A 288,358-nucleotide genomic window follows, 5' to 3' on the forward strand; every position below is an offset into this window, starting at 1 on the left:
ACACAGTGACCAAGTCATGACTGAACACACAGAAAATGACCCACTGACCAGAACCTGACAAAACACACAGACACTGACACAATGACCACAACCTGAACAATCACACAGAAAGTGACCCACTGACAACAACCTGAACTAGCACACAGAAACTAACCCACTGACCACATCCTGAACGAACACACAGAAACTGACAAACTGACCAAATCCTGACCGAACAGAGAGCAACTGCCCCACTGACTACAACTTGACCGAACTCTCAGAAATGGACCCACTGAAAAAATCCTGACCGAACACACAGAAACTTAACCACTGAACACAACCTTTGCAAGCAAACAGAAACTGACCCACAGACCACAACCTGACCGAGCACACAGAAGCTGACCCACTGAACACAAACTGACCGATCACACAGGAAATGACCCACTGACCACAACCTTACCAAATGCACTGTTAATGTCCCAATGAGCACAATCTGACCGAAAACACAGAAACTAACCCATGGACCAAAACCTGACTGAAAATATTCTGAAACTGACCCACTGTCCACAACCTGAAAGAACAATAACTGGAACATACCCACTGACCACAACCTGACCGAGCTCACAGAAAAGGGACTTCCTACCAAAACCTGACCTAACACACCGAAACTGTCCCATTGACCACCACCTGGCCAAACACACAGAAACTGACCAATGGAACAAATCCTGACTGAACACACAGAAACTGAACCGCTGACAACAACTTGACCGAACAAACAGAAATGACCCACTGACCGCACACTGACGGATCCCACAGAAAATGATCCACTGACCATAAAATGACTGAACCCACTGAAACTGACGAACTGAGCACGAACTGACCGAGCAAACAAAAATTGACCCATTGGCGACAACATGACCTAACATGTAGAAACTGAGCCGCAGATCAGCACCTGTACAAACACTCAGAAGCTGACCCACTTACCAGATCCTTTCCGAAAAGACAGAAATTGACCCACTGATCCGAACCTGACAGAGCACACAGAAACTGACACACTGAGCAAATCCTGAGTGAACACATGGAAACTGATCCACTGACCAGAACCTCACCGAACAAAAACTGAAACTGACACAATGAACACAAACTGACCGAACACGAAGAAACTGACCCATTGACCACCACCTGACCAAACACACAATAACTGACCCACTGACCACAACCTGACCGAACACACAGAAACTGACCAACTGACCACAAACTGACCGAACACACAGAAACTGACACACTGCCCACAACATGACCGATCACACAGAAGCTGGCACACTAACCTCAACCTGACTGAACACGAAAAGACTGACACAGTGACCAAGTCATGACTGAACACACAGAAAATGAACCACTGACCACAACCTGACCAATCACACAGAAGCTGGCACACTGACCTCAACCTGACTGAACACGAAAAGAATGACACAGTGACCAAGTCATGACTGAACACACAGAAAATGACCCACTGACCACAACCTGACAAAACACACAGACACTGACACAATGACCACAACCTGAACAATCACACAGAAAGTGACCCACTGACAACAACCTGAACTAGCACACAGAAACTAACCCACTGACCACATCCTGAACGAACACACAGAAACTGACAAACTGACCAAATCCTGACCGAACAGAGAGCAACTGCCCCACTGACTACAACTTGACCGAACTCTCAGAAATGGACCCACTGAAAAAATCCTGACCGAACACACAGAAACTTAACCACTGACCACAACCTTTCCAAGCACACAGAAACTGACCCACAGACCACAACCTGACCGAGCACACAGAAGCTGACCCACTGAACACAAACTGACCGATCACACAGGAAATGACCCACTGACCACAACCTTACCAAATGCACTGTTAATGTCCCATTGAGCACAATCTGACCGAAAACACAGAAACTGACCCATGGACCAAAACCTGACTGAAAATATTCTGAAACTGACCCACTGTCCACAACCTGAAAGAACAATAACTGGAACATGCCCACTGACCACAACCTGACCGAGCTCACATAAAAGGGACTTCCTACCAAAACCTGACCGAACACACCGAAACTGACCCATTGACCACCACCTGGCCAAACACACAGAAACTGACCAATGGAAAAAATCCTGACCGAACACACAGAAACTGAACCGCTGACAACAACTTGACCGAACAAACAGAAATGACCCACTGACCGCACGCTGACGGATCCCACAGAAAATGATCCACTGACCATAAAATGACTGAACCCACTGAAACTGACAAACTGAGCACGAACTGACCGAGCAAACAAAAATTGACCCATTGGCGACAACATGACCTAACATGTAGAAACTGAGCCGCAGATCAGCACCTGTACAAACACTCAGAAGCTGACCCACTTACCAGATCCTTTCCGAAAAGACAGAAATTGACCCACTGATCCGAACCTGACAGAGCACACAGAAACTGACACACTGAGCAAATCCTGAGTGAACACATGGAAACTGATCCACTGACCAGAACCTCACCGAACAAAAACTGAAACTGACACAATGAACACAAACTGACCGAACACGAAGAAACTGACCCATTGACCACCACCTGACCAAACACACAATAACTGACCCACTGACCACAACCTGACCGAACACACAGAAACTGACCAACTGACCACAAACTGACCGAACACACAGAAACTGACACACTGCCCACAACATGACCGATCACACAGAAGCTGGCACACTAACCTCAACCTGACTGAACACGAAAAGACTGACACAGTGACCAAGTCATGACTGAACACACAGAAAATGAACCACTGACCACAACCTGACCAATCACACAGAAGCTGGCACACTGACCTCAACCTGACTGAACACGAAAAGAATGACACAGTGACCAAGTCATGACTGAACACACAGAAAATGACCCACTGACCACAACCTGACAAAACACACAGACACTGACACAATGACCACAACCTGAACAATCACACAGAAAGTGACCCACTGACAACAACCTGAACTAGCACACAGAAACTAACCCACTGACCACATCCTGAACGAACACACAGAAACTGACAAACTGACCAAATCCTGACCGAACAGAGAGCAACTGCCCCACTGACTACAACTTGACCGAACTCTCAGAAATGGACCCACTGAAAAAATCCTGACCGAACACACAGAAACTTAACCACTGACCACAACCTTTCCAAGCACACAGAAACTGACCCACAGACCACAACCTGACCGAGCACACAGAAGCTGACCCACTGAACACAAACTGACCGATCACACAGGAAATGACCCACTGACCACAACCTTACCAAATGCACTGTTAATGTCCCATTGAGCACAATCTGACCGAAAACACAGAAACTGACCCATGGACCAAAACCTGACTGAAAATATTCTGAAACTGACCCACTGTCCACAACCTGAAAGAACAATAACTGGAACATGCCCACTGACCACAACCTGACCGAGCTCACATAAAAGGGACTTCCTACCAAAACCTGACCGAACACACCGAAACTGACCAATTGACCACCACCTGGCCAAACACACAGAAACTGACCAATGGAAAAAATCCTGACCGAACACACAGAAACTAAACCGCTGACAACAACTTGACCGAACAAACAGAAACTGACCCACTGACCACACGCTGACGGATCCAACAGAAAATGATCCACTGACCATAAAATGACTGAACCCACTGAAACTGACGAACTGAGCACGAACTGACCGAGCAAACAAAAATTGACCCATTGGCGACAACCTGACCTAACATGTAGAAACTGAGCCGCAGATCAGCACCTGTACAAACACACAGAAGCTGACCCACTTACCAGATCCTTTCCGAAAAGACAGAAATTGACCCACTGATCCGAAACTGACCGAGCACACAGAAACTGACACACTGAGCAAATCCTGACTGAACACATGGAAACTGATCCACTGACCAGAACCTCACCGAACAAAAACTGAAACTGACACAATGAACACAAACTGACCGACCACGAAGAAACTGACCCATTGACCACCACCTGACCAAACACACAGAAAGTGACCAACTGAACAATCCGGACCGAACATACATAAACTGACCCAATGACAACAACTTGCTGTAACACGCAGAAACTGTACCACTGACCACACACTGACGGAACCCACGGAAACTGATCCACTGACCAGAAGCTGACTGAACACACAGAAACAGTCTAATTGACCACCACCTGTCTGAACACACGGAAACTGACCCACAGACCACCAAATGTCCGTGCACACAGAAACTGACCCATTGTCCACATCCTTATTGAGCACACAGAAACTTACCCAGGGACCAAATCCTGACCAAACAGGCAGAAACGGAAAAAACAGAATACAACCTGCCCGAGCACAAAGAAAGTGACCCATTTACAAAAACCTGATGGAACAAACACTGAAACTGACACACTTACCCCAATCTGACCGATCACACCGAAACTGATACAATAACCACAACCTGAATGAACAAACAGAAACTGACCCACTGACCACAACCTGACCGAACACACAGAAACTGTCACAATGAACAACCCTTGACTGAGCACACAGAAACTGATACACTGATCACACCTGAATGAACACACATAAATAGACCCACTGGCGACAACCTGATCGACCACACAGAAACTGACCCACTGACCACAACTTGGCTGAAGACACAGAAACTGACACACTGAACACAACCTGACCAAACACACACAAACTGGCCAATGACCACAAACTGACCGAACACAGATAAACTGACCCACTGACCACAACCTGAAGGAACACACAGAAACTGGCCCACGTTCCACAGCCAGACTGAGCACACAAAAACTGACTCACTGACCACAACCTGCCAGAACACACAGAATCTGACATACTGACCAAATCCTGAACGAACACACAGAAACTGACCCACTGACAACAATCTGATGAAACACACAGAAAGTGACACACTGAACAAATCCTGAACGAACGCAAAGCAACTGAACAATTGACAACAACTAGACCGAACACACATAAACCTTCCCACTGTCCAAACACTGATCGAACCGACAGAAACTGATCCACTGAACAAAACCTTGCTGATCACACAGAAACTGACACAATGAACAAATCCTGACTGAACACACAGAAACTGACACACTGACCACAACCTGACCGAGCACACAAAGTCTGACACAATGACCAAACATGAACGAACTCAGAGAAACTGAGCCATTGTCCAGAACCTAACCGAACACCCAGAAACTAACACAATGACCACAAATGGAATGAATACACAGAAACTGACCCAATGAACACAACCTGCCTGAACACACAGAAACTGAACCACTGTTCACAAACTGACTCACCCCACAGAAACTGACACACTGACCAAATCCTGGCCGACCACACACAAACTGACCCACTGACCACATACTGACAGAACACATAGAAACTGACTCATTGACCACAACCTGGCCAAACACACAGAAAGTGGCCAACTGAACAAATACGGACCGAACACACAGAAACTGACCCAATGACAATAACTCATTGACGGAACCCACAGAAACTGATCCACTGACCACAACCTGACTGAACAGACAGCAACTGACCTAATGATCACCTCCTGCATGAACAGACAGAAACTGATACAATGACCACCACCTGTACGAGCACACAGAAATTGACCCACGGTCCACATCCTTACTGAGCACACAGAAACTGACCCACGGACCAAATCCTGACCAAACACACAGAAACTGACTCACAGAACACAAAATGCCCGAGCAAAAAGAAACTGACCCATTGACCACAACCTGTCCAAACAAACACTGAAATTGACACACTGACCACAATGTTACCGAGAACACCGAAACTTACGCATTGACCACAACCTGGTCAAAAACACAGAAAGTGACAACCTGAACAAATTCTGACCGAACACACAGAAACTGGAACACTGACAAAAACTTGACTGAACTCACAGGAACTTTACCACTGACCACAAACTGAAGGAATCGACAGAAACTGATCCACTGACCACAACCTGACTGAACACACAGAAATTGACCCACTGAACACATCCTGAATGAACTCACGGAATCTGACCCTCTGACCAAAACCTGACCGATCACAAAGTAACTGACACACTGTCCACAACCTCACCAAACACACACAAACTTACCCACTTACCACAACCTGACTGGACACACTGAACCTGACCCACAGGCAACAACCTGACCAGCACACAGGAACTGACCCACTGACAACAACCTGACCGAAAACACAGAAACTGACCAACTGACCACAATCTGACCAAACACACAGAAACTGACACACTGCCAACAACCTGACCAAACACAGAAACTGTCACACTGACCTCAGCCTGACTGAACACAGAAAAACTGACCCAGTAACCAAGTCCTGACTGAACACACAGAAAATGAACCACTGACCACACCCTGACAAAACACACAGACACTGAAACAATGACCACAACTTGAACAATCACACAGAAAGGGACTCACTGACAACAACCTGACCTAGAACACAGAATCTAATCCACTGACCGCATCCTGACCAAACACACAGAAACCGACCCACTGACCACAACTGACCGATCAGACAGAAACTGACACACTGACCACAACCTGAACAAACACACAGAAACTGACACACTGACCAAATCCTCACAGAAAAAACATAAACTGACCCATTGACTACAACTTGACCAAACACACGGAAACTGACCCACTGACCACAACCTGACCGAACACAACTAAACTGACCCGCTGACCACACCCTGACCGAACACAACAAAACTGACCCACTGACCACAACCTGGCCAAACACACAGAAAGTGGCCAACTGAACAAATACAGACCGAACACACAGAAACTGATCCAATGACAATAACTTGAACGAACACACAGAAACTGACCAACTAACCACACACTGACGGAACCCACAGAAACTGATCCACTGAACACATCCAGAATGAACTCACAGAATCTGGCCCACTGAACAAAACCTGACCGAGCACACAGTAACTGACCCATGGACCAGCACCTGTCAAAACAAATAGAAAAAGATCCACTGAACAAAACCTGGCTGAACAAACAAAAATTGACGCACTGAACACAACCTGACCAAACACACAGAAACAGACCCACTGACCACAACCTGACCGAACAAATGGAAACTGACCTACTGACCACAACCTGACAGGTCACACAGAAACTGACCAAAATTTATCGAGCAAACAGAAATTGGTCCACTGACCAAATACTGACCAAAGTCAACCAATTGGAACCACTGATCACAACCTGACCAATTACCCAGAAACTGACCATCTGACCATATTCTGACCGGACAAACAGTAACGGACACACTGGCCACAACCGGAGCAAATCCACAGAGACTGACCCACTGAACACAACCTCACCAAAAACACAGAAACTTACCCACTGACCAAAATCATAAAGGTCACATAGAAATTGACACACTGACCAAATCCAGACCGAACACACATAAACTTACGCACTGACCACAACCTGACTGAACACACAGAAACTGACTCACTGACCAGAACCTGACTGAACACAAATAATCTGACCCACTGACTACACCTGACCGAACAAACAGATACTGGCCCACTGAACATATACTGGCCGAATTCAATCAGACTGAGCCTCTGACGGCAACCTGAACAAACACGCAGAAACTGACATTCTGACCATGTCCTGACCGAACACACAGAAACTGACCGACTGGCCACAACCTGACCGAACACAGAAACTGACCGACTGACCATAACCTGACCGAGAACACAGAAATTGCCCCACTGAACACAACCTGATTGAACATACGGAAACTGACCCACAGACCAGATCCTTTCTGAAAACACAGTAACTGACACAATGACCAACTCCTGACTGAGCACAGAGAAACTGACACACTGACCACAACCTGAATGAACACAGAGAAGTTGAGCCACTGGTGACAAACTGACCGAACATGCAGAAACTGACCCACAGACCAGCACCTGAATAAACGCATAGAAACTGACCCACTAACCACAAACTGGCTGAAGACACAGAAACTGATGCACTGAACACAACCTGACTGAACAAACACAAACTGACCCACTGACCACAAACTCACCGAACAAAAACTGAAACTGATCCACTGACCACAAGCTGACTGAACACACAGAAACTGATCAACTGACCATATCTTGACCAAACACACAAGAACTGACCCACTGACCACAACATGTCCAATCACAAAGGATCTGGCCGATTGACCACAATCTGACCGAACACACTGAAAGTGACCAAATGACCGCAACCCGACCGACCACACCAAAGCTGAACCACTGACCACAAACTGATGGTGCACACAGAAACTGATCGACTGACCACAACCTGACCGAACACACAAAAACTGAACCACTGACCAATTCCTGACCGAACACACAGAAACTGATCCACTAACAACAGTGTGACGAAACAAACAGAAACTGGCAAACTGACCACAACCTCAGCGAACACAGAGAACCTTATACATTAACCACAACCTGACTGAACACAGAAACTGACACACTGACAACACCATGACCGAACACACAAAAACTAACCCACTGACCACAACCTGATTGAACACACAGAACCTGACCCAATGACCACAACCTGGCCAAACATTCAGAAACTGACCAACTGAACAAATCCTGACAGAACTCAAAGAAAATGAACTTCTGACAACAATTCGATCAAACAGGCAGAAACTGACCCACTGACCACACACTGACAGAACCCATAGAAACTGATCCACTGACGACAAACTGACGGAACACACAGAAACTGGTCAACTGACCACAACTTCTCCGAACTCACAGAAACTGACCCATTCGACACAATCTGAACGAACACACTGAAAGTGACCAAATGACCACAACCTGACCGAGCACACCAAAAGTGAACCACTGATCACAACCTGGCGGTGCATACAGAACTGACCAACTGGCCACAACCTGACCGAACACACAGAAAGTGACCAAATGACCACAACCTGAACAAAAACACATAAACTAATCTACTGACCACAACCTGACAGAACACACAGAAACTGACCCACTGACCACAAACTGATTGAACGCACAGAAACTGACAAACTGATCACCACCTGTCCTAACACACAGAAACTCACCCACTAACCACCACCTGTCCGAGTGCACAGTAATTGGCCCACTGACAACAGTATGACCACAAACACAGAAACTTACCCACTGAAAACATCCTGACTGAAATCAGAGAAAATGAACCACTGAACACAACCTCACCGAACACACAGAAACTGAAACACAGACCAAATCCTGACTGACCACAAAAAACTGACCCATTGACAACAAACTGAGCGAACACGCAGAAAATGACACAAGAACCACAGATGGAACGAACACACAGAAACTGACCCACTGACCACAACCTGTCCGAACACAGAGAAACTGAACCACTGACCATAACCTGACTGATCACACAGAAGCTCACACACTGACCAAATCATGACCGATCACACAGAAACTGACCCAATGACCACAACCTGACCGAACACACCGAAACTGACACAATAACCACAACCTGAATGAACACCGAGAAACTGACCAACTGACCACAACCTGACCGAACACACAGAAACTGACACAATGACCAACGCCTGACTGAGCACACAGAAACTGACACACTGACCACAACCTGAATGAACACACTGAAGTTGACCAACTGGCAACAAACTGACCGAACACGCAGAAAAGGACCCACAGATGAAACAAACAGTAATTGACCCACTGACCAGATCCTGTCCAAACACATAGAAACTGACCCACTGACCAAAACCTCGCTGAACACACTGAATCTGACGCACTGAACACAACCTGACTGAACACACACAAACTGACACACTGACCACAAACTGACCGAACACACAGAAACTGACCCACTGACAGAACCTAACAGAACACAAAGAAACTGGATCACTTACCACAACCTGACCATGCACACAGAAACTAACACACTGGCCACAACCTGACCGAACGCACAGAAACTGGCCCACTGACCAGATCCTGACCGAACGCACAGAAACTGACCCACTGTCAACAGTCTGATGAAACAAACAGTAACTGACCCACTGACCAGATCCTGTCCAAACACATAGAAACTCACCCACTGACCACAATCTCGCTGAACACACAGAAACTGACGCACTGAACACAACCTGACTGAACACACACAAACTGACCTACTGACCACAAACTCATCGAACACACAGAAACTGACCCACTGACAGAACCTGAGAGAACACAAAGAAACTGGCTCACTTACCACAACCTGACCAAGCACACAAAAACTGACACATTGACCACAACCTTACCGAACACACAGAAACTGACCCACTGACCAAATCCTGACCGAACGCACAGAAACTGATCAACTGTCAACAGTATGATGAATCAAACAGAAACTGACACACTGACCAAATCCTGACCGATCACACAGAAACTGACCAACTGACCACAACCTCACCGAACAAAAACTGAAACTGACAGACTGACCACAACCTGACCGAACACAAAGAAACTGAGCCATTGACCAAAACCTGACCAAACACAGAAACAGACCGACTGACCATAACCTGACCAAGAACACAGAAATTGCCCTTCTGACCGCAACCTGACTGAACACACAGGAATGACCCACTGGCCAAAACCAGACGGAGCACAATAAAACTAACCCACTGCTCACAAACTGATCGAAAACAGAAAATGTCACCAACTGACATAACCAGACAGGAAGTACAGGAAGTAACCCACTGACCACAACCTGATTGAGCACAGAGAGACTGACCCACTGCCCATAACCTGCCCGAAAACACAGGAAATGACCCACTGACCGCAATCTGACCGAACACACAGGAACTGACACATTGACCACAACCTGACCGAAAAAATGCTGAAACTGACCCATTGACCATATCATGACCGAGCACACAGAAACTGTCCTTCCTACCACAACCTGACTGAACACACAGGAAATGACCAATTGACCAGAATCTGGCCAAACACGCAGAAACTGAACAACTGAACAAATCCTGACTCAACACACAGAAACTGAACCTCTGACAACAACTTGACCAAACAGACAGAACTGATCCACTGACCACACACTGACTGATCCCACAGAAATTAATCCAATGAACTCAACCTGACAGAACACACAGAAACTGACCCACTGACCACAATCTGACTGAACACACAGAAAATGATCAAATGACCACAACCTGGCCAAACAAACACAAACTAATCCACTGACCACAACCTGACAGAACACACAGAAACTGATCCATTGACTAAAAACAACCAAACACGCAGAAACTGTCCTTCTGACCATAACCTGTCCGAACACTCAGGAACTGATACACTGACCACAATCTGACCACACAGAATCTGACCCACTGACAACAACTTGACTGAACACAGAGAAACTGATCCACTGACCACACACTGACAGAAACCACAGAAACTTATCGACTGACCACAAACTGATTGAACACACAGAATCTGACCCACTGACCACCACCTGTCCTAGCACACATTCACTGACCCACTGACAACAGGCTGACCACAAACACAGAAACTTACCCGCTGAACACATCCTGACTGAACTCAGAGAAAATGATCCACTGACCACAACCTGACCGATCACACAGAAACTGAAAAACTGACCAAATCCTGACTGACCACACAGAAACTGACCCAAACGCAACAAACTGAGCGAGCACACAGGAACTGACACAAGGACCACAGATGGAACAAAGACACGTAAACTGATCCGCTGACCACAAACTGTCCGAACACAGAGAAACTGAACCAGTGACCATAACCTGACCGATCAAAAGAATCAAACACGCTGAACAAATCCTGACCGAACACACAGAAACTGACCCATTGACCACAATCTGACTGAACAAACTGAAAGTGACCAAACTACCACCAACTGATCGAACACACCAAAACTAAACCACTGATCACAACCTGAAAGTGCACACAGAAACTTCCCCACTGACCACAACCTGACCGAACACACAGAAAGTGACCAAATGTACACAACCTGACCAAACACACAGAAACTAATCCACTGACCATAACCTGACAGAACACACAGAAACTGACCCATTGACAAAAACATTAACAAACACGCAGATACTGACCTTCTGACCATAACATGACCGAACACTCAGAAAGAGATACACTGACCACAATCTGACCACACAGAATCTGACACACTGACAACAACTTGACCGAACACAGAGAAACTGATCCACTGACCACAAACTGTGAGAAACCACAGAAACTGATCCATTGACCACAAACTGATCGAACATGCAGAAACTGACCTGCAGACCAGCACCTGTCCAAACAAATAGAAACTGAACAACTGACCCCAAACTGACCGAAAACACAGAAACTGGCCCGCTTACCACAACCTGACCGAGCACACAGAAAATGACCCAGCGACCACAACCTGACTGAACAGACATAATTTGACCCACTGAACAAATCATGACCGAACAGACAGAAACTGACCCACTGACAACAGTCTGATGAAACAAACGGAAACTGACCCACTGACCAGATCCTGTCCGAAGAGACAGAAATTGACCCACTGATTGCAACCTGACCGAGCACACATAAACTGACACACTGACCAAATACTGACCGAACACACAAAAATTGAACCACTGACCACAACCTCACCGAACAAAAACGGAAACTGACATGCTGACCAAACCTGACCAAACACACAGAAACTGACCCATTGAACACAAACTGACCGAACACACAGAAACAGACCCACTGACCTAAACCTCACTGAACAAAAACTGAAACTGAAACATTGACCAAAACCTGGCCAAATACACAGAAAGTGATCAACTGAACAAATCCGGACAGAACACACAGAAACTGACCCAATGACAACAACTTGATGCAACACACACAAACTGACAAACTGACCCCAAACTGACGGAACACACAGAAACTGGTCCACTGACCACAACCTGACTGAACACACAGAAACTTACCGTTTGACCACCACCTGTCTGAACACACAGAAACTGACCCACAGACCACCACCTGTCTGAGCACACAGAGACTGACCCGCTGTCCACTTCCTTAGTGAGCACAGAGAAACTGACCCAGGGAACAAATCCTGACGAAACACACAGAAACTGACCCACAGAACACAACCTGCCCGAGCACAATGAAACTGGACCATTGACAAAAACCTGACCGAAAAAATACTGACCACAACCTGACCGAGCCCACCGAAACTGACCCATTGACCACAAGCTGGTAAAAACACACAGAAAGTGACACACTGAACAAATCCTGACCGAACAAACAGAAACTGAACCACTGACAACAACTTTACCGAACACACAGAAACTGTCCCACTGACCACACACTGATGGAACCGAGAGAAACTGATCCACTGACCAAATCCTTACTGATCACACAGAAACTGACATACTGAACAAATCCTGACTGAACACACAGAAAGAGAAACACTGACCACAACCTGACCGAGCACGCAATGACTGACACAATGAACATAACATGACCAAACACAAAGAAACTGACTCACTGAACATATCCTGAATGAACTCACACAAACTGACCCACTGAACATAACCTGACCGAACAATCAGAAACTGATGCAATGACCACAAATGGAACGCATTCAGAGAAACTGACCAACTGACCACAACCTGTCTGAACACACAGAAACTGAAGCACTGACCACAAACTGAGTGAACACACAGGAACTGACACAAGGAATACAGATGCAACGAATGCACAGAAACTGACCCATTGAAAACAACCTGTCCGAACACAGAGAAACTGAACCACCGACCATAACCTGACCGATCACACAGAAACTGACACACTGACCAAATCCTGACCGATCACACAGAAACTGACGCAATGACCACAATCTGACCGAACCAACCGAAATGACACAATAACCACAACCTGAAGGAACACACAGAAACTGACCCACTGACCACATCCTGAGCGAACACACAGAAACTGAAAAATGACCAACTCCTGACTGAGCACACAGAAACTGACACACTGACCACAACTTGAATGAAAAACTATAAATTGACCCACTGTCAACAGCCTGACTGAACAGGCAGAAAGTGGCCCACAGACCTGCACCTGTCCGAACATATAGAAAATGACCAACTGGCCACCAACTGGATGAACACACAGAAACTGACGCACTGAACACAACATGACCAAACACACACAAACTGACCACTGACCACAAACTGACCTAACACACAGAAACAGACCCACTGACCAAATCCTGTCCGAACACACAGAAACTGACCCACTGATCACAACCTCACCGAACAAAAACTGAAACTGACACACTGACCATAACCTGACTGAACACACAGAAACTGACCCATTGACCACAACCTGACCAAACACACAGTAACTGACCCACTGACCACATCTGCACAGGACAAAAACTGCAACTGACCCAATGACCACAACCTGGCCAAACACACAGAAAGTGACCAACGGAACAAATCCGGAACGAACACACAGAAACTGAACCAATGACAACAACTTGATGGAACACACAGAAGCTGACCCACTGACCACAACCTGACTGAACACACAGAAACTGACACATTGACCACAATCTGACCGAGCACACCGAAACTGACCCATTCATCACAACCTGGCCAAACATACTGAATTGACCAACTGAACAAATCCTGACCAAACACAGGGCAACTGGACGACGGATAACAACTTGACTGGACACACAGAATCTGTCCCACTGACAACAAACTGACGGAATCGACAGAAACTGATTTACTGACCACAATCTGACTGAACACACAGAATCTGACACACTGACCACAACATTACCGAGCACACAAAGACTGATACAATGACCACAACATGACTGAACACACTGAAACTGATCGACTGAACACATCCTGAACGAACTCACAGAATCTGACCCACTGACTAAAACCTGACAGAGCACACAGAAACAGACCCACTGACCACAACCTGACAGAATGCAGAGAAACTGAACGATTGACCACATCCTGACCAAACACAAAAATTCAGTTGGTTGCGCCAGCCGGTAATGCCATAAGAGGGGTATATTTCCATCACTAGGCACGTAGCGCCCGGGCGCAGACCGATCTGCGCCAATGCCCAAATTCAGTTGACATTTAGCGCCGGCGCAAAGTGTTTGCACCCGCTCAGCTGCGCGCGCAGCTTATGACGTCATTTCGTCGTGCAAAGCATTTGTGCGCCCCAAACCGGAAATTCAGTGGCGCCCGCCCAATGTGGGCGTGGCGCTGCTAAGAACTGTGAAGTGGAACGCAACAGAGGCCCTGCGGGCCTCGGGGAGCGCTAATTAAAGGGCACTTACACTGACCTATAAAGCCCAGCCATTTTGCTGCAATGACTTTACTGCTTAGGATTTCTGGACAGAGACCAAGGGAAAGAGCTTACTGATTTGGGACAACATAGGAGAGGTATTTTTGGCTTCTGGCCAGTGCTTTGACATTTGATTCATTTGATTTCACTGTTTTCAACTTTATTCTGTGGGCTGTATGGGGGTCCAACACTCAGTTGCAGCATATTGTGCGAAGGGCTCGCAGACGCTGTGAGAGAGGGCCAGCCATGCCTAGACGCAGAGGGGCCATCAGGCGTCGGCAACGTAGGCCTCACCCACTCAGGCAATACCGGCAGCAGGTGCCCTATCTCACCATGACTGCGGCGCATTGTGTTAAGAGGCTGCGCTTCAGAAGGGAGGTGGTTGCAGAGATCTGCCAGCTGCTTCACAGAGATCTGCATCCACAGCTGATGTGCAGGACGTCTCTCTCGGTGGAAGTGAAGGTCACGGTGGCTCTGAACTTTTATGCAAGCGGCTCCTTCCAAGCCACTGCTGGGGACATAGCGAACATCTCCCAGTTCGCCACACATCGCTGCATCCGGCAGGCCACCGATGCACTTTTCGCGAGGAGACACCAATTCATCTCCTTCCCCATGGCCCGACAGTGGCAGGAGCAGCGTGCAATCAGATTTGCCAGGATCGCGCGCTTTTCCATGGTGCAGGGCGCCATTGACTGCATGCATGTGGCTATGCGGGCACCTATTCACAATGCCGAGGATTACAGCAACCGGAAGGGCTACCATGCCCTAAATGTACAGCTGGTGTGTGACCACAGGCAGCGCATCCTAGCTGTCAATGCCCGCTTCCCAGGAAGCAGCCATGATGCATTTATCCTGCGCCAGACTACTGTGGCTGACATGTTCGAGGCACAGCCTCCACCAAGGGATGGCTTATCGGGGACAAGGGCGACCTTTTGTGTACATGGCTCATGACCCCGCTCCGCGCGCCCAGGACCCCAGCGGAGGAGGCATAAAACGAAAGCCATCAAGCCACAAGGAACATCATAGAGCAAATGATAGGCGTCCTCAAGCAGCGGTTCCGCTGCCTGGATCGTTCCAGCGGATCTCTACAGTATTCGCCGGATAGAGTCTCCCAGTTCGTCGTCGTGTGCTGCATGCTGCACAACCTGGCTATCCGCAGGACTCAGGCACTGCCACCTGACATTGCACCACCACCTCAGGAGGACGAGCAGGAGGACCATGAGGAGAAGGAGGAGGAGGAGGAGTACCAGCCCAGGAGGGAGCCACAAGGTCCAAGGGTCGTCCGCCGGGGGCTTATTGATCGACACTTCTAGGCCCCCTGTCAGGGAATGGGCTGTGGCAATGAATGCACCTGAAGGCAGCCGCACCGCAAGCCCTCAGCCGGTTAATGCAACAACCACTTGAAACCTGAGACGTGGACATGCTGAATAAATAAAAAGCTTTATTTCACAAACTCAGGGCCCTTCCCACTTGAAACAGAAAAACAGACAAGACCCCCAAAAAACAGTCAAAAACATCTGTCACTCCCAAAACCTGGGGAGGACTAACAAAGCTTGTCCATCCAAATGGCCTTCATCATCGGCCTTACAAAAATAAGGCCCCCCCTCCACAACACAAACACCCCCCTAAAAACAAAAAATGCCTTGATCCTCGGCCTTACCAAAATAATGCCCCCCCAGAACACAAGCCCCCCAATATAAAAAAAACAGCTATCACCACACTCTAATGGGTGTGCCGAGAGGGCGAGTCCTTAGACAGGCTTCTCTGGCCTCTGCCCGACCTGCTGCTCCGCCTCAACCTGGGCCCTGCGCGTGTGGCAAGGCTGCGGGAAGGCTCATGAGGGCCACAATGCGTGTCGGCAGATGCCCTTGGGGGTCGGCCTAGACGAGGCCCGGCCCGGGAGCGGCCGGCTGCTGACTGCTGCAGCTGTGGCTGGCCAGCATCAGTCTCAGCAGCAGCTCGTCGCACCTTGGCTGGGGGAGTGGCAGTGTCGGCTGCACCAATGGGGGCAAGCTGGCTGAAGGCAGGCGCGCGCTGCTTGCCAGAGACACTGGCACTCGGCCGGGCTGGCAGTGCAGCAAGCGCAGCAATCTGGTGGAGGCCAGACTGCTGTGCTGCAGTAGGGCGGCGGGTGCCCTGGCGATGCTTCCACGCCACAGCGAGTGTGGCAGAAGTGAGTGCCCGAACTGCCCTGGTATGTGCCCGCATCAGCTCTGCCAGTGTCTGGACGGCACCACTCATCTTGCGAGTCACGCCCTGGGCTGCCGCGAGTTGCTGGACACCCCTGTCCTGCGCTGCCGTGAGTTGTTCGACCCCCCACTGGCCTGTGATTCCCCGAAAGCGACCACACTATGAGCCAGGGACTCAATGGCCTGAGGCATCTGTTGCACAACCCCCATGAACTCCTGGTGGCGCCGCTCAGGCGCCGCCGACAGCTCATCGAGGAGGCGCACCTCCTGGGCGAGGACAGTCTCCGGACTGGAGGGCAGACTCTCCCTCTGGGGAGAAGGCCGCCGAGCTGGCCGACCCTTCCCACGTGCCTCGAGCACACTGGACCCAGGATCTGCCCTCCCCTGCAACACCTCCCCGCTCTGGGGAGCAGGCCGGTGTGCTGCCGGACCCTTCCCACGTGCCTCGAGCCCACTGGGCCCAGGATCTGCCCTCCCCTGCAACACTCCCCCTGGCTCTCCTGCAGGCCAGATGTCTCCCCTCCATTGCCATCCCCTGGCGTGGATGAGGGTTCCCCCGATGTGCTGCCTTCCTCCTGGTCCTCGTCGTCCTCCTCCTCCAAGGGCCTGGCACTCTGAGCTTCAGGGACCACCTCCTCCTCACCAGCTGAAAGCAGGAAGGCACAAGAGTAGCTTTAGAGTGAGGACAGCGCATCAGCGAGGGAGGCCTGAGTGGTGGCATTATGCGCATTTGTCGGTCAGTGCGAAAGGATGTCGATCTGAAGCGCAAGGGCAACGACAGAGGTCCAGCCGGTCATGTCCTTACCAGTGGGTCCCAGTACAGGGTCCGCATCTGTGATCGCAATAGGGCCAGTCACCCGGGCACGCATGAGTCGAGCCACGCTCTCCTCCAGCTCACTGAGCGGCTGGTACTGGGGACGGCATCCCCCGGTGGCAGACTGGCTCCTCAAATTCCACGCCAGCTTGGCCTGCAAGAGAAAGGACGGCCTCTAAGTACAGTGTGGTGCCCTGTTGCTGTGTGCACTGCCTCTCATGGTCGAATAGCTTGGCCAGTGTGGTGCCCTGTTGCTGTGTGCACTGCCTCCCATGGTCGAATAGCTTGGCCAGTGTGGTGCCCTGTTGCTGTGTGCACTGCCTCCCATGGTCAAATAGCTTGGCCAGTGTGGTAAGTGCAGAAAGTGCTATTGATGATCATGCCAGTGCCATTGCTGCGGGAGGAGGGCTGCCCATTAGTCCTTTGAGGTCCCTTTGCCCATAATGTAAGGTGCACATGCAAGGATGAGGAGGACACTGGAAAGGGTACTCACCTTCACCATCCGAGTGAGGTCGTTGTATTTCTTGCGGCATTGGTCCGCACTCCTGGGGACATCGCAGGTGGATGACACCCTGCGGGCGATTTTCCTCCAGGCTTTCCTTGTACTGGCTCCTGGGAGCCTTCTTGCCACTGTCCGGGCACAAGATCTCTCTTTTGTTTTCGACACCATTAATCAGCACCCTCAGAGCATGCTCTGAGAAGCGCTGCGCTCATTCACGGTCCCTCTCCATGGCTCCAGGCGCTATTTTGGCCCACCAGCAGTGTTGAGGCCTAGCTGCAGGGCTCCAGTATGCAGGGCGTGGCAGCAGTCAAAGTGGACCATTCCCCTTTAAGAGCTGGCCGGCATCAGGGTGTCTGCTGTCAATCAAAACATGACCGCACCTGCGCTGCGCCCGGCCTCGGCGTTATCAGGCCGCATCGCCGGCTTAGCGCCTGAAGAGAGCATTGCAATGCCAGTTTCAGCGCTCGGCCAAACTCTTGGCCAACTCTACTGAATTTCGGCGATGTGGCCTACACTTTCCGGCGGGCGCTAACTTTAGCGAACGTCCGACTTTAGCGCCCCAAAAGTGTCCAGACTGAATTTCTAGGCCACAGAATCTGACCCACTGTCCACAGCATGACTGATCACACGGAAAATGACACACTGAACAAATCCTGACAGAAAACACAGAAATTGACACACTTACCACAACCTGACCGAACACACAGAAACTGACACAATGAACACAACATGAACGAAGACACAGAAACTACCAACTGACCACATCCTGACCGAGCACAGAGAAACTGACACACTGAACAATCCTGGCTGAACGCACAGAAACTGACACACTGACCACAACCTGAATGATCACACAGAAACTGACCAACTGACCCACCTAATCGATCAAACATAAACTGAACCACTGCCGACAACCAGACTGAAAACACAGAAAATGACCATCTGAAGACAACCTGAAAGAACACACATAAACTGAGCCACTGACCACAAGATGATCGTACACACAGAAATTGGCCTTCTGAACAAATCCTGACCAAACACATATAAACTGACCCACTGTCTACAACCTGACCAAACACACAGAAACTGACACACTGACCAAATCCTGACTGAACACACAGAAACTGACACACTGACCAAATCCTGACTGAACACACATAAACGGACCCACTGAAAACAACCCGTCCGAACACACAGAAACTGACCATCTGACCACAACCTGTCAGAGCACACAGAAACTGACCCACTGACATAACATGACCGAGCACACAGAAAATTATCCATTGACATAACCTGACCGAGCACAGAGAATCTGTCCCACAGACCACCACCTGACTGAGCACACATAAACTGACCCAGTTACATAACCTGACCGACCACACAGAAGCTGACACACTGACATAACCTGACCGAAAGCACTGATAATGTCCCACTGAGCACGACCTGTCCGAACACACAGAAACTGACCCATGGTAAACAACCTGAATGAACAAACACTGAAACTGACCCACTGACCACAACCTGAACGAACAAAAAGTTAAACTGTCCCACTGACCACACTTGACCAAGCTCACAGAAAAGGGCCTTCCTAACAAAACATGAACCAACACACCGAAACTGACCCATTGACCACAACCTGGCCAAGCACTCACAAACTAACCAACTGAACAAATCCTGACCGAACACACAGAAACTGAACCACTGACAACTTGACCGAACAAACAGCAACTGTCACGCTGACCACACACTGACAGAACCAACAGAAACTGATCCACTGACCACAAACTGACTGAACACACTGAAACTGATTAATTTACCACAACCTGACCGAGCAAACAAAAATTGACCCACTGGCAACAAACTGACTGAACACACAGAAACTGAACCACAGACGAGCACCTGTCCAAACACACAGAAACAGAACGACTGACCACAACCTGGCAAAACACACAGAAACTGACACACTGAACACAACCTGACAAAACACACAGAAACTGACCCACTGAACCCAAACTGACCACACACACAGAAACTGACCCACTGACCACAACCCGATGGCACACACAGAAACTGACCCACTGACCACAACCTGATGGAACACACAGAAACTGGCCCACCGGCCACAACCTGACCAAACACACCGAAATTGTCCCACTGACCACAACTTGACCGAACACACAGAAACTGGCCAACCGACCCCATCCTGACGGAACACACAGAAACTGGCCCACATACCACATCCTGACTGAACACACGGAAACTGACCCACTGACCACAACCTCACCGAACAAGAATTGAAACTGACACACTGACGACAACCTGACTGAACACACTGAAACTGAGCCATTGACCACAACATGGCCAAACACACAGAAAGTGACCAACTGAACAAATCCGGACCGAACACACAGAAACTGACCCAATGAAAACAACTTCATGGAACACACAGAAACTGACCCACTGACCACACACTGACAGAACCCACAGAAACTGATCCACTGACCACAACCTGACTGAACACACAGAATCTGACACATTGAGCACAATCTGACCGAGCACACCAAAACTGACGCATTGATCACTACCTGGCCAAACACACAGAAAGTGACCAAGTGAACAAATCCTGACCAAACACACGGCAACTGGACGAGAGACAACAACTTGCCTGAACACACAGAAACTGTCCCACTGACCACAAACTGACGGAATCGACAGAAACTGATTTACTGACCACAACATGACCGAGAACACAAAGACTGACACATTGACGACCACATGACTGAACATACTGAAACTTACCCACTAAACACATCCTGAACGAACTCACAGAATCTGACCCACTGAACAAAACATGGCCGAGCGCACAGAAACAGACCCACTGAACACAACCTGACCAAACACACAGAACCTGACCCAATGACCAAAAACTTACAGAACACACATAAACTGGCTCACCCACAACAACCTGGCCGACCACACAGAAACTGACACAGTGACCAAGTCCTGACTGATCACACAGAAACTGAAATAACAACAGAAAATGCTGGAAAATCTCAGCAGGCCAGACAACAATCGTGGAGAGAAATTAGATTCAAAGTTTTCGGTCAAAACCCTTTACCAAGACCACATCCTGAACACATCCTGAACTAACTCATAGAAACTGATCTATTGACCGCAAACTAACAAAACACACAGACACTGACACAATGACCACAACCTGAACAAACACACAGAAAGTGACCCACTGACCACAACCGGACCTAGCACACAGACACTGACACAATGAACACAATCTGACCGATCACACAGAAACGGACCCACTGACCACAACATGAATGAACAAACAGAAACTGACACTCTGACCAGAAACTGACCAAAAACACAGAAAATGTCACACTGACAACTAATTTTCCGAACACACTGAAACTGACGCACTGACCACATCCTGACGGGCCACACAGAACCTGACCATTCTGAAGGCAACCTGAATGAACACACAGAAACTTACCCACTGATCACCTCCTGTCCAAGCAAACAGAAACTGTCCCACTGGCCGCAACCTAACTGAACAGACAGAAACTGACACACTGAACACAACCTGAATGAACACACAGAAACTGGCACACTGACCATAATCTGACCGAGCACACATAAACTGAACCACTGACCAAATCCTGACCGAACACAGATAAAGGGACCCACTGACCACAACCTGACCGAGAGCACAGAAACTGCATCACTGACCAAATTCTGACCGAAAACACAGAAACTGACCCACTGACATATCCTGACTAAAAAAACAGAAACTGACCCACTGCCCACAACCTGACCAAACACACAGAAACTGACCCACTGACCACAACTGACTGACAAAACAAAACATGGCCCACTGATCACAACCTGAACAAACAAGCAGAAACTGACATTCTGACCATGACCTGAAAGAAGACAAAGAAACTGACCCACTGACCGCAACCTGACTGAACACACAATAACTGACCCACTGACCTAAACCTGACCGAGAGCACAGAAACTGCACCACTGATTAAATTCTGACTGAAAACAAAGAAGCTGACACACTGACATATCCTGACCGAAAACACAGCAAATGACACATTGACCACCTCCTGACCAAACACACAGAAACCGACCAACTGACCACAACCTGAGAGGATGCACAGAAACTGAACGATTGACCACATCCTGACCGAACACACAGAATCTGACCCACTGACCACAGCATGACTGATCACACAAAAACTGACACACAGAACAAAACCTGACTGAACACACAGAAACTGACCCACTGACCACAACCTGACCGAACACACAGAAACTGGCCCACTGACCACATCTTTACCGAACACTCAGAAATTGACCCACTGAACAACAACCTGACTGAACACAGAGAAACTGGCCCATCGACCACAACCTGACTGAACACACAGAAACTCGCCTACTGACCACATTCTGACCAAACACAAGAAACTGACCCACTGAACACAACCTGACGAACACACAGAAGCTGAACCACTGACCAAATCCTGACTGAACACACAGAAACTGGCCCACTGACCACAACCTGACCGAGCACACAGAAACTGACACGCAGACCAAATCCTGATCGAACAGAAAGAAACTGACCCATTGACCACAAACTGACCGAACACACAGAAACTGACCCATGGGCCATACCCTGACCGAACACACAGCAACTAGTACACTGACAGCAAATTGATTGAACACAAAGAAACTGTCCCAATGTACACAACCTGAATGAACTCAAAGGCCTAGAAATTCAGTGGGTTGCGCCAGCCGCTAACGCCATAAAAGGGCTATATTTCCGGCGCTAGACACTTAGCGCCTGAACGCAGACCGATCTGCGCCGACGCCCAAATTCAGTTGACATTTAGTGCCGGCGCAAAGTGTTTGCGCCCGCTCAGGTGCGCGCACAGCTTATGATGTCATATCGTCGCGCAACGCTGTTTGTGCGTCCCAAACTGGAAATTCAGTGGCGCCCGCCCAATGTGGGCATGGCGTTGCTAAGAACTGTGAGGTGGAACGCAAAAGAGGCCCTGTGGGCCTCGGGGAGCGCAAATTAAAGGGCACTTACACTGACCTATAAAGCACAGCTATTTTGCTGCAATGACTTTACTGCTTTGGATTTCTGGACAGAGACCAAGGGACAGAGGTTACAGATTTGGGACAACATAGGAGAGGTATTTTTGGCTTCTGGCCAGTGCTGACATTTGATTCATTGTGATTTATCTGTTCTCCACTTTATTATGGGGGCTGCATGGGGGGCCAACCCTCAGTTGCAGCATTATGTGCGAAGGGCTCGCAGATGCTGTGAGAGAGGGCCAGCCATGCCTAGACGCAGAGGGGCCATCAGGCGTCGGCAACGTAGGCCTTACCCACTCAGGCAATACCGGCAGCAGGTGTCCTATCTCACCATGACTGCGGCGCATTGTGTGAAGAGGCTGCGCTTCAGAAGGGAGGTGGTTGCAGAGATCTGCCAGCTCCTTCACACAGATCTGCGTCCACAGCTGATGTGCAGGACGTCTCTCTCGGTGGAAGTGAAGGTCACGGTGGCTCTGAACTTTTATGCAAGCGGCTCCTTCCAAGCCACTGCTGCGGACATAGCGAACATCTCCGAGCTCGCCGCGCATCGCTGCATCCGGCAGGTCACCGATGCACTTTACGCAAGGAGACACCAATTCATCTCCTTCCCCATGACCCGACAGAGGCAGGAGCAGTGTGCCGTCGGATTTGGCAGGATCGCGGGCTTCCCCATGTTGCAGGGCGCCATTGACTGCACGCATGTGGCTATGCGGGCACCTATCCACAATGCCGAGGATTACTGCAACCGGAAGGGCTACCATGCCCTAAATGTACAGCTGGTGTGTGACCACAGGCAGCGCATCCTAGCTGTCAATGCCCGCTTCCCAGGAAGCAGCCACGATGCATTTATCCTGCGCCAGGCTACTGTGGCTGACATGTTCGAGGCACAGCCTCCACCAAGGGGATGGCTTATCGGGGACAAGGGCTACCCTTTGTGTACATGGCTCATGACCCCGCTCCGCGCGCCCAGGACCCCAGCGGAGGAGGCATACAACGAAAGCCATCAAGCCACAAGGAACATCATCGAGCAAACGATAGGCATCCTCAAGCAACGGTTCCGCTGCCTGGATCATTCCGGAGGATCTCTTCAGTATTCGCCGGATAGAGTCTCCCAGTTCGTCATCGTGTGCTGCATGCTGCACAAACTGGCTATCCGCAGGACTCAGGCACTGCCACCTGGCATTGGACCATCACCTCAGGAGGACGAGCAGGAGGAGGAGGAGGAGGAGGAGGAGGACCAGCCCAGGAGGGAGCGACAAGGGCCAAGAACCGTCCACCGGGGGCTTATTGAGCAACACTTCTAGGACCCCTGTCAGGGAATGGCCTCTGGCAATGAACGCACCTGAAGGCAGCTGCTCCGCAAGTCCTCAGCCAGTTAACGCAACAACCACTTCAGACATGACACCTGGACATGCTGAATAAATCAAAACTTTATTTCACAAACTCAGGGCCCTTCCCATATGAAACAGAGAAAAAGACAAGACCCCCAAAAAACAGTCAAAAACATCTGTCACTCCCAAAACCTGGGGAGGACTAACAAAACTGGCCCATCCAAAAGGCCTTCAACAGCGGCCTTACAAATATAAGCCCCTCCCACAACAGAGACACCCCCATGAAAAGAAAAAATGCCTTGATCCTCGGCCTTAACAAAATAATGCCCCCCACAACACAAGCCCCCCAATATAAAAGAAACCGCTCTCACCACACTCTAATGGGTGTTCCGAGAGGGCGAGTCCATAAACAGGCTTCTCCGGCACCTGGCCGAACTGCTGCTCCCCCTCAACCTGGGCCCTGCGGGTGTGGCGAGGCTGGGGGAAGGCTCATGACGGCCACAAAGCGTGTCGGCAGATGTGCTTGGGGTTCGGCCTAGACGAGGCCTGGCCCGGGAGGGGCCGGCTGCTGACTGCTGCAGCTGTGGCTGGGCAGCATCAGTCTTAGCAGCAGCTCGTCACACCTTGGCTGGGGGAGAGGCAGTGTCGGCAGCACCATTGGGGGCAAGCTGGCTGATGGCAGGTGCGCGCTGCTCACCAGAGACACTGGCACTCGGCCGTGCTGGCAGTGTAGCAAGCGCAGCAATGTGGGGGAGGCCAGACCGCTGTGCTGCAGCAGGGCGGCGGGTGCCATGGCGATGCCTCCGTGCCACAGCGAGTGTGGCAGAGGTGAGTGCCCGAACTGCCCTGGTATTTGCCCGCATCAGCTCTGCCAGTGTGTGGACGGCACAACTCATCTCGCGAGTCGCGTCCTGCGCTGCCGCCAGTTGCTGCACACCTGCGTCCTGCGCTGCCGTGAGTTGCTGCACACCCCTGTCGTGCACGGCGGCCAGTTGCTGGACACCCCTGTCGTGCACTGCCATGAGTTGTTCGAACCCCCTGGCCTGTGATTCCCCGAAAGCCACCAGACTCTGAGCCAGGGACTCAATGGCGTGAGGCATCTGTTCGACCACCCCCATGAACTCTTGGTGGCGCCGCTCAGATGCCGCCGACATCTCATCGAGGACGCGCACCTCCTGGGTGAGGACCGTGTCCGGACTGGAGGGCGGACTCTCCCTCCGGGGAGAAGGCCGCCAAGATGGCCGACCCTTCCCGCGTGCGTCGACCCAAATTGGGCCAGGTTCTGCCCTCCCCTCCAACACCTCCCCCCTCTGGGGAGAAGGCTGGCGTGCTGCCGGAGCCTTCCCGTGTGCGTCCACCCTACTGGGACCAGCTTCGGCCCTCCCCTCCAACACCTCCCCCTGGCTCTCCTGCAGGCCAGACGCCTCCCCTCCATTGCCATCCCCTGGCGGGCAGGAGGGTTCCCCCGATGAGCCGCCTTCCTCCTAGTCCTCGATGTCCTCCTCCTCCAAGGGCCTGGCTCTCTGCGCTTCAGGGACTACCTCCTCCTCACCAGCTGAAAGCAGGAAGGCACAAGAGTAGCTTTAGAGTGAGGACAGGCCATCAGCGAGGGAGGCCTGCGTGGTGCATTATGCGCATTTGTCGGTCAGTGGGAAAGGATGGAGATCTGAAGCGCGAGGGCAACGAGAGAGGTGCAACTGGTCATGTCCTTACCAGTGGGTACCAGTAGAGGGTCCGCCTCGCCGATCGCGACAGGGCCAGTCACACGGCCACGCATGAGTTGTGCCATGCTCTCCTCCAGATCAGTGAGCGCCTGGTACTCGGGACGGCCTCCACCAGTGACAGACTGGCTCCTTACATTGCTCGCCAGCTTGGCCTGCAAGAGAAAGGACGGCCTCTAAGTACAGTGTGGTGCCCTGTCGCTGGGTGCACTGCCTCCCATGGTGGAATAGCTTGGCCAGTGTGGTGCCCTGTTGCTGTGTGCACTGCCTTCCATGGTGGAATAGCTTGGCCAGTGTGGTGCCCTGTTGCTGGGTGCACTGCCTCCCATGGTGGAATAGCTTGGCCAGTGTGGTGCCCTGTTGCTGGGTGCACTGCCTCCCATGGTGGAATAGATTGGCCAGTGTGGTGCCCTGTTGCTGGGTGCACTGCCTCCCATGGTCGAATAGCTTGTCCAGTGTGTTAAGTGCAGAAAGTGCTATTGATGAACATGCAAGTGCCATTGCTGCGGGAGGAGGGCTGCCCATTAGGCCTTTGATGTCCCTTTGCCCATAATGTGAGGTGCACATGCAAGGATGAGGGGGACACTGGAAAGGGTACTCACCTTCACCATCCGAGTGAGGTCGTTGAACTACTTGCGGCATTGGTCCGCACTCCTGGGGACATCACAGGTGGATGACACCCTGTGGGCGATTTTGCCCCAGGCTCTCCTGTACTGGCTCCTGGGAGCCTTCCTGCCACTGTCCGGGCACAGGATCTCTCTTCTCTTCTCCACAGCATGAATGAGCACACTCAGAGCATGCTCTGAGAAGCGCTGCGCTCGCTCACGGGCCCTCTCCAATTCTCCAGGCGCTATTTTGGCACACCAGCAGTGCTGAGGCCTAGCTGCAGGGCTCCAGCATGCAGGGCGTGGCAGCAGTGAAAGTTGACCCTTCCCCCTTTAAGAGCTGGCCGGGGTCAGGGTGTCTGCTGTCAATCAAAACGTGACCGCACCTGCGCAGCGCCCGGCTTCGGCGTTATTAGGCCGCATCGCCGGCTTAGCGCCGGAACACAGCATTTAAACGCCAGTTTCAGCGCTCGGCCAAAGTTAGGGCCAACTCTACTGAATTTCGGCGATGTGGCCTACACTTTCCGGCGGGCGCTAACTTTAGCGAGCGCCCGACTTTAGCGCCCCAAAAGTGTCCAGACTGAATTTCTAGGCCAAAGAATCTGACACACTAATCAAATCCTGACCGAGCACACAGAAACGGACCCACTGACCACAACCTGACCAAACACACAGAAACTGACCCAATGACAACAACCTGACCGAACACACATAAACTGGCTCACTCACCAGAACCTGACCGACCACACAGTAACTGACAATGACCAGGTCCTTACTGAACACACAGAAACTGACCCACTGTCCGCAACCTGACAAAACACACAGACACTGACACAATGACACAACCTGAACAAACACAAAGAAAGTGACCCACTGACAACAACCTGACCTAGCACATGGAAACTGACACACTGACCTATCTGAACACAGAGAAACTGACTGGCTGACCACAACCTTGCCGATCACACAGAAACGTACCCACTGACCACAACCTGAACGCCCACACAGAAACTGGCCAACTGACCTCAACCTGACCAAACACACAGAAACTGATCCACTGACCACAATCTGACAGAACACACAGTAAATGACCCACTGACCACCAATTGGTACGAACACACAGAAACTGACCCACTGACCACATTCTGACCAAAAACACAGAAATTGACCCACTGAGCACAAACTTACTGAGGACAAAGTTACTGACACACTGGCCTAAACCTGATCGAACACACAGCAACTGGCCCACAGACCACAATCTGACCGAAAACACAGACATTGGCCCATTGACCACAACCTGGCCAAACACACAGCAAGTGATAAACTGACCAAATCCTGGCCATACACACAGAAACTGACCCATTTTCCACAACCTGACTGAACACACAGAAACTGATCCACTGACCAACACCTGTCCAAACACACAGAAACAGTGCAACTAATCTCCACCTGTCTGAGCAAACAGAAACTGACACACTGACTACAGTCTGACCACACAAACAGAACCTTTCCCACTGAGCAAATCCTGGCCGAACACACTGAAAGTGACCCACTGACCAAAACTTTACTCATCACACAGAAACTGACACACTGACCACAACATTACTGAGCACACAGAAGCTGACACACTGACCAAAACCTTACTGATCATACTGAAACTGACACACTGACCACAACATGAGCGAGCACACAAAGACTGACACAATAAACACAACGTGGCCGAACTCAAAGAAACTGAATCACAGACCACATCCTCACCTAACACGCAGAATCTGACCCACTGACCACAAACTGACCGATCACACAGAAACTGAAACAGTGACCAAGTCCTGGCTGAACACACAGAAACTGACCCACAGACCACAACCTGACCAAACAGACAGAAACTGACAAAGTGACCGCAAACTGAATGAACACACAGAATCCGACCCACTGACCACAACCTGACAGAATGCAGAGAAACTGACCCATTGAACACACCCTGACCAAACTCAGATAAACTGTCCCACTGACCACATCCTGACCGAACACACAGAATCTGACCCACTGACTACAACATGGCTGATCACACAGAAACTGACACACTGAGAAAATCTTGTCCGTACACACAGAAATCGACCCACTGATCACAACCTGACCGAACACACAGAAACCGACACAAAGACCACAACATGAATGAAGACACAGAAACTGCCCCACTGACCATAACCTGACCGAGCACAGAGAAACTGACACACTGACCAAATCGTGATCAAACACACAGAAACTGACCCACTGACAAAAACATGACTGATAACACAGAAATTGACACAATGAAAAAATCCTGACTGAACACACAGAAACTGACCAACTGAACAGAACCTGACCGAATACACAGAAATTGTCATAATGACCGCAACATGGATGAAGACAAAGAAACTGACCCACTGACCGCAATCTGACCGAGCACAGAGAAGCTGACACACAGAACAAATCCTGATCGAACACACAGAAGCTGATTCTTTGACCACAAACTGACCCAGCACACAGAAACTTACCAATTGACCACAAATGACCGAACAAACAGAAACTGACCCACTGACCACAACCTGTCTGAACACACTTAAACTGAACAACTGACCACAAGCTGACCGAGCACACAAAAGCTGGCCCACTGAGCAAATCGTGACCGAACACACATAAACGGAGCCTCTGAGAACAATCTCTCCGAACATCAGAAACTGACCCACTGACCACAGTCTGACCGAACAAACACTGAAACTGACTCACTGACCACAACCTGAAGGAACAAACACTGAGACTGACCCACTGACCACAACCTGACCGAGCACACAGAAACTGGCCTTCCCACCAAAACCTGACCCAACACACCGAAAGTGAACATTGACCACAACCTGCAAAACACAAAGAAACTGATCAACTGAACAAATCCTGACCGAACTCATATAAACTGTCCCAATGACAGCAACTTGACAGATCAAATAGAAACTTTCCCACTGACCACACACTGACGGTACCCAGCGAAACTGATACACTGACCACAAACTAACGGAACTCACTGAAACTGACTTACTGAGCACAACCTTACTGAGCACACAGAAATTGCACCACTGAACACAAACTGAGAGAACACACAGAAACTGATCCATTGAACACAACCTGAGAGAACACGCAGAAATTAACCCATTGACCACATCATGATCGAACACAGAAACCGACACAATGACCACAACCTGACAGAATGCAGAGAAACTGACACATTGAACACATCCTTATCAAACACACAGAATCATACCTAGCACAAAGGAAGTTGGCTGTGGTTGTTGGAGGTCATTCATCTCAATCACATGACATCACAGCAGGAGATCCTCAGGGCAGTGTCCTAGGACCAACCATCTTCAGCTGTTTCATCAATGAACTTCCCTCCATCATATGGTCAGATGTGGGGATGTTCGCTGATGTTTGCACACTGTTCAGCACCATTCGAGACTCGTCAGATACTGATGCAGTCCGTGTCCATATGCAGCAAGACCTGGCCAACATTCAGACTTGTGCTGACAAGTGGCAAGTAACATTCGCACCACACAAGTGCCAGGCAATGACCACCTCCAGCAAGCGAGACTCTAACCATCTCCCCTTGACATTCAATGGCATTACCACCGCTGAATCCCCCACTATCAACATCCTGGGGGTTACCATTGATCAGAAACTGAACTGGACCAGCGATATAAATACTGAGGCTACAAGAGCAGGCCAGAGGCTGGGAATTCTGCGGCGAGTGTCTCACTCCTGACTCCCCAGAGCCTTTCCACCATCTACAAGGCACAAGTCAGAAGTGTGATGAAATACTCTCCACTTGCCTGGATGAGTGCAGCTCCAACAACACGCAAGAAGCGCGACACCAGTCAGGATAAAGCAGCCCGCTTGATTGGCACTCCATCCAGCACATTCAACATTCACTCCCTCCACCACCGGCGCACTGTGTCTGCAGTGTGTACCATCTACAAGATGCACTGCAGCAACTCGCCAAAGCTCCTTCAACAGCACCTTCCAAACCCGCGACCTCTGCCACTTAGAAGGACAAGGGCAGCAGATGCATGGGAACATCACCACATACAAGTGCCGCTCCAAGCCACACATCACCCTGACTTGGACCTGTATCGCCGTTCCTTCACTGTCGCTGGGCCAAAAACCTGGAACTCCCATCCTAACAGTATTGTGGGTGTACCTACACCATATGAACTGCAGCGGTTCAAGAAGGCGTCTCACCAGCATCCTCTCAAGGGCAATTAGGGACGGGCACTAAATGCAGGCCTAGCCACTCAGCGACGCCCACATCCCCTCAATGAATAAAGAAAACAATATAATTCTGACCCACTGACCACAACATGACTGATCACAAAGAAACTGACATACTGAACAAATCCTGACTGAACACGCAGCATCTGACCCACTGACCACAACATGACTGATCACACAGAAACTGACATTCTGAACAAATCCTGACCGAACACACAGAAACTGACCCACTGACCACAACCTGATCGAACACACAGAAACTGACACAATGACCACAACAAGAATGAAGACACAGACACTGACCAACTGACCACAACCTGACTGAGCACAACGAAACTGACACACTGAACAAATCCTGGCTGAAAACACAGAAATTGACACACTGACCACAACCTGATCGATCTCACAGAAAATTACCAATTGACCACAGCTGACCGAAGAAACAGAAACTGACAAACTGACCACAACCTAACTGAACACACAGAAAATGATCCACTGAACGCAACCTGATAGAACACACAGAAACTGATCCAATGACCACAACCTGACTGAACACAAAGAAAATGAACCACTGACCAGAATCTGTGTGAGCACACAGAAACTGACCCAATGTCCACAACCTGACTGAACACACATAAACTGAACCATTGACCACAAGCTGACCGAACACACAGAAACTGACCCACTGAATACAACCTGACTGATCACACAGAAACTGACCCACTGACCAAATCCTGAACGAACACACATAAGCGAACCCACAGAGCACAACCTCTCCGAACACACAGAAACTGACCCACTGACCAAATCCTGACCGAACACACGAAAACTGACCCTATGACTGCAAACTGAGCAAACACACAGAAACTGACCCACTGACCAAATCCTGACTGAACACACAGAGACTGACCCATGCACCACAACCTGACTGAACAAACACTGAAATACACCCACTAACCACAACCTGAACGATAAAACACTGAAACTGACCCACTGACCCCAAACTGACCGAGCTCACAGAAACGGGCCTTCGTACCGAAACCTGACCCTACACACCAAAACAGACCACTGACCACAAACTGGCTGAACACACAGAAACTGACTCACTGAACAAATCCTGACCGAGCACACAGAATCTGACACACTGAGAACAAAGTGACCGAACACACAGATACTGACCCACTGACTAAATTTTGACCAAACATGCAGAAGATGACCCACTGATCACAACCCGTCTGAGCACACACAAACTGACTCACAGACCACATCCTGACTGAGCACAAAGAAACTGACCCACTGACATATCCTGACCGAAAACACATAAAATGACTAACTGCCCACAACCTGACAGAACACACATAAACTGATCCACTGACCACAAGCTGACCGAACACACAGAAACTGGCCCTCTGACCAAATCCTGACCGAACACACATAAACTGACCCATTGATTACAACCTGACTGAACACACAGAAACTGACCCACTGACCAAATCCTGACCGAATACACATAAACTGACCCACTGACTACAACCTCAGCAAACACAAAAAAGCTGAAGCACTGATCAAATCCTGAATGAACACACAGAAACTGACCAATAGAACACAACCTGACCAAACTCACAGAAATGACCCACTGACCAAATCCTGCCAGAACACATAGAAACTTACACACTGACCAAAACCTGTCCGAGCACATAGAAACTGACCGTCAGAGCACAACATGACCTACCATTCAGAAACTGACCCACAGACCACAACCTGACCGAAAGCACTGATAATGTCCCACTGAGCGCAACCTGACCGAACACACAGAAACTGACCCCGGACCACAACCTGGCTGAACAAACACTGAAACGGGCCCACTGACCACAACCTGAACGAACAAACACTGAAACTGGTTCACTGACCACAACCTGATGAGCTCACCGAAACGGAACTTCCTCCCAAAACCTGACCCAACACACCAAAACTGACCCATTGACCACAACTTGGCTGAACACACGAAACTGACCCATTGACCACATCCTGACTGAACACACATACACTGAACCACTGACCGCAACCGGAGCAAACACACAGAAACTGACACACAGAACAAATCCTGACCGAACACACAGAAACTGAACAATTGACCACAACTTCTCTGAACACAAAGAAACTGACCCACTGGCCACAGCCTGACCGAACACATAGAAACCGAACCACAGGTCACAACCTGTCCAAACAAACAGAAATTGACCCACTGACCAGATCCTGTCCGAACACACATAAACTGACCCACTGACCAAAACCTCCCGAGCACACAGAAACTGATCCACTTCCCACAACCTGACTGCACACGCAGAAACGGACCCACTGAACAAATCCTGACTGAACACACAGCAACTGACCCACTGAGCACAACCTGACTGAGCACACAGAAACTGGCCCACTGACATATACTGACCGAAAACATAGGAAATGACCCACTGACCACAACCTGACCGAACACACAGAAACTGGCCCACTGAACACAACTTGGCTGAACACACAGGAACTGGCCCACTGAACACAACCTGATGGAACACACAGAAATTGACCCACTGACTACAACATGGCTGAACACACAGAAACTGACCAACTGATCATAAACTGACCGAACACACAGAAACTGACACACTGCCCACAACCTGACCGAACACACAGAAACTGTCAGACGGACCTCAATCTGACTGAATACGCAAAAACTGACACAGTGATCAAATCCTGACTGAACACACTGAAAATGACCCACTGACCACAACCTGGAATAACACACAGAAACTGATACAATGATCACAACCTGAACAATCTCACAGAAAGGGAGCCATTGACTACAGCTTGACCAAACACAAAGAAACTGAACCACTGACCACATCCTGACCAAACACACAGAAACTGACCCACTGAACACAACCTGACGGAACACTCAGAAACTGGCTCACGTACCACAGACAGATGGAGCAGACAGAAACTGACCCACTGACCACAACCTGACAGAACACACAGATCTGACCCACTGACCAAATCCTGACCGAACACACAAAATCTGAACCACTGACCACAACCTGACTCATTACACATTAACTGACACACTGACCAAATCCTGACCGATCACACAGAAACTGTCCCACTGACCACAACCTTACCGAAAGCACTGAAACTGACACAATAACCACAACCTGAATGAACACACAGAAAATGACCCACTGACTCAAAGCTGACCATACACACAAAAACTGAAACAATGACCACAACCTGAATGAACACACAAAAATTGACCCTCAGACCAGCACCTGTCCAAACACACGGAAACTTACCCACTGACCACAATCTGGCTGAACACACAGAAACTGAAACACTGAACACAACATGAACGAACACACACAAACTGCCCCACTGACAACAAGCTGACCGAACACAAAGAAATTGGCCCACTGAACACAACTTGATGGAACGCACAGAAACTGACACATTGACTACAACCTGGATGCACACACAGAATCTGACACACTGACTACAACCTGACCAATCTAATGCAAACGGACCCACTGAGCACAACCTGATGGAACACACACAAACTGAACCACTGAACAAATACTGACCGAGCACACAGAAACTGGCAAACTGACGACAATTTGAACAAACACACAGAAACTGACCCACTTGACATAACCTGACCGAACACAAAAAACTGACCCATTGACCACAACCTGATGGAAGACACAGAAACTGACCCAGTGACCTCAACCTCATGCAACAAACAGAAGTTGACCCACTGACCACATATTGACCGAACACACAGAGACTGACCCACTGACCACAGTATAACGAAACAAAGAAACTGATCCACTGACCATAACATGACTGAACACACAGAAACTGACCCACTGACCACAACCTGAACAAACACAACAAAACTGACCCATTGACCACAACCTGGCCAAAAACACAGCAAGTGGCCAACTGAACAAATATGGATCGAACACACAGAAACTGACCCAATGACCATAACTTAAGCGAACAGACAGAAACTGACCCAATGATGACCTCCTGCCCGAACACACAGAAACTGTCCCAATGACCACCACCTGTCCAAGCACACAGAAATTAACCCACGGTCCACATCCTTACTGAGCACACACAAACTGACCCACGGACCAAATCCTGACCAAACACACAGAAACTGACCCACAGAACACAATATGCCCGAGCACACAGAAACTGACTCATTGACGACAACCTGACCGAACAAACACTGAAACTGACACACAGACCACTATCTGACCGACAACACCGAAACTGACCCATTGACCACAACCTGGCCAAAAACACAGAAAATGAAAAACTGTACAAATCCTGGCCGAGCACAGAGAAACTGGAACACTGACATAAACTTGACTGAACACACAGAATCTGATCCACTGAACACATCCTGAATGAACTCACAGAATGTGACCCACTGACCAAAATCTGGCCGAGCACACTGTAACTGACCAACTGACCACAACCTGACCAAACACGCACAAGCTTACACACTGACCACAACCTGACCGAACACACAGAACCTGACCCACTGACCACAACCTGACCAAACACACAATAACTGACCCATTGACCACAAACTGACCGAACACACAGAAACTGACACATTGCCCACAACCTGACCGATCACACAGAAGCTGGCACATTGACCTCAACCTGACTGAACACGAAAAGACTGACACAGTGACCAAGTCATGTCTGAACACACAGAAAATGACCCACTGACCACAACATGACAAAACACACAGACACTGACACAATGACCACAACCTGAACAATCACACAGAAAGTGACCCACTGACAACAACCTGAACTAGCACACAGAAACTAATCCACTGACCACATCCTGAACAAACACACAGAAACTGACAAACTGACCAAATCCTGACCGAACAGAGAGCAACTGCCCTACTGACTACAACTTGACCGAACCCTCAGAAACGGACCCACTGAAAAAATCCTGACCGAACACTCAGAAACTTAACCACTGACCACAACCTTTCCAAGCACACACAAACTGACCCACAGACCACAACCTGACCGAGCACACAGAAGCTGACCCACTGAACACAAACTGACCGATCACACAGGAAATGACCCACTGACCACAACCATACCAAATGCACTGTTAATGTCCCAATGAGCACAATCTGACCGAAAACACAGAAACTGAAGCATGGACCAAAACCTGACTGAAAATATTCTGAAACTGACCCACTGTCCACAACCTGAAAGAACTATAACTGGAACATACCCACTGATAACAACCTGACCGAGCTCACAGAAAAGGGACTTCCTACCAAAACCTGACCTAACACACCGAAACTGACCCATTGACCACCACCTGGCCAAACACACAGAAACTGACCAATGGAACAAATCCTGACCGAACACACAGAAACTGAACCGCTGACAACAAATTGACCGAACAAACAGAAACTGACCCACTGACCACACGCTGACGGATCCCACAGAAAATGATCCACTGACCATAAAATGACTGAACCCACTGAAACTGACGAACTGAGCACGAACTGACCGAGCAAACAAAAATTGACCCATTGGCGACAACCTGACCTAACATGTAGAAACTGAGCCGCAGATCAGCACCTGCACAAACACACAGAAGCTGACCCACTTACCAGATCCTTTCCGAAAAGACAGAAATTGACCCACTGATCCGAACCTGACCGAGCACACAGAAACTGACACACTGAGCAAATCCTGACTGAACAGATGGAAACTGATCCACTGACCAGAACCTCACCGAACAAAAACTGAAACTGACACAATGAACACAAACTGACCGAACACGAAGAAACTGACCCATTGACCACCACCTGACCAAACACACAGAAAGTGACCAACTGAACAATCCGGACCGAACACACATAAACTGACCCAATGACAACAACTTGCTGTAACACACAGAAACTGTACCACTGACCACAAACTGACGGAACCCACGGAAACTGATCCACTGACCAGAAGCTGACTGAACACGCAGAAACAGTCTAACTGACCACCACCTGTCTGAACACACGGAAACTGACCCACAGACCACCAACTGTCCGTGCACACAGAAACTGACCCACTGTCCACATCCTTATTGAGCACACAGAAACTTACCCAGGGACCAAATCCTGACCAAACAGACAGAAACGAAAAAAACAGAATACAACCTGCCCGAGCACAAAGAAAGTGACCCATTTACAACAACCTGATGGAACAAACACTGAAACTGACACACTTACCCCAATCTGAACGAGCACACCGAAACTGATACAATAACCACAAACTGAATGAACAAACAGAAACTGACCCACTGAACACAACCTGACTGAACACACAGAAACTGTCACAATGAACAACTCCTGACTGAGCACACAGAAACTGATACACTGATCACACCTGAATGAACACACATAAATAGACCCACTGGCGACAACCTGACCGACCACACAGAAACTGACCCACTGACCACAACTTGGCTGAAGACACAGAAACCGACTCACTGAACACAACCTGACCAAACACACACAAACTGACCAATGACCACAAACTGACCGAACACACATAAACTGACCCACTGACCACAACCTGAAGGAACACACAGAAACTGGCCCCCGTTCCACAGCCAGACTGAGCACACAAAAACTGACTCACTGACCACAACCTGCCAGAACACACAGAATCTGACACACTGACCAAATCCTGAACGAAAACACAGAAACTGACCCACTGACAACAATCTGATGAAACACACAGAAAGTGACACACTGAACATATCCTGACCGAACACAGAGCAACTGAACAACTGACAACAACTTGACCGAACACACAGAAACCTTCCCACTGTCCAAACACTGATCGAACCGACAGAAACTGATCCACTGAACAAAACCTTGCTGATCACACAGAAACTGACACAATGAACAAATCCTGACTGAACACACAGAAACTGACACACTGACCACAACCTGAGCGAGCACACAAAGTCTGACACAATGACCAAACATGAACGAACTCACAGAAACTGAGCCATTGTCCAGAACCTAACCGAACACCCAGAAACTGACACAATGACCACAAATGGAATGAATTCACAGAAACTGACCCAATGAACACAACCTGCCTGAACACACAGAAACTGAACCACTGTTCACAAACTGACTCACCACACAGAAACTGACACACTGACCAAATCCTGGCCGACCACTCACAAACTGACCCACTGACCACATACTGACTGAAAAACCGAAACTGACACAATGACCACAACCTGAACGAACATACAAAAATTGAACCTCAGACAACCACCTGTCCAAAGACACAGAACCTGAGCCACTGGTCACAACCTGGCTGAACACTCAGAAACTGAAACACTAAAGACAACCTGACCGAACACACACAAACTGACCCACTGACCACAAACTGAACGAACACACAGAAACTGGCCCACTGAACACAACCAGGTGGAACACGCAGAAAGTGACCCACTGAATACAAACTGGCTGAACACACAGAATCTGACACACTGAACACAACCTGACCGAACAAATGCAAACTGACCCACTGAACACAAACTGACAGAACACACAGAAACTGACCCACTGACCACAACCTGATGGAACACACAGAAACTGACCCACTGACCACAACCTGACCGAACACACAGAAACTGAACCACTGACAACAGTATGACGAAAGAAACAGAAATTGAACCACTGAGCAGATCCTGTCAGAACGGACAGAAACTGACCCATTGATCACAACCTGACCGAGCACATAGAAACTGACAAACTGACCACAACCTGAACGAACACACAGAAACTGACCCATTGACCAGAACCTGACCGAAGACACAGAAACTGACACACAGACCAGATTCTGTCAGAACACACAGAAACTGAACCACTGACCACAACCTGACCGAACACAACAAAACTGACCCATTGTCCACAAACTGGCCAAACACACAGAAAGTGGACAACTGAAGAAATATGGACCGAACACACAGAAACTGTCCCACTGACCACATACTGACCGAAAACACCGAAACTGTCCCAATGACCACAACCTGAACAAACACACAAAAATTGAACTTCAGACAACCACCTGTCCAAAGACACAGAACATGACCCATTGGTCACAACCTGGCTGAACACTCAGAAACTGACACACTGAAGACAACCTGACCGAACACACACAAACTGACCCACTGACCACAAACTGAACGAACACAAAGTAACTGGCCCACTGAACACACCCGGATGGAACACGCAGAAAGTGACCCACTGAATACAGCCTGGCTGAACACACAGAATCTGACACACTGAACACAACCTGACCGAACAAATGCAAACTGACCCACTGACCACAAACTGACAGAACACATAGAAACTGACCCATTGACCACAACCTGGCCAAACACTCAGAAAGTGGCCAACTGAATAAATACGGACCGAACACACAGAAACTGACCCAATGACAATAACTCATTGACGGAACCCACAGAAACTGATCCACTGACCACAACCTGACTGAACAGACAGCAACTGACCTAATGATCGCCTCCTGCATGAACACACAGAAACTGATACAATGACCACCACCTGTACGAGCACACAGAAATTGACCCACGGTCCACATCCTTACTGAGCACACAGAAACTGACCCACGGACCAAATCCTGACCAAACACACAGAAACTGACTCACAGAACACAAAATGCCCGAGCAAAAAGTAACTGACCCATTGACCACAACCTGTCCAAACAAACACTGAATTTGACACACTGACCACAATGTTACCGAGAACACCGAAACTTACGCATTCACCACAACCTGGTCAAAAACACAGAAAGTGACAACCTGAACAAATTCTGACCGAACACACAGAAACTGGAACACTGACAAAAACTTGACTGAACTCACAGGAACTGTACCACTGACCACAAACTGAAGGAATCGACAGGAACTGATCCACTGACCACAAGCTGACTGAACACACAGGAACTGACCCACTGACAACAACCTGACCGAAAACACAGAAACTGACCAACTGACCACAATCTGACCAAACACACAGAAACTGACACACTGCCAACAACCTGACCAAACACAGAAACTGTCACACTGACCTCAGCCTGACTGAACACAGAAAAACTGACGCAGTAACCAAGTCCTGACTGAACACACAGAAAATGAACCACTGACCACACCCTGACAAAACACACAGACACTGAAACAATGACCACAAATTGAACAATCACACAGAAAGGGACTCACTGACAACAACCTGACCTAGAACACAGAATCTAATCCACTGACCACATCCTGACCAAACACACAGAAACCGACCCACTGACCACAACTGACCGATCAGACAGAAACTGACACACTGACCACAACCTGAACAAACACACAGAAACTGACACACTGACCAAATCCTCACAGAAAAAACATAAACTGACCCACTGACTACAACTTGACCAAACACACGGAAACTGACCCACTGACCACAACCTGACCGAACAGAACTAAACTGACCCGTTGACCACACCCTGACTGAACACAACAAAACTGACCCACTGTCCACAACCTGGCCAAACACACAGAAAGTGGCCAACTGAACAAATACAGACCGAACACACAGAAACTGATCCAATGACAATAACTTGAACGAACACACAGAAACTGACCCACTAACCACACACTGACGGAACCAACAGAAACTGATCCACTGACCACAACCTGACGGAACAGACAGCAACTGGACCAATGATCACCTCCTGCACGAACACACAGCAACTGATACAATGACCACCACCTGTACGAGCACACAGAAATTGACCCACGGTCCACATCCTTACTGAGCACACAGAAACTGACCCACGGACCAAATCCTGACCAAACACACAGAAACTGACCCACAGAACACAAAACGCCCGAGCAAACAGAAACTGACCCACAGAACACAAAATGCCCGAGCAAACAGAAACTGACCCATTGACCACAACCTGACTGAACACACAGAAACTGACCCACTGAACACATCCAGAATGAACTCACAGAATCTGACCCACTGAACAAAACCTGACCGAGCACACAGTAACTGACCCATGGACCAGCACCTGTCAAAACAAATAGAAAAAGACCCACTGAACAAAACCTGGCTGAACAAACAAAAATTGACGCACTGAACACAACCTGACCAAACACACAGAAACAGACCCACTGACCACAACCTGACCGAACAAATGGAAACTGACCTACTGACCACAACCTGACAGGTCACACAGAAACTGACCAAAACTTATCGAGCAAACATAAATTGGTCCACTGAACAAATAGTGACCAAAGTCAACCAATTGGAACCACTGATCACAACCTGACCAACTACCCAGAAACTGACCATCTGACCATATTCTGACCGGACAAACAGTAACGGACACACTGACCACAACCGGAGCAAATCCACAGAGACTGACCCACTGAACACAACCTCACCAAAAACACAGAAACTTACCCACTGACCAAAATCATAAAGGTCACATAGAAATTGACACACTGACCAAATCCTGACCGAACACACATAAACTTACCCACTGACCACAACTTGACTGAACACACAGAAACTGACCCACTGACCAGAACCTGACTGAACACAAAGAATCTGACCCACTGACTACACCTGACCGAACAAACAGATACTGGCCCACTTAACATATACTGGTCGAATTCAATCAGACTGAGCCTCTGATGGCAACCTGAACAAACACGCAGAAACTGACATTCTGACCATGTCCTGACCGAACACACAGAAACTGACCGACTGACCACAACCTGACCGAACACAGAAACTGACCGACTGACCATAACCTGACCGAGAACACAGAAATTGCCCCACTGAACGCAACCTGATTGAACATACGGAAACTGACCCACAGACCAGATCCTTTCTGAAAACACAGTAACTGACACAATGACCAACTCCTGACTGAGCACAGAGAAACTGACACACTGACCACAACCTGAATGAACACAGAGAAGTTGAGCCACTGGGGACAAACTGACCGAACATGCAGAAACTGACCCACAGACCAGCACCTGAATAAACGCATCGAAACTGACCCACTAACCACAAACTGGCTGAAGTCACAGAAACTGATGCACTGAACACAACCTGGCTGAACAAACACAAACTCACCCACTGACCACAAACTCACCGAACAAAAACTGAAACTGATCCACTGACCACAACCTGACAGAACACACAGCAAGTGGCCCACTTACTTGAACCTGACCGAGCACACTGAAACTGACCCAGTGACCACAACCTGACCGAACACACAGAAACTGACCCACTGAACAAATCCTGACAGAGCTAAAAGAAACTGAACCTCTGACAACAACTTGACCAAACAGAAAGAAACTGACCCGCTGAGCACACACTGACAGAACCCATAGAAACTGATCCACTGACCACAAGCTGACTGAACACACAGAAACTGATCAACTGACCATATCTTGACCAAACACACAGGAACTGACCCACTGACCACAACATGTCCGAACACACAGAAACTGACCCATTGGCCACAATCTGAGCAAACACACTGAAAGTGAACAAATGACCACAACCTGACCGAACACACCAAAACTGAACCACTGATCACAACCTGATGGTGCATACAGAAACTGACCGACTGACCACAACCTGACCCAACACACAGAAAGTGACCAGATGACCACAACCTTACCAAAGACACAGAAACTAATCCACTGACCACAACCTGACAGAACACACATAAATTGACCCAATGACCACAACCTGACCAAACACACAGAAACTAATCCACTGACCACAACATGACAGAACACACAGAAACAGACCCATTGACTAAAACACAGCCAAACACGCAGAAACTGACCTTCTGAGCATAACCTGACCGTAGGCTCAGAACCTGATACACTGACCACAATCTGACAGCACAGAATCTGATCCACTCACAACAACTTGACCAAACACAGAGAAACTGACCCACTGACCACACACTGACGGAAACCACATAAACTGATCTACAGACCACAAACTGATTGAACACACAGAAACTGGCCCACTGACCACCACCTGTCCAAACACACATTAACTGACCCACTGACCACCACCTGTCCGAACACACATTAACTGACCCACTGACAACAGTCTGACCACAAACACAGAAACTTACCCACTGAATACATCCTGACTAAACTCAGAGAAAATGAACCACTGACCACAACCTGACAATGACACAGAAACTGAAACACTGACCAAATCCTAACTGACCACAGAGAAACTGACCCATTGGCAACAAACTAAGCAAACACACAGTAACTGACACAAGGACCACAGATGGAACGAACACACAGAAACTGACCCACACACCACAACCTGTCCGAACACTGAGAAACTGAACCACTGACCATAACCTGACCGATCACACAGAAACCCACACACTGAATAAATCCTGACCGATCACACAGAAACTGACCCAATAACCACAACCTGACCGAACACACAGAAACTGACACAATAAGCACAACCTGAATGAACACACAGAAACTGACCCATTGACCACAACCTGACCGAACGCACAGAAACTTATACAATGCCTAAATCCTGACTGAGCACACAGAAACTGACACACTGACCACAACCTGAATGAACACACAGACGTTGACCCACTGGCGACAAACTGACCGAACATGCAGGAACTGACCCACAGACCAGCACCTGTACAAATACATAGAATCTAATCCACTGCCCACAACCCGGCTGAAGAAACAGAAACTGATGCACTGAACACAACCTGACCGAACACACACAAACTGATCCACTGACCACAAACTGGCCAAACACACAGAAACTGGCCCACTGACCTCAACCTGATGGAACACACAGAAACTGGACTACTTACCAGAACCTGACCAAGCACACAGAAACTGACCCACTGACCAGAACCTGATCGAACAATCAGAAACTGACCCACTGACCAAATCCTGACGGAACACACAGAAACTGACCCATTGACCACAACCTCACCGAACAAAAACTGAAACTGACAAACAGACCACAACCTGACCGAACACACAGAAACTGACCTTCCTACTGCAACCTGACCGAACACACAGAAACCGACCCATTGACCACAACCTGACCAAACACACAGAAACTGACCAACTGAACAAATCCTGACAGAACACACCGAAACTGAACCTCTGACAACAACTTGACCGAACAGACAGAAACTGACCCACTGACCGCATACTGACAGAACCCACAGAAACTGATCCACTGACCACAAACTGACTGAACACACATAAACTCATCAACTGACCATATATTGAACAAACACACAGAAACTGACACACTGACCACATCTTGTCCAATCACAAAGGAACTGGCTGATTGACCACAATCTGACCGAACACACTGAAAGTGACCAAATGACCGCAACCTGACCGACCACACCAAAGCTGAACCAATGACCACAAACTGATGGTGCACACAGAAACTGACCGACTGACCACAACCTGACCGAACACACAAAAACTGAACCACTGACCAATTCCTGACCGAACACACAGAAACTGATACACTAACAACAGTGTGATGAAACAAACAGAAACTGGCCCACTGACCACAACCTGAGCGAACACACAGAACCTTATACATTAACCACAACCTGACTGAACACACAGAAACTGACACACTGACAACACCATGACCGAACACACAAAAACTAACCCACTGACCACAGCCTGATTGAACACACAGAATCTGACCCAATGACCACAACCTGGCCAAACATTCAGAAACTGACCAACTGAACAAATCCTGACAGAACTCAAAGAAAATGAACTTCTGACAATAATTCGATCAAACAGACAGAAACTGACCCACTGACCACACACTGACAGAACCCATAGAAACTGATCCACTGACAACAAACTGACTGAACACACAGAAACTGGTCAACTGACCATACCAAACACACAGGTACTGACCCACTGACCACAACTCCCCGAACTCACAGAAACTGACCCATTCGACACAATCTGAACGAACACACTGAAAGTGACCAAATGACCACAACCTGACCGAACACACCAAAAGTGAACCACTGATCACAACCTGGCGGTGCATACAGAACTGACCAACTGGCCACAACCTGACCGAACACACAGAAAGTGACCAAATGACCACAACCTGAACAAAAACACATAAACTAATCTACTGACCACAACCTGACAGAACACACAGAAACTGATCCACTGACCACAAACTGATTGAACACACAGAAACTGACAAACTGATCACCACCTGTCCTAACAAGCAGAAACTCACCCACTAACCACCACCTGTCCGAGTGCACAGTAATTGGCCCACTGACAACAGTATGACCACAAACACAGAAACTTACCCACTGAAAACATCCTGACTGAAATCAGAGAAAATGAACCACTGAACACAACCTCACCGAACACACAGAAACTGAAACACAGACCAAATCCTGACTGACCACACAAAAACTGACCCATTGACAACAAACTGAGCGAACATGCAGAAAATGACACAAGAACCACAGATGGAACGAACACGCAGAAACTGACCCACTGACCACAACCTGTCCGAACACAGAGAAACTGAACCACTGACCATAACCTGACTGATCACACAGAAGCTCACACATTGACCAAATCATGACCGATCACACAAAAACTGACCCAATGACCACAACCTGACCGAACACACCGAAACTGACACAATAACCACAACCTGAATGAACACCGAGAAACTGACCAACTGACCACAACCTGACCGAACACACAGAAACTGACACAATGACCAACTCCTGACTGAGCACACAGAAACTGACACACTGACCACAACCTGAATGAACACACTGAAGTTGACCAACTGGCGACAAACTGACCGAACACGCAGAAACAGACCCACAGATGAAACAAACAGTAATTGACCCACTGACCAGATCCTGTCCAAACACATAGAAACTGACCCACTGACCAAAACCTCGCTGAGCACACAGAATCTGACGCACTGAACACAACCTGACTGAACACACAGAAACTGACACACTGACCACAAACTGACCGAACACACAGAAACTGACCCACTGACAGAACCTGACAGAAAACAAAGAAACTTACTCACTTACCACAACCTGACCATGCACACAGAAACTAACACACTGGCCACAACCTGACCGAACGCACAGAAACTGGCCCACTGACCAAATCCTGACCGAATGCACAGAAACTGACCCACTGTCAACAGTCTGATGAAACAAACAGTAACTGACCCACTGACCAGATCCTGTCCAAACACATAGAAACTCACCCACTGACCACAATCTCGCTGAACACACAGAAACTGACGCACTGAACACAACCTGACTGAACACACACAAACTGACCTACTGACCACAAACTCACCGAACACACAGAAACTGACCCACTGACAGAACCTGATAGAACACAAAGAGACTGGCTCACTTACCACAACCTGACCAAGCACACAGAAACTGACACACTGACCACAACCTTACCGAACACACAGAAACTGATCAACTGTCAACAGTCTGATGAAACAAACAGAAACTGACACACTGACCAAATCCTCACCGAACACACAGAAACTGACCAACTGACCACAACCTCACCGAACAAAAACTGAAACTGACAGACTGACCACAACCTGACCGAACACAAAGAAACTGACCCATTGACCAAATCCTGACCAAACACAGAAACAGACCGACTGACCATAACGTGACCAAGAACACAGAAATTGCCCTTCTGACCGCAACCTGACTGAACACACAGGAATGACCCACTGGCCAAAACCAGACGGAGCACAATAAAACTGACCCACTGCTCACAAACTGATCGAAAACAGAAAATGTCACCAACTGACATAACCAGACAGGAAGTACAGGAAGTAACCCACTGACCACAACCTGATTGAGCACAGAGAGACTGACCCACTGCCCATAACCTGCCCGAAAACACAGGAAATGATCCACTCACCACAATCTGACTGAACACACAGAAACTGACACATTGACCACAACCTGACCGAAAAAATACTGAAACTGACCAATTGACCATATCATGACCGAGCACACAGAAACTGTCCTTCCTACCACAACCTGACTGAACACACAGGAAATGAACAATTGACCAGAATCTGGCCAAACACGCAGAAACTGAACAACTGAACAAATCCTGACTCAACACACAGAAACTGAACCTCTGACAACAACTTGACCAAACAGACAGAACTGATCCACTGACCTCACACTGACTGATCCCACAGAAATTAATCCACTGACCACAACCTGACAGAACACACAGAAACTGACCCACTGACCACAATCTGACTGAACACACAGAAAATGATCAAATGACCACAACCTGGCCAAACAAACACAAACTAATCCACTGACCACAACCTGACAGAACACACAGAAACTGACCCATTGACTAAAAACAACCAAACACGCAGAAACTGTCCTTCTGACCATAACCTGTCCGAACACTCAGGAACTGATACACTGACCACAATCTGACCACACAGAATCTGACCCACTGACAACAACTTGACTGAACACAGAGAAACTGATCCACTGACCACACACTGACAGAAACCACAGAAACTTATCGACTGACCACAAACTGATTGAACACACAGAATCTGACCCACTGACCACCACCTGTCCTAGTACACATTCACTGACCCACTGACAACAGGCTGACCACAAACACAGAAACTTACCCGCTGAACACATCCTGACTGAACTCAGAGAAAATGAACCACTGACCACAACCTGACCGATCACACAGAAACTGAAAAACTGACCAAATCCTGACTGACCACACAGAAACTGACCCAAACACAACAAACTGAGCGAGCACACAGGAACTGACACAAGGACCACAGATGGAACAAACACACGTAAACTGATCCGCTGACCACAAACTCTCCGAACACAGAGAAACTGAACCAGTGACCATAACCTGACCGATCACAAAGAATCAAACACGCTGAACAAATCCTGACCGAACACACATAAACTGACCCATTGACCACAATCTGACTGAACAAACTGAAAGTGACCAAACTACCACCAACTGATCAAACGCACCAAAACTAAACCACTGATCACAACCTGAAAGTGCACACAGAAACTGTCCCACTGACCACAACCTGACCGAACACACAGAAAGTGACCAAATGTACACAACCTGACCAAACACACAGAAACTAATCCACTGACCACAACCTGACAGAACACACAGAAACTGACCCATTGACAAATACATTAACAAACACGCAGATACTGACCTTCTGACCATAACCTGACCGAACACTCAGAAAGAGATACACTGACCACAATCTGACCACACAGAATCTGACACACTGACAACAACTTGATCGAACACAGAGAAACTGATCCACTGACCACAAACTGAGAGAAACCACAGAAATTGATCCATTGACCACAAACTGATCGTACATGCAGAAACTGAACTACAGACCAGCACCTGTCCAAACAAATAGAAACTGAACAACTGACCACAAACTGACCGAAAACACAGAAACTGGCCCGCTTACCACAACCTGACCGAGCACACAGAAAATGACCCAGCGACCACAACCTGACTGAACAGAAATAATTTGACCCACTGAACAAATCATGACCGAACAGACAGAAACTGACCCACTGACAACAGTCTGATGAAACAAATGGAAACTGACCCACTGACCAGATCCTGTCCGAAGAGACAGAAATTGACACACTGATTGCAACCTGACCGAGCACACATAAACTGACACACTGACCAAATACTGACCGTACACACAAAAATTGACCCACTGACCACCACCTGTCCTAGCACACATTCACTGACCCACTGACAACAGGCTGACCACAAACACAGAAACTTACCCGCTGAACACATCCTGACTGAACTCAGAGAAAATGAACCACTGACCACAACCTGACCGATCACACAGAAACTGAAAAACTGACCAAATCCTGACTGACCACACAGAAACTGACCCAAACACAACAAACTGAGCGAGCACACAGGAACTGACACAAGGACCACAGATGGAACAAACACACGTAAACTGATCCGCTGACCACAAACTCTCCGAACACAGAGAAACTGAACCAGTGACCATAACCTGACCGATCACAAAGAATCAAACACGCTGAACAAATCCTGACCGAACACACAGAAACTGACCCATTGAACACAAACTGACCGAACACACAGAAACAGACCCACTGACCTAAACCTCACTGAACAAAAACTGAAACTGACCCACTGGCCAAAACCTGGCCAAATACAGAGAAAGTGGTCAACTGAACAAATCCGGACTGAACACACGGAAACTGACCCAATGACAACAACTTGATGCAACACACACAAACTGACAAACTGACCACAAACTGACGGAACACACAGAAACTGGTCCACTGACCACAACCTGACTGAACACACAGAAACTTACCGTTTGACAACCACCTGTCTCAACACACAGAAACTGACCCACAGACCACCACGTGTCTGAGCACACAGAGACTGACCCGCTCTCCACTTCCTTAGTGAGCACAGAGAAACTGACCCAGGGAACAAATCCTGACGAAACACACAGAAACTGACCCACAGAACACAACCTGCCCGAGCACAATGAAACTGGACCATTGACAAAAACCTGACCGAAAAAACACTGACCACAATCTGACCGAGCCCACCGAAACTGACCCATTGACCACAAGCTGGTAAAAACACACAGAAAGTGACACACTGAACAAATCCTGACCGAACAAACAGAAACTGAACCACTGACAACAACTTTACCGAACACACAGAAACTGTCCCACTGACCACACAGTGATGGAACCGAGAGAAACTGATCCACTGACCAAATCCTTACTGATCACACAGAAACTGACACACTGAACAAATCCTGACTGAACACACAGAAAGAGAAACACTGACCACAACCTGACCGAGCACGCAATGACTGACACAATGAACATAACATGACCAAACACACAGAAACTGACTCACTGAACATATCCTGAATGAACTCACACAAACTGACCCACTGAACATAACCTGACCGAACCATCAGAAACTGATGCAATGACCACAAATGGAACGCATTCAGAGAAACTGACCAACTGACCACAACCTGTCTGAACACACAGAAACTGAAGCACTGACCACAAACTGAGTGAACACACAGGAACTGACACAAGGAATACAGATGCAACGAATGCACAGAAACTGACCCATTGAAAACAACCTGTCTGAACACAGAGAAACTGAACCACTGACCATAACCTGACCGATCACACAGAAACTGACACACTGACCAAATCCTGACCGATCACACAGAAACTGACGCAATGACCACAACCTGACCAAACCAACCGAAACTGACACAATAACCACAACCTGAAGGAACACACAGAAACTGACCCACTGACCACATCCTGAGCGAACACACAGAAACTGAAAAATGACCAACTCCTGACTGAGCACACAGAAACTGACACACTGACCACAACTTGAATGAAAAACTATAAATTGACCCACTGTCAACAGCCTGACCGAATAGGCAGAAAGTGGCCCACAGACCTGCACCTGTCCGAACATATAGAAAATGACCAACTGGCCACCAACTGGATGAACACACAGAACCTGACGCACTGAACACAACATGACCAAACACACACAAACTGACCACTGACCACAAACTGACCTAACACACAGAAACTGACCCACTGACCAGATCCTGTCCGAACAGACAGAAATTGACCCACTGATCACAACCTGACCGAGCACACAGAAACTTACCCACTGACCAAATCCTGACCGAACACACAGAAACTGACCCACTGATCACAACCTCACTCAACAAAAACTGAAAATTACACACTGACCATAACCTGACTGAACACACAGAAACTGACCCATTGACCACAACCTGACCGAACACACAGTAACTGACCCACTGACCACATCCGCACAGGACAAAAACTGCAACTGACCCAATGACCACAACCTGGCCAAACACACAGAAAGTGACCAACGGAACAAATCCGGAACGGACACACAGAAACTGAACCAATGACAACAACTTGATGGAACACACAGAAGCTGACCCACTGACCACAACCTGACTGAACACACAGAAACTGACACATTGACCACAATCTGACCGAGCACACCGAAACTGACCCATTCATCACAACCTGGCCAAACATACTGAATTGACCAACTAAACAAATCCTGACCAAACACAGGGCAACTGGACGACTGATAACAATTTGACTGAACACACAGAAACTGTCCCACTGACAACAAACTGACGGAATCGACAGAAACTGATTTACTGACCACAATCTGACTGAACACTCAGAATCTGACACACTGACCACAACATTACCGAGCACACAAAGACTGATACAATGACCACAACATGACTGAACACACTGAAACTGATCGACTGAACACATCCTGAACGAACTCACAGAATCTGACCCTCTGACTAAAACCTGACCGAGCACACAGAAACAGACCCACTGACCACAACCTGACAGAATGCAGAGAAGCTGAACGATTGACCACATCCTGACCAAACACAAAAATTCAGTTGGTTGCGCCAGCCGGTAATGCCATAAGAGGGGTATATTTCCACCACAAGGCACTTAGCGCCCGGGCGCAGACCGATCTGCGCCAACGCCCAAATTCAGTTGACATTTAGCGCCGGCGCAAAGTGTTTGCACCCGCTCAGCTGCACGCGCAGCTTATGACGTCATTTCGCCGTGCAACGCTGTTTGTGCGCCCCAAACCGGAAATTCAGTGGCACCCGCCCAATGTGGGCGTGGCGCTGCTAAGAACTGTGAATTGGAACGCAACAGAGGCCCTGCAGGCCTCGGGGAGCGCTAATTAAAGGGCACTTACACTGACCTATAAAGCCCAGCCATTTTGCTGCAATAACTTTACTGCTTAGGATTCCTGGACAGAGACCAAGGGAAAGAGCTTACTGATTTGGGACAACATAGGAGAGGTATTTTTGGATTCTGGCCAGTGCTTTGACATTTGATTCATTTGATTTCACTGTTTTCAACTTTATTATGGGGGCTGTATGGGGGTCCAACCCTCAGTTGCAGCATTATGTGCGAAGGGCTCACAGACGCTGTGAGAGAGGGCCAGCCATGCCTAGACGCAGAGGGGCCATCAAGCGTCGGCAACGTAGGCCTTACCCACTCAGGCAATACCGGCAGCAGGTGTCCTATCTCACCACGACTGCGGCGCATTGTGTTAAGAGCCTGCGCTTCAGAAGGGAGGTGGTTGCAGAGATCTACCAGCTGCTTCACAGAGATCTGCGTCCACAGCTGATGTGCAGGACATCTCTCTCGGTGGAAGTGAAGGTCACGGTGGCTCAGAACTTTTATGCAAGCGGCTCCTTCCAAGTCGCTGCTGGTGACATAGCGAACATCTCCCATTTCGCCGCGCATCGCTGCCTCCGGCAGGCCACCGATGCACTTTCCGTGAGGAGACACCAATTCATCTCCTTCCCCATGGCCCGACAGTGGCAGGAGCAGCGTGCAGCCAGATTTGCCAGGATCGCGCACTTTCCCATGGTGCAGGGCGCCATATGACTGCACGCATGTGGCTATGTGGGAACCTATTCACAAAGCCGAGGATTACTGCAACCGGAAGGGCTACCATGCCCTAAATGTACAGCTGGTGTGTGACCACAGGCAGCGCATCCTAGCTGTCAATGCCCGCTTCCCAGGAAGCAGCCATGATGCATTTATCCTGCGCCAGACTACTGTGGCTGACATGTTCGAGGCACAGCCTCCACCAAGGGGATGGCTTATCAGGGACAAGGGCTACCCTTTGTGTATATGGCTCATGACCCCGCTCCGTGCGCCCAGGACCCCAGCAGAGGAGGCATACAACGAAAGCCATCAAGCCACAAGGAACATCATAGAGCAAACGATAGGCGTCCTCAAGCAATGGTTCCGCTGCCTGGATCGTTCCAGCGGATCTCTACAGTATTCGCCGGATAGAGTCTCCCAGTTCGTCGTCGTGTGCTGCATGCTGCACAACCTGGCTATCCGCAGGACTCAGGCACTGCCACCTGACATTGCACCACCACCTCAGGAGGACGAGCAGGAGGACCATGAGGAGGAGGAGGAGGAGGAGGAGTACCAGCCCAGGATGGAGCCACAAGGTCCAAGGGCCGTCCGCCGGGGGCTTATTGATCGACACTTCTAGGCCCCCTGTCAGGGAATGGGCTGTGGCAATGAACGCACCTGAAGGCAGCCGCACCGCAAGCCCTCAGCCAGTTAACGCAACAACCACTTGAAACCTGAGACGTGGACATGCTGAATAAATAAAAAGCTTTATTTCACAAACTCAGGGCCCTTCCCACATGAAACAGAAAAACAGACAAGACCCCCATAAAACAGTCAAAAACATCTGTCACTCCCAAAACCTGGGGAGGACTAACAAAGCTTGTCCATCCAAATGGCCTTCATCATCGGCCTTGCAAAAATAAGGCCCCCCCTCCACAACACAAACACCCCCCTAAAAACAAAAAATGCCTTGATCCTCGGCCTTACCAAAATAATGCCCCCCCAGAACACAAGCCCCCCAATATAAAAAAAACCGCTATCACCACACTCTAATGGGTGTGCCGAGAGGGCGAGTCCTTAGACAGGCTTCTCTGGCCTCTGCCCGACCTGCTGCTCTGCCTCAACCTGGGCCCTGCGCGTGTGGCAAGGCTGGGGGAAGGCTCATGAGGGCCACAATGCGTGTCGGCAGATGCCCTTGGGGGTCGGTCTAGATGAGGCCCGGCCCGGGAGGGGCCGGCTGCTGACTGCTGCAGCTGTGGCTGGCCAGCATCAGTCTCAGCAGCAGCTCATCGCACCTTGGCTGGGGGAGTGGCAGTGTCGGCTGCACCAATGGGGGCAAGCTGGCTGATGGCAGGCGCACGCTGCTTGCCAGAGACACTGGCACTCGGCCGGGCTGGCAGTGCAGCAAGCGCAGCAATCTGGCGGAGGCCAGACCACTGTGCTGCAGCAGGGCGGCGGGTGCCCTGGCGATGCTTCCACGCCACAGCGAGTGTGGCAGAAGTGAGTGCCCGAACTGCCCTGGTATGTGCCCGCATCAGCTCTGCCAGTGTCTGGACGGCACCACTCATCTCGCGAGTCACGTCCTGGGCTGCCGTGAGTTGCTGGACACCCCTGTCATGCGCTGCCACGAGTTGTTCGACCCCCCCTGGCCTGTGATTCCCCGAAAGTGACCACACTATGAGCCAGGGACTCAATGGCCTGAGGCATCTGTTGCACAACCCCCATGAACTCCTGGTGGCGCCGCTCAGACACCGCCGACATCTCATCGAGGAGGCGCACCTCCTGGGCGAGGACAGTCTCCGGACTGGAGGGCGGACTATCCCTCTGGGGAGAAGGCCGCCGAGCTGGCCGACCCTTCCCACGTGCCTCGAGCACACTGGACCCAGTATCTGCCCTCCCCTGCAACACCTCCCCGCTCTGGGGAGAAGGCCGGCGTGCTGCCGGACCCTTCCCACGTGCCTCGAGCCCACTGGGCCCAGGATCTGCCCTCCCCTGCAACACTTCCCCCTGGCTCTCCTGCAGGCCAGACATCTCCCCTCCATTGCCATCCCCTGGCGTGGATGAGGGTTCCCCCGATGTGCTGCCTTCCTCCTGGTCCTCGTCGACCCCCTCCTCCAAAGGCCTGCCACTCTGAGCTTCAGGGACCAACTCCTCCTCACCAGCTGAAAGCAGGATGGCACATGAGTAGCTTTAGAGTGAGGACAGGGCGTCAGCGAGGGAGGCCTGAGTGGTGGCATTATGCGCATTTGTCGGTCAGTGCGAAAGGATGTAGATCTGAAGCGCAAGGGCAACGACAGAGGTCCAACCGGTCATGTCCTTACCAGTGGGTCCCAGTACAGGGTCCGCATCTCCGATCGCAACAGGGCCAGTCAACCGGGCACGCATGAGTCGAGCCACGCTCTCCTCCAGCTCACTGAGTGGCTGGTACTGGGGACGGCCTCCCCCAGTGGCAGACTGGCTCCTCAAATTCCACACCAGCTTGGCCTGCAAGAGAAAGGACGGCCTCTAAGTACAGTGTGGTGCCCTGTTGCTGTGTGCACTGCCTCCCATGGTCGAATAGCTTGGCCAGTGTGGTGCCCTGTTGCTGTGTGCACTGCCTCCCATGGTCGAATAGCTTGGCCAGTGTGGTGCCCTGTTGCTGTGTGCACTGCCTCCCATGGTCAAATAGCTTGGCCAGTGTGGTAAGTGCAGAACGTGCTATTGATGATCATGCCAGTGCCATTGCTGCGGGAGGAGGGCTGCCCATTAGTCCTTTGAGGTCCCTTTGCCCATAATGTGAGGTGCACATGCAAGGATGAGGAGGACACTGGAAAGGGTACTCACCTTCACCTCCGAGTGAGGTCGTTGTACTTCTTGCGGCATTGGTCCGCACTCCTGGGGACATCGCAGGTGGATGACACCCTGCGGGCGATTTTCCTCCAGGCTTTCCTGTACTGGCTCCTGGGAGCCTTCTTGCCACTGTCCGGGCACAAGATCTCTCTTTTGTTTTCGACACCATTAATCAGCACCCTCAGAGCATGCTCTGAGAAGCGCTGCGCTCATTCACGGGCCCTCTCCATGGCTCCAGGCACTATTTTGGCCCACCAGCAGTGTTGAGGCCTAGCTGCAGGGCTCCAGTATGCAGGGCGTAGCAGCATTCAAAGTGGACCCTTCCCCCTTTAAGAGCTGGCCGGCGTCAGGGTGCCTGCTGTCAATCAAAACATGACCGCACCTGCGCTGCGCCCGGCCTCGGCGTTATCAGGCCGCATCGCCGGCTTAGCGCCTGAAGAGAGCATTGCAACGCCAGTTTCAGCGCTCGGCCAAACTCTTGGCCAACTCTACTGAACTTCGGCGATGTGGCCTACACTTTCCGGCGGGCGCTAACTTTAGCGAACGCCCGACATTAGCACCCCAAAAGTGTCCAGACTGAATTTCTAGGCCACAGAATCTGACCCACTGTCCACAGCATGACTGATCACATGGAAAATGACACACTGAACAAATCCTGACCGAAAACACAGAAACTGACACACTTACCACAACCTGACCGAACACACAGAAACTGACACAATGAACACAACATGAACGAAGACACAGAAACTACCAACTGACCACATCCTGACCGAGCACAGAGAAACTGACACACTGAACAATCCTGGCTGAACGCTCAGAAACTGACACACTGACCACAACCTGAATGATCACACAGAAACTGACCAACTGACCCACCTGATCGATCAAACATAAACTGAACCACTGCCGACAACCAGACTGAAAACACAGAAAATGACCATCTGAAGACAACCTGAAAGAACACACATAAACTGAGCCACTGACCACAAGCTGATCGTACACACAGAAATTGGCCTTCTGAACAAATCCTGACCAAACAGATATAAACCGACCCACTGTCTACAACCTGACCAAACACACAGAAACTGATGCACTGACCAAATCCTGACTGAACATACAGAAACTGACACACTGACCAAATCCTGACTGAACACACAGAAACTGACACACTGACCAAATCCTGACTGAACACACATAAACGAACCCACTGAAAACAACCCGTCCGAACACACAGAAACTGACCATCTGACCACAACCTGTCTGAGCACACAGAAACTGACCCACTGACATAACATGACCGAGCACACAGAAAATTATCCATTGACATAACCTGACCGAGCACAGAGAATCTGTCCCACAGACCACCACCTGACTGAGCACACATAAACTGACCCAGTTACATAACCTGACCGACCACACAGAAGCTGACACACTGACATAACCTGACCGAAAGCACTGATAATGTCCCACTGAGCACGGCCTGTCCGAACACACAGAAACTGACCCATGGTAAACAACCTGAATGAACAAACAGTGAAACTGACCCACTGACCACAACCTGAACGAACAAAAAGTTAAACTGTCCCACTGACCACACTTGACCAAGCTCACAGAAAAGGGCCTTCCTAACAAAACATGAACCAACACACCGAAACTGACCCATTGACCACAACCTGGCCAAGCACTCACAAACTAACCAACTGAACAAATCCTGACCGAACACACAGAAACTGAACCACTGACAACTTGACCGAACAAACAGCAACTGTCACGCTGACCACACACTGACAGAACCAACAGAAACTGATCCACTGACCACAAACTGACTGAACACACTGAAACTGATTAATTTACCACAACCTGACCGAGCAAACAAAAATTGACCCACTGGCAACAAACTGACTGAACACACAGAAACTGAACTACAGACGAGCACCTGTCCAAACACACAGAGACAGAACGACTGACCACAACCTGGCAAAACACACAGAAACTGACACACTGAACACAACCTGACAAAACACACACAAACTGACCCACTGAACCCAAACTGACCACACACACAGAAACTGACCCACTGACCACAACCCGATGGCACACACAGAAAATGACCCACTGACCACAACCTAATGGGGCACACAGAAACTGGCCCACCGGCCACAACCTGACCAAACACACCGAAATTGGCCCACTGACCACAACTTGACCGAACACACAGAAACTGGCCAACCGATCCCATCCTGACAGAACACACAGAAACTGGCCCACATACCACATCCTGACTGAACACACGGAAACTGATCCACTGACCACAACCTCACCGAACAAGAATTGAAACTGACACACTGACGACAACCTGACTGAACACACTGAAACTGAGCCATTGACAATAACATGGCCAAACACACAGAAAGTGACCAACTGAACAAATCCGGACCGAACACACAGAAACTGACCCAATGACAACAACTTGATGGAACACACAGAAACTGACCCACTGACCACACACTGACAGAACTCACAGAAACTGATCCACTGACCACAACCTGACTGAACACACAGAAACTGACACACTGAGCACAATCTGACCGAGCACACAGGAACTGACGCATTGATCACTACCTGGCCAAACACACAGAAAGTGACCAAGTGAACAAATCCTGACCAAACACACGGCAACTGGACGACAGACAACAACTTGCCTGAACACACAGAAACTGTCCCACTGACCACAAACTGATGGAATCGACAGAAGCTGATTTACGGACCACAACATGACCGAGAACACAAAGACTGACACAATGACCACCACATGACTGAACACACTGAAACTTACCCACTGAACACATCCTGAACGAACTCACAGAGTCTGACCCACTGACCAAAACCTTGCCGAGCGCACAGAAACAGACCCACTGAACACAACCTGACCAAACACACAGAACCTGACCCAATTACCAAAAACTTACAGAACATACATAAACTGGCACACCCACAACAACCTGACCGACCACACAGAAACTGACACAGTGACCAAGTCCTGACTGATCACACAGAAACTGAAATAACAACAGAAAATGCTGGAAAATCTCAGCAGGCCAGACAACAATCGTGGAGAAAAATTAGATTCAACGTTTTGGGTCAAAACCCTTTATCAAGACCACATCCTGAGCACATCCTGAACGAACTCACAGAAACTGATCGATTGACCGCAACCTAACAAAACACACAGGCACTGACACAATGACCACAACCTGAACAAACACACAGAAAGTGACCCACTGACCACAACCGGACCGCGCACACAGACACTGACACAATGAACACAATCTGACCGATCACACAGAAACGGACCCACTGACCACAACATGAATGAACAAACAGAAACTGACACTCTGACCAGAAACTGACCAAAAACACAGAAAATGTCACACTGACAACTAATTTTCCGAACATACAGAAACTGACGCACTGACCACATCCTGACGGGCCACACAGAACCTGACCATTCTGAAGACAACCTGAATGAACACACAGAAACTTACCCACTGATCACCTCCTGTCCAAGCAAACAGAAACTGTCCCACTGGCCGCAACATGACTGAACAGACAGAAACTGACACACTGAACAGAAACGTGAATGAACACACAGAAACTGGCACACTGACCATAATCTGACCGAGCACACATAAACTGAACCACTGACCAAATCCTGACCGAACACAGATAAAGGGACCCACTGACCACAACCTGACCGAGAGCACAGAAACTGCATCACTGACCAAATTCTGACCGAAAACACAGAAACTGACCCACTGACATATCCTGACTAAAAACACAGAAACTGACCCACTGCCCACAACCTGACCAAACACACAGAAACTGACCCACTGACCACACCTGACTGACAAAACAAAACATGGCCCACTGATCACAACCTGACCAAACAAGCAGAAACTGACATTCTGACCATGACCTGAAAGAAGACACAGAAACTGACCCACTGACCGCAACCTGACTGATCACACAAAAACTGACACACAGAACAAATCCTGACCGAGCACACATAAACTGACCCACTGACCACAACCTGACCGAACACACAGAAACTGGCCCACTGACCACATCTTTACCGAACACTCAGAAACTGACCCACTGAACAACAACCTGACTGAACACAGAGAAACTGGCCCACCGACCACAACCTGACTGAACACACAGAAACTCGCCTACTGACCACATTCTGACCAAACACAAGAAACTGACCCACTAAACACAACCTGACGAACACACAGAAGCTGAACCACTGACCAAATCCTGACTGAACACACAGAAACTGGCCCACTGACAACAGTATGAAGAAACAAACATAAACTGACCCACTGACCAGATCCCCTCTGAACAGACAGAAACTGACCCATTGAACACAACCTGTCCGAAAACACATAAATTGGCACACTGAACAAATACTGACTGAACACACAGAATGACACATTGACCACAACCGGACCGAACACACAGAAACTGACCCACTGACCACAACCTGACTGAACACAACAAAATTGATCCATTGACCACAACGTGGCCAAACACACATATACGGACAGAACACACAGAAGCTGACCCACTGAGCACACACTGATGGAACCCACAGAAACAGACCCATTGACACATCCTGACTGCACACACAGAAACTGACACACAGACCAAATCCTGATCGAACACAAAGAAACTGACCCATTGACCACAACCTGACCGAGCACACAGAAACTGACAGACAGACCAAATCCTGATCGAACAGAAATAAACTGACCCATTGACCACAAACTGACCGAACACACAGAAACTGACCCATGGGCCATACCCTGACCGAACACACAGCAACTAGTACACTGACAGCAAATTGACTGAATACAAAGAAACTGTCCCAATGTACACATCCTGAATGAACTCAAAGGCCTAGAAATTCAGTGGGTTGCGCCAGCCGCTAACGCCATAAAAGGGCTATAATTCCGGTGCTAGTCACTGAGCGCCTGAACGCAGACCGATCTGCGCCGTCGCCCAAATTCAGTTGACATTTAGCGCCGGCGCAAAGTGCTTGCGCCCGCTCAGGTGCGCGCGCAGCTTATGACGTCATATCGTCGCGCAACGCTGTTTGTGCGCCACAAACTGGAAATTCAGTGGCGCCCGCCCAATGTGGGCGTGGCGCTGCTAAGAACTGTGAGGTGGAACGCAAAAGAGGCCCTGTGGGCCTCGGGGAGTGCAAATTAAAGGGCACTTACACTGACATATAAAGCCCAGCCATTTTGCTGCAATGACTTTACTGCTTTGGATTTCTGGACAGAGACCAAGGGACAGAGGTTACAGATTTGGGACAACATAGGAGAGGTATTTTTGGCTTCTGGCCAGTGCTTTGACATTTGATTCATTGTGATTTATCTGTTCTCCACTTTATTATGGGGGCTGTATGGGGGGCCAACCCTCAGTTGCAGCATTATGTGCAAAGGGCTTGCAGACGCTGTGAGAGAGGGCCAGCCATGCCTAGACGCAGAGGGGCCATCAGGCGTCGGCAACGTAGGCCTTACCCACTCAGGCAATACCGGCAGCAGGTGTCCTATCTCACTATGACTGCGGCGCATTGTGTGAAGAGGCTGCGCTTCAGAAGGGAGGTGGTTGCAGAGATCTGCCAGCTGCTTCACAGAGATCTGCGTCCACAGCTGATGTGCAGGACGTCTCTCTCGGTGGAAGTGAAGGTCACGGTGGCTCTGAACTTTTATGCAAGCGGCTCCTTCCAAGCCGCTGCTGCGGACATAGCGAACATCTCCCAGTTCGCCGCGCATCGCTGCATCCGGCAGGTCACCGATGCACTTTACGCGAGGAGTCACCAATTCATCTCCTTCCCCATGACGCGACAGAGGCAGGAGCAGTGTGCAGTCGGATTTGGCACGATCGCGGGCTTCCCCATGGTGCAGGGCGCCATTGACTGCATGCATGTGGCTATGCGGGCACCTATCCACAATGCCGAGGATTACCACAACCGGAAGGGCTACCATTCCCTAAATGTACAGCTGGTGTGTGACCACAGGCAGGGCATCCTAGCTGTCAATGCCCGCTTCCCAGGAAGCAGCCACGATGCATTTATCCTGCGCCAGGCTACTGTGGCTGACATGTTCGAGGCACAGCCTCCGCCAAGGGGATGGCTTTTCGGGGGCATGGGCTACCCTTTGTGTACATGGCTCATGACCCCGCTCCGCGCACCCAGGACCCCAGCGGAGGAGGCATACAACGAAAGCCATCAAGCCACAAGGAACATCATCGAGCAAACGATAGGCGTCCTCAAGCAACGGTTCCGCTGCCTGGATCATTCCGGAGGATCTCTTCAGTATTCGCCGGATAGAGTCTCCCAGTTCGTCGTCGTGTGCTGCATGCTGCACAACCTGGCTATCCGCAGGACTCAGGCACTGCCACCTGGCATTGGACCACCACCTCAGGAGGACGAGCAGGAGGAGGAGGAGGAGGAGGACCAGCCCAGGAGGGAGCGACAAGGGTCAAGGGCCGTCCGGGGGCTTATTGATCGACACTTCTAGGCCCCCTGTCAGGGAATGGCCTCTGGCAAAGAACGCACCTGAAGGCAGCCGCTCCGCAAGCCCTCAGCTGGTTAACGCAACAACCACTTCAAACATGACACCTGGACATGCTGAATAAATCAAAAGCTTTATTTCACAAACTCAGGGCTCTTCCCACATGAAACAGAAAAACAGACAAGACCCCCAAAAAACAGTCAAAAACATCTGTCACTCCCATAACCTGGGGAGGACTAACAAACCTTGCCCATCCAAAAGGCCTTCAACAGCGGCTTTACAAAAATAAGTCCCCGCCCACAACAGAGACACCCCCATGAAAACAAAAATGCCTTGATCCTCGGCCCTAACAAAATAATGCCCCCCACAACACAAGCCCCCCAATATAAAAGAAACCGCTCTCACCACACTCTAATGGGTGTTCCGAGAGGGAGAGTCCTAAGACAGGCTTCTCCGGCCCCTGGCCGACCTGCTGCTCCGCCTCAACCTGGGCCCTGCGGCTGTGGCGAGGCTGGGGGAAGGCTCATGAGGGACACAAAGCATGTCGGCAGATGTCCTTGGGGGTCGGCCTAGACGAGGCCTGGCCCGGGAGGGGCCGGCTGCTGACTGCTGCAGCTGTGGCTGGGCAGCATCAGTCTTAGCAGCAGCTCGTCGCACCTTGGCTGGGGGAGTGGCAGTGTCGGCAGCACCTTTGGGGGCAAGCTGGCTGATGGCAGGTGCGCGCTGCTCGCCAGAGACACTGGCACTCAGCCGGGCTGGCAGTGCAGCAAGCGCAGCAATGTGGGGAAGGCCAGACCGCTGTGCTGCAGCAGGGCGGCGGGTGCCATGGCGATGCCTCTGTGCCACAGCGAGTGTGGCAGAAGTGCGTGCCCGAACTGCCCTGGTATGTGCCCGCATCAGCTCTGCCAGTGTGTGGATGGCACCATTCATCTCGCGAGTCGCGTCCTGCGCTGCCGCCAGTTGCTGCACACCCGCGTCCTGCGCTGCTGTGAGTTGCTGCACACCCCTGTCGTGCGCTGCGGCCAGCTGCTGGACCCCCCTGCCGTGCACTGCCGTGAGTTGTTAGATACATAGATACATAGAAGATAGGAGCAGGAGTAGGCCATTCGGCCCTTCGTGCCTGCTCCGCCATTCGATGAGATCATGGCTGATCCTTTAATTCAGTATCCCGTCCCCGCCTTCTCTCCGTAACCCTTAACCCCTTTTGCCCGTAGAAATATATCTAATTCCCTCTTAAATATATTTAATGAGCTGGCGTACACTGCCCTCTGTGGCAATGAGTTCCACAGGTTCACCACTCTCTGAGTGAAGAAATTCCCCCTCATCTCTGTCCTAAATGGTTTAGCCCTTATCCTTAAATTATGTCCTCTAGTTCTGTTCTCACCCGCCAAGGGAAACATTCCTTCTGCATCCAGTCTGTCTAGACCTGTCAGAATTTTATACACTTCTATGAGGTCCCCTCTCAATCTTCTAAACTCCAGTGTGTACATCCCTAAACTACATAGTCTCTCCTCATAGGTCATTCCCGCCATTCCTGGTATCAGCCTGGTGAATCGCCGCTGCACCCCCTCCATGGCAAGAACATCCTTCCTCAGATGAGGCGACCAAAACTGTACACAGTACTCGAGGTGTGGTCTCACCAGTGCCCTGTACAGCTGCAGCAAGGTATCCCTGTTCCTGTATTCTAACCCTTTTGCTATGAAGGCCAGCATACCGTTTGCCTTCTTGACCGCCTGTTGCACCTGCATGCTCGCCTTCAGTGACTGGTGTACAAGAACACCCAGGTCTCTCTGTACTTCCCCCTCTCCCAATCTATTGCCATTTAAATAATAATTTGCCCTCCCGTTCCTGCACCCAAGGTGGATAACTTCGCACTTGTCCACATTATAGTGCATCTGCCATTTATCCGCCCAATCGCCCAGTCTGTCCAAATCTCTCTGGAGCTTCCTGGTCTCTTCCTCTGAGCCCACCCCCCCTCCTAGTTTAGTGTCGTCTGCAAATTTGGAAATGCTGCATCCGACTCCCTGATCCAGTTCATTAATGTAAATTGTGAACAGCTGGGGGCCCAGGACAGATCCCTGTGGTACCCCACTTGTTACTGCCTGCCATTCAGAAAATGAGCCGTTTATTCCAACTCTCTGTTTTCTATCTGACAGCCAGTTCCCTATCCACGCCAAAACTTTCCCCTTTATCCCATGAGCCTCAATTTTCCATGCTAATCTTTTATGTGGGACCTTATCGAAGGCCTTTTGGAAGTCCAGGTACACCACATCTACTGGCTCTCCCCCATCTATTCTACCAGTTACTCCCTCAAAAAATTCCAATAGATTAGTCAAGCACGATTTACCCTTTGTAAATCCATGTTGACTCTGTCCTATCCTGTCCCCATTTGCTAAGTGCTCCGCTATTTCATCCTTAATGATGGACTCCAGCATTTTGCCCACAACTGATGTAAGGCTTACAGGTCTGTAATTACCTGCTTTTTCCCTACCCCCCTTTTTGAATAGTGGGGTAACGTTAGCTACCCTCCAATCCATCGGCACTGTTCCCGAGTCTAATGAATTCTGAAAAATCATCCTTAGTGCATCCGCTATCTCTAGGGCCACCTCCTTCAGTACCCTAGGATGCATGTTATCAGGCCCTGGGGATTTGTCCACCTTCAATCCCTTTAGCTTCCTTAACACCATATCCTTAGAGATATTGATTTGCGTCAGTTCCTCCTTTGCCAATGTCCCTATTTTTCCCGATATCCCAGGGAGGTTTTTTGTGTCTTCCTTCGTAAAGACTGACCCAAAGTATGCATTTAGTTGATCTGCCATTTCCTTATTTCCCATTATATATTCCCCCGTATCTGACTGCAATGGACCAACTTTGGTTTTCACCAGTCTTTTCCTTTTGATATACTTATAAAAGCTTTTGGAGTTAGTTTTTATATTTTCCGCCAGCTTGTTTTCGTAAGCTATTTTGCCCCTCTTGATTATGCCCTTTGCCCTCCTTTGCTCTATCTTAAACTGTTCCCAATCTTCCGCTCTGGCGCTTTTTTTGGCTATTTTATACGCCCTATCTTTGGATTTTATGCTGTCTCTAATTTCCCCTGTTATTCACGGTTGAGTCACCTTTTTAGATTTCCTTTTATGCCAGATTGGTATAAACAATTTTTGCAATTTTGTCATTCTATCTTTAAATGTTTGCCATTGTTTATCTACCTCCAGTCCTCCCAGGAACGTTGTCCAATCAGACCTACTCAGTTCCCGTCTCATGGCATCATAATTCCCCTTGTTTAAATTCAGGACCTTAGTCTCTGAGTCAATTTCTTCGCTCTCCATTTCGAGTGAGAAATCGATCATGTTATGATCGCTCTGACCCAAGGGTCCCCGTACAACAAGATTACTGATTAGTCCCTTCTCATTGCACAGTACCCAGTCCAATATAGCCTGTTCCCGAGTTGGTTCCTCGACATATTGATCCAGATAACCATCCCTCAGACACTCAAGGAATTCCTCCTCCTCATTATTTTTACTGATTAGGCTAGTCCAATCTATATGTAAGTTAAAGTCACCTATGATGACAGCTGTGCTCTTATTGCACGCTTCTCTAATTTCCCTCGTGATGCCCTCCCTAACCTCTATTTTACTATTTGGAGGCCTATATACCACTCCTATTAATGTTTTTCGCCCCTCGCTATTTCTTAGCTCCACCCATATAGATTCTGTATTAACTGAGTTAATATCCTTCCTTTCAATTGCATTTATCCCCTCTTTTACTAGCAATGCTACCCCTCCTCCCTTTCTTTTTTGTCGATCCTTCCTAAATACTGAATACCCCTGTATGTTAAGCTCCCAGCCCTGCTCACCCTGCAACCATGTTTCCGTAATCCCAATTAGGTCATAATTATTAACCTCTATTTCCACAGCTAATTCATCTACCTTGTTCCTGATGCTTCTCGCATTAAGGTATAAAACCCTCAGGCTTTTTTTATGCTCACATTTTTTATGAATTAGTTTGGCCCTTTGTTTTTTGTTCCTCACCCTTTTATCATTTATTTCTGTCTGCCTTTCACTTTCCTCTATTTCACTACATAGGTTTCTAGCCCCCTGCCATACTAGTTTAAATGCTCCCGAACTGCTTTATCAAAAATTACCCCGAGAACATCAGTTCCATCTCTGCACAGGTGTAGACCGTCCCTTTTGTATAGGTCACACCTACCACAAAACTGGTTCCAATGCCTCAAAAATTTAAAACCCTCCCTCTTACACCACTGCTCAAGCCACGTATTTAGCCTAACTATCCTGTTCTCTGTACTCTTACTAGCACGTGGCACTGGTAGTAATCCAGAGATTACGACCTTCGAGGTCCTACTTTTTAGCTTGGCTCCTAACTCCCGAAATTCTACTTGTAGGACCTCTTCCCTTTTTTTAGCTACGTCGTTGGTACCAACATGTATCACGACAACTGGCTGTTCCCCCTCCCCCTCCAGAATGTTCTGCACCCGCGCCGAGACATCCTTGACCCTTGCACCAGGGAGGCAACATACCATCCTGGAGTCTCGGTCGCGACCACAGAAACCCCTATCTATTCCCCTTACAATCGAATCCCCTATTACTATAGCCCTGCCACTCTTTTTCCCTCCCTTCTTTGCAACAGAGCCAGTCATGGTGCCATGAGCCTGGCTGCTGGTGCCTTCCCCCGATGTGTCACCCCCCCCGACAACAGTACCTAAGGCGGTGAACCTGTTGCTAAGGGAGACAACCCCAGGGGATTTCTGCACTACCTTCCTGCCCTTGCTCTGCCTTTTGGTCACCCATGTACTGTCTACGCTGGCCTTAACCTGCGGTGTGACCAACTCACTAAATGTGCTATCCACACCCCTCTCAGAATCGTGGATGCTCCAAAGTGAGTCCATCTGCAGCTCAAGGGCCGTCATGCGGTCCCACATGAGCTGCAGCTGGACACACTTCCTGCACACATAGTCGTCAGGGACACAGGAAGCGTCCCTGATTTCCCACATGTTACAGGAGGAGCATGACACAGGTCCGAGCTCTACTGCCATGACTTAACCCTGACACCCCTGGCCTGTGATTCCCCGAAAACCACCACACTCTGAGCCAGGGACTCAATGGCGTGAGGCATCTGTTCGACCACCCCCATGAACTCTTGGTGGCGCCGCTCAGATGCCGCCGAAATCTCATCGAGGACGCACACCTCCTGGGCGAGGACCGTGTCCGGACTGGAGGGCGGACTCTCCCTCCGGGGAGAAGGCCGCCGAGCCGGCCGACCCTTCCCGCGTGCGTCGACCCCACTTGGGCCAGGCTCTGCCCTCCCCTCCAACACCTCCCCCCTCTGGGGAGAAGGCTGGCGTGCTGCCAGAGCCTTCCCGCGTGCGTCCACCCTACTGGGACCAGTTTCGGCCGTCCCCTCCAACACCTCCCCCTGGCTCTCCTGCAGGCCAGACGTCTCCCCTCCATTGCCATCCCCTGGCACGGAGGAGGGTTCCCCCGATGTGCCGCCTTCCTCCTGGTCCTCGATGTCCTCCTCCTCCAAGGGCCTGGCTCTCTGTGCTTCAGGGACCACCTCCTCATCACCAGCTGAAAGCAGGAAGGCACAAGAGTAGCTTTAGAGTGAGGACAGGCCATCAGCGAGGGAGGCCTGAGTGGTGCATTATGCGCATTTGTCGGTCAGTGGGAAAGGAAGTAGATCTGAAGCGCGAGGGCAACGAGAGAGGTGCAACTGGTCATGTCCTTACCAGTGGGTACCAGTACAGGGTCCGCCTCGCCGATCGCGACAGGGCCAGTCACCCGGCCACGCATGAGTCGTGCCACGCTCTCCTCCAGATCAGTGAGCGCCTGGTACTCTGGACGGCCTCCACCAGTGAAAGCCTGGCTCCTTACATTGCTCGCCAGCTTGGCCTGCAAGAGAAAGGACGGCCTCTAAGTACAGTGTGGTGCCCTGTCGCTGGGTGCACTGCCTCCCATGGTGGAACAGCTTGGCCAGTGTGGTGCCCTGTTGCTGTGTGCACTGCCTCCCATGGTGGAATAGCTTGGCCAGTGTGGTGCCCTGTTGCTGGGTGCACTGCCTCCCATGGTGGAATAGCTTGGCCAGTGTGGTGCCCTGTTGCTGGGTGCACTGCCTCCCATGGTCGAATAGCTTGGCCAGTGTGTTAAGTGCAGATAGTGCTATTGATGAACATGCAAGTGCGATTGCTGCGGGAGGAGGGCTGCCCATTAGGCCTTTGAGGTCCCTTTGCCCATAATGTGAGGTTCACATGCAAGGATGAGGGGGACACTGGAAAGGGTACTCACCTTCACCATCCGAGTGAGGTCGTTGAACTTCTTGCGGCATTGGTCCGCACTCCTGGGGACATCACAGGTGGATGACATCCTGCGGGCGATTTTGCCCCAGGCTCTCCTGTACTGGCTCCTGGGAGCCTTCCTGCCACTGTCCGGGCACAGGATCTCTCTTCTCTTCTCCACAGCATGAATGAGCACACTCAGAGCATGCTCTGAGAAGCGCTGCGCTCGCTCACGGGCCCTCTCCATTGCTCCAGGCGCTATTTTGGCACACCAATAGTGCTGAGACCTAGCTGCAGGGCTCCAGTATGCAGGGCGTGGCAGCAGTCAAAGTTGACCCTTCCCCCTTTAAGAGCTGGCCGGCGTCAGGGTGTCTGCTGTCAATCAAAACGTGACCACACCTGCGCTGCGCCCGGCTTCGGCATTATTAGGCCGCATCGCCGGCTTAGCGCTGGAACACAGCATTTAAATGCCAGTTTCAGTGCTCGGCCAAAGTTAGGGCCAACTCTACTGAATTTCGGCGATGTGGCCTACACTTTCCGGCGGGCGCTAACTTTAGCGAGCGCCCGACTTTAGCGCCCCAAAAGTGTCCAGACTGAATTTCTAGGCCAAAGAATCTGACACACTAATCAAAACCTGACCGTGCACACAGAAACGGACCCACTGACCACAACCTGACCAAACACACAGAAACTGACCCACTGACAACAACCTGACCTAACACACATAAACTGGCTCACTCACCAGAACCTGACCGACCACACAGTAACTGACAATGACCAGGTCCTTACTGAACACACAGAAACTGACCCACTGTCCGCGACCTGACAAAACACACAGACACTGACACAATGACACAACCTGAACAAACACAAAAAAAGTGACCCACTGACAACAACCTGACCAAGCACATGGAAACTGATACACTGACCTATATGAACACAGAGAAACTGACTGACTGACCACAACCTTGCCGATCACACAGAAACGTACCCACTGACCACAACCTGAACGCCCACACAGAAACTGGCCAACTGACCACAACCTGACCAAACACACAGAAACTGATCCACTGACCACAATCTGACAGAACACACAGTAAATGACCCACTGACCACCAATTGGTACGAACACACAGAAACTGACCCACTGACCACATTCTGACCAAAAACACAGAAACTGGCCCACTGAGCACAAACTTACTGAGGACAAAGTTACTGATACACTGGCCTAAACCTGATCGAACACACAGCAACTGGCCCACAGACCACAATCTGACCGAAAACACAGACATTGGCCCATTGACCACAACCTGGCCAAACACACAGCAAGTGACAAACTGAACAAATCCTGACCATACACACAGAAACTGACCCATTTTCCACAACCTGACTTTACACACAGAAACTGATCCACTGACCAACACCTGTCCAAACACACAGAAACAGTGCAACTAATCTCCACCTGTCTGAGCAAACAGAAACTGACACACTGACTACAGTCTGACCACACAACCAGAACCTTACCCACTGAGCAAATCCTGGCCGAACACACTGAAAGTGACCCACTGACCAAAACTTTACTCATCACACAGAAACTGACACACTGACCACAACATTACCGAGCACACAGAAGCTGACACACTGACCAAAACCTTACTGATCATACAGAAACTGACACACTGACCACAACATGAGCGAGCACACAAAGACTGACACAATAAACACAATGTGGCCGAACTCAAAGAAACTGACGCACAGACCACATCCTCACCTAACACGCAGAATCTGACCCACTGACCACAAACTGACCGATCACACAGAAACTGAAACAGTGACCAAGTCCTGGCTGAACACACAGAAACTGACCCACAGACCACAACCTGACCAAACACACAGAAACTGACAACGTGACCGCAAACTGAATGAACACACAGAATCCGACCCACTGACCACAACCTGACAGAATGCAGAGAAACTGACCCATTGAACACATCCTGACCAAACTCAGATAAACTGTCCCACTGACCACATCCTGACCGAACACACAGAATCTGACCCACTGACTACAACATGGCTGATCACACAGAAACTGACACACTGAGAAAATCTTGTCCGTACACACAGAAATCGACCCACTGATCACAACCTGACCGAACACACAGAAACCGACACAAAGACCACAACATGAATGAAGACACAGAAACTGCCCCACTGACCACAACCTGACCGAGCACAGAGAAACTGACACACTGACCAAATCGTGATCAAACACACAGAAACTGACCCACTGACAAAAACATGACTGATAACATAGAAATTGACACAATGAAAAAATCCTGACTGAATACACAGAAACTGACCAACTGAACAGAACCTGACCGAATACACAGAAATTGTCATAATGACCGCAACATGGATGAAGACAAAGAAACTGACCCACTGACCACAATCTGACCGAGCACAGAGCAGCTGACACACAGAACAAATCCTGATCGAACACACAGAAGCTGATCCACTGACCACAAACTGACCCAGCACACAGAAACTTACCAATTGACCACAAATGACCGAACAAACAGAAACTGACCCACTGACTACAACCTGTCTGAACACACTTAAACTGACCAACTGAGCACAAGCTGACCGAGCACACAAAAGCTGGCCCACTGACCAAATCCTGACCGAACACACATAAACGGAGGCTCTGAGAACAACCTCTCCGAACATCAGAAACTGACCCACTGACCACAGTCTGACTGAACAAACACTGAAACTGACTCACTGACCACAACCTGAAGGAACAAACACTGAGACTGACCCACTGACCACAACCTGACCGAGCACACACAAACTGGCCTTCCTACCAAAACCTGACCCAACACACCGAAAGTGAACATTGACCACAACCTGCAAAACACAAAGAAACTGATCAACTGAACAAATCCTGACCGAACTCATATAAACTGTCCCAATGACAGCAACTTGACAGATCAAATAGAAACTTTCCCACTGACCACACACTGACGGTACCCAGCGAAACTGATACACTGCCCACAAACTAACGGAACTCACTGAAACTGACTAACTGAGCACAACCTTACTGAGCACACAGAAATTGCACCACTGAACACAAACTGAGAGAACACACAGAAACTGATTCATTGAACACAACCTGAGAGAACACACAGAAATTAACCCATTGACCACATCATGATCGAACACAGAAACCGACACAATGACCACAACCTGACAGAATGCAGAGAAACTGACACATTGAAAACATCCTTATCAAACACATAGAATCATACCTAGCACAAAGGAAGTTGGCTGTGGTTGTTGGAGGTCATTCATCTCAATCACATGACATCACAGCAGGAGATCCTCAGGGCAGTGTCCTAGGCCCAACCATCTTCAGCTGTTTCATCAATGAACTTCCCTCCATCATAAGGTCAGAAGTGGGGATGTTCGCTGATGTTTGCACACTGTTCAGCACCATTCGAGACTCGTCAGATACTGATGCAGTCCGTGTCCATATGCAGCAAGACCTGGCCAACATTCAGGGGAGTGGCAAGTAACATTCGCACCACACAAGTGCCAGGCAATGACCACCTCCAACAAGCGAGACTCTAACCATCTCCCCTTGACACTCAATGACATTACCATCGCTGAATCCCCCACTATCAACATCCTGGGGGTTGCCATTGATCAGAAACTGAACTGGACCAGCGATATAAATACTGTGGCTAGAGGCTGGGAATTCTGCGGCGAGTGTCTCACTCCTGACTCCCCAGAGCCTTTCCACCATCTACAAGGCACAAGTCAGAAGTGTGATGGAATACTCTCCACTTGCCTGGATGAGTGCAGCTCCAACAACATGCAAGAAGCTCGACACCAGTCAGGATATAGCAGCCCGCTTGATTGGCACTCCATCCAGCACATTCAACATTCACTCCCTCCACCACCGGCGCACTGTGTCTGCACTGTGTACCATCTACAAGATGCACTGCAGCAACTCGCCAAAGCTCCTTCAACAGCACCTTCCAAACCCGCGACCTCTACCACTTAGAAGGGCAAGGGCAGCAGATGCATGGGAACATCACCACATACAAGTGCCGCTCCAAGCCACACATCATCCTGACTTGGACCTGTATCGCCGTTCCTTCACTGTCGCTGGGCCAAAAACCTGGAACTCCCATCCTAGCAGTATTGTGGGTGTACCTACACCATATGAACTGCAGCGGTTCAAGAAGGCGTCTCACCAGCATCCTCTCAAGGGCAATTAGGGACGGGCACTAAATGCAGGCCTAGCCAGCCAGCGACGCCCACATTCCATCAATGAATAAAGAAAACAAAATAATTCTGACCCACTGACCACAACATGACTGATCACAAAGAAACTGACATACTGAACAAATCCTGACAGAACACGCAGCATCTGACCCACTGACCACAACATGACTGATCACACAGAAACTGACATACTGAACAAATCCTGACCGAACACACAGAAACTGACCCACTGACCACAACCTGATCAAACACACAGAAACTGACATAATGACCACAACAAGAATGAAGACACAGAAACTGACCAACTGACCACAACCTGACTGAGCACAACGAAACTGACACACTGAACAAATCCTGGCTGAAAACACAGAAATTGACACACTGACCACAACCTGATCGATCTCACAGAAAATGACCAATTGACCACACCTGACCGAACAAACAGAAACTGACAAACTGACCACAACCTAACTGAACACACAGAAAATGATCCACTGAACGCAACCTGATAGAACACACAGAAACTGATCCAATGATCACAACCTGACTGAACACACATAAACTGAACCATTGACCACAAGCTGACCGAACACACAGAAACTGACCCACTGAATACAACCTGACTGATCACACAAAAACTGACCCACTGACCAAATCCTGAACGAACACACATAAGCGAACCCACAGAGCACAACCTCTCCGAACACACAGAAACTGACCCGCTGACCAAATCCTGACCAAACACACGAAAACTGACCCTATGACTGCAAACTGAGCAAACACACAGAAACTGACCCACTGACCAAATTCTGACTGAACACACAGAGACTGACCCATGCACCACAACCTGACTGAACAAACACTGAAATACACCCACTGACCACAACCTGAACGATTAAACACTGAAACTGACCCACTGACCCCAAACTGACCGAGCTCACAGAAACGGGCCTTCGTACCGAAGCCTGACCCTACACACCAAAACAGACCACTGACCACAAACTGGCTGAACACACAGAAACTGACTCACTGAACAAATCCTGACCGAGCACACAGAATGTGACACACTGAGCACAAAGTGACCGAACACACAGAAACTGACCCACTGACTAAATTTTCACCAAACATGCAGAAGCTGACCCACTGATCACAACCCGTCTGAGCACACAGAAACTGACTCACAGACCACATCCTGACTGAGCACACAGAAACTGACCCACTGACATATCCTGACCGAAAACACATAAAATGACTAACTGCCCACAACCTGACAGAACACACATAAACTGATCCACTGACCACAAGCTGACCGAACACACAGAAACTGGCCCTCTGACCAAATCCTGACTGAACACACATAAACTGACCCACTGATTACAACCTGACTGAACACACAGAAACTGACCCACTGACCAAATGCTGACCGAATACACATAAACTGACCCACTGACTACATCCTCAGCAAACACAAAAAAGCTGAACCACTGATCAAATCCTGAATGAACACACAGAAACTGACCAATAGAACACAACCTGACCAAACTCGCAGAAATGACCCACTGACAAAATCCTGCCAGAACACATAGAAACTTACACACTGACCAAAACCTGTCCGAGCACATAGAAACTGACCCTCAGAGCACAACATGACCTACCATTCAGAAACTGAACCACAGACCACAACCTGACCGAAAGCACTGATAATGTCCCACTGAGCGCAACCTGACCGAACACACAGAAACTGACCACGGACCACAACCTGACTGAACAAACACTGAAACGGGCCCACTGACCACAACCTGAACGAATAAACACTGAAACTGGTTCACTGACCACAACCTGATGAGCTCACCGAAACGGAACTTCCTCCCAAAACCTGACCCAACACACCAAAACTGACCCATTTACCACAACCTGGCTGAACACACATAAACTGACCCATTGACCACGTCCTGACTGAACACACATACACTGACCCACTGACCGCAACCGGAGCAAACACACAGAAACTGACACACAGAACAAATCCTGACCGAACACACAGAAACTGAACAATTGACCACAACTTCTCTGAACACAAAGAAACTGACCCACTGACCACAGCCTGACCGAACACATAGAAACCGAACCACAGGTCACAACATGTCCGAGCACCCAGAAACTGACCCACTTACATAAGTCTGACCAAACAAGCAGAAATTGATCCACTGGCCAGATACTGTCCGAACACACATAAACTGACCCACTGACCAAAACCTCCCGAGCACACAGAAACTGATCCACTGCCCACAACCTGACTGCACACGCAGAAACGGACCCACTGAACAAATCCTGACTGAACACACAGCAACTGACCCACTGAGCACAACCTGACTGAGCACACAGAAACTGACCCACTGACAAAATCATGATCAAACACACAGAAACTGGCCCACTGACCACATACCGTCCGAGCACACAGAACTGACCCACAGACCACAACCTGACTGAGCACACAGAAACTGACCCACTGACATATACTGACCGAAAACACAGGAAATGACCCACTGACCACAACCTGACCGAACACACAGAAACTGGCCAATTGACCATTAACTAACCGAACAAACACTGAAACTGAACCACTGACCACAACATGACGAATCACACAGAAACAGGACTACCTAACACAACCTGGCCGAACACACCGAAATTGACCCATTGACCACAAACTGGACAAACACACAGAAACTGAACAACTGAACAAATCCTGACCGAACACACAGCAACTGACTCATTTTCCACAACTTGACCGAAAAAACAGAAACTGAGCCACTAACCACACACTGATGGCACCCACAGAAACTGATCCACTGACCACAAACTGAGTGAATACACTGATAATGACAAACTGACCACAAACTGACCGAGCACCCAGAACTGCCTCACTGACCACAAAATGAGAGAACACACCTAACTGACCCACTGAAAACAACCTGAATGAAACCACATAAATTGACACACAGTCCAAAAACTGACCGAGCACACACAGACTGAGACAATGACCACAACAACACCGAACACACAGAATCTGGCCCACTGACCACAAAATGAGAGAACAGATATAAACTGATCCACTAAACAAAACCTGACTGAACACACAGAAACTGACACACTGACCAAAACCTGACTGAACATACAGAAACTGACCCACTGACCACAACCTGAATGAATACACAGAAACTCACCCAATGACCACAAACTTGCAGAGCACACAGAAAATGAAACACTGGCCAATCCTGACTGAATACACAGAAACTGACCCACAGACCACAACCTGACTGAGCACACAGAAACTGACCCAAAGACATATCCTGACCGAAATAAAATGAAATGACCCACTGAACACATCCTGACCGAACACACAGACCCTGACCACCTGATAAAATCCTGATCGATCACAGAAACTGACACACTGACCACAACCTGACCGAATACACAGAAGCTGTCCTTCATGCCACAAGCAAACGAATACACAGAAACTGACCCATTGACAACAACCTGGACAAACACACAGAAACTGACCAACTGAACAAATACTGACCCAACATGCAGAAACTGACCCACTGAAAACAACTTGACCGAAAACATAGAAACTGAACCACTGACCACATACTGACGGAACCGACAGAAACTGATCCACTGACCACAACCTGACTGAACACACAGAACCTGGTCCACTGACCAAATCCTGATCGATCACAAAGAAACTGACTCACAGACCACAACATGACGGAGCAGATGCAAACTGAAACACTGACATATCCTGACCGAAAACACAGGAAATGACCCACTGACCACAACCTGACCGAACATACAGAAACTGACCCATTGACCACAACCTGACCGAACAAGCACTGAAACTGACTCCATGTCAACAACCTGGCCGAGCACACAAAAACTGCCCCACTGACCACAACATGTCCGAGCACACAGAAACTGAGCCACTAACAACAGTCTGACCAAACACACAGAAATTGACCCACTGACCAGATCCGTTCTGAACACACATAAACTGACCCACTGCCAAATAGCTGAACAAGCACATAGAAACTGAGCCATTGCCCACAACCTGAATGAACACACATAAACTGACCAACTGACCACAACCTGACCGAGCACACAGAAACTGACCCATTGCACACAACCTGGCTGAACACACATAAACTGCCCCAATGGCCACAACCTGAATGAACACACATAAACTGACCCACTGACCACAACCTGACCGAGCACACAGAAATTGACTCACTGCCAGCAACCTGAATCAACACACAAAAACTGACACAATGACCACAATCTGGCTGAACACACAGAAACTGTCCCACTGACAGTGGCAGAAGGCAGAGGGTGATGTTGGAAGATTGTTTTCGTGACTGGAAGCCTGTGTCCAGTGGGGTACTGCAGGGATCGGTGCTGGGTCTCTTGCTGTTTGTGTTCTACATTAATGATTTGGATGTGAATATAAAGAGTATGATCAGTAGGTTCGCAGATGACACGAAAATTGATGGGGTGCTAAATAGCGAGGAGGGAAGCCTCAAGCTACAGGATGATACAGATGGGTTGGTCAGATGGGCGGAACAGTGGCAAATGGAATTTAACCCTGAAAAGTGTGAGGTGATGCATTTTGGACGGACTAACAAGGCAAGGGAATACACAATGAATGGTAAGATCCTATTAAAGACAGAGGATCAGAGGGACCTTGGTGTGCATGTACATAGATCCCTGAAGGCAGCAGAACAGGTGGATAAGGTGGTTAAAAAGGCATATGGGATACTTGCCTTCATTAGCCAAGGCATAGAATATAAGAGCAGGGAGCTTATAATGGAGCTGTACGAAACGCTGAAAAGGCCACAGCTGGACTACTGTGTGCAGTTCTGGTCGCCACACTATAGGGCGCGTGTGATTGCTTTGGAGAGGGTGCAGAGGAGATTTACCAGGATGTTACCTGGGCTGGAGCGCTTCAGCTATGAAGAAAGACTGGACAGGCTGGGGTTGTTTTCCTTGGTGCAGAGAAGGCTGAGGGGGGACCTGATTGAGGTGTACAAAATTATGAGGGGCACAGATAGGGTAGATAGTAAGGAACTTTTCCCCTTAGTAGAGGGGTCAATAACAAGGGGGCATAGATTCAAAATAAGGGGCAGGAGGTTTCGAGGGGATTTGAGGAAAAACTTTTTCACCCAGAGGGTGGTTGGAATCTGGAACTCACTGCCTGAAAGGGTGGTAGAGGCAGGAACTCTCACAACATTCAAAAAGCATTTGGATGAGCACTTGAATTGCCATAGCATACAAAGCTATGGACCAAATGCTGGAAAATGGGATTAGATTAGACAGGGCTTGAAGGCCGGCATGGACGCGATGGGCTGAAGGGCCTCTTTCTGTGCTTTATAACTCTATGACTCTATGCCTCTATGACTATGACCACAACCTGTCTGAGCACACAGAAACTGACCCACTTACCACAACCTGTTCGAGCACGCAGAAACTGACTCACTGACCACAACCAGGCTGAGCACAGTGAAACTGACACACTGACCAAAACATGACCGAGCACACAGAAACTGGCTGGACACACAGAAACTCAAAAACTGACCACAACCAGTCCGAGCACATAGAAACTGACACACTGACCAAAACATGACCGAGCACACAGAAAGTTACACACTGCCCACAACCTGATGGAACACACAGAAACTGAACCACTGCCCACAACCTGACTGAGCACACGGAAACTGACCAACTGACCACAAGCTGACTGTACACAAATTAACTGACCCACTGACCACAAGCTGACTGAACACGTAAAAACTGGCCTGCTGACCAAATCCTGACCGAACACACATAAACTGACCCACTGACCACAACCAGACTGAACACACAGAAACTCACCCACTGACCAAACCCTGACCGAACACACAGAAACTTGCCCAGTGACCACAACTTGTCCGAGCACAGAGAAACTGACCCACTGACCGAATTCTGCCCGAACACACAGAAACTGCCACTCTGACCACAACCTGAACGAACGCACATAAACGGACCCACTGACAAATCCTGACAGAAAAAAACTTAAAATGACCCACTAACCACAGCCTGACCGAACTCACAGAAACTGACCCATTGAACACAACCTGACCGAACAAACACTGAAACTGACACACTGACCACAAATTGACCGAACACACCAAAGCTGACCTATAGACCACAACCTGGCCAAACACACAGAAACTGACAAACTGAACAAATCCTGACCGAACACACAGCAACTGACTCACTGACAACAAATTGACCCGAACAAACAGAAACTGACCCATTAACCACACACTGAGGGAACCCAAAGAAACTGATCCACAGACCACAAACTGACAGAACACACTGAAACTGACCAACTGACCACAACCTGACCGAACACGCAGAAACATACCCACTAACCACAACCCGACTGAACACACAGAAACTGACCCACTGACCAAATCCTGGCCGAACACACAGAAATTGCCCCTCTGCCCACAAAATGAGAGAACACACAGAAACTGATCCACTGAACACAACCTGACCGATCGCACAGAAACTGATCCACTGAACACAACCTGACCGATCGCACAGAAACTGACCCACTGAACACAACCTGACCGATCGCACAGAAACTGACCCACTGACCAAAACCGTACTGATCACATAGAAATTGACACGCTGTCCGAATCCTGATAGAGCACACAAAGACTAACACAATGAACACAACCTGACCGAACTCACAGAAACTGACCCACTGACCACGACCTGACAAAAAACACAGAAACTGGCCCACTGACCACGACCTGACCGAACACGCAGAAACTGACACACTGAACACAAGCAGACTGAACACACAGACACTGACCCATTGACCACAACCTCTCTGAGCACACAGAAACTGACTCGCTACCACTTTCTGGGCAAAACACACAGAAACTGACCCACAGACCACAACCTTACTGAGCACACAGAAACTGACCCACTGGCCGAATCCTGACTGAACACACAGAGGCTGACCCACAGTCCACAACCTTAAAGAGCACACAGAAACTGACCCACTGACCAAATCCTGACCGAACACACAGAAACTGACACATTGACCACAACCTAACCGAACAAACACTGAAACTGAACCACTGACCACAACCTGAGCGAGCACACAGAAACAGGCCTACCTACCGCAATCTGGCCGAACACACCGAAATTGACCCATGGACCGCAACCTGGCCAAACACACAGAAACTGAACAACCGAACAAATACTGAACAAACACATAGCAGCTGAACCATTGACCATAACTTGACCGAAAAAACAGAAACTGGCCCACTGACCACACACTGACAGAACCCACAGAAACAGATCCACTGACCACAAACTGACAGAACACACTTAAAATGACCAACTGAACACAAACTGACAGAGCACACAGAAACTGCCGCACTTTACACAACCTGACTGAACACACAGAAACTGACCCACTGAACAAAACCTTACTGATCACACATGAATTGACACACTGTCCAAAACCTGACCAAGCAAACAAAGTCTGACCCACTGACCAAATCCTGACTGAACACACATAAAGTGACGACTATGGTGGCAAAAACAGGAAGGCAGATTATTATCTGAATGGCAATAGATTGGGAGAAGGGGAATTGCAGCGAGACCTGTGTGTCCTTGTGCATCAGTCGCTGAAGGTAAGCATGCAGGTGCAGCAGGCGTTTAAGAATGCAAATGTTATGTTGGCCTTCGTAGCGAGAAGGTTTGAGTACAGGAACAAGAATGTATTGCTGCAGTTACACAGAGCCTTGTTGAGACAACATCTTGAGTATTGTATGCAGTTTTGGTCGCCATATCTGAGGAAGGATGTTCTTGCCATGGAAGGAGTTCAGCCAAGATTCACCAGGTTGATATCTGGGATGGCAGGAATCAGGTATGAGGAGAGATTGGGTCAATTGGGCTTGCACTCGCTGGAGTTTATAAGAATGAGAGGGGATCTCATTGAAACTTATAAAATTCTGACAGGACTGGACAGACTAGATGCAGGAAGGATGTTCCCGATGGTCGGGGAGTACACAAACAGAGGTCACAGTCTAAGGATAAGGGGTAGGGCATTTAGGACAGAAATGAGAAGGAATTTCTTCACCCAGAGAGTGGTGAACATGTGGAATTCTCTTCCGTAGGAGGCAATAGAGGCCAATAAATTAAATATATTCAAGAAGGAGTTGGATGTAGTTCTTAAGGCTAAAGGGATCAAGGGGTATGGGGAGAAAGAAGGGACTGGTAACTGAATTTGGATGAACAGCCATGATCGCAATGAATGGCGGAGCAGGCTGGAAGGGTCGAATGGCCTACTCCTGCTCCTATCTTCTATGTTTATATGACCCACTGACCACAAGCTGACCAACACACAGAAACTGACCCACTGACATCAACCTGACCGAACACACAGCAACTGACCCATTGACCACAACCTGAACAAACACACAGAAAGTGACCAACTGAATAAATCCTGACTGATCACTCAGAAATTGACCCACTGACAACTTGACTGAACACACAGAAACTGACCCACTGACCACACATTGATGGAACCGACAGAAATTGATCCACTGACCACAAACTTAATGAGTGCACAGAAACTGTCCCACTGACAACAACCTTACCAAACACACAGAAACTGACCCGCTTTACCACCTGCTGAACACATGGAAACTGACTCACTGACCAACACCAGTCTGAACACACAGATATTGACCCACTGACAACAATCTGACCACACACAGAAACTTACCCACTGAACACATCCTGTCTGTACAAGCAGAAACTGACCCAGTGACCACATCCTGACCGAACACACTGAAACTGACCCACTGACCAAACCTTTCAGATGACACAGACACTGACACACTGAAAAAATCGTGAGCAAACACAAAGAAACTGGCACACTGACCACAAACTGAGCTCGCTCGCACAGACTGACACAATACCACAAACTGACCGAACCCACAGAAACTAACCCACTGACCACATCCTGACGGACCTCACAGAATCTGACCCACAGACCAAAACCTGATCAAACACACAGACACTGACCCACTGACCGGTACACACTGAAAATGACAAACTGACCACAACCTGACCGATCACAAAGAAACTGGCACTCTGACCACAACCTGAGCGAGCTCACCAAGGCTGACACAATACCACAAACTGACCGAGCACACAGAAAATGACCCACTGACTACAAACGGACGAAACACACAGAAACTGACCCACTGACCAAAGCCTGACCAAACACACAGAAACTGACCCACGGACCGGTAAACACTGAAAATGAAACACTGACCACACACTGACCGAACACACAGTAACTGGCTCACTGACCACAACTTGATCGAACACAAAGAAACTGAAACAGTGAACAAATCCTGACCAAACACATAGAAACTGACCCACTGACCACAAACTGTCTGGCCACACAGAAACTGACCCACAGACCACAACCTGATGGAGCACACAGAAACTGACACACTGACATATCCTTACCGGAAACACAGGAAATGACCCACTGACCACAACCAGACCGAACACAGAAACTGACCCATTGACCACAACCTGACCGAACAAAAACTGAAACTGACCCACTGACTACAACGTTGCTGAGCACACAGAAACTCACCCACTGACCACAACCTGTCCGAGCACAGAGAAACTGACACACTAACATAGGTCTGACCAAACACACTGAAATTGTCCCACTGACCATATCCTGTCCAAACACACATAAACTGACCCATTGACCAAAACCTGATCCAGCACACCGAAACTAACCCACTGCCCACAAACTGACTGATCACCCATAAACTGACCCACTGCCCACAACCTGACTGAACAAACATAAACTGATCCACTGACCACAAGCTGATCGAACACACAGCATTTCGCCCTCTGACCATATCCTGAACAAACTTTCTGAGCACATAGATTGTGAGCCGCTGATTACAAACTGACTGATCACACAGAACCTGACCCATAGACCACAACCTGACCAAAGCAACACAGAAACTGACCCACTGACCACAACCTGACCGAACACACAGGAACTGGCCTACCTATCATAACCTGACCGAACACACTAAAACTTACCTGTTGACCACAACATGGCCTAACTCACAAAAACTGACCAATTGAACAAATCCTGACTGAATACACAGCAACTGACCCACTGACAACAGCATGACCGAGTAAACTGCAACTGACCCACTGATCACACACTGATGGAAAGCACAGAAATTGATCCTTTGACCACAAACTGACTTAACACACTGAAACTGACCCACTGACCACAACCTAACTGTAAACACCGATACTGATCCATTGACCACAACATGGCTTAACACACAGAAACTGAACAACTGAACAAATCCTGACCCAACACACAGCAACTGCCCCAATGAACACAATCTGACTGAAACCAAAGAAACTGATCCACTGACCACAAACTGACAGAACACACTGAAACTGTGCAAATACCACAACCTGAGCGAACACGCAGAAACTGTCCCACTGACCACAACCTGACCTTACCCACAGAAACTGACCCACTGTCCAAATCCTGACTGAACACATAGAAACTGCCCCACTCACCACAAAATGAGAGAACACACAGAAACTTATCCATTGAACCAAACGTGACCGATCACAAAGAAACTGACCCACTGACCAAAACCTTACTGATCACACAGAAGCTGACACACTGACCGAATCCTGACAGAGCACAGAAAGACTGAAACAATGACTAAAACCTGACCGAACTCACAGAAACTGTCCCACTGACCGCATTCTGACCAAACACACAGAAACTGGCCAACTGACCACAACCTGACCGAACAGACAGAAACTGACCCACTGACCACAACCTGACTGAACACACAGAAATTGAACCACGTACCACAAATTGACCGATCACACAGAAGCTGAACCACTGATCACAACCTGACCAATCACACAGAAACTGACAAACTGACCACATCTGATCGAACACACAGAAATTGGCCAACTGAAAACCATCTGACCAAACACACAGAAACTGAAACACTGACCACATCCTGACCAAACTCAACCAAACTGAGCCACTGACCACAAACTGACCAAACACACAGGAGCTGACACACTAACCACAACCTGGCTGAAAACACAGAAACTGACCCACTTACCAAACCTTACTGATCACAAAGAAACTGACACACTGACAAAATCTTGAGTGAACACAAAGTAACTGACACACTGACCACAACCTGAGCGAGCTCACCAAGGCTGACACAAAACCACAAACTGACCGAGCACACAGAAAATGACCCACTGACTACAAACGGACGGAACAAACAGAAACTGACCCACTGAACAAAGCCTGACCAAACACACAGAAACTGACCCATGGACCGGTTAACAGTGAAAATGACACACTGACCACACACTGACCGAACACACAGTAACTGGCTCACTGACCACAACCTGATCGAACACAAAGAAACTGAAACAGTGAACAAATCCTGACCAAACACACAGAAACTGATCCTCTGACCGCAAACTTTCCGAACTCACAGAAACTGACCCACAGAGCACAACCTGATGGAGCACACATAAACTGATACACTGACATATCCTGACCGATAACGCAGGAAATGACCCACTGACCACAAACAGACAGGACACAGAAACAGACCCATTGACCAGAACCTGACCGAACAGACACTTAAACTGACCCACTGACCAAAGCCTGACCGAGCACACAGAAACTGACCCAATCTCCACGATCTGACGGACCACCCAGAAACTGAACCACTGCCCACAACCTTGACTGAACAGACATAAACTAACCCACTGACCACAACCTGACTGATCACACAGAAACTGACCCATAGTCCAAAACCTGACCGAACCAACACATAAACTGACCCACTGACCACAACATGACCGAGCACACAGAAACTGGCCTAACTACCAAAACCTGATGGAACACACCAACACTGACCCTTTGACCACAACATGGCCTAACACACAGAAACTGACCGACTGAACAAAACCTGAAAGAACACCCAGCAACTGACACAACAACAATAGCATGACCGAGTAAACTGCAACTGAACCACTGACCACACACTCATGGAACAATCAGAAAATGATCCTTTGAACACAAACTGACTTAACACACTGAAAATGCCTCTCAGACCAAAACCTGACCGTAAACACCGATACTGATCCATTGAGCACAACATGGCCGAACACATTTAACAACTGAACAAATCCTGACTGAACACACAGCAATTGCCCACTGAGCACAACCTGACCCAACCCAAAAAAACTGATCCACTGACCACAAACTGACAGAACACACTGAAACTGACCAACTGACCACAACCTGACTGAACACGCAGATACTGACCCACTGACTACAAGCTGACCTAACCCACAGAAACAGACCCACTGATCAAATCCTGACCGAGCACACAAAAACTGCTCCACTTACCAAATCATGACCGAACAAACAGAATCTGACCCACTAACCACAACATGTCTGAGCACACAGAAACTTACCCGCAGACCACATTCTGGACAAAAACACACAAAACTGATCCACTGACCACAACATTACTGAGCACACAGAAACTGACCCACTGACCAAATCCTGACTGAGCACACAGAAACTGACCCAATGACATATCCTGACCAAAAAATACATGGAATGTCCCACTGACCACAAACTGACCGAACACACAGGAACTGACATATTGAACACAACCGGTCCGAAAAAACACTTAAACTGACACACTGACCACAACCTGACCGATCAAAGAGAAACTGTCCCATTGACCACAACCTGGACAAACACACAGAACGTGACCAACTGAACAAATCCTGACCAAACTCACAGAAACTGACCCATTGACCACCACATGACTGAACACAAAGAAACAGACACACTGACCACCACCTTCCGAAAACACAGAAACTGACCCACTGACCAACACCTGTCCGAGCATACAGAAACTGACCGATTGGCAACAGTCTGACCACACACACAGAAACTGACCAACTAACACATTCTCTCTGAGTACACAGAAACTGACCCACTGAACAAAAATTACTGATCACACAGAAACTGACACACTGACCAAATCGTGAGCGAACACACAGAAACTGACACACTGAAAACAACCTGACCGAACACACAGGGAATGACACACTGAGCACAAGCTGATCGAACACACAGAAACTGACTCATTGAACACAACCTGACCGAATACACAATAACTACCCCACTGACAGCAACCTGACTGATCACAAAGAACAGACACATTGACCGAAGCCTGACCTAGCACACAGAAACTGACACAATGACCAAATCCTGATGGAACACACAGAAGCTGACCCATTGAGCACAAGTTGACCGATCACACAGAAGCTGACCCACTGATCGCAACCTGACTGATCACACAGAAACCGACAAACTGACCACATCTGATTGAACAAACAGAAACTGGCCAACTGAAAACAATCTGACCGAACACACAGAAACTGAAACACTGAACACATCCTGACCGAACTCAACAAAACTGAGCCAGTGATACAAACTGGCCAAACACGCAGAAACAGACCTACTGACCACATACTGACTCAACGCACAGAAACTGTCCAACTGACCACAAACTGACTGAACACACAGAAAATGACCCACTAACCACAACCTGACTGAGCACACAGAAACTGAACCGCTGACCACTTCTGGAAAAAAGCACACAAAACTGACCCACTGACCACAACATTACTGAGCACACAGAAACTGACACACTGACCAAATACTGAGTGAACACACAGAAACTGACCCACAGACCACAGCCTGACTGAGCACACAGAAACTGACCCAATGACATATCCTGACCAAAAAAACATAAAATGACCCACTGACCACAAACTGACCGAGCACACAAAAACTGACATATTGACCACAACCTGAACGAATAAACGCTGAAACTGACACACTGACCACAACCTGACCAGTCAAACAGAAACTGTCCCATTGACCACAACCTGGACAAACAAACAGAAAGTGACCAACTGAAGAAATCCTGACCGAATTCACAGAAACTGACCCACCGACTGCAACATGAATGAACACACAGAAACTGAACCACAGACCACAACCTGACTGAGCACACAGAAACTGACCCAACGACATATCCTGACCAAAAAAACATAAAATGACCCACTGACCACAAACTGACCGAGCACACAGAAACTGAAATATTGACCACTACCTGAACGAAAAACGCTGAAACTGACACACTGACCACAACCTGACCAGTCAAACAGAAACTGTCCCATTGAGCACAACCTGGACAAGCAAACAGAACGTGACCAACTGAAGAAATCCTGACCGAACTCACAGAAACTGACCCACCGACCGCAACATGACTGAACACACAGAAACTGAACCACAGACCACAACCTGACTGAGCACACAGAAACTGACCCAACGACATATCCTGACCAAAAAAACATGAAATGTCCCACTGACCACAAACTGCCCGAACACACAGGAACTGACATATTGACCACAACCAGACCGAAAAATCACTTAAACTGACTCACTGACCACAACCTGACCGATCAAACAGAAACTGTCCCGTTGATCACAACCTGGACAAGCACACAGAACGTGACCAACTGAAGAAACCCTGACCGAACTCACAGAAACTGAACCACTGACCACAACATGACTGAGCACACAGAAACTGAACCGCTGACCACTTCTGGAAAAAAGCACACAAAACTGACCCACTGACCACAACATTACTGAGCACACAGAAACTGACACACTGACCAAATACTGAGTGAACACACAGAAACTGACCCACAGACCACAGCCTGACTGAGCACACAGAAACTGACCCAATGACATATCCTGACCAAAAAAACATAAAATGACCCACTGACCACAAACTGACCGAGCACACAAAAACTGACATATTGACCACAACCTGAACGAATAAACGCTGAAACTGACACACTGACCACAACCTGACCAGTCAAACAGAAACTGTCCCATTGACCACAACCTGGACAAACAAACAGAAAGTGACCAACTGAAGAAATCCTGACCGAATTCACAGAAACTGACCCACCGACTGCAACATGAATGAACACACAGAAACTGAACCACAGACCACAACCTGACTGAGCACACAGAAACTGACCCAACGACATATCCTGACCAAAAAAACATAAAATGACCCACTGACCACAAACTGACCGAGCACACAGAAACTGAAATATTGACCACTACCTGAACGAAAAACGCTGAAACTGACACACTGACCACAACCTGACCAGTCAAACAGAAACTGTCCCATTGAGCACAACCTGGACAAACAAACAGAACGTGACCAACTGAAGAAATCCTGACCGAACTCACAGAAACTGACCCACCGACCGCAACATAACTGAACACACAGAAACTGAACCACAGACCACAACCTGACTGAGCACACAGAAACTGACCCAACGACATATCCTGACCAAAAAAACATGAAATGTCCCACTGACCACAAACTGCCCGAACACACAGGAACTGACATATTGACCACAACCAGACCGAAAAATCACTTAAACTGACTCACTGACCACAACCTGACCGATCAAACAGAAACTGTCCCATTGACCACAACCTGGACAAGCACACAGAACGTGACCAACTGAAGAAACCCTGACCGAACTCACAGAAACTGATCCACTGACCACAACATGACTGAACACACAGAAACAGACACACTGACCAACACCTTCCGAAAACACAGAAACTGACCCACTGACCAACACCTGTCCGAGCATACAGAAACTGACCGACTGACAACAGTGTGAGCACACACAGAAACTGACCATCTGAACACATTATCTCTGAGTACACAGAAACTGACCCACTGACCAAAAATTACTGATCACACAGAAACTGACACACGGACCAAATCGTCATCGTACACACAGAAACTGACACACTGAAAACAACCTGACCGATCACACAGGGAATGACACACTGAACACAACCTGATCGAACAGACAGAAACTGACCCATTGAACACAACCTGACCGAACACACAATAACTACCCCACTGACAGCAACCTGACTGATCACACAGAAACAGACACATTGACCAAAACATGACCTATCACACAAAAACTGACACAACGACCAAATCCTGCCCGAACGCACAGAAACTGACCCACTGACCACAAACTGTCCGATCACACAGAAGCTGACCCATTGACCACAACTTGACAGATCACACAGAAGCTGACCCACTGATCACAACCTGACCGATCACACAGAAACTGACAAACTGACCACATCTGATCGAACAAACAGAAACTGGCCAACTGAAAACAATCTGACCGAACACACAGAAAATGAAACACTGACTACATCCTGACAGAACTCAACAAAACTGAGCCAGTGATACAAACTGGCCAAACACGCAGAAACAGACCTACTGACCACATACTGACTGAACGCACAGAAACTGACCAACTGACCACAAACTGACCGAACACACAGAAAATGACCCACTAAACACAACCTGTCTGAGCACACAGAAACTTAACCGCTGACCACTTCTGGACATAAACACACAAAACTGACCTACTGACCACAACATTACTGAGCACACAGACACTGACACACTGACCAAATACAGACTGAACACACAGAAACTGACCCACAGACCACAGCCTGACTGAGCACACAGAAACTGACCGAACGACATATCCTGACCAAAAAAACATGAAATGACCCATTGACCACAAACAGACCGAACACACAGAAACTGACAAATTGACCACAACCTGAACGAAAAAACGCTGAAAATGACACACTGATCACAACCTGACCAATCAAACAGAAACTGTCACATTGACCACAACCTGGACAAACAAACAGAACGTGACCAACTGAAGAAATCCTGACCGAACTCACGGAAACTTACCCACCGACCGCAACATGACTGAACACATGGAAACTGACCCACAGACCACCACCTTCCGAAAACACAGAAACTGACCCACTGTCCAACACCTGTCCGAGCACACAGAAACTGACCGATTGATAACAGCCTGACCACACACACAGAAACTGACCCACTGAAAACATTCTGTCTGAGTACACAGAAACTGACCCACTGTCCAACACCTGTCCGAGCACACAGAAATTGACCGATTGATAACAGCCTGACCACACACACAGAAACTGACCCACTGAAAACATTCTGTCTGAGTACACAGAAACTGACCCACTGACCAACACCTGTCCGAGCACACAGAAATTGACCGATTGAAAACAGCCTGAGCACACGCACAGAAACTGACCCACTGAAAACATTCTCTCTGAGTACACAGAAACTGAGCCACTGACCAAATATTACTGGTCACACAGGAACTGACACACTGACCAAATCGTGACCGAACACACAGAAACTGACACTGAACTCAACCTGACCGAACAAACAGGGAATGACCCACTGAACAGAACCTGACCGGACACAGAGAAAATGACCCATTGAACACAACCTGACCGAACACACAAAAACTACCCCACTGACAACAACCTGACTGATCACACAGAAACTGCCACAGTGACCAAAACCTGACCTAGCACACAGAAACTGACACACTGACCAAATCCTGACGGAACACACAGAAACTGACCTACTGACCACAACCTGACCGATCACAACGAAACTGACAAACTGTCCACATCTGATCGAACAAACAGAAACTGGCCAACTGAAAACAATCTGACCGAACACAAAGAAACTGAGAAACTGAACACTTCCTGACCAAACCCAAGCAAACTGAGCCACTGATCACAAATGGCCAAACGTGCAGAAACAGTCCTACTGACCACAACCTGACCAAACACACAGAAAATGACCCAATGACCACAACCTGTCCGAAAACGCAGAACCTGACCCACTGACCACAACCAGACCGAGCACACAGAAACTGACCCACTGACCACAACCTGACCAAACACACAGAAACTGACCAGCTGACCACAACTTGACCGAACACACAGAAAATGACCCACTAACCACAACCTGTCCGAAAACACAGAAACTGAAACATTGATCATAACCTGACCGAACACACAGAAATGAACCCACTGACAACAACCTGATTGAACACACATAAACTGACCCAATGACCACAACCTGTCTGAACGCACATAAACAGACCCACTGACCAAAATATGAACGAGCAAACAGAAACTGACCCACTGCCCACAACATGAATAAACGCTCATAAGCTGACCCACTGAACACAAGCTGACCAAACACACAGAAACTGGCCCTCTGACCAAATCCTGACCGAACACACATAAACTGAACCACTGACCACAAGCTGACCAACACACAGAAGCTGACCCATTGACCACAACCTGACTGAACACACAGAAACTGACCCACTGACCACAAACATTCCGAGCACTCATAAACTGACCCACTGACCACATTCTGGACAAAAACACACAGAAACTGACCCACTGACCACAAGCTGAATGAACACACAGAAACTGGCTCTATGACCACAACCTGACCGAGCACACATAAACTGACCCACTGACCACAACCTGACCGAACACACAGAAACTGACCCACTGACCAAATCCTAACCAAACACACAGAAACTGACCAAATGACCGAAATCAGTCTGAGCACATAGAAAGTGACCCATGGACCACAATCTGACTCAGCACACAGAAACTGACACACATACCAAAACCTGACCGAACAAACACTGAAACTGTCCCACTGGCCACAACCTGACTGAACACACCGATACTGACTCGTTGACCACAACATGGCCGAACATAGATACTGACCAACTGAACATATTTTGATCGAACACACTCATCGACTGACCCACTGACAACAACATGACCGAACACACAGAAACTGACCCACTGACCACAATCTGTCCGAGCACACACATATTGACACACTTACAATAGTCTGACCAAACACACAGACAATGAACCACTGACCAAATCATGTCCGAACACTCATAAACTGAACCAGGACCAAAACCTCCCGAGCTCACATAAACTGATACACTGCCCACAACCTGACTGAACACACAGAAACTGACCCACTGACCAAATCCCGATCGAACACACAGAAACTGCCCAACTGAGTGCAACCTGACCGAACACAAAGAAAGTGGCCCTCTGACCAAATCATGACCGAACACACAGAAACAGACCCACTGATCACAACCTGTACGATCACACAGTAACTGATACACAGACCACAACTTGACTGAACCCACAGAAACTGACCCATTGCCCACAACCTGACTGAGCACACAGAAACTGACCCACTGACATATCCTGACCGAAAACACAGGGAATGACCCACTGACCACAGCCTGACCGAACACACAGAAATTGACCCATTGACCACAATCTAACCGAACAAACACTGAAACTGAAATACTGACCACAACCTGAGCGAGCACACAGAAACAGGCCTACCTACCACAACCTGGCTGGACACACCGAAATTGACCCATGGACCACAACCTGCCAAACACAGAGAAACTGAACAACTGAACAAATACTGAACAAACACACAGCAACTGACCCATTGATCACAACTTGACCGAAAAAACAGAAACTGACCCATTGTCACATACTGACAGAACCCACAGAAACTGATCCACTGACCACAAACTGACCGAACACACTGAAATTGACCAACTGACCACAAACTGACGGAGCACACAGAAGCTGCACCACTGACCACAAACTGACCGAACGCACATAAACTGACCAACTGAACACAACCTGACTGAACACACAGAAACTGACCCACTGACCAAAACCTTACTGGTGACACATGAATTGACACACTGTCCAAAACCTGACCGAGCACACAAAGACTGACCCACTGACCACAACCTGTACGAGCACACAGAAACTGACCCACTCACCACATTCTGGACAAAAACACACAGGAACTGACCCACTGGCCAAAACCTGACCGAAAACACATAAACTGACCACTTTGGTGGCAAAAACAGGAAGGCAGATTATTATGTGAATGGCAATAGATTGGGAGAAGGGGAAGTGCAACGAGCCCTGTGTGTCCTTGTGCACCATTCGCTGAAGGTAAGCATGCAGGTGCAGCAGGCGGTTAAGAAGGCAAATGGCATTTTGGCCTTCGTAGCGAGAGGTTTGTGTACAGGAACAAGGATGTCTTGCTGCAGTTAGACAGGCCCTTGTTGAGACCACATCTTGAGTATTGTGTGCAGTTCTGGTCGCCTTATCTGAGGAAGGATATTCTTAACTTGAAAGGAGTTCAGCGAAGATTCACCAGGCTGACACTTGGGATGGCAGAAATGACATATGAGAAGAGATTGGATCGATTGGACTTGTACTCGCAGGAATTTAGAAGAATGAGAGGGGATCTCATTGAAACTTATAAAATTCTGACAGGACTGGACCGACTAGATGCAGGAAGTATGCTCCCGATGGTCGGGGAGTCCAGAACCAGGGGTCACAGTCTAAGGATAAGGGGTAGGCCATTTAGGACAGAAATGAGGAGGAATTTATCCACCTGTCGTGTGGTGAACCTGTCGAATTCTCTACCACAGATGGCAGTAGAGGCCAATACATTAAATATATTCAAGAAGGATTTGGATATATTACTGAAGGCTAAAGGGATCAAGGGTTATGGGGAGAAAGCAGGGACCGGGTACTGAATTTGGTTGATCAGCCATGATCGCATTTAATTGCGGAGCAGGCTCGAGGGGCCGAATGGCATACACCTGCACCCATCTTCTATGTTTATATGGCCCACTGACCACAAGCTTACAAACACACAGAAACTGACCCACTGACCACAACCTGACCGAAACACAGCAACTGACCCATTCACCACAATCTGAACAAACACGCAGAAAGTGACAAACTGAACAAATCCTGACTGAACACACAGAAACTGACCCAATGACAACAACTTGACTGAAGACACAGAAACTGACCCACTGACCACACAATGATGGAAACGACAGAAATTGATCTACTGACCACAACCATACTGAGCACACAGAAACTTACTCACTGACTACAACCTAACCAAACACACAGAAACTGACCCGCTGTCCACCACCTGCTGAACACATGGAAACTGTCCCACTGGCCACAAACTGACTGAACACACAAAAACAAACCCACTGTCCACCAGCTGCCAAACACATGGAAACTGACCCACTGACCAACACCTGTCTGAGCACACAGCAATTGACCCACTGACAACATTCTGCCCACACACACAGAAACTGACCCACTGAACACATTCAGTCCGAGCAAAAAGAAACTGAACCACTGTTCACATCCTGGCCGATCACACAGAAACTGACCCACTGACCAAATCTTACTGATCACACAGAAACTGACACACTGACAAAATCGTGAGCGAACACAAAGTAACTGACACGCTGACCACAACCTGAGCGAGCTCACAAAGACTGACACAATACCACAACCTGACCGAACTCACAGAAACTGGTCCACTGAACATATCTTGACTGAACTCACAGAATCTGACCCACTGACGAGAAGCTGACCGAGCACACAGTATATGACCCACTGACCACAAACTGACGAAACACACAGAAACTGACCCACTGACCAAAACCTGACCAAACACACAGAAACTGACTCACTGACCGATACTCACTGGAAATGACACACTGACCACAAACTGACTGATAACAGAGTAACTGGCCCACTGACCACAACCTGACCAAACACACAGAAACTGACCCACTGAACAAATCCTGACCAAACACACAGAAACTGACTCACTGACCGATAATCACTGGAAATGACACACTGACCACAAACTGACTGATAACAGTGTAACTGACCCACTGACCACAAACTGTCCGAACACAGAGAAACTGACCCATAGACCACAACCTGATGGAGCACACAGAAACTGACACACTGACATATCCTGTCCAAACACAGAAACTGACACATTGACCACAACCTAACCGAACAAACACTGAATCTGACCCATTGACCACAACCTGGCTGAGCACACAGAAACTCACACACTGACCACAACCTGTCCGAGCACACAGAAACTGACACACTAACAACAGTCTGACCAAACACACAGAAATTTTCCCACTGACTCGATCCTGTCCGAACACACATAAGCTGACCCACTGACCAAAACCTGACGGAACCCACAGAAACTGAACCAATGAGGACAAACTGAATGAACACACATAAATTGACACACTGTCCAAAATCTGACCGAGCACACAAAGAATGAAATTATGACCACAACCAGACCGAACACACAGAAAGTGGCCCACTCACCAAAACTAGACCCAACACACAGAAACTGCCACACTGACGACAACCTGAACAAACCCACAGAAACTGGCCCACTGACCACATTCTGGACAAAAACACAGAGAAACTGACTCACTGACCACAACGTAACAGAACACACAGAAACGGACCCACTGGCCAAATCCTGACCGAACAAACAGAATCTGACCCACAGACCACAATCTGACTGAGCACGCGGAAACTGAACCAACGACATATCCTGACCGAAAAAACATGAATTGACCCACTGACCACGTTCTAACGGAATACAGAGAGGCTGACCCATTGATCACAACCTGTCCGAACAAACACTGAATCTGACGCACTGACCACAACCTGTCAGAGCACACAGAATCTGACTCACAAATAACAGTCTGACCAAACACACAGAAACTGGCCCACTGACTAGATCCTTTCCGAACAGACATAAACTGACCCACTGATCAAAACCTGACCGAGAACACCGAAACTACCCAGTGCCCAAAACCTTACTGAACCCACAAAAACTGATCCACTGACCACAACCTGACTGAATACCCATAAACTGACCCACTGGCCACAAACTGACTGATCACACATAAACTGACCCACTGATCACAAGCTGATCGAACACACAGAAGCTGGATCACTGACCATATCCTGAACGAACACACATAAACTGACCCACTGACCACAACCAATCCAAGCACATAGAAAGTGAACCACGGACCACAACCTGCCTGAGCACACAGAAACTGACCCATAGACCACAACCTGACCGAACTCACAGAAACTGACCCAATGACCTCAAACTGACCGAACCAACACAGAAACTGATCCACTGACCACAAGCTGACTGAGCACACAGAAACTGACCCAACGACGTATCCTGATGGAAAAAACATGAAATGTATCACTGACCACTTCCTGACCAATCACAGAGAGACTGACTCATTGACATAATCCTGACCGAATAAGCACTGAATCTGACACACTGACCACAACCTGCCCGAACAAACACTGAATCTGACACACTGACCACAACCTGACCGAACACACAGAAGCTGTCTTTCATGACACAACCTAACTGAACACACAGAAACTTAACCATTGACTACAACCTGGCCAAACACAAATAAACTGACCAACTGAACAAATCCTGACTGAACACACAGAAATTGACCCACAGACCACATACTGACGGAAACGACAGAAACTGATCCACTGATCAGATCTGATCCGAATTCACATAAACTGCCCCAATGATCAAAACCTGATCGAGCACACAGAAACTGACCCACTGCCAACAACCTGACTGAACACACAGAAACTGATCCACTGACCACAACCTGATGGAGCAGACAGAAATGACCCACTGACATATCCTGACCGAAACCCAGGAAATGACCCACTGACCACAACCTGTCCTAACACACAGAAACTGACCCATTGACCACAATCTGACCGAGTAAACACAGAATCTGACGAACTGACCACAACCAGACCGAACACACAGAAACTTAGCCGTTGACTACAACCTGGTCAAACACACAGAAAGTGACCAACTGAACAAAGTCTGAACCAACACACAGAAACTGACCCACTGACAAAAACTTGACCGAACACACAGAAATTGACACACTGACCACATACTGACAGAACCGACAGAAACTGATCCACTGACCAGATCTGGTCCAAAGACATATAAACTGACCCAATGACCAAAACCTGACAGAGCACACAGAAACTGACCCACATCCCACAACATGACAGAACACACTTAAACTGACCCAATGACAATAACCTGACCGAGTAAACAGAAACTGACCCACTGTCCACAACCTGACTGAACACACATAAACTGACCGAGCACACAGAAAATGCCCCACTGACCGCAAAATGAAAGAACGCACATAAACTGGTCCACTGAAAACAACCTGACTGAACACACAGAATCTGACCCACTGACCAAATCATTTCTGATCACACATAAATTGACACACTGTACAAAACCTGACAGAGAACACAAAGACTGAAAAAATGACCACAACTTGACCGAGCAGACAGAAACTGGCCCACTCACCACAACCAGACCGAACACACAGAAACTTACACACTGACCACAACCTGACCAAACCCACAGAAACTGGACAACTGACAACATTCTGGACATAAACACACAGAAACTGACACACTGACCACAACCTTACAGAGCACACAGAAACTGACCCACTGGCCAAATACTGACCGAACACACAGAAACTGACCCACAGACCACCACCTGACTGAGCACACAGAAACTGACCCAACGACATATCCTGAACAAAAAAAAATGAAATGACCAACTGACCACATCGTGACCAAACACAGAGAGACTGACCATTGAGCACAACCTGATCGAACAAACACTGAATCTGACACATTGACCACAACCTGACCGAACACACAGAAACTTAGCCAATGACTACAAACTTGCAAAACACACAGAAATGACCAACTGAACAAATGCTGACAGAACACACTGACAGAGCCGACAGAAACTGATCCACTGGCCAGATCCGGTCAGAACTCACATAAACTGACACAATCAGCAAAACCTGATCGAGCACACATAAACTGACCCACTATGCATAACCTGACTGAACACACACAAACTGACACACTGACCACAACCTGACTGAACACAAAGAAACTGACCCACTGACCACAATCTGACCGAACAAACACTGAAACTGACCACTGACCACAACCTGGCTGAGCACACAGAAGCTCACCCACTGAACACAACATGTACGAGCACACAGAATCTGACTCACTAAAAACAGTCTGACCAAACACACAGAAATTGTCCCACTGAACAGATCATTTCTGAACACACATAAACTGACCCATTGACCAAAACCTGACCGAGAACACCGAAACTATCCAGTGCCCGCAACCTGACTGAACCCACAAAAACTGATCCACTGACCACAATCTGACTGAACACCCATAAACTGACCCACTGCCCACAAATTGAGTGAAAGCACATAAACTGATCCACTGATCACAAGCTGAACGAACACACAGAAACTGGACCACTGACGATATCCTGAATGAACACACATAAACTGACCAACTGACAACAACCAGTCCGAGCACACAGAAAGTGAACCACGGACCACAACCTGCCTGAGCACACAGAAAGTGACCCATAGAACACAACCTGTCCGAACTCACAGAAACTGACCCAATGACCTCAAACTGACCGAACCAACACAGAAACTGACCCACTGACCACAACCTGACTGAGCACACAGAAACTGACCCAAGGACATACCCTGATGGAAAAAACATGAAATGAATCACGGACCACATCCTGACCAAACACAGAGAGACGGACCCATTGAATAAAACCTGACCGAACAAACACTGAATCTGACACACTGACCACAACCTGACCGAACAAACACTGAATCTGACACACTGACCACAACCTGACCGAACACACAGAAGCTGTCTTTCATGCCACAACATAACCAAACACACAGAAAATTAACCATTGACTACAACCTGGCCAAACACAAATAAACTGACTAACTGACCAAATCCTGACTGAACACACAGAAACTGACCCACTGACCACAACCTGATGGAGCACACGGAAATGATCCACTGACATATCCTGATCAAATGCACTGACCTCAATCTTTCCTAACACACAGAAACTGACCCATTGACCACAATCTGACGAACACACAGAAGCTGCCCCACTGACCACAACCTGACTGAACACCCATTAACTGGCACACTGACCACAACCTGACTGAACGCCCCTAAACTGACCCACAATCAACAGTCTGACAGAACACACATAAACTGACCCACTGACCACAACCTGACTGAGCACAAAAAAACTGACCCATAGAGAACAAAATGATCGAAAAGACAGAAACTGACCCACTGAACACAACCTGACTGAACATTCAGAAACTGACCCATAGACCACAAGCTGACTGAACACACAGAAACTGACCCATTGACCACAACCTGACCGAAACAACACAGAAATTGACCCATTGACCACAACCTGACCGAACCAACACATAAACTGACCCACTGACCACAACCTGACCGAGCACACAGAAGCTGGTCTACCTACCACTACCTAACTGAACACACCAAAATGACCCTTTGAACTCAACATGGCCAACACACAGAAACTGACCAACTGAACAAATCCTGACCGAACACAAAGCAACTGAATCACTGACCACAACCTGATCGAACACACCGATATTGACCCGTTGACTAAAACATGGGCTAACACACAGAAACTGAACAAATCCTGACCGAACACACAGCAAATGCCCCACTGAACACAACCTGACCGAACACAAAGAAATTGACCCACTGACCACAACCTGTCCGAGCACAAAGAAACTGACCCATTAACAATAGTCTGAGCAAACACACAGAAATGGACGCACTGATCAGATGCTGTCCGAACGCACATAAACTGACCCACTGACAAAAACGTTTCCGAACACACAGATACTGATCCACTGCCCACAACCTGACTGAAAACACAGAAACTGACACACTGACCAAAACCCAACCGAACACACAGAAACTGGCCCACTGACCAAATCCTGACCAAACACACAGAAACTGACCCACTGACCACAACCTTTCCGAGCACACAGAAACTGACCCACAGACTGCAACCTGACTGTGTACACAGAATCTGACCCACTGACATTTCCTGGCCGAAAGGACAGGAAATGACCCACTGACCAGAACCTGACCGAACACACAGAAACTAACTCATTGACCACTACCTAACCGAACAAACACTGAAACTGTACCACTGACCACAGCCTGACCGAGCACACAGAAACAGGTCCAACTACCACAACCTTGCCGAACAGACCGAAATTGACCCATTGACCACAACCTGGGCAAACACACAGAAATTGAACAACAGAACAAATCCTGAACGAACACACACCAACTGACCCACTGACAGCAACTTGAATGAAAAAACAGAATCTGACCCATTGGCCACACACTGACAGAACCCACAGAAACTGAACCACTGAACACAAACTGACTGAACACGTAGGTCCCTTACAGTCAGAATCAGGGGAATTTATAATGGTGAGCAAAGAAATGGCAAACCAATTAAATACATATTTTGGTTCTGCCTTCACAAAGGAGGACACAAATAACCTCCCAGAGATGTCGGGGAAAATAGGAACTAATGACAGGGAGGAACTGAAAGAAATCAGTATTTGTAAGGAAATGGTGTTGGGGAAGTTGACTGGATTGATGGCCGATAAATCCCCAGGGCCTAATAATCTGCATCCTAGGCTAGTTAAGGAACTGGCCCTGGAGATAGTAGATGCATTGCTGGTCATCTTCCAGAACTCGATAGACTCTGGAACAGTACCCATGGATTGGATGGTAGCTAATTTTACCCCACTATTCAAAAAAGGTGGTAGAGAAAAAGCAGGGAATTATCCCTGACATCGGTGGTGGGGAAAATTCTAGAGTCCATTGTAAAAGATGTAATGGCAGAGCATTTGGAAAGCAGTGACAGGATCGGACAAAATCAACATGGATTTACAAAAGGTAAATCGTGCTTGACTAATCTAATGGAATTTTTTGAGGTTGTAACTGGTAAAATAGATAAGGGAGAACCAGTGGATGTGGTGTATTTGGACTTTCAGAAGGCTTTCGATAAGGTCCCTCATAAGAGATTAGCGTGCAAAATTAAGGCACATGGGTTTGGGGACAAGGTATTCACTTGGATAGAGAACAGGTTGGCAGATAGAAAGCAAAAAGTTGGAATAAACGGGTCATTTTCCGAGTGGCAGGCAGTGTCTAGTGGGGTACCGCAGGGATCGCTCCTAGGACCCGAGCTGTTCACGATATATATTAATGATCTGGACGAGGGAATTTGATGTAAGATCTCCAAATTTGCAGACGACACAAAGCTGGGTTGGAGGGTGTGCTGTGAGGAGGATGTCGTGAAACTCCAGTACGATTTGGGCAGGTTGGATTATTGGGCAGAAACATGGCAAATGCACTATAACGTGGATATATGTGAAGTTATACACTGTGGTGGCAAAAACAGGAAGGCAGATTATTATTTGAAAGGCAATAGATTGGGAGAAGGGGAAGTGCAAATAGACCTGGGTATTCATGTGCACCAGTCGCTGAAGGTAAGCATGCAGGTGCAGCAGGCAGTTAAGAAGGCAAATGGTACGTTGGCCTTCGTAGCGAGAGGTTTCGAGTACAGGAACAAGGATGTGTTGCTGCAGTTGTACACGGCCTTGGTGAGACAGCACCTTAAGTATTATGTGCAGTTTTGGTCGCCTTATCTGAGGAAGGATGTTTTTGCCATGGAAGGAGTGCAGCGAAGATTCACCAGGCTGATACCTGGGATGGCAGGAATGACGTATGAGGAGATATTGTGTCGATTGGGCTTATACTCACTGGAGTTTAGAAGATTGAGAGGGGATCTCATCGAAACTTATAAAATTCTGTCAGGCCTGGACTGACTAAATGCAAGAAGGATGTTCCCGATGGCCGGGGAGTCCAGGGCTATGGGTCATTATCTAAGGATAAGGGGTGAGTCATTTAGGACTGAGATGAGGAGGAATTTCTTCACCCAGAGAGTGATGAACCAGTGTAATTGTCTGCCACAGACGGCGGTGGAGGCCAGCTCATTAAATATATTCAAGAAGGAGTTGGATATATTTCTTTAGGCTAAAGGGATCAAGGGATATGGGGAGAAGGCAGGGACAGTGTACTGAATTTGGATGATCAGCCATGAACTCATTGAATGGCGGAGCAGACTCGAGGTGCCGAAAGGCTACTCCTGCTCCTATCTTTTATGTTTCTATGTTTCTATGAAACTGACCAACTGAGCACAAACTGACCGAGCACACAGAAACTGCTACACTGGCCACAAAATGAGAGAACACGCATAAACTGATCCACTGAACACAACCTGACAGAAAAAATAAACTGACCCACTGACCAAAACCTAATGGATCACACGTAAGTTGACACACTGTCCAAAGCCTGACCGAGCACACAAAGACTGACACACTGACCACAAACTGACCGAGCACACAGAAACTGGGCCACTCACGACGACCAGAACAAACACACAGAAACTGACACACTGACGACACCCTGACCAAACACTCAGAAACTGGCCCACTGACCACTTTCTGGACAAAACACACCGAATCTTTCCCACTGACCACAACCTTTCAGAGCACACAGAAACTGACCCACTGTCCAAAACCTGACCGAACACACAGAAACTGACCCACAGATCACAACCTGACAGCGCACACAGATACTGAAACACTGATCACAACCTGACCGAATGAATATGAAATGACCCACTGACCACATCCTGAAGGAACACATAGTGACTGACCCATTGACCAGAACCTGACCGAACAAACACTGAATCTGACAAACTGACCACAACCTGACCGAACACACAGAAGCTGTCTTTCATGCCACAACCTAAGCGAACACACAGAAACTTACCCATTGACTGCAACCTGGCCTAACACAAAGAAACTGACCAACTGACTAAATCCTGAATAAACACACAGAAATTGACCCACTAACCACAACCTGACTGAACACACATAAGCTGGCACACTGCCCACAACCTGACTGAACACACAGAAACGGACCCGCTGACCACAACCTGATGGAGCACACGGAAATGACCCACTGACATATCCTGACCGAATGCACTGACCTCAATCTTTCCTAACACAAAGAAACTGACCCATTGACCACAATCTGACGAACACACAGCAGCTGCCCCACTGACCACAACCTGACTGATCACCCATTAACTGGCACACTGACCACTTCCTGACTGAACACCCATAAACTGACCCACTTTCCACAGTCTCACTGAACACACATAATCTGACCCACTGACTACAACCTGACTGAGCACAAAGAAACTGACCCATAGAGCACAAACTGACCGAAAAGAAAGAAACTGACCCACTGAACACAACCTGACCGAACATTCAGAAACTGACCCATAGACCACAAGCTAACTGAGCACACAGAAACTGACCCACTGACCACAACCTGACTGAACCAACACAGAAATTGACACATTGACCACAACCTCACCGAACCAACACAGAAACTGTCCCACTGACCACAACCTGACCGAGCACACAGAAACTGGTCTAACTACCACTACCTGACCGAACACACCAAACTGACCCTTTGACCACAACATGGCCTAACACACAGAAACTGACCAACTGAACAAATCCTGACTGAACACAAAGCAACCGACACACTGACAACAACATGACCGAGAAAACTAAGCACTGACGAAATACACAGGAACTGATCCTTTGACCACAAACTGACTTAACACACTGAAACCGACCCACTGACCACAGCCTGATCGAAAACACCGATATTGACCCGTTGACTAAAACATGGGCTAACACACAGAAACTGAACACATACTGACCGAACACACAGCAAATGCCCCACTGAACACAACCTGAACGAACACACAGAAACTGACCCACTGACCACAACCTGTCCGAGCACAAAGAAACTGACCCATTAACAATAGTCTGAGCAAACACACAGAAATGGACGCACTGACCAGATGCTGTCCGAACGCACATAAAATGACCCACTGACCAAAACGTTTCCGAGCACCCAGAAACTGATCCATTGCCCACAACCTGACTGAAAACACAGAAACTGACACACTGACCAAAACCCGACCGAACACACAGAAACTGGCCCACTGACCAAATCCTGAACAAAACACACAGAAACTGACCCACTGACCACAACCTGTCCGAGCACACAGAAACTGACCCACAGACTGCAACCTGACTGTGTACACAGAATCTGACCCACTGACATTTCCTGACCGAAAGCACAGGAAATGACCCACTGACCAGAACCTGACCGAGCACACAGAAACTGACTCATTGACCACTACCTAACCGAACAAACACTGAAACTGTACCACTGACCACAGCCTGACCGAGCACACAGAAACAGGTCCAACTACCACAACCTTGCCGAACAGACCGAAATTGACCCATTGACCACAACCTGGGCAAACACACAGAAATTGAACAACAGAACAAATCCTGAACGAACACACAGCAACTGACCCACTGACAAGAACTTGACTGAAAAAACAGAAACTGACACATTGACCACACACTGACTGAACCCACAGAAACTGATCCACTGAACACAAACTGACTGAACACATAGGTCCCTTACAGTCAGAAGCAGGGGAATTTATAATGGGGAACAAAGAAAGGCCAAACAATTAAATACATATTTTAGTTCTGTCTTCACAAAGGGAGACACAAATAACCCCCCAGAGATGTCGGGGAAAATAGGGACTAATGACAGGGAGGAATTGAAAGAAATCAGTATTTGTAAGGAAATGGTGTTGGGGAAGTTGACTGGATTGATGGCCGATAAATCCCCAGGGCCTAATAATCTGCATCCTAGGGTACTTAAGGAACTGGCCCTGGAGATAGTAGATGCATTGCTGGTCATCTTCCAGAACTCGATAGACTCTGGAACAGTACCCATGGATTGGGTGGTAGCTAAAGTTACCCCACTATTCAAAAAAGGTGGTAGAGAAAAAGCAGGGAATTATCCCTGACATCGGTGGAGGGGAATATTCTAGAGTCCATTATAAAAGATGTAATGGCAGAGCATTTGGAAAGCAGTGACGGGATCGGACAAAATCAACATGGATTTACTAAAGGTAAATCGTGTTTGACTAATCTAATGGAATTTTTTGAGGTTGTAACTGGTAAATAGATCAGGGAGAATCAGTGGATGTGGTGTATTTGGACTTTCAGAAGGCTTTCCATAAGATCCCGCATAAGAGATTAGCGTGCAAAATTCAGGCACATGGGATTGGGGGCAAGGTATTGACTTGGATAGAGAACAGGTTGGCAGATAGAAAGCAAAAAGTTGGAATAAACGGGTCATTTTCCGAGTGGCAGGCAATGACTACTGGGGTACCGCAGGGATCGGTCCTAGGACCCGAGCTGTTCACGATATATATTAATGATCTGGACGAGGGAATTTGATGTAATATCTCCAAATTTGCAGACGAGACAAAGCTGGGTTGGAGGGTGTGCTGTGAGGAGGATGTCGTGAAACTCTAGTACGATTTCGGCAGGTTGGATGATTGGGCAGAAACATGGCAAATGCACTATAACGTGGATAAATGTGAAGTTATCCACTGTGGTGGCAAAAACAGGAAGGCAGATTATTATTTGAAATGCAATAGATTGGGAGAAGGGGAAGTGCAAAGAGACCTGGGTGTTCATGTGCACCAGTCGCTGAAGGTAAGCATGCAGGTGCAGCAGGCGGTTAAGAAGGCAAATGGTACGTTGGCCTTCGTAGCGAGAGGTTTCGAGTACAGGAACAAGGATGTCTTGCTGTAGTTGTACAGGGCCTTGGTGAGACAGCCCTTGAGTATTATGTGCAGTTTTGGTCGCCTTACCTGAGGAAGGATGTTTTTGCCATGGAAGGAGTGCAGCGAAGATTCACCAGGCTGATACCTGGGATGGCAGGAGTGACGTATGAGGAGATATTGTGTCGATTGGGCTTATACTCACTGGAGTTTAGAAGATTGAGAGGGGATCTCATCGAAACCTATAAAATTCTATCAGGCCTGGACTGACCAAATGCAAGAAGGATGTTCCCGATGGCCGGGGAGTCCAGAACTAGGGGTCATTATCTTAGGATAAGGGGTAAGCCATTTAGGACTGAGATGAGGAGGAATTTCTTCACCCAGAGAGTGCTGAACCAGTGTAATTGTTTGCCAAAGAGGGCGGTGGAGGCCAGTTCATTAAATATATTCAAGAAGTAGTTGGATATATTTCTTTAGGCAAAAGGGATCAAGGGATATTGGGAGAAGGCAGGGACAGGGTACTGAATTTGGATGATCAGCCATGAACTCATTGAATGGCAGAGCTGACTCGAGGGGCCGAATGGCTACTCCTGCTCCTATCGTTTATGTTTCTATGTTTCTATGAAACTGACACACTGAGCACAGACTGACCGAGCACAAAGAAACTGCTACACTGGCCACAAAATTTGAGAACACACATAAACTGATCCACTGAACACAACCTGACCGAACAAAGAACCTGACCCACTGACCAAAAGCTAATGGATCACACGTAAGTTGACACACTGTCCAAAGCCTGACCGAGCACACGAAGACTGACACAATGACCACAACCTGACCGAGCACACAGAAACTGGGCCACTCACCACAAACAGAACAAACACAAAGGAACTGACACACTGACAACACCTTGAGCAAACACACAGAAATTGGCCCACTGACCACTTTCTGGACAAAACACACCGAATCTTTCCCACTGACCACAACCTTTCAGAGCACACAGAAACTGACCCACTGTCCAAATCCTGACCGAACACACAGAAACTGACCCACAGACCACAACCTGACAGCGCACACAGATACTGAAACACTGACCACAACCTGACCGAATAAACATGAAATGTCCCACTGACAACATCCTGACGGAACACATAGAGACTGACCCATTGACCACAACCTGACTGAACAAACACTGAATCTCACAAACAGACCACAACCTGACCGAATACACAGAAGCTGTCTTTCATGCCACAACCAAAGCGAACACACAGAAACTTACCCATTGACTGCAACCTGGCCAAACACACAGAATCTGACCAACTGGACAAATTCTGACCCAACACACAGAAACTGACCCAATGACAAAAATTTGACCGAACACACAGAAATTGACCCAGTAACCACATACTGACAGAACCGACAGAAACTGATCCACTGACCGGAACTGGTCCGAACTCATGTAAACTACCCAATGACCAAAACCTGACCGAGCAGAGGGAAGCTGAACCACAGCCCACAACCTGACTGAACACACATAAACTGACACACTGACGACAACCTGAGTGAACACACAGGAACTGACCCAGTGTCCACAACTTGATGGAGCACACGAAAAATTACCCACTGACATATCCTGACCGAAAGCACAGGAAATGACTTAGTGACCACTACCTGTCCTAAAACAAAGAAACTGACCAATTGAACACAATCTGACCGAACAAGCACTGAAACTGACACACTGACCACAACCTGGCTGTGCACACAGAAACTCTCCCACTGACCACAAAGTGTCCGAGCACAAGGAATCTGACCCACTAACAGCAGTCTGACCAAACACACAGAAATTGTCCCACTGACCAGATCCTTTCCAAACACACATAAACTGACCCACTGACCAAAACCTGACCGAGAACACCAAAACTTCACTGTGCCCATAATCTGTTTGAACCCACACAAACTGACCCACTGACCAGAACCTGACTGAAAACCCATAAACTGACCACTGCCCATAAACTGACTGAACACACATAAACTGACCCACTGACCACAAGTTAATCGAACACACTGAAACTGGCCCTCTGACCATATCCTGAATGAACACACATAAACTGACCGACTGACCACACACAGTCTGAGCACATAGAAAGTGACCCACAGACCACAACCTGACTGAGCACACAGAAAGTTTCCCATAGACAACAACCTAAACAAACACACAGAAACTAACCCACTGACCACAACATGATCGAGGACACAGAAACTGACCAATGACCACAACCTGACCGAACCAACACAGAAACTGTCCTACCTACCACATTCTGGACAAAAATACACAGAAACTGACCCACAGACCACTACATTTCAGAGCACACAGAAACTGACAAACTGGCCAAATCCTGACCGAACACACAGAAACTGACCCACAGACCACAACCTGACTGAGCGCACAGAAATAGACCCATTGACCACAATCTGACCGAATAAACATGAAATGACCCACTGACCAAATCCTGACGGAACACAGAGAGGCTGATCAATTGAACACAACCTCACCGAACAAACACTGAATCTGACACACTGACCACAACCTGACTGAACACACAGAAACTTACCCATTGACTGCAACCTGGCCAAACACACAGAACGTGACCAACTGAACAAATCCTGACCCAACACACAGAAACTGACCCACTGATAAAAACCTGACCGAACACACATAAATTGACACACTGACCACATACTGATGGAACCGACAGAAACTGAGCCACTGACCAGATCCGGTCCAAACACTCATAAACTGACCTAATGACCAAAATCTGACCGAGCACACAGAAACTGATCCTTTGACCACAAACTGACTTAACACACTGAAACTGACCCACTGACCACAACCTGACCAAACACACCGATATTGACCCGTTGACCACAACATGGCCTAACACACAGAAACTGAACAAATCCTGACCGAACACACAGCACCTGCCCCACTGAGCACAACCTGAATGAACACACAGAAACTGACCCACTGGCCACAACCTGTCCGAGCACACAGAAACTGACCCATTAACTAAAGTCTGACCAAACACACAGAAATGGACCCACTGACCAGATCCTGTCCGAACACACATAAACTGACCCACTGACCAAAAACTTTCCGAGCACACAGAAACTGATCCACTGCCCACAACCTGACTGAAAACACAGAAAAGTACACACTGACCAAAACCCGACCGAACACACAGAAACTGGCCCACTGACCAAAGCCTGACCAGACACACAGAAACTGACCCACTGACCGCAACCTGTCTGAGCACACAGAACCTGACCCACATATTCCATTTTCTGGTAGCTACATTTTACTTTTGACTTTTGTTAATACAAGCGGGGAAACTGCGTTAACATAAGAAAACAAAATGCAGCAGATGCTGGATCTGGAATTGTTGATTAAATGCTGGAAACACCCCGAAGGTCCTGGAACATCTGTCGGCAGAGAAACACAGGGTTAACCTTTCAGGTCCATGAGCTCTCGGCATTCAAAAAGCTCATGGCTGATGAGATCTTTGACACAACGCCACTTTGCCGCTTGCTCCCCATAACCCTTGACTCCCCTGTAGCTCAAATATATGTCTATCACCGCCAGACATACAGAGCGAGAGCCTCCGTTTGATGTCTTACAGAGTGGCCCGAGGGATAAGTGACTTCAGTTATGTTGATAGTGTGGAGAAGCTGGGATTGCTTTCATCAGAAGGCTAAGAGGAAATTTAATACAGGCTTGCAAAATTATAGGGGGTTTTGATAGAGGGAATAAAGAGAAACGCTTTCCAGTGGCAGGAGGGATGGTAACCAGAGGACACCGATTGAAGATAACCGGCAAAAGAATGAGCATGGGAGATTTGTCTTACACAGCAAGGGGTAAGGCCTAATGAATATCGTAATGCTCAGGATAAGTTATCACGGAGCAGGCACTCTCTCATTCCAGTCTTGCACACGTTGCTAATGTGGCATTTTTCACACTGGCAATGAGTTGAATGATAGCCGTGCTGTGATCAGCTAAATTTGTGAGGGAGTTGCAGTCGGCAAGAAAATACATGGAAGAGGGATAATAACCATGACTGTTCTGACACTGTGAGGTACAGTTAAATGTGGGCATGCAAACATTTAATATATCTTGTTCCCAATGTCATTTCCTGCTGACTTTGAAACAACAGGCAATTTGCAGAGGCAAGGAACTGAATGTTGCACCTCTGTACCGAATGATGCGTTGCGTTAACAGCTGAAATCTGTTTCCTCTGTGCTTTTCTCAGAGACACACACAGTCAGAGAAAAGCCATCGGGATATTGAATAATCACCACTAAAATATCAAGGACAATGTAAACGAAGTAGTGATGCAGTGCTTGAGACAAAGAGTCAAACACATACACGAACACAAGTGTGTGCTAAATTTGTGTGGGTATGTCTCAAATATCCATCTGATTCTTGGAGGCTTGCAGCACAGTGTGAGGCCATTCGGCCAATCGTGCCAGTGCTGTCTCCTTGAAAGAGCATTCGGGCTTACTCCCGCTGTTATCTGCATTTCTCTTCTCTCTCTCTCCACAGTGCCCCTTACAAAGACAAACAGAAGGAGAACACTATGCTAACGAGGAATTCATGCATGAAGTTGTTATACAGTTCTTTACCGTTTCTAATTATTTTAGTTCATCTTTTTCTGCTCAACTTTTCCAAGGATCACTTTAAGGTGCTGCCCAAAGGTTTAAAAGTGGGGATGTTAAAATTCCTCGTCGTCGGGAGATTGAACCCCGGTCTACCCACGTGACAAGCAGGGATACTCTCCACTATACGAACGAGGAAGTAAACAATGCAAGCTCTGTCAGAGTAAGAATCGAGCCTGTTACACCGGAACAGGATGCCAATCAGCCCCTCAAACCTGTTGCACAGGAATAGGAGGAGGACCTTCATTCCCTTGACCCAGTTGCAGAGGTACAGCTAATATATTATTAATGCTTCATGTGATGTGTTTGCTATGAAATAAATTGTAAAAAAAATTAACCTGCATTGACCGGAATTCGAACCAAAGAATCCCACGGGGCAGGCAACAATTCTACTCCTGAACCACCAATGCACGCAAATACAACAGAGTTCATTTTCTGGTAGCTACAATTTGTTTTTGACTTTTGTTAATACAAGCGGGGACACTGCATTAACATAAAAAGCAAAATGCAGCAGATGCTGGATCTGGAATTGTTGATTAAATGCTGGAAACAGTCCATAGTTCCGTGAACATCTGTGGACAGAGAAACACAGGTTAACCTTTCAGGTCCATGACCTCTCGGCAGAGCTAAGATTTTGCAGCTTTGTAGGTCCCGTGTGAGTTTCCTTCCAAAGTTATTCAGCTGCTCAAAAATTACATGATTATTAAAATAACCTTCCCCAAGAATGGTAAATAGGAGCAGGATTGGGCCATTCGACCGCTCGAGCCTGCCCCGCCATTCAATAAGTTCATGGTTGATGAGATTTTGGACACAACGCCACTTTGCCGCCCGCTCCCCATAACCCTTGACTCCCCTGTAGCTCAAATATAAGTCTGTCTCTGCCAGACATACAGAGTGAGAGCCTCCGTTTGACGTCTTACAGAATGGCCCGAGGGATAAGCGACTTCAGTTATGTTGATCGTGTGGAGAAGCTGGGATTGCTTTCCTCAGAAGGCTAAGAGGAAATTTAATAGAGGCTTGCAAAATTACAAGGGGTTTTGATAGAGGGAATAAGGAGGAATGCTTTCCAGTGGCAGGAGGGATGGTAACCAGAGGACACCGATTGAAGATAACCGGCAAAAGAACCAGCATGGGGAGAATTGTCTTACGCAGCAAGGGGTAAGGCCTAATGAATATCTTAATGCTCGGGATAAGTTATCACTGTCCACTTCCTCTCTCATTCCAGGCTTGCATACCTAGTTAATGTGGCATTGTTCATACTGGCAATTAGTTGATTGCTAGCCGTGCTGTGATCAGTTAAGTTTATTAGGGAGTTGCAGTCGGCAAGATAATACATGGAATAACCGTGACTGTTCTGACACTGTGAGGTACAGTTAAATGTGGGCATATAAACATTTAAAGTGTCTTGTTCCCAATGACATTTCCTGCTGAATTTGAAACAACAGTCATTTTACAGAAGGCAAGGAACTGACACAGGGATTTCCTAAACTGGCACAGTGTGGTCATTCACTGACACAGGGAGCGGCTTCACTGACACACGGAGTTCCTACTCTGTAACAGGGCGTTCTTGCACAGACGCAGGGAGATCCTACACTGACACAGGCAGCAACTACTCCGACTCAGGAGCTCCTGCACTGACACAGGTTGCCCTTACACAGAGGGAGTGAGCTCCTGCACTGACACAGGGAGCCCTTACACCGACACAGCGAGCTCCTTCACTGACTCAGGGAGCCCCTGCGCCAACAAAGTAGCATCTACACCAACAGAAGAGCTCCTACACTGACACAGGGTGCTCCTACACTGATATAGGGTGCCCTTACACAGAGAGAGTGAGCTGCTGCACTGACACAGGGAGCATTTACACCGACACAGTGAGCTCTTTCACTGACTCAGGGAGCCCCTGCACCAACAAAGTAGCACCTACACCAACACAGGAGCTCCTACACTGACACAGGATGCTCATACACTAACATAGGGAGCCCCTACACCGACACAGTGAGCCCCTACACCGACACACTGAGCTCCTACACTGATACAGGGTGCACTTACACCGAGACATTGAACTCCAACACTGACACAGGGAGCCCCGACACTGACAGAGTGTGCTTCTACACTGACACAGGGAGTTCCTACACGAACAAATGAGCTCCTGCACTGACACAGGGAGCCCTTACACCGAGAAAGTGAGCTCCTACACTTACACAGGGAGCCCCTACACCGACAGAGGGAGCACCTACACTGACTCAGGGAGCCACTACACCAACACAGGAGCCCCTTCACCAACACAGAAGCTCCTACACTGAAACAGGGAGCTACGACACTGACACAGGGCTTCCCTACACTGGCTCAGTGTGCTCATTCACTGACACAGGGAGCAGCATCACTGGCACAGGGAGTTCCTACTCTGAAACAGGGAGTTCTTGCACAGACACAGGAGATCCTACACTGACACAGGCAGCACCTACACCGACACACGAGCTCCTACACTGACACAGGGAGCCTTTTCACCGAGACAGTGATCTCCTACACTGACACTGAAGCCCCTACACCGACACATTGTGATCCTTCACTGACTCAGGGAGCCCCTACACCGACACAGGAGCTCCTACACTGACACAGGAGCTCCTACACTGACACAGCATCTCTTGCACTGACACAGGGAGCACTTACACTGAGACAGTCAGCTCACACACTGACAGAGGGAGCACCTACACCGACACAGGAGCTCCTACACTGAAACAGGGAGCCCCTACACCGACACAGTGCGATCCTTCACTGACTCAGGGAGCCCTTACACCGACACAGGAGCTCCTACACTGGCACAGGAGCTCCTACACTGACACAGCGTCTCTTGCACTGACACAGGGAGCCCTTATACTGAGACAGTGAGCTCACACACTGACAGAGGGAGCCCCTACACCGACACAGGAGCTCCTACACTGAAACAGGGAGCCCCTACACCGACACAGTGAGCTCCTTCACTGACTGAGGGAGCCACTACATTAACACAGGAGCCCGTACACCAACACAAGTGCTCCTACACTGACACAGTGAGCTCCTACACTGACACAGGGAGTTCCTACACTGGCACAGTGTGCTCATTCACTGACACTGGGAGCACCGTCACTGACACTGGGTGTTCCTACCCTGAAACAGGGAGTTCCTAAACTCGTACAGTGAAACTGACACAGACACAGGGAGCACCGACACTGACACAGCCATTTCATACCCTGGCACAACGATTCCTACGCTGGCACAGGGAGCTCATTGACTGACACAAGGAGAACCTTCACAGATACAGGAAGCCCCTACACTGACACAGGGATCTCCTTTCCTGACAAAGGGAGCTCGTACACTGACACAGGAAGCTCCTACACTGACACAGGGAGATCCTGCTTTGATACAGGGAGCTCTTACACTGAAACATTGAGCTTCTACATTGACAAAGGGAGCACTTGCACAGACACAGGGAGCTTCTTCTTAGACACAGTGAGCTCCTACACTGACATAGTGAACTCCTACACTGACGCAAGGAGCTACTACACTGACACAGTGAGCTCCTAGGCTGACACTGTGAGAGCCTTCACTGACACTGTGAGCTCCAACATAGACAGAGGGGAGTTCCTACACGGAGATAGGGCGCTCCTTCACTGACACAGTGAGCACTTTCTCTGACACAGGGATCTCATGCACTGCCACAGGGTGCTTCTACACAGACACAGGCAGCTCTTGCATTGACACAGTGAGTTCCTACAAAGACAGAGGGAGCTCCTACACAGAAGCAGTGATCCCCTACACTGACAGAGGAAGCTGCTTCACTGCCAGAGGGAGATCCTACACTGAAAAATGGAGCACCGTCACTGACACATGGAGCTCAAACTCTGACATAGGCAGCTCCTACACTGACACTGGGAGATCCTACACTGACACTGGGAGTTCCCACACTGACACAGGCAGCTCCTACACTGACACAGGCAGCTCTTACACCGACGCAGGGAGGTCTTACACCGACACAATGAGCCCCTTCACTTACACAGGGAGCTCATTCACTGACACAGGGTGCTCCTACACAGACACCAGGAGCTCCAGCACTGACAAAGTGAGCTCCTGCACAGACACAGCCAACGCATTCACTGATAGACTGAGCTCCTTCACTGACATAGGGATCTCATGCACTGACATAGTGTGCTCCTACACAGACACCGGGAGCTCCAGCACTGACAGAGTGAGCTCCTGCACAGACACCGCGAGCGCATTCACTGGCACAGGATGCTCCTGCACTGACATAGGGAGCACCAACACTGACAATGCAGTGCCTACATTGAAACTGGGCGTTGCTACACAGACACAGGAAGCTACTACACTGCTATTGGGAGCTCCCACACTGACACAGGGAGCTCTTACACTGACACAGGGAGCTCCTACACTGATATAGTGAACTCCTACACTGACGCAGCATGCTGCCGCACTGACACAGGCAGCTCCTTCTCTGAAACAGGCAGCTCCCACATTGACACAAGGAGCTCCTACATAGACACAGGCAGCTCCTAAACACAAGCAGGGAGCTCCTATACAGGCACAATTAGCTCCTACACTTACACAGGGAGCTCAGACATTGACACAGGGAGCATCTACACAGACACAGTGAGCTCATACACAGCCACAGGGAGCTCCTAACGTGACACCAGGAGCTCATGGGCTGACACAGGCAGCTCATACACAGAGAGAGCGAGCCCCTATTCTGAAGCAATGAGTTCCTACTCTGACTCAGTGAGCTCCTGCACAGACACAGAGAGCTCATACACTGACACATGGATTACCAACATAGTCACAGGGAGCTCCTGCACTGACACAGGAGCCCCTGCAATGGCGTAGGAGCTCCTTCACAGGCAAAGGGATATGCTACACTGATACAGGGAACTCCTACACTGACAAATGAAGCTTCTACTCGACACATCGGGATCCTACAGTGAAGCATTAAGGTCCCACACTGACACAGGTATCTCCTACCCTGGCACAGTGAGCCCCTACACTGACAAAGTAAGCTCCTGCACTGACAGAGGGAGCTCCTACACACACACATGATCTCCTACATTCAAACAGTGAGCTCCTACACTGACACAGGGAGCTCCTACACAGACACAGTATGCTCCAAAGCTGACACAGGAAGATCCTACACTGATAAAGGGAGATTCTACACAGACTCAGGGAGCTCCTACTCTGACAGAGGGATCGCCTGCACAGACACAATATTCCCCTACACAGACTCTGAGAGCTCCTACACTGATAAAATGAGCTCTTACACAGGCACAGTGAGCTCCGACATAGACACAGGGATCTCTTGCACTGCTAATGGGAGGTCCTACACAGACACAGTGAGCTCCTACACAGTCAGAATTAGCTCCTACAGAGACAAAGCAAGCTCCTACACTAACACAGTGCGCTATTACACACACAGAGTGTTCTCCTATACTGACACAGGCAGCTCCAACACTTACACAGAGAGCTCCTACACTGATACAGCGAGCAACTACACAGACAATGTGACCTCCAACACTTACAAAGGGAGCTCATACACAGACACCAGCTCGTGGATAGATACAGGGTGCTGCTGCACTGACAGAGTGAGATCCCACTCAGACACATTTAGCGCTTTCACTGTCAGATATAGCTCCTACACAGTCACAGGAATCTCCTACACAGAGAGTGAGCTCCAACACTTACACAGGGTGCTCATACACTGACACAGAGAGCTCATAAACTGACAGAATGTGTTCCTACAGTGACAGTGGAAGCTCCTACAATGGCATAGTTAGCTCCTACACCGAAACCGCGAGATCCTACATTGACACAGCGAGCTCCTACAAGGACACAGGGATCTCCTACACAGATACTGGGAGCTCCACTACAGATGCAGCAGATTATACATCGTCCTAGACTGCCCTACAACAGACCTAGACAGGTCCTACAAAGGTCCAGACAGCTCCAACACTGTCCAAAACAGCTGCTTTAACAGATTAAGTCCGTTTCAACAGATACCATACAGCAAATGTCACAGACGCAGTGAGCTCCTAAGCAGAAACAGACATTTCTTGCACAACCCCAATAAGCACCTAAAAAGACAAAGAAAACACAACCACAGGCCGAGACAGCATCTAGAATGCCACAGACAATTCATTTTACTGAACCATACTGCTTCTCGACAGACACAGAAAGCTACTGTCACAGCCTCAGAGAGCTCCTAATCAATCACAGAGAGATCCTACACAGAGCCAGACACCTGCTGGAAAGGGACAGACAGCTCCTCGGCAGTCCTACACAGAGCTAGACACCTGCTAGTAAGAGCCAGAATGCTCCTATACAGCCCTACGCAGCTCCTACAAACTCACACATAGACCGCTACATTCACAGACACAAGATGCATCTATACAGAACAAGAAGCTCATATAAAGAAGTAAGCCTTTGCTACATCGAGCCAGACATCTCCCAGGCGTAACCAGACAGTCCCTGCACAGAAACAGACAGATCCCAGATGGCTCCTTCACAGACGCAGGGAGCATCTACACAGACTCAGCCCCTGCTACACTGAGCAAGAACGGTCCTAAACACACCCAGGCAGCTACGTTCAGGGACACAGACAGCTACAGTTGCAGACCCAGACTGCTCCTTGACACATAGATAGACAACACCTACAGAAACTCAGAAGGTTCCTGCACACACCCAGACAACTCCTACACAGACCCATACTGCATCTAGAAAGATTCAGAGAGCCCATTTTAGAGACACAGGCAGCTCCTACACAAACACAGGAAGCTCCTAAACAGATCCAGCAGATCTAACACAGACCTGGACAGGTGCCACATGGACTCAGACAGCTCCACCCTTGATACAAGGAGCTCTCCTATGCAGATCCAGGGAGCACCTACTCTGGCCAAGGTAGTCCTTCATTGAAAATGATTGTTGTACATGGGCCCAGACTGTTTCTAGAAAGGCTCAGACTGCTCCTAGAAAGAAACAGACAGCTCCATTCACATACTCAGAAATCTCATTCCACAGAGCCAGGCAGATGCCACAGAGGCCCAGCAGCACCTGCATAGATCCAGAACCTCATATACAGACCAGACATGTTCGACACAAACCCAAAATGCTCCGACACAGAAAAAGCCGCTGCTAAGTTGGCCTAGACAGCTCCTAAATAGACACTGACTGGTCGTACACTGGACCAGGCAGCTCCTATACAAATCCAGGCAGCGGCGACGCAGAACGTGACAACTCTTACACAAACCATGACTACTCCTTCATAGAGCCAAACAGCTCATTTCACAGACACATCTGCTCCGGCACAGATCAAGACTGATCCGCCCCAAACCCAGGCACTTCATATAAAGACACAGGTTGCTTTTACAAAGACAGCGCAACTGCTAGCTGGAGGTAGTTGGCTCCTAAGAAGACCCAGGCAGCTACTTTCACAGATTCAGGCAGCCACTTCACAAACCCGGATCGTTACTTTCAAAGACCCAGACAGCTCCTACACAGACCCAAAAAGCTAATTTCACAGTTCCAAACAGATTCAGGCAGCTCCTATACGGACTCAGACAACAACACAAACAGACACAGAATTTATGTAGACACAGACAGCTCATTGTCGAGACACAGACAGCTCCTACAGAAACACAGGAATCTCCTACAGAGATCCAGCAGTTCCTACATAGAAACAGGCAGCTCCTACATAGGCCCAGACAGCTCCTACATAGACGCAGACAGTTGTAACCTTGACAAAGGGAGTTGAAACACAGATCCAGGAAGAACCTGTACTGACCGAGGAACAGCTTCGCAGAAAATTGCTTTTGTACACGGTCCAAAACAGTTCCTCGGTGGTTCATAAATAGATCCACACCGGTCCGGCAAGGCCCCAGACAGCTCTTGCACTGAAAGAGAAAACTACTGTCTGAGAACCAGACAGCATCTAAATACACCTAGACAACTAATACACTGACACAAACAATACGTACAGAGAAAGAGTTAGCTACTGCAGACACAGACAACTCCTCAACAGAGCCAGACTGCATCTACAAAGAAAATAAGGCCCATTTTAGGGACTGAGGCAGCTCCAACCATGGCACATGGAGCTGCAACACAGACACATATAATTCATACCCAGACACAGGGAGATCCTAAAGAGACCCAGACAACTTCTGAATAAACACAGACAAATCCTGCCTCACAGCACCAGGGACCCGGGTTCGAATCCGGCCTCGGGTGACTGTCTGTGTGGAGTTTGCACATTCTCCCCGTGTTTGCGTGGGTTTCCTCCGGGTGCTCCGGTTTCCTTCCACAGTCCAAAGATGTGCGGGTTAGGTTGATTGGCTGATGCGCTATCAATTACTCATAAAAGACTGAGAGTTAGAAGAGTAACCAAAGGCTTTTATTAACAACAGAATGGAGGTCTGCCTCGCGTGGTCGACCGGTCCATGATACTAAGGGCTGGGGAGCAGTCACCTTTATACTAGGACCTGTGGGAGGAGTCAGCCAAGGCATGTCCAGGCATGTACACAGTGGAATACAAACAGGATAAACAGGAATACAAACAGTGGTTTACCACATTCACCCCTTGTTTAAAATTGAGTCCGGCGGGGTGAAGTGTATTAAAAGTTAGTGTATTGGAGTCTCTCCGGAGGTCTTGTCTGCCGCTGTGATCTGCGTGGTGATGGCAGGGGTAGTGAAGTTTCCGGCGTCGAGTCCAGCGTAGGCTGTGGCACAGGCGTGTCGTCCTCGTAGATGTCGAGTGGGTCGCGGGGCCCAGGCCTGCCGTCTGCTGGGGCTGGATATCGGATCGTGGGGGGGGGTGGTAGTGGGTAGTGGGTTACTGCGGCCCCCGAGGGTGCAAGGTCTCTTATGGAGACTGTGCCCTCCCGCCCGTCCGGGTATGCGATGTAAGCATACTGGGGGTTGGCGTGGAGGAGGTCGGCCCTCTCGACCAGGGGTTCCGTTTTATGGGTCCTCACGTGTCTTCTCAGTAGGACCGGCCCTGGGGACGTCAGCCATGGCGGTAGCGATGTCCCCGATGTGGACTTCCTTGGGAAGACAAACATTTTCTCATGAGGGGTGGCGTTAGTGGCAGTGCAGAGCAGTGAACGAATAGAGTGGAGCGCATCGGGGAGCACATCCTGCCAGCGGGAGGTTGGAAGGCCCCTAGATTTTAAGGCTAGCAGGACGGCCTTCCAAACTGTCGCATTTTCTCTTTCCACCTGTCCGTTCCCCCGGGGGTTGTAACTGGTGGTCCTGCTTGTGGCAATACCCCTAGTTAGCAGGTACTGACGGAGTTCGTCGCTCATAAACGATGAGCCCCGGTCGCTATGGATGTGGTTGGGGAAGCCGAACAGGGTGAAGAGGTTGTTCAGACATTTAATGACCGTGGCACTGGTCATGTCCGGGCAGGGGAAGGCGAATGGGAAACGGGAGTACTCATCAATAATATTGAGGAAGTACACATTGCGGTCGGAGGAGGGGAGAGGCCCTTTAAAATCGACGCTCAGGCGCTCGAAGGGGCGAGTGGCTTTTATCAGGTGGGCCCTGTCTGGTCTATAAAAGTGCGGTTTGCACTCAGCGCAGACTTGGCAGTTCCTGGTCATGGTCCTGACCTCCTCAATAGAGTAAGGCAGGTTGCGGGCCTTGATGAAGTGGAAGAACCTGGTGACCCCCGGGTGGCAGAGGTCATTGTGGAGGGCCCGCAGTCTATCGATCTGCGCGCTGGCACAGGTGCCACGCGATAGCGCATCCGGGGGTTCATTTAGCTTCCCGGGCCGGTACAAGATCTCGTAGTTGTAGGTGGAAAGTTCGATTCTCCACCTCAAGATCTTGTCATTTTTGATTTTGCCCCTCTGCTTGTTGTTAAACATAAAAGCAACTGAACGCTGGTCAGTGAGCAGGGTAAATCGTTTTCCGGCCAGGTAGTGCCTCCAATGACGCACAGCCTCCACAATCGCCTGGGCCTCCTTCTCAACAGCGGAGTGTCTGGTCTCCGGGCCTTGGAGGGTTCGTGAAAAGAAGGCCACGGGTCTCCCCGCCTGATTGAGGGTAGCGGCCAGGGCAAAGTCAGACGCGTCGCTTTCCACCTGGAAGGGGATGGATTCGTCCACTGCATGCATGTTGGCTTTGGCAATGTCCTCCTTGATACGGTGGAAGGCTAAGCGGGCCTCTGCCGTCAAGGGAAAAGAGGTGGACTTGATCAGCGGACGGGCCTTGTCCGCATAGTAGGGGACCCACTGGGCGTAATAGGAGAAAAACCCTAGGCACCTCTTCAGGGCCTTGAGGCAGTGGGGCAGTGGAAGTTCCATAAGGGGACGCATCCGGTCGGGGTCGGGGCCGATGACTCCGTGTTCCACAACACAGCCAAGGATGGCGAGGCAGTTTGTGCGGAATATGCACTTCTCCTTGTTATATGTCAGGTTTAGGAGTTGGGCGGTGCGGAGGAATTTTTCGAGGTTTGCGTCATTGTCCTGCAAGTCACGGCCGCAGATGGTCACATTGTCCAGATATGGGAAAGTGGCCTGCAACGCATTTTGATCTACCATCCGGTCCATTTCCCTTTGGAAGACGGAGACCCCGTTGGTGACGCCAAAGGGAACCCTAAGGAAGTGATAGAGGCGGCCGTTTGCCTCAAAGGCAGTGTACTGGCGGTCCTCAGGGCGGATGGGGAGCTGGTGGTACGCTGATTTCAGGTCAATGGTCGAGAAGACGCGGTACTGCGCGATCTGGTTGACCATATCAGCTATACGGGGGAGTGGGTAGGCGTCCAGCAGGGTGTAGCGATTTATTGTCTGGCTGTAGTCGATGACCAGGCGCTGCTTCTCGCCGGTCTTAACGACCACAACCTGGGCTCGCCAGGGGCTGGTGCTGCCCTCAATAATCCCTTCTTTCAGGAGCCGCTCCACTTCGGTTTTAATGAAAACCCTGTCCCCGGCACTGTATCGCCTGCTCTTTGTGGCGATGGGCTTACAGTCGGGGGTGAGGTTAGCAAACAGTTGGGGGGGGTGACTCTGAGTGTGGAGAGGTTGCACCTGGTGCGCGGCGGGCAGTTTGGAAGCTGCTGGCTGTGGACTGTGAGTGGGGGTAGGGGTCCACCGTACGCCATCGTAACACTTTTAAGGAGGCACTGAAAATCTAACCCCAGCAGGACGGCAGCGCAGAGGTCAAGCAGGACCAGAAGATTAAAATGATCGTACACGGTCCCGTCTACTACGAGTGTCACCACGCAGTAGCCGCCGATGTCCGCCGACTGGGACTCGGAGGCCATAGAAATCCGCTGTTGTGCAGGCAGGACTGGGAGAGAGCAACGCCGCACCGTGTCGGGGTGGATGAAGCTCTCCGTGCTCCCAGAGTCAAAAAGGCAGATTGTATCGTGACCATTTACCTTAATGTCCATTGTGGAACTGGCCAGTTGGTGCGGTCTCGCTTGGTCCAGTGTAACGGATGCCAGCGTAGGGGTCGGTGTGTCGCTGCGGGTATCAGATGAGGCGGTGTCGGGGGCCTGCTGCGTCCCGGCTGTCGTCCAAGATGGCGGCATCCATGATCCCCATGTGGCTGGAGGCGTCCAAAATGGCTGCTGTACCGGTGATTCGCACATGGCCGGGGAGGTCCAAGATGGCAGCCCGCATGGCCCACACACGGCGCTGCTGGGGTTCGGGGTGGCTTTGGCCCTGCAGACGCTAGCGTAGTGTCCCTTCTTCCCGCAGCCCGAGCAGATCGCGTTTTTCGCTGGGCAGCGCGCTCTGGGGTGTTTTGCCTGGCCACAGAAGTAGCATTTCTGGCCTTGGGGCACTGCTGTCTGGCCTTGGGACACTGCTGCGGTAGTTGGGCCGTTGTTGGGGTGTGGCTGGGGTGGCACGGCGCTATGAGGCGGTCCTACCGTGTCCCAGGCTGTCATTCCCCGCGGCGTCCACGGTGCAGAGGAGTAGGCATCCATGCCCTGGAAGCTGCATCCAACGATAGTGCGAGTTCAGAGGCCTTGTTGAGGTCGAGGTTACTCTGCTCCAACAGTCGCTGTCGGGTGTAATTGAATCTGTGGCCCGCTACAAAAGCGTCCCGGATAAGTTCCTCTGTGTACACGGCGGCCTTTACATCCTTACAACCACAGGCCCGGCCAAGCACAGACAGTGCCTGAAGGTATTCCACGGTCGATTCCCCAGGTTGTTGTTTACGACTCCCCAGGAGGTGCCTGGCGTACACTTCGTTCACTGGGCGTGTGTACTGGTCCTTGAGGAGCTTGATAGCGTCCGCGTACGAGGTCGCGTCTTGGATGACCGAGTACACTCGGTGGTTCACTTTGGAGGTCAGGACATCCAGTTTGTCCTCGTCCGATTTGATTGCTTCAGAGGCGGTCAGGAATTTTTCGAAACACTTAAGCCAGTGAGTAAACTTGGTGGATGAGTCCGCCTCCCGATGATCTAAGTCCAGGCATGCTGGTGTGAGGATCTTCTCCATTATAAAAATGTTGTTAATAAAATTGATGCGCTATCAATTACTCATAAAAGACTGAGAGTTAGAAGAGTAACCAAAGGCTTTTATTAACAACAGAATGGAGGTCTGCCTCGCGTGGTCGACCGGTCCATGATACTAAGGGCTGGGGAGCAGTCACCTTTATACTAGGACCTGTGGGAGGAGTCAGCCGAGGCATGTCCAGGCATGTACACAGTGGAATACAAACAGGACAAACAGGAATACAAACAGTGGTTTACCACATTGGCTATGATAAATTGAGCCTTAATGTTAGGGGGATTAAATACGTGGGGTTACGGGGATAGGGTGTGATATGTGTTGGTGTAGGGGTTACGGGGATCGGGTGGGATATGTTTCGGTGCAGGCTCGATGGGCCAAAATGGCCTCTCTCTGCACTGTGGGGTTTCTGTGATTCTGTGAACACAGACAGTTCCTAACAAGATATAGGTAGCTCCTTCACAGACCCAGAAAACACCTACAAAGGGCCATAATGCATCTGCAAAGATCCAGAGAGCTAATTTTAGACACCCAGACAGCGCCTACACTGACACAGACAGTTCCTACACAGATCCAGGCAGCTTCTACAGAAAGACAGACAGCTGCTGCACAAAGCCAGACAGCTCCAACACTGCCACAGGGCGTTCCTACACAGACATGGCCGCTGCTACGGAGATCGAGAAGAATTATAAACAGACCCAGACAGGACCAAAAAGGGCGCAAGAGCTACTGTCACAGACGCCGGCAGCTACCACGTTGGCCCAGACAGCTCCAGCATAGATCTAGAACCTCTTACAAGGAGCCAGACTTGTCTGTCACAAGGCCAGGCTGCCTCTTAACAGTCCCAGAAATCTCCTACACAAATCCAGATAACTCCTACATGGACTCAAGTAGCCCCTGCACAAAGATAAATCGATTCTACAAAGTCAAAGGGAGCTCCTACAGAGAGCCAGACAACGTAGTACAAACACTGACTGCATCTCCAAAGAAACAAAAAGCCTCTGCAAAGAAACAACAAGCTCCTACACAGATCTGGCTGGCTCTAAAAGGTCATAGTCAGCTCATTATGGAGACCCAGACCGGTTCTACACAAGCACAGACATCTCATACAAAGATCCAGACAGTTCCTACAGGAATACAGACAAGTTCTGCACATACCAAAACAGCTCATTCATAGACAGAGGGTGCGCATACATAGAGTTACAATTTCCTGCATGACCCAGCCAGCATAAACAAAGATACAGGCATCATCTACAAATATACAGACAACACATGTTAAAGAGCCAGAGAGCAGCTACAGAAATCATACTCACAGGGATTAGTGGAGACTTCGGGAAGAGGCTATGAGCTAGGAGTCCTTCAAGAATAAATTGGGCCTGTTCCTGGCTGGGATGGAGATTACCTTTTACAGAAGATAAGTACTGCAGGAAATACAGGGACAGAGTGCTTTCCTGGACAAGTTTCGATCGCTTAGATGGGTCGGAGAGGAATTTCCCAGATTTGTTCTCCCAAATTGGCCATTGTTTTTTTTTAGCTGGTTTTTCGCCTCTCCCGGGAGATCACATGTGTTCGGGTGGGATGGAGAGTGAAAGTAGATTTGAGGTTAGGATCAGATCAGCCATGATCTTATTGAATGGCGGAGCAGACTCGAGGGGCCGATTGGCCTACTCCTGCTCCCCTGTCTTATGTTCTTATGTAGAAACACAGAAAGCTCCCACACAGATGCAGCAGGTCCTACATCGATCTAGGCAGCTCCTACATAGACTCAGACAGATCCTACATGCACTCCAACAGATCCAACCTTGACACATGGAGCTGCAACACAGACACCGATACAGCTACATAGGACCAGGGAGCACGTATATTCATCCAGGATCTCCTGCACAGAAAAAGACCGTGGCATCGGGCTCAGACAATTCATAGAAAGGTGCAGTCAGCTCCTATGCAGACCCAGAAAACAGCAATCAGACTCATAAAGCACATTTCACAGACCCAGGCAGTTCCCACTTATGCCCAGCACCACCAGCAAAGATCCAGTACATCCAACACAAGCCCAGACATGTCCTACAGGGAGCTCCTACACACACCCAGACAGCTGCTTAGTCAGACGCAAATAGCTACATTCGGGGAACGAGTCAACTCCTACAAAGAACCAAACAGCTGCTGCCTGAGACCAAACTGCTGCTACACAGACTGGACAGCACTTACGCCGACCAAGTAAGCACCTACACAGACGAGACAGCACTTACACAGACACTGAAAGCTGCTACACAGACTCAGAAAGCTCCTACACGGACAGAGGGAGCGGAGTGCACAGAGCAGAATTAAACGGAATGGTCTTGAACCTAGTGTTTTATTTGGGAATTTGGAAAGAGTGGGAATTTCTGTTAAGTATTGAGTAAGCAAAAGCTGTATAAAATGAAATGTAGTTGAAGATTTTTATTTTAACCTAGTACTTTAAAAGCTGTAATTAACAGAAACTGCCGGCCAGAGGCTGTTCCAGTGTTTCTCTAGAATAGGCACCAATCGCCAGGAGCAGGGCAGCTGAGTCCACACTTGTAGATTGCGGGAGGCTCCGAGTGTCAAAGAGGAAACATTTCTGCAGAGCACAGCGCAGTCTGCACACAGTGGGTTAAATGGCGTGAAATTGAACAGTGTGTTTTATTTAGGAATTTGAAAAGTGTGGGATTTTGGAGAAGAGGGGGAAGGAGTTGTTTCGTTTTGCCAAAGCTACTTGTAGTGCTTTGTGTTACAGGTAGATAGGTAATATATGTAAGCTTAACTTAATCTAGATCCAGTAAGTAGTCAAGAAACTACACTGTGAACTAAGTTACCAAAATACCAACTTAATTAAATTTAATTAAATAAAACAAGGCCTTTGACACTATACTAACTGAAAAGGCCCCCCTGACCCTAACACTCACCCTGTGACACTGCCCGTTGTGGAATCATACATGTTTGCGCTATTGCTTTCCCATTATACTTTCTCCAGTCTGAAATTATACTGCGCTCCCAGTCTGGGGTCCTTTTTAGCACATCTACACTTTCTCTAGTCTGAGATTATGCTGTGCCCGCAGGTTGGGATCCTCTATAGCCCCTCGATACTTTCTCCAGTCTGAGATTATACTGGGCCCAATGGCCGGGAAACCCTTTAGCCCCTCACTACTTACGCCAATCGGAGATTATACTGGGCCCAAAGGCTCGGATCCCCTATAGCCCCTCTCTGCTCTCTCCAGTCTAGGATCAAACTGTGGCAAAATCCCTGGGATCACCCTGTGCCCTTCGATATTTTTGCCACTCTGGGATCCAAGGCTAGGATAATCCTGTGCCAATTAAACTTTCCCAACTCTGGGATTATATTATTGCCCGCAGCTTCAGATCCTCCTTTTCCCTTCTATACATTCTCCAGTTTGGGATTACACTGTGCTCGCAGCCTGGGTCCTCGTGAGCCCCTCTATAATTCCTCCAGTCTGGAACCATATTGTGGCCGCAGGCTGAGCTCCTCATGTGCCCATCTGCACTTTCTCCAGTTTGAAATTGTACATTGGCCTCGGCTGGATTCCGCCTGTGCCCCTCTACACTTTCTCCAGTCTGGGATTATGAACCACACCCGTCGGTTGTACTCACTGCATTGAAGGCAGATCAGAGCGAGCGCAAGTAAAGTAGTGTTCATCCTGTATCCTGTTCGATGAAATCTCTGCATGGTTTCTGCACCTGCACTAGTTCAGCTTTAATAATGTTAGGCTGCCCTTATGGTGTTAATCATTAACACATTCCACTCAATTGTTTCCCGTCAGAACCTGCCCTTGAATTATACTCCTGGTTCTGGTTATTGTACCTCCTGGTTCTGGTTATTTTACTTCCTGATTCGTCAGGTTACTCCTCCCTCTCGGTTATTGTCCCTCTAACTCCTCTCCCATACTCCGGTGTCTGAGAAGGCTCCTCTTATCATAACCAAAAACTTTGACTCTGTCCAGTGTGGAAACGTGTTAGTGCTGCCCAGAGCATCGGTTTGTACCGTGACCACCCCCACCACCTCCGCCCTGCTTGTAGCTGTTAATCTCCGATATTCATGACAATCCCCCCGTTTTGTTATTATTCCTGCCTTTTGGTTTGCTGACATGACTACCCTTATATTGGCCATTTCCTCGCTGTACTGGCTCCTGGGATTATTCCTCCTTCTGTGTTTCCTCACAATACCTTCCTCCCGATTCTGGTTAGACCTCTGACTCCTGGGTTCTTGTTATCACTCCTTTATCATGGTTTCTTGTTATTACTCCATTCTCCTGTCTGTGGTTAGAAAACTTCCTTCCTGCTTCTTATTACTCACCCTCGTCATTTTTGTTATGACCCCCACCCACCCCGTCGTATTTTACACAGACTTCCAGGGAAATTACTCAAACGAGAAAGATAATTGAACCCACAGTCCGTGTAGCTCTTTATTCTCCTCTCTATCAGTAGAACTATTCCCATGTGCCCCCCTGTTCCTATTTCACATGACCTAATCAGAAATCTATTTTCCTATTTTTCTAAAAGCGGTTTGTGTATAAGAAAGAAAAAATAAGAAACAAAGAACGAATGAAAGAAGGAAAGATTGAAAGAATGAAAGTTTAGAAAGTAATAAAAAAGAAAGACAGAAAGAAAGAGAATAAGTAAGAAAGTAAAAACGCAAGAAAGAAACAAAGAAAATAAGAAAGAAAGAAAAATTGAAATAATGAAAGAAAGAAAGAAAGAAATAAGGCAGGAAGGAAGGAATGAAGGAAGAAAGAAAGGAACAAAGAACGGAGGATAAAAGAAAGAAAGAATAAAGAAGGAAAGGAAGTTAATGAGATGTTTCAGATTTGAGCGAATGTTGTAGATTTGCCCTGTGTTATGACTTGTTTCCTAATCTATTGATATGTTAATTAGTTTCCTTTCCACGCCTCAAACACCAACTCCTTTGTGGGTCCCGGTTACATGGAGAATTTCATTCAGCACAGTGGGAATCACAGCCCAGTGACACCCAATTCACCCAATATCCACACTCACTTCCCTCTGGATTATTCAGAAAGAAAGGAAGAATAAAATTTACTGTTTGTGCTTTCATGAAGGATTAATATTTGTCACCGTCAGATGCCAGCGTCAATCTGTTCAGATAACCATTTTCCCTTCTCTAGTATTTTGACAGCGACTCGCACCAATAGATGCTGTTTCTTAAGCAAATAATGCCCAGTCATTTCTTCTTACAGCAGAGACAGGAATGCTCACAATTACTTACGGAAATACCTCCAATGTCAATCCGTCCTCCAGCACTCCATCTTGGAAGCTGTGAAAGAACAACGTATGGGTTCAAGCTGAGCCTTTTGGAGGCAAACTCTAACTCCAAACTGTAACATTTTGTGACATTTGGGGATATTATTCGGATGACAGCCGATCTGATTTTAAATTCTTAAAACTACTGTTTCTCCTCCTTGCACCAATACCTTTCCAGCAAAGGCTTCATCATTCTGTGGAGCTTTTTTGACGTAGAAGGAATACTCTCGGCCATCCCGAGACTGCACCATTAAAGCTATCCGATATTACATGATGTAATATAATAAATAACAGAAAATCCATCGCAGATCTTCCGGAGCGCCTTGGGATGGGTTAATCTGCAGAGCATGCATTTGCCAATTGTCTGATTTTCTTCTATGAATATAGGGAGTGCAGTTCCTATCTATCCCCGTCAAATAAAGTGGAGACTTACTAAAGGGGTACCATGGATGAGGTACTTTACACAATAAGAGTGGAGAAACTGGGATTGTTCTCATAAGGGCAGAGAAGGCAAAGAGGAGATTCGATAGAGCAGATCAAACTCATGAAGCATTTTTTACAGTAAATATGGATGAACACATTCCAGTAGCATAAGGGTTGGTAATCAGATGACGATTGAAGGTAAATGGCAAAATGAAATGCGTTCAGATGAGGAGAGATGTGATCTATAATAAAACAATTTTCAGCATCAGTTAGAGCATTTCGTCCACTTTTTGGGCCCCACATAATTAGGAGGGACGTCAAGGTCTTGGCGACTCTGCAGAGATGTCATAGAATGGTATCAGGGATGACAGCCTTCAGGTCTGTGCAGAGACTATAGATTGCTCTCATTGGAGCAGAAAAGGTTAAGGGTAGATATACCGGAAACTACCAGTGATGAGAGGTTTGAGTTATCTGTGGAGATTAGAGAATCTGGAATTATTATCCTTAATGCAGAGAAGTTAAAGAGGAGAATTAACAGAGGCGTTGAAAGTAACGAGCAGTAAATGAGAAGAACATCTTTTACCACTGGCAGAAGAGTGGATATGCAAGAGGCCAGAATCACTGCACAAGGATTACATTATCACCCCAACCGTGTCCCCTGCCCCTCGCCTACAGATTCGATTAAATGTTGATTTGCGGAGCGAACGGTGACTGGAAGAGAGATGATCTGCTGTGGACTAGATAGGCCGCAGCACCATCAACAACTGGAAAAGTGGAGAGGCAAGACTGTGAGATCGAGAATTCGCATCAATTCATAGAATCACAGAATAACACAGCAGAGCAGCAGGCCACTCGGTCTATTGTGCCTGTGCCACTTCCTTGAAAGAGCTGGCCAATCAGTCCCACTGCCTCATAGCTTAGCAATGTGTCCCCCTTCAAGTATTGATCTAATTGCATACTTTGGGTCAGTCTTTACGAAGGAAGACACAAAAAACCTCCCTGGGATATCGGGATAAATAGGGACATTGGCAAAGGAGGAACTGACGCAAATCAATATCTCTAAGGATATGGTGTTAAGGAAGCTAAAGGGATTGAAGGTGGACAAATCCCCAGGGCCTGATAACATGCATCCTAGGGTACTGAAGGAGGTGGCCCTAGAGATAGCGGATGCACTAAGGATGATTTTTCAGAATTCATTAGACTCGGGAACAGTGCCGATGGATTGGAGGGTAGCTAACGTTACCCCACTATTCAAAAAGGGGGGTAGGGAAAAAGCAGGTAATTACAGACCTGTAAGCCTTACATCAGTTGTGGGCAAAATGCTGGAGTCCATCATTAAGGATGAAATAGCGGAGCACTTAGCAAATGGGGACAGGATAGGACAGAGTCAACATGGATTTACAAAGGGTAAATCGTGCTTGACTAATCTATTGGAATTTTTTGAGGGAGTAACTGGTAGAATAGATGGGGGAGAGCCAGTAGATGTGGTGTACCTGGACTTCCAAAAGGCCTTCGATAAGGTCCCACATAAAAGATTAGCATGGAAAATTGAGGCTCATGGGATATAGGGGAAAGTTTTGGCGTGGATAGGGAACTGGCTGTCAGATAGAAAACAGAGAGTTGGAATAAACGGCTCATTTTCTGAATGGCAGGCAGTAACAAGTGGGGTACCACAGGGATCTGTCCTGGGCCCCCAGCTGTTCACAATTTACATTAATGACCTGGATCAGGGAGTCGGATGCAGCATTTCCAAATTTGCAGACGACACTAAACTAGGAGGTGGGGTGGGCTCAGAGGAAGAGACCAGGAAGCTCCAGAGCGATTTGGACAGACTGGGCGATTGGGCGGATAAATGGCAGATGCACTATAATGTGGACAAGTGCGAAGTTATCCACCTTGGGTGCAGGAACGGGAGGGCAAATTATTATTTAAATGGCAATAGATTGGGAGAGGGGGAAGTACAGAGAGACCTGGGTGTTCTTGTACACCAGTCACTGAAGGCGAGCATGCAGGTGCAACAGGCGGTCAAGAAGGCAAACGGTATGCTGGCCTTCATAGCAAAAGGGTTAGAATATAGGAACAGGGATACCTTGCTGCAGCTGTACAGGGCACTGGTGAGACCACACCTCGAGTACTGTGTACAGTTTTGGTCGCCTCATCTGAGGAAGGATGTTCTTGCCATGGAGGGGGTGCAGCGGCGATTCACCAGGCTGATACCAGGAATGGCGGGAATGACCTATGAGGAGAGACTATGTAGTTTAGGGATGTACACACTGGAGTTTAGAAGATTGAGAGGGGACCTCATAGAAGTGTATAAAATTCTGACAGGTCTAGACAGACTGGATGCAGAAGGAATGTTTCCCTTGGCGGGTGAGAACAGAACTAGAGGACATAATTTAAGGATAAGGGCTAAACCATTTAGGACAGAGATGAGGGGGAATTTCTTCACTCAGAGAGTGGTGAACCTGTGGAACTCATTGCCACAGAGGGCAGTGTACGCCAGCTCATTAAATATATTTAAGAGGGAATTAGATATATTTCTACGGGCAAAAGGGGTTAAGGGTTACGGAGAGAAGGCGGGGACGGGATACTGAATTAAAGGATCAGCCATGATCTCATTAAATGGCGGAGCAGGCACGAAGGGCCGAATGGCCTACTCCTGCTCCTATCTTCTATGTATCTATGTATCTATGTAATTCCCTTTGGAAGTTATTACTAGATCTGCTTCCGCCGCCTTTCTGTCAGAGTATTCCAGATTACAACATTTTGCTGTGTAAAACTATTCTCCTCATCTCGCCTCTGGTTGTTTTGCCAAATACCTTACTGATTTTGAACAACTCAATCAAATCTCCACTTAGACTTCTCGGCTCTAAAGAGAACAATCCCAGCTTGCATAGTCTGTCCACATAACTGAAGTCATGCATCCCTTGTACCACGAAAGTAAATCTCCTCTGCATCCTGTCTGAGGACTTGACATTCTTTTTAAGGTGTGGTATTTCAAAATGGACACAAGGCTTTCACAGCAACAACAACATCTTGCATTCATACAAAGTCACTAATGGAGAAATAATTCCAAAGGATTTTCGCAGGAGCTTTATCAATAGAAAATCAGGGTTGAGCAAATTTCCAGAATTGGAGGAGCTCAGATATCTCGGAGTGTTGTAGGGCTCTGGGTGATTACAGGAATAGGGAGGGGCGAGGCCATGGAGGGATTTTAAAACAAGGATGAATCGCTTTAATTGGAGGTGTTGCTTAACTGGGAGCCAATGTAGGGCAGCGAGCACAGGGTTGATGGGTGAATGGGACTTGGTGCGTGTTAGGTCACGGGTGTCAGCGATTAGGATGAGTTAAAATTGATGGCCGGTGAAGATGCGAGGCATGCCAGTAGTGTACTGGAATAGAGGTCAGGTCTAGACGTTAAAACAGAACTTGGAAGAGGATTTCAGCAGCAGATGACCTGAGGCAGAGGCGATGCTACAGAGGTGGAAATAAGAGCCTAGAAATTCACTTTGGGCCCGCCAGCTGGCGTGCGCCCAAAAGTTAGCGCTGAGCGCGGAGCCAGTTGCGCCCGTCAGATATTCGTTTTTTGCGCCCCAATTCGGAACCGGGCGCTATTCCAGGGTGTGCCTGCCCCCGCTTGGGGCGCTGAAACTGAATTTCAGCGCTCTAGGCGCCGCTGCGCCACCCGCTGTGGAGTGGCAGGCTGCGGTACTGCAGGCCTCCTCCATCTCTTAACGGGGAGTTGCTTGCAACGGATAGATCGCCGCTGGATAGTGCCGGCAAATGAGCCCGACACCACGGAGAAGTGCCGGGTTCACAGAAAGCAGCCAGCAATGCCGCAGGGGGGGCGGTGGAGGAGGCCGTGGAAGGAGGTGCGGGCAGGCGGCAGCCGAAAAAGTGGCCGGCCGCACCGCCACCTTAAAGCGCCCCACTAAGGCTACAGTACGGCCCCATTTTCTGATCGCTGTTTGCGGCCACTGCGGAAGAGGCGGCCGCAACTAAATATGGTGGTCGGGCCAGTAGCGGGGCGGTAGCGGGGCACTGCGCACACCGAGGACGTCATCGGTGGTGGCACAGCACTACTGGCTAATGCCGCCATTACCGCAGCGCTGAATATCGGCGAAAGCTCAGCAAGTGGCGCAAAAGCCCTCTTTGGGCGAAAACTGGGCGCAAAGCCTACTGAATTTCTAGGCCAAGCAGTCTTAGTGTTGGCATGGATACTGTGTCAGAATCTCATCTCAACATCAAATATGACACCAAGGTCGGGCGCGAAAATTCTGGTTCAGCCTCAGACCGTTGCCAGGAAGAGGGATGGATTTGGTGGCGGGGACCGAAGACAATGACTTTGGTCTTACCAATATTTAATTGTAGGAAATTTCTCCTCATCCAGTACTGGATGCCGAACAAGCAGTCTGACACTTTAGAGACAGTGGAGGGGTCGAGCGGTTTGTTGGTGATGTAGAGCTGTGTGTCATCAGCGTACATGTGCAAAATGACATGATTTTGGATGAGGTCGCCAAGGGGCAACATGTATCTGTACAGTAAGAGGGAGCCAAGGATAGGACTTCGGAGGACACCAGAGGAAACGATGCAGGAGCCAGAAGAGAAGTCATTGCAGGTGATTATTTGGCTACGATTAAATAGATAAGAATGGAGCCAGTCGAGTGCAGTACTCCCCAGCTGGACGACAGAGAACAGGCGTTGAAGAAGGATGGAGTGGGCAACCATAAGAAAGTTTGCAGACAGTTCGAGAAGGACGAGGAGGTATTGTTTTCCTTTGTCACAGCCACCTATGATGTCATGTGTGACATTGCTACGGGCAGTTTCAGCACTGTGGTAGAGGTGTACACCTTATTGAGAGGTAAGATCATGAAGTTGCGGCAAGGATGGACATGCAATTGGGAGGCGACAGCACCCTCAGTGCTGCTGTTGGGGTGTAATAAGAACATAAGAACATAAGAAATAGGAGCAGGAGTAGGCCAATCGGCCCCTCGAGCCTGCTCCACCATTCAATAAGATCATGGCTGATCTGATCCTAACTGCCAATCCACTATCACAGAACCATCTCCAGCATCTAACAGAATTAGACACACGAAATAGGAGCAGGATCAGGCTACACGGCCCCTGGGCCCGCTCTGCTACCCACAGGGCCATGACCGATCCGAACCTAGACTCATGTCCAAATTCCTGCCCGCTCCCCGTAATCCTTAATTCCCTTTACTTCTAGGAAACTGTCTATTTCTGTTTTAAATTTATGTAATGATGTAGCTTCTACAGTTTTTTGGGGCAGCATATTCCATGGGCCTACCACCCTCTGAGTGAAGTAGTTCCTCCTCATCTCAGTTTTGAAAGAGCAGCCCCTTATTCTAAGACTATGCCCCTTAGTTCTAGTTTCACCCATCATCGGGAACATCTTCCCTGCATCCACCCGATCCAACCCCTTCACAAGCTTATATGTTTCAATAAGTTCGCCTCTCATTCTTCTGAACTCCAATGAGTAGAGTCCCAATCTACTCAACCTCTCCTCATATGTCTATCCCCTCATACCCGGGGTTAACCGAGTGAACCTTCTTGGTACTGACTCGAGAGCAAGTATGTCCTTTCTTAAGTATGGACACCAAAACTTTACACAGTATTCCAGGTGCGGTCTCACCAATACCTTGTACAACTGAAGCAATACCTCCCTATTTTTATATTCTATCCCCCTAGCAATGAAAGCCAACATTCCATTGGCCTTCTTAATCACTTGCTGCACCTGCATACTAACCTTTTGAGTTTCGTGCACCAGGACCCCCAGATCCCTTTGTACTTCAGTGCTTTCCAGTTTCTTGCCATTAAGATAATGGGCCAGAAATTGGTGAACGGGGCTTGCCGCGCGTGCAAGCCCCGTATATGCACTTACCCCACGCTACTGCCGATCAGCTCCAGGGACGCCTGGACTTGTTGTTTGAAAAAGAAGAATCCCGGGCAGCGTATGACGTCACGCCGCCCAGGAGTGCAGCCAGCGCGAAGCCAGGAGCGTGCAGTGCAAGTGAGACACGCCCCTTGAGGTCTCAGTTTCACTGGACACGCCCCCAATGTTTCTGTCAAGCTGCTAAGCATTTTTACATGCAAAGCAGCAGTTTAAATAGGTTTTTGGAAGTTTTTTGAAGATTTTGGTAGCTTTTATAAACTTTTTACATTATTTTGAGTAATCTGAAGTAGTTTTAAAGAGAATTAAAGCAATTTAAAGACTTTTAAAAGCCCTAAAATAATTTTTTTAATTCCATTTATTTATTTAGCAATGTCGTCGTCATACGTGTCTTCACACTGTTCCCTTTGGGGAACTGTATGAAGTGGTGCAAATATTTATGGCCATGATTAACGCTCATTCCGTGACCATAACCATCTTTGAACCAGCCATTAGGGCGGTTAGTCCTATGGCGGAAGGGTTTTACGGGCTCCCACAAGCTAGACAAGGAGGGGGGTCACCTACAACCACGGACGCAAATATCCCACTGGATGTCAACCCAGAATTTAAAGCCAGAGCTCTGACTCCACTTGCTGGGACTGTCTGGAGCGGGGTTCGAAACCCTACCCTGATCTGGCCCAGCGGCTGGGATCCTACCGCTATGACAAAGGCCCAATCCGATTAACAACGTGAAATGGCAGCATAGGGCTCCAGTCACGGGGAGGGAAAAGGCGCAGGAAACGGATGGGTGTCACCTTTTGTGCGGAGTGGGGCTTTTGCGTAGCAGTAAGCATCCCCGCCGCTGGGCCAGAAGGAGTAGGGTTTTGAACCCCACTCCAGACAGTCCCTGCAAGTGGAGTCGGAGCTCCAACTTTAAATTCTGGGTGGACATCCAGCGGGATACTTGCGTCCGTGGGTGTAAGTGGCCCCCCCCTCAGATGGGTTGTGGGAGCCCGTAAAATCCTCCTGCCATAGGACTAACCACCCTAATGGCTGGTTCAAAGATGGTTACGGTCACGGAATGAGCGTTAATCACGGCCATAAATCCTTCCACCACTTCATACAGTTCCCCAAAGGGAACAGTGTGAGGATACGTACGATGATGACCTCTTGCGCAATGCACCTCCTTGGACCCTCAGTCGCAGATGCGAGCGGGCAAGTCGTGCAATTGTTAAATTTTTCATTTTATTGACATTTAAAATGTTGGCCCAGTAATTCCCTTCCAAATGCGCGAGTACGGTCGGGGTACTTAGGCATCTGGCCGGATGAAATGCCGGTTTTCAGCGTGCACAGTGCATGTGGGGAAAACCGGCATTTCCTGTCCTCTGAACGAAGGGGTTCAGAGGCAGAACGTTTGCGACTGCACAGGCAGCGCGTGTGCAGTATAATTCGCCGCTTTCATTAATGCTTTCAGCGAGGTCAAGTCATTACAACTTACACATGAAATAAGCATGGGTACAGTTGCTCCAGAGGCTGCGGAGGAAGATATTTATTATCGTGGAGCTTCTGAAAGTATGTATGTCTGTATATATTCCTTTGCGTGTTATGTATATATTCCTTTACTTATGTGTATGAATGTATTATTTAATTATGACTTTCAGAGAAATTAACTTATTGGAAAATCATAATTAAAAACATACATTCATACACATTAGTAAAGGAATATAAAACATACATCCATATACGTAAAAGAATATATGTGGACATACATACATAACTCATTCTCACATTCCATTCACACAGCCACATTTGCTCCTTCTACCTGCCGTTCGGAAAACCTTTTTAAAAAAAAAAAAATTTTAACTTTAAAACTTACATAAAATTTCTTAAAATAACTTCCCTCCCTTTCCCAAACAAAAATCTGGAATTTCAGAAGCTCCACGATAAAATATCTCTTCCTCCGCAGCCAATGAACAACTTTACACTTGCTTTTTTCAAGTGTAACTTCTAAGGACTTACCCTCACTGAATCCATCATTGAAATCCACAAAGTTCACTGCGCAAGCGCTGCCTGTGCAGTCGCACGCGCTGTGAATAGACCTCGGGTCTGGAAATGCCGGCGTTCCCCGCATGTGCTGTTCCTGCTGAATGCCGGCATTTCCAACGGCCAAATGCGTGAGTACCCCGACCGTACTCATGCTTCTGGCCGCGAATTTCTGGCCCAATAACTTGCTCTGCGATTTTTCCTGCCAAAGTGCATAACCTCACACTTTCCAGTATTGTATTCCATCTGCCATATCTCTGCCCACTTTCTTAGTCTGTCTATGTCCCCTTGAAGGCTTTTTATGTCCTCCTCACTCACTACTTTCCCCCCCATCTTAGTATCATCTGCAAACTTTGATATGTTACACTCGGCCCCCTCCTCCAAATCTTTAATATAGATTGTAAAGAGTTGGGGACCCAGCACTGACCCCTGCGGAACACCACTAGTTACTGATTGCCAGTCTGAGAATGAACCATTTATCCCAACTCTCTGCCTTCTGTTAGATAGCCAATCCTCTATCCATGCCAGAATAATACCCCCAATCCCGTGATTTTTTATCTTAAGCGGTAATCTTTTGTGTGGCACCTTGTCAAATGCCTTTTGGAAGTCAAAATACACTTCGTCCACTGGTTCCCCTTTAACCACCCTATATGTTACTTCCTCAAAGAACTCCAGCAAATTTGTCAAACATGACTTCCTCTTCATAAAACCATGCTGACTTTGTCCTTTTAAATTATGATTATCCAAATGTCCTGTTAATGTCTCCTTAATAATGGACTCCAAAATCTTACCTACCACAGATGTTAGGCTAACCGGTCTATAGTTTCCAGCCTTCTGTCTACTGCCCTTTATAAATAAGGGTGTTACATTAGCCGTTTTCCAGTCTGCCGGGGCCATTGCCGAGTCCAGGGAGTTTTGGAAAATTATTACCAATGCACCCACAATCCCTACCGCCACTTCCCTCAAGAACCTAGGATGTAAGCCATCAGGTCCAGGTGATTTATCCACCTTGAGTCCCATTATTTTACCGAGTACCACTTCCTTAGTTATTTAGATCGTGTTTAGCTTCTTCCCCTTAGAGCCCGCTGTTTGTCCAGTGTTGGGATATTCTTAGTGCCTTCTACTGTAAAGACTGATGTAAAATATTCATTCAGTGTTTTTGCCATCTCCATATTTCCCACCATTAATTTCCCGGTCTCATCCTCTAAGGGACCAACATTTACTTTAGGCAGCCTTTTGCTTTTTATATAACTATAAAAGCTCTTCTATCTGTTTTTATATTTTTTGCTGATTTACTTTCATAATCTATCTTCCCTTTCTTAATCAATCTTTTTGTTATTTTTTGCTGCCTTTTAAAGTTTTCCCATCCTCTATCCTCCCACTAGATTTGGCTACCTTATATGCCCTTGTTATTAGTCGAATACTATCCTTAATTTCGTTACTTAGCCACAGATGGCTGTCTTTTCTTTTACACCCTTTTCTTCTCAGTGTAAAATATATTTTTTGGAAGTTGTAAATTAACTCCTTAAATGTACACCACTGATCATGTATCGACTTACCCTTTAATCTATTTTCCCAATCCACTCTACTCAATTCCGCTCTCATACCTTCAAAGTCTCCTTTATTCAAGCTTAGCACGCTTGTTTGAGATCCAACCTTCTCACCCTCTAATTGAATATGGAATTCAACCATGTTATGGTCACTCATTCCAAGGGGATCCATTACTAGGACATTTTTTATTCACCCTGTCTCGTTACACAGGACCAGATCTAAGGTTGCCTGCCCCCTGGTCGGTTCAGTTACATACTTCTCAAGAAACCCATCCCTAATACACTCAATGAACTCATCCTCGAGACAGCCCTGCCCAATTTGATTTGTCCAATTAATATGATAGTTAAAATCCCCCATAATTATAGACGTTCCCTTATTACAATCCTCAACTATTTCCTGATTGATACTCCGTCCAACTGAGTTGCCACAGTTCGGAGGACTATAGACTACGCCCACTAGTGTTTTTTTCCCCTTATTATTCCTTACCTCCACCCAAACTGTTTCATTGTCCTGATCTTTTGACCCAATATCATTTCTCTGTATTACAGTGATTCCTTCTTTTATTAACATAGCCACCCCACCTTCCCTTCCTTCCTGCCTGTCCTTCCTGAACGTTAAATAACCTGGTATGATTAATTCCCAGGCATTGTCACCCTGCAGCCATGTTTCTGTAATGGCCACAAGATCATACCCATATGTAGTTATTTGTGCCATTAACTCATCTATTTTGTTACGAATGCTACGTGCATTCAGATAGAGAACTTTCAAAGATGTTTTGTGACACTTTGTTCCTGCTTTTGCCCATTTTATTACATTACCTTTTACTCCATACCTTCTGCCCCTTCCTGACATGCTCTGGTTTTAAATTTCCCCACAGCTACCTAAGTCAATGACCTTCTCTGTTGTCATTTGTATTATTTGCTCTCCAGGATCCTCCCCCTCACTAGTTAGTTTAAAGCCCTCTCTACAGCCCTTATGATCCGCCAGGACTCTAGTCCCAGCACTGGCCAAGTGAAGCCCGTCCCAATGGAACAGCTCCCTCCTTCCCCAGTACTGGTGCCAGTGTCCCAAGAAGCAAAACCCATTTCTCCCACACCAGTCTTTGAGCCACGCATTTAACTCTCTAATTTTATTTGTCCTAGCCAAATTCGCTCGTGGCTCAGTTAATAATCAGTGGTTCTGCTTTTTAATTTGGCCCCTAGCTGCTCAAACTCCCTCAGCAGAACCTCCTTCCTTGTCCTATCTATGTCGTTGGTACCAACATGGACCACGACAACTGGATCCTCCCCCTCACACTCCAAGTTTCTCTCCAGTCCAGAGGAGATGTCATTAACCCTGGCAACGGGCAGGCAACACAGCCTTCGGGACTTTCGCTCTCGGCTGCAGAGAACTCTATCTATCCCCCTAATGATACTATCCCCTACCACTACAGCATTTCTTTTAACATCCCCGACTTGAATGGCCCCCCGCTCCACAGTGCTGTGGCCAGGTTGCTCATCCTCCCCGCTGTCCCTGTTCCCATCCTCCCAGGGAGTAAGAGCCTGGAACCTGTTGGAGAAGTGCAAGGGCTGCGGCTCCTCCAACACTACCTCCTGGATCCCCGTACCAGCCTCACTTCTAGTCACACCATCCTGACCCTGGCCACGGACTGCATCTGAATTAATTAATCTAATTGGTTTGACTACCTCCTGATACACAGAGTCCAGGTAACTCTACCCCTCCCTGATGTGTCTCAGTGTTTGAAGCTCGGACTCCAGCTCTTCAACACGGAGCTGGAATTCCTCGAGCAGCCAACACTTACTGCAAATGTGATCACCGTGAGCATCAATGGTGTCCACCAGCTCCCACATATTGCAGCAGCAACGCATTCGCCTGATCTCACATTCTATGTAATTAATTAAATTTATTAATATTATTCTTAAATACTCTCTGCCTCGATTGTAGATGGTGAATATCACACCTTAGAAACTATAAACCAAGGAGATTTAAGCTTAGAAAGGGAGAAATACTTACCAACCAATCACTTACCCGCTTTGTGGTGACGTCACACCTTGAATACTTTTTACCTCTCTCCTTCCCTGAGATTGGAGATTGGTACGCCTACCTGAGCCTCTGGGGCCTCTTGTAGTCGCTCTGCCGCTCAGCTCCGCCTCCACCCGCTGCCGATGCCACTCTGTGGCCTACCTGAGCCTCTGGGGCCTCTTGTAGTCGCTCTGCCGCTCAGCTCCGCCTCCACCCGCTGCCGATGCCGCACTGAGGCCTACCTGAGCCTCTGGGCCATCTTGTAGTCGCTCTGCCGCTCAGCTCAGCCTCCACCCGCTGCCGATGCCGCACTGAGGCCTACCTGAGCCTTTGGGGCCTCTTGTAGTCGCTCTGCCGCTCAGCTCCGACTCCACCCGCTGCCGATGCCGCACTGAGGCCTAACTGAGCCTCTGGGGCCTCTTGTAGTCGCTCTGCCGCTCAGCTCCGCCTCCACCCGCACCATATGGTGAGATCGGACTTTCAAGGGTTTTGTTTACAACAATCTGGAGATCGATTGGCTGCGGGGTTCCGAGCCTCGTAGACAAGCATGGGGCGATAGGACTTTTGGAAAAAATGTGGGAAATAGGTTGGCTTCATAGACATAGATATAGACATAGAAGATAGGAGCAGGAGTATGCCATTCGGCGCCTCGAGCCTGCTCCGCCATTTAATGAGATCATGGTCGATTATCCAAATTCAGTGTCCTGTCCCTGCTTTCTCCCCATATCCCATGATCCCTTTAGCCTTAAGAAATGTATCCAGCTCCTTCTTGAATATATTTAATGAATTGGTCTCAACTGCCTTCTGTGGCAGAGAATTCCACATCTTCACTCCGATCTGGGTGAAGATATTCCTCTTCATCTCTGTCCTAAATGGCTTACCCCTTATCCTTAGAATTTGACACGTTGTTCTGGACTACCCCACCATCGGTAACGTCCTTCCTGCATCTAGTCTGTCTATTCCTGATAGAATTGTATAAGTTTCAATGAAATCCCCTCTCATTCTTCTAAACGCCAGCAATTATAAGCCTGATCGACAAAACCTCTCTTCATACATTTTTCCTGCCATTACAGGTGTCAGTCTGGTGAATCTTCGCTGCACTCCCTCCATGGCAAGAACATCCTTACTCAGATAAGGCCACAAGCACTGCACACAATACTCAAGGTGTGTTCTCACCAAGGCCCTGTATAACTGCAGGAAGACATTCTTGTGCTTTTACTCGAATCCTCTCGCTATGAAGGCCAACATACCATTTGTCTTCTTAAGCGCCTGCTGCATCTGCATGCTTACCTTCAGCGATTGGTGCACAAGGACGCCCCGGTCTCGTAGCACTTCCTCTTCTCCCAATCTATTCCCGTTCAGATAATAATCTGCCTTCCTGTTTTTGCCACAAAGGTGGGTAACCTCGCATTTAGCGACATAATACTGCTTCAGCCATACATCTGCCCAATCATCCAACCTGTCCAAATCATACTGGAGTTTCTCTGCATCCTCCTCAGAGCAGACACGCCCACCCAGCTTTGTGTCGTCTGCAAACTTGGAGACACTAAATCAAGTTCCCTCGTCTAGATCATTAATACATATTGTGAAAATCTGGCGTTCTAGCACTGATCCCTGCGGTAACTCATTTGTCAATGCCTGCCCTTCGGAAAAGACGCATTTGTTTCAACTCTTTGCTTTCTGTCTGCCAACCAGTTCTCTATCCAAGTCAGTACCTTACCCTCTTCCCTTATGCTTTAATTTTACACGCTAATCTCTTATGCGGGACCTTATCGAAAGCCTTCTGAAAGTCGAAATACACCACATCCACTGGTTTTCCCTTATCTATTCTACCTGTTACATCTTCAGAAAATTACAGAACATTAGTAAAGCATGATTTACCTTTTGTAATCCATGTTGATGTTGTCCGATCCTGTCACTGTTTTCCAAGTGTTCTGCTACTACATCTTTTATAATGGACGCTAGCATTTTCCCTTCTACCGATGTCAGGCTTACTGGTCTATAATTCCCCGTTTTCTCTCTAACACGTTTTTAAATACTGGGGTTAAATTGGCCACCCTCCAATCCATGGGAACTGTGCCAGAGTCTATAGGATTCTGGAAGATGACAAGCAATGAAGCTACTATTTCTATGGCCACTTCCTTAAGTACCCTAGGATGCAGATTATCAGGCCCTGGGGCCTTCAATCCCATCACTTTCCCTAGCACCATTACCCTACAAATACTGATTTCAATCAGTTCCTCCTTCTCATTAGACCCTATGTTCCCCGACATCTCTGGTAGGTTATTTGTTTCCTCCTGTTGAAGACAGAACCAAAGTATGTATTTAATTGTTCAGTCATTTCTTTGTTCCCCATTATAAATTCCTCTGATTCTGACTGCAAGGGACGTACGCTTGACTTCACCAATCTTTTTCTCTTAACATATCTATAGAAGCTTTTACAGTCAGTTTTTATGTTAACCAGCAAATTACTCTCATACTCTATTTCCCCCCTCTGAATTAATCCTTTTGTCCTCCTTTGCTGAATCATAAACTTCTCCCAATCCTCAGGTTTGCTGATTTATCTGACCAATTTATATGTCTTCTCCATGTAACTTATGCTACCCCTAATTTCCCGTGTTTGCCACTGTTGCGCCACATTTTTTGCTATATTCAGATCTCTGATTCAGTTTTGGCCAGCAACTGAAAGGGCACAAGGAAGCAGACGATGGTAAATTGATATGTGTTATTGTTTAATAAATGTTTCTATGCTTCTGATCAAGCTTCAATGAATGTTGAGACACTTTCATATCGACCAATTGAGTAAAATCGGGCGTCGTGTAAAACATTTCCCGCCTGCAGTACGTGCCTTCGATGCTGATGAAATTGGACTTTGGCAGGGCGGCAAAAACAAACGGTAGCGCATCGGTCGGCCGTTATAAACTCCGCCCTTTATTCTGCGGCATTGTCTTCAGCAGAAGTGAATATCGGGAATAACAACAGAAAACGCTGGAAAAACCCAGCAGGCCAGGGCAGCATTCGTGGAGAGAGACATAGAGTTAACATTTCAGGTCGATGATCTTACGTCAGAATATCGGGCTCGTCCTTTAATGGTCGACAAATGTGATTCTGTCTGCCTTACATTCCCGGGCCATGCCCACGTTCACCCCCGTCCATTCCAGCACATAATTTTGCGTCTGTTAACTATAATCGATATAAATCACTGCCTGGTAGCGCACATTTTTAGTTAGGCAGCGATTTCAGGTGCTGGGAACGAAAGCAGAAGAATTTCATGCCCCTGTGTTGTTGTAAGATCAGCTCCGTTGATAGTTCATTCACTACAACACTTAAACAACTGAGCGTTCTGTATGAAGGGATATTTTACTGCCCTCTTCAGCTCCTCTCTGACTGTCATCTGTGTCGGTGCGTAACATGACGTGTGGGTCCAGGAGCTCATGTAGTCCCAGAGATGTCGGCGATGGTGAGGGCGTGGCTGTAACTTGGGAATGAATGATTGTTGGAGATCACTATCAATAAGAAAACTGCGATTTTGTCCATCTGCAACAGGATAAAACTGCCATATACGGCTAACAACATAAGGATCGACCTCCACCGATTGGCCATCTCCAGATCTCCTCGCTGGTCCTTCTTACTCCGGTCTCTGAGAGCAATGCGAGCTCAACTTGCTAACACGATGTGCCTTACCATCAGAGCATTGTAGAACAGCATCACGACATAGGTGACCAGTGGGTTTAGGATGTGCTGGAGCCAGAAACATGCCACCCAACCGGGCAAGACAAAGAAGTTTGGTTTGGTGGCGTTGGTACTTAAAGTAGGAAGGGTCATTCCTTAAAACGCTCAACGTACACACGGTCGTTATTATCATGGTAGCCCTTCGCTCGGTGCAATAACGTCCTTTCAGCTTCTGGCAACAGAAATAAGAATATAAGTACATAAGAAATAGGAGCAGGAATAGGTCAGCTGTCCCATCGAGCCTGCTCCACCATTCAGTAACATCATGACTGATCTTGATCTCCAAGCCAATTCACAGCCCACTCCCAATAAACCATCACTCCATTACCTTGCAAAAAATTGTCTATCTCCACTTAAAATGTGTTTAGTGACCAAGCCTCCACAGCTCTCTGGGGCAGAACATTCCACAGATTTAAGAACCTCTGAGAGAAGAAGTTCCTCCTCATCTCAGCTCTAAAAGGACGACCCATTATTCGAAGACTGTGACTTCGAATTCTAGATTTCTCCATGAGGGGGAATATCCTCTCCTCATCTAACCTGTCGATACCCTCATAAGAACATAAGAAGTAGGAGCAGAAGTAGGCCATACGGCCCCTCGGGCCTGCTCCGCCATTCAATAGGATCATGGCTGACCCGAATCTAGACTCACGTCCACTTCCCTGCCCGCTCCCCATAACCCTTAATTTCCTTGTCAGCTAGGAAACTGTCTATCTCCGTTTTAAATCTATTCAGTATCTTATATGTTTCCATAAGATAACCTCTCATTCTTTTAAATGCCAATGAGTAAAGACCCAGCCTGCTCAATATTTCCTCATAGGTCAAACACCTCATCACTGGAATTAACCTAATGAATCGTCTCTGAACTGCCTCCAATGCAAGTATATCCTTCTATAAATAAGGAGACCAAAACTGTACGCAGTACTCAAGGTGTAGTCTCACCAATATCCTGTATATTTGTAGCAGATCTTCCCTTCTTTTATGCTCCAACCTCCTTGAAATAATAGCCAACATTCCATTTATCTTTCTGATTTAGTGCTGTACCTGCATGCTAAGTTTTAGTTTTTCATGCACATGGACCACAGGCGCCTCTGAACTGTAGCATTTTGTAATCTATCTCCATTTAAATAATAGTTTGTTTTTTTATTTTTCCTGCCAAAGTGGATAACCACGCACTTTACCACATTATACTCCATCTGCCAAATGTTTGCCCTATCAACTAGCCTGTCTATAGCCTTTTGCAGATTCTTTCAGTCATCTGCACAACTTGCTTTCCCACCCATCTATTTATAATCCGCAAACATGGCTACATTACACTCGATCCCTTCATCCAAGCCATTAATGTAGATTGTAATATTTGGAGCCCCAGCACCGATCCTTGTGACACCCCACTAGTTACCGTTTGCCTACCAGAAAATGTCCCATTTATCCCGACTCTCTGCTTTCTGTTAGTTAGCCAATTCTCTATCCATGCTAATATATTATCCCCAACTCTGTGCACTCTTATCTTATGCAGTAACCTTTTTTATGCATCACCTTATCGAATGCCTTCTGGAAATCCAAATATACCACGTCCACTGGCTCAACCTTGTCTATCCTGTTTGTTAAATCCTCAAAGAACTCCAGCAAATTTGTTAAACATGATTTCCCTTTCCCAAAACCATGCTGACTCTGTTTGATTGCAGTATGTTTTTATAAATGCCCTGCTAATGCTTCCTTAATGAAGGACTCCAGCATTTTCCCAACGAAAGATTTAGGCTAACTGGTCTATAGTTTCCTGTTTTCTGCCTCCCACCATTCTTAAATAGGGGTGTTACATCAGCGGTTTTCCAATTCGCTGGGACCTCTCCAGAGTCCAAGGAATGTTGTTATATTGCACCCAATGTATCCACTATTTCTGCAGTCACTTCTTTTAAGACCCTGGGATGCAGGCCTCCTGGTCCATGGGACTTGTTGTCCTTTTGTCCCATTATTTTACCGAGTACTATTTCCTTAATGATAGCGATTGTCCTTAGTTCCTCACTCCCTGTGGCCCCTTGATTTTCCATTACTGGGAAGTAGTTAGTGTCTTCTACAGTGAAGACAGATGCAGAAGTTTTGTTCAGAGTCTCGGCCATTTCCCCGTTCGCCGTTATTAATTCCCCAGTCTCATGCTCTAAGTGGCCAACATTTACTGTAGCGATCCTCTTCATTTTCAAATACCTGTGGAAGCTCATTCTATCTGTTTTAATGTTTCTTGCCAGCTTACTCTCATAATTCATCTTCACTCTCTTTATTATATTTTTAGTCACCCTTTGCTGGTTTGTAAAAAATTCCAATCCTCAAGTCTCCCACCAATCTTGGCAACATTGTATGCCTTCGTTTTCAATTTGATACCATCCTTTACTTCCTTAGTTTGACACGGATGGTGCTCCCTTCTCTTAAAATCTTTCTTCCTCACTGGAATATATTTTTGTTGAGAGTTATGAAATATCTCCTTAAATGTCTGCCAATGCATTTCAAATTTCTAACACTTTAATTGTTTTTTCCAGTGCACTTTATCCAGTTCTGCCCTTATGCCATTATAATTGCCTGTGTTTAAGATCAGAACACTGGTTTCGGATGCAACTTTCTCAACCTCCAACTGATTATGACATTCTACCATGCTATGAGCACTCTTTCCGAGAGGAAACTTTACTATGAGACCATTTATTAATTTGGTCTCATTACATAGTACGAGATCCAATATAGCCTGGTCCCTGTTTTGTTCCATTACATACTGTACTAGAAAAACATCCCTGATGCACTCTCTGAACTCCTCCTCTAGGCTACCCTGGCCAATTTGAATTGTCCAATCAATATGGAGTTTAAAATCAACCATGATTATTACCGTACTTTTTTTACAGGCTTCCATTATTTGTTGATTTATAATCTCTCCAGCAGTATTGCTACTGTTCGGGGGCCTGTAGACCAAGCCCACCAGCGTCGTTTACAATTTAATATTTTTTTTATCTCCACTCAAACCGATTTTACATTTGATCTCCTGAGCCAATATCTCTTCTCACCACGTTATTGTTTCCATCCTTTAACAGCCAAGCCACCCCACCGCCCTTTCCTTTCTGTCTATCCTTCCGAATTGTCAAATACCTTGGAACATTCAGTTCCCAGCCCTGATCACCTTGCAACCACGTCTCTGTAATGGCGATCAGATCATATCCATTTGTATCTATTTCTGCTGTCATATCATCTATCTTGTTCTGTAGAACGGTTTCGACCAGGAACGTTGACTCTATTTCTCTCTCCACGAATTTTGCCTGTCTGGCTGATTTTTTCCAGCATTTTCCGTTCTTATTTCGGATTTCCAGCATCCGCAGTATTTTGCTATCGTATCTTGTTAGGAATGCTGCATGCATTCAGATAAACAGCTATTAACTTTGTCTTTTTTTCACATTTCTCCTTGTTTCGGCACATTTTCTGTTGCATTCTTAATTTTAAACAATCTGTGCCTTCCTGTCACACTGTGCTTATTATTTTCCCCATCTCTATCCTGCTCTATTGCTTTCTCATTTCTCATTAACTTTCTAAATTCACGTTTCCCTGGATCCTACCCCCACCCGACTATTTAGTTTAAAGCCCTCTCTGCTGCCCTGTTCGATTCTCCAGGACTCTAGCCGCAGTATGGTTGAAGTGAAGCCCGTCCAAATGGAACAGCTCCCTCTTATCCAAGTACTGGAGCCAGTGCCCCACAAATCGAAACCCATTTCTCCCACACCAGTCTTTGAGCCACTCGTTCACTTCTCTGATCTTATTTGCCATATGCAAATTCGCTCGTGGCTCAGGTAATAATCCAGAGAATATTACTGTTGTGGTTCTGCTTTTTAATTCAGCCCCTAGCTGCTCATACTCTCTCAGCAGAACTTATTTCTTTGTCCTACCTATCTCTTTGGTGCTTAGGTGAATCATGACAACTGGATGCTCCCCCTCCTACTCCAAGTTTCTCTCCAGCCCAGAGGAGATATCCTTAACCCTGGCAACTGGCAGGCAACTCAGACTTTGGAACTCACGCTCTCGGCTGCAGAGACAGTGTCCATTCCCCGAACTATACTATCCCCTAGCATTACAACGTTTCTTTTTACTCCCCCCACTTGAATGACTCCCTGTACCACGTTGCTGTGGTCAGATTGCTCATCCTCCCTGCAGTCCCAGCCTCGTCCACACAGGGAGCAAGTAGCTCGTACCTGTTAGACCAGGCCAAGTGCTAAGGCTCCTTCATCACTATCTCGTGGATCCCAAAACCTACCTCGCTTGTAGTCACATCCTACTGACCGTGACCATGGGCCAAATTGGAAGTAATGATTCTAGTGGGTGTGACAGCCTCCTGGAACTTACTGTCCAGTTAAAGGTTTCCCTCCCTAATGTGCCACAGTTTCTGAAGCTCGGACTCCAGCTCATCAACTCTGAGCCAAAGTTCCTCGAGCAGCCAACATTTACTGCAGATGTGGTCGCCTTGGACCTCAATGGTGTCCACCAGCTCCCATATGCAACAACAACAAAACATTGATTGGTCTCCCATCTCAAATAATTCATTAATTTAGTTATAAAATTTGGATCTCGTATATCTTTTAATCTACACCGAGGCACTTAAATTTAGTCTCCCAAGTTTGGAAAAAGAGCGGGAAATATATAAATACTGAACAACCAATCAGTTATTTGCTTTCTGGTGACGTCACACGTCGATTATTTTTGACTTCTTTACACTCATCCATCTGTTGTGCCTGCTCTCCTGGGCTCCCGCTCACCATTATTAGCGCTGAACTCTCGTGCTCTCCTGGTCTCCCGCTCACGATTAGTAGCTCCGAACTCTCACGCTCTGCTGGGCTCCCGCTCACGTTCAGAACCGCCAAACTCTCTCAAATGTCCTGCCACCTTGAGGGAACTATGGAAATAAATGCCCAGTTCCCTCTGTCCCTGCTCACTAATGAAAACTATGCCATTAAGTATATATTACCTCTTCCTGTTCCTTCTGCAATAATGCACCACCTCACACTTTTCTGCATTACATTCCATCTGCCCTTGTCTGCCCATACTGTTAGACATTCTATGTCTTGTAGCAGTCGATTGGTATCCTCCCCACTGTTTGCCAAACTCTCAGGTTTGGTTTCATCGGTAAATGTAGAAACTCTACTCTGTATTCCAATACACAGGTCATTTATATATATCAAAAAAGCTGTGTCATCAACACTGAACCTTAGGGAACACTAATGTCTAGCACCCTCCAGTCTGAAAAATAGCCATTTACCACAACTCGCTGTTTTCTGACCTTAAGCCAATTCCTTATCAATTCTGGCACTGACACGCCTATTCCATAAGCCTGAATTTTGCTAACCAGCCTTCTATGTGATACTTGTAAACAACAATCATTACATTCCCTTCTTCAATCCTCCTGATACTTCATCATCAAATTCAATTAACTTAGTTAAACACGGTCTGCCTTTTACAAATGCGCATGGCTCTACTTTATTAGATTAAACCTCACCAAGTGCCCAGTAACTTTTTCCGTGATTATTGTTTCTAAAGCTTTACCCACCACTAATGTTAAACTGAGTGGCCTGTAATTGCTAGTATGGTCCTTGCACGCTTTCTTGAACAATGGTGTCACATTTGCCACTTTTCAATCCTGAGGCACCTCCCCGGCATCTAGGGAAGATTGCAAACTTATGGCAAGGCCTTCTGCTATCTCCTCCCCCAATACCCATATTAACCCAAGCTATCTAACAAGGCGACTTATCCACTCTAAGCATAGCCAACATTCTTGTACGTCCTGTCTATCAATTTGCACCCGTTCCATTGCTTCTACTTTTCCATTTCTAGCGATATTTTGTCAGCATCCAGCTCCTTCGTAAACATCGATACAAATAATCCTTGAGTATTCTAGACTTGCCCTGCACCTCTAAGCATACATCACCTCCTTTGTCGGTAATAGGCCCCACCCCGCCCCTTACTACCTGCATACAGTTTACATGCCTGCAGAAGATTTTGGGGTCCCTTTAATTTCCGCCATTCAACTCTATTATTCTCTCTTTGACAATGTTATTTTAACCTTCACTTTCCCTCTCTACTTATTGTATTTGGCCTGATTCTCCCTTGAAGAATTCACCTGCCATGCATCATAAACCCTCTTTTTTGTTTCATCATCTTTCTCTATCTCCCTCGTCTTCCAATGAGTCATTGCTTTGATTCCCTTCCCCTTCCCTCTTGTTGTAATGTTCCTAGCCTGAAGTTGGAACATCTCCTCCTTAAAGACCACCCATTGTTCCGTTGCAGTTTTCCCTGTCAATCTTTACTTACACCTTACCCATGGCTAGATCGTTTCTCATCCCATTGAAGTTAGCACTATTCCAGTTTAGAAGATCCACTCTAGATTGTTCCATGCTCCTCTTCATTACTAATCTAAATGTTATGATACATTAATCACTCGTACCCAAGTGTTCTCCCTGGTTGGGCCAAGAACATACATGTCAAGGTAATTGTCCTGAATACATTTAAGAAATTCCTCCCCCCTACTTTCCCTTTACCCGAGCATTATACCAATAGATATTTGGTTAATTAAAGGCCCCCAATTTCACCACTCTTTTGCTCTTGCATATCTCCACGATTGACCTGCAGATTTGCTCCTCTACCTCCCCCTCGCTATTTGGAGGCTTATAGAATTCCCCCAATATCATGATCATACATTTTGACTACTCACCTCTAACCAAATGGATGCTGTCCTGGGAACACCAAGAACATCCTCCCTTTCCAACATCACAATATCTTCCTTAATCAGAAATTCCACCAACTCCCTTTTTTCCTTCCCTAACTTTTCTGAGCACTATGTACCCTTGAATATTAAATGCCCAGCCCTCACCGTTTTTAAGCCATGTTTCCGTTATTGCCACGACATCATATTGTCTCGCGGCTAATTGTGCTTGTAGCTCACCAAACTTATTTGCCCCACTTTGTGATTTATGTATATGCATTCTAAACCCATTTTTACATTTTTCGCAATATTTCTTTGTCTGCTGCTATCTAAAATGGTACTACTTGTGATTCTCGTACTCCATTCTTATCTGGTCCTATCCAACACACTCACTCTTTTATGCACCTTATTCCTCTTTTCAACTCCTTTATGCTCGTCCCCATCCCGCTGCGAAGCTAGTTTAACCCTCTCCAACAACACTTAACAAACCTCCCCGTTGAGAATATCTGTCCCAGCTCTGTTGAGCTGTAACCCGTCCAGCTTATACAGATCCCAACAACCACAGAACCGATCCCAATGCCCCAGGAATCTAAAGCCCTCCCTCCTGCACCACCAATCCAGCCACGCATTCATCTTTTTATCCTTATATTCCTGTACTCACTAGAACGTGGCAACGGGAGTAATCAGGAAATTACTAACTTTGAGGTCCTGCTTTTTAATATATCTTGTAGCACCCTAAACTCCGCCTGCAGGACCTCATCCCTCTTTCTGTCTATGTCGTTGGAATCGAAATGGACAATGACATCTGGCTGTTCACTCTCCCCCCTCAGAGTTTCCTGCAGCCGCTCAGTGACATCCTTGACCCTGTCACAAGGGAGACAATATACCATCCTGGAGTCAGGTCTATGGCCACAGACACGCAATTATGTTTTGGAATCTGCATCTGCTGCCACCAATCTTTCAGGCAGCGCATTCCAGATCATAACTCACTGTGTAAAAAGGAAAGTTTCCTCATGTCACCGCCGGTTCTTCTGCTCATCATCTTAAATCTGCTTCATCTCATTACCGAGCCTTCTGCCAATGAAAATATTTTCTCCTTATTTACTCTCTCAAAGCCGTTCATGATTGTCAAAACCTCTATCAAATTTCCTCGTAACGTCCTCTGCTCGAAGGAGAACAACCGCAGCATCTCCAGAGTCTGCCTGAAATCTCTCATCCCTGGAACCATTCTAGTCAATTTCTCCTGCACCGTCTCTAACACCTTCACATCCTTCCTGAAGTGTGGTGTGCAGAAATGAACAGAATGCTCCAGCTGATTTTCCTCCAGTCTTTTATAAAGGTTTAGTATTACTTCCTTTGCTCGGTACTCTATTCCTCTATTAATTAAGTCATGTATCACGAATACATTTTTAACCGCATTCTCACCTTGCCCGGCCACCTTCAAAGGTTTGTGTACCTTCACCCTCTGGTCTCTCTGTTCATGCACCACTACTAAAATTGTACCCTTTAATTATTATGTCCTCTCCTCATTCCTCATACCGAAATGTATCACATCACATATCTCTGCGTTCATTTTCATCTTCCATGTGTCTGCCCGTTTCACCAGACATGCTGTGTTCTCCTGAAGTCTGTTATTACCCTCTTCCTTGTAAACGACATTTCCCAGTTTCGTGTCATATGCACATTTTGAAATTATGCCCCGTGTACACAAGTCCATGTTATTATTTTATATCAGAAAGATCATTGGTCCAAATTCCGAATACTGATGAACAAGGTCAACATATATTACTGTCTTATGTTCCAGACCATCAATCAAACAATCCTTACACATTAGTGCCACTTAGGTCAGGCTTCATTTTTAATATATATATTCCGCAGTTATATCATTTATAAGGCGCTAAAACAAGTACAACACACCGTCTATATAAGCGATTCTACAAAACATGAGGTTCTCTCAGTATGAAATTGATATGATGAGACTTTCTGCAGTAAAGTTTTTCACCGAACAAGCTGGATCCTCACACTGTTCAGATTGACAGTTAGAAATTTGGAAAGCGCCAGAAGTGTTTCCACCTTGACTGTCGCTGCCAGCCCTCTTATTCCGGAGACACACAATCCACTCGGATGCTGACTGCTGCTCGTTGTAAGGCCTGTAGCTACACCCTCGGTGACTCTTCCCACATCTTCCAGTTAGATCGTTCTACTAAAGGAACAGTACAGAACAAATATTAACAACTTTGGCTCAGCTGGTAGCACACTCACCTCTGTGTTAGAAGGTTGTGTGTTTATGGTCCCGTTCCAGGGACTTCCGGATATAAATCTAGGCTGACACTCCAGTGCAGTGCTGAGTGATTGCTGCACTGTCGGAGGTGCTCTCTCAGCTGGAAGTAAAAGATCCCATGGCACTAATTCGAAAAAGAGTTGGGAAGTTATCCCCGGTGTCCTAGCCACAATGCCTCCCTGCACCTATATTCTTCAAGGGAGAACCAGACAGAATAAAATAAGTTGAGAGAGGATGGCAAGACAAAAAAAAAGAATGGCAAAGAGAGAACATGAGGCGGTTAACATAAAAGGGATCCCAAAATCCATCTATCGGCATGTAAACAGTAAATGTAAACAGGTAGTAAGAGGCGAGGTGGGGCCTATTAGGGACAAAGAACATGATATATGCTTAGAGGAACAGAGTAAGGCTAGAGTGCTCAATGAGCACGTTGCATCGGTGTTCACTAAGGAGGTGGATGCTTACAAAATATCGGTAGAAGTGGAAAAGTTGGAAGCAATGGAAGGGGTGAAAATTGATACACAGAATGTACTAGAATGACTGGGTATGTTTAGAGTGGATAAGCTGCCTGGTTCAGATGGCTTGCATCACGGATTGCAAAGGGAATTGTGGGAGGGGATAGTAGAAAATCTTGCCATAATTTTCCAAACTTCCCTAGATGCGGGGGTGCCTGATGATTGGAAAGTGGCATTTGTGACACCATTCTTCAAGAAAGGGTATAAGGACAATCTTAGTAACTACAGGCCGGTCAATTTAAAGCAGTGCTGGGTACAGTTTTATAAGCAATAATCAAGGGTAAAAATAACGGGCACCTGGAAAGGTTTAAGCTAATTAAGGAGTGTTATCACGGATTTGTAAAAGGCAGATCATGTTTGACTAATCTAATTGAAAGTTTTCATAAAGTAACTGGGAGGATTGGTGAAGGGAATGCAATTGATGTTGTCTACATAGTTTTTCGGAAGGCAATTGAGAATGTACCACATGGAAGGCTGGTTAGCAAAATTGTGGCTCATGGAATAGGTGGGTCAGTGGCAGCTTGGACAAGAAATTTGATTAAGGACAGAAAGCAGCGAGTTGTGGTAAATGGCTGCTTTTCAGGCTGTATGATGGTAGACAGTGGTGTTCCCCAGGGATCAGCGCTGGGTCCACTGCTTTATTGATGTATCTAACTGACCTGGATATTGAAGCTCCGTGTAGAATTTCTAAATTTGCCGTTTGCACCAAACTTGGGTGTGTGGCAAACTGTGAGTGCGACAACAATCGATGCAACAGGGCATAGAACAGCTAGCAGAATGGAGAGTAAAGTGGCATATGTAATTTAATACAGAAATGTGTGAGGTGATGCATTTTTGCACGAGGAACAGGGAAAGGAAATAAACCCTTAATGGCACAGTTTTAAAGAGTGTGCAGGGAAAGAGGGACCTGGTAGTTAATGTGCATTTGTTCCTGAAGGGGGCCGGACGTATTGAGAGTGATTGGAAGGCATATGGCATCTTTGGCTTCATAAGCAGAGGTAATGGCCCAGAAATTCATGTCAGGGGCTTCCCGCGGGTGCAAGACCCCGGCCTACACATACCTAGTGCACCGGCAGATGAAGCCTGGGCCTGCGTGGATTTCCTGTCTGTGGCCCGGATCAGCTCCCGGCATGCTGTGCTTGCGTGATCCACCGGCGAACTTAGTGTGATGTGTCGGCTGGGATCATGTGAGCACTGGGCAACCAATCGGAGGATGCAAAATTTCATTCATGAGTTTGACAGTAAGAACTGTCAAACTCATGAAACTCCGGGTGCCCAAAACAGTACTTAAACTTGAAATAAAATTTTAAAAAACATCACACTATTTAAATGAACTATAAATAACTTAACATAGCTATTTTAAAAAATAATTTAAATTTTTGAAAAAAATTTTTTTATAAAATATCGGGGCTGAAAGTATAATTACCTTACTGTAAAGTCTTTAAAAATAATAAACATGTGCAAAAAAAATTACAATTTTAATTAATAGACCACTTACCTTTTAAAATAAAATCCTTACGTCTGCTTTTTTAAAGTGTAAAAAGTGGAGGACTTCACGCACGGGCAAACCTGGAAAAAAAAAGGAAGTTCAACACGGACGCGCAGACTCCGGCGTGCACGTGTTCGACCTCTGAACCCCTTGGTTCAGTGGATCGGAAATGCCATTTCCCCGCACATGCACTATGCCTGCAGGAAACAGACAATTCCATCGGTCCCACGTGTGAGTACACGGTGCTTACTCGCGCGTTGGGACACTAATTTCTGGGCCATTGAGTACAAAAGTAGCGAAGTTATGCTGAACCTTTATAAAACGCTGGTAATAGCAAAATTGAAGTATTGCATCCAGTTCTGGTCACCACACTTCAGGAAGGATGTAATGGACCTTTGGAGTGTGCAGAGGAGGTTTGCCAGAATAATTCCGGTTGTGGGTGATCTTAGCTACAAGGACAGTTTGGAGAAGCTGGATAGGTTTTAATTAGGTAAAAGCAAATTGTGGGGTGTTTTGAGAGAGATGTAAAGGATTGTGACGGGTTTGGATAGGCTGGATGGGGAGAGGCGGTTCCCACTATTTGAATGTACTAGGGGACACAGATATAAGCTTTTGCGCAAGAGATTCAGGGGGGACGTGAGGAAAAACATTTTTACGCAGCAAGTGGTGAGGACCTTGCCCTCACTGTTGATGGAAATGATGGAAGCGGAGGCACTCAATGTTATAAAGGAGAGACTGGATAATCACTTGAGGGAAATAAACTTGCAGGGCTACGGGGATAGAGCGCGGGAATGGGACTGTCTGGATTGTTCTACAGAGAACCGTCACGGACTCGATGGGCCGAATGGCCGCCCTCTGTGCCGTTATGACTCTATGACTCTATATCAAAATCAGATCATCTGGCCATTTTCACTTTGCTGTTTGTGAGTGCTTGTTCGCAAATTGGCTGGTACGTTTCGTACATTAAATCAATGACTACACATCAACATTTGCTGTGTTGCGCTTTGAGACGCCTGGCACTATATAAATGCAAGTCTTTCCTTCTTTCTCACTGCATCAATTACTGGTCTGCCTTCGAGTTAACTGAAGGAGTTTTGTGCTCTTATCAATTGATGAATTATTTCCACAGATGAGGCCTCAGAAATGCTTTGTCACTTACATTTCGACAACAAAACTTTATCCCCACTATAAAATGCTGGGCTCCTGCAACTAAGTAGAATGATAAACACGTGAAGTAATCACGAATCCATGAGTTTCACAGAAAGCATGCTTTCCTATGTAGAGAATATCAGTTGGTTATCCCATTGACCTGTGATGAAATGCAGGACCAGAAAGATGTCACTCGTAGAATCATAGAATCTCACAGAAGAGAAGAAGGCCAGTTGGCCCATCGCGCCTCCGCTGCCTCTCCGAATGAGCTCCCCAATTAGTCCTACTCGCCTGCAGATGTTTCCTTTTGAACTCTATGTCCAATATCCTTTTGAAAGTTACTATTGGACCTGCTTCCACCGCAATTTCAGGCAGTGAATTGCAGATCACAACAACTCGCTGAATAAAGGAATTTCTCCTCATCTTACCTCTGGCTCTATTGCCGCGTACCTGAAATATGTGCCCTCAGTTTACCAATCCTTCTGCCAGTGGAAACAGTTTCGCCTCATTTACTCTAACAAAACCCTGCATGGTTTCGAACGGTTTTGCTGGAAAATAGTATCTTTGCAAGGCCTTGGTCACAAGTTTCAGGCTCCCCAGACATCCAGGCAGCAGAGAGTTGTAGGTGCATTCTATTAACTTACAGATATGAATGGCGTGTACTGGTTCAGCGAGAGGCCTATAACTAGAGAGAGAGGGTGCAACGCGAGTGTTTAGAGCAGTGGAACGAACTCCAGGCCGATCCTTTCCGAGGCACACTGGGCAACACGGCGGCACTGAATCGGCTAACTTCCCTCTGAAGGTTAACCCAAAAGTCAGCAGGGCCTAACTGCAGCCCACTGCCTGACTGGTAGGAGTAGAGGTGGGATAAGTATTGCACTTGTGCCAACATCCGTCACTATTATACGCTTGATTATGATATCGAAGATTTTGGCCGTTTGATTTTTCTGTTTTTCTTTTATTGAAATATCTTGACAATGAAATAAACAGTCCGCCTAATCTCAGTCTTGTGCTTGTATTGTTCACACCTGCTTTACCCGACATTGTGACCTTTACTGATAGTGAATGCTCAGTGACGATGGGGAAAGGGTAGTGATTCCCATTCAGAAGTGATGAAGTGTGTGTGGGGGGAGGGACCCGAAATAGATTTCTGATACTGAAAGAGCTTCAGTTGCTTATTTAATGAATTTCACAATGAGACTGAGTGGGTATTTTGCGGCGTTTTTCAGCTCCTCTCTGAATTTACTCTGGGTCACTACATAGATACAGGTGTTGGTGCAGGAGCTGAGGAGCTGCAGCATTGCTCCTGCAGAGGCCGTGATATAGGCTGGGTCATTCGCAGTGTAATAGTTCAGGTTGCTAATTCGCTGATAGAGATAAAACACAACGTCTGTCATCCACAGCACTATAAAGCTGCCCGATATGGTGAAGAGTAAAATCATTGATTTTCTTCGGTTCTCCATCTCTGGGTCTTTGTGATCCTCTCCATTGCTGCGGCCCCGGAGGCCCCTGCGGACTCGACTGGCCACTAAAATGTATCTGACGGTCAGAGAATTGAGCAGCAATATCAGAACGAAGGGGACACAAGGAACCAGAATGCGGTGAAAGAGTTCGAACACGGTCCACGAGGGGGTAATGTACAAGTTCAGTGCCGTGCTGCATCGCCAGGGGACGTTATTAATGACAAAGCGAGGTTCAAACCGAAAGTACCAGGGGACACACTCTAGACAGGCCAGCCCAGTCACCGTGCCGATCACCACGGCCGCCGTTCTCTCGGTGCAATATCTTGTTTTCAGGCTTTGCCAGCATATAGTTACAAATCGATCAAAGGTGAACGCGACCGTTAACCAGACCGAAACCGTCGTGGCTCCATAACGCAGGAATTCATTGAGGCAACATATGGGAGTGGAGTCCAGTAAAGATCCGGCATAATAATAACAGACCCTAAACAATATCACATCGGAGAGAACGACCAGGAAATCGGCCGCTGCCATGGCCACCAGGTAGCGAGTGATGCATTTGGAGAGATCGCACTTTCCTCGACACAGGATCACAATCGCCACCAGGTTAACTGCAAGGGAAAAAAACAAGGAAAATACCCGAACAAACACAAAAGCGTCAATGAGAGCAGATTTCCCTGAGAGTTGATGTGTTGATGTTTTATCCAGCAATAGAAACCTGTCCCTGTATCCAGAGGTCTGGAATAATGATCCGGAGACACGAGTTAAAATCCCATCACTGCAGCTGTGGAATTTAAATTCAGTTAATTAAATAAATCTGGAATAAAAAGCTAATATCAGTAATGGTGACCATGGAACTACAGGATTGGAACAAAACTCCATCTGGTTGACTAATGTCCTTCAGGAAAAGAAATTTGTTGTCCTTACCCGGGCTGGCCTATATGTGACTCCAGACATACAGATACGTGGTTGACTCTTAACTTCTGTCTGAAATTGCCTAGCAAGCCTCTCAGTCATACCAAAACAGCTAGTAAAAACAATAGGAATATAACCAGACGGAGCACGTGGCATCGACCTCGGCACCAGATTCGGAAGTGGCGAAGGCCCAGTGAACCAGTCCTCCTCACTAAAACCTGGGGACTTATGCCACAATTAGTAGCGCAGCCCCAGAGTCTAGTCATGCAACAGACTGACACAGTCATGCCGACAGAATCACACCTGTCAGCCGACATCCAAGACTCCTCCATCACTGTCCCTGGGTGTATCCTGTCGCACTTGAATTTCAGACCAAACAGAGTTGGCGGCACAATTTATACAGTCGAGAGGGACTTACCTGGGAGGCATTAAAAATGTTCTCCAATTAAATATTGGGAAAACCGAAGCCATTGGTTTCAGTCCCTGCCAAAAAAACTCCTTTCCCTAGGCATTGGCGCCATCCCTCACGCTAAAATCTGCCTGAGGCTGAGCCACACTGTTCACAACCTTGGTGTCATATTTAACCCTGAAATGAGCTTCCGACCACATATCCGCAGCATAACAAGGGCCGCCTACTTCCACCTCCACAGTGTTGCCTGTCTCCGCCCTTGCCTCAGCTCATCAGCTGCTGACTCCCTTATCCATTCCGTTGTTTCCTCTCAAATTGAATATTAAAAAACATTCCTGGCTGGCCTTCCACATTACACCCTATGTAAACTGAGGTCATCCAAAACACGGCTGCCCTTGTCCTAACTCGTGCCAAGTCCTGTTCTCCCTTCATTCCTGTGCTCACTGACCTACATTGGCTCCCAGTTAAGCAGCGCCTCGATTTCAAAATTCTCATCCTTGTTTGAAATCCCTCCCTGGCCTCGCCCCTTCATATCTCTGTAATATCCTACAGCCCCACAACCCTCCAAGGTATCTGCGCCCCTCTAATTCTACCCTCTTGAACACCCCTGATTATAATCGCTCAACCATTGGTGACCGTGCCTTCTGCTGTTTTGTCCTAAGCTCCGGAATTCCCTACCAAATCTCTCCGCCTCGCTTCCGCTCTTTCCTCCTTTAAGACGCTCCTTAAAACCTACCTCTTTGAAGAAACTTTTGGTCAGTGTCAATTTTTTTGACTTAACATGCACTTGTGCAGAGCCTTGGGACGTTTTACTACGTTAAAGGCGCTATATGAATAGAAGATGTTGTTGTTGTTAACATTGACTCCAGGCCCCATGAAGTCTCTCGATTTCAGGCCAAACATGGGCACGGAAACATCTTGCTGATTAACGCGTGCTACCTTCCCTCAGCTGGTGAATCACTACTCCTCCAATTCTAGAGGTGAGGTGAGAGTGACTGCATTCAACATCAAGGCAGCATTTGACCGAGTGTCGCATCAAGGTGCCCTAATATAATTGATGTTAATGGGAATCAGGAGGAACATTTTCCACTGGATTGGGTCATACCTACCACAAATGAAGATGATTGTGGATGTTGGATGCCAAGCATCCCAGACCCAGGACATCGCTGCAGGAGATCCACAGGGCAGTGTCCTAGGCACAGCCATCTTCAGGTGCTTCATCAATGACCTTCCCTCCATTATAAGTACAGAAATGGGGCTGATCGATGATGATTGCTATTGCTGAGTGGCTTTCGCAACTTCAATGATAATGAAGCATTCCATGCCCACATTCAGGCTTAGGTTGATAAGTTGCAAGGAACATTCGCGATCCCCAACTGCCAGGCAATGACTATCTCCAACAAGAGATAGCCTAACCAACGCCCTTGACAGTCAATGGCAATACCATCGCCGAATCCCCCACCTTCAATATCCTGCAAGTCACCATTGACAAGAAACATTACTGGACCAGCCAAATACATACGGTGGCTACAAGCACAGTTCAGAGGCTGGGTGCTCTGCGGAGAGTTACTCACCTCCTGCCTCCTCAAATCCTTTCTACCATCAACGGGAATCAGGTGAAACTCTCCACTGGCTGGAGTCATAACTAGCGCAAAGGAAGATGGTTGTGCAAGTTAGAGTCCAGTCTGCTCAGCTCCAGAACTCCCCTGCAGGAGTTCCTCAGGGCAGTGTCCTAGTCTCAAAAATCTTCAGCTGCTTCATCAATGACTATCCCTCCATCTGACTCTCAGAAGTGGGGATGTTCACTGCTGATTGCAAAGGGTTCACTTCCATTGGCAACTCCGCAGATAATGAAGTAGTCCATACCCGCATGCAGCAAGCACTGGACAACATTCATGCCTGGGCTGATTAGTGCCAAGTAACAATCGTGCCAATATGTGCCAGGAAATAACCACCTCCAAAAAGAGAGAATCTAACCACCTCCATTTTACATTCAACGGCATTACCATCGCCGAATGCTCCTCCATTTACATCCTGACGTTCACTACTGACCATAAACTTCACGAGACCAGCCACATATATACGGTGGCTACAAGCGCAGGTCAGAGGTTGGATAATCTGCAGCGACTGACTCCTCTCCTGAGTCGCCAAAGCATTTCCACCTTCTACAAGTCACAAACAGGAGTGTGATGGAATACTCTCCTCTTGCGTCGATAAGTGCCACTGCAACAGCACTGAATAGCTCTACAACAAACTAGGAAAAGCAGCCCGCTTAATCGCTACTCCAGTCAACACATTAAACATTCACTCATTCCACCAACGGCGCATCGTGGTTGCAGTGTGTTCCATCTACAAGCTGCATTGCAGCAACATGCCAAGGCATCTTTGGCAGCACCTCCCAAACCCGCGACCTCTAACATCTCGAAGGACAAGGACAGCAGGCGTATGGGAACACCACCAACTGTAAGTTCCCCTCCTTTGTGAGTTGGAAATAAATCGCAGTTATTTCATCGTCACTGGGTCAAAAACCTGGACCTGCCTCCCTAACAGCACTGTGGGGGTAGATTCACCTCATGGACTGCAGCAGTACAGGAAGGTGGCTCGCCAGCAAGTTCTCAATGGCAATTAGGGAACGGCAATAAATTCTGGCCATGCCAGCGACTCCCACATGCCATGAATGAATGATAAGAACGAAAATCGTAGAATGCCACAGCACAGAAGGAGGCCATTCGGCCCATTTTGCCTGTGCCGTCTCTTTTAGCAATCCAATTACTCCCACTCTCCTGCTCTTACTCCACAGCCCTGCAATTTTTTACTCTTCAATTATTTATCCAATTAGCTTTTGAATGTTACTATTGAACCTGCTTCCAGCTTCCTTTCAGGCAGTGCTTTGCAGATTATAACAACTCGCTGCATATAACGGTTCTCCTTATCTGCTACTGCCTCTTCTGCCAATTAATTTAAACCTGTGTCCTTTGGTTACCGACCCTCCTCTTACTGGAAACAGTTTCTCCTTATTACCTTTATCATTACCCTTCATAAATTTGAACACCTCCGTTAAATCTCCCAATAACCTTCTCTGTTGTAAAGAAAACAATCCGAGCTTCACTGAACTCGCAACCTAACTGAAGTCCCGCCAACCTGGCACGAATCTAACAAATCTCTTCTGCACCCACTCGAATATCTTGACGTCATTCCTGAAGTTTGTTGCCTGGAATTGGACGGAAGATGCCAGCTGGGGCCGAACCAATGTTCCATAAACGTTGAGCTTAACATCCTTACGTTTCCAAAATGTTCAAATGATATATCAGCCATTCCCTCTACCTCCACAAGTTAACATATATTCTGGTCCCTAATCGGCTCACCCTTCCTTTGTCTCCCAATTTGCCTTTTATACGATCGTAAAATACTTTACTTTTCCCCTTTATGTTGCTTGCTAATCTTTTGTCATATATTCTATTTGCCCCTCTTGTTTCCCTTTTCCAGTTCTCTTATGCATGTTTGTATTCCCCTTGATTCTTTATAGTATTATGAACCTGACATTTAACATAAGCCACCTTTAACTGTTTAATTTTAATCTCATAGTCATCCAGCAAGCTTTTACTTTGGGAGCCCATCCTTCCACCTCATAGGAATGTGTCCACACTGTACCCGCACTATCTCCTCCCTGAATGCCTCCCAGTGCTCAATCTTTGTTCCAAATCCACCTGTGCCAGATCTCCTTTCAATACCCAGAAGCTAGCCTTATATCAGTGGAGGCTCTTCAGAGATGAGAAACAATCACCCCGACAAGTGCTGTAGTGGAGAGCTGTTCCTGCAACACTTCATGACAACAGTACATGACAGCACGAAGAGATAAAGTAACATAGTTTTAAACACTGAAGTATTTACAAGCATCCTGAGACAATGAAATTCCCATAGCATGGAGTGTGCTCACTGCCTACAATCCAGAGACAACTGCTTGCCATTGAATTATCAGAACATATAAAATATTGATCAGATCCTGTCGCAACCAGCCTGTGTCACTCGGCATAGTTCCCCACACACAGTGCAATATAAAGTTAGACATGTTCCTTCATTAGATACCTGAACTCCAACAGACCTACTCAATCTGGAGCAAAGTTTGTTAGCGGATCAAGAAAAAACGAAATCACCACCGGGAGATATCGGCCCCTGGCGGAAATTCAACAAAAGTTCACCATTGGAGAAAAGACTCAGGTGAAATAACGAGGCATCGAATGTGCGATTGGCTGAAGGGGTTTCAGTAAATAGGCGACAGGACTGTCTAAATTTCCTTTACACTGAACAACCGTGTGGCATGGCTTACCGAGAACACCGGCTACTGCAATAAAGGCGTAGTAAACGAATTCGATATGAAGAATTATGAATTGTTGAGACATTATTTGTGAGAAGCGATGATTCTGGTGGATGCTCTGGATGGCGCTCTAACCTGCTCTTCTCCAAGGAGCTTCTTTATACAGAGAGGGAGCCCCCGCTGAGACTGGCAGGTTGCATAATCCCTCCTATTTATTTATGGATCCGAATATTCCTGAATGCATTCCATACATGGTGACACGCCAATTAAGAAAACATATTTGTCATCTCATTATGAAATCCCAAGATATGTACTCTGCTCAGGGGGCGCGCTGAGTTCAGGCAGCTGAACTAACCTGTTTAATTCTTACAGTGGGATTTCTGCATTAAACGTGGGCTCGTCCCTTATTGACTCATACAGCTGCATATAGTTGATTGTATGCTATATGTCCAAACTCCATCCGTTTAAAATATCATTTCAATCCTTTAGAATATCTTGTTCAAAAATGTCTTTTTAATATTTCACTGTATTGGGGCGTCGCTGGTAAGGCCGATGTTTATTGCACATTCCTAGTTTCCCCCCAGCAGTTGGTGATGAGCCTTCTGTTTGAATTGAATACTGGGCCTTAGAGGGTTAAATTACCAGGACAATTTCCATAAACTTGGATTGTACACAACCACACCATGCTATTTCCTGTTAAAATCTTAATTTTGCAGCAGAGAATTCTTCGAGTTCTTTAAACATCTCCTGCTGCTTTAGATATTTTACTTTGATTATAGAGCTGTCCGTGTTATTAGACTGCAGAAATAAAGAATTCGATAGAATCATAGAATCTTACAGCACAGAAGGAGGCCATTCGGGCTATTGTGCATTTGCCAGCTCCATAAAAGAACTATCCAATTATTCCCATCACCTTCTCAATGAGGGAAGATAATAACTGCTGACCTTGCCAGCGACGCCCGCATCCAAGGAACGAATCTAAAATCTACCTGCTTTTTTCCCCAAATGCCCCACAATCGTTTCCACTTCAAGTATTTATCCAATTCCCTTTTGAACATTACTCTTGAATCTGCTCCCACCGCCATGTCAGGCAGCGCATTCCAGATCACGATATATCACTTTGTAAAGAACCATTCTCCAAATCTCCCCTCTGCTTCTTTTGCCAATTATCTTAAATCTGTTTCCTCTGGTTACCGACACTCCTACCAGTGGAAAAATGTTTCCTTTTTAACTCTATTAAAAATAAACTCTCATAATTATCAATAGCTCTATTAAATGTCCCTTTAAAATTCTCGGCACGATGGAGAACAATCCCAGCTTCTCTAATCTCTTCACATAATTGAAGTCGCTCATTCCTGGAGCTATATTAATAAATCACCTCTACACCTTCTCCAAGGTCTTTACATCCCTCTTAATGCGCGATGAAGAGAATTGATCATAATACTGCAGCTCCGCCTTAACCAGTGATTTATAAATGTTCAGCATAAATTCCTTGCTTCGGTTCTCTGTTTCTCTATTGATAAAGCCAGGTATCCTGCATGCTTTAGTAACAGTGTCAGCAACTTTTCCCGCACCTTCAAAGATTTGTTTACCTAATCCCCTGTTTACACACTCTCTTAGCAGTCCTTTTGAAAGTTTACCATTTAATTGTTATTGCCTCTCCTCGTTCTTCCTTCTAAAATGCATCACTTCACAATTCTCAGCATTAAAATTGCATCCATCTGTGTCGGCCCTTTTCACCAGTCTGCCTGTCTCCTTCTGAATTCTGTTACTATCCTCCTCACATTTTATTATATTTCCTAATTTGTTTAAAGTTTGCAATGATGCCCTGTGCACCCAAGCCCAGGTCGTTCGTATATTTTTGAAAAGAGCAATGATCCCAATAGCGACCCCTGGAGGACACTACTGCACACGTCCCACCAGACTGAACAAAACAATCGTTCACCTCAACTCACTGCTTTATGTATTGATTCAACACTGCCATTGCCTCTTAAACGCAGGGCTGCAATTTTTCTAACAAATCTTCTATGTGGCACTTTATCAAACGCCTTTTGAAAGTCCATATACAAAATCACATACCGCACTACACTCATCAACCGTCTGCATCACTTCACCAAAGAACTCAAACAAATAAGAATTGCCTGTAACAAGTGCGTGTTGGCTGTCATTTATTAACACGCGTTTATCCGAGTGACAATTAATGTTTCCCTGATTATTGTCTGTAAGAGTTTCCCCATTACTGATGTGTGGCTAACTGATTTGGTCCACAGATGCAGAAAGGTTGTTTTAAGTGGGTAGGCAGTGCTGCTGACCTGCTGAGTATTGCAGGAGTGTGAGCTGCCCTCAAACATTTTGCAAAGAAGATGCAGATGTTCCGCTCCAGCCAGTTATTTAATGATAACATTTGAAAGTGTTAATAAAGATGCGAAATGAGACTGTATTGGGGGGACTGAAGCAAATCTGTGAATTGGGTCCTTTTGGCTTTGGCGATGGTATAAAATGGGCAGCATCGGACTCGCCGCCCATCAGACATCTCTCTCGAGGGTTCTTTCTATTGGAGTCAGCATATTGTGGAACTGGTGGCTGCTCTGATATCGCCGGTTCATGTATGCAGTGCCTATAATGTAGTAAAACGTTTAACATGAGCGTTACACAAAACAAATTAACTCTGAGCCCCATAAGGAAATATTGCGACAGTGACAAAACATATTTTTCAAAGAAGTAGATTGAAGGGAGATTTTTAAAGGAGGAAATAGAGGCAGGGAGGCGGAGAGGTTCGGGGAGGGAATTCCAGTGCTTAAAAGAAAGAAATGAAAGACTTGACTTTATATAGCGCCTTTCACCACCTCAGGGCTTTTCAAAACGCCTTACAACCAATTCAGTACTTATTTGAAGTGAAGTCACTGTTGGAATGTAGGAAATGTGGTAGCTAGTTTGCGCACAGCATGCTCCCACAAACAGCAGTGTGATAATGACAAGATAATCTGTTTTCGTGATGTTGTTTGAGGGATAAATATTGGCCACAGGACACCGGGGTGAACTCCCCCCTTCTCTTCTTGGAAATAGTGCAATAGGTCCTTCGATGTCCAACTTAGAGGGCAGAAAGGACCTCGGTTTAACGTCTCCTTTGAAAAAATGAGACAACCGACAGCACAGCACTCCATCAAGTCTCTGCAGGGGGATTCTGAACCCATAACCATCGGACCCAAAGGCAATAGCCCTACCAACTGAGCCACGGCTTACACTTAGGGCTTAGGTAGCTGAAGGCACGGTTGCCAATAGTGGAGCGACTAAAATTGGCGATTAATTGGAGGACTGCGCATATCTGGGGAGCTTTTTGTGCTGGAGGAGGTTACAATGTTAGGGAGGGGCGAGGCCATGGAACGATTTGAAAAAAAAGATGAGAATTACAAAATTGAGGACTTGCCGGACCATCACCCAATGTCGGTCAGCCAGCACGTAGGGTGTTGGGTGAACCGGACTTGCTGCGATTTAGCACATTGTCACCGAGTTTTTGATGACCTCAAGTTTACATAAGGCTGACCGTGGGAGGCCAGCCGGGAGTGCACTAGAACATCCAAGTCTAGAGGTAACAAAGGCTTGAGTGCGGAATTGAGCAGCCGATGAGCTGAGGCAGTGGTGGAATCGGCCGATGTTACAGAGGCGGGAGCACAACATAACAACCAATCCGTGTTCAGATGTATTAGGAGGCCCAACAATCAATAACATTATATCCTAATAATGTGTGCAGTATAGTTGGATAAAGTCCCAGCAAAGAATAATACATTTGCTGCATATTATCTCAGCTGATGAATCATTGAAGCTGCAGTGTTGCTGTTCACTGCGCACAGCAATCGCTAATCTGGAGTCTGAGTCACATTTGTGTATTGTTGCCTGTCTCACATTTCTGACATGGGTCCGCCGTGGCTCAATACATAGCTGTCCCCCCTCTGAGTCAGCGGAATGTCTGTTCATGGAGCCACTTCAGTGACCTGAGCACAAAGTCTAGGCTGACACTCCCGTACAGTACTGAGGGATGGCTTCACTGTGAGAGGGGTCGTACTGAGGGAGCGCTGCAGTGTCAGGGCATCAGTACTGAGATATTGCTGCTCTGTTGGAGGGGCAGGACTGAGAGAGCACCACACTGTCGGAGGGCCTGTACTGATGCAGTGCTGCTCAGTTATCGCTCAACCAGCCTCATTGAGAAGATTGTCTGATCATTTGTCCCAGTGCTATTTGTGGGGGTTTGCTGCGTGCCAATTGGCTGTGGTTTGCCCTTGAAATACAAGAGCGCCTAATTGATTGGCTGCAAAGTAGCTTTGGGAAGAGCTGAGGTTGTGAGAGGCTCTATATAAAGGCCATTCTGACCTAATGCTAATGTTGCTTTGTCCAAGTAGCAGTATTCGCGTGAGCTGACAGTGACGTTACTGATTTCGGATCATTCTGTTCCTTGTAGTGAGTTTCCTGCTTTTGGCGAAGGGAGAATTTTTTAAAATTCAGATGGCGGATTGCGCATCCGGGAACCTTCTCCAAAGTCACGCTCATACACAGTCAATGATATCAGTGGGCGGCAAAATAGAGAAGGCCGAGGATTGTGCGTTATACTCCAGCAATGGCTAGATCAGTTCCTGCGGCAGACAAAATATCATCAATGAGATTTGTGGCCAAGCCCTTCTGGATATCATCCTATCACGGTATGCTACAGCAAAGAAGGTGGACATTTGGCCCATTGTGCCTCTGACAGCTCTTTGTTAGAGTTCATCAATTAATACCACACACCTGATCTTTCCCCATAGCCCTGTATTGTTTCCCATTCAAGTAGTTATCCAATTCCCTTTTAAAAGTCACGATTGAATCTGCTTCCACCGCCCATTCAGGCAGCGCTTTCCAGATCACAAAGACACACTGTGTAAAAATATGTTTTGTCATGTCGCCTCTGGTACTTTTGCCAATCACCTTAAAACTTTGTTCACTCGTTACCGATCATACCGACTGCAAAAGCTTCGACAAATATGTAAAAAGAAAAAGAGTAGTGAGTACAAATTTAGGACCCTTAAAGTCAGAAACGGAAGAATGTATAATGGTTAACAAGGAAATGGCCAAGCTATTAAACAAATTACTTTGGTTCCAACTTCGTGGAATATGACACAAGTAACTCCCCAGAAATGAAAGGGAACCAAGGGTCTAGTGCGAAGGAGGAATTAAAGGAAATTAGTATTTGTAAAAGAAATAGTGCTGGAGAAAATAATGTTACTGAAAGCTGATAAATCCACAGGGCCTGATAATCCGCATCCCAGAGCACTAAACGAGGTAGCAATGGAAATAGTGGATGCTTTGGTTGTCATCTTCCAAAATTCTATAGATTATGCAACAGTTCCTGCAGATTGGAGGGTGGCAAATGTAACCCCATTATTTCAAAAAGGAGGGAGAGAGAAAACAAGGAACTACAGACCGGTTAGCCTAACATCCATAGTATGGAAATTGCTGGAGTCTATTATAAAGGATGTGATAACAGGACACTTAGAAAATACCAACGGGATTAGAAAAAGTCAACATGGATTTATGAAAGGGAAATCGTGTTTGACAAACCTACTGGAGCTTTTTAAGGATGTAACTGATAGAATAGATAAGGGAGAACCAGTAGATGAGGTGTATTTGGAATTTCAGAAATCCTGTGATAAAGTACCACAGAAGAGGTTTGTGTGCAAAATTAAAGCACATGGGATTGTGGGTAATATATTGGCATGGACTGAAAATTGGTTCACAAATAGCAAACAGGGTGTTGGAATAAATGGGTCTTTTTCGGGTTGGCAGGCTGTGACTAGTGTGGTACCGCAGGGATCAATGCTTGACCCCAGCAATTCACAGTATATAAATATCAATGATTTGGATGCGGGAACCAAATGTAATATTTCCAAGTTTGCTGATGACATGAAACTAGGTTGGATAGTGAGTTATGAGGTGCATGCAAAGAGGCTTCAAGGCGATTTAGACAAGTTGAGTGACTGGGCAAATACATGGCAAGTGCAGCCTAACGTGCGAGAATTGTGAAGTCATCACTTCCGTAGGAAAAACAGAAAGGCAGAGTATTATTTCAATGGTGATAGATTGGGAAATGTTAACGTAAAAGAGGACCTGGGTATTCTTGTACATCCGTCGCTGAAAGCAAACATGCAGGTGCAGCAAGCAGTTAGATAGGCAAATGGCAACGTCTCCTTCATTGCAAGAGGATTTGTGTACAGGAGCAAGGATGTCTTACTACAGTTATACAGGGCCTTGGTGAGACCACACCTGGAGTACTGTGTGCAGCTTTGTCGACTTTCCTAAGAAAGAATATGGTTGCCATAGAGGAAGATTGGGTCGACTAGGCCTATCTTCAATAGAGTTCTGAAGAATTAGAGGGGAACTCATTGAAGCGTATAAAATTCTGACAGGGCGAGAAAGACTGGATGCAGGGAGGATGTTTCCCCTGGCTGGGGAGTCTAGAACGAGGGGTCACAATCTCACGATACGTGGAAGGACATTTAGGACTGAGATGAGGAGAGATTTCTTCACTCAGAGGGTGGTGAATGTGCGGAACTCTCCACCACAGAATGTTGTGGAGGCAAATTCACTGAAAATATTTAAGAAGGAGATAGAAAGCTTTCTAGACACAAAATGAATCAAGGGGTATGTGGAGAGAGCGGGGATATGGTATTGAGATAAAGATGAGATATGAACATATTCAATGGTGGAGCAGACTCGAAGGTCTTATACTCTACCCCTGCTCCTATTTTTCTATGTTTCTATTCCGCCACTAGAAAGAGTTTCTCCCTATTTTTTCTATCAAAATCAATCCCGATTTTGATCACATTTATCGAAACCCCTTAACCTTGTCTGCTCTAAGGAGAATATCCCAGTCTCGCAACAAAACTGAAGTCTCTCATCCCTGGTGACATTCTCGTAAATCTCCTCTGCACCATCTCCTAGGCCTTGACATCCTTTCTAAAGCACCCAGAATTAAACGGACTACTCAGGCTGAGGTGAACCAGTTTTTTTTAATGTAAATGTTTAGCATAACTTCGTTACTTTTGTAATCCATGCTTTATTAATAATGCCGAGGATTCCACATGCTTTTAACAGCCTTACCAACTAATCCTGCCACCTTCAAAGATTTGTGTACCTATTCCCCCAGACCCTTCGCTTCCTGCACCCCCTTGAACATTGTAGTATTTAGTTTATATTGCCTCTCCCCATTCTTCCTAACAAAATGTGTCATTTCTCACTGCTCTGAGTTACATTTCATCTGCCATGTGTCTGCCCATTTCACCAGACTGTCTATGTCCTCCTGGTCTGTTACGATCCTCCTCGTTGTTTACTACATATCCGAATTTCGTATCATATTCAAGCTTTAAAAATATCCCCTATGCACTCAAAACTGTTCACAGTGATCGAGGTGTGTCCTCACCAAGGTCCTGTGCAATTGTAGCTAGACTACCTTACTCTTATACACCAAACGCCTTGCAATAAAGGCCAACATGCCATTTGCCCTCCTTATTGATTGCTCAACTGGCATGCTAGCCTTCAGTAATACTTGCCCGAGGATGGCCCAAATCTCTCTGAACACCAGAATTTAAAAGTTTCTCACCATTTAAAAAAGTTCTGTTTTTCCATTCTTCTTAAAAAAAAATACTAACCTCACATTTCCCTACAGCATACTCCATCTGCTACCTTACTTCCCCTTCACTTAGTCTCTCAATACCCCTTTGCAGACACTTTGTGTTGGCCTCACTGCATACTGTCCACCTAGTTTGTATCATCAGCAAACTTGGATACATTACACTCAGTCCCTTCATCTAGGTTTTAATATAGATTGTAAATAGCTGAGGCCCCAGCACTGATCCTCGCGGCTCCCCACTAGGCACAGCCTCCAGTCCTTCCAATTAACTGAAGTCCATCATCCGTGAATCATACCGGTAAATCTCCCCAAGGCTTTGACATCCTTTCTAAGTGTGAGGCCCAAAGCTGTTCACAATACTCCAGTTAAGGCCTAACCTATGATTTGTAAAAGTTTAGCCTGACTTCCTTTTTCAGTGCTCGATGACATATTTACAACGCCAAGTATCCCATAGGCTTTCTTAACCGCCTTAACATCTGGCACCTTCAAAGATTTATAAATATGCACACACATCCGTTCCCTCTGCTCTAGAACACACCTCAAAATAATACCCTTTTAGATTGTACTGCCTCTGCATGTTGTTCCTCCAAAAGTGCAACACTTGAACATTTCACTGCATTAACTTGCACCTGACGAGTACCATTTCATAGTCTGTCTATGTCCTCCTGAAGCGTGCTACTGTCCTGCTCACTTTCCCAATTTGTGAATCATCCGCAAACTTCGAAATTGTACTCCCTATATCCAAGTCCACGTCATTTATACATAATGAAAAAATCAGTGGTCCAAATAATGAGTCCTGGAGGACGTCACTGCTTACTTCTCTGCAGTCAGAAATAAACATCCGTTCACCATTGCTCTCTAACACCTATCCCTTAGCCAATTACCTATTCAAGCTAACACCATTTATTAAATATTATGTGCTACTATTTTCCGACTAAGTTTGTTACGTCATCATTTAACAAATGCCTTTTTAATGTCCATATATACAAAATGTTTTGCACTGCCTTCAGCAACCTGGTCTGTGCTTCACGAAATAACTCAATCAGGTTAGTCAGACACGATTTGCTTTAACAGAGCTGTGCTGTCGGTTGCTTATTAACCCATGTTTCTCCAATTGAGAATTAACTTTCATCTTGACAATGCTCTCCAATAGTTTTCCCACCATTGATGTTAGACTGATTGGCCTGTAGTTATCAGATTTATCCCTCTCCTCATTTTGAACAGGGATGTAACATTTACAGTCCTCCAGTCCACTGGCACCACTCCCATGTCCAATGTTGATTGAAAGGTTGTGATCAGAGCTTCTGCTATCTTCACGCTTGCATCCCTCAGCGATCTAGGGTACTTCCCATCTGGACCACGTGATTTGTTAACGTTGAGTGATGGCAACATATTTAGCACCTCGTTTCTAGTTAGTTGGACCAGATCCAATATCTATGATCCTCTCTTCTCTGCTGCAAAATTAACTGCATCCTATTTTTTGTGAGTGCAGCTATAATGCTTATGCAGTAGCTCAGTCCTGCCCTCGGCCTCCACGTTAATTAATGAATGTGTTAATTTATTTTGGGGAAGAGATATCTAACGAGGGTTATACGTGGATGCACATCTTTCTCTGATGGATTATTGACCAACAAGAGGTTGTAATACTCGCCCAGCAGACATTATTACCGTTAGCTATACCAGTAAAAAACATTGATTTGCACTGACCACATGTTCCCGACGCGATTAAACACAGTGGAGGTTTACAGGCAACTCTAGCCACAATGACGACCAGGAAACACTGCATCACCTTTATATCTGCTATTCGGAATTTGACAGTTAGCAGATGTTACCTTTTTGAAGCAATCCCGTGACTCAGAGCCGAAGCACAGTGAGGAAGTAGAAACAGTCAGAGACCCTTAAAAATGGTGCCCGTGAACTCTGGAATAAGGCTGAGCCCGCTCATCCCATTCCTGCTGGCAGTGAAGGGTTGGACGGGGCATAATCCAAGTTTCACTGGTTGAGTTGCGGAATGTTGAGAACGAGCAATCCCCACACCACTTCCTGAATGTCATTCAGGCGGCAGCTCATGTTGTACAAAACTTAACTAATGGACCACGGGGATGGTCACCAACTGCTAATACTATCGCCTTCATATGTGTGGATAGAGGCAATGAAATCAACTGAGAGACACTTGTAAGTATGTAAATATTTAAGATAAGGAATTAAATCTGTTAAATCTGAGCCCAAACTCCCGCTATCATCTAAATGGGACTCTGATTCGTCCTTGTTGTAATATCCTCATTCATGTCATTCTCAACGAAAGTCACCCCAGACACGTCAAATATTTTCTTGCTGTCAAAAAACCGAACCTGAAGTTTGCAGTGTGTTGATATTTCTCGTTATTTGTTTGTAATTTTGTATATTTATCGTTTGGTTATAAATGAGCAGCCTGAACGGTTTGTGGGTTTGCTGCTTGTTCCCCTTTCCATTTCCAGCCTGTCTCTCTGTCTGCCTCCACCCTCCACTGGTGATCTAAAGCAGGATGACAAGTCATCCTTCATGGGCAGCAGCGGGGAGCAATAGTGTGCAACAATCCTTCGAGCTGTGTTTGAATCCAAGCCCCAGATATTGTGACACTTGTCCAGGGGATTGAGGCTCTGTCTAAAACCCTGTTATAGGTTAACCCCTTCTACAGGATATGAACCTAATTCCCAGCATTTCAGGAGTGCTATCTGACACTGTGACAGTCAGTGCGCAGGCTTGACTTCAAACTGGAAAAAGAGGGAAAGGAAAGGAATTGAATTATTCGCGCCTTTCACCACCTCAGGACGTCCCAAAGCGCTTCACAGCCAATGTAGCACTTTTCAAGCTTAGTCATTGTTGCAGTGTTGGAAACCCTGCCGTCAATTTGCGTATAGCAAGGTCCCACAAGCAGCAATGCATAATGACCAGATAATCTGTTTTTTGGATGATTGGAGGTTAAATATTGGCCGGGACACAGAGGAGAGCTCCCCTGCTCTAATTCAACCTATTTCGTAAATTTACTACATTTTGTCAATAAATGATACTTTTTGGTAAGCATACCAGCAGTTATTGTCATCTGAATGGAAGTACGCTGTGGATCATTGGAGGGACTGATTCTTAGAGCTTTAAAGGAAACAGCTCGGTTTGATGGGGCTGTAATAAAGCACTTGTGTTTGGTCCAGTCTGGGGTGCCCTGCCTCAGGAAGGATGTCAAGGCCATGTAGATGGCGCTGTAGAGACTTCCTGAGAGGCTATTTGAGGGAGAGGCCTTAATTACGAGAATAAACTAGAGAAATCAGGACGCCGTTTACTGGAACAGCGAATGTTAAAGGAGCTTTCATAGAAGTGATCACAACCATGAGAGGCTTTGATAAGGTAAATAGGAAGAATTACACAAGCGGATTAATATTAAAAGAATAAGGGGAGGATTTACAACATTTTACATTTACAGATGGATTTTTAAGGTCTGCCAAAAGAACCAGATGTGAGAGGAGGAATTTCCTGTGACATAACGACTTGTTAAGATCTAAAATTCACTGTCTGAAAGGGTGCCGGAGGCAGATTCAATAATAAATTGCAAATTCAATAGGGTGAAGGCATCAGGATAAAAATCTGCAGTGCTATGTTCAAGGCAGGGGAGTGAGATGAATTGAACAGCTCATTCCAAGAGCTGGCACAGGCACGATGGGCCGAATGGCGTCTTTCTGTGATGGAAGATTCTATGATGTGATGATTCCAGAAACGTTGCTGGAACCTGAATGCATGCAAATATTGAACAGTATAGTGCACAATTGTTTCAGCAAGAAAATTAAACTAAAAGGAAATGGGGAATGGGGAAATGGATTGTTTATTCAAAAATCCAAAACAGGCATGGATGGCTGAATGGTTTCAATGCCCACAGTAAAATTTCGAACTATATCCCACTAAATTTCACAGAAAATATCTCTGAAAATGACTACAGCGCATCATATAGTATGCAACTTAATTAGTAAAGTTAATTCGCCTCCTGCACCAGCCTTCAACAGATTAACGAAGAATCCATTTGATTAACCCTGCTTCTCTAAACCATTAATAAACTTTTTTTTCATTTTGAGACATAACAGACTGACATATGATTGCTCTGAAGAATTGGCCTCTGCTCACAAGGAGAACTGTGGGTTATTGGACATGGACCTCAGTGCGAATAAAGTAACTGATGCAGGTGTTGGACTTCTGTGTCAAGTGTTGAAAAACAGCAACTCCAAAATCCAGTGTCTCAGGTGATTGTCTGTCAGCATTATGTTGCCACTTCCGGTGGATGATTTACAGTCTGGACTGAGAACGTGGGGATAATTCTCTTATCTCCTGGAATAGCTGTTCTTCGCAGTCTGCAGTTGATGACCCATGACCAGTGCTGTGATGTAACTATGGGCTTTCGCCTATTTAAGGCAAACATTTACACAAACTGAATGTTCTTGTGTTCACACTTGGTGTTTTTCCACATTCACCATAGAATCATAGCTTCATGGAATGGTACAGCCCAGAAAGTGTCCATTCGGCCCATCGTGTCTGTGCCGGACCTTTGAAAGAGCTGTGCATTTAATCCAACTCCCCTGCTCTTTCCACAAAGACCGCAGATTTTCCATTTTCAAGAATTCAACCAATTCCCTTTTGAAAATTACAATTAAATCTGCTACCATCTTCTTTTCAAGTGCAGTCCAACTCATATCAACTGACTGTAAAAAAACGTTTCCTCAAGTCGCCTCTGGTTCTTTTGCCAATCACCTTAACACCTGTGTCCTTTGGTTAGCGATCCTCCCGCCAATGGAAAAAAGTTTACCTTTATTTACACAAGCAAACCCCTTGAAAATTTTGCACACCACTATTAAATCTCCTCTTAGCCTTCTCTGCTCCAAGGTGAATAACCCCAGCTTCTCCAATCTCTCCACATAACTGAAGTTCCTCATTCCTGTAAACATTATAACGGATCTCGTTTGCACCCTCGCCAAGACACTCTTCCTAATGCATGGTGCCCGGAATTGTAACAATAACTTGGCTTTAAAACTGTCTCTATTTATGAAGCCAAGCATTCCATATGCTTTTTGGCAGCCTTCTCAACTTGTCCTGCCACCTTCAAATATTTCCACATGAGAACCCTCAGGTATCTCTTTTCCTGCACTCCCATGAAAAGATAACCATTTAGTTTATACTGCTGGTACTCATTCCTTCTACGAAATTGCATCACTGCACACTACTGTGTTAAATGCATCTACCATGTGTCTGCCTATTTAACGAGTCTGTCTGTGTCCTCCTGAAGTCGGTTTCTATCCCACTCACTGTTTACTACATTTCAACGTTTTGTGTCATTTGCAGACTTTGCAGTTATGCAGTGTACAGACAAATCAAGGTCCTTTGTCTGTATTAGTGTTTTTAAAAGAGGGGCCAACCAGACGTATAATTCTGCAAATGCTGCTGATCACACCCCATATGGAGTATTGCTTGCAGTTTGGTCATGTAGGACTACACACTCTTTTAATGTATGAAGAAAATGCTTAATTTGAGAGAGCATAAAAGTCTGCAAAAGTATCCTGACCAAAATAGAGCCGGGAGAAAGGTTGAGGAAGTTGACCTTGCATTTCACTGCAAAGGGAGTTGTACCAAGCTGAATGGGTCAAAGGTCCAAGGATTATAATGATGATTGACAATTCTATTACAGGAAAACAGTGCACAGCGATAAAAGGTTCAAGGACCAGGGAGAGACTTTGAACATAACAAAAGAACATAAGAAATAGGAGCAGGAGTAGGCCAATCGGCCCCTCGAGCCTGCTCCGCCATTCAATAAGATCATGGCTGATCTGATCCTAACCGCCAATCCACTATCACAGAACCATCTCCTGAATCTAACAGAATTAGACACATGAAATAGGAGCAGGATCAGGCTACACGGCCCCTGGGCCCACTCCGCTACCCACAGGGCCATGACCGATCCGAACCTAGACTCATGTCCGAATTCCTGCCCGCTCCCCATAACCTTTAATTCCCTTTACTTCTAGGAAACTGTCTATTTCTGTTTTAATTTTATGTAATGATGTAGCTTCTACAGCTTTTTGGGGCATCATATTCGATGGACCTACCACCCTCTGAGTGAAGTAGATCCTCCTCATCTCATTTTTGAAAGAGCAGCCCCTTATTCTAAGACTATGCCCCCTAGTTCTAGTTTCACCCATCATCGGGAACATCTTCCCCGCATCCACCCGATCCAACCCCTTCACAAGCTTATGTGTTTCAATAAGATCGCCTCTCATTCTTCTGAACTCCAATGAGTAGAGTCCCAATCTACTCAACCTCTCCTCATATGTCCATCTCCTCATCCCCGGGATTAACCGAGTGAACCTTCTTTGTACTGACTCGAGAGCAAGTATGTCCTTTCTTAAGTATGGACACCAAAACTGTACGCAGTATTCCAGGTGCGGCCTCACCAATACCGTGTACAACTGAAGCAATACCTCCCTATTTTTATGTTCTATCCCCCTAGCAATGAAAGCCAACATTCCATTGGCTTTCTTAATCACTTGCTGCACCTGCATACTAACCTTTTGAGTTTCGTGCACCAGGACCCCCAGATCCCTTTGTTCTTCAGTACTTTCCAGTTTCTTGCCATTAAGATAATAACTTGCTCTACGATTTTTCCTGCCGAAGTGCATAACCTCACACTTTCCAGTATTGTATTCCATCTGCCAAATCTCAGCCCACTTACTTAGCCTGTCTATGTCCCCTTGTAGGTTTTTTATGTCCTCCTCACTCAATACTTTCCCTCCCATCTTAGTATCATCTGCAAACTTTGATATGTTACACTTGGTCCCCTCCTCCAAATCGTTAATCTAGTTTGTAAAGAGTTGGGGACCCAACACTGACGCCTGCGGAACACCACTAGTTACTGATTGCCAGTCTGAGAATGAACCATTTATCCCAACTCTCTGCCTTCTGTTAGATAGCCAATCCTCTATCCATGCCAGAATATTACCCCCAATCCCGTGATTTTTTATCTTAAGCTATAATCTTTTGTGTGGCAGCTTGTCAAATGCCTTTTGCAAGACTAAATACATTACGTCCACTGGTTCCCCTTTATCCTCCCTATATGTTACTTCCTCAAAGAACTCCAGCAAATTTGTCAAACATGACTTCCCCTTCATAAAACCATGCTGACTTTGTCCTATTAAATTATGATTATCCAAATGTCCTGTTACTGTCTCCTTAATAATGGACTCCAAAATTTTACCTACCACAGATGTTAGACTAACCGGTCTATAGTTTCCAACCTTCTGTCTACTGCCCTTTTTAAATAAGAGTGTTACATTTGCAGTTTTCCAGTCTGCCAGGAACTTTGCTGAGTCCAGGGAGTTTTGGAAAATTATTACCAATGCATCCACAATCCCTACCGCCACTTCCCTCAAGACCCTAGGATGTAAGCCATCAGGTCCAGGTGATTTATCCGCCTTGAGTCCCATTATTTTACCGAGTACCACTTCCTTAGTGATTTTGATCGTGTTTAGCTCCTCCCCCCTTTAGCCCCCTGTTTGTCCAGTGTTGGGATATTCTTAGTGTCTTCTACTGTAAAGACTGATGTAAAATATTCATTCAGTGTTTTTGCCATCTCCATATTTCCCACCATTAATTTCCCAGTCTCATCATCTAAGGGACCAACATTTACTTTAGCCACCCTTTTTCTTTTTATATAACTATAATAACTCTTACTATCTGTTTTTATATTTTTTGCTGATTTACATTCATAATCTATCTCCCCTTTCTTAATCAATCTTTTTGTTATTTTTTGCTGTCTTTTAAAGTTTTCCCAATCCTCTATCCTCCCACTAGATTTGGCTACCTTATATGCCCTTGTTTTTAGTCGAATACTATCCTTAATTTCTTTACTTAGCCACGGATGGCTGTCTTTTCTTTTACACCCTTTTCTTCTCAGTGGAATATATATTTTTTGGAAGTTGTAAAATAACTCCTTAAATGTACACCACTGATCATGTATCGCCTTACCCTATAATCTATTTTCCCATTCCACTCTACTCAATTCCGCTCTCATACCTTCATAGTCTCCTTTATTCAAGCTTAGCACGCTTGTTTGAGATCCAACCTTCTCACCCTCTAATAGAATATGGAATTCAACCATGTTATGGTCACTCATTCCAAGGGGATCCTTTACTAGGACATTTTTAATTAATCCCGTCTCGTTGCACAGGACCAGATCTAAGGTTGCTTGCCCACTGGTCGGTTCAGTTACATACTGCTCAAGAAACCCATCCCTAATACACTCAATGAACTCATCCTCAAGGCAGCCCTGCCCAATTTGATTTGTCCAATTAATATGATAGTTAAATTCCCCCATAATTATAGATGTTCCCTTATTACAAGCCTCAACTATTTCCTGATTGATACTCAGTCCAACAGTGTTGCCACTGTTCAGAGGCATATTGACTACGCCCACTAGTGATTTTTCCCCCTTATTATTCCTTACCTCCACCCAAAATCTTTCATTATCCAGATCTTTTGACCCAATATCATTTCCCTGTATTACAGGAAAAATCCAGGCGCTGCAGCACCACCGCTGAATGGAAGCTGTAATTGCAGTGATAAATCAGGAAAGGACTTGGGGTGAACTAGGTCATGGGCGCGGATGCAGAACAGGCGATATTCTATTGGTCACCCAGATACACCCAGCCCGATATTCAGTCCCATTTATTTCAAGAGAATGGAACATCATGCCAGTCGGATAATGCGATGACACTCGTTCTGCGTCCCTGCCAAAGTCAAGTTCCACCCATCTTGCATTTATATCGTGCCTTGCACGACCGCAGGACGTCGCAAAGCGCTTTACAGCTAAGTTATTACTTTTGTGGTGTAGTCACTATTTTCATGTAGGAAACACGGCAGCGTATTTGATCCCAGATCCCAGATACAGCAATGTGATAGTTAATCTGCTTTAGGTGTTGCTTGAGGAATAAATATTTTCCAGAAAAACAGGTAGAAATACGCTGCTCTTCATCCAATCGTGCCATGAGGGCATTTTGTGTCCACCTGAGAGGGCAGAAGGGGTCTTGGTTTTGCTTATCATCCGAAAGACGGCTTCTCCGACAGTGCAGCACTCCCTCAGTTCTGCACTGGTACTGTCAGGCTGTATGATAGGCACAAGTCCCTGACGTGGAATTTGAACCCATGACCTTCTTGCTCAGAGGCGAGAATGCTACATCTGTATCACTAATACCAGCAACTTTATTATCTGCCTATATTTGGTATCATGGAGCAACCAAAGGTAAGCCAATAGCTTTACTTTTAGGTCCTTGATAAACGAAGCAAATTTTCATTGCCTGTTTTCCATCATCATAGGTTTTCTTCGAGTGATCTCTCCACCAAGTGCTGCCCGAACCTTGCGTCCCTTCTTATTGAAATTAGAACAATAAACAGACTTCAACTTAACTTCAACCCGCTTGGAGACTCGGGTGCAAAGTACCTCTGTGGGGCTCTCTAAGATCGAAATGCTGGAATGGAAGAACTAAGGTAAAATGTGCCTGTGTATTCACCAAAAATTATCCAGGTAACACATGTGAAATGAATGAAAACACTCATTTGTAAGTATTATGCTCAGTATTAGGACCACTGTTCTTTTTGTTATCTGTTAACGACGTGGACTTGCATATAGTGGCATAATTTCACAGTTTGCAGATAACACGAAACAGTAAGGAGGATCATAAAGGACTTCCGGAGGACATAGACAGACTGGTGAAAATGGCAGACAAATGGCAGATGCAATTTAAAACAGAGAAGTGTGAAATTATACATTTTGGTATGAAGAATGAGGAAAGAAAATATAAACTAAAGGGTACAATTTTAAAGGGAGTGCAGAAGCAGAGAGTGTACGTGCACAAATCTGTCAAGTTGGTGGGACAAGTTGAGAAGACCATTAAAAATCACGACGGATTCTTGACTTTATTAATAGAGGCATAGAGTACAAAAGCAACAAAATTATGCTAAATATTTATAAAACAATAATTAGGCCTCAGCTAGAGCTTTGTGTCCAAATTCAGGGCACCGCACGATCGGAAGAATGTCAAGGCCCAGGAGAGGGAGCAGAGGAGATTTACGACAATGGTTCCAGGGATGAGGTAATTCAGTTATGTGGAGACACTGGAGTCGTTCTCCTTAGAGCCGAGAAGGCTAAGAGGAGATAAGATTGATGTCTTCAAAATTATGAACAGTTTTGATAGAGTAAGTAATGACAAACTGTTTTCATTGACAGAAGCGTTAGTAATCAGGGAAAAGAAATTTAGGGTAAAAAATATTACGAAGCGAGTTGTTGTGATCTGGGATGCGCTGCCTTAAATTTCGGTGAAAGGTCATTCAATAGTAACTTTCAAAAAGGAATTGGATTAATACTTGAAGGCAAACAAATTGCAGGGCTATGTGGAAGAACAGGATAGTGTGACTAATTGGTCAGCTCTTTCAAAGATCAAGCACATAGAAATATAAAAGATAGGAGCAGGAGTAGGCCATTCAGCCTCTCGAGCCCGCTCTGCCATTTAATGAGATCATGGCTGATCATCCAAATTCAGTAACCTGTCCCTGCTTTCTCCCCATATCCCTTGATCCCTTTAGCCTCAAGAAATATATCCAACTCCTTCTTGAAAATATTTAATGAACTGGACTCAACTGCCCTGTGTGGCAGAGAATATCACAGGTTCACCACTCTCTGGGTGAAGAAATTCCTGCTCATCTCAGTCCTAAAAGGCTTACCCTTATCCATAGAGAATGACCCCTGGTCCTGGACTCCCCCGCCATCGGGAACATTCTTCCTGCATCTAGTGTGTCTAGTCCTGTTAGAATTTTAAAAGTTTCAATGAGATCCCCTCTCATTCTTCTAAACTCTAGAGAATATAAGCCTCATCGACCAATCTCTCCTCATACGTCATTCCTGCCATCAACTGCACACAATACTCAAGGTGTTGTCTCACCAAGGCCCGGTAAAATTGCAGCAGGACATCCTTGCTCCTGTACTCGCTATGAAGGCCAACATACGATTTGCCTTTTTAACCGCCTGCTGCACCTGCATGCTTACCTTCAGTGACTGGTGCACAAGGACTCCCGTGTCACGTTGCACTTCCCCTTTTCCCAACCTATTGCCATTCAGATAATAATCGGTCTTCCTGTAATTGCCACCGAAGTGGATAACCTCGCATTTATCCACATTATACTGTATTTGCCAGGCATCTGCCCAATCACCCAACCTGTCCAAATCGTACTGGAGTTTCTCTGCATCCTCCTCACAGCACACACGCCCACCAAGCTTTGCGTCATCTGCAAACTTGGAGATATTACTTCTAGTTCCATTGTCTAGATCTATAATACATATTGTGAATAGCTGGAGTCCTAGGACCGATCCCTGCGGTTCTCCACTTTTCACTGCCTGCCACCCGGAAAGAGACCGTTTATTCCAACTCTTTGCTTCCTGTCTGCCAACCAGTTCTCTATCCAAGACAATACCTAACCCCCAATCCCACGTGCTTTTACTTTACACGCTACTCTCTTATGCGGGACATATTGAAAGCATTCTGAAAGTCCAAATACACCACATCCACTGGTTGTTCCTCATGTATTCTACCAGTTAAATCCTCAAAATATTCCAGTAGATTAGTCAAGCATGACTTACCTTTTGTAAATCCATGTTGACTTTGTCCGATCCTGTCCCTGTTTTCCAAGTGCTTTGCTATTACATTTTTTATAATGGACTCTAGCATTTTCCCCACTACCCATGTCAGGCTTAACAGTCTATAATTCCCCATTTTTTCTCTGCCACCCTTTTTAAATAGTGGGGTTACTTTAGCTATCCTCAAATCTATGGGAACTGTTCCAGTGTCGATAGAATTTTGGAAGATGACCAGCAATGCATCTATTATTTCTAGGGCCACTTCCTTAAGTACCCAATGATGTAGACTAATAGGCCCTGGAGAATAATCGGCCTTGAATCTGGTCAATTTCCCTAACGCCATTTCCCTGCAAATACAGATTTCATTCAATTTCTCCCTCTCATTAGAACCTATATTCCCCGATAACTCTGGGAGGTTATTTGTGTCCTCCCTTATGAAGACAGAAACTAAGTATGTATTTATTTGGTTTTTCATTTCTTTGTTCCCCATTATAAATAACCCCGATTCTGACTGCAAGGGACCTATGGTTGACTTCACCAATCTTTTTCTCCTCATATAACTATAGAGGCGATAGGCCGAATGGTCTCCTTCTGTGCTGTAAGATTCCATGATTCTAAATCAAACTATTATAGAATGATACAGCACAGAAGTGGCCATTTGGCCCAACCTGCCTATGTCGATTCTTTTGTAGAGTTATCCAATTAGTCACATTACCACGCTCTTTACCCATAGCCCTGTAAAAAATACTTCAAGTATTTATACATTTCCCTTGTGAAAGTTACTATTGAATCTGCTTCCACCGCCCTTTCATTTAGCGCTTCCAGATCACAATTACTCTCAACTCGCTGCATGAATTTTTCTTTCCTCATGTCTTTTCTGGTTCATTTGACAATCACTTTAAATCTCTGGTGTCTTCCATTTACCGACACTTCTGCAACTGGAAACAGTTTCTCATTTTTTATCCATCAAAGTCTTTCATGACTTTGCACACCGCTATCAAATCTGCTCTTAATCTTCGCTACTCCAAGGCAAATAACGGGGGAAGCAGAGTGGCATAGTGGTTAGCACCGTTACCTTACAGCGCCATGGGACCCGGGTGCAAATCCGGCCTCGGGCGACTGTCTGTGTGGAGTTTGCACATTCTCCCCGTGTTTGCGTGTGTTTTCCCCGGGTGCTCCAGTTTTCTCCCACAGTCCAAAGATGTGCGGGTTAGGTTGATTGGCTATGATAAATTGACCCTTAGTGTTAGGGGGATTAGATACGGTGGGATATGTGTTGGTGTAGGGGTTACGGGGATCTGGTGGGATATGTGTCGGTGCAGGCTCGATGGGCCGAAATGGCCTCTATCTGCACTGTGGGATTTCTGTGAATAATCAAGATTCTCCATTTTTTACACATAAATGATATCCCTCATCCTTAGTAGAATTCTAGAAAATCTCTGCTGCACCCTCTCTGAGGCCTCGACATCCCTCCTAAAGTAAACTGCCCAGAATTGGAGAAATAATCAGCTGAGGCCAAGCCAGTGTGTTATACAGCACTCTATTTGTAAAAGCCAACATGTGGTCAAAATATGTATACTGTGCTTCAGCAAGTAAAAGACATTTGGAGTGAGATAACAGGAGAATCATTCTGCATCAGAAACATCCAATAATCTCAATCAGAGAAGGAACAGGTATACATGAATTGGATGATGAGATTAGTAATGAGGTCAGTATCTATATATATAAAAGGATCCGTCTGTCTGTCTGTCTGTCTGTCTGTCTCTCTGTCCGCTATACACTCAAAAGTTATAGAGCGTACCTAGACATATGTTATATCAAAAGAAAGCTTATGATTAGGGGAGTCTCAAAGGTGTGGCTACTTTTTGGTCAGACAAAAATTGTTCGGACAGTATACAAAAAACCTTCAAAAATCCGCTCATTAGCGGTTGACCAATCCTACCGCTCATTAGCGTTGAGTGGCGAAACGGTTGACCAATCCAACAGTTCAGTGACCTGATGGCTGACCTATCAGTGCATCACGGGGGGCGTTTCATTCCGTTTGTGGGCGGGACCTAATCCTGCAGCCTCCCGAATCAAAGCCGCCATTTTTTTCACTGCTTTTACTCAACAGATAGCAGGGCAGCTGCGGCGGCCCGCCAGAGCAGGAGGTGAGTTGGGGTCACTCGGGCCGGGCCTGACAACCGTTTGGTCCAAGACACAGAGCGGGGGAGCGGCAGCGGACGGCCGTCAACCACGCGGCCCTGTAAACTGCAGTATTACAAAAAAGCCTTGGCAATGCCAGGCCCCCCCAGCTAGTATCTATACATATAAAAGACCTCTTCTGTCTGTCTGTCTGTCTGTCTGTCCATTCTCTATACACGCAAAAGTTATAGAGCGTACCTACACGTGTGTTACATCAAATGAAAGCATACAATTCCGGAGCGGTCATAAGCGTATTAAAGTTTTGGTGAGACAAAATTTGTGCCGACGGTATCCAAAAAACGTTCAAAATTCCGCTCATTATCCGATCATTAGCATTGAGTGACTATGATGTTGAAGAGCTGCTATGATGTCAGAGCAGTTTTTGTGCTGCCATATAGAAATCAATGCTTTCACTGTGCCCAGCCTACTCAGCTGGGGTGACTCAGGCCGGGCCTCTTCCTCTCTTCTCTATTTCTTCTCTCTCCGTCTCTGTCTCTCCTCCAGTCTCTCCCTCCTCCAGTTTCTCTCTCTCTCTCCCCCCAATCGCTCTCTTGCTCCCCGTCTCTCTATACCTCTCTCTCTGTCTCCCAGTCTCTCTATCTCTCTCTCTCCACAGTCGCTCTCTCCCTTCCCCTCTCTCTCTCTCTCTCTCCCTCTCCCCCATCTCTCTCCCCCAGTCTCTCTCTCTCCCCCAGTCTCTCTCTCTCTCTCTCTCTCTCTCCCCAGTCTCTCTCCTCTCTCTCCCCCAGTCTCTCTCTCGCTCTCCCACCAGTCTCTCTCTCTCTCCCCCAGTCTCTCTCTCTCTCTCTCCCCAGTCTCTCCCCAGTCTCTCCTCTCTCTCCCCCAGTCTCTCTACTCTCTCTCTCTCTCCCGTCTCTCTCTCTCTCCCCCAGTTTCTCTCTCTCTCTCCCAGTCTCTCTCTCTCTCCCCCAGTCTCTCTCTCTCCCCCTCAGTCTCTCTCTCTCTATCTCCCCATTCTCTCTCTCTCTCTCCCCGTCTATCTCTCTCCACCCTCAGTCGCACTCTCTCTCCCCCAGTTTCTCTCTCTCTCTCCCAGTCTCTCTCTCTTCCCCAGTCTCTAGCTCTCCCCCACAGTCTCTCTCTCTCCCCCACAGTCTCTCTCTCTCCCCCCAGTCTCTCTCTCTCCCCCCTGTCTCTCTCTCTCCCCCCAGTCTCTCTCTCTGCCCACCAGTCTCTCTCTCCCCCCAGTCTCTCTCTCCCCCAGTCTCTCTCTCTCTCCTCCAGTCCCTCTCTCCCCAGTCTCTCTCTCCCCCCAGTCTCTCTCTCTCTCCCCTCCAGTCTTTATTTCCCCCAGTCTCTCTCGCCCCCCAGTCTCTCTCTCTCTCTCTCTCTCTCTCCCCCACTCTCTCCCTCTCCCTCCACTCTTTCCCTCTCCCCCCAAGTCTCCCTCTCTCCCCCCATCTCTCTCTCTCTCCCCTCAGTCTCTCTCTCTCTCCCCCCCCACCCCCCGGTCTCTCTCTCTCTCCCCCAGTCTCTCTCTCTCTCTCCAGTCTCTCTCTCCCTTCGCCCATCTCTCTCTCTCTCCCCCAGACTCTCTCTCTCTCCCCCTCAATCTCTCTCTCTCTCTGTCTCCCCATTCTCTCTCTCTCTTTCCCCAGTCTCTCTCCTCTCTCTCCCCCCAGTCTCTCTACTCTCTCTCTTTCTCTCCCCATCTCTCTCTCTCTCCCCCAGTCTCCCTCTCTCCCCCTCAGTCGCTCTCTCTCTCCCCCCTCAGTCTCTCTCTCCCTATCTCCCCAGTCTCTCCCCTTCTCTCTCTCCCCGTCTCTCTCTCTCTCTCACCCCTCAGTCGCTCTCTCTCTCCCCCTCAGTCTCTCTCTCTCTCTATCTCCTCATTCTCTCTCTCACTCCCCAGTCTCTCTCCTCTCTCTCCCCCAGTCACTCTACTCTCTCTCTCTCTCTCCCCGTCTCTCTCTCTCTCCCCCAGTCTCTCTCTGTCCCGCTCAGTCGCTCTCTCTCCCCCCTCAGACTCTCTTTCTCCCCCCAGTCTCTCTCTCTCTCCCCCCCCAGTCTCTCCCTCTCTATCTCTCCCCGTCTCTCTCTCTCTCTCCCCCCCAGTCTCTCTCTCTCCCTCTCTCCCCGCTGGTCTGTCTCTCTCTCTCTCTCCCAGTATCTCTCTCCCCAGTCTGTCTCCTCTCTCTCCCCCCAGTCTATCTACTCTCTCTCTCTCCCCGTCGCTCTCTACCCCAGTCTCTCTCTCTCCCCCTCAGTCGCTCTCTCTCTCACCCTCAGTCACTCTCTCTATCTCCCCAGTCTCTCTCTCTCTCTCTCTCTCCCCGTCTCTCCCTCTCTCCCTCTCTCCCCTCGTCTCTCTACTCTTTCTCTCTCTCCCGTCTCTCTCTCTCTCCCCCCAGTCTCTCTCTTTCCCTGTCTCTTTATCTCTTTCTCTGTCTCCCAGTCTCGCTCTCTCTGTCTCCCAGTCTCTCTATCTCTTCCCCCAGTCTCTTTCTCTCTCTCTCTCTCCTCCAGTTTCTCTCTCTCTCTCCCTGTCTCTCTCTCGCCCCTCAGTCTCGCGCACTCTCTCTCTCTCCCAGTCTCTCTCTCTCCCCCAGTCTCCCAGTCTCTCTCTCTCCTCCAGCCTCTCCCTCCTCCAGTCTCTCTCTCACAGTCTCTCTCTCTCTCCATCTCTCTCTCTCCTCCAGTCTCTCCCTCCTCCATTCTGTCTCTCTCTCCCCCAATCTCTCTCTCTCTCTCTCACTCTCTCTCTCTCTCTCAATCTCCCCAGTCTCTCTCCCTCCCCAGTCTCTCTCTCCCTTCCCCCGTCTCTCTCTCTCTCTCCCCCAGTCTCTCTCACTCTCTCTCCCCATCTCTCTCCCCCAGTCTCTCTCTCTCTCCCCCTCAGTCTCTCTCTCTCTCTCTCTATCTCCCCATTCTCTCTCTCGCTCTCTCTCTCCCTAGTCGCTCTCCTCTCTCTCCCCCCAGTCTTTCTACTCTCTCTCCCCTGTCTCTCTCTCTCTCTCCCCCCCCCAGTCTCTCTCTCTCCCCCTCAGAGTTGGGGTCACTCGGGCCGGGCCTCACAACCGCTCAGCCCGAGACACAGAGCGGGGGAGTGGCAGCGGCCGGCCGTAAACCACGCGGCCCTGTAAACTGCTGTTTTACAAAGAAGCCTTGGCAACGCCGGGCCCCCCCAGCTAGTCTATATATATAAAAGGATCCGTCCAACTGTCTGCGTGTCTCTCTGTCTGCGTGTATGTCCATCCGCCATACACTCAAAAGTTATAGAGCGTACCTACACATATGTTATAGCAAAAGCAAGCTTATGATTAGGGGAGTGTCATAGGCGTATTTACTTTTTGGTCAGACAAAAACTGTGCTGACAGTATACATAAAACTTTCAAAAATCCGCTCATTTGCGGTTGGCCAATCATACAGGGGAAATCTGCTCATTAGCATTGAGTGACGTGAAGGTTGACCAATCCTACAAGGGGGAGCGCGTGCCTCACGGGGGGCGTTTCATGGCGTGTGTGGGCGGGGCCTAATCCTTCAAACGCCGTTAGTGCCTTACAAAATGGCGGCCACGGGAAAACGATCTCCTTCCCTCACTCTCTCTCTCTCCTTTTCCCTCTCCTCTTCCCTCTCTCTCTCTCTCCTTCACGCTCTCTCTCTCTCTCTCCTTCCCCCTCTCTCTCTTGCCATGAGTGCGGGATCGGAAAACCGCGGCTTTCCACCGAGCCGTCCCTGACCGCAATCGGACATGGGAGCCCGCAGCGAAAGGCGTTCATCTGTCACTCGGCCAAGCAGGTCCAAAAGGCCCGCCGCGTTATCCATGAGAAACCCCGGGCTCGCTTCAGAACGATGGGCACCCAGCCTCCCGTTGTTGGACTGACTCCGTTCTGGTACTGAGGTGAGTCAGGCCGGGCCTGATGCACTAGGAAGGGAGAGGAGAGCGAGGGAGACAGAGGAAAGGTGGGAGAGACAGGTGAAGGGAGAGAGAGCGGGGGAGGGAGGAAGGGAGATGAAAGGGGGAGGGAGGTAGAGGAGAGGGGGGGAGGGAGAGGAGAGGGAGAGGGGGATGGAGAGGGGGAGGGAGGGAGAGCAGAGGGGGAGGGAGCGGAGAGGGGGAGTGACGGGAGAGGAGAGCGACCAGCCCACCAGTATCATAACCAGTTTTACAAAAAAGCCTGGGCAACGCCGGGCACCCCAGCTAGTTTTAAATAAAAAGGGAGCATATATTAAATAAACTAATCAAAATCAAAGAGGATAAAACCCCTGGTCCGGATGGTTTGCATCCACACATATTAAAAGGAACTGAGGGAAGAGATACCAGAGGCATTACTACACATATTTAATAATTCGTTAGATGAAAGCGTTGTGCCAGAGGACTGCCAGATAGCTAACGTAATACCTATATTTAAGAATGGTTATCGCAGATGTCAAGGCAATTATAGACCTTTTCGCCAAATATCGGTGGTAGGAAAAGTAATGGAATCCCTATTAAAGGAGGAAATAGAACAACATCTCGAAAACAAAAATATAGTAATGAATAGTCAGCATGGATTTCAAAAGGTAAACTCTTGTTGGTGGTAATGCATCAGATGTAATTCATCTAGATTTTCAATAGGCCTTCGATAAGGTTCCCCATAATAGACTGATGAACAAATCAGAGAATGCGGAGTCAGGGGACTAGTAGCAGAATGGATATTTAGCTGGTTTCAAGACAGAAAGCAGAGAGTAGGCGTAAAGGTTAGCTATTCTCAGTGGCAGAAGGTGTTCCACAAGGATCAGTGCTGGGACCACTGTTGTTTACAATTTATTTTAACGATTTAGACTCCGGAATCGAAAACACAATTTCTAAATTTGCGGATGACACCACAACGGGTAGGGGCGGGGAGGTGTGGTGGGCATATTAAATACTAAGGATGCCTGCAACAAAGTACAGGAAGACATTAATAAACGTGCAGAAGGGGCATGTAATTGAAGTTCAACACAAATAAATTCGAGGTATTACAGTTTGGTAGGAAGAATAGCGAGGTCACTTATTACTTGATGGTTGTGAGTCCAGGTGGGGCAGCGGAACAAAGGGATCTCAGAGTACAAATATACAAATAATTAAAATTTGCGACACAGTTTAGCAAGGCATTAAAAAAGCAAACCATGCACTAATGTTTATTACTTGAGGTATAGCATTGAATAGTAGCGAAGTTATGCTAAACCTATATCGAAACTTGGTTAGACCACAATTGGTACGTTGCTGGCCGCTATATTATAAAATTATATAGTGGCACTGGAGAGGGTGCATAGAAGATTTACAATGATGATACCAGAAATGCGAGGGCTTATATATAGTGAAGGATGAACAGACAGGGACTCTTTTTCTCTTGATGCAGAATGGTTTCTCCCCTCGTGGGAAATCCAGAACTAGGGGGGCATAATTTCAGAATAAGGGGACACCCATTTAAACCGGAAATTATGAGACATTTCTTCTCTCAGTGGTTCGTGAATTTTTGGAATTCTCATCCCCAGAGTGTCGTGGATTCTGGTTCATGGAAAATGTTTAAAGTGAAGAGGGATAGATTTTGGAAGATAAGGGATCCAAGGGTTATGGGGAGCGGGCAGGGAATTGGAGTTGAGGCCAAGATCAGAGCAGCCATGATCTTATTGAATGGCGAAGCAGGCTCGAGGGGCAAATGACATAATCCTGCTCCTACGTCTTATGTTCTTATGTTCGAGGTCTGAGGTTAATCTAATACAGGTCTTTAAATTTCTGAAGGGTTTCTGATAGAGTGGATACAAAGAGAATGTGTCCACTTGTTGGGACGAGCGTAACTAGTGGCCACCAATATAAGATTGTCACCAAGAAATCCAATAGGGAATTCAAAAGAAGCTTCTTTACACAAATAAATGTGCAAATGTGGAACTCGCTAAAACAGGGAATGCTTGAAGCATAGAATAGATGCATTTAAGGGGCGGTTAGGCATGCATATGAACGAGATGGGAACAGCAGGTTATCCTGATAAATTTAAAAGAGGAAAGTCGGGGGGATGCTCGAGTGGAGCACAAACGCCAGCATGGACTGGTTTGGCCGAATGACCTGTTTCTGTGCCGTATTTCCTATGTAATCCTATGTAATCACCATTACCATCACCCCTACGTTTGCTGACCTACATTGGCTCTGGTCCAGCAAGCCTCCACTTTACAAATCTCATCCGCGTTTTCAAATCCCTCTGCAGCTTCAAACCTCCCTATCTCAGTAACCTTTTCCAGCCCTAAAATAACCCACAACTCTCTGTTCTTCTGAATTCGGTTTCTGGTACAAACCCCCCACCTCCCTTTCCCTTACATAATAATATAAGAAATAAGAGCAGGAGTAGGCCATACAGCCCCACGAGCCTGAACCAGGCTGCTCACAACCTTGGTGTCGTTTTTGACCCCAAGAAGAGATTCGAGCGACATATTCGAGCCATATAATCACCCTCCCTGCCTCAGTTAATCTGCTGCTGAAACCCTCATACTTGCCTTTGTTACCTTCAGAGGTGACTATTCCAATGCACCCCTGGCAGGTCTTCCCGCTTTCTACCCGACGTAAACTTGTGGTCATCTAAAGTTCCGATGCCTGTGTGATAACTCACGTCAAATCCCATTCACCCATCATTGCTGTGCTCTCTGACTGACGCTGGCTCCCAATTAAGCAACGTCTAGATTTTAATGTACTCATCCTTGATTTCAAATCCCTCTGTGGCCTCGCTGCTCCCTATATCTGAAAACTTCTCCAGCACTACATTATAATTGCTCCAACATTGATGGCAGTGCCTTCAGCTGCCAATGTCCTTAGCTCTGCACTTCGCTCTTTAAACCTCTCCACCTCTCTACCTCCCCCCCTCCTTTAAGACGGTCCTTAAAACCTACCGCTCCCATTATATCTCCTTAGGTAGTCCGGAGTCAAATTTTGATTTATAATGCACGTGTGACGCGCTTTTGGACGTTTTATTATATTTTATGAATACAATTTGTTGTTATTGTTGTTTTGGCTGAAGCTGAACTAGATGGAACCTGGTCTTGTTTGAACTAGCAATTCCTGTGTTGTTATGTTGCAATGCAGAAGTGGAGGCGAGAGGAGTGGAGAAGGAAAGAAGGTATCGAGCAGTAGGGAGAAGCTCTGGTGTGAAATGATGATAAGATCAGGCCGGCACCATTGTCGTTTGGGTAAACAGTTTGAGGTAATCATGCCAATGACTACGGCTCCAGTAACAGGCATAATGTCACAACGGGTCATTAAAGCTTCACACTACACAAAATAATAGCTTTTCTAACAGTCCCTCTGCACCCAATGCCTCAACGGTTCTAACAGTTTTTCTGCACACAATGCCTCACTGCTTCTAACAGTTACTCTCCACACAATGTCTCACCTGTTCTAACAGTCTCTTAGCAGCCAAAGTCTCACCTGTTCTACCAGGCACATAGCACCCAATGTCTCACCTGTTCTAACAGTATCTCAGCACCCAATGTCTCACTTGTTCTAACATTCTCTCAGCAACCAATGTCTCACCTGTTCTAGCAGTCTCTCTGCACCCAATATCACACCTGTTCTAACAGTCTCTCAGCAACCAATATCACACCTGTTCTAACAGCCTCTCAGCACCCAATGTCTCAACTGTTCTTACATTCTCTCAGCAACCAATGTCTCACCTGTTCTAACATTCCCTCAGCAACCAATGTCTCACCTGTTTTAACAGTCTCTCAGCAAACAATGTCTCAGCTGTTCTACCAGTCACTTAGCAGCCAATGTCTCACCTGTTCTAACAGTCTCTCCGCACTCAATGACTCACCTGTTCTAACAGTCTCTCCGCACTCAATGTCTCACCGGTTCTAACAGTCTCTCAGCACCCAATGTCTCACATGTCCTAACAGTCCCTCAGCAGCCAATGTCTCCCCTGTTCAGCAGTCTGTCTGCACCCAGTGTCTCATCTGTTCTAACAGTCTCGCAGCACCCAATGTCTCACCTGTTCAGCTGTCTCTATGCACCCAATGTCTCACCTGTTCTAACAGTCTCTCAGCACCAAATGTCTCACCTGTACTAACAGTCTCTCTTAACCCTAAATCTCACCTTTACTAACAGTCTCTCTGCAAACAATGTCCCTCCTATTCTAACAGTCTCTCTGCACCCAATGTTTCACCTTTACTAACTGTCTCTCTGCACCCAATGTCTCACCTGTTCTAACAGTCTCTCTGCACCCAATGTCTCTCCAGTAGTTACAGTCTCTCAGCACCCAATGTCTCACCGGTTCTAACATTCTCTCAGCAACCAATGTCCATCCTGTTCTAACAGTTTCTCCACACCCAATGTCCCTCCTGTTCGAACAGTCTCTCTGCACCCAATGTCTCAACGGTTCTAACATTCTCTCAGCACCCAATGTCCATCCTGTTCTAACAGTCTCTCTGCACCCAATGTCTCTCATGTTCTAACAGTTTCTCCACACCCAATGTCCCTCCTGTTCTAACAGTCTCTCAGCACCCAATATCTGACCTTTTCTAACAGTCTCTCTGCACCCAATGTTCCTCCTGTTCTAAAAATCTCTCAGGATCCTATATCTCACCTGTTCTAACAGGCTCCCCGGATCGAATGTCTTACCTGTTTGAAAAGTCGACTTATGGAACGAGTCATCCATTCTAATTGTGTCAGTATCCACGAGAGTCATGCTCTGACAGTGTCGGTGACCAAGTAGTCTGCTCTCTCACATTATACAATGTTTCAGCCATGTTAACAGTTTCTCAATCTCCATCATGACGTGTTCTTACATTCTCCCAGAACCAATCGTCTCACATGTTTTCAGCCTCCCAGGACCCATCATCTTACAAGCTATCAGTCTCCCAGAACTCATCGTCTCACATATTCTCAGTATCCAACGGATATACACAAATTCATTTGGTTTACCGTTTCATTTTCGATAAGTATTACCGTTAGCATCGGTTTATATATATGAAAATTAAGTAGGTAAAATATTCGACTCCAATCTCAAGACATTTTATAATCCAACGTGTATCACGAGGATTAATGAAAGCATCGCTAAAAAATTTTAAAATTTAGTCACGTGATTTCAGCGTCACTGGCATGTATTGCTCATAACTAATCGTCTTTGAGAAGGTGGTGTTGTTCGGCCACCTTGAACTGCTTCAGTCCTTGTGCTGAAGGTACTCTCACAGTATTGTTTGGGAGGAAGTTCCAGGATTTTGAACCGCTTATCAACCCAAACCTGAACGTCGTCCAGGTCTGGCTGCATGCGGGCATGGACTGCTTCGTTATCTGAGGAGTTACGAATGGAACTGAAGACTGTGCATTCATCAGCGAACACCCCCACTTCTAATGCTATGATGGAGGGAAGTTCATTCTTGAAGAAGCTAAAGGTGATTTTGCCTTGGACACTGTCCTGAGGAACTCCTGCAACGAAGTCCTGGGGGTGATGTGATTGACCTCCAACAACCACACCCATCTTCCTTTGCGCTAGGGATGTCTCCAGCCAGTGGAGTGTTCTCCCCCTGATTCCCACTGACTTCAGGTTTTTTCTCGGGCTCCTTTATTCTTTGCTCGGTCAAATGCTGACTTGCTGTCAAGGGCAGTCAGTCTCACCTCACCTCTTGAAGTCAGCTCTATTGTCCATGTTTGCATCAAGGCTGTAATCAGGGCTATTGCGGAGTGGTCCTCGTGGAACACAAACTAAGCATTGGTGAGCAGGTTGTTATTGTGTAAGTGCCGGTTTATAGCACTGTGAATGACACCTTCCATCACTTTGCTGATGATGGATATCAGACTGATATGTTTAGGCTTGTACTGCTTTTAATAAATAGGACATACCTGAGCAGTTTTCCAATTTGTTGGATAGATGCCAGTGTTGTAGCTGTACTGGAACAGCTTGGCTAGAGGCACGGCGAGTTCTGGAGCACAAGTCCTCAGCTCCACAGTCGGAATAGCCTTTGATTTATCCAGTACCCCGCACCATTCCTTGATATCACATGGGGACAGTGGCAGCAGACCTGCGTGAAGCGGTGGCGGAGGAGCTAACTTAAACTGAGGCGGCAGTAGCAGGTAGGCTCCACAGTGGCGGTGGACCTAGGTGAAGTGGCAGCAGTGGAGCTAAATTAAACTGAGGTGGCAGCAGCAGGTAGGCCCTAAAGTGACGGCAGACCTGGGTGAAGCAGCGGTGGTGGAGCTAACTTAAAACCGAGGTGGCAGAGCAGGTAGGTTTACAAATCTCAGAGCGGGAGAGAGAGAAGTAAAAGGTAATCGAAGTGTGACGTCGCTAGAAAACAGGTAAGTGATTGGTTGGTGAGTATTTCTCACTTTCTCCATTTTTCTGAACATAACTCTGTGGTTTATAGTTTCTAAGCTCTCAGTGGTGTAGCGGCGACTGTTGGTAAACAAGGGACTTGAGCATACCATTTAATTGTAGTTTAATTGGTGGGATTGATTAGATATAAATGAATTTAATTTAATTAAAGGGTAAGTCATTGCACCACAGCTCGGCCTCGTAGTATGCTCCACCTGCGCTATGTGGGAAATCACGGACACTTCCTGTGTCCCTGACGACCACGTGTGCAGGATGTGTATCCTGCTGCAGCTACTGGCAGACCGCATTGCGGCACTGGAGCTGCGAATGGATACATACTGGGGCATTTGCGATGCTGAGGACGTCGTGGATCTCAAGTTTAATCAGTTGGTCACACCGCAGGTAAAGTTTTCACAGGCAGAAAGTGAATGGGTGACCACTATGCAGAGTAATAGGCGCAGGCAGGTAGTGCAGGAGTCCCCTGTGGTCATCCTCCTCGCAAACAGATATAGCGTTTTGGATATTGGTGAGGGAGATGGCTTATCAGAGGAAGGCAGCAGCAGCCAAATTCCTGGCAGCAGGGTTGGTTCTGCTGCACAGGACGGGAGGAAAAATAGGGGTAGAACTATTGTAATAGGGGATTCTATTGTAAGGGGAATAGATAGGCATTTCTGCAGCCGCAAGCAAGACTCCAGGATGGTGTGTTTTCTCCCTGGTGCAAGGGTCAAGGATGTCTCGGAGCAGCTGCAGAATATTTTGGAAGGGGAGTCTGAACAGCCAGTTGATTTGGTGCTTATAGGTAGCAATGATACAAGTAAAAAACGGGATCAGGTCCTAAAAGCTGAAATAGGGAGTTAGGAGGCAAATATAAAAATAGGACCTCAAAGATAGTAATCTCAGGATTACCAGTGCCACGCGCTAGTCAGAGTAGAAATAGAAGGACATTTCATATGAATACATGGCTAGAGGAATGGTGAAACGGGCGGGATTCAAATTCCTGGGACACTGGAACCGGTTCTGCGGAAGGTGGGACAAGTACAAACCGGATGGTTTGCACCTTGGCAGGACTGGGACAGATGTCCTAGGGGGAGTGTTTGTTAGTGCTCTGGGGGAGGGTTTATACTGAAATGGCAGGGGGTTGGAAAGCTGAGCAGGGAGACAGAGGAAAAGGAAACAATGATAGAAGCAAAATTCAGGAAGGAGAAAAACACAGGACGCAGTCAGAGAAATCAAGGGTTTAAATCAAACATGGACACTTTAAATATTATTTCTAAAATGTCTAAGAGCGTTAAAAAACAAGCCTGAAGGCTTTGTGTCTTCATGCGAGGAGCATTCGTAATAAGGTGGATGAATTAGCTGCACAAAAGAGGTAAACGAATATGATATGATTGGGATTACGGAAATATAGACCCCGGGTGACCAAGGCTGGGAATTCAACATCCAGTGGTATTCAATATTCGTAAATATAGGCAAAAAGAGAAAGGAGGTGGCGTAGCATTGCTGGTTAAAGATGGGATTAACACAATTGTAAGGAAGGATATTAGCTCTGATGATGTGGAATCTGTATGAGTACAACTGAGAAATACAAAGGGGCAGAACACGTTAGTGGGAGTGATATATAGACACCCAAACAGTAATGCAGAGGTTGAGGATGGCGCTAAAAGGGAAATTAGAGAAGCATGTAATAATGGCACCGCAGTTATCATGGGTGACTTAAATCTATGAATAGATTGGGCTAGCCGAATTACTAACAATACTGTGGAGGAGGAATTCCTGGAGTGTATACGGGATGGTTTCGTGGACCAATATGTCAAGGAACCAACTAGAGATCAGGCCATCTTAGACTGGTTATAATGTAACGAGAAATGAATAATTAGCAATCTTGTTGTGCGAGGCCCCTTGGGTCGGAGCGATCACAATATGATATAATTCTTCATTAAGATGGGGAGTGAAGTATTTGAAACAGAGATTAGGGGCCTGAATTTAAATAAAGTTAACTACGATGGTATGTGGTGCGAGTTGGGTAGGATTCATTCGGGAATGTCACTCAAATCGTTGACGGTGGATAGGCAATGGCAAACATTCAAAGATCGCATGGATGAACTACTGAATTTGTTCATCCCAGTTTGGCATAAACATAAAACAAAACAGGCGACTCAACCGTGGCTGACAAGGGAAATTAGGGATAGCATAAGGTCCAAGGAGAGGACATATAATTTGGCCAGAAAAAGCAGTAAACCTGAGGATTGGGAGCATTTTAGGATTCAGCAAAGGCGGACAAAGGGATTAATTAAGAGGGGGAAAATAGAGTATGAGAGTAAGCTTTCAGGGAGCATAAAAACTGACTGTAAAACCTTTTATAGATATGTGAAGAGAAAAAGATTGGTGAAGTCAAGCATAGGTCCTTTGCACTCAGAATCAGGGGAATTTATAATGGGGAAAATAGAAATGGCAGACCAATTAAATACATAAATAAATGAATACCTCTTAATGTCTCTTTACATCTTTTGCTCTATCGCAGCCCTGCCTTCGATTTATTTCATTTCCTTTCCAGTTTAGAAAAAGGGTTCACCCGAAACGTCGACTCGAATTTCTCTCCACGGATGTTGCCTGGCCTGCTTAGTTTTCCCAGCATTTCCTGTTGTTAATTTGGATTGCCAGCATCTGCAGTATTTTGCGATCGTAACAATGAAATACATACTTTGTACCTGTCTTCACACAGGAGGACACAAATAACCTCCCAGAGATGTTGGGGAACATAGGGTCTAATGAGAGGTAGGAACTGATAGAAATCAGTATTTGTAGGGAAACGGTGTTAGGGAAATTGACGGGAGTGAAGGCCGATAAATTCCCAGGTCCTGATACTCTACATCCTAGGCTACTTAAGGATGTGGCCCTAGAAATAATAGATGCATTGGTGGTCATCTACCAAAATTCGATATGTTCTGGAAGAGTACCCATGGATTGGAAGGTAGCTAATTTTATCCCACTATTTAAAAAGGTGATAGGAGAGGAAATGGGGTAATATAGATCGGTAAGCCTGACATCGGTAGTGGGAAAAATGCTAGAGTCCTCCATAAAGATGTAATAGCAGAGCACTTGTCCAACAGTGACAGTATCGGACAATGTCAACATGGATTTACAAAAGGTAAATCGTGCTTGAATAATCAACTGGAATTTTTTGAATATGTAACTGGTAAAATAGATAAGGGAGAACCAGTGGATGTGGTGCATTTCGACTTTCAGAAGGCATTTGATAAGGTCCCGCATAAGAGATTAGCGCGTAAAGTTAATGCAAATGGTATTGGGGGCAAGCGATTGACTTGGATAGAGAACTGGTTAACAGTCAGAAAGCAAAGAGTTGGAATAAACGGGTCTTTTTCTGAGTGGCAAACAGTAACTAGTGGGGTACCGCAGGCATCAGTCCTAGCTCCCCAGCTATTCACAATGTACATTAATGATCTAGACGAGGAAACTAGATGTAATATCTCCAAATTTGCAGACGAAACAAAGCTGGGTGGGCGTGTGTGCTGTCAACATAAGAACATAAGAACATAAGAAATAGGAGCAGGAGTAGGCCAATCGGCCCCTCGAGCCTGCTCCACCATTCAATAAGATCATGGCTGATCTGATCCTAACCTCAAATCTTCTATCACTCTGCATCCACCCGAACCCATGTGATCTCCCGGGAGAGGCGAAAAACCAGATAAAGACCCAATGGCCAATTGGGGAGAAAAAAATCTGGGAAATTCCTCTCCGACCCATCTAGGCGATCGAAATTCTTCCAGGAGATCACTCTGTTCCTATATTTCCTACAGTACTTACCTTCTGTAAAGGCGATCTCCACCCCAGCCAGGAACAGGAATAAAACCATCTCCTGAAATCTAACAGAATTGGAACACAGTAGGAGCAGAACAAGGCTACACGGCCCCTGGGCCCGCTCCACTACCCACAGGGCCATGACCATTCCGAACCCAGACTCATGTCCAATTTCCTGCCCGCTCCCCGTAACCCTTTATTCCCTTTACTTCTAGGAAACTATCTATTTCTGTTTTAAATTTATTTAATGATGTAGCTTCCACAGCTTTCTGGGGCAGCAAATTCCACAAACCTACCACCCTCTGAGTGAAGAAGTTTCTCCTCATCTCAGTTTTGAATGAGCAGCCCCTTATTTTAAGATTATGCCCCCTAGTTCTAGTTTCACCCATCATTGGGAACATCCTCACCGCATCCACCCGATCAAGCCCCTTCACAATCTTATATGTTTCAATAACATCGCCTCTCATTCTTCTGAACTCCAATGAGTAGAGTCACAATCTACTCAACCTCTCCTCATTTGAGCACCCCCTCATCCCCGGGATTAATCGAGTGAACCTTCTTTGTACTGACTCGAGAGCAAGTATGTCTTTTCTTAAGTATGGACACCAAAACTGTATGCAGTGTTCTAGGTGCGGCCTCACCAATACCTTGTACAACTGCAGCAATACCTCCCTGTTTTTATATTCCAACCCCCTAGCAATAAAAGCCAACATTCCATTGGCCTTCTTAATCATTTGCTGCACCTGCATACTAACTTTTTGAGTTTCGTGCACCAGGACCCCCAGATCCCTTTGTACTACAGTACTTTCCAGTTTCTTGCCATTAAGATAATAACTTGCTCTTTGATTTTTCCTGCCAAAGTGCATAACCTCACACTTTCCAGTATTGTATTCATTCTGCCAAATCTCTGCCCACTTACTTAGCCTGTCTATGTCCCTTTGCAGGTTTTTTTTGTCCTCCTCACTCACTACTTTCCGTCCCATCTTTGTATCATCTGCAAACTTTGATATGTTACACTCGGTCCCCTCCTCCAAATCGTTAATATAGATTGTAAAGAGTTGGGGACCCAGCACTGACCCCGGCGGAACACCACTAGTTACTGGTTGCCAATCTGAGAACGAACCATTTATCCCAACTCTCTACTTTCTGTTAGAGAGCCAATCCTCCACCCACGCCAGAATATTACCCCCAATCCCGTGATTTTTTATCTTGAGCAATAATCTTTTGTGTGGCACCTTGTCAAATGCCTTTTGGATGTCTAAATACACTACGTCCACTGGTTCCCCTTTATCCACCCTGTATGTTACTTCCTCAAAAAACTCAAGCAAATTTGTTAAACATGACTTCCCCTTCATGAAACCATGCTGAGTTTGCCCTATTAAATTATGTTTATCCAAATGTCCCGTTACTGTCTCCTTAATAATGGACTCTAACATTTTACCAACCACAGATGTTAGGCTAACAGGTGTATCGTTTCCAGCCTTCTGCCTAGTACCCTTTTTAAATAAGGGTGTTACATTAGCAGTTTTCCAATCTGCCGGGACCTTTGCTGAGTCCAGTGAGTTTTGGAAAATTATTACCAATGCATCCACAATCCCTACCGCTACTTCCCTCAAGACCCTGGGATGCAAGCCATCAGGTCCAGGGGATTTATCCGCCTTGAGTCCCATTATTTTACCAAGTACCGCTTCCTTCGTGATTTTAATTGTATTTAATTCCTCCCCCCCCTAGAGCCCCCTGTTTGTCCAGTGTTGGGATATTCTTAGTGCCCTCTACTGTAAAGACTGATACAAAATAATTGTTCAGTGTTTTTGCCATCTCCATGTTTCCCACCATTAATTTCCCGGTCTCATCCTCTAAGGGACCAACATTTACTTTAGCCACCCTTTTTCTTTTTATATAACTATAGAAACTTTTACTGTCTGTTTTTATATTTTTTGCTAATTTACTTTCATAATCTATCTTCCTTTCTTAATCAATCTTTTTGTTATTTTTTGCTGTCTTTTAAAGACTTCCCAATCTTCCATCCTCCCACTAGATTTGGCTACCTCATATGCCCTTGTTTTTAGTCGGATACTATCCTTAATTACTTTACTTAGCCACGGATGGCTATCTTTTCTTTTACACCCTTTTTTCCTCAGTGGAATATATTTTTTTTGGAAGTTGTAAAATAACTCCTTAAATGTACACCACTGGTCATGTACCGTCTTACCCTTTAATCTATTTTCCCAGTCCACTCTAATTAATTCCTCTCTCATACCTTCATAGTCTCCTTTATTCAAGCTCAGCACGCTTGTTTGAGATCCAACCTTCTCACCCTCTAATTGATATTGGAACTCAACCATGTTATGGTCACTCATTCCAAGGGGATCCTTTACTAGGACATTTTTAATTAATCCTGTCTCATTACACAGGACCAAATCTAAGGTTGCTTGCCCCCTGGTCGGTTCAGTTACACACTGCTCAAGAAACCCATCCCTAATACACTCAATGAACTCTTCTTCAAGGCTGCTCTGCCCAATTTGATTTGTCCAGTTAATATGATAATTAAAATCCCCCATAATTATAGCTGTTCCCTTATTACAAGCCTCAACTATTTCCTGATTAATACTCCGTCCAACAGAGTTGCAACTGTTCGGAGGCCTATAGAGTACACCCACTAGTGTTTTTTTCCCCTTATTATTCCTTACCTCCACCCAAACTGTTTCACTATCCTGCTCCTTTGACCCAATATCATTTCTCTGTATTATAGTGATTCCTTCCTTTATTAACATAGCCACCCCACCTCCTCTCCCTTCCTGCCTGTCCTTCCTGAATGTTAAATAACCTGGTATGTTTAATTCCCAGTCATGGTCACCCTGCAGCCATGTTTCTGTAATGGCCACAAGATCATACCCATATGTCATTATTTGTGCCGTTAACTCATTCATTTTGTTACGAATGCTACGTGCATTCAGATAAAGAACTCTCAAATATGTTTTGTAACACTTAGTTCCTGTTTTTTCCCTTTTTAGTACTTTACTTTTTACTCCATACCTTCTGTCCCTTCCTGACACATTCTGTTTTTTAATTCCCCCACTGCTACCTAAGTCTATGACCTTCTCTGTTGTCATTTCTATTATTTGCTCTCTAGAAACCTCCCCCCCACTAATTAGTTTAAAGCCCTCTCTGCAGCCCGAGTTATATGATTCGCCAGGACTCTAGTCCCAGCACTGGCCAAGTGGAGTCCATCCCAACAGAACAGCTCCCTCCTGTCCCAGTACTGGTGCCAGTGTCCCAAGAAGCAAAACCCATTTCTCCCACACCAGTCTTTGAGCCACGCATTTAACTCTTCAATTTTATTTATCCTAGCCAAATTCGCTCGTGGCTCAGGTAATAACCCAGAGATTATTACCCTTGAGGTTCTGTTTTTTAATTTGACCCCTAGCTGCTCATACTCCTTTAACAGAACCGTCTTCCTTGTCCTATCTACGTCGTTTGTACCAACATGGACCACGACAACTGGATCCTCCCCCTCCCACTGCAAGTTTCTTTCCAGCCCAGAAGAGATGCCCTTAACCCTGGCACCAGGCAGGCAACACAGCCTTCGGGACTCCCGCTCTTGACTGCAGAGAACCCTATCTATCCCCCTAATGATACTATCCCCTACCACTACAACATTTCTTTTTACTCCCTCCACTTGAATGGCCCCCTGTACCACGGTGCTGTGGCCAGGTTGCTCATCCTCCCTGCAGTCCCCGCTCCCGCCCTCACAGGGAGTAAGAACCTCGATCCTGCTGGACAAGAACAAGGGCTGCGTCTCCTTCAACACTACATCCTGGATCCCTGTACCTTCCTCACTCGTAGTCACACCGTCCTGTCCCTGACCACGGACTACATCTGCAGTAATTAACTTCATAGGTGTGACCATCTCCTGAAACATAGAGTCCAGGAACTTCTCCCCCTCCCTGATGTGTCGCAGTGTCCGAAGCTCGGTGTCAAGCTCCATAACATGGAACTTGAGTTCCTCTAGCAGCAAACACTTGTCGCAGATGTAATCACCGTTAGCCTCAATGGGGTTCACCGGCTCCCACATCTCGCAACAGTAACACATCACATGCTCCATTCTATATAATTAATTTAATTTCTTATTATTAGTTATGAAGACCCTGCCTGGATATATATGATAATATCACACCACTATTCAATAGGACTTACCAACTTAAAGGTATGAAAGAGAAGAGAAGGAAGAAAACCAACCAACCAGCTGATCACCAACCTCCTCCTTGAATACTGTCTGTGGAGCCTGTTTGGTTGACTCGTCTCGCTGCTCCGCCTCCGCAGTGCTGTCTAAGCCTGGGAGTGGGGAATAATACAGAGCAAAAACACACCCTCACCTCCCACTTATCCGAACTCTCCCACTTAGCAAAACTCCAACAGCACTCAATGCACAAAGCACTCCGTGCACTGCACTAGCCCCTCCCCTTTTATACCCGGATTCTACTTCCTGTTTAAACTGCCCAAGAGTTTAAAAAACCCTTAAAAAATTAAACTTACTTCAAATAATTGACTTCTTAACATACTAAAATTCACAAAATACATTTAAATTATTTTTCTCCCGCTTAGCAAAACTCCAACAGCACTCAATGCACAAAGCACCCCCTCAATGCACAAAGCCGATGAACTCCAGTATTATTTGGACAGTTTGGGTGATTGGGCAGAAGCATGGCAGATGCAATATAATGTGGATAAATGCGAGGTTATCCACTTTGGTGTCAAAAAGAGGAATGCAGATTATTATGTGAGTGACAATAGATTGGGAGAAGGGGAAGTGCAACGAAGCCTGGGTGTCCTTGTACACCAGTCGTTGAAGGTAGGCATGCAGGTGCAGCAGGCGTTTAAGAATGCAAATGGTATGTTAGCCTTCGTAGCAAGAGGGTTTGAGTATAGGAACAAGGATGTCTTGCTGCAGTTGTACAGGGCCATGGTGAGACCTCATCTGGAGTATTGTGTGCAGTTTTGGTCGCCTTATCTGAGGAAGGATATTCTTGCCATGGAGGGAGTGCAGCGAAGATTCACCACGCTGATAGCTTGGATGGCAGGAATGAAGTATGAGGAGAGATTGGGTCGATTGGGCTTAAACTCGCTGGAGTTTAGAAGAATGAGAGGGGATCTCATCGAAAATTATAAAATTCCAGCAGAACTAGTCAGACTAGATGCTGGAAGTATTATCGCGATGGCCGAGGAGTCGAGAACCAGAGGTCACAGTCTAAGGATAAGTGGTAAGCCATTTAGGGCAGAGATGAGGAGTAATTTCTTCACCCAGAGATTGGTGAACCTGTGGAATTCTGTACCACAGGAAGCAGGAGAGACCAATTCATTAAATATATTCAAAAAGGAGTTAGATATATTTCTAAGGCTAAAGGGATCAAGGGATATGGAGAGAAGGCCGGGACAGGGTACTGAATTTGTATGATCAGAAATGAACTCATTGAATGGTGGAGCAGGCTCGTTGGGCCGAATGGCCTACTCGTTGTCCTATCTTCTATGTTTCTATGATTCTACGTGTAGTGAATTGAATTAGCTGATGATTGGCTTCTCTGATGGTGGGAACCTTGGGCGCAGGCCGAGATGGAGCATGAACTCGGCACTTCTGGCTGAAGGTTGTTGCAAACGCTTCAACTTAACATGGAGTTTGCTATTATTCAGGATGAAGACGTTTATTAACCTGGCATTTTTTGTGACTATATTTGTTGCTCATTGCTTTGTACTCGCTCTCTGTCTCACTGTCTTTCGCGTCACGTTGTGTATACTAACTCTTTGCCTTTTATCCTGGACTGTTTATTTATAACACTTTTTCTGCAACTCTGTGCTTGTCCAACTGTGACTGCCTCACTTTTCTATCGTTTCGTCTTCATGGCTCCCTCTGTTTCTCCATATCTCCCCATCTATCTCTCTCCCTCTCCCTCCATCTCTGTCTCTCTCCCTCGCTCTCTTCCCTCTGTCTCTCCTCCCTCTCTCTCACACTCTCTTCCACTATTGCTGTCTGTCTATCCCTCTCTATCTCTCCCTCACTTTGCCCCCTTCTCTCTTATTCTCTATGTCTCTGTCTCTCCTCTATCGCTCGCTCTGTGTGTCTCTCTCTGTCTCTCTCTCTCCTCCCCATCTCTATCTCCCCTCTCTTTCCTCTCTCTTGCTCTCATTCTCTCTCTATCTCTCGCTGTCTATCCCTCTCTCTCTGTCTCTCTGTTTCTCTGTCTCTCTCCTCCGCCGCTCTCTCTCTGTCTCTATCACTTTCTCTCTCATCCACCTCTCTCTCTCTCTCTCTGTATCTGTCATTGACTGTCTCTCTCTATCATCCTCACTCTCTCTGTATCTTCCTGTCTAGCCCTCTCTCTCTGTCTCTATGTTTCTCTCTCTCTATCCCCCTCTCTCTCTGTCACTGTCTATCCCTTTCTTTCTGTCTCTCTGTCTCTCTCTCTCTCTCTCCCTCTGCCTCTCTGTCTCTGTCAATCTCTCTCTCTGTATCTTACTGTCTGCTTCGCTTTTCCATTCTCGAATTGCCTGAAGAGCAATTACCTGACGGATGAGTGTTGTGAGGACCTTGTTTCTGCTCTCTGTGTGAAGAACACGCTGAAAGTCCTGGAACTCTCCTTTAAAGGATTCTCATAAAAATCTCTGGAGCACTTCCACCAACTCGTTCTGAAAGGTGCCCGTCTGGAGGAGATTATGTAAGAGTTTTAAAGTTTCTGCTTTGTATTTCATTTAACATCTGCAGATAATTATCAAATAAAATCTGTAATAAATCTTGTCTTTATTAACACGCCATGGACATGTTGCAAATATAACTGAGCACACATTCTCATTCCCTTTAAGGAAATCAAGGAATATGGGGATAGTGCAGGAACGGGGAGATAAGCTAGAAGAGCAGCTATCATCTTATTGAATGGTGGAGCAGGTTCGAAGGGCCAAATGGCCGACTCCAGGTCCGATTTCTTAAGTTCTTATGTTGTTATGTTCTTATGATAGCCTGTGATTTTTGGGATATTTATCTGTGGTTTTACTTTTGTTGATTTCATGACATTCACTTATGTTGCGATGCAAATCACAATCTCCGAGGTTCCTTATTTTTGAAACTCGCCCTTTTCCCCGCTCTTCCCTTTCCAGGTTAGAGTGATAGAGTGAAAATAGGGAGATAGGGGCAGATGTTTAGGGAAATACAGAAATAAAGACAAAGTGACAGAGACATAGAAAGATAGAAAGAGAAAAAGATAGAAATAGAAATAGAGGCAGATCGGAAGAAAGATAGAGAGAGAAATGCAAAGCAAAGCAGAGAGATAGAGATAGGGACAGAAACAGAAAGCCATACAGCTAGAAATTGAAGGAGGAAGAGAAAGAGATTCGGAAATGAGATATATAGATGGGAAACAGTAGAGAAAGAGGGAGATAGAAAAATAGAGACAATGACAGAGAAAGTGATAGACACCAAGATACATAAATAGCGATAAAGAGAGAATAATAGATATATAGAATGAGAGAGAGAAATGGAGAGATGGAAGGAACATAAATAGGTAGAAAACAGTGATAGAGACAGAGACAGAGGCTGAGACACACATACACAGGTTCAGAGATAGGGAGAGTGGAAGAGGCAGAGATACACTTACACAGAAATAGAGACGGGGCAGAGGCAGAAGTATATATACAGAGAGATAGTGACAGAGGCAGAGATCTAAATACAGAGAGATAGATACAGAGACAGGCAGAGGTCGATATACACAGAGATAGAGACAGAGAGAGAGGCAGAGTTAAATATACACTGTGATAGAGACAGCGACAGAGACAGAGGTAAGTAAACACAGAGATAGAGACAGAGGCAGAGGTATAAATACAGAGAGATAGAGACAGAGACAGAGGCAGATGTAAATATACACAGAGATGGAGACAGAAACAAAGGTATAAATACAGAGAGATAGAGACAGAGACAGTGGCAGAGGCAAATATACACAGAAGTAGAGTCAGAGAAAGAGGCAGAGGTAAATATACACAGAGATAGTGACAGAGGCAGAGAACTAAATACAGAGATAAAGAGAGAGAGAGAGGCAGCGGTAAACATACACATATATAGAGACAGAGACAGAGGCAGAGATAAATATACACAGAGATAGAGAAAGAGGCAGAGGCAGAGGTAAATATACACAGAGATAGAGTCAGAGAAAGAGGAATAGGTAAATATACACATAGATAATGACAGAGGCAGAGGTCTAAATATAGAGAGATAGAGACAGAAACAGAAGCAGAGGTCTAAATACAGAGAAATAGAGACAGAGACAGAGGCAGAGGTAAATATACACAGAGATAAAGAGAGAGACACAGAGATATAAATACAGAGAGATAGAGACAGAGACAGTGGCAGAGTTAAATATACACAAATATAGAGATAGAGACAGAGACAGAGTTAAGCAAACACAGAGATAGAGACAGAGGCAGAGGGATAAATACAGAGAGATAGAGACAGTGACAGTGGCAGAGATAAATATACACAGAGATAGAGAAAGAGGCAGAGGCAGAGGCTAATATACACAGAGATAGAGACAGAGAAAGAGGCAGAGGTATATATACACTGAGATAGAGAGAGAGACAGAGTCAGAGGTAAATATATACAGAGATACTGACAGAGGCAGAGGTCTAAGAACAGAGATATAGAGACAGAGATAGAGGCAGAGGTAAATATACACAGATATAGAGACAGAGACAGAAGCAGAGGTAAATATACACAGATTTAGAGACAGAGACAGAGACTGAGTTATATATGCACAAAGATAGAGACTGAGGCAGATGTGTAAATACCGAGAGATAGAGACAGAGACAGAGGCAGAGGTAAATATACACAGAGATAGAGACAGAGGCAGAGGTATAAATACAGAGAGCTAGAAACAGAGACAGAGGCAGAGTTAATATACACAGATATAGCGACAGAGGCGGTGGTCTAAATACAGAGATATAGAGACCGAGACAGAGGCAGAGTTAAATATGCACAGATACAGATACAGAGGCAGAAGCAAATATTCACATAGATAGAGACAGGGAAAGAGGGAGAGTTATATGTACACAGAGATAGAGAGAGAGACTGATTCAGAGGTAAATATACACAGAGATACCGACAGAGGTAGAGGTCTAAATACAGCGATATAGACAGAGGCAGAGCTAAATATCCACAGATATATAGACAGAGACAGAGGCAGAGGTAAATATACACTGAGATAGTGAAAGAGGCAGAGATCTAAATACAGAGAGATAGAGGCAGAGACAGAGGCAGAGGTAAATATATACAGTGATAGAAACAGAGGCGGAGGTATAAATACACAGAGATAGAGACAGAGATAGAGGCAGAGGTATATATACACTGAGACAGAGTCAGAGGCAGCGGTATATATACAGAGAGTTAGAGACATAGCCAGAGGTATAAATACAGAGAGACAGAGACAGAGAGAGTGACAGATTAATATAGAAACATATAAAGATAGAAGGTAGGAGCAGGAGTAGGCCATTCAGCCCCTCGCACCTCCTCCACCATTCAAGGAGATCATGGCTGATCATCCAAATTCATTACCCTGTCCCTGCCTTCTCCACATATCCATTGATCCCTTTAGCCATAAGAAATATATCTGACTCCTTCTTGAATATATTTAATGAATTGGCCTCAACTGCCTTCTGTGATAGAGAATTCCACAGGTTCACCACTCTCTGGGTGAAGAAATTGCTCCTCATCTGTATCCTAAATGGCTTACCCCATATCCTTAGACTGTGACCCCTGGTTCTGGACTCCCCGGCCATCGGGAACATCCTTCCTGCATCTAGTCTGTCTAGTCCTGTTAAATATATACACAGAGATAGAGACAGAGGTATATACACACAGAGATAGAGACAGAGACAGAGGCAGAAAGAGAGACGAAAAGGAATAGATAAATGGAGTGATGGAGATAGAAATAAATTCGGAGAGGGAGGAAGATAAAGGCGGAGGCAAAGAGACGTGGTAGAAAGAGGAATAGAAAGTGAGGGATAGAGTTGGAGAGATAGAAGTGTTGAAAGGCATAGAGGGATGGTAAGAGATAGACACAGAGAAGGAGAAAGGCAGAGAGGGAGGAAAAAGTAATGATACGGTAAATAAAGTAATAGAAGAATTCATAGAGAGAGACAGAGGGAGAATGAATGATGCACAGACAATTTCGATTACACTGACATGGAAAATCCATAATGTAATTTTATGTTAAATTTTATTCCATGACATTTAATCTACAATAATTTCAGAGAGCCGCTTTTAAATGGTTGGTATTTTCCCCTTCTTTAACAGATGACACATGAATTGTTTCACTTCCCAATGGTGCAAAGAGTCGGAGAAGATGATCGATGCCAGGCCTAAGTTTCAAGTCGCATTATAATGGAGATAAATCCTCTTCAAAGTAAGAAGCTCGCTGTGGATAAATTGGTTTCAGTGGCCCATGCTTGGAGCAGGACTGATTTAATTGGTGTTGGGCAAGTTGTTAAATCTCTTAAAGAATAACCAGGCAGGAAATTACCTGGTAGATTTGGATCTCAGTGAGTATCCTCCCGCTTCTGGCCTGTGTGTGGACCTTTGGTAAGTTTGGTGTGAAGGGCGGCATTTTTTACAGTATCAACCTGGCTCTGACGCCTCAATGAGACCAACAATCACTGTCTAGGCTCAACACAGAAACAGGACCCCTTGGGAGTGGCAGCAGAGCCTCAGGAGCTGCAGCTGGGAAGAATTAGCCCGCCAAGAAGAGGCTCAATAAGGGGAAAGTAACGTTATCCCTGGACGTACTCTTTTTTTCTGCCTTCCTGTCCTGAAGCCTGCCAGCAATGTATTCTGCAGAATGGATTGTTGGCTGTCTTCAGGACAGAATGCAGAGAGTAGGAGTAAAGGGTAGCTAATCACAGTGAGAGAAGTTGGGTAGTGGTGTTCCTCAAGGTTCAGTGTTGGAACCACTGCTGTTCACAATTTACACTAACGATTTAGACTTCGGAATGAAAAACACAATTTGTAAATTTGCAGATGACGCCAAATTGGGTGGGGGATCTTCAATACTGAGGAGGACTGCAACAAACTTGAGGACATTAAATCAGTTGCTGAATGTGTGTATAATTGGCAAAATAAGTTCAACACGTATAAATGTGAGCTGTTACATTTTGGTAGGCAGAATAGGGACGTCACTTATTACTTGGCGGTGCGAGTCTATGTGTGGTACAGGAAAAATGGGATCTAGGATTACAAATACACAAATCACTGAAAGTTGCGACGCAGTTTAGCAAGGCCATGAAAAAGCAAACCAAGCAGTAGGGTTTATTTCTAGAGCGACAGAATTGAAAAGTAGCGAAGTTATGCTAGACCTGTATCGAACCTTGGATAAATCACACTTGGAATACTGCGTACAGTTCTGGTCACCATATTATAAAAAGATATAGAGATACTGGAGAGGGTACAGAGAAGATTTACAAAGATGGTACCAGAAATGCGAGGTTATACATATCAGGAAAGGATGAATAGGCTGGGCCTCTTTTCTCTTGAAAAAAGAAGGCTGAGGGGTGACCTAATAGAGGTCTTTAAAATTATGAAAGCTTTTGATAGAGAGGATACAGAGAGAGTTTCCACTTGTGGGGAAAAGCATAACTAGAGGCCTTCAATATAATGTAGTCACCAAGAAATCCAATCGAGAATTCAGAAGAAACTTCTTTAACGAAAGAGTGGTGAGAATGTAAAACTCGCTACCACAGGAAGTGGTTGAAGCAAATAGTATAGATACATTTAAGGCGAGGCTAGTCAAGTACATCAGTGAGAAGAGAATCGAGGGTTACTCTGATAGATTTAGATGAGGAAAGTCGGGAGGAGGGTCATGTGGAGCATAAACGCCTGCATGGATTTGCTGGGCCGAATGGTCTGTTTCTGTTGAGTATCTCCTGTGTAATTCTATCCTATGCAATCCTTTGTAGTAATATTTCAGTTCATTAGACACAGGGTAGTTGCATTTCACCACTCTTGGAGAAAATTGGGGCAGCAAATCAAGTTTCTCATTGTTGAGAAGAGTGTTGATGTTGATCCGCAGGCTCAGATGTGAGGAAAGGTTGGGAGCGAGTTGATCTCTTCAGCAAGGGGTCACTGTTTCGAACGAGCAAAAGGCAAAGTTAGGACCGGGCTCAGGAAGTTCATTTTCCATAAACAGTGATCTACACATGGGATGGACTCCCAGAGATGCGAGAACCTCAGGACCGTTGACCGAACAAGCAGATGTTGCATTGAAGAGACTAAGGCTTGCTGGATGGATGAGTTGTGCCAGGCCGAATAGCCGCCTCCATTCTGAATTATCAGGTGAACTTCTATCATTTACCTGCAGATGTATTCGACTCTGGTGCTATTCATTGTGTATTTGTGGATTGAAACTGGGAATTACCAATTATCATTTAAAATGTATGGTTGTAAAATGTCTGTTCTGTGTGAAGAGCGGTAGTGAGCATATACATTGGACAAAACTCCCTGTGATACGTTGCTGGGATTAATTCAATCCTCATAAGGAGACATTAGACTTTTAGTACCTGCAGTAAGATAGCGCAAGAGCAAAGCCACTCATAGCCATAAACAAACACAGCTGCACACACATACACCCATCGACAGATACAGGCAAGCAGGCACGCAGTCATAGTGAAATAAAGAAACACACGCACATGGTTATGTACAGACACAAGCACCCATAGACAAAAACAGGCACACACACACACAAATGCCCATAGACAGTTACAGAATAAAACATACACATCCATAGAAAATAAGAAACACACAGACACACTCATAGACAGACACAGATACACTAAAATGTAAATGATAAAGGGAATGGGAGCCAAGGATAGATCCTTCGGGGGCATCAAAGGTAAAGATGGGGGAGCGGGAAGAGAAGACATTGCAGGTGATTATCTGGCTAGGCTTAGATAGACAAGAATCGAGCCAGGTGAGTGCAGTCCCTCCAAGACGGACGACGGTGGAGCGGCGTTTGAGGAGAAGGGACTGGTCATCCATGTCAAAGGCTGCAGACAGTTCGCGAAGGACGAGGATGGTGAGCTTTCCACGGCCACAGACACATATGATATCATTTGTGACTTTCATGGGAGTCGTTTCAACACTATGACACAGAAAGAAAAAAGAAAATTGGAAGCAAGAAAATCCCCAAACATTTTACAGCCAATTAAATACTTTTTGAGGTGTAGTCACTGTTGCAACATAAGAAATGCGACAGATAAATTGAGCACAAGATCCCACAAAAAACAGCGTGACGTTGAGCAGATAATCAGTTTCAGCTAAAAAAAACAGGAAATGCTGGAAATACTCAGCAGGTCAATCAGCATCTGTGGAGAGAGAACGAAAGTTAACATTTCAGGTCGATGACCTTTCGTCAGAACTGGAAAATGTTAGAATTTTAACAGGTTTTAAGCAAGTACAGCGGCAGGTACGGGGGGCAAAGGGACGGCCTGTGATTTGTAGACTGGGATGCAGATTATCAGGCCCTGAAGATTTATCGGCTTTCAGTCCCATTAATTTCCCCTGCACTACTTTTTTACAGATACTAATTTCCTTTAATTCCTCCTTCTCACTAGACCGTTGGTTCCCTAGCATTTCTGGGAAGTTATGTGTGTCCTCTTCCGTGGAGACAGAACCAAAGTATTTATTTAATTGCTCAGCCATTTCCTTGTTCCCCATTATAAATTCCCCCGTTTCTGACTGTAAGGGACCAACATTTGTCTTCACAAATCTTTTTTTTTAAATACTTGTAGAAGCTTTTACAATCCGCTTTTATGTCCCTTGCATTTTTAATCTCATATTCTATTTTTGCCCTCTTAATCAATACCTTGGTCCTTAACTGCTGAACTCTAAACTGCTTTCAATCCTCAGGTTTGCTACATTTTCTGGCAACATTATGTGATTCCACTTTGGTTCTAATACTATCCTTAATTTCTTTTGTTAGCCATGGTTTGGCCGGTTTTCCTTTCGTGTTTTTGCGATAGAAAGAAATGTATAAATGTTGCAATTCATGGATTCGTTCCTTAAATTCTAGCCTTTCCACCGTCGTGCCTATTAATCAAGCTCCGCAATCTACCATAGCCAATTCACTCCTCATACAGTCGTAGTTTCCTTTGTTTAGATTTGAACCATAGCTTCGGATTGGACTGCTTCACTTTCCAGCTTACTGAAGAATTCTATCACGTTATGATCACTGTGCCATAAAGGGCCACACACAAGATTATTAATCAACCCCTTCCCATTGCACGAAACAAATCTAGGATAGCCTGTTCCCTCGTAGGCTCCTCAACGTACTGGTCTAAAGAACATCTCATACACACTCCAGGAATTATCCTTCACAGTATTATTGATAATTTGATTTGGTCAGTCTATATGTAGATTAAAGTCACCCAATGGTACTGTAGTACCCATCTGGTGGGACTTTGCAGGGTCAAAATAGTGCGTGGCCAGAGGCATTGGGACACACAGCAGCCTAAAATCCCCATCACGGAATGGCGGCCTACTTTTCCTATATAACAGATCTTAGCGCTGCAAGACCTCCTCCTGTTGCTATGTGCATTTGCGAGGGTGTCAGTGGCCTCCTCCTGTTCCTAAGTAGCGAGTTAGACGGTCAGATGGCCTCCTCCTGCCCCTATGCAACAGCTTTGAGTTGATTAACGGCCTGTGCCTATCCCTGTGTAACAGGCTCCATGTCCTGAATGGCATCTACATGTTACTGTGTGAGAAGTATCTACCTATTTATTCGCTTACTAACTAACCTGAGCCAAATCAGTTGATTATATTACTAATTGTAATTTACAGATTTCAATATGCTATTGCTGAACTTATAATCATACTTGTAACCCCTGTTGTAATGAGCCCTGTGGAGACCCGATTAGAATTAAAATTAAAGAACCCAAATCGCTTGGCCTTGGTCGGTCTGATGAAGCATACATTCAGCAGCCTTCCTGCCACAAACAGCTGACAGCTAGCCTGGGAAGCAAGGACATGTGTGGCTGCCACTGCGTGGAATGTTACGATATCATCAGTGAATTAAAAAGATAGACCAGCAGCAAAGACACCATATCTCTACGAATGGAGTCATGATCCATTTGTATTGTCATAACTACCCCAGATATGGGTCTTAATGGTCAAAAACAGATGATGTCATGGTGTCATGTGATGAGGACCTGAAAGGGGAAAGCGGGATTATTAGGGACGTGCCATCAGTTTAATTGGAAAGGGGATTTCAGGTAAAAATCAATGATTTGGTTAACTGGTCCCATAGGATTTGCTGGGAAATAGAAGTATAAGAAGGTGTCTCTCAAACATTTAGGTTGTAGAGGCATTTGGCAAGAAGCTTGAGACTATCGACCAGACGAGCCAAGGAGGGATTCGTGTTGGTGGAGAACCCACATGCGTCACACCGGATGGACGAGCGAGCCTAGAGGCCCAGGCCAGCTGAAGATGACCAGTGGAGATTGTGTCTTCTACCCAAAACATAATAGCTAATTTAAACCTTGATTGTACCTTGTTGAACTACTGCTCAGATTGCTATAATGTGTCAAGTCTCACTTACGCTGAATAACATATAATTACTGTCACCAATACGGGTCAAGTCGAATCTTTTGGAACTTAGGAGTTAATTGGTTAAGTAGCAAAGAATCAGACTCTCTAGACTGTGTTACAGGCTCGAGGGGCTGAATGGCCTTCACCTGTTCATATGTAAATGGGTCCCGGCATTGAATAACTTCCGATGGTTCATTTGTAACATGTTCAAGTGGTTGAATGGTTTCCTCCTGTTCCTGTGTTACAGGCTCGAGGGGCTGGAATGGTCTCCACCTGTTCCTGTATGTCAGGCTCGAGGGGCTAAATGTTTTTTGCCTGTTCCTATAAAACACATTCGAGGGGCTGAAAGTTGTACTCCAGATTATATGATAAGCCGGTCGAGTGGACGAATTTGCTTCCTCCATCTTCTGCTGCAACAGGCTCGAGTAGCTGAATATCCGCCTCCTATCCCTATGCGAAAGGCTCGAGTTTCTGAATCGCCTGCTCCTATTCTTATGCAAGAGGTTCGAGGTTCTGAATGGCCTCCTCGTGGTCCTATCAAAAGTCTGTATGGGCAGAATGGCTCCCTCTTTATCCTATGTATCTGGCTACAGGTTTGAATGGCGTCATAGTGTTCCTACGTAAAAGGCTCGAGGCACTGAATGGCCTCCTTCTGTTCCAATGTAACAGGATCAGGTGGCTGAATCGCCCCCTCCTATTCCTGAGTAACAGGCTTGAGTGGCTGAATGGCCTCCTCCTGCTCCAGTGTAACAGGATCAAGGTGATCAATGTCCCCACGCCTGTTCGTATGCACCAGGATTGAGGGGCCGAATGGCCTCTACATGTTCCTGTGTAACAGGTGTGTGGCGTATTATGACCCCTCCTGTTCCTGTGTAACAGGCACGAGCTGCTGAATGGATTCCTCCTGCTCCACTATAACAGGCTCAAATGGCTGAATGGCCTCTTCATTTTACTCTATAACAGTCTCAAAGAGCTGAATGGCCTCCTCCCTTTCCTCTATAACAGTTTCGAAGAGTTGAATGTCCTCCTCATGTTCCTGTGTATGAAGATCGATGTGTCAGAATGGGACTCTACTGTTCCTATGCAATAGGCTCGAGGGGCTGACTAACTGCCTGGTGTTCCTGTGTAAAAGACTCGAGGGGTAGAAAGAATGTCTTCTGATTCTTTACAACAGGCTCGAGGAGCTGAATGGACTAGCCCTTTCTAGTTTTACAGGCGTGAGGGGCTGAATGCCCACCTCCTTTTAAAGTGCAGTAGGCTCTATGGCTAGAATAACATTCACATGTAACTGTTTAACAGGGTCGATTGTGTGAATGGTATCTTCCTTTACCAGTATAACAACATTGAGGGGAAGAGTGGCTTTCTCCTGTTCTTATACAACAGGATAATGGTGGTTGAATGACCGCCTCCTCTTGCTACGCAATGAGCTCGAGGAGCTGATTGAGCTGCTTCAGTTTCTGTGTGTCAGGCTCGAGAGACTAAACGCCCTTTTACTGAACCAATGAAACACGTTCGGGGGCTGAATGGCCTGCTCCTGCACCTCGGGTACAGGCACGAGGTGATGAATAGCATTCTCCTCTTCCTGTGTAATAGGATCAAGATGCTGACTTGCGTCCACAGGCTAAGGGTCCTCCAGCTTCTGTGTAACAGGCTCCAGGAGCTGAATGGCCTTCTCCTGTTCCTGTGCAACAGAGTCGAGAGCATGAATGGCCTCCCCCTTTTCTTTTGCAATAGGCAGGAGTAGCGGAAAAGCCTCCCCCGGTTGATAGACAACAGACTCCAGTGTTTTAGTGGCCCAATCCTATTCCTATGCAGAAGGCTCGAGGGGCTGAATGGCCTCCTCCTGTTCCTGTGTAATACGTTCGAGTGCTAATGGGATTCCTCCTGTTCCTGTGTAACAGGATCGAGTGTCTAATGCCTTTCTGCTTTTCCTGTGTAACGGGGTAAAATGGCTGATTAGTTCCCTCCTGTTCCTGTGTAACAGGATCGAGGGGCTGATTGGCCAGCTTCTTTTACTACTTAACATGTATGAGGGATAGAATGTCCTCCACATATTCCTGTGTGGAAGGGTCGACAGGTCTGGATAGCCATCTGCTTTTCATGTGTTAAATGTTTAATGGGATGAATGGCCTCCACCTGTTCTTAAGCAAGAGACTCGAGGGAGTTGAATTGCCTCCTCCTGCTCCCAAGCACCAGGATCGAGGGATTGAAAGGCGTCCTCCTGCTCCTATGTAAAAGGGTCATGTGTCTGATTGGCCTCCGTCTTTTCCTGCGTAAAAGGCTCGAGTGGAATAAAGGTCACTTCCTGCTCCTGCGTAACAGGCACGTGTGGATGAATGGGCATCCTCCTGTTCCTGCATAACAGGCTCAAGAGGCTGAATGACCTCCTCCTGTTCCTATGTAACAGGTTCAAGGGGCTGAATGGTCATCTGTTCCTGTGTAATAACCTCAAAAGGTATGAAAGGCCTTCTCCTTCTCCTTTGTAACAACTTCCTGTTCATAAGTAAAAGGGTCATGTGTCTGAATGGCTCCTGTTCCTATTTAAAAGATTACAAGGGTTGAATGGGCTCCACTTGTTCCTGGTTACAGGCTCGACGAGTTGAATCGCATCCTCCTGATCCTTTACAACAAGCTCGAGTGGTTGAATGGCCACCTCCTGTTCCTATGTAACAAGCTGGAGGCGCTGAATGGCCGTCTCTTGTAACTTCAGTGTCAATCTCCGCAGATACCTGCAGACCGGGAACTCTCTTCAGGATCACTCGCCACAGATAATCACTGATGTGCTAAGGTTTCCTGCTTTTTCTGTCTTCTTTTCTGGTTTACAACTTCTGAATTATCTGTATTGTAATTAGGACAGTAAAGTACCCATCTTAAATCGGCAGCCTCAGGGAGTCAGTTTTCTACTTTGTACGTTGAACAACATTTACCTTGTGCGTAATGTGCTGCTCCAGACAGGGATCGAAAGTCCAGGTTAATGAGTGCGAAGGGCAGCTGACGGAATCACCGCTGCACCACACAAGAATTATAGCGGGTGTGTCTGAGAGGGACCGGGGAATTTGGGAGCGGGGCTAGTGGATCGAGATCCAGAAACCCGGGATTACACTCAGAAAAGCATAGACTGCAAAGGTCTGTGTACCGCCCATACTGAGAGTATTTGAGGAAAACAGGGAGAGTGGCACAGAGAATGGTGAAATATCCCCATTCAAGGGCTGGAAACTGGGCAGAAACGGCAGCTGTGGAATCAGCGCCGGGCTGAATGGAAGGGGATACAGAAATTGTACGGGACGTGTGAGCAGTTCTGATGGATCACTAATGGCGATTGAGTGACTCCATGTGGTGAATGTGCACGGCGCACATCAGCAGGTCTTTTTCTTTTATATTATTCATTCACGGGAGATGGGTATCGCTGGCAAGGCCAACATTTGTCCCCAAAACTTAGTTGCTTTATGCATCTTGTAGATGGTACACACTGCAACCACGTTGCGCCAGGAGTGGAGGTAGTGCATAAGTAATGTGATGGATGGGTTGTCGATCAAACATGCTAGCATGTCTGCAGTATACGTAATTGCGAATGAGTGCCCCCTGGTAGTTTAATGTACATGGTGTATGTCAGCAGTTCTTTAGTGATTAACTTTTACTTTATTTTTATTTTGTATCCTGCATTTGCTGCTCAGGATGCTGTCTCCTCTACATTGGGGACAAAACGTTGATTGGGTTATCAATTTGAGGAACAACTCAATTCCGTTCACAAGCGTGACCCTGCGCTTCTGGTCGCCTGTCATTTTAATTATCTGTGCCCCTCCCACTCTGACCTCTCTGTCGTTGGCCTGCCACACTGTTCTAATGAAGCTCGAGAAACAGAACCTCATCTTGCCATTTGGCAATTTACACCTTTCTGGACTCAACGTTGATTTCCACAATTTCAGATCATAAACACTGATCTTATTTTTTCAGATAGTAGCTGTTGGTAATGATTCTGTTATTGACATTTACAGTTCCTCTTAACCCTTTTGGTTTTTCCTCTCCATTGCTAGCTCTGTACTTGCTTAAAAACTGTTATATTTGTAACTTTTTCCCATGTTGATGAAAGGTCATCGACCTGAAACGTTAAAGTTGTGTCTCTCGCCACAGATGCTGCCTGACCTGCTGAGTATTTCCAGCATTTTCTGTATTTATTTTAGGTTTCTAGCATCCACAATATTTTGCTTTCGTATTTACAGAAGTTTCAGGAATTTCAAGTGTAAGCCCCTGGAGGTTGTATGTGCACGGTGCATGTTAGCAGAACAGCAGTGAAAGTAATGGCGTGTATGTCACCCCTGCTGGTCTAAGGTGCACGGTGCAGGTAGGTATGTCTGCTGGATAAGTAGCGGCGAGTGTGCGCCCTCTGCTGGTCTAATGTGCACGGTGCATGTTACCCAGTCTGCTGTATATGTGAGGATGCTTGTGCGCTGGCTGGTTGTTTAATGCAGAATGTGCGATGCATTCAACCGTTAAACTGCTTGTTCGATAGTAAGATATATATTTTATAGAAAACGTTTATGAAGACATTAGGTTCCAGACACTGATATAATTCAACTCAGAGTGAAAAGACAAGGAGTTCTTACATCCGATAATTTATTCTATGGGTGGGAAGAATGCCGAATGGGGTTACCGAGTGATGGTGAAAACTTAATTAACTTTTCTTACATTCAGCCGAATTCAGATGAACTTTGAGTTTTTCTCATTTGATAGACTGCTTTTTAAGGGGTTTGGTAAAAATGCGCAGTGTTTATGACACCAGGGTTCTGTGTCAGGAGCTGCTGAGTGTAACAGGGTCAGCACTGAATGCTGGAAGTTCTCTGACTGTCTCTGTCGATCTATCAATGGTCCGGGTGGTGTGGGCAGGGGAGGGTTGATTGACAGCTGAAGACTGTTCCTAGTTCATTAAATGTAGAATGTTCCTTCCAAATGTGTTTTGATTGACAGCTGCAAACGACTTCTTTGTCTCAGGTTACATTAAGTGAATCATTCCTTGGTCATTCCGTGGATGCTTTAAATATATTTGCTGTCAATCCCGGATCATTCTGAATCTGTTTGAAAGGGGTTTACTGTCATTCTCGATCATTCTGTGGCTGCTTAAAATGGCTTTGCTCTCAGTCCCGGATCATCTTTTCTCTGTTGAAAAGTGGCGGGCTGTGAGTACCGAAACACCAAAAAATAATAAATATAAGCAGGAGTACGCAATACGCTCCATGAAGCCTGCTGCGCCATTCAATAAGTTCATGACTGAACTTATACATCAATGCCACTTTCCCATCCTAACCCCCTGTCCCGTGATTCCCTTAGTGCCCTAAAATCTATTGAATATACTCATCGACTGAATATCCTCAGCCCTCTCGGGTAGAGAATGCTACCGATTCAAAACCATCTTGTTGAAGACATTTCTCCTCATCTCAGTTGTAAATGGCCGAGCCGTTATCCTGAGACTCTGCCCCCTGTTTATAGCCTCTCCAATCAGGGGAAACAGCCGCTCAGCATCTACGCTGTCAAGACATTTAAGAATTTTACACGTTTTAATGAGATCAACTATTATTCTTCTAAACCCAGGAAAAGTAGGCCCATTCTGATCAATCATTCCTCATAGGACAGCCCTCTCATCCCAGTAATCAATCTAGTTGACCTTCATTCCACCCCCTTCAAGGCAACTATATCCTTCCTTTGGAAATTTTAACAAAAACTGTACATAATACTACAGATGTGTTCTCCATAACGCCGTAAATAATTGCAGCAAGACATCCTTACTCAACTACAGAATTTATTCATCCCAGTTTGGCATTAAAATAAAACGAAAAAGATGACACAACCGTGGCTAACAGGGGAAATTAGGGATAGCGTAAGATACAAGTGAGGATATATAAATTGTCCAGAAAAAGCAATAAACCTGAGAATTGGGAGCAGTTTAGGATCCGTCAAAGCAGGACAAAGGGATTAATTAAGAGGGGGAATGTATAATATGATAGTAATCTTGCAGCGAACATAAAAACTGACCGTAAAAGCTTTTATACATATGTGAAGAGAAAAAGTTTGGTGCAGTCATGCATAGGTCCATTGCAGTCAGAATCAGGAGAATTTATAATGGGGAATAAAGAAATGGCTGACCAATTAAATACATACTTTGGTTCTGTCTTCACAACGGAGGACACAAATAATCTCCCAAAGATGTCGCAGAACATAGGCACTAATGAAAGGGAAGAAACAATAGAAATCAGTATTTGTAGGGAAATGGTATTGGGAAATTGATGGGATTGAGGGCCGATAAATTCCCAGGGCCTGATAATCTACATCCTAGGGTACTTAAGGAAGTGGCCCTAGAAATAGTAGATGCATTGCTGGTCATCTTCCATAATTCGGTAGAATCTGGAACAGTTCCCATGGATTGGCCGGCAGCTAATGTTACCCCACTGTTCAAAAAGGGTGGCAGAGAGAAAAGGGGGAATTACAGACCGGTAAGCCTGATATCGCTCGTGGGGAAAATTATAGAGTCTATTATAAAGGATGTAATAGCAGAGCACGTGGAAAAAAGTGACCGAACCTGACAAAGTCAACATGGATATATAAAATGTAAATCGTGCTTGACTAATCTACTGGAATTTTTGAGGACGTAACTGGTAAAATAGATAAGGGAGAACCAGTGGATGTGGTGTATTTGGAATTTCAAAATGCTTTCAATAAGGTTCCGCATAAGAGATTAGCATGTAAAATGAAGGCACATGAAATTGGGGGCAAGGTATTGACTTGGATAGAGAACTGGTTGGCAGACAGAAAGCAAAGAGTTGGAATAAATGGCTCTTTTTCCGAGTGGCAGTGACCAGTGGGGTAACGCAAGGAATGGTCCTTGGACAACAGCTATTCACAATATATATTAATGATCTGGACAAAGAACTAGATGTAATATCTCCAAGTTTGCAGATGACACAAAGCTGGGTGGGCGTGTGTACTGTGAGGAGGATACCGAGAAATTCCAGTATGATTTGGACAGGTTGGGTGATTGGGCAGAAGCATGGCAGAGGCAAATTAACGTGGCTAAATGCGAGGTTATCCACTTTGGTGGCAAAAACAGGAAGGCAGATTAGTATCTAAATGGCAATAGATTGGGAGAAGGGGAAGTGAAACGAGACCTGGGCGTCCTTTCGCACCAGTCTCTAAAAGTAAGCACGCAGGTGCAGCAGGTGGTTCAGAAGGCAAATGGTATGTTCGCCTTCATAGCGAGAGGGTTTGAGTAACGGAACAAGGATGTCTTTCTGCAGTTGTGCAGGGCCTTGGTGAGGACACATATTGAGTATTGGGTGCAGTTTTGGTCGTGTTATCTGAGGAAGGATATTCATGGCATGGAAGGAGTTCAGCGAAAAATCACCAGGCTGTTACCTGGGATGGCAGGAATGACGTATGAGGAGAGATGCGGATGATTGGGTTGGCTGGAGTTTAGAAGAATGCGAGGGGATCTCATTGAAATTTGTAAAATTCTGACAGGACAGACTAGATGCAGGAAGGATGTTCCCGATGGTCGGGGAGTCCAGAACCAGGGGTGACAGTCTAACGATAAAGAGTAGGCCATTTAGGACAGAAATTATGAGGAATTTCTTCACCCAGAGAGTGGTGAACCTGTGGAATTCTCTACCACAGTAGGCAGTAGAGGCCAATTCATTAAATATATTCAAGAAGGAGTTGGATATATTTCTTAAGGCTAAGGGATCAAGGAGTATGGGGAGAAAGCAGGGATCAGGTACTGAATTTATATGATCAGCCATGATCGCATTGAATGGCGGAGCAGTCTCGAGGGGCCGAAATGCCTACTCCTGCTACTATCTTCTATGTTTCTATATTTCTATGGTCACCTCAAGTTTATGTAGGGTGGAATGTGGGAGACCAGCCAGGAGTGCATTGGAATAGTCGAGTCTAGAATTAACAAAGGCATGGATGATGTTTTCAGCAGCAGATCAGTTGAGGCAAGGGCAGAGAGGGGTGATGATACGGAGATGGAAGTAGTTGGTCTTTGTGATGCTGTGGATGTTTGATCAAAAGCTCATTTCAGGGTCAAATAAGTTTGTGAACAGTGTGGTTTAGCCTCAGACATATGATAGTGAGAGGGATGAGGTCAGTGGCTACGTAATTGAGTCCGTGGTGGGGTCTGAAAACAATGGCGGAATACAATCGGAAACATTAACATCCTGGGGGTTACAATTGACCAGAACCTTAATTGGACCAGTCACATGAATAGTGTGGTTACAGGGCCAGGTCAGATGCTGGGTATACTGCGCCGAGTGTCTCATCTCCTGACTCCCCAAATTCTTTCCACCTTCTACAAGGGACAAGTCAGGAGTGTGGTGGAATAATCTCCACTTGCCTGGATGAGTGCAGCTCCAACAACACTCAATGAGCTCAACAGCATCCAGGACAAAGCAGCCCGCTTGATTGGCAACCCATCCACCGCCATAAACATTCACTCACTCCACCACCAACACACCGTGTCAGGAGTCTGTACCATCTACAAGATGCACTGCAGCAACTCACCAAGGCCCCTTTCGACAGTACCTCCCAAACCCGCGACCACTACCACAGCCTAATCTGCTGATGTTACAAAGATAGGTGGGAAAGCAAGTTGAGAAGAGGACACAAAAGTATTCAAAGGGATATAGATAGATTGATTCGGTAAAAATTTGGCAGATGGAGTATAATGTGGAAAATGTGATGTTATCCACTTTGGTAGGAAGAACAGAAAAGCAACATATTATTAAAATGGAAAGAGACTACAGAATGCTTCAGTAAAGAGGGATCTGAGTGTCATCGTACAGGAAACACAAAAAGTTAGCATGCAGTAATTTAGAAGGCAAATGGCATGTTGGCCTTTATTGCAAGGGCATTGAGTATAAAAGTAGGGAAGTCATGCTATATCTGTACATTTGCGACCACACCTAGAGTACTGCATACATTTTTGTTCTCCTTATTTAGGGAGGGATATACTTGCATTGGAGACAGTTCAGAGAAGTTTCTCTAGGTTGATTCCTGGGATGAAGGGATTGTCTTATGAGGAAAGGTTGAGCAGGTTGGGCCTATACTCATTGGAGGTTAGAAGAATGAGAGGTGATCTTATGGAAACGTATAAGATTCTGAGGGGGCTTGACAGGGTAGATGCTTGAGAGGGTGTTTTTCCTCATGGGTGTATCTAGAATCAGGTGGCATAGTTTCAGAATAAGGGTTTGTCCATTTAAGACGGAGATGAGGAGGAATTTCCTCCCTCAGAGGGTTGAGAATCTTTGGCATTATCTACCCCAGAGAGTTGTGGAGCCTGAATCATTGATTATATTCAAGGCTGAGATCGACAGATTGTTGAACTACAGGAGAGTCAAGGGTTATGGGGCAACAGGCATAAAATTCGAGTTGAGGACTAATCAGATCAGCCATGATCTTATTGAATGGCGGAGCAGGATCGAGGGGCCGAATGGACTACACCTGCTCCTATTTCTTATGTTCTTATGTTCTTATAAGGGCAGCCGGTGCATAGGAACAGCATCACCTCCAAGTTCCCCTCCAATTACACACCATCCCGACGTGAAAATATATCACCATAACTTCATCGTCGCTAGGTCAAAATCCTGGAAGCCCCTCCCTAACAGTACTATTGGAGTACCTTCACCTCATTGACTGCAGCGGGTCAAGAGGGCTTCTCACTACCACCTTCTCAAGCGCAATTAGGGATGGGCAATTAATGCTAGCCTTGCCAGCGATGCACAAATCCTAGGAACGAAATAAATTAATTAAAATAGTCACGACTGGATGTGGCAGGACTTCAGAGCTTTGTTCTGATCCGTTGGTTGTTGGGTCGCTTAGCTTTGTCTACACATGCTGTTTCCATATTTTAGCATTTGTGTAGTCCTGTGTTGTAGCTTCATGAGGTTGGCACCTCATTTTTAGATGTGCCTGGTGCTGCTCCTGACATGCACTTCTACACTCCTCATTGAACCAGGGTTGGTCCTCTGTCTTGATGCTAATGGTAGAGTGAGGGATATGCTGGTCCTTAAGGTTACAGATTGTGGTGGAATAGAATTCCAAAACTGAGGCCCACTCTGCCCTCTCGGGTGGACATAAATGATCCCATGGCACTATTGGAAGAAGAACAGGCTGGTGAGGTTCACCCGGTGTCCTGCAGCCAATAATTATCTGTAAATCAACATCACTAAAACAAATCATTCACGATTATAACATTGCTAGTTGTGGGAGCTTGCTGTGCACAAATTGGCTGCTGCTGCTTTTCCTACATTACAACAGTGACTACAACTTCATTGGCTGTATAGCATTTTGAAACATCCTGGGTGAAAGGCGCTGTAGAAATCCGAGTCTTTCTTTTACAGCCTTCGAAGTCAACTGACAAAGACCAGAAATCAACATAAATTGAATGTAACAATAAAAGAAGTGGAACAAGGCCGGTTACCTCAGTTGGTTAGAGCATGGTGCTAATACTGCCAAGGTCGTGGAATTGATGCCCGTAACGGCCATTTATTTTTTGGTGGCATGGGTAGTTTTTTAATGTTGTTATTTGCTGAAAAGATTGCAACTGCAATACGTTGAAGCAAAGCTGCCAAACCTTAGTTCTGCCGAGAGCTCAAGGACCTGCAAGGTTGGCCCTGTGTTTTTCTGTCCACAGATGTCACCTAACCTGCACGCTACGCCGTGTGGCCTAATGGATAAGGTGTCTAATTTTGGTACTAATCCTGATGTTATTAGAAAATTGTAGATTCGACTCCTGCCGCTGTCGTTTTACAAACTTTTAAATTCGTGTTCAACTTTATAAAACCGAACCGCGTTTCCGCTCATTAACTGAAGGTAATTTCCTTCCAAACACAGCAGGTCTCTTTATTAATTAGTATTTTGATGCTGTTTTGTGTGTGTATTGCTCACTAGTTCCCAACAAATCCACAATATCTAATTGATGCTGATAAATTATTAGTGTTTCAATTGGAACAACAGCTTTGCGTTAATCAGTGTAATAAAGTGCAGTGGAGGGAATTCTGATCAGTTTCGGGGCCAGTGTTCTCCACAGGGAGCCGATTAAATAAAATAAAGAATTTGCTGCAAAGTTACTGCGAGCAGAGTTCGAACGAGGATTTTGACACCACAACGATGAAGGATCGGCAATATACTTCTAAGGCAGGATGGTGTGTGACTTGGAGGGGAACTTGGAGGTGGGGGTGTTCTCATGCACCTGCTGCCCTTGTCCTTCTAGGTGGAAGAGGTCACGGATTTGGCAGGTGCTGCCGAAGATGCCTTGGTGAGTTGCTGCAGTGCATCTTGTTGATGGTACGAACTGCAGCCAAGGTACACCGGTGGTGGAGGGAGTGTATGGTTAAGGTGATAGATGGGGTGCCAATCAAGCGGGCTGCTTTGTGCTCGATGGTGACGAGCTTCTTGCGTATTGTTGGAGCTACACTCATCCAGGCAAGTGGAGAGTATTCCATCACACTCCTTATTAATGCCTTGTAGATGTTAGAAAGGCTTTGGGGAGTCAGGAGGTGAGACACCCGCCACAGAATACCTAGCCTCTGACCTTCTCTTGTTGTCACAGTATTTATGTGGCTGGTCCAGTTATGTTTCTGGTCACTGGTAACCCCCAGGATGTTGATGGTACTGGATTCGGCGATGGTAATGTCGTTGAATGTTAAGCGGAGATGGTTAGACTCCCGCTTGTTTGAAATAGACATTGCCTGGCACTTCTGTGGCAAGAATGTTACCTGCCACTTATCAGCCCAAGCCTCAATGTTGTCCAGGTCTTGTTGTATGCGGGCATGGACCGCTTCATTATCTGAGGAGTTGTTAATGGCACTGAACACTGCAATCATCAGCGAACATCCACACGTCTGACCTTATGTTGGAGGGAATGTCATTGATGAAGCAGCTGAAGATGGTTGGGCCTAGGACACCGCCCTGAGTAAATCCTGCAGCGATGTCCTGGGGCTGTGATGACTGACCTTCAATCACCACAACCATCTTCCTTTGTGCTAGGTATGACTCCAACCTAAGGAGAGTTTCCAGCCCACCCCCCCGATTCCCATTGACTTCAGATTTACGAGGGCTCCTTGATGCCACACTCAGTCAAATGCTGCTTTGATGTCAAGGGCAATGACTCGCACTGGGCATCAATTAGGAGGTTATTGGTGAGTAAGTGCCACTTGATAGCACTGTCCATGACAACATCCATCACTTTGCTGATGATTGAGAGTGGATTGATGGGGTGGTAATTGACTGGATTGGATTAGTCCTTCTTTTTGTGGACAGGACATACCTGGGCAGTCTTCCACATTGTTGGTTAGATGCCAGTGTTGTAGCTGCACTAGAATCGCTTGGCTAGATGTGCAACCAATTCTGGATCTCAAGTCTCCAGCATGACAGCCGAGATGTTGTCAGGGCCCATAGCCTTTGCTGTCTGCAGTGTGCTCAGCCGTTTCTTGATATCACGTGGAGTGAATCAAATTGGTTGAAGACTGGCTTCTGTGGTGGTGGGGACCTCAGGAGAAAGCTGCTGTGGATCAGGACAAGTGATTCGCCCAGATTCATTGTTATTACTTTGTTATGTAGCGGTTTGTTACAACTGAGTGACTTGCTAGGCCATTTCAGAGGGCAGTTAGGAGTCAACCACATTGCTGTGGGTCTGGAGCCACTCATAGGCCAGACCAGGTAAGGACGGCAGATTTCCTTCCCTGAAAGACATTAGTGAACCAGATGGGTTTTTACGACAATCCGATAGTTTCATGGTTATGTGGTAAACCACTGTTTGTATTCCAGTGTGTACATGTCTGTACATGCCTCGGCTGACTCCTCCCACGAGTCCAGGTATAAAGGTGACTGCTCCACAGTCCCTCTGTATTCTTGACTGGTCGACCACTCGAGGCACACCTTCATTCTCTTGTTAATGAAAGCCTGTTAGTTACTCGCTTAACCTCAGTCTTTTGAGTAATTGATAGCGCATCAATTTTATTAACAAGACTTTTATAATGGAGAAGATCCTCACACCAGCATGCCTGGACTTAGACCATCGGGAGGCGGACGCATCCACCAAGTTTGCTCACTGGCTTAGGTGCTTTGAAAAATTCCTGACCGCCTCCGCTGCAACGGTCAAATCGGATGAGGACAAACTGGATGTCCTGACCTCCAAAGTGAACCACCGAGCGTACTCGGTCATCCAGGATGCGACCTCGTACACGGCTGCTATCAAGCTCCTCAACGACCAGTACACGCGCCCAGTGAACGAGGTGTACGCCAGGCACCTCCTGGGGAATCGTAAACAGCAACCTGGGGAATCGACCGAGGAATATCTTCAGGCACTGTCTGTGCTTGGCCGGGCCTGTGGTTGTAAGAATGTAAAGGCCGCCGTGTACACAGAGGAACTTATCCGGGACTCTTTTGTAGCGGGCCTCAGGTCCAATTACACCCGACAGCGACTGTTGGAGCAGAGTGACCTCGACCTCAACAAGGCCTCTGAACTCGCACTATCATTGGACGCAGCCTACCGGGGCATGGATGCCTACTCATCTACACCGTGGATGCCGCAGGGAATGACAGCCTGGGACACGGTAGGACCGTCTCATGGCGCCGTGCCACCCCAGCCACTTCCAGCAATGGGCCAATTGCCGCAGCAGTGTCCCAATGCCAGAAATGCTACTTCTGTGGCCAGGCCAAACTCCCCAGAGCGCGCTGCCCGGCGAAAAATTGGATCTGCTCGGGCTGCGGGAAGAAGTGATACTACGCCAGCGTCTGCAGGGCCAAAGCCACCCCAAACCCCTGCATCACCGAGTGTGGACTGTGCGGGCCGCCATCTTGGGCCTCCCCAGCCACGTGCGAACCACCAGAACAGCAGCCATTTTGGACGCCTCCAGCCACATGGGGATCATGGACGCCGCCATCTTGGACGCCAGCCGAGACGCAGCAGGCCCCCAACACCACCTCATCTGATACCCGCAACGACACACCGACCCCTACGCTGGCCTCTGTTATGCTGGACCAAGCGAGACCGCACCAACTGGCCCGATCCACATTGGACATTAAGGTAAATGGTCACAAAACAAGCTGCCTTTTTGACTCTGGGAGCACGGAGAGCTTCATCCACCCCGACACGGTGCGGAGTTGCTCTCTCCCAGTCCTGCCTGTGCACCAGTGGATTTATATGGCCTCCGAGTCCCAGTCGGCGGACATTGGTGACTACTGCGTGGTGACACTCTTAGTAGATGGGACTGTGTATGATAATTTTAAACTTCTGGTCCTGCCCCACCTCTGCGCTGCTGTTCTACTGGGGTTAGATTTTCTGTGCCACCATAAAAGTGTTACGAAGGCGTACGGTGGACCCCTCCCCCCACTCACAGTCCGCAGCCAGCAGCTTCCAAATTGCCCGCCGCGCACCAGGTGCAACCTCTCCACACTCAGAGTCACCCCCCCCCGCACTGTTTGCTAACCTCACCCCCGACTGTAAGCCCATCGCCACAAAGAGCAGGTGATACAGTGCCGGGTACAGGGTTTTCATTAAAACCGAAGTGGAGCGGCTCCTGAAGGAGGGGATTATTGAGGGCAGCACCAGCCCCTGGCGAGCCCAGGCTGTGGTCGTTAAGACTGGCGAGAAGCAGCGCCTGGTCATCGACTTCAGCCAGACAATAAATCGCTACACCCTGCTGGAAGCTTACCCACTCCCCTGCACAGCTGATATTGTCAAACAGATCGCGCAGTACCGCGTCTTCTCGACCATTGACCTGAAATCAGCGGACCACCAGCTCCCTATCCACCCTGAGGACCGCCAGTATACTGCCTTTGAGGCAAACGGCCGCCTCTATCACTTCCTTAGGGTTCCCTTTGGCGTCACCAACGGGGTCTCCGACTTCCAAAGGGAGATGGATCGGATGGTCGATCAAAATGCGTTGCAGGCCACTTTCCCATATCTGGACAATGTGACCATCTGCGGCCATGATTTGCAGGACCATGACGCAAACCTCGAAAAATTCCTCTGCACTGCCCAACTCCTGAACCTGACGTATAACAAGGAGAAGTGCATATTCTGCACAACCCGCCTCGCCATCCTTGGCTGTGTTGTGGAACACGGACTCATCGGTCCCGATCCCGACTGGATGCGTCCCCTTATGTAACTGCCACTGCCCCACTGCATCAAGGCCCTGAAGAGGTGCCTAGGGTTTTTCTCCTATTATGCCCAGTGGGTCCCCTACTATGCGGACAAGGCCCGTCCGCTGATCAAGTCCACCTCTTTTCCCTTGACGGCAGAGGCCCGCTTAGCCTTCCACCGTATCAAGGAGGACATTGCCAAAGCCACCATGCACGCAGTGGACGAATCCATCCCCTTCCAGGTGGAAAGCGATGTGTCCGACTTTGCCCTGGCCGCTACCCTTAATCAGGCAGGGAGGCCCGTGGCCTTCTTTTCACAAACCCTCCAGGGCCCGGAGACCAGACACTCCGCTGTTGAGAAGGAGGCCCAAGCTATTGGGGAGGCTGTGCATCATTGGAGGCACTACCTGGCCGGAAAACGATTTACCCTGCTCACTGACCAGCGTTCAGTTGCTTTTATGTTTAACAACAAGCAGAGGGGCAAAATCAAAAACAACAAGATCTTGAGGTGGAGAATCGAACTTTCCACCTACAATTATGAGATCTTGTACCGGCCCGGGAAGCTCAATGAACCGCCGGATGCTCTATCGCATGGCACCTGCGCCAGCGCGCAGATCGATAGACTGCGGGCCCTCCACAATGACCTCTGCCACCCGGGGGTCACCAGGTTCTTCTACTTCATCAAGGCCCGCAACCTGCCTTACTCCATTGAGGAGGTCAGGACCATGACCAGGACTGCCAAGTCTGCGCTGACTGCAAACCGCACTTTTATAGACCAGACAGGGCTCACGTGATAAAAGCCACTCGCCCCTTCGAGCGCCTGAGCGTTGATTTTAAAGGGCCTCTCCCCTCCTCTGACCGCAATGTGTACTTCCTCAACATTATTGATGAGTACTCCCGTTTCCCGTTCACCATCCCCTGCCCGGACATGACCAGTGCCACAGTCATTAAATGTCTGAACGACCTCTTCACCCTGTTCGGTGCCCCAGCTATATCCATAGCGACCGGGGCTCATCGTTTATGAGCGATGAACTCCGCCAGTACCTGCTCGCTAGGGGTATTGCCACAAGCAGGACCACCAGTTACAACCCCCGGGGGAATGGACAGGTGGAAAGAGAGAATGCGACAGTTTGGAAGGCCGCCCAGCTAGCCTTAAAGTCTAGGGGCCTTCCGACCTCCCGCTGGCAGGATGTGCTGCCCGATGCGCTCCACTCTATTCGGTCACTGCTCTGCACTGCCACTAACACCACCCCTCATGAGAAAATGTTTGTCTTCCCAAGGAAGTCCACATCAAGGACATCGCTACCTCCATGGCTGACGTCCCCAGGGCCGGTCCTACTGAGAAGACACGTGACGACCCATAAAATGGACCCCCTGCTCAAGAGGGTCGACCTCCTCCACGCCAACCCCCAGTATGCTTACATTGCGCACCCGGACGGGCGGGAGGACACAGTCTCCATATGAGACCTCGCACCATCGGGGGGCCCCAGTAACCCTCTACCCCCTCCCACCCCCCCCACGATCCAATATCCAACCCCAGCAGACGGCACACCTGGGCCTCGCGACCCGCTCGACACCCACGAGGACTACACACCAGTGCCCCAGCCTACGCGGCACTCGACGCCGGAAGCTCCACTACCCCTGCCGTCGCCACGTCGATCACAGCGGCAGACAAGACCTCCGGAGAGACTCCAATAAAAAAACTTTTAATAAACTTCACCCCGCCGGACTCATTTTTAAACAAGGGGTGAATGTGGTAAACCACTGTTTGTATTCCACTGTGCACATGTCTGTACATGCCTCGGCTGACTCCTCCCACGAGTCCAGGTATAAAGGTGACTGCTCCACAGTCCCTCTGTATTCTTGACTGGTCGACCACTCGAGGCACACCTTCATTCTCTTGTTAATAAAAGCCTGTTAGTTACTCGATTAACCTCAGTCTTTTGAGTAATTGACAGCGCATCAGGTTACCATTACTGATCCTGGCTTTTTTCTGGTGAGTGGAAGTAGAGAAGGAGGAGCCTCGTGTGGAGACCAGTTCGTGCAAATGGACTGTTTCTGTGGTGCAGACTCTATAATATTATGCTACATCCGTTTTAAAGAGACATAGCATGACCCGGGGCAGCCAGATGATCCCTTTTAAAGTGACACAGAATGATCCGGGACTTAGAGCACATCCCTTTTAAACAGTCACTGAATGACCCGGGACTTCTTCTTCTTCTTATCGTGTTCACGGACGGTCTATACATAGCCCAGCCAGAACTGGACACATTTTTGTGCCTTGTTGTTGAATTCGGCAAGATCTGCAACGATGTGCATTGCAGGAGATGTTGCATAGTCTGTGCCTCAGTTCCACATTCACAAGTTGTTGGGCAGGTTGAATATCCCCATTTGCTTAGTGACACCGTTGAGCAACCTACACCGGTCCTAAATCTGTTAAGGCACTTCCAGATTGCCCAGTTGCAATCAGATCCTGGGGGAAGGATTTCATCAGGTAGAATTTCCATCGCTGGGGGTTGTTCAAGCCTGGCGAGCCGGTCTTTCCACAAGGTGATGCGGGCTTCAGATGAGGTTGATTGTAATGGAACAACACTGTTCATGAAGCTCTTTCTTGACTTTAGGCGGCTTGGTGTAGGTGTATGTCAAAGCAGAGGGTGTCTCTCATCTGATGTTTGATGGAGTCGCTCTTTCTTGCTGGCTACCATTCTTGTTATATCAGGGGGAGCGATACCCGCCAGGATATATAGACTGTTGATGTTTGTTGGTTTTAAGCAACCTGTGATAAATCGGCAGCTTCCATTCAGAACGGCATCCATCTTCTTGGCATGAGTAGACCTTTCCCATGCAGGGCAGGCGTATTCAGCAGTGGAATAGCAAAGAGCAAGTGCACTGGTTCGCGATGTTTTCGGGCTTGTTCCCCATCTTGTGTTAGTGAGCTTATTCAGGATGTTGCTTTGTACGCTCACTTTTGCCTTTGTCTTCTCGATGTGGTTCTTGAAGGTGAGGCATCAGTCAAGGGTGACTCCTAAGTAGATAGGGTGCTCGCAATGCGCCAGTGTTGCTCCACACCAGGTTACTTTCAGCTGGCGTTTGGCTTCACGGCTTCTGAGGTGGAATGTACAAACTTGCATATTTGATGGGTTTGCGCGAAGGTGGTTTTCTTCATAATAGGATTTTAGTCCCTCCACGGCCTCAGAAAGCGTTTTCTCCACAGTGTTAAAATCAGTGCTTTGGGCAGTGACACATAATTCATCAGCATACATAAAACGGCGTGTGACACCATCTATAGGTTGGTCATTCGTGTAGATGTGGTGCAGCAGCGGTGCAAGCATGCTTCCCTTAGGAAGACCATTCTTCTGAATACGCCACCTGCTGCACTTCCCACCTAGTTCAACATAGAACCGGCGATTCTGAAGCAAGCTTTCTAACAGCTCTGTTAAGTGAATCTCTGTTGTCATCTCTAGAATCTTGCAGAGGAGACGTCTGTGGTTCACTGTATCGTATGCTGCTGACAGGTCTACAAAAACAGCACCTGTTACCATCCCTTGCTCAAAACCATCTTCGATGTGTTGTGTGAGGTTGAGCAGTTGGCTTGTTATTGATTTGCCGGGGAGGAATCCTGCTTGCTCTGGAATGATTTTCTCATCTACAGTTGGTGCTATCCTATTGAGTATCAGGCGTTCAAACAGCTTATAGGTGTGGCAAAGCAATGAAATTGGCCGAAAACTCTTAGGATCTGAGGGATCTATTCCAGGCTTTAATCGTGCTATTATATGTGCCTTCTGCTAGATATTAGGTAGCTTGTGTGTTGCCAGGCAGTGGTTGTGCCCGGGACTGACAACACATCACTTTTAAACAGACACAGAATGATCCGGGACTGAAAGTAGATCGCTTTTAAACAGACACAGAATGATCCGGGACTGACAGCACATCCCTTTTAAACAGAAACAGAATGATCTGGGACTGACAGCACATCCCTTTTAAACAGACACAGAATGAACCGGGACTCACATCACATCCCTTTTAAACAGGCACAGAATGATCCGGGACTGACAGCATATCCCTTTTCGACAGACACAGAATGATCCGGGACTGAAAGTAGATCCCTTTTAAAAGCTGCCTGACTTGCAGGGTGCTTCCAGCATTTTATCTGTTTATATTTCAGATTTCCAACATCAACACTATTTTGCTTTTGTAATAATGTGTCATGCAATTGGCTCTGTGGCGCAATGGAAAGAGCATTGGACTTCTCGCTATGTGAAAGATAAAATCTTTCAAAACGTTGTTGGTTCGAATTCTACCAGAGTCAGATTTTGGGTCAGGGTTTGGTGTTTCCTCTACTGACGGTACATTTGGTAGTAAATCGGTAATTCAGTGAAGGGAAACTGCCGCCCCGACACTTCCTTTTACACAAGTGGCTCCCGTCCCACCCCACATTCGCTCTGAGTCCTCTCAACCCCTGAATCTCTTACACAGGAACAGGAGGATTCAATTCAACCCCTCGAGTCTTTTACACAGGAGCAGGAGGAGGCCATTCACTCCCATGGCCCTTTAGCATAGGAACAGCAGGAGGCAATTCTGCCCCTGTAGCCTGTTATACAAGAACAGGAGGAGGCAATTCAGACACACGAGTCTGTTATACAGTAACAGGAGGAGGGCATTCAGCCACTCAAGCCTGTTATACATGAACAGGAGGAGGCCATTCAGCCTCTCGATCCTGTTATACATGCACAGGAGGAGGCCATACAGCCACGCGAGCCAGTTACTTAAAAGCAGGAGGAGGCCATTCAGCCCCTCAAGCCTGTTACAATTGAACAGGAGCCGGTCATTCAGCCACTAAAGCCTGTTACACAGGATGAGGAGGAGGCCATTCAGCCTGTCGAGTCTGTTATACAGGAAAAGGAGGATAGCATTCAGCCCCTCGAGTCTGTTATATAGGAACAGGAGGAAGCTATTCAGTTCTTCGAGTCTGTTATTCAGGAAGAGGAGGAGGCAATTCAGCCCCTTGAGCCTGTTACACAGGAGCAGGAGGTGGCCATTCAGCCACTCGGGTCTGTTATACAGGGAAAGTACGAGGCCATTCAGCGCCTAAAGCCTGTCACACAGTAACAGGAGGAGGCCATTCAGCCACTAAAGCCTTTTACACGGTATCAGGAGGAGGCCATTCAGCTACTCGAGTCTATTATATAGGAACAGGAGGAGGCCAATCAGCCCCTCAAGCCTGTTACACAGGAACAGGAGGAGGCCATTCAGCTACTCGAGTCAATTATATAGGAACAGGAGAAGGCTATTTAACTCATCGAGCCTGTTATACAGGAAGAGTAGGAGACCATTCAGCCCATTAAGCCTGTTATTCATGAACAGGCTGAGGCAATTCAGCCCCTCGAGTCTGTTACACTGAGTGCGAGTCATCAAAGAGTGCTCTGAGTTTGGGTAAGTGTGAGAGTTCTTTAATTGTTATTTCTCTTTAAATCATTCTTGATAAGATTACTTAAGCAATTTAAGTAAAGGGGAAAAGTTAAATATTTGGGATTCTGTTGGTTTAAGAAGAGTAAAACAAGATTACACTGCAGTAGGAGTAAATTGGCACAGCAGGCAGTGGAAACCAGTTTTCTAACCTATCAGCAGGGGTGACTCATTTGGCTGAAAACAAACAAATAGTATAAAAAGACCAGCCTAGTGCGAGCAAGCACTGAGTGCGAGTCATCAAAGAGTGCAGTGACTGTGGGTAAGTGTGGTGTTAGGTGCTCTTTTCAAACTTTAACTCTGTGGGTTGTAGTTAATAAGGCCTTTCTGGTGCAGAGTGACAGTTGGTAAACCATTTAACTGGTGTAACTAGAGGGATTGATTTAATTTAAATCCAATTAATTAAAGGGGATACTAGCATCAAAAATCGGGCAGAGGGTGTCCATAACTAACAATAATAAATTTAATTAATTACATAGAATGGAGCAGGTGATGTGTTACTGTTGCGAGAAGTGGGAGCCGGTGAACACCATTGAGTCCCACAGTGATTACGTCTGTGACAAGTGTCTGCTGCTACAGGAACTCCAGCTCCGTGTTGATGAGCTGGGGTCTGAGCTTCAGACACTGCGACACATCAGGGAGGCAGAGAAGTATCTGGACTCTGTGTATCAGGAGGTGGTCACAACTATGAAGTTAATTAATTCAGATGTAGCCCATGGTCACGGACAGGACGGTGTGACTACGAGTGAGGCAGGTACGGGGATCCAGGAGGTAGAGCTGCAGGAGCCGCAGCTCTTGCTCTTGTCCAACAGGTTCGAGGTTCTTACTCCCTGTGGGGACAGGAGCAGGGACTGCAGGGAGGCTGAGCAACCTGGCCACAGCACCGTGGAATGGGGGGCCACTCAAGAGGGGGAAGTAAATAGAAATATTGTAGTGGTAGGGGATAGTATTATTAGGGGGATAGACAGAGTTCTCTGCAGCTGAGGGCGAGAGTCCCGAAGGCTGTCTTGCCTACCCGGTGCCAGGGTTAAGGACATCTCCTCTGGGCTTGAAAGAAACTTGCAGTGGGAGAGGGTGGATCCAGTTGTTGTGGTCCATGTTGGTACAAACGACGTAGATATGACTAGAAAGCCGGTTCTGTTAAAGGAGTATGAGCAGCTAGGGGTCAAATTAGCAAAAACAGAACCTTAAGGGTAATAATCTCTGGATTATTACCTGAGCCACGAGCGAATTTGGCTAGGACAAATGAAATTAGTGAGTTAAATGCGTGGCTCAAAGACTGGTGTGGGAGAAATGGGTTTTGCTTCCTGGGACACTGGCACCAGTACTGGGGCAGGAGGGAGCTGTTCCATTGGGACGGGCTTCACTTGGCCAGTGCTGCGACTAGAGTCCTGGCGGATCATATAACTAGGGCTGTAGAGAGGGCTTTAAACTAACAAGTGGGGGGGAGGTTCCTAGAGAGCAAATAATAAAAATGACAACAGAGAAGGTCATAGATTTAGGTAGCAGTGGGGAATTAAAACCAGAGCGTGTCAGCAAGGGGCAGAAGGTATGGAGTAAAAGGTAAAGTAATAAAAAGGGCAAAAGCAGGAACTAAGTGTCACAAAACATATTTGAAAGTTCTCTATCTGAATGCACGTAGCATTCGTAACAAAATAGACGAGTTAATGGCACAAATAACTACATATGGGTATGATCTTGTGGCCATTACAGAAACATGGCTGCAGGGTGACAATGCCTGGGAATTAAACATACCAGGTTATTTAACGATCAGGAAGGAAAGGAAGGAGGAAGGGAGGTGGGGTGGCTATGTTAATAAAGGGAGGAATCACTGTAATACAGAGAAATGATATTGGGTCAAAAGATCAGGATAATGAAGCAGTTTGGGTGGAGGTAAGGAATAATAAGGGGAAAAAAACACTAGTGGGCGTAGTCTATAGACCTCCGAACAGTTGCAAATCTGTTGGATGGAGTATCAACCAGGAAATAGTTGAGGCTTGTAATAAGGGAACATCTATAATTATGGGTGATTTTATCTATCATATTAATTGGACAAATAAAATTGGGCAGGTCTGCCTTGAGGATGAGTTCATTGAGTGTATTAGGGATGGGTTTCTTGAGCAGCATGTAACTGAACCGACCAGTGGGCAAGCAAGCTTAGATCTGGTCCTGTGTAACGAGACAGGATTAATTAAAAATGTCCTAGTAAAGAATCCCCTTGGAATGAGTGACCATAAAATGGTTGAATTCCACATTCAATTAGAGGGTGAGAAGGTTGGATCTCAAACAAGCGTGCAAAACTTGAATTACGGAGACTATGAAGATATGAGAGTGGATTGGGAAAATAGATTAAAGGGAAGAGGATACATGATCAGTGGTGTACATTTAAGGAGTTATTTTACAACTTCCAAAAAATATATATTCCACTGGGAAGAAAAGGGTGTAAAAGAAAAGACAGCCATCCGTGGCTAAGTAAAGAAATTAAGGATAGTATTCGACTAAAAACAAGGGCATATAAGTGAGCCAAATCTAGTGGGAGGATAGAGGATTGGGAAAAATTTAAAAGACAGCAAAAAATAACAAAAAGATTGATTAAGAAAGGGAAGATAGATTATGAAAGTAAATCAGCAAAAAATATAAAAACAGACAGTATGAGTTTTTATAGTTATATAAAAAGAAAAAGGTTGGCTAAAGTAAGTGTTGGTCCCTTCGAGGACGAGACCGGGAAATTAATGGTGGGAAATATGGAGATGGCAAAAATAATGAATGAATATTTTACATCAGTCTTTACAGTAGAAGACACAAAGAATATCCCAACACTGGACAAACAGGGGGCTAAGGGGGGGAGGAGCTAAACACGATCAAAATCACAAAGGAAGTGGTACTCGGTAAAATAATGGGACTCAAGGCGGATAATCACGTGGACCTGATGTCTTACATCCTAGGGTCTTGAGGGAAGTTGCGGTAGGGATTGTGGATGCATTGGTAATAATTTTCCAAAACTCCCTGGACTCAGCAAAGGTCCCGGCAGACTGGAAAACTGCTAAAGTTACACCATTATTTAAAAGGGCAGTAGACAAAAGGCTGGAAACTATAGACCGGTTAGCCTAACATCTGTGGTAGTTAAAATTTTGGAGTCCATTATTAAGGAGACAGTAACAGGACATTTGGATAATCATAATTTAATAGGACAAAGTCAGCATGGTTTTATGAATGGGAAGTCATGTTTGACACATTTGCTGGAGTTCTTTGAGTAAGTAATATGTGGGTGGATGAAGGGGAACCAGTGGACCTAGTGTATTTAGACTTCCAAAAGGCATTTGACAAAGTGCCACACAAAAGATTATTGCTTAAGATAAAAAATCACGGGATTGGTGTAATATTCTGGCATGGATAGAGGATTGGATATCTAACAGAAGGCAGAGAGTTGGGATAAATGGTTCATTCTCAGACTGGCAATCAGTAACTAGTGGTACTGTGCAGGGTTCAGTGCTGGGTCCCCAACTCTTTACAATCTATAATAACGATTTGGAGGAGGGGACCGAGTGTAACATATCAAAGTTTGCAGATGATACTGAGATGGGAGGGAAAGTAGTGAATGAGGAGGATATAAAAAAAACCTGCAAGGGGACATAGACAGTCTAAGTAAGTGGCAGAGATTTGGCAGATGGAATACAATACAGGAAAGTGTTAGGTTATGCACTTTATCGTAGAGCAAGTTATTATCTTAATGGCAAGAAACTGGAAAGTACTAAAGTACAAAGGGATCTGGGGGTCCTGGTACACGAAACTCAAAAGATTAGTATGCAGGTGCAGTAAGTGATTAAGAAGGCCAATGGAATGTTGGCTTTCATTGCTAGGGGAATAGAATATAAAGATAGTGAGGTTTTGCTTCAGTTGTACAAGGTATTGGTGAGACCGCACCTGGAATATTGCATAAAGTTTTGGTGTCCATACTTATGAAAAGACATACTTGCTCTCGAGTCAGTACAAAGAAGGTTCACTCGGTTAATCCCGGGGATGAGGGGATGGACATATGAGGAGAGGTTGAGTAGATTGGGACTCTACTCATTGGAGTTCAGAAGAATGAGAGGCGATCTTATTGAAACATATAAGATTGTGAAGGGGTTGGATCGGGTGGATGCGGGGAGGATGTTCCCGATGATGAGTGAACCTAGAACTAGGGGGCATAGTCTTAGAATAAGTGGCTGCTCTTTCAAAACTGAGATGAGGAGGAACTACTTCACTCAGAGGGTGGTAGGTCCATGGAAGATGCTGCCCCAAAAAGCTGTAGAAGCTACATCATTACATAAATTTAAAACAGAAATAGACAGTTTCCTAGAAGTAAAGCGAATTAAGGGTTACGGGGAGCGGGCAGGAATTTGGACATTAGTCTAGGTTCGGATCGGACATGGCCCTGTGGGTAGCGGAGCGGGCCCAGGGGCCGTGTAGCCTGATCCTGCTCCTATTTCGTGTGTCTAATTCTGTTAGATTCAGGAGATGGTTCTGTGATAGTATATTGGCGGCTAGGATCAGATCAGTCATGATCTTATTGAATAGCGGAGCAGCTTCGAGGTGCTGATTGGCCTACTCCTGCTCCTATTTCTTACGTTCTTATGTTCTTATGAACAGGAAGAGGCCATTCAGCCCCTCGAGTCTATTATACAGTAACAGGAGGAAGTCATTCAGTCACTCAAGCCTGTTATACGGGAAAAGGAGGAGGCCATTCAGCCCCTCGATCCTGTTACAAAGGAATAGGAGGAGGCCATTCAGCCCCTCGAACCTGTTACACAGGAACAGGAGGAGGACATTCAGCCCCTCGAGTTTGTTATACAGGAACAGGAGGAGACCAATCAGCTCCGCGACTCTTTTACAAATAAACAGGAAGATGCCTATCAGGACATCGAGCCTGTTATGTGGGAACAGGAGGAGGTTATTCAGCGTGTTAAGCCTGTTATGCAGGAAAAAGAGGAAGCCATTCATCCCCTCGATTCTGTTACACAGGAATAGGAAGAGGGCATTCAGCCCATCGTGCCTATCATACAGGAAAAGAAGGAGGCCATTCTGCCTCTCAAGTCTGATACACAGGATCAGGAGAAGGCCTTTCAGCCCCTCGATTCGGTTACACAGGAATAGGAGGAGGCCATTCAGGCCTCCAAGCCTGTTCTACATGAACAGGAGGAGGCCATTCAGCCCATTGAGTCTGTTACACATAAACAGGAAGAGGCCATTCAGCCCCTCAAGCATTTTATACAGAAACTGTAGGACGCCAATCAGTCCCTCGAGTCTGTATCAATGGAACAGGAGAAGGCCATTCAGCCCCTTGAGCATGTTATATGGGAATAGGAGGAAGCCATTCAGCCCCTTGAGCCTGTTATACGGGAACAGGAGGAGGCTATTCAACCTGTCGTGCCAGATATACAGGAAAAGGAGGAAGCCATTCAGCCCTGCAAGCCTGTTATACATGAAAAGGAGGAGGCCATTTAGCCCCTCGAGTCTGCTATACAGGAACAGGAGGAGTCCATTCAGCACAGCGAGTCTGTTAGACAGGAGCAGCAGGAGGCCATTCAGCCCCTGAAGCCTGTTGTTCGTGAAAAGGATGAGCCCATTCAGCCCCTCGGCCTGTCATACAAGAAATGGAAGAGGCCATTCAGCCCCTCGAGCCTATTATACAGTAACAGGAGGAAGTCATTAAGTCCCTCAAGCCGGTTATACGGGAACAGGAGGAGGCCATTCAGCCCATCGAGCCCATTACACAGGAATAGGAGGAGGCCATTCAGCCCTTCGAGCCTGTTACACAGGAACAGGAGGAGGAAATTCAGCCTCCCGAGTCTGTTATACAGGAAGATGAGGAGGCCAATCAGCTCCTCGACTCTGTTACACATAAACAGGAAGAAGCCATTCAGGGCATCGAGCCTGTTTTGCGGGAACAGGAGGAGGTTATTCAGCCTGTTAAGCCTGTTATGCAGGAAAAGGAGGAAGCCATTCTGCCCCTCGATTGTTTAACACTGGAATAGGAAGAGGGCGTTCAGCCCATCGTGCTTATCATACAGGAACAGAAGGAGGCCATTCTGCCCCTCAAGCCTGTTACCCTAGATCAGGAGGAGGCCGTTCAGCCCCTCGATACGGTTACACAGGTATAGGAGGAGGCCATTCAGGCCTTAAATCCTGTTATCCATGAACAGGAGGATGCCATTCAGCCCCTTGAGTCTCTTACACGTAAACAGGAAGAGGCCATTCCGCCCCTCAAGCCTTTTATACAGAAACAGTAGGACGCCAATCAGCCCCTCGAGTCTGTATCAATGGAACAGGAGGAGGCCATTCAGCCCCTCGAGCATGTTATGCAGGAACAGGAGGAGGCCATTCAGCCCCTTGAGGCTTTTATACAGGAACAGGAGGAGACTATTCAGCCTGTCGAGCCAGTTATACAGGAAAATGAAGAAGCCATTCAGCCCTTCAAGCCTGTTGCTCGTGAAAAGGATGAGGCCATTCAGCCCCACGGCCTGTCATACAGGAACAGGAGTGGGCTATTCAGACTCTCCAGCCTGTTACACAGGTTGAATCCAATCATATTAACATTGTGGTTATAATAACATAAGAACGTAAGAAATAAGAGCAGGTGTAGGTCATACGGCCCTTCGAGCCTGCTCCACCATTCAATAAGGTCATGACTGATCATCGACCTCAACTCCACTTCCCCACCTCATCTCCATTTCCCTTGATTTCCCCTAGAGTCTGACAATCTATCTCAGCCTTGAATATACTCAAAGACTCAGCACTCACCGCCCTCTGGAGCAGAGAATTCCAAAGATTCACAACCCTCTGAGTGAAGAAATTCTCCCTCATCTGAGTTTTGAATGGCCTACCCCTTATCCTGATACTATGCCCCCTAGTTCTAGACACATCCAGCCAGGGGAAACAACCTCTCAGCATCTACCCTGCCAATCCCCTTCAGAATCATGTATATTTCAAAAACATCACTTCTCATTCTTCTAAACTCCAGAGCGTATATCCGCATTCTGCACAATCTCTCATCATAGGACAGCCATCTCATCCCAGGAATCAATCAAGTGAACCTTTGTTGCACCGCCTGAAAGGCAAATATATCCTTCCTTAGATAAGCAGGTCAAAACTGTGAGCAGTACTCTCGGTGTGGTCTCACCAAGGCCTTGTACTATAGTGATAAGACTGCCTTACTCCTGTACTCCAACCTCCTTGCAATAAAGACCAACATTCCATTTGCCTTCCTTATTACTTGCTGTACATGCACGCCAGCTTTCTGTATTTCTTGCCCGATGACACCCAAATCTCTCTGAACACAAACATTTGAAAGTTCCTCACCAATTAAAAATTATTCTGTTTTTCTCTTCCTACCAAAGTGAATAACCACATATTTCCTGACATTACACTCCATCTGCCACCTTACCGCCCACTCACTTAATCTATCTATATCCCTTTGCAGACTCTTTGTGTTCTCTTCTTAGCTTACTGTCCCACCTGGCTTTTTATTATCAGCGAACCTGGATACATTACACTCGGTGCTTTCATCTAGGTCATTAATATAAACTGTAAATAGCTGAGGCCCCAACACTGATCCTTGCGCCACCCCACTAGTTACAGCCTGCAAACCTGACAAATATCTGTTTATCCCTACTCTCTGTTTTCTGTCCGTTAACCAATTCTCTATTCATGCTACTATATTACCCCCAACCCCATGAGCCCAAATCTTGTGTAATAGTCTTTTAAGTGGCACCTTATCGAATGCGTTTTGGAAATCCAAATATACCACATCCACTGATTACTCTTTATCTACCCTGCTAGTTACATCCTGAAAAACCTAATAAATTTGTCAAACAGCATTTCCCTTTCATAAAACCATGTTGACTCTGCCTAATCATGTTATGATTTCCTAAGTAACTTGATAACACTTCCTTAACAATAGATTCCTGCATTTTCCTGATGACTGATGTCAGGCTAACTGGCATGGAGTTCCCTGTTTTTTCTCTCCCTCCATTCTTGAATAACGGTGATACATTTGCGACCTTCCAATGTGCTGGGACCATTCCAGAAGCTAGGGAATTTTGGAAGATCAAAACCAATGCATCCACTATCTCTTCAGCCACCTCTTTTAGAACCCTAGGATGTAGGCCGTCAGGTCCAGGGAATTTGTTGGCTTTTAGTCCCATTAGTTTCTCTAGTACTTTTTCTCTACTCATATTAATTACGTTAAGTTCCTCAACCTCATTAGACCCCTTGTTCCTCGCCATTTTTGGCACACGTTTTGTGTCTTCTACTGTGAAGACCAATACATAATATTTGTTTAACGTTTCTGCCATTTCCTTATTCCCCATAATAATTTCACCTGTTTCAGCCTCGATAGGCCAACGTTTACTTTTACTTTTCTTTTCCTTTTTACATACTTGTAGAAACTCTTATATTCTGCTTTTATATTTCTTGCTAGCTTTCTCTCGTTCAATTTTTTCCCTTTTTCTCAATTTTTTGGTCAACCTTTGCTGGTGTCTGAAACTCTCCCAATCCTCAGGCTTACTTTTATTCTTTACAACATTATAAGATTCGTCTTTCAATCTAATGCTGTCCTTAACTTCTGCAGTTAGCCACTGTTGGATCACTTTTCCTTTGGAGTTACTGAACCAGTAATCCAGAGACACCAGATTTAGAATATCAAGCCTGTTTGTGTGGTACAGGAGGAGAACATTCTGCCCTTCGAGCCTGTTACTGAGGAACAGGAGAAGGACATTCAGCTTCTCGAGCCTGTCACAAAGGAGCAAGAGTAGGCTTTACAGCCTCTTGAGCCAGTTACACTGCAATAGGAGGAGACAATTGTGCCCCTGGAGCCTGCTACATAGGAAAAGGAGGAGGACATTCTGCCCTCATGCTAGTGACACAAGAAATGAAGTAGACAATTCAGCCCATCAAGCCTGTTACACAAGAACAGAAGGAGGCCATTCAGACCCTCGAGACTGTTACACACGAAAAGATGAGGTCATGCAATCCATCGAGTTTGTTACATAGGAAAAGGAGGAGCCAATTTACACCACTCAAGACTGTTAAAAAGGAATAAGTAGAGGCCAGGCAACATCCATGGAGAAAGAAACAGAGTCAACGTTTCGGGTCAAAACCCCTCTGCAGACCCGAAACGTTGACTCTGTTTCACTCTCCACGAATGTTGCCTGGCCTGCTGAGAATTTCCAGCGTTTTCTGTTGTTATTTCGGATATCCAGCATCGGCAGTTTTTTGCTCTCGAATAAGTAGAGGCCATTCAGCCCATCGAGCCTGTAACAGTGGAACAGTCGGAGGCCATTCAACACCTCGAGTATGTTAAATCGGAATAGGGGGAGACCAATCAGCCCGTCAAGCCTGTTACAGTGGAACAGGAGGTGGGTATACAGTCCCACCAGCAGGACAGATCTACCAGGCGGCACAGTGCTTACAGTCAGGAGGGAAAGGCACTGGGTGTCCACAACATTGGCTCCGAACCCCATGAATTCCCAGAGCATCAGGTTAAACATGGGCAAGGAAACCTCCTGTTGATTACAAAAAACCACCATCCCTCAGATGATGAATCAATACTCCTCCATGTTCAACACCATTTGGAAGAAGCAATGAAGGCACCAAGGGCACATAATGTACTCTTGGTGGGGGACCTCAATGTCCATCTCCAAGAGTGACTCGTTAGCAGCAATACTGACCGAGCTGGTAGAGTCCTGAAGGATATGGCTGCCTGTCTGGGCCTGCGGCAGGTGGTGAGCGAACCAACATGAGTGGGAAAACCTACTTGACCTCCTCCTGAGCAATCTACCTGTCACAGAAGCAAAACAGTTAAAAAAGTATAAATTGGCTGTAAAGCATTTTGGGATGTCCTGATGTTGTGAAAGGCCTGTCGAAATGCAAGTCTTCCTTTTACAGCCTTCGAAGAGAAAGTGAATTAACTGGCAAAGACCAGAAACAGGGACCGTTCTAAATAAAAGGTTACAATTGGGTTGGCTAGCTCAGTTGGTTAGAGCGTGGTATTAGTAATGCCAAAGTTGCAGATTCGATCCCCACACGGGCTATTTATTCTTTTGGGGAAGGTTAGTTTCTTAATTATGTAATTTTTGAGCAGCTTAAAAACTTTGGAAGGAAACTCACACGGGTCCTACAAAACTGCAAAATCTTAGCTCTTCCGAGAGCTCATGGACCTGAACGGTTAACCCTGTGTTTCTCTGTCTACAGATCTTCCAGGACCTGCGGATTGTTTCCAGCATTTAATCAACAATTCCAGATCCAGCATCTGCTGCATTTTGCTTTTTATTTTAACGCAGTGTCCCCGCTTGTATTAACATAAGTCAAAAATATATTGTAGCTACCAGAAAATGGAATTTGTTTCATCTGTGTGTATTGGTGGTTCAGAAATACAATTCTTGCCCGCCATGCGGGAGCCCCGGGTTTGTTTCTCGGGCGATGCAGGTTAAATGTTTTTAACAATTTATTTCACAGCAAACACACCACATGAAACATTAATAATAAATTAGCTGTACCTGTGTAACTGGGTCAAGGGAATGAATGTGCTTCTCCTGTTCCTGTGTAACATGTTTGAGGGGCTGAATGGCCTGTTCCTGTGTAACAGGCTCGAGGGGCTGAATCTCCTCCTGTTCCTCCATAACAGGCTCTAGTGGCTGAATGTCCTTCTCCTGTTCCAGTGTAACAGTCGCGAGGGGCTAAATTTCTTTATTATTTATGGTCTTTGCAGAGATCTCTAACGTTTCTAAATGTTCTGTACAAATATTCTCCAGTTTGATGGTAAGCTGCAGCAATTCCCCATTAAAGAGTTGAAACGTCCTGCTCCTGTGTAACAGGCTCGAGGGACTGAATGTCCTCCTCCTGTTCCAGTGTAACAGGATCGAGTGGCTGAATGGCCCTCCTCCTATTCCTGCATAACAGGCTCGAGCGGCAGAATGGCCTCCTCCTGTTCCTGTGTAACAGGCTCGAGGGACGGAATGGCCTCCTCCTGTTCCTGTGTAACAGGCTCGACGGGGTGAATGGCCTCCTGTTCCAGTGTAACAGACTCGAGGGGCTGAATGGCCTCCTCCTGATCTTGTTTGACAGGCTCGAGAGGCTGAACTCCCTCCTCAGTTCCTATTGAACCATGTTTCAGGAACTGATGTGGCTGATGAGCCCACTGTGCACTCTGATGTCCCAGTGCAGAAAGAAACACAGTGCCAGTGTATAAAAACCCAAGCCCTTATAATTCCGTTCTTTCTTAAAATCTTTCTTTCCTTTCTTCCTTGTCTGTGCCGTATACTTCAAATGTTGTTGTTGCTTAGTGATAGATGTGTTCATATTTGCCGGCTTCAACCTGTTCATAGCTTCTGCTGCTTTGAATTGTGTCGAAAAAGTGAACTGAATTTCTCCACCAGTGTGAAGTATCATCGGGTTCGAAGCTGTTGTGGTTTAAATCATACAAACGCACAGATTTCTCGAACTCGCTGAGCCTTTCCTGGCAAGTATTTGTTTCTTGTTTCATTGCATTTTGGAAGGACCAGGCTTCATCCCCGGCCTGTGCTGAGTTAGCTGATCTCAACAGGTGTGATACTGAGCCGCACAAAGACTCAAACACATACAAAAACACAGGTGTGTGCTCTCTTTGTATGGGTATGTCGCAGATATCCATCTGATTCATGGAGGCTTGCAGCACAGTGGGAGTCCATTCGGCCAATCGTGCCAGTGCTGTCTCCTTGAAAGAGCATTCGTGCTCACTCCCGCTGTTATCTGCATTGCTCTGTCCTCTCTCCTTCCTCAGTGCTCCACACAAAAGTCAAACAGAAGGAAAACACAATGCTCAAGAGGAATTGATGCAGGAAGTTTTTATAGAGTTCTACATATGCCGGTACATCTTTTAAAATCATTTTACTTTATTTTTTTCTGTACATCTTTCCCAAGTAGCATTTTAAGGCGCTGCCTAGAGTGTGAAAAACACTCCCATTCGGGATATTGAACCCCGGTCTCCAGCGTGCGAGGTGGGGATACTCACCACAATACTAACGAGGAAGTGAGCGACGTAATGTCCGTCAGAGCAAGATTTGACCGAGTGACAAAGAGGCAGAAGGGAGAGAAAGAAGAATAAGAATAGAAGAAATAGGAGCAGCCGTGGGCCATTCGGCCCCTCGAGCCTGCCCCGCCATTCCATAAGATCATGGCTGATCAGATTTTCCACTCTACGCCAGTTTCCCGCCCGCTCCCCATAACCCTTGACGCCCCTGTAGCTCAAATATATGTCTATGTCCGCCAGACATACAGAGCGAGATCCTCAGTTTGACGTCTTATAGAGTGGCTCGAGGGATAAGGGACTTCAGTTATGTTGATAGTGTATAGAAGCTGGGATTGCTTTCCTCAGAAGGCTAAGAGGACATTTAATAGAGGCTTGCAAAATTACCAGGGGTTTTGGTCGACAAAATACGGAGAAACGCTTTCCAGTGGCAGGAGGGTCGGTAACCAGAGATCACCGATTGGAGTTTACCGGCAAAATAACCAGCTTGAGGAGAATTGTCTTAGGCAGCATGGGGTAAGGACTAATGAATATCTTAATGCTCAGGATAAGTTATCACGGCCCAGGTACTCTCTCATTCCAGTCTTGCACACGTAGCTAATGTAGCTTTTTTCACACTGGAACTGAGTTGATTGATAGCCGTGCTGTGATCAGCTAAATTTGTTAGGGAGATGCAGTCGGCAACAAAATACATGGAAGTTGGATAATAACCGTGACGGTCCTGACACTGTGAGAAACAGTTAAATGTGTGCAAGTAAACATTTAAAATATCTTGTTCCCAATGTCATTTCCTGCAGACATTGAAGCAACAGGCATTTTACAGAAGGCAAGGAAGTGAATAACATAAGGTGTAGGAGCATGAGTAGGCCATACGGCCCCTCGGGCCTGCTCTGCCATTCAATAGGATCATGACTGATCCGAAACTAGACTCATGTCCACTTCTCTGCCCGCTCCCCTTAACCCCTAATTCCCTTATCAGCTAGGAAATTGCCAATCTCCTTTTTAAATTTAGTTAATGTCGCAGCTTCCACAGCTCTCTGAGCAAGCAAAATCCATAGATTTACTTCCCTCTGAGTGAAGAAGTTTCTCCTCATCTCAGTTTTGAAACGGCAGCCCCTTATTCAATGATTATGCCCTTTAGTTCTAGTCTCACCCATCAGTGGAAATATCTTCCCCGCATCCACCCGATCAAGCCCCCTTGCAATCTTATATGTTTCGATATGATCGCTTCTCATTCTTCTGAATTCCGACGAGTAGAGGCCCAACCTTCTCAACCTTTCCTCATAAGTCGACCCCCTCATCTCTGGAATCAACCGAGTGAACCTTCTCTGAACTGACTCGAGAGCAAGTACATCTTTTCTTAAATATGGAAACCAAGACTGTACGCAATATTCCAGGTGTGGCCTCACCAGTACCCTGTATAACTGAAGCAGGACTTCCCTGCTTTTATACTCCATCCCACTTGCAATACAAGTCAAGATTCCTTTGGCCTTCCTGATCACCTGCTGTACCTGCATACCAACCTTCTGTGTTTCATGTACCAGGACCCCCAGATCCCTTTGTACTGTAGCACTTTGCTGTTTCTCTTCATTTGGATAATAATTTGCTCTTTCATTTTTTGCATAACCTCACACTTAAGTGCATAAGTGCATAACCTCACACTTTCCAACATTATGTTCCATCTGCCAAATTTCTGCCCACTCAATCAGTCTGTCTATGTCGTTTTGCAGGTTTTTTATACCCTCCTCACTCACTGCTTTCCCTCACATCTTTGTATAGTCGGCAAACTTGGATATGTTTCACCTGGTCCCCTCCTCCAAATCTTTAATATAGTTTGTAAAGAGTTTGGGTCCCAGCACTGACCACTGTGGAACACCACTAGTTACTGATTGCCAACCCGAGAATGAACCACTTATCCCAACTCTCTGTTTTCTTTTAGATAGCCAATCTTCCACCCATGTCAGTATATTACCCCCATCCCGTGATTTTTTAACTTGTGCAGTAACCTTTCGTGTGGCACCTTATCAAATGCCTTTTGGAAGTCCAAATACACCACATTCACTGGTTCCCCTTTATCCACACTGTTTGTTAGATCCTCAATGAATTCGAGCAAATTTGTCAAACATGCCTCCCCCTTCATAAAACCATGCTGACTCTGTCCGATTAAATTATGCTTATCCAAATGTCCTGTTACTGCTTCCTTAATAATGTACTCCAACATTTTACCAGCCACAGATGTTAGGCTAACTGGTCTATAGTTTCCAGCCTTTTGTCTACCTCCCTTTTTAAATCAGGGCGATACATTAGCAGTTTTCCAAGCTGCTGGGACCTTTCCTGAAACCAGGGAGTTTGGGAAAATTACCACCAATGCAATCCCTACCGTTATTCTCTCAACACCCTAGGATGTAAGCCATCAGGTCCAGGGGATTTATCCGCCTTAAGGCCCATTATCTTACCGAGTACCATCTCCTTAGTGATTTTAATCGTGTGTAGCTCCTCCCCTCCTATAGCCCCCTCTTTGTCCACTGTTGGGATATTTTTAGTATCCTCTGCTGGAAAGACTGATACAAAATATTTGTTCAGCGTTTCTGCCATCTCCATGTTCCCCACCACTAATTTCCCGGTCTCGTCCTCTAAGGGACCAACATTTACTTTAGCCACCCTTTTTCTTTTTATATAACTGTAGAAACTCTTGCTATCTGTTTTTATATTTTTTGCTTGTTTACTTTCATAATTTATCTTCCCTTCCTTAATTAATCTTTTAGTTACTCTTTGCTGGCTTTTAGATGCTTCCCAATCTTTTCTCCTCCCTCTAGATTTGGATACTTTATATGCCCTTGCATTCAGTCGGATACTACCTTTATTAATTTACTCAGCCACGCATGGCTGTCTTTTCTTTTATGCCCCTTTTTCCTCAATGGAATATATTTTTCTTCAATGTTGTGAAATATCTCCTTGAATGTACACCACTGCTCATGTAACGTCTTACACCTTAATCTGTTTTCCCAGTCCACTTCATAGTTTCCTTTATTTAAGCTTAGTACGCTGGTTTGAAATCCAACTCTCTCACCTTCCAACTGAATTTGGAATTCAACCATGTTATGGTCACTCATTCCAAGGGGATCCTTTACTAGGACATTTTTATTAATCCTGCATCAGTACACAGGCCCAGATCTAAGATTGCCTGCCCATTGGTTGGTTCAGTAACATACTGCTCAAGGAACCTGTCCCTAATGCACTCTATGAACTCTTCATCAAGGCTGCCCGGACAATTTGAATTGTCCAGTCAATATGAAAGATAAAATCTCCCAAGATTATAGCTCTTCCCTTATTACAAGCCCCAACTATTTCCTGATTAATACTCCGACCAATAGAGATGCAACTGTTAGGAGGCCTATAGACTACACCCACGAGTGACTTTTTCCCCATAATATTCCTTATCTCCACCCAAACCGTTTCACTATCCTGACCCTTTGACCCAATTTCATTTCTCACTATTGCAGTCATTCCATCCTTTATTAACACAGCCACCCCACCTCCATTTCCTTCCTGTCTGTCCTTCCTAATAGTCAAATACCCCTGGATGTGAAGTTCACAGTCATGGTCACCCTGCAGCCATGTCTCCGTAATGGCCACCAGATCATAAGAACATAAGAACATATGAAATAGGAGCAGGAGTAGGCCAATCGGCCCCTCGAGCCTGCTCCTCCATTCAAAAAATCATGGCTGATCTGATCCTAACCGCCAATCTACTCTCACAGAACCTTCTCCTGAATCTAACAGAATTAGGCACACGAAACAGGAGCAGGATCAGACTACATGGACCCTGGGCCCGCTCCACTACCCACAGGGCCATGACCGATCCGAACCTAGACTCATGTCCAAATTCCTGCCTGCTCACCATAACCCTTTATTCCCATTACTTCTAGGAAACTGTCTATTTCTGTTTTAAATTTATGTAATGATGTAGCTTCTACAGCTTTTTGGGGCAGCATATTACATGGACCTACCACCCTCTGAGTGAAGTAGTTCCTCCTCATCTCAGTTTTGAAAGAGCAGCCCCTTATTCTAAGACTATGCCCCCTAGTTCTAGTTTCACCCATCATCGGGAACATCCTCCCCGCAACCACCCGATCCAACCCCTTCACAATCTTATATGTTTCAATAAGATCGCCTCTCATTCTTCTGAACTCCAATGAGTAGAGTCCCAATCTAATCAACCTCTCCTCATATGTCCATCCCCTCATCCCCGGGATTAACCGAGTAAACCTTCTTTGTACTGACGCGAGAGCAAGTATGTCTTTTCTTAAGTATGGGCACCAAAACTGTATGCAGTATTCCAGGTGCGGTCTCACCAATACCTTGCACAACTGAAGCAATAACTCCCTATTTTTATATTCTATCCCCCTAGCAATGAAGGCCAACATTCCATTGGCCTTCTTAATCACTTGCTGCACCTGCATACTAAACTTTTCAGTTTCGTGCACCAAGACTTCCAGATCCCTTTGTACTTCAGTACTTTCCAGTTTCTTGCCATTAAGATTTTTCCTGCCAAAGTTCATAACCTCACACTTTCCATTATTGTATTCCATCTGCCAAATCTCTGCCCACCACTTAGCCTGTCTATGTCCCCTTGCAGGTTATTTATGTCCTCCTCACTCACTACTTTCCCTCCCATCTAAGTATCATCTGCAAACTTTGATCTGTTACACTCGGTCCCCTCCTCCAAATCGTTAATATTGATTGTAAAGAGTTGGGGACCCAGCACTGACCGCTGTGGAACACCACTAGTTGCTGATTGCCAGTCCGAGAATGAACCATTTATCCGAACTCTCTGCCTTCTGTTAGATAGCCAATCCTCTATCCATGCCAGAATATTACCACAAATTCCGTGTTTTTTTATCTTAAGCAATAATCTTTTGTGTGGCACCTTATCAAATGCCTTTTGGGAGTCTAAATACACTACGTCCACTGGTTCCCCTTTATCCACCCTCATAGAGTCATAGAGTCATAGAGTTTTACAGCACAGAAGGAGGCCCTTCGGCCCATCGTGTCTGCGCCGCCCATCCATCCCTGTCCAGTCTAATCCCGTCTTCCAGCATTTGGTCCATAGCCAAATGCAATGGCATTTCAAGCGCTCATCCAAATGCTTCTTGAATGCTGTGAGGGTTCCTGCCTCTACCACCCTTTCAGGCAGTGAGTTCCAGATTCCAACCACCCTCTGGGTGAAAAAGTTCCTCCTCAAATCCCCTCTAAACCTCCTGCCCCTTTCCCTGAATGTATGTCCCCTTGTTAATGACCCCCCTACTAAGGGGAAAAGTTCCTCTTTATCTACCCTATCTATGCCGCTCATCATTTTGTACACCTCAATCAGGTCCCCCCTCAGCCTTCTTTGATCCAAGGAAAACAACCCCAGCCTATTTAGTCTTTCTTCATAGCTGAGGCGATCCATCCCAGGTAACATCCTGGTGAATCTTCTCCGCATCCTCTCCAAAGCAATCACATCCTTCCTATAGTGAGGCGACCAGAACTGCACACAGTACTCCAGCTGTGGCCTCACCCGCGTTTTGTCCAGCTCCATCATAACCTCCCTGCTCTTATTTTCTATGCCTCGGCTAATGAAGGCAAGTATCCCATATGCCTTTTTAACCACCTTATCTACCTGTTCCGCTGCCTTCAGAGATCTATGTACATGTACACCAAGTTCCCTCTGACCCTCTGTACTTCCTCGGGTCCTACCACTCATTGTTTATTCCCTTGCCTTATTTGTCCGTCCAAAATGCATCACCTCGCACTTTTCAGGGTTAAATTCCATTTGCCACTTTTTCGCCCATCTGACCAACCCGTTTATATCGTCCTGTAGCCTGAGGCTTTCCTCCTCGCAATTTACCACCCCACCAATTTTCGTGTCATCTGCGAACTTACTGATCATACCTTTTACATTCTCATCCAAATCATTTATGTAGATCACAAACAACAAGGGACCCAGCACCGATCCCTGAGGTACCCCACTGGACACAGGCTTCCAGTCACAAAAGCATCCTTCGACCATCACCCTCTGACTCCTGCCACTCAGCCAGTTTAGGATCCAATGCGCCAAGGCAAGCTGGATCCAATGGGCTCTTACCTTCTTGACCAGTCTCCTATGCGGGACTTTGACAAAAGCTTTACTGAAGTCCATATAAACCACATCCACAGCATTTCCCTCATCCACCCCCCCAGTCACCCCCTCGAAAAATTCAGTCAGATTTGTCAGACATGATTTACCCTTGACAAAGCCATGCTGACTATCCCCGATTAATCCTTGCCTCTCCAAGTGGAGACTAATTTTGTCCCTTAGAATTTTTTCCAATAATTTCCCAACCACAGATGTTAGGCTCACTGGCCTGTAATTCCCTGGTTTATCCCTGCTACCCTTCTTCAATAATGGTACTACGTTAGCTGTTCACCAGTCCTCTGGTACATCCACAGTGGCCAGAGAGGTTCTGAAAATTTGTGTCAGAGCCCCTGCAATCTCCTCCTTTGCCTCCCACAGCAGCCTGGGATACATCTCGTCAGGGCCTGGGGATTTATCCACTTTTTGGCCTGCTAAAACCGCTAGCACCTCCTCCCTCTCGATGCTAATATGTTCAAGTATGTCACAGTCCCCTTGCCCGATTTCTATGTCTGCATCGTCTCTCTCCATAGTGAACACAGATGCAAAAAATTCATTAAAAACCCCGCCTACATCATCTGGCTCTACACACAGATTGCCACTTTGGTCCCTAATGGGCCCTACCCTTTCCCTGGTTATCCTCTTGCCCTTAATATACTTATAAAACATCTTAGGATTTTCCTTTATTTTGCTCACCAGTGTTATTTCATGGCCCCTTCCTCGCCCTCCTAATTTCTTTTTTAATTATGCCCCTGCACTTTTTATACTCCTCTAGGGCTTCTTCCGTCTTTAGTCTTTTGCAACTGCCAAAAGCCCCCCTTTTATTTCTAATGCATTTTTGTATATCCCTTGTCATCCAAGGTTCCCTTTGCTTGTTGGTCCCACCCTTGACCTTTACAGGAACATGTTGGCGTTGTACTCTCTCTATTTCCCTTCTGAAAGTCTCCCACTGTCTTGATGTGGATTTTCCTATAAGTAGCTGCTCGCAGTCCACTTTGGCCAGATCCTGCCTTATCATATTAAAATCGGCCTTCCCGCAATTTAGAACCCTTATTTCCGGGCCGTCTTTGTCTTTTTCCATGACCACCTTAAATCTCACCGAATTATGGTCAGTGTCGCCAAAATGCACTCCTGCTGACACTTCCACCACTTGCCCGGCTACATTACCCAGAATTAGGTCCAGTATCACCCTATATGTTACTTCCTCAAAGAACTCCAGCAAATTTGTCAAACATGACTTCCCCTTCATAAAACTATGCTGCCTTTGTCCTATTAAATTATGATTATCCAAATGTCCTGTTACTGTCTCCTTAATAATGGACTCCGATATTTTACCTAACACAGATGTTTTGCTAACCTGTCTATAGATTCCAGCCTTCTGCCTACTGCCCTTTTTAAATAAGGGCGTTGCATTTGCAGTTTTCCAGTCTGCCGGGACCTTTGCTGAGTCCAGGGAATTTTGGAAAATTATTACCAATGCATCCACAATCCCTACCGGCACTTCCCTCAAGACCCTAGGATGTAAGCCATCAGGTCCAGGTGATTTATCCACCTTGAGTCCCATTATTTTACCGAGTACCACTTCCTTAGTGATTTTGATCGTGTTTAGCTCCTCCTCCCCTATAGCCCCCTGTTTGTCCAGTGTTGGGATATTCTTAGTTTCTTCTACTGTAAAGACTGATACGAAATAATCATTCAGTGTTTTTGCCTTCTCCATATTTCCCACCATTAATTTACCGGTGTCATCCTCTAAGGAACCAACATTTAATTTAGCCACCCTTTTTCTTTTTATATAAGTATAAAATCTCTTACTATCTGTTTTTATATTTTTTGCTAATTTACTTTCATAATTTACCTTCCCTTTCTTAATCAATCTTTTTGTTATTTTTTGCTGTCTTAAATTATTCCCAATCCTCGATCCTCCCACTAGATTTGGCTACCTTATATGCCCTTGTTTTTAGTCGAATGCCATCCTTAATTTCTTTACTTAGCCAAGGATGGCTGTCTTTTCTTTTACACCCTTTTCTTCTCAGTGGAATATATATTTTTTGGAAGTTGTAAAATAAATCCTTAAATGTACACCACTGATCATGTATCGTCTTACTCTTTAATCTATTTTCCCAATCCACTCTAATCAATTCCGCTCTCATACCTTCATAGTCTCCTTTATTCAAGCTTAGCACTCTTGTTTGCAGATCAAACCTTCTCACCCTCTAATTGAATATGGAATTCAACCATGTTATGGTCACTCATTCCAAGGGGATCCTTTACAAGGACATTTTTAATTAATCCTGTCTCGTTGCACAGGACTAGATCTAAGGTTGCTTGCACCCTGTGTAGACCATACCCATGTGTAATTATTTGTACCGTCAACTCGACTTTACCTTTAACTTTATATATTCTGTCCCTTCCTGACACGCTCTGGTTTGTAATTCCCCCCACTGCTGCCTTGCACTATTATTTTTCGCTCTGTTGAAACCTTCCCCCCAATAATTAGTTTAAAGCCCTCTCTTCAGCCCTAGTTATTCGATTCGCCAGGAAGGGACAGAATTTATCATAATAAAGGTAAAGTAGTAAAAGGGGTAAAAGCAGGAATAAATTGTCAGAAAACATATTTGAAAGTTCTTTATCTAAATGCATGCAGCATTCGTAACAAAATTGAAGAGTTGATGGTACGAATAACTACACATGGGTATGATCTAGTGGCCATTATGGAAACATGGCTGCAAGATAATCATGACTGGGAACTAAACGTACAAGGTAAGGTGACTAAAACTGCACACAATACTGAAGGTGCGGTCTCACCAAGGCCCTGTACAACTGTAGCAAGACATTCTTGTTCCTGTACTCAAACCCTCTTGCTATGAAGGCCAACATACCATTTGCCTTCTTAACCACCTGCTGCACCTGCATTTTTACCTTCAGCGACTGGTGCACAAGAACACGCAGGTCTCTTTGCACTTACCATTCTCCCAATCTATTGCCATTCAAATAATAATCTGCCTTCCTGTTTTAGCCACCAAAGTGGATACCCTCACATTTATCCACATTATAGTGCATTTGCCATGTTTCAGCCCAATCACCCTACCTGTCCAAATCGTACTGGAGTTTCACGACATCCTCCTCGCAGCATACCCTCCCACCCAGCTTTGTGTCGTCTGCAAATTTGGAGATATTACATCAAATTCCCTCGTCCAGATCATTAATATATATTGTGAAAAGCTGGGGTCCTAGGACCGATCCTTGCGGTACCCCACTAGTCACTGCCTGCCACTCGGAAAACGACCTGTTTATTCCAACTCTTTGCTTTCTGTCCACCAACCAGTTCTCTATCCAAGTCAATACCTTGCCCCCAATCGCATGTGCCTTAATTTTGCACGGTAATCCCTTATGCGGGACCTTATCGAAAGCTTTCTGAAAGTCCAAATAAAACACATCCACTGATTCCCCCTATCTATTTTACCAGTTACATCTTCAAAAAATTCCAGTAGATTAGTCAAACATGATTTACCTTTTGTAAATCCAGGTTGACTTTGTCCGATCCTGTCACTGCTTTCCAAGTGCTCTGCAAGTACATCTTTTATAATGGACCTGAAAGATGACCTGCAATGCATCTACTATTTCTAGGGCCACTTCCTTAAGTAGCCTGGGATGTAGATTATCAGGCCCTGGGGATTTATCGGCCTTCAGTCCCGTCAATTTTCCTAACACCATTTCCATACAAATACTGATTTCTTTCTGTTGCAACCTTTCATCATACCCTATGTTCCCTGGCATCTCTGGGAGGTTATTGTGTCCTCCTTTGTGAAGACAGACTACAATATGTATTTAGTTGGTTCGCCATTTCTTTGTTCCCCATTATAAATTCCCCTAATTCTCACTGCAAGGGTCCTTCGCTTGACTTCACCAATCTATTTCTCTTCACATATCTATTAAAGCTTTTACAGTCAATTTTTATGTTCCCTGAAAGCTTACTCTCATATTCTATTTTCCCTTTCTTAATTAATTCCTTTGTCTTTCGTTGTTGAATCCTAAACTGTTCCCAATCCTCAGGATTATTGCTGTTTCTGGCCAATTTATATGTCCTCTCCTTGGATCTCACGCTATCCCTAATTTCCCTGATTAGCCAAGGTTGAGTCACCTTTTTTGTTTTATTTTTATGCCAAACTGGGTGAACAAATTCTGTAGCTCATCCATTCGCTCTTTGAATGTTTGCCATTGCCTATCCACCGTCAACCCTTTGAGTGCCATTCCCCAATCAATCCTACCCAGCTCGCTCCTCAGACCATCATAGTTTCCTTTATTTAAATTGAGGACACTAGACTCTGAGTCAACTACTTCATTCTCCTTCTTAATGAAGAAATCGATCATATTATGTTTTTCTATTCTTCCTACCAAAGAGAATAACATCATGATTCCGATGTTAAACTATATCTGCCAGCTTAATACCCACTCACTTAACCTGTCTATATCCCTTTGAAGGCTCTTTGTTTCCTACTCACATCTTACTTTTCCACCTAGCAATGAATCGTCAGCAAGCTTGCCATATCGCAATGAAACAGGCCATTCAGTCCAACCTGTCCATGTCAGCGGTAATGCTCCACTCGAGCTCCCTCCCGTGTTTCCTAATCTAATTTTATCATCATAACCTTCTATTTCATTTTCTCTCATATGCTATCCAGCCTCCCCTTAAATGCATCTATACTATGTGATTCAATCACTTCCTATGGTAGCGAATTCCACATTCTCACCACTCTTTGTGTAAAGACTTTTTTCCTGAATTCCCTATTGTATTTCTTGGTGATTTCCTTATATTGATGGTCTCGAGTTATGTTCCTCCCCACAACTAGAAATATTCTATCTGTATGCACTCTGCAATAACTTTAATAGGTCACTCCTCAGCCTTCATTTTTCAAGAGAAAAGAGACCCAGCCTGTTCACACTTTCCTGATATGTATCCCTCGCATTTCTGGTATCATCTTTGTAAATCTTCTCTGCACCTTCTCCAGTGTCTCTATATTCATTTTCTTAATATGGCGACGAGAACTCTACGCAGTACTCTAAGTGTGGACTAAAGAACGTTTGATACCGGTTTAGCAAAACTTCTCTAATTTTCAATTCTATCCCTCCAGAAATAAACTCTGTTGCTTGGATTGACAATTTTGTATGGAGTTACTAAACTGTGTTGCAACATTTACTGATTTGTGTATATGTACACCGAGAACCATTTGTTCTTCTACCCCACCTCGGCTCGCACCCTACAAGTAATAAGTGACCTCACTATTCTTCCTGCCAAAATGTAATACCTCACATGTATCTCTGTTGAATTTCTTTTGCCAATTATATGCCCATTCTACAAGTCTATGAATGTCCTCCTGTAAATGGTTGCATTCCCCATCAGTATTGATAATCCGCCCCAATTTGGTGTCATTCGCAAATTCAGAAATTAAGTTTTTGAATCCTATGCATAGATCGTTAATTTAAATTGTGAACAGCAATGGTCCCAGCCCGGATCCTTGTGGAACACCACTGCCCAGCTGCTGCCACTGTGAATAGCCAACCTTTACTCCTGCTCTCTGCTTTCTGTCCTGAAGCTAGCCTGCAATCCATTTAGGTACTTCTCCCCTGTATCCGCATTCTCTGACCTTGTTCTTCAGTCCATTATGGGGTATCTTATTGAAGGCCATTTGAAAATCCAGATAAATGACATCTACCGATTTACCATTGTCAGCTCTCTCTGTTAGCTCTTCAAAAAATTGAGTAAAGTAGTCAAGCATGACTTCCCCTTCTGAAATCCATATTGATTACTCATTAATATATTTTTGGTTTCTTAATGTTCTTTTGTTCTCCGTTAGTAGGGATTCCATTATTTCTCCTACCACTGATTTGGTGCTGACTGATAAATAATTCTCTGGACATGTTCTACCCCTTTCTTAAATATTGGAAAAAACTTAGCTGTCCACCAGTCCTCTGGCACTTCACCTTTCTCTAATGAATTATTAAATATGCACAGTAATGCATCTGCTATCTCTTCCCCAGATTCATTTAAAACACTTGAATAAAATCCTGTTTTTTTATCTTTGAGTTAGATTAATTTATTGAACATATCCACTTATTTTTTAAATGCTCTAATCTCATTACTAACCACATCGTCCAATGTCATGTCCACCTGTTCTATCTCCATGGCAATTACTGAAACAAAATAATTATTTGATATTTCTGCCATCTCTCTGTCGTTACCTATGGTATTATCCTGGCTATCACTTAATGATACTATTCCCGTCCCAAACTTACTTTTTTTTGTTGTGCTTATAATATATTTTACTATTTTGTTTTATGTTCCATCAAAATGTAACTTCATAGTTCCTCTTTGCCTCCCTAATTGGTTTATTTCTGACATTTCTCCTAATCTTATCGTATTCTCTCTTATCATACACTCCGCTGTTGCCTATGTACTTAATGCATGCATTTTTCCTTACCCTTAATTATTCCATTATGTCTTTATTCATACATGGAGTCTAATTATTGTTCAGCTTGTTCCTTCCTTTAGCGGAATGTATTTTTTCCTGCACTCTGTTGAACACCATTTTAAATGTTTCCCATTGCTATTCTACATTGTTCTTTGCCAATATTGTTGCCGTTTTTTTCCCAGGTTCTATTCTCAGCCCTCAAAATCAGCTTTTCTCCAATCTATTAACCTGGTTTTCGTCAATTTTTTTCTTTCTCAAATATCATCTTAAAGCATATTTTATTATGTCACTATTGCCCATATGTTCCACAACCTTTTCTTCTCTTACCTGATCTTGTTCATTCCCCATTACTAGATCCAGTAGCGAATCCTCCCTTGTTCGACTTCATACATATTGGGAAGAAAGTTGTCCTGTACACATGTTAGTAACTCCATTCCCTTAGCCCCTTTACCTACCTCTTTTATCCAATTATTATCGGGGCATTTGAAATCCCCCATGATTATTAGTCTATGTGTTTTACTCATTTCCATAATTTTTATGCATATTTCTTCCTCCACCTCACTTCCACTATTATGTGGTCTGTAGACTCCGGCTACTGGTGTGATTGATTCTTTTTTATCTTTTTTTATGTTTCCATATGAATTCCATTTTTGTCTTGCAACACTTTTTTCTACTGCCATTATTTTATCTTATATGAGCAGCTACACCACCTCCCCTTTTTACCTCTCTAGCTTTTCTAAATATATAACACCCTGCAAAGTTTAAATCATTGTCCTGATTTCTCTGCACCATATCTCAGTAATCTCTACTATGTCTAGTTTCTCGCAATGTATGATACGGACACTGTACAGGGCTAGAAATTCGGGTCCCCACGGGTGAGTACGTGTTGTGTACTCACCCATAAGGCCAATGGAAGTTCCAGTTTCGTGAATGCACTGCACATGCACTGGAAACCGCAACATCCGTTCTCTTGAATGAATCAGTTTGGTGGTCAAAGGCATGCACCAGAGAGGCAGCGCATAGACCTGGAACTTCCGATGTTTTTACAGGTTTCTCCGAGCGGGTAAGCCTTTAGCAGCTGCACGTGGAAAAAGCAGGCACAACACTTGCCTTTAACAAGGTAAGAGGGTAATTAAGTAAAATTAAACAATTTTTCCAAAGGTTTATCATTTTAAACTACATTAAATAAAGAAACATTTATTTTTACCCCCTTTATAGACTTTCATTAAATATTTCAAACTTTTTTTTTAACAATGTATTTATGTAATTTATAGTTATTTTAAATATGTGATTATTAATTTTAATTTATTTGAAGTTTTAATTATGTTTTGTTTCAGATCTCTGTCTTCCTGTCAAATCAATGAAAGGAGATTCCCTGATCCGCTTGGCTCCCCAAGGCCCACGTGGAGCTGCAAACTAACTGCGCCCCTGGGATACATGAGCACCGCACACTGGCAGCTGGAGCAGGCCCAGGATTGGAATCACATGTGTGCCCACAGCACAATGGCAGGCGCACTATGTAATTGCAGGACAGGGGGTTGCGCCTGCGGGAAGCATCTGACTCCAATTTCGGGCCCAGTGTCTCCTGTTACAGACTGGACACTGTGCTTATTGCTGTTCAGGCACTTTAGCAAATTTTTAATAGGATTTCCTCTCACTAAATTAACAGTCACTTGGACAAGTGTGGATTAATTAATGAAATCCAGCATGGATTTGTCAAAGTCATATCGTGTTTACCTAACTTTATTGTGTGTTTTGATGAGGTAACAGAGAGGGTTGATGAGGGCAATGCGTTTGATGTGGTGATCATAGACTTCCAAATTACGTTTGATAAAGTGCCACGTAATTAGCTTGACAGCAAAGTTGAAACTCATGCAATTAAAGGAAAAGTGGCAGCATTAATACCAAATTGGCTAAGTGACAGGGTGCAGAGAGCACTGGTGAACGTTTGTTTATCGGATTGTTCCCCAGTTGTCGATACTGGGACCACTGCTTTTCATGATATATATTAATGACATGGACTTGGGTGCACGGGGCACAATTTAAAAATTTGCAGATGACGCAAAACTTGGAGGTATAGAGAACAGTGAGGAGGATAGTGATAGCCTAAAGTGGAGATTGAAAGGCTGTTGGGAAAGGCAGAGAGTTGGCAGATTAAATTAAACGTGGAAAAGTGGAAAGTGATACATTTTGTTCGGAAGAATGAGGAAATGCAATATCAATGAAAAAAGTACGCTTATAAATGGGGTGGATGAACAGAGAGACCTGGGGGTATATGTTGATAAATCGTTCATGGTGGCAGGATGGGTTGAGAAATCGTTTGAAAAAGCATACGGGATCCTGGGCTTCATTAAATAGAGGCATAGAGTACACAAGCAAGGAGGTTGTGTTGAAGCTTTATTAACCACTGGTCCGGCCTCAACTGAGAATTGTTTCCAATTCTGGGCACCACACTTTAGGAAGATTGTGAAGGCATTAGAGAGGGTTCTGAAAAGATTTACAAGAATGGTTCCAGGGATGAGGGTTCCAGTGATGAGGAAATTCAGTTACGTGGATAGAATTGGAGAAGCTGGGGTTAATCTCCTTAGAGCAGAAACGGTTGAGAGGGGATTTGATAGAGATGTTCAAACTCAGAGGGGTCTAGGCAGCGTAAGATAGATTTCTACATCAGTATGTTGTGGAACCAACTACGGTAGATATCATTTTAGAGCTAGTATTTTGCAACGGGAAAGGGTTAATTAATATGCTTGTATTAAAGGGGACTTTAGGGATGAGTGACCAACATATGATAGAATTCTTTATTGAGTTTGCAAGTGACTGAGCTGAATCCGAAACTAGGGTCTTAAATCTGACAAAGCAAAGCAAATAGTTATGAGGAGCGAGTTTGTTAAGATACATTGGGAAACTACCTGAAAAGGTGTGATGGTTGACGAGCAATGACTATCATTTAAAGAATTATTACGTAATTTACAACAAATATACATGTCTTTAAGACACAAAAACCCCACAGGAAAAGTGGTCCAACCGTGTCGAACAAGAGTATTAAAGATACTATTATAAGCAAGGAAGATTTTTATGGAGCTGCCACAACGAATAGAAATCCTGAGGTTTGGGAGTATTTTAGAATTCAGCAAAACGGGACCAAGAAATTGAGAAGGAATGGTAAGGTAGAAAATGAGAGTAAACTGGCGAGAGACATAAACAAATGTGAAAGCTTCTATAGGTATGTAAAAAGGGAAAGATTAGCAAAAGTAAGTGTGGGTCACTTACAGGATGAGAGAATAGAAATAATAATGGGGAATAAGGAAATTGCAAAGAAATTAAAAAATTATATTGTGTCTGTCTTCACGGAAGAAAACAAACATTTTTTTGCAGAAATAGTAGCCAATCAAGGGATTGGCGTAAATGAGGAGCTGAAAGATATTTGTATCAGTGGAAAAGTAGTAAAAGAGAAATTAATGGGACTGAAAGCCAATAAAAATACCCTGGACCAGATGGCCTACATCGTAGTGGTTCAAAGAGTTTGCTATGGAAATAGAGGATGCTTTGTTTGTCATTTAACAACATTTCATAGATGCAAGAACGGTTCCCGCAGATTGGAATGTTGCAAATGTAACCCCACTATTTACAAAAGGAGGGAGAGAGAAAATAGGGAAATACAGTCCAGATCCCCTGACATCCGTAGTAGGGAAAATGCTAGAATCTATTATTAAGGACGTGGTAACAGGGCAGTTAGAACATAATAATAGTTTTGGGCAAAGTGAACACGGATTTATGACAGCGAAATCGGGTATGACAAACCTGTTAGTTTTTTTGCGAATAAAAAAGGGGGAACCAGTGGATTTGGTCAATTTGGATTTCCAGAAGGCATTCGATAAGCTGCCACACGAGAGGTTTTTTAATAAAATTAGGCTCATGGGATTGTGGGTAATATATTAGCATGGACTGAGGATTGGTTAGCAGACAGAAAAGAGAGAGTAGGGAAAAATGGGCCATTATCGGGTTGGCAGGCTGTAACTAGTGGTGTGCGGAAGGATCAATGCTTGGGCCTCAGCTGGTCACAATCTATATCAATGATTTGGATGAGGGGACCAAATGTAATATAACCAGGTTTGCTAATGATACAGAGCTGTGTGGGAATGTAAGTAGTGAGGAGGATGCAAGAAGGCTGCAAGTGGTTATAGACAGCCTAAGTGAGTGGGCAAGAACATGGCAAATGGAATATAATGCAGAGAAATGTGAAGTTACCCACATTGGTAGGAAAAATAGAAATGTAGTGCATTTTTTAAATGGTGAGATATTAGGAAATGCTGGTGTTCAGAAGGACCTGATTATCTTTGTACTGGAATCACTGAAAGTTAACCTGCACGTACAGCAAACAATTAGGAAAACAAATGGTATGCTGGCGTTCACTGCAAGAAGATTTGAGTATAAGAGTACAGAGGTTTTTCTGCAATTATATAGGGCCCTGTTGAGACCACACCTGGAGTATTATGTACAGTTTTGTTCTCCTTACCTAAGGAAGAATATGCTTGCCATAGAGGGAGTGCAACGAAGGATCACCAGACTGGTTCCTTGGATGAGGGTATTGTCTTCTGCGGAGAGATTGTGTGGACTAGTCCTGTATCCTCTAGTAGTTAGAAGAATGAGAGTTGACCTCATTGAAACGTACAAAATTCTTACAGGGTTCGACAGCATGATATTTCCCCTGGCTAGCTATTCTGGAACCAGGGGTCACAGTCTGAGAATATGGGGTCAGCCATTTAGGAATGAGCTAAGGAGACATTTCTTCACTCAGAGGGTGGTGGTGCTTTGGATTTCGCTACAGCAGAGGGCTGTGGCGGCTCAATCATTGAGTATATTCAAGACAGAGAAAGAATGATTTTTGAATTTTATGGGAACCAAGGGATATCGGGATAGTTCAGGAAAGTGAAGATGAGTTAGAAGATTAGCCATGACATTATTGAATGGCGGAGCCGGCCCGTAGTTCCAAATGGCCTAGGCCTGCTCCTATTTCTTATGTTCTTATTTTATGTTAAGTGCATAGAAAGATACTATTCCTATTGCTGGAAAGGTCAATAAGCAAAATAAACAGATTAAAGCTGATTGGCAGAAGAACCAAACGTAACATGAGGACAAACCTTCTATATGCAGGGCGTGGTTAGGCTCTGGAATGCATTGCCTGAAAGGGTCTTGAAACAATTTCAATCGTGCCTTTCTGAAGGGGATTCGATAGACCCCTGAAAGGATAAAAATGCAGGGATACTGGGAAAGGTTGGGGTAGTGGAACCACCTGAAGTGTTCTTGCAGAGATCTGGAACAGGCTCGTCGGGCCAAATGCCCTCCTTTTTATTATTAACCATTCTATGATATTATGATTCAATGATCTCTCTCAGTGATTAATATTTTAAGGGTTGTCCTTTGATTCCTTGGTATTAATCCTTTGGTGCTTTCATTTATTCTTCCCCTCGGTAATGCACCGTGACATGTTTGACTGGTTAAGGCAATTCTTGTTCTAGATTCAGGCAGCAGAGATGCCTTGATTGAGGCCGGAGCTGTGTATTCTAGGCGGCCCAGGGATTGACATTTCTAGACTGAGGCAGGGGCAGTGTAACCTAGGCAGCCCAGGGATTGAAATTCCTGGACTAAGGCCTGAGCATTGTAATATAAACAGCCCAGGGATTGGATTTCCTGAACTGAGGCAGGAGCAGTGTAATCTAGGCGGCCCAGGGATTGAAATTCCGGAACTGAGGCCTGAGCAGTGTAATATATAAGGCCCAGGTATTGGATTTCCTGAACTGAAGCGGGAGCAGTGTAATCTATGCGGCCATGGATTGAAATGCCTGGACTGATGCACGAGCAGTTTAATCTCGGCGACCCAGTGATTGAAATTGCAGTTTGAGGCCGGTAAGTTTAATATAAGCGGCCCAGTGATTCGATTTCCCGGACTGAAGCAGGAGCAGTGTACTCTAGGCGGCCCAGGGATTGAAATTCCTGGACTGAGCAGGAGCAGTGTCGTGAAGGCAAGTCCCATCGTTCCATCACTGAGATCATTTGTACGATCCTGCCGTTTATGCACATTCATTTATGGTGAATGATTTTACCCTGACGGCCTGGAATGGAACAAATCAGAGAACAAGTTTGGGACAATACAGCTTTTTTCTTCTTTTATTCATACCATTTTTCTGTGACTTTCTCGTCTTTTGTTCTCAATTTTAGTTCAATGCAGGAAGAGAAACTCCGTTCTCCCTATTCTGTACTCAGCATTTGATGGGCGTGTGAAAGATTTCACATTCGCTCACCTTTAATTTAAAACTGTGAACAATAAGGTGAGCTAGAGTGTGATGCAGTAAAGTGTTTTTGTGACAGTGGTTCAATGAGTCGGGTTGATCAATGACAGTAATTAATGTCAGTTTCAGTGGTGCCTAATGATGTCATTTGGGGGATTTCTCTCTGCTCTAGATAAGGAGCTCCCTTCACTGTGTCACCTCACACCATCAGCGAGTTGCCTCCAGCAAAGATACCAGCCGCAAATCACAGAAGTGAAATCATGGTTGTGACCCCCGCCCCACTACTTCCAGATAATTATCATGAACAATTGTGGTTAATGGAAATATTTTGTGACATACAAAGTATTTACTATCTGCTCCTCACTGCTGTTGGTGTTCCGAATAAGTATCTATATCCAGTGATTAATTCTATAAACCATATTACACTGCAATATTATTATTTCTATTTAACGTGGAAGACTCAATTATTAATGGTATTTTGTCTTTCAACTTGTTGCACGATTGTTAACGATTGGGTTGTTATATAAAAATACGTTCAATCGTTTCTATCTGCATTAATGGTCTTGAAATTAATTCCCTCCTATCCTTTCCTCGCTGTTGTTGGAGTCCCTGGTAATTGTCTGTATCCTGTTACTAATTCTGAAAATGATGCCTAACTCTATTATTCTCCTTGCCATTCGTTATCCCATCTGCGCTGCTGTCGGCCATTTATTCTGTGCATGATAAGCTTCAATCACTCTAATTTCAACTCAAGCAATGATACCGGGCGAGACCCTTTAAATTATGTATTTCTTATTGCTATCCACACTGAACATTTGTAACAGATCAGAAGAGTGTTTTCTTGGTTTAGGATTTGTTTCACCGAATATTGAAAGATCATCGACCTAACACGTTAACTCTGTTTCTCTCCACAGATGCTGCCTGAGCTGCTGAATATTTCCAACATTTTCTGTTTTCATTTAGTATTTTATGCATCTGCAGTATTTTGCTTTTGTTTTCACCTAATGCTCGGTATGTTTAATTACACAAAGTCACAGGAACAAATCCTGGCAGATCACATACACATCTTTAAATGTCTAAAATATCCGCTTATCATTCAGTTCCAGTCAGTGTCTCATTTCTCACTATCTCCAGTTCTGCATTTCTGGCACTGCTTCTGGTGGATAGAATAGGATTCCGAGTATAATTTACATTCTTGCAAAATTTTAATTCCGCCAGCTATCAATATATTTATTTCCAATTTTTCTTTGAATTTGCCTTTGGATCCAATGCCCCCCTGTCACAGTCCAGTAGATCTCTCAATGAGACCCAGATTGATTCTCTATTGCCTCCTGCTGCACTCCAGGATAACCAATCGCAGCTGATAATAACTGAAGTAATGAGGGTGAAGGAATCCTCGGATATTCCTCGCGTAATATTCTGTACACAAGTTGGGAACCAACAGGTGAAAAGGTAAAAGGATACTTATCTTCCATTTGTGTTCAGATACTTAACAAAACCAAACAGCAGCACTTTGCCTCTGGGATAATCGTCTGTCTTGGCTGCTAATAAACACATTTAATGCATCATTACCTGGTCAATGATAACTGTTTATTTTAAACCAGAGTCCATTCGTTGAACTGTAAATTGGAAAATCTTCCTTTCAATAGGCTGAAATTTATGTATTTCAAAATACTGCAGAAAACTAAATATTCAAAACTCATTGTGCCGTCCAGTTATCTTTATAACTGCAGTGCACTTCTATGTATTTTATTAGCATTTGCATATTACATCCGTTCATTGTAAACATAATTGCCTGTAATTATTGCATGCCAAGGGATGATGTTTCTGTATCTTGCTGCTGCAATCATTTTCAGTTCTAAATATAATGGATATTCTAACCAGGAGCAGGAAGCCAAGCGGGATTTTCCCCCTCGCTAACACAGGCACGGAGGTGAATTGCACCGCTCCAAAGGCTGACTGAACCTGGGACACGAAGGCTTCCTGAGAGGCTCTGGTCCTTTGTATCCCTGGTACCTCGGGCGGTGCTTTTGTCTGTTGGGTTGAAGGTTGAACCAGCATTTAACCTCTCATCGATCAAACATCTGTAATTTTCATGTTGTACATATTCCATTTCATTTATCGCTGAATTAATTTTACAATAATCCCTGTATTCAGCTAAAGATTGATAATAGAATTCGGTTATATCTTTGCCTATCTTTAATGAGATAGAGATTTCACACCGGATTCCACCAAACTGCTGCGTTTGCTCCCAGCGTGATTTAAGTTTTCCTCTTAGTTTCCCTTCCTCACAGTAAACTTGGTGACGATTGTGATCCTGTCTCGGGGAAAGTGCAGTCTCTCCAAATGTGTCACTCGCTACCTGGTGGCCATGGCAGCGGCGGATCTACTGGTCGTTATCCTTGATCTGATATTGAGGCACATTCCGATTGTTTATAAGGAAAAGCTTTATTATTTTGTGCCGTCTATACCCGTGTGTAATATACACGCCGTCCTGATTTATACAGCCACAGACAGTTCTGTCTGGTTCACCGTCAATTTCACCTTTGATCGATTTGTGGCCATTTGTTACCAGTGGCTGAAAAATAAATATTGCACCGAGAAAACATCAGCTTTAGTTTTAGGAACAGTGACTGTTCTGAGCTGTTTCAAGGATATCACCTGGTATTTTATGTTAACTGGTAAATATGGGCTTACGAACACTCGTTGGTTTTGTTTTGCAAAATTGGAATTAATGTTTTCACGGGTCTGGGCAACAATCGAACTTCTTCATTATATTCTAACCCCTTGTGTTCCATTTGTTCTGATTCTGCCGTTCAACACTTTAACCGTCAGACACAGCTAAGTGGCCAGCAGAGCCCGCAGGAGACTCCGGGGTCACAGTAGCGGGGAGAGTCCAAAATACCCAGAGATGGAGAGCCGAAGGAAATCCATTATTTTGCTGTTTGTTATCTCGGGGAATTTCTTCCTGTTATGGACAATCGTCATGGTGTATTCTGTGTGGTAAACCACTTTTATCGTTCACTATCGTTACACTATAGTTATCACTGTTATATCGTTACTCTATGGTTATCACTGTTCACACTGTTGTATCACTATACGAGGTCGCCTCTTGTCACACTGTTACACCTGGGCTGACCACTGCTGACTCCGCCCACGGCTCCACCTACCTGCCCAGGCATAAAGGTGGTCGACTGGCTGGTATTCCTCCTTGTTGGATCCGATCACCCACGAGGGTGGGCTCTGTTATTTAGCCAATAAAAACCTATAGTTACTTTCTTAACTCGTCGCTTTTCATTGGATAAATTGATAGGTATATCAATTTTATTGGCTAAATTTTAAAATGTCGTTACTTGAGCAGCCAAATGAGCAGCCAGACGAGCAGCCAAACGACCAGCCAGACGCCCAGCTACAACAGCCACAGCAGCCGGCTTGGCTGCGAGCCCTCCGACCACCGTACCTGGATCTAAACCCACAGGCAGCAAACTCAGCCCTCGACTTCGAACACTGGCTGAGCTGTTTCGAGTCCTATCTGAGAGAATCCGGCGTGCCTCAGAAATCCAAGCTAAGTGTTCTGACCGCCCAAGTGAGCCCTAAAGTATTCGCACTCATCCGGGACCTTAAAACATATGCGGTCGCCATCAACCAGCTGAAATGACAGTACCAGAGCCCGGTAAATTCCATGTATGCCAGACACCTCCTAAGATCCCGCCCGCAACAGCCAGGAGAGTCTGTAGATGAATTTTTACAGGCGCTACAAGCACTCAGCAGGGACTGTAACTTTAAAGCGGTAACGGCGGCAGAAAATACAGAAGACAATGTCCGCGATGCCTTCGTGAAAGGCCTGCGGTCCGACTACTCACGGCAAAGACTGCTTGAAGCAAAGGACCTCGACCTGGACAAAGCTGCAGCCCTCGCTCGCTCCCTAGAAGTGCCCCATCGGGACCTCGAGGCATATTCCAGGTACTGTAATTTGCGACCCTGGGACTCGGGACCGACCCCGACCGCAATACCCCCAGCAGCACCCCCCCAGGACCTACCTCAGCTTCGGCGTCCCGGACCCGATCGGGACCGCCACCCCCGGCACCGGCTGCGACATCGGACCCCCGCGATCGGGCCGCCGGCTGCTTCTTCTGCGGCCAGGCGAAAAACCCGAGGGCGCGCTGCCCAGCCAGAAATGCGACCTGCTCGAGCTGCCTGAAGAAAGGCCACTTTGCAAAGGCCTGCAGGGGGAGATCAACAGAGGCCAGCAGTGCCTCATGCGAGCTGTGGTGGCGGCCATCTTCCATCAAGGCCACAGAGGCCAGCATCCCCACATGTGAGTCATGGGGGCGGCCATATTTGATCCAGGCAACCGACACCAGCAGTGCCTCATGTGAGTTGTGGGGGCAGCCATCTTCTCCGCCATTTTGTCCAACATCGTGGGCACCACCATTTCACCCACCACGCTCTACCGCCACTGTGCCTCCAGACCCGACAAGTGCCTCACCCGCAGACGACAGCAACTCGCTCAGCTATACACTAGCCTCCGTCACACTGGACCAAGCCCGCCCGCACCACCTGTCCAACTCCATGATGGACATCAAAGTAAACGGCCACGCCACGACCTGCCTGTTCCACAGCGGAAGCACGGAGTGTTTCATCCACCCAGAAATGGTGAGCCACTACTCCCTCACTGTCCGGCCAATGCGCAACCGGATCTCGATGGCATCGAGGTCCCACGCCACAGACATCAGCGGCTAATGTGTTGTGACCCTGTCGGTTAAGGGCACGGAGTATAAAAATTTTAAACTCCTCGTCCTGCCCCAGCTATGCGCTGCCGTCCTACTAGGTCTAGACTTCCAATCCCACCTCCAAAGCGTCACGCTAGCATACGGCAGACACCTCCCCCCACTCACAGTCGACAACCAACAGATTTTAAACCGCCCACCGTGTAACACCTGCGGCCTATCCACCCTCAAGGTCCCGCCACCTTCCCTGTTCGCTAACCTCACCCCCGACTGCAAACCCATCGCTACCAAGAGCAGGCGGTACAGCGCCGGGGACAGAGCTTTCATTAGCTCCGAGGTGCAGCGTCTCCTGAAGGAGGGCATCATCGAGGGGAGCACCAGCCCCTGGCATGCCCAGGTCGTGGTCGTTAAGACCGGCAATATAAACCACCTGGTCATCGACTACAGCCAGATCTTTAACAGGTACACCCAGCTGGATGCATACCCCCTTCCCCGCATATCTGATATGGTCAATCAGGTCGCACAATACCGAGTATTCTCGACCATCGACCTTAAGTCGGCCTACCACCAACTCCCTATCTGCCTTGAGGACCGCCAGTATACCGCCTTCGAGGCGAATGGCCGCCTCTACCACTTGCTTAGGGTTCCCTTCGGCGTCACCAACGGGGTTTCGGTCTTCCAAAGGGAGATGGATCGGATTGTTCACCAGAACGGGCAGCACGCCACGTTCCCCTACCTAGATAACGGCACCATCTGCGGCCGTGACCGGCAGGACCATGATGTTAATCTGGAGAGATTCCTCTGGACGGCCCAACGGCTGAACCTCACCTACAATAAGGAGAAATGTGTGTTTAACACCTCGCGCCTTGCCATCCTCGGCTGTGTAGTAGAGAATGGAGTCATCGGCCCCGACCCCAAAAGAATGCGCCCCCTCATGGAGCTACCCCTCCCCCACTGTCCAAAGGCACGAAAGAGAACCCTGGGGCTCTTCGCCTACTATGCCCAATGGGTGCCCAATTATGCGGACAAAGCCAGACCCCTCATGAAGTCCACATCCTTCCCCCTTACGGAGGAAGCATGCGCAGCCTTCTCCCTCATTAAGGGAGACATTGCCAAGGCCACAATGCACGCATTGGATGAGCCCATCTCCTTCCAAGTGGAGAGAGATGCATCCGTCTTCGCCCTAGCCGCTACCCTTAACCAGGAGGGGAGACCGGTGGCCTTCTTCTCAAGGACCCTACAGGGCCCTGAGATCCGACGCTCATCGGTCGAGAAGGAGGCCCAGGCGATTGTGGAGGCGGTACGACGCTGGAGGCATTACCTGGCAGGCAAACGATTTACCCTCCTCACCGACCAGCGTTTGGTCGCTTTTATGTTTAATAACAAGCTGAGGGGCAAAATCAAGAATGACAAGATCTTGAGGTGGAGAATCGAGCTCTCCACCTATGATTATGATATATTGTGCCGGCCAGGTAAGCTGAACGAACCCCCTGATGCTCTTTCTCGAATTACATGCGCCAGCGCGCAAACTGATAGACTTCAGACCCTCCACAACGACCTCTGCCACCCCGGAGTCACCAGGCTTTACCACTTCATTAAGGCCCGCAACCTGCCCGACTCCATCGAGGAGGTCAGGACCATGACTAGGAACTGCCAGACCTGTGCCGAGTGCAAACCGCACTTCTTTAGGCCGGGCAGAGCAAGCCTGATCAAGGCCACCCGCCCCTTCGAGCGCCTGAGCATCGACTTTAAGTGGCCCCTCCCGTCCTCTGGCAGCAATGTGTACTTCCTCAACATTGTTGATGAGTACTCCCGTTTCCCCTTTGCCTTCCCCTGCCCAGACATGACCAGTACCACGGTCATTAAATGCCTGAACGACCTCTTCGCCTTGTTCGGGTTCCCAAGCTATATACATAGTGACCGGGGCTCCTCCTTCATGAGCGAGGAACTCCGTCAGTTCCTAGTAGTGAGAGGTATCGCTGCAAGCAGGACCACCAGCTACAACCCCTGAGGGAACGGGCAGGTGGAAAGAGAGAACGCGACGGTACGGAAGGCCGTCCTCTTAGCCTTAAAGTCTAAGGGCCTCCCAACTTCCCGCTGGCAGGAAGTCCTCCCGGCAGTGCTGCATTCCATCCGGTCACTACTGTGCACTGCCATTAACGCCACCCCCCATGAACGAATGTTTGTTTTCCCCAGGAAGTCGACTACAGGAACCACGCTACCAACCTGGCTGACCTCTCCGGGGCCCGTCCTGCTGCAAAAGCACGTGAGGGTCCATAAAATGGACTCCCTGGTCGAGAGGGTGAACCTCCTGCACGCCAACCCCCAGTACGCCTATGTGGCATACCCAGACGAGCGGGAGGAAACAGTCTCCTTACGAGACCTCGCACCCTCGGGCACTCCTGAGACACCACCGTTATCCCCCCCACCACCCCCCCAATGCCACCCGAGGTAGACGGCATGCTGGAACCCCACAAGCCTTCGCCGACCATGCAGACACCAGCATTAACACCGGATAATGCAACACCGCCGCTGCGACGATCAGAAAGGCTTACGAGGCCTCCGGACAGACTGACATACCAGAACTGGTAGTACACTTCACCCCGCCGGACTCAAATCTAAACAAGGGGTGAATGTGGTAAACCACTTTTATCGTTCACTATCGTTACACTATAGTTATCACTGTTATATCATTACTCTATGGTTATCACTGTTCACACTGTTGTATCACTATACGAGGTCGCCTCTTGTCACACTGTTACACCTGGGCTGACCACTGCTCACTCCGCCCACGGCTCCACCTACCTGCCCAGGTATAAAGGTGGTCGACTGGCTGGTATTCCTCCTTGTTGGATCCGATCACCCACGTGGGTGGGCTCTGTCATTTAGCCAATAAAAACCTATAGTTACTTTATTAACTCGTTGCTTTTCATTGGATAAATTGATAGGTATATCATTCTTTATGTAACCGGATGCAGAAATTGGGGTATCCGTCTGCATATCTACCTATTTATGTAAAAGAAATTGGATTCATGCTTCCGCGCCCTAGATGATGCACAAACACTTGCATTTATGCCGTGACCCAGACTAAGTTCAGAGAGCAGTTGAAGAATGTGTGACATATCCCTTTTCTCTAATTGTAAAATTCATTAAATGATGAAAAGAACTTTCCAGCATCAGAACTAAATCCCACCACTTATTCTATCCAAGCCACGGGGTCAGTGATATTCCTTAATATTACCACACTCACGGACACACTGTGTGCAACATAACCAGCCGCCAGAGACAACCTGTGTACTGTAATCCTTCCAACTACCCTCGGGAATATTAACATTCTGACAGAGGCAACAGGGTAATATTAACAAAGTTCTCTGAGACACTCTGCCGGTGCTATTATTCTGCCAATTCCGAAAGTAATCAATTAAACCCTCCCATAGGCCCATAGCTCATATTTATAGAGTCATAGAATCATAGAGTTATAAAGCACAGAAAGAGGCCCTTTGCCCATCGCGTCCGCACTGGCCATCAAGCCCTCTCTAATCTAATCATATTGTCCAGCATTTGGTCCGTAGCCTTGTATGTTATGGCATTTCAAGTGCTCATCCAAATGCTTCTTGAATGTTGTGAGGGTTCCTGCCTCTACCACTCTTTCTGGCAGTGAGTTCCGGATTCCAACCACACTCTGGGTGAAAAATTTCTTCCTGAAAACCCCTCTAATCCTCCTGCCCCTTACCTTGAATCTATGCCACCTTGTTATTGACCCCTCTATTAAGTGAAAAAGTTCCTTTCTATCTACCCTATCTATGCCCCCTCATAATTTTGTACATCTCAATCAGGTCCCCCCTCAGCATTCTCTGCTCCAAGGAAAACAACCCCAGCCTGTCCAGTCTTTCTTCATAGCTGAAGCGCTCCAGCCCAGGTAACGTCCTGGTAAATCTCCTCTGCACCCTCTCCAAAGCAAAAACATCCTTCCTTTAGTGTGGCGACCAGAACTTCACACAATATTCCAGCTGTGGCCTAACCAGCTGTGGCCTAATCAGCTCCATCATAACATCCCTGCTCTTTTATTCTATGCCTCGGCAAATGAAGGCAAGTATCCCATATGCCTTTTTAACCACCTTATCCACCTGTTCTGCTACCGTCAGGGAACTTTGTACATGCACACCAAGGTCCCTCTGATCATCTGTCTTTCCTAGGGTGTTACCATTCATTGTGTAGTCCCTTGCCTTGTTAGTCCCTCCAAAATGTATCACCTCAGACTTTTCAGGGTTAAATTCCATTTGCCTCTCTTCCGCCCATCTGGCCAACCCATCTATATCGTCCTGTGGACTGAGGCTTCCAGCCTCGCTATTTACTATCCCAACAATTTTCGTGTCATCTGCTAACTTACTGATCATACCTTTTACATTCACATCCAAATCATTAATGTAGACAACAAACAGCAAGGGACCCAGCACCGATCCCTGCGGTACCCCACTGGACATAGGTTTCCAGTCGCAAATACAACCTTCGACCATCACCCTCTGCATTCTGCCACTAAGCCAGTTTTGGATCCAATGTGCTAAGGCACCATGGATCCCATGGGCTCTTACCTTCTTGACCAGTCTCCTATGTGGGACTTTATTGAAAGCCTTACTGAAATCCATGTATACCACATCCACTGCACTGCCCTCACCCACACACCTAGTCACCACCTCGAAAAATTCAATCAACGTAGCCAGACATGATCTTCCCTTGACAAAGCCATGCTGACTATCCCTGATTAATCCTTGCCTCTCCAAGTGAAGACGAATTCTGTCCCTCAGAATTTTTTCCATTAATTTTCCTACCACTGATGTTAGGCTCACTGGCCTGTAATTCCCTAGTTTATCCCTACTACCCTTCTTGAATAATGGTACTACGTTAGCTGTTCTCCAGTCCTCTGGCACATCCCCTGTGGCCAGAGAGGATCTGAAAATTTGTGTCAGAGCCCCTGCAATCTCCTACTTTGCCTCACACAACAGCCTGGGACACATCTCATCCGGGCCTGGGGATTTATCCACTTTTAAGCCTGCTAAAACGGCTAGTACCTCCTCCCTCTCGATGCTAATATGTTCAAGTATATCACAGTGACCCTGCCCGACTTCTATGTCAACATCGTCCTTCTCCATAGTGAAAACAGATGCAAAAAATACATTTAAAACCCGACCTACATCTTCTGGCTCCACACACAGATTGACGCTTTGGTCCCTAATGAGCCCTACTCTTTCCCTAGTTATCCTCTTGCTCTTATTATACTTATAAAACACCTTAGGGTTTTCCTTTATTTTGCTCGCCAGTGTTATTTCATGGCCCCTCCTCGCTCTCCTAATTCTTTTTTAGCATCCCCTTGCACTTTTTATACTCCTCTAGGGCTTCCTCTGTCTTTAGTCCTTAGTATCTGCCAAAAGCTGCGCTTTTTTTCCTAATCTATTCTCGTACATCCCTTGACATCCAAGGTTCCCTGGGCTTGTTGGTCCCACCCTTGATCTTTACGGGAACATGTTGCCATTTTACTCTCTCATTTTCCTTTCAGAAAAACTACCTTTGCTCCGATGTGGATTTTCCTACATGTAGCTGATCCCAATCCAATTTGGCCAGATCCTGCCTTATCATATTGAAATCGGCCTTCCCCCAATTTAGAACCTTTACTTCCAGTTGATCTCTGTCCCTTTCCATGACTAACTTAAATCTCACCGAATTATGGTCACTGTCACCAAAGTGCTCACCAGTAACACTTCTTCCACTTGCCCGGCTACATTCCCTAGAATTAGATCCAATACCGCCCCCTCTCTTGTAAGACTTTCTGCATGCTGGCTCAAAAAGATCTCCTGGATGCACTTTAAGAATTCTGCTCCCTCTCAGCCTTTCACACTCTGATTATCCCAGTTAACATTGGGGAAGTTGAAATCCCCCACTATTATTACCCTATTATTTGCACATTTCTCTGAGATTTGCCTACATATCTGTTCCTCTATCTCCCGCTGAATGTTTGGGGGCCTATAGTACACTCCCAGCAAAGTGCTTGCCCCCTTTTTGTTTCGAAGTTCTTCCCATATGGCCTCATTAGAGGAACCTGTTAATATATCATCCCTCGTTACAGCAGTAATTGACTCCTTAATTAATTTTGCGACAACCCCTCCTCTTTTACCACCCCCCCCCTGTCTCGCCTGAAGATTCTATACCCCGGAATATTGAGCTGCCAGTCTTGCCCCTCCCTCAACCATGTCTCCGTGATAGCAACAATATCATACTCCCATGTATTAAGCAACACCTTCAGTTCATCCACCTTATTTGCAAGACTCCTTGCATTATAATAAATGACATCCAGCCTTGCCCTACTCCCTTGCGCCATTACATATTTGCTCTGCCTTCCAAGCTGACTTGTTTTTTCCTCTATATTTGGTTGTACTTCACCCTCTATTATAGCGCCACTCTGTATCCCATCCCCCTGCCAAGTTAGTATAAACACCACCCAACAGTGCTAGCAAACCTCCCCGCAAGGATACTTGTCCCTTTCTGGTTCAGGTGCAACCCGTCCGACTTGTACAAGTCCCAACTTCCCCAGAAGCAGACCCAGTGATCCAGGAAACTAAAGCCCTCCCTGCTGCACCAAATCTTTAGCCATACATTCATCTGCTCTTTCCTCCTATTCCTATACTCACTAGCATGTGGCACCGGGAGTAATCCAGAGATTACAACCTTTGAGGTCCTGCTCTTTAATCTGCTACCTAGCTCCCTAAGTTCTTGCTGCAGGACCTCATCCCTCTTCCTACCCATGTCGTTTGTCCCAATGTGAACCACGACCACTGACTGTTCACCCTCCCCCTTCAGAATGCCCTGCAGCCGTTCAGTGACATCCTTGACCCTGGCACCAGGGAGGCAACAAACCATCCTGGAGTCACGTCTACGGCCACAGAAACGCCTATCTGTTCCCCTTACGAAAGAATCCCTTACCACTAATGCTCTCCCACTCTTTTTCCTCCCTTCCTGAGCAGCAGAAGCACCCGCAGTGCCAGGAAGTTGGCTGCTGCAGCCTTCCCCTGGTAAGCCATCCCCCTCAACAGTATCCAAATCGGTATACCTGTTTGAGAGTGGGATGGCCACAGGGGTCCCCTGTACTACCTGCCTGCTTCTACTGCTCCACCTGATGGTCACACATTTCCTTTGTGCCTGTGCCTGTCTAGCCCTTACCTGCGGTGTGACGAACTCACTAAACATGTTATCCATGACCCTCACAGCATCGCGAATTCTCCAAAACTCATCCATCCTCAGGTCCAGAGCCTCAATGCGGTCTGCTAGAAGCTGCAGCTGGATACATTTCCGGCAGTGTCCCTGATTTCACACATAGAGCAGTGGAGCATTACACGCAGCTGGGCTGTCCTGACATGACTTACCCTTTAATTAATTAAAATTAATTCAATACCACCAATTTAAGATATGCTCTAGGGCGCTTGTATGGCAGAAGTCCCCGCTACACCACAGAGACCCTACAAAATATAAACCGCAGAACTGAAGTTTCCTTACAGCTTAATGATTAAGATAAGGGCCCTGCTATATAAACAGTCCCCGCTACACTACAGAGACTTTAGAAACTATAAACCACAGAGTTAAGTTTTAAAAAGAGAGAAATACTCACCAACCAATCATTACCTTCCTCCTTGTGACGGCACACTTCGATTTCTTTAAACTTCCCTCCTTCCCTCGGTGTTCAGAGATTGGAGACTTGTATGCCTTACCTGGTCTCTGAAGCCTTTTATACTCGCCGTTCACTGCTCAACCCGCGATTCCCGCCGACTCTCGCTCCGCACTGATGCCTTACCTGGTCTCTGGAGCCTTTTATACTCACCGCTCACCGCTCACCGCTCAGCCCGTGATTCCCGCCGACTCTCGCTCCACACTGAGGCCTTACCTGGTCTCTGGAGCCTTTTATACTCACCGCTCACCGCTCAGCCCGTGATTCCCGCCGACTCTCGCTCCACACTGAGGCCTTACCTGGTCTCTGGAGCCTTTTATACTCACCGCTCACCGCTCAGCCCGTGATTCCCGCCGACTCTCGCTCCGCACTGAGCCTACCTGGTCTCTGGAGCCTTTTATACTCACCGCTCACCGCTCAGCCCGCGACTCCCGCCAACTCTCGCTCCGTGAGAGGGACAGTTTGCCCCTCTAAATCTACACCCAGTCCCCATGTATATATTAGTGGAAACACTGAAAAGCCTGCACACATTAGAACACTAATGTCAATAGATTGGGAGAGGGGGAAGTACAGAGAGACCTGGGTGTTCTTGTACACCAGTCACTGAAGGCGAGCATGCAGGTGCAACAGGCGGTCAAGAAGGCAAACGGTATGCTGGCCTTCATAGCAAAAGGGTTAGAATACAGGAACAGGGATACCTTGCTGCAGCTGTACTGGGCACTGGTGAGACCACACCTCGAGTACTGTGTACAGTTTTGGTCGCCCCATCTGAGGAAGGATGTTCTTGCCATGGAGGGGGTGCAGCGGCGATTCACCAGGCTGATACCAGGAATGGCGGGAATGACCTATGAGGAGAGACTATGTAGTTTAGGGATGTACACACTGGAGTTTAGAAGATTGAGAGGGGAGCTCATAGAAGTGTATAAAATTCTGACAGGTCTAGACAGACTGGATGCAGAAGGAATGTTTCCCTTGGCGGGTGAGAACAGAACTAGAGGACATAATTTAAGGATAAGGGCTAAACCATTTAGGACAGAGATGAGGGGGAATTTCTTCACTCAGAGAGTGGTGAACCTGTGGAACTCATTGCCACAGAGGGCAGTGTACGCCAGCTCATTAAATATATTTAAGAGGGAATTAGATATATTTCTACGGGCAAAAGGGGTTAAGGGTTACGGAGAGAAGGCGGGGACGGGATACTGAATTAAAGGATCAGCCATGATCTCATCGAATGGCGGAGCAGGCACGAAGGGCCGAATGGCCTACTCCTGCTCCTATCTTCTATGTATCTATGTATCTATGTACTACTAGAGTCATTTTTTTGGCAATAAAATTCCCCCAAAAATCAGAAATAAATATTAACACACGTGCAGAAACACATTGTTCATAGTAACACTGTAGGATTATCTCACACCCAGCTGGCCTGCCTCCCCTCTCCCTCTTTTACACTGACCCATTCTCTCGTTTCTCCTCTCACTCTCATCTGGCCAGTCTCTCTCTTTGGCTCTCTCTCTCTCTCCACTCTCTCTCAATCACAAACATACTCTCTCACCTGGCTTACCTCACCTGTCCCTCTCTCTCTATTTCTATCACCTGGCCAGTCACATTCCTCTCCCTCGCAGTCACTCGCATACTCTCTTGCCTGGCCTACCTCACCTCCCTCTCGTTCTCTTTCTCCTGGGCTACCTAGCCTGCCTCTCTCTCACGTGACCTCTCTCCCTCTCTCTATCTCACTAACATACTCTGTCCGCTGGCCTACTTCACCACTCTCTCTCTTGCTATCTCTCGCCTGGAATACCTCAGGTCTCTCTCTCGCTCACTCATGATTTTTCCTAGCCTGAATCTCTCTCACATCCTCTATCTTTGAACCGATGTTCACATTATAGACAGGAGTTGATGCTGAGAAACTCACGGGCCATGCATTAGCAGACGGGAGTGTATTGTTCCCTTTTACCAGCTCTGTGCTGTACATATATAGGAGCTGGCACTGACATGCACGGTCCATGCAGTACCTGGCGGAGGTGAATCATGGCAGCTTACGCGCTCTGTGCTCTACATTTACAGGAGCTGAAACTGAGATACACATAATGGCTGTATCGTACCTGACACAAACAGAGAGAGGTTTGTGAACCTTTGGAATTCTCTGTCCCCAGTGGGCTGTGGATTCTGAGTCTTGGAATATATTCAAGACTGAGATAGATAGATTTGTGGACTCTAGTGGAATCAAGGGATATGGATATCAGGCGGGAAAGTGGAGTTGAGGTGAATTATCAGCCATGATTCTATTGAATGCAGTAGAATGATCAAGGGGACATATGATCTACTCCTGGTCTTATGTCCTATTGTATATATTCTTTTGAGAGTGAGAGAGAAAGAATGGGAGATTGGGAGATTGAAAGAAAGAAACAGCAGAAAGTATAGTAAAAAATGTGACAGATCAGAAGAAGGGACGAAAGAGAGAGAGACAGCATGGTAAGACAGAGAGTGAGGGAGAAAACAGGTTGAGAGATAGAGGGTTTGCGAGACAGGGAGAGTGAAAGATATGGAGAGTGAAAGATAGAAACAGAGGGGAGACAGATAAACACATTGCAAGAGATAGGGAGAGAGACACAGAGACAGGAAGAGAATGAGAAAATTGGCTGAGACCGAGCGTGAGAAATTCAGGACCGAGTAAGACAGCGGATGTGTGTGAGAGAGCCTTCGGAGTCAGTGGGGACAGGATTTAAACATAATGATGAGACATGCATCTGTTTTTCATTTTGTAATCCGGGTTCCTGTGTACAATATATTTCTCTCCCAGTGAGGGTTCGGACTCTGTAATAAATCTCCAGGTACTGTGTTAACAACAAATAGCCTCCTTGTCCCATCAAACACTCCCCGGCCAGGTGCAGCAAGAGCTAGATACAGAGTAAAATTGTGCTACATCGTCCCATCAAACACTCCCATGGCAGGTACAGCACGGGTCAGATGCAGAGTAAAAGTATTCTACACATTCCCATAAATCACTCCCACAGCAGGTACCGCACTGGTTAGACACAGAGTAAAACTGTCCTATATCGTCACATCAATCACTCCCATGACAGGTACAGCACGGCTTAGATAGAGAGTAATGCTAGCTCTACACTGCCCCATCAAACACTCCCAGGGCAAGTACAGCAATGGGTACATACATAGAAAAACTCCCTATACAGTACCCATCAAGCACTCCAACGGCATGTCCAGCAATTATTAGATACAGTGTAAAGCTCCCTCTACACTGCCCCATCAAACACAACGAAGGGCAGGTACAGCACGGGTTATATACAGAGTAAAACTGCCCGACATCATCTGATCAAACACTCCCAGGGCAGGAGCAGCACAAGATAACGCATAAGGCTCCCCCTAAACGGACTCGCCAAGACTCCCAAAGCAGGTACGCCACGGACTTAGATACATAATAAAGTTCGTTCTATACTGAATGAGGCAGCGGCGATGGGCGGACACAGAGGAATGCGCAGAGGAATAGCGCAGACCTAATCGGAGGCAGCGGTGATGGCAGACCCTTCCATTGTTTCCAGTAATTAGAAGATGAGATGTCACAGGGCAGCAGGTAGGTGATTGGTTTGTGAGAATTAAGGTTCATGTTTCTTTCTAAACTAAGGCAGTGCGTAAAAGAAGGAGTGGGATACTATAACATAGTGTGTTAATTTGATGGTGGTAGAGGGAAAACAGTGAATTATAGATCGGTAAGGCTGACATTGGTAATGGGGAAAATGCTAGAATCCATTATAAAAGATGTAATAGCAGAGCACTTGGAAAAAAGTGACAGGATCGGACAAAATCAACATGGATTGACAAAAGGTAAATCATGCTTGAATAATCTACTGGAATTTTCTGAGGATGTAACTGGTAGAATAGATAAGGGAGAACCAATGGATGTGGTGTATTTCGACTTTCAGAAGTCATTCGATAAGGTCCCGCATAAGAGATTGGCGTGCCAAGTTAAAGCACATGGGATTGGGGTAAGGTACTGACTAGATTAGAAAACTGGTTGGCAGACAGGAAGCAAAGAGTTGGAATAAACGGGTCTTTTTCCGAGTGGCAGGCAGTAACTAGTGGGGTACCGCAGGGATCGGTGCTAGGACCCCAGCTATTCACAATATATGTTAATGATCTAGACGAGGGAACTATGGTAATATCTCCAAGTTTGCAGACGACACAAAGCTTGGTGGGCGTGTGTGCTCTGATGAAGTTGCAGAAAAACTCCAGTATGATTTAGACTGGTTGGATGATTGGGCATTTACATGCTAGATGCAGTATAATGTGGATAAATGCGAGGTTCTCCGCGTTGGTGGCAATAACAGGAAGACAGATTAGTATCTGACTAGCAAAGGATTGGGAAAATTCGAACAGTGCATGTGCACCAGTCGCTGAAGGTAAGCATGCAGGTGCAGAAGGCGGTTAAGAAGGCAAATGGTATGTTGGCATTCATAGCGTGAGGGTTCGAGTACAGGAGCAAGGATGTCTTGCTGCAGTTGTACAGGGCCTTGGTGAGACCATACCTTGAGTGTTGTGTGAAGTTCTGGTCGCCTTATCTGAGGAAGGATGTTGTTGCTATGGAGGGAGTGCAGCACAGATTCACCAAACTGATACCTGGGATGGCAGGACTGACGTATGAAGAGAGTTTGGGTCGATTGGGCTTATATTCGCTGGAGTTTAGAAGAATGAGAGGGGATCTCATTGAAACTTATAAAATTCTAACAGGACTATACAGACTAGATGCAGGAAGGATGTTTGTGATGGTGGGGGAGTCCAGAACAAGGGGTCACAGACTAAGGATAAGGGTTAAGCCATTTAGAACTGAGATGAGGAGGAATTTCTTTACCCAGAGAGTGGTGAACCAGTGGAATTCTCTACAACTTAAGGCAGTTGAGGCCAAGTTATGATATATATATTCAAGAAAGAGTTACATATATTTCTTAATGCTAAATGGCTCAATAGATATTGGGAGAAAGCACGGATAGCGTACTGAATTTGGATGATCAGCCATGATCACATTAAATGGCGTAACAGGCTTGAGGGGCCGAATAGCCTACTCCTGCTCCTATCTTCTATGTTTTCTATGTTTCTATGATACCTGAACAAATTAAAGGAATTAACATAACTAAAAATGATTGTGGAATAAATACTTTAGATAATTACATAAATCAAATAAGTCTAGACTAAGATGTGGCAGGGCTGGTTCTTTGTCTGGAATGTAGTACGTGGGAGTTTGTGGACAATGAGTCTTTCCCGAGCAAACATATCTGCAGGAGATGTCTCCATGTCGAATCTCTCCGGCTCAACGTCATTGAGCTGGAGTGCGAGTTGGACACACTACGACACATAAAGGAGGGGGAGGAATTTCTGAGCAGTTTTATCCACAGCCATCTGGTGGGAGCCCGGCATTGCCAGGGCTGTTTTGGGCCGGGCGGTTTAAATGGAGTCCCAGGCTTTGGGGCCTGTCTGTGTCCCTCTCTCAATCTGCTGCCGGGCAACATTTCTACCTTTTAATACCTTGAAAGATGGAAGTGAAAGTACTTATAAAACGTTTTTGGTAAATCTTATGTTATTTTTAAAAGAGATACTATCTTTTTTAAAGCTGGATGAACAGAGTAGTTTGAGCTGGAAGCAGTGAAACAATGGCTGGCTCATCCCTGAGAAGAAAACGATTAGTCCCGCCCACACACACACACCGATTGGCCAACCATCAGGGGACTGTACTGTAGGATTGGTCAATCGTGACGGCACAGGATTGGTCGAACCTTGACGTCAGTCAATCAATGCTAAGTAGCAGATAATGAGTTTAATTTTGAAGGTTTTTTGCATAAGGCGCGAACAATTTTCGTCCGACCGAAAAGTAAATACGCTTACGACCGTCCTGGAACTGTAAGCTTTCTTCGGAGGTAACGCGCGTGTAGGTCCGCTCTATAACATTCGAGCGCATAGCCGGACAGACGCACACCCGAGGACAGACAGACAGATAGACAGACAGATCGACTCGTTTATATATATAAGATACAGTCCCTCCCCAGAGGAAAGCACAGGTTCAGGAAAGGCAGGCGGTGAATGTTAGGGAGATGGGTAGTGGGGATTTAGAATGGTTCAGAAGGAGGTCACGCAGACATTGGCCCTGTCCAACAGGTACAATTTATTCGCTACCTGTGATGACAAGGAGAAAGACCACAGGGAGGACAGCCACAATGCAGATCAAGGCACCGTGGCTCAGAAGGCTATCCAAGCAATAGCAGAATAGAATTGTGATAGAGATAGGCGAGTCTATACTTAGAGCGATAGATAGCATCCTCTGCGCCCAGGAATGAGTATCTTGAAGGGTGTGTTGACTACCTGGTGTCAGGCTAAGGAATATTTCACGGCGGCTGGAAAGGAACTTGGAAAGGGATGGGGTAAATTCAGTTGTCGTGGAGCATGTTGGAACAAACAGCATAGTTAGGAACAGGGAGGAGATCCGGATGAAACATTATCAGGATTTAGAAGCTAAATTAAAAATCATCACCACGAGGGTAATAAGCTTTGGATTATTGCCCGAGCCAGGTGCAAATTGGCATAGAAGCAGACAGGTCAGGACAATTAACACGTGCCTAAAGGTCTCGTGTGGGAAAGAGGATTCCATTTTCATGGGACACTGGCACCAGTTCTTGAACAGGAAAGAGCTGTGCCGATGGGAGGTGCTCCACCTGAAACGGGATGGCACAAGTGTCCTAGAGAAGGGGTAAATAGGGAGGTGGCAAACGCTTTAAACAAGTAAAATGGTGGGGGAGGGATCCATAATAAAAGTAACCATCCTTATTATAGGCAATACTGGAACAGAGAGCAATGGTCAAAATAAAGTAAGGGAGGACATTGATGTCAAGTGAATAAATAGAGTTATCGAACAGAAGTATAAAAGGACCATTAAGCATAAATAAGAGGAAATCCTATTAAGAATCAGTTAACATCTCTGTATAACAACGCACAAAGTTTCTGTGTTAAAACAGGGGGCGAGGAACCAGACATAGTAAGGAATACTGAGACATCGCTGCTGAAAAATCAGAACTGGGAAGAAAACATTACTGTGTATAACATAATTAGAAAAGATAAGGAGGGAAAAAGGAAGGGTGGAGCAGATGTACTAAGTAGTGAAATCATAATGGCAGTAGAAAATGTGACGTAGATATAAGCATGTCAAAAAGTGAATGCTATGGATAGAGATAAAAGATAATAAAGGATCAATCACGCTAATAAGCGGAGTCTACAGACCAACTAATAGTGGAAAGAAGGTGGAGGAAGAAATATGCAAACAAATGATGGAAGTGAGTGAAGTGCATAAATTAATAATCACGTGGCATTTCAAATCCAACGATATTAATTAGACAGAAGAGTTAGGTAAACAGAATAAAGGAATGGAATTCCTACAATGTGTACAAGACTGCTTTCTAACCCAATATGCAAAACGCCCAATGCGGCAGGATTCGCTATTCGATCTAGCAATGGGGAATGAAACTGGGCAGATAAGTGCAGTAAAATTAGGGGAACACCTAGGCAATAGTGACATAATTTGATGGATAGTCTGATCCCTATGAGTGGTACGCGCATCGGAAATGCCGGTTTCAGGCATGCACTGCGCATGTGCTGGAAACCGGAATTTCTGATCTGTCAAGAAAGCTCTTGGCAGATCCTCCTGCTGCCCATGAGTACAGCATCTGCGGGCGGTCAGGTCCGTTGTTTGGCGACCCTCCACCCGCACAAAACAGTTACTATTCTTGTGCCTGGTAAAAGCAGGTGCAAGACCTCCTTTTACCAGGATAAGAGTTGAAAAAAGTAAAAGAAATATTTTCCCGCTGATTCATCATTTAAAATTACTTTAAAGAATGGTAAGTTTATTTTTAGACGCGTTAAAATCTTTAATAACTTTTTTCAAAGTTTTAAATTTTTGTTTAAATTAGTTAATTTATGTAATTTCAAGTCATTTTACAAATGTGATGTTATTTAAAAATTTATTTGAAGTTTTACTATGTTTTGGGGGTGACCTCCATTCATAAATTTGAAATCCCTTCCTGACAAATGTATGAAGGGAGATGCCCTACTCTGATTGGCTCCCCATGACCTACATGATCACAGGGACGCTGCGAACTACCTGTGCCTCTGGGATACGTGGGCCCTGCACACCGACAGTTTGGAGAGGCACGGCATCAGAACTGTGCACCTCCCGTGAGTCCTAAGATAAGAGTGCAGATTTTTCCAAATCGCAGCTCTCTGCCCACGGGAGGCCTGCAATCGGAAAATCTTGGCCAATATAATACGCTGTCAAATGCTAATTAAGAAGGACACAAGTATGACGAAAACCAGGTTAAACAATTGTGAAAAAGCTGATTTTGAGGAGCTGGGAATAAATCTTGGGTGAAAAAATGGTTAACAATATTGGCAAACAACTATGTGGAACAGCAATGTGAAACATTTAAAATGGTGTTCAACAGAGTTCAGGAGAAATATATTCCACTAACAGGAAAGAAAAAACTTAACAGCAATGAGACTCCATGGATTAAGAAAGCCATAAAGGAACAATTGAGGGTAAGGAAAGAGGCATGCATTAAGTACATCGAAAGCAAGGGTGTACACGACAAGAGAGAATACAAAAAGCCTAGGAGAGAAGTAAAAAAAACAGTTCTGGAGGCAATGAGGAACTATGAAATTAAATTAACGAGGAACATAAAACAAAATAGTAAAATATTTCATAGGCACGTCAATAAATAAGGAAGTTTGGGATGAGAATAGGGCCTTG

Source organism: Somniosus microcephalus, unplaced genomic scaffold (assembly GCF_052327205.1).
Source record: "Somniosus microcephalus isolate GS21.2 unplaced genomic scaffold, FLI_Smic_1.0 unresolved_chr8, whole genome shotgun sequence".
In the NCBI taxonomy this organism is placed as follows: Eukaryota; Metazoa; Chordata; class Chondrichthyes; order Squaliformes; family Somniosidae; genus Somniosus; species Somniosus microcephalus.